Source organism: Lepisma saccharinum, chromosome 1 (assembly GCF_977018435.1).
Source record: "Lepisma saccharinum chromosome 1, izLepSacc3.1, whole genome shotgun sequence".
NCBI classification, from domain to species: Eukaryota; Metazoa; Arthropoda; class Insecta; order Zygentoma; family Lepismatidae; genus Lepisma; species Lepisma saccharinum.
This window is the reverse complement of record NC_139229.1, coordinates 218,285,760-218,574,117: the sequence shown is the minus strand read 5'-3', so window position 1 is coordinate 218,574,117 and position 288,358 is coordinate 218,285,760. Positions and strand designations below refer to the sequence as shown.

Below are 288,358 nucleotides of genomic sequence, written 5' to 3'. Positions count from 1 at the left end.
AGTAGTTGTGATTAATCTTGAAATACCTTTCCTTCTACTTTAAAAATAATCGAAAGACAAGAGGGAGAAGGTGCTTTGCCCAATATGATCTTGTAGTTTTTTCACATAATATTCATATTTTTTTAGATCAATCATTTTGGGAGGTGCGGCCCCTCCCTTCTTGGTAAGACCATGATTACAGATGGTTAACACATAGTATGTGCTTACAACAATGGTGATTGTGAATCTCTAGAAACATAGATTGTTTACATACAACAATGCAACATTCAAAATCACATTTAGATAACTATTATCGTAAATGGTACCTAGCTTTCAACACTCCGTCACGGAGATCAGCCTGAAGATGATAAACTAATAATTTTAGGCTAAAATATATCTGTAGTACTGTATGGTTCTTACAACTGCGAGTCATTCATGAAATAGCTTTATTGAAAGTATCTATACTCTGTCCCGGCTATCTATGGAGCAACCGAACGAAAAGAAATCTCTGTGCAAGTAGAGAGGGAATGGGATTGTGTGGAGGAGTAGCCTTCGCAGCAGCGTGCATTGCTCCCTCTGTCCGCTCGATTTCCTCCCTTCTCTGCCGCTATGCGCGACCTTGCTCCAGAGATAACCGGGACAGAGTATGGTGCATGTTTTTTTTTTCTTTATGGAAATGTATGCAGTTGGAATTGACAATTAACACTGGCGAAGCGTCCTATGAGACCCGGAGGCCTGGCCTACCCTATTTTTTTGTGTATTACGAGCTATATTACTTTTAATACAAGAAAATTGAAATTTGGGTGTTACGATAACTATCGTAAATTTCTATCCCTGCCCGGTATTCTATCTTTGCAAGCAGTGAGGCACCTTTGCGAGGGACTCATCTGATCCCATAAGATTCTACGTAGAATCACGCCTACAATATACAAGATGAGGCCGGTGTCATGGTGCTTCTTCCAAAAAGACTTCCGCAATATTGATTTACAGACGATGGAACCTCATTTGCGAAATATCGTAAAACTCTGTTAGGTTGGATATAAGATTTTACTTTAATAACAACGCTTAATGGCTCAAAATACATATATTACGGCCTTACTATATATTATTGTTACTTCAGTATAAATAATATTTGTAACTTTTCTGTTCCAGGAACAGAGAGAGACTGAAGATTCCACTGACGTCCTTAGTTCATTCGAGTCTTGCGACTTATCCCCAACTGCAGTAACATTTTAACATACTCCATCTTGCGAGGTGTTTTTTTTTTTGTAGGGTTAAATGAAATCGAGTACCACAAGGGAAATGGAAGCGAGAAGGAAAAACAAATCACTGTCTACTGTAGTTCGCGAGTTTGAAGTGGTTCGTCTCATCTTGGTTGAGTTGCATATGCTGAGGAAGAATTTATTTATTTATTTATTTATGCTTTGCGCTTCTACAGAGGATTGAACCTCCAATTACAGAAGGCGTACACTGTGTTTGATTAATACAATAGAAATTACATGGAAATATACAAACACATATGCATTCATTCACGTACAATACATATAACATACAACATACGTAACGCATGAGATATAAATATATACACACTTATCTACATACATTTAGGCAAGAGGTTTATACGTAATTCACAAGTATTGCACACTGTAAACGGTAACATTTATATTAAACAATCTATATTCTATCAGAGTTTCGTTTTCTATAGCACTGAATCTATTATTCTTTTATATCTGTCAAATGGAAGTGAAAAATCTACACATTCTTTGTTTGCAACAAGGATATTGTAACTGTGACACATTCTATTTATTGGTGAGTTTCTATATTTCTGAGTTTTTGAAATTTTAGAAGTTAGAATATTTCTACTACGCAGATTATCTTTTCTTATATTGAATTGTATTTGAACTCATTGATTTCAATATTTATGACAGACACACGACTAGTCTCTCCCTCATTGTGTGCTGCTGCAAACGACTGGCATCCGCGTTTTTCTCATATATATATATATATATATATATATATATAAACACACACACACACGCACACACATACATAGTGATAGACAAAACTGAAAATAATTCATACCCGGTGGAAGCACATAGTGGGTCGTTTTCCACTTTAAACTGTAGGTCCAGTCTCAATAACCATACTGTGCATAAAGTGGTCTTAAAACACCAAGTAAATCAATCAATCAGACCTCAGGAGCCTGTTTTTTAAACACTTCATTTATTAATTTATACAATATTCGATTAAAAATAATCAATTATTGCGCCGAAGTGGCCTCCTAAACAAGGCTCTACCGGTAACAGCATGCTACATTCTAATATATGGGCGATTCTACTAAATCGCTGCAGATATTGAAATTCGGCTAGCAACAATGATAAAATTTTAAATGGCATGTTGCATGTTTATTATTCAGATTTAATGTTACAGAAAACACACAAATATAAAAAAGCACATACTGTACTCGTTATTAAATAAAAAAAATAATGGAAATATATATATATATATATACTTTCTAAAAGAAACGAAGTTAGAGATACAGTTACGTTACTAGATAACTGACTCAGTTAAACCTCCAGTTATTCTTCTCTAAATGTAACTCAGTTATGTTACTTTTACTTACGAATTTTTCACGTGTATAAAGTGCAAGGCAGCTGTTTATCTTTTACTGATGACCATACTAATTGTCATTACAATATAATGAGCTCCATATGTTTAAAAAATTGAAAGAATTACGAAGCAAGAAATGTCGATATGAGGATTAAACTTTTATTAATTTAACTATTAATTTCGTTTCCCGTTACCTGAAAAAGTAATCGAATCGAGTTACAGATATAGTTACTGAGTTAAAAAAGTAAGTAGTTACAGTTAATGTTACTCGAAAAAGTGAGTGTTATTTTGAAGTGCGTAAAAATATATTATTGATATTGATTATTCTGTCAAGCATTAAATCAGTCAATGAATTTATAGAATTTCTGTAAAGCAGAAAATAAACGACCATGCAGCAATTGGTGACAATCAGTGTGCGCAATTTTTTAAGAGAAACAAATAAAACGTTTTTAATGTTTTAAATGTTTTAAACGGAGATTTTGAACAACAAAATCAGTTTTACACAAATAAAGCGTTTAAATATCTGTCAAGAAGACTTATTTTCTAAAAAGAATTGTTGATAAAGAATCTGTTTATCACCTGAGAAAGAATTGTCTTTCCAGTTATAAACACTTAAATTTCTTCTTAAAATACCTATTTGCGTTATTTGTAAATCTCGCATGCAGGTTGTGTGGGAAGGTTCAACTATTCCACGGTTGCCAGGCCCCACTCTCCGTGGTAGCTGCCCTGTTTTCCGAAATATCACACTTTACTTATGTAAATAATAATCCTGACGTTCGGGACTGAAGACATTCTCCATAATATTTCCTTCCATATCCCGGCCGACCAAAATTTTCCTCCCCGCACACACTTCGTTGCGGCAGTCAACATGATTCAAATGCCTCTTGTGAAAACGTTCTCTCTTATTATCTTCGATATGGCAGTTAATTACTGTGATTATTGTAATAAAACATCACTACAATTTCACCTTTCTTATTACATGAACTTTTTCCAGATATCTCAGGGATAAGTGGCCCTCCTGGTCGCCCTCCGACTGCCCTTGAATACTGCCCTGATTTGTAGGCTGCAGAAATAGGCAGGCAAAGCAGCACTATAGTAGGCACTAAAAATAATAAATAAATAAAACCAAGAGACACACTAACTTCTACTATTGTGAATATGAAAAACCAAATCTGTCATTCAATATTTCTGTAAAATTAACAACAATAATTTCGTAATTTGGACAGGGTATTGTGTAGTTCTTGCATAAACAGAAACAGTAGACCGGTTTAAAAAATGTTTTTCTTTTAATATCTATGTTCTAATCTTCTCAAATAATAGAATTTTGCCACGTGATTATACTGTATATCAACACTAATCCAAGCAGTGGCGTAACTAATGATTTCCTTCACAAGAAAATGTACGGTCGCGAGAACAGAAGGTCAACTTTATAATTTGGAACTCCTCAACGAGCATCTATGGTCGTATTATTTAGACATTCTATATATCTTGCGAAAAGAGCAGTAAAATAGTTGTTTCAATTTGCGTCACTGTCACTGTCAGTGACGCAAACGGCGGTAGCCCGAAATAAGTGGAGGGGCTATATATTTCGGGATCAAATTCTCTGGGAGGATAACTAATATCAGCTAATATGTAATTAATACTTTACTACGGTATAATTTTACCACTGACATATTTGACAGTCAGAACTAAAGATAAATCACTGGGATGTTACATTTTGTTCCATCATATACAAAAGTACTCTTATTAGGCACTAAGCTTTTATGTCAAATAAAATGCAATAATTATATTGTTTTTTCTTCCTAAGCCATTATTGAGTGGAATAACATCACAGACTTACTATTCACATGAACAGTACAAAATACACCATAAAAGATTTTACAAGCTACTTCTCAAAGACTCAACCTCTCAACCAATTCTATTACGAAGGTTTGTCGCAAGCACCCGTTAATGGGGCTATGCATATTTCAATAACACAAAACGTATAAAGTTCGTAAAATGCAATTTTGAATGTTTCAACCAACCATTGTAAGTAGCTGCAGAAGGTCTTTATTTTGATTTCCTTTCTGCCTCGTAGTGTGCTATAACTCTAAACTGTCCAATTCACAACATTAGGGAGCGGGGAAAGATTGTAGCTTTTCGTGTTTCAGAAAAGAGGCACTTACTTAATGAAGTAAGCATCAAATAAAAAATACCACCCTGAATAGAAAGTGTGTTAATGATATAATTTTCTTGTCAAACGACTGGAATTCAGAACTTAGGGCTAAAAATGGGAGGATGTGAGAAATAGGCTACCGTCCACTTAGAAGTTGCCACTCTCAAGGAACAAAAATGTTTACACTGCAAATTCACCTCAATTACGCGACAAATACTGCATTGACATAAAAGCAATAGATATAGTAGTTGAAACTCTTGCACTGGTTATTTTTATTAGAGAAAATAACTGCTGAAGATTATAATTTTATTTCAGAATATATTATGCATAAATACTGATCAGAATAAGGTCAATAGTTTTAGGTATGCTTGAAAGATTGATTCTTCTGTACTAATTCAATTTGGCCACTTTGATGGTACTGCAGAAATTATTTTCTAACCTCACAAATGATAATTATTAACATGTAGGACTAGGACTGCGAACAATAAAATTGCCAAACCGGATTGCAATGATTAGTTGATGGATTTGTGGACAATCGAGTCGAGAGATGCAACTTCTAAAACCATTTTATGAAATGTTACCTCCACTGGGGATCCAACCAAGACCATCTTGAGGTTCAGGCCGCAGCGGTCAGTCATGATGCCATCATCTGGAGGCGATCGTCTTAAAGTTTGTCATAGGAAGACAAGAAAATTAACGTATATTATTTATTTTTCGGAAAGACTAGACTCTCAAATGAAATTAAATTTTGACATTTAGCCTCTCGGTGAATGTACTGCAGTTAGAAGAAAATGTAGAATATTGAATATTTAAACCAAAATTTTCATAAAAGATATCACTATGGCCACCACAAAAATTCCTAGCATAGCACAAAGAAATGGTTGAAAATGTACGTATTTGTTTGAAAAATATCCGGAATATTTTTCAGCTACAGTAAAACTTGTTACAATTTTTGTAAGTACTTTTGTAAGTAAAATAGATTAAATTAAAACCCCGCATGTTAGGTTCACCGCAAATTTGCTAAGTTACCTAATCATTTAAATTTCTTTACCTTTTCCCAAAATTAATCAACCAGATATGCAGACATTCTATGTAGCTATACAATCTCAATACAAGAACTTAATTTCTATAACCTTGCAGCAAAAGCGAGAGAATTAGGTACAAGGGTAAAATACATTTCTGTCAATAAAGACTAAACCTAAATCACTTGTCATTGTAATTTCGACCCTATTGATTTTAGAACGAAATATAATAAACAAATTGAATCCTTGCTTTGTTAGTAAGGTCTGTGACAACAACTTCAGAGTTTTTTCTTCAATGAAAAAAAAACATTAATTTTTCGATCTTGGCGTTCATTTGGAAAATTAACATTTTAAATATTTCTAAACTCTCTGTTAATAAAATCGTGAAGAATGTTAGGGAATTATGAAACTCAATAAACATTATCACTGACTTAATATATCAAATTATGAACATCAAAGCTTCTCAAAGACAGAAAAAATATATATTGAAAAGACAGTTCATGTGAAACAATCTCATAAAATTTACCACATTTGTAGTGAGCCATGAGGTTCATGTTAACATAACTCGGTAAAAAAGTGTGCTTTTTGTGTGAAAACGTTTGTGTTTGAAACATAAATAATGTAATTTTGGGTAATTTTACATCGAAGTGCTTGTTACACAGCGTGCATTGCATTTGAATACATTATAATGTATCTTCTGTCTTCCATTAGCCTAAACAAACAGAAAAGCGGGGGAAAAATATTATAAATTTACACATGTATCATATGAAGCATATTTTGAAACTGAAAATTTGTGTAAATTATATGCATAGATGTTATCGAATGCTTGCATAAAATTCACACTAACAAACTGGTTTGGTAGATGTGACCGTAATATTTTAATCGTTGACTAACTTTTGAAATGTGTATATTTACACTTCACTTAAACTCCATTATAGTTCTTAAAATTTCATTACAATTCCAGATTCACTAAAAAGGTCTAACATTGATTCCCAAAAAGCAAATCAAACATGGCAGCTATCTCGCCTCCGGATGCTGACGTCAGTCTCGTGACCGGAACAAGACATTAGACTTTCAGAACCCCTTGATATCAATGCAGCAGTTTTATTTCTATAGACTATCGGGACTGCGGGCCCAATTCTTAGCATTTAAGAATTAGGTAATTAGTTTGTGTGCTCTTTTATTCTTTAACATCGTATATCTCCCTCTCGAATATTTGCAGTGATAAGGATAGATATAACGATGAACATCGCTAACCCTCACGCAATTGTCGGTACTCGAATGAGGAACTAACAAACAGAAAAGAAACATAAAACTTCTTTAGAATTTTGACGTCGTCCTGCTTAAAAAAAATCATTTGTCACACCTGTTAGTCCTATTCCGAAACATAGCGATACAATTTATAGAGGTTAATAATTCTAACCATTTATAATAATATTAATAATTGTACCATTGTGTATGCCAAAAATTAAAGCACAATCTCACAGCCACTAAATACGTCGTCCACCTACCAGGCATGCAACAGATTTCGTAGCAAATTTGGCGACTCATGATTGGTCAATTACTTAGTATCAAATGATCAGTGGTCACTAATATCCAGGCATATCTGCAGCTGGCCCTCATCCCCAGATTTTAGAACACATCGTAATAAAGTAACCTTGCGATCTAGAAAATGTACTTGAACACTGTACTTGCCTCAATGGAAAGTTTTATGATGGGAATGTAAACATCTACGTTTCAAGTTTTCAGTTAAAGTGTACCATACTACAAAAATCTAGGGTGCTACTGATGGGCTGAGACCTGTTTTGGGGGCCTTCAACCCCACCCCCTAGTTACCCTGTAGCGGCGTCCCTGGTCCCTGTTAACACGGCAATCAGATTATAAAGGAATATATCTACTGTGACCATTGTTCGAATTGAAGGGGGCAGGGAATTTCCTCCTTCTACTTTTTCATACCAGGTTCTACATTTATAATTTCATTCACAACCAGGGAAAGAAATCCCCCTCTCTCTTTGAATGTGTGTTCTATTATTATTCGGGATAGCATAACATGCATTCACTGTTTGAGTGATAAATTCGAGCTTGCTGTGCACGAACGATGTTGTGAACGAAGATACACAGTCATTTCACTTTAAATCTTTTATGGGTGAACTTTCATGTATGTTCAGAATCAGCAAATATCAAAGGAATCTGTTCAAGAGTGCTCAAGCAGTGGCAACAACAACGAGGAAAATTGACAAAATGTTTGATATTCGTTGGGTGGTAGGTATATGTTATTCATCTGCGTCGCCAGTAGAAAAGATTTATCCGGCTCTGGTACATTTCTTTTCAAGTCGTGAACTCAGTGCAGGTATCAGTTGAAAAGAGAGAACAAAGTGTCAAGCAATGCTAAAGAAGGTACAAACGTAGTCACTTGTAGTAGAACTTCGTCTCTTCATTAACGTATTAGATCTCCGTAGTTTTCTGTGTTTCTAGAAAGAAGCTTCTAGTGCTAACAACTGCACCGCAGGAACTGACTGATAATAAAATCTCGAACTTCAATTAAGAAGCACCCTAGAGAAAGCGTAAAAGACATAACATTTTAGTTTTGTTAAAACATAGCATTACGACTAACTGGCCCATCTGAAGCAGCTGAAGGGGGAATCATATTTTCGATTGCATTTCCTTTAAGGACCGACAACATTAATTCCAAATTTGAAGATCATGGAATATTCGAATATCTGTTTTGACTCATAAAAGTGTGGCCATAAAATGAAGGAGAACTTATGTTGTATGGTGGCAAAGAAATCACTTTCTTAGGTGGTAGGGTTAAAATAGAAGACGACTGCATTCGCAAAATAGTGAAGAAATTCAGAGTGTATCAATAATGCAAAAACATGAAGGCGAGCTCAATAGGTGATTTGCTGAGTAAACTTTTTGCAGAGCTACAGACCATTCCAATCAACGACTGAGTGGGAAAGAGGTTTCAGTAAAATTAACTTAACTTTTACTGCAAAAATAATGGAACGAAAATTGATGCAGTACGCATATCGTTATTTTTTTATGTCATGTCTGCATTTTATTCAATTCGAATACTGGCTGTGACGAATGGTATTTTATTTGTATATATGCTCATGGGCGTATATGCTCACGTAAGGGGAGGGTCAACTTTTGGTTCAATTAGGGTTCCTATATTTCATAAGTGAAAATCCTGGACATTACTGACAGGTAGCTTGCTAGGGAGCGAGGGGGGGGGGGGCTGGTCCCGATAAAGTTGTATGTATGTACAGTCAGGGAAACTTCTGGATTGCAACACTCCCATTGAATTTCAATGGTATCGTGACAACTGTGAAAGTTCGGCCCCCCTATCCCTCGTTTCTATCCGGCCCTCTGGATTTCTCCCTACTTTAATCCCTCAATCTCTTCTTTCACCTCACCCTGGGTGCCAAGCGAGCAGATTATATTTGCACCGGAATTACAAAAGGGGAGGGGGTTCACACAATAATTTATATTTTTATGTCCCTGGTTCGTTTACACATGTACAGCAAGTGAATATACAACTGGTTAAATGGACAGTACTGTAGCTCTTGAAATCATGACATTCTAGTATGATATATTGGTTTATTATACGTAGTTCTATATATATATACATATTTTACATAGCGTTTCCATGTGTGTCTTGCATAGACCAAATTAACAAATCTCTAAATCAATATAATTGCGCACCTATGGCTTACACCATCGGCACTTCCTTTACCGCAGAGTTAGAATAACTATCTCTGCGGGCCTATCCTCAGCTTAAATGATATTCCGTTCATTACAAATGCGTTTCCTTACGCCTTCAATCTTTCCTTTGGGCATCAATTATTCAATACGGAAATATCCACATAATCAAAGATTTTTCTAAAAGGGGACTTGGGACAGCAACAGGGGTTGGCTTAACCAAACGCTACATTATTATATCCAGTCTAGCCACCATAAGTGGACTAAACTTGAGGAGACGTTCCTCTTTCGTCGATCAATGGGGAAACACTGTTTTTTTGCTAAAGCCCACTGGCCTTTTTTATAGTCGGGGTAAACGTCCGTGGACGTGGACCCCGTAGCGTTGGAAAATTCCACTGCAACGGTCTTTTGAAAGACAGCTAGCTCCCCCAACCGGGGAGGTAAAAAAAAAACAGGGGAATCTAACATCCAGCAAAGCACAATCCAATAAGCATATACACTTACATGCAATAATAACATAAAACTACACTCATGGAAACATATTACTTAACCCTACACCTTGTAGCCGGGAAGCAATTAATTATTACAATATACCAAAACCAGTAATGGTCAATCCGACCGTTACATAACCCAGAAGTGTCCGTGACTGTACAACATAATTGTCATTTACATCGCACATTGTGTGGGAACTTTATTTGTAAACTGCGGACTGAACAGACTCTTTATAGTAAGCAGGTTACACTATACAATGGAAGAGAATCGTAACTGAAATTCTGCACTGCTAGCAGACGGCGGCGCCATCGTTAAGTCAAAGATCTTTGCAGTACCGTCTGTATCTCGTTAATTCTTGTATTATGGCGAGGTAGTGGTTTAATGTAGAGTTAGATTGTTTTGTAATATGAGCATTTTAAAATTACGTCCACGCATTTAAATATAAAAAGAAGTTCAGGAATGTATAGTCTTAATCATTTATTCTTTCCCACCCGATTCCATGACATTTGTGCAACCCGAAGAAACTATTCGGAACACCGGGATAAATTATACAATTTCGGGAATGTCCCTGAAATTCCGCGACGTATAGCGTCCCTAGGTATGATCTGGCTATCAAAATCCACTCTGCCACCACATGAAAAGTCACACATTTATTAAATTAAGTCTATCTACGAACTTCTAATTTTTCTACATAAAATGAGCAGAAAATGCTTTTGAAAAAATTAATCCCAGCTTCTCTTTAAAAAAGAATTACAATGTTAGAATCAGTCTTTTCCTCCTTACTACAAAACTGAAAATAACATCATCGGTGTTATTTTAATATTCGTATGTATGTACTTAACTGTGCGGGGTCCATTAGTCGAGGATCTCCCGTTGAATTGCGAGGACATTATTTCAACCTCCTTAATATCAAGCACATCCCTCTCGGGTGTTGCAGATGAAACTGGCAGTGTAGCCAAGATCACCAACAATTTGTGCATATTTGAGTACAAGAGCTAGTCACAATTTTATACTGCCTACAATGCAGACCCTGGACATGTCTTTTCAATTACCGTTTTGCTACATTTTTCATTCAGATTTGAAAATGTAAAAAATATCAACCAGGCCATCCAACTTTTTGACACACTGTTCCAATGAATGAGGAATAGGCATTTCATACTGGAATAAATTGTTGCAATTTTTCATTGTGTTGACTGTGATCAGAGAAACTTGGGTTCATTTCTACTACAAAATGGTCCAAGAATGGACAACAGTAAAGTTTCTACTATTAGTGTATACGATTTCACAAGTCACCCTACAGAGAATTTATACTTTTCTGTCCATCTTGTATCAAACAACTTAGGAATGTTACAGAACTTCCCTAGCCATCTTGGACTGCATTGTTTACAACCAAATTACTTTGAGAAGATTGATTGATTGATTTATTTGCATTATTTTATTTAGCTTTTTGTGCCACATTTGGCTAATTTCCGAAAATCGGGATGAGTGATGACATGATGAAATTGATGAATGGACACCCACAAACGCACATTCCCATTCCGGGTTTCAAACCCGGGACCCACGATGTGCTAACCACGGGGTGCTGCTCCTTTGAGACGACTCGAGGGGAAAAAATTATAACTGATTTGACAGTCTAAATATCGCAGAAATGGGCAATAGCCAGGGTTAAAATATGTGTTGAACAATGTACAAAAACTGCTTTTGCACACTTCTCTGAAATTATCTATCTCACCCCCTTAATTCTACCACCTATTACATCATCACCATCATATTCTTCACCAACATTTTTTTTTCTTCTAAATTCACACCCACTCATCCCAGATAGAGTAGAAGTACTAATAGCTGAAGCTAACCCAGATGCAGTTACAATCTCCAATAGGGACAAGTTTCCCATTCCGATCTAGAGTTTGGAAAATGGTTTATCGACTTTAGGGATTATCAAAAGTTGGAAAATTTCAAATTATCAAAAAATTAGAATCTGAGGAATACTTAAATCTTGAATGGTAAAAAACCATATCAGGAACTTCTAATGAAATTATAATGTTCGTGTTAATAAGTTCACAAGCAGCTGCTTCGGGCAGAAATTACATGTGGAATTATAGAATTTTTGAAATGTCAGGAGTTTTCCGAGTATTTTCCAGAGTAATTCCGAAACTATCAACAAATTGCAGACATTTCCTATGTAGTCCCATCTGGTGTGTGGAATTAAATTATTTCTCATCCGTATCCCGTTCTATACGCTTGTGATTTATGAGAACAAAATAAGTCTGAAGAAATGTTTACGAACAAGTATCTGCGCATAGGTAATCTGGTAAATTTACAGAACCAAAGGGGTGGTTGGACCCTTTGAACAATCCCCGCCCCCCCGTAAATACGCCCATGTATATGCTCATATTGTTTTTGTTCTTTTCGTACTTTAACCTTCAGGGCAAATATCAAATTCATGTTCAAGTATTTATTACATTCTTGTTAAAATGTATTTCTGTTGTAATAAGTACTTATTTTTTCTTGTTTTGATTTAGTTTATTTTACTTCGCGTTTTGTGGCTCTTGGCTGATTTGCGAAGATGGGGATGAGTGATGAAATGATTAAATTGATGAATGGACATTCACAAACAACCAAGCCCGACCGGGATTCGAACCCGGGACCCTTGGCGTCGCAGCTAACCACTCGGTCACAGGGTCGGGCAATAAGTACTTATTGTATTGTGTTATGTTATTGATAGATAGATCATATTCTCATTGATAAGAGAAGGCATACTAGTATAATTGACGTTCGTACACATAGAGGTGCTGACTGTGCCAGTGACCATTATTTAGTAATTGCTAAATTAAGAGAAAGACTCTCAGTGATAAATCATAAGCAACAAAATCTAAAAGTTATAAAATTTGATACAGGAAAGTTTGTTGATGAAAGAATTAAGAAAGATTACCAAATTAAACTGTCAAATAGATTTGATGTTTTGCAGGATTTAAATGATGATGAAAATATAAATGAAACAGACGTAAATAAGAATTGGGAGCACATACGTAATGCAATAGAATCAGCAGCTAAAGAAAGTATAGGATACCATAAACCAAGAAAAAGTAAGCCGTGGTTTGATAATGAATGTCATAATCTAATAGAAATAAGAAATCAGGCTAGACTTAGATGGTTAAATAACTCTGATGATACAAATCTAAGCAATTATAATAGAATAAAGCGAGAAGTTAACCGCACGTTTAGAAGTAAAAAAAGAGATTACTTGAAAAGCAAAATTGACGAAATTGAAACAAACAGCAAAAATAAAAATATCAGAGATTTATATAAAGGTGTAAATGAATTTAGAAAGGGGTGGCAACCTAAAGTAAACTTGATAAAAGATAAAGACGGTGATTTTCTAGCTGACCCATGCGATATTCTAAATAGATGGAAGAACTACTTTAATGACCTTTTAAATGTCCATGTAGGAGATAAATCAGAAGTAAATGAAGTCCACACAGCAGAACCTTTACTTCCAGAACCTAACTTGACTGAAGTTAAAGATGCTATTAAAAGGCTAAAGAATAACAAAGCACCTGGCATTGATTTAATACCAGCTGAGTTAATTAAATATGGTGGAAATTCATTAATATGTCAAATTCATAAATTAATTTGTTTAATATGGAATAAAGAAGAAATCCCTCAGCAGTGGAAAGAATCCATAATTGTTCCTGTGTTTAAAAAAGGTGATAAAATGAACTGCAATAATTACCGTGGAATTTCTCTACTCTCAACAACATACAAAATATTGTCTAACATTATTTTAACAAGACTAACCCCATATGCTAATGAAATTATAGGTGATTATCAATGTGGATTTAAACGTAACAGATCAACTACAGATCAAATTTTTCACATCAGACAGACACTTGAAAAAAAGTGGGAATATAATCAAAATGTCCATCAGCTATTCATTGATTTCAAAAAAGCATATGATTCGGTCAAAAGAGATAAATTATATAATATATTAGTAGAGTTTGGAATACCTAAGAAGCTTGTTAGTATGATAAAAATATGCACCAGTGAAACAGAAAGTAAAATTCGTGTGGGTAATAATATGTCTGACAAATTTACAATTCATGATGGGTTAAAACAAGGAGATGCATTATCTCCATTGCTCTTTAATTTTGCCTTAGAATATGCTGTAAGGAAGGTAAAAGAAACTAAAGAAGGACTAAAATTAAATGGTGTGACTCAGTTGTTAGCATATGCAGATGATGTAGACTTACTGGGGGATGATGTGAATACAATTAAGAATAATGCTAAAATATTTTTCAAAACTGCTAAAGAGATAGGTTTGGAAGTTAACAAAGAGAAAACTAAATATATGCTTACAGGCCGAAACCAAGTGTTAGGTAATAATCAAAATCTAATTATTGATAACAACTCGTTTGAACCAGTTTCCAAATTCAAATACTTAGGAGTAATATTAACAAGTGAAAATTATATTAAAGAGGAAATAAAAAGTAGGCTTAATTCAGGAAATGCATGTTACTTCTCTCTTCATAAACTTTTGTCTTCTCGTTTAATATCTAAGAAACTAAAAGTTAAAATATACAAAACAGTAATTTTGCCTGTAGTATTATATGGGTGTGAAACTTGGTCCCTTACATTGAAAGAGGAACATAAATTGAGAGTATTTGAAAATAAAATCCTTAGGAAAATCTTTGGACCTAAAAGGGATGAGGAGACAGGTGAGTGGAGAAGGTTACATAATTTAGAACTACATAATTTGTACTCATGTCCAGATATTATTAGAATAATTAAATCAAGAAGACTTAGGTGGGCAGGACATGTGGCACGAATGGGAGAGGAAAGAGGAGTTTACAGGATTCTTGTTGGGAAACCAGATGGTAAGAGACCTGTAGGAAGGCCAAGACGAAGATGGAGGGACAACGTTGAGATGGACCTAAAGGAAATCGGTAGGGATGGAAAAGAGTATATAGAACTTGCTCAAGATAGGAACAGATGGAAGGCCTGTGTTGCTGCAGCCATGAACCTTCGGGTTTAAGAAGGCTAGAGAGTTAGTTAGTTAGTTAGTTAGTTATGTTATTGTGTTATTGTGTTATTGTGTTATTGAATCAAAGAGTCAAATAAACGAATATAGTCATTAATATATAATGTTTGTTGTTTGAATTAAGTGATATCTTTCCTCATGCACCGAACATTTAATCTAGATGCCTAGTTAGAGTAGACATTTTAGAAATGTACGAGACGTGAGAATGTGAAGAATAATGTGTTCAATTTTGAAAAATTGCATAGTATACGGGATGTTTGGAACATGTAATTTAGTCAGGCTCATCGGCTGATAATGTTCGCATGAGCACGTGAACACTCATGTAAATGTCTTAAATACGTACATATTAAATGCACACATATTTATTCGAAAAAATACTTTGTTTGATGTACGAGTGCATAAACACAATTTACTCTGATACGACTTCTTTTACGTCTGATAACGTTTCTAGATAGTTGGTAACACTGACTCCCACGGTGTTCCACGGAGGGCGTTGACCTTAAGGAACTACGTAACAAAAACGGTAAAAGATGCGAAAAGAAATTATCTCCTTCAACAGATCTATTCTGGTAAATATGCAGGCAAAAATAAATTCAAGATTTCTAGTTTTTTTTTTAACGGGAAATGACAATAAAAACCAATTATCACATCTATTGAACACAATAATGAAATAATTACAGAAGCTCCGAGGGTGTCGAATGTCCTGAATTACCAATTTGCTAATGTCGGAAAGTCAATATCGAATATATTCACAAATTATTTAACGCTCAAGAAAAATGAAACTAGCAAACAAATTGAAAACTCCAGTCAATCTAGAGAAGCCAGCTTCAATTTTACACCCGTCTCGCATGATGACGTACTGAAAATCCTTCAAAAACTTAATGTGAGAAAGGGTCCAGATTTCGATGGAATAAGTAATCGCATATTATATCTGCTCGCTCCATGGATTACAGAACCTCTCACCGATATAATTAATTCATCCATAAAAAGCGAAATCTTTCCCAACAGCTGGAAACACGCAAGGGTCACACCTATATTGGATTGAACTGGATTGAAAGCTATTTGCACAATAGGAGTATCGATAAAAAAAGTTGGCAACTCGATTTCGTACGGTCTGAATGTATCTCTCGGTGTACCTCAGGGATCTATTCTGGGCCCAAAACTTTTTAACATGTTTGTAAATGATATCGCAAGCAAGAAATTTGGCTTTGATTTGTATCTATACGCAGAGGACTGTCTCCTGTACTGCGCATCTAACATATTAGAAAAAAGTAATTGCAAATATTGAAAAAAGCATGCCCGAAGTTCTTGAGTGGTATCAATCTAACATGTTGAAAGTGAACGAGTCTAAGACTCAAGTATTAATATTATCCACGGAAAACAATAACATCACGCAAGTTGACAATATTAAAATAGGTAATTGGAATATAAAACCAAATGAGAGTCTAAAATATCTTGGTGTGTACCTAGATAAGAATTTATCCTTTTCACAACATGTGAAGATTATGTGTGCACGTGTAGCACCTAGAATCAAACAGTTTCAACATGTCTGCAAATATGTTCAACTTGCTCACAAATTGGCGTTCTACAAAGCATTTATTAGGCCATTACTTGAATATTGTTCCTCTGTACTCTATGGGATTAACATAAATAACACCAACAAATTAGAAAAATGCAAAATTGGGCAATTCGTAGTATACGAAATAACTACACATGACTTCACGATCGAGCAGACAAGAACTGCAACTACCCACTCTTGAATCCAGACGAAAATATGCGTTCCTACTCAAAATTCATCAGGCAATTCACACACACAACCACTTACTAAGCGGCAAGGTAATTATATGTAGTAACATGCATTATCCCAATCTGCGATCTAATAACACCAATAGAATCCGAGTACCAAAATGTAACAAGGCAAGATACGGATCAAAATCCATATCATCGCTGGCAAGTAAGGCGTGGAATCAACTGCTTGCAGCCTGGAGAAAGGAGAGAAATTTGGCCAAATTTAAACAACAAATTAAGATGTTAATCTACTAATACTGACACCGTGCCTCATTTGCCTCATTGCCTCCTTCACACATACTTACTTAATTTCTATTTATTGTGTGTGATTTATTCCTTGTGTTATTCCTTCTGTGTTTCAATTATATAGGCACACTTATATTTTTCCATACTTATACATTTATAAACAGTTAGCAGAATTGTATAGCTTAACAAATTAATCCATGTAGGGAAAAAAGCTGTTTCTATAGTAAGATAATCCGTGTAAAAATACTGTAAGCTTAAGTGTAACCCTACTTCAAATAATGCATAGAACTGGCAGCTAAGGGGCTGTTGGCCACTACACCCCGAAGATGTTCACTTCGCTGTGCGAACACTGATGCAAGCGGTAATACTTCTTACAATCGGCACCAGAGTGCAGCATACACAAGGCATGTGTAGGGGGATTCGAGAAGGTCTGTGCTACATAATTGCAAACTAGCGAGAATGCACTAAAGCTAGCGGATTTTAAGCATTAAGCATTCGGGCAAATCAGCAAGTAGTCTTGTTCGCAATAGATACATTTAAAAGTATATAAATCTATATGATGCAAGAGAGAATTGTTAAAATTAATCTCTTTTTCATCGCGCAGTACTTGAAACTAATCAATTCACCCGAATGCATGGATGGGCAAAGGACACATCCTGGGTGTTTGTTACCATTTGCACATATACAAGCGACTCAAATCCAAAAGACTGCCTCTGGAACGGTTCGTTTCGGGCAATGTATAAGATCAAGGATTGTAGACATGTTAATGATGACGATGAATAGATGTTACTATACGCTTTAAATCAATGGTTCCCAAAGTGTGCGCCGCGGCGCCCTGGGGCACTGTGGTTGTCTTACAAGGGTGCCCCGAAATGTTCCAATATGTTCACTGAATTGTTAGTCAATGATATGAATGTTTCAAATATGTGCTTATTTAGTACTTTTTACATAAAAAATGTTTCTGAATTTTAAATATGTGTAATTTTAACTAATCTTCCAAGTAACTGAGCGTTACAAATGTTATATAGGTCTTCATTCTGACTTGGGCGCTGCGGAGAGATCATGAAACACTAAAGGCGCCGTGAAGCGAAGAAGTTTGGGAACCCCTTCTTTAAATTGTAAAAAATCAGTCTCTCTGAACCATGGCAAAATGATGGTTGGACGAAAAATACGAAACACAAGGGAAGAAGGATTATGAGCAATGCCACATTGACTGATACTTTAATCATAAGCATCGCAACCGAGTTATTGTGGGCGGGGGGCATTCTGTATAATACCCAAATATCTTACATACAGATAATACACTTTATCTGGACTCTTGGGAGGACGCGTCCTCCTCTCTGTCCCTCTAACGATGCATGTGCTTTCAATGCTGAATGAATGTCGTTACTTAACATACGTATGATCCGTGTAATAAAAAGTAGATTGCGAAGTATGGTAGCCTTGCTTTGTACATACCTGAGATTGCATGTTATACTAATTAGTTTGGACTAGCCATTACTAATTACGCGTATAAATAACGTAATTAAAAGGGTGTTAGTTGTATTTTAAAAAATCTTGTATTACTTCAAATATAGCGTCATTTTGGTGGCAAATTGTTGAAATTAAGTTGAACTGTTATTCTCACTTTTTCAATTGAAGATGAAGTAACAAGGGAAAGGAGTAAATCTGCATTCAGTACAAAAACATTATTGTGAACACTAGTATGTGAACCGCACGCAACGCCACTGAATTTAGTCTTGGTCTACAGTTCTCACACTTAGGTCTTGCGTACCATAGAGGTAACTGATTATTCTCCCCTACTTTTCGCCGAGATCAATTTGAATTGTACCCGAGTATCTTATTGGTTAATTGTACCACGTTGCTAGATCCTTTGCCTCCACAATCTACAACCTATTACTTTTTGCGCTGAAAGACCACAATCTTTCATAGCCTCTTTTCAATAGAATTTATCCCATCATCTTGATTGTACCTTGTACATTCAGAATTATACAGAACCTTGTACGTCGCCCGCTCACGGTCTATCGTTATTATATAGTTTTAGGTTTCAGATTGAAGGATAAATCAAACAAAAAAAATATAGTTAAAATTCTTCTAGTTGTTGTAATTTTGAATAAATAAGCAAATAGTTGATCAGGATATGTTTATGGCCATATTAATCTCGAAGTGCTAGAGATCGTCAAAGAGTGACGAGTAGAGGCCGATATCAGAGGAGCGGTCACCCCCAACCAACCCATTCTCCCCTTTATATTCCAGTAAAATAATTATAAATTTTGAACAGTATTTGATGATTTATGTAGGTATAATATATTTACTTATGACATGCAACAAGGTTACATTACGTTAATTTACAATACTTGTACAGATTGAACTAGCATAACGTAAAGAACTTTTCTCATTACCAACAACTAAACATAACACATAGAGAACTAAACATAAGTAGACTCTATATTGCCTTGAAAATCTTAATACAGCGTGTTCGGTAGAATTACTACCAATTACAATTGAAAATATCTCCTCAACAAATAATGCTAGATTGATGATTGTTGTTTTTTGTGACATAACTCTCCAATTTATTAACCAAAGTTAACCCATAAAATAAAATGATTGCTAAGTATGGTGAGTACCAAATATGTGGACTAAAATGTCTACTATCACTGTGCGACAGGCGTTCAGTACTGGTTTTGGTTTGCTGAATTTCAACCTTCGATTAGAGTGTCTCTGTGTCTTTCAAATTTGTGTGGACATCACACACAAACAATTCCCAACACCCAAAAAACTAGGTAACCGAATAATCGAAGCTTAATTTTTAAAACACAAGTCTGCAAGACGCTTAGGAAGTGATAGAGTACTTACTGGCATGATATTTGTCGGACCACGAAAGGTACATATGTGAAATTGTACTGAAACTTGAAGAGTTCTCTTAACGTAAAATCAAAATTCCTGGAGTCTAGAATTATTAATTTCAGAAATATATTAGTAGTAATTCTACCGGACATACCTCAAATTCAAGTAAATTAACATGTGACTCGGAGAAAGAACTTATTATTCAGGCTTGGACAAGTCATACACAGGACTTGCCTTGAACCAAACAGTTCATAAAGAAACTCAACATTACCTTCTAGCAAAGCACCTAATTATAAGCAATTTATAAAATCTTGTATAGATCCCATGTGAAGGTAAGCTGTCCCCCCCCCCCCCCCGCAGTTTTAGCACCTTTCCCCTCCAATTTCGAAACTCAATCGCCGCCACTGCTTGAACTTATTTCTTGACAAGAGTTATTTCGTATAGAGTGTCCCAAAATAGTGTTTACACTCTTTGAACATCAATAACACTAAAAACAGCAAGCAGGAACATTTTTTCGGTGTCACATACCTTCAAGTTATAGATGTACCACCTCTGGCAGTAATTCATTATGTGCAATCTGAACAGATTGATAAACAGCAGATACGGTTTCTACGGGAAGGGAAGCTTAGGTTGTCTCAATGCACGTCACTCAGTGTATCTGACTTTGTGGCGTACACAGCATTCATGAGAGTTCCCCACAGGTAGTAATATAACTGTGTTAAATCAGGAGATCTAGATGGATATTCGACTGTTCTTACGTTTCTCGAAAGAAAAATTTTCCACCTCTGCCATTTCGACTAATGACTACCGCTTGGCAGGCTGTGACGGGTCTAAAAACAAAAGAAGGTCTACGTGCTCTCACACATGCTCAACATAGACATTGCAGCTTCAAATACTAAAAGTCCAGTCAAGTCATCTTTAATAATGTCTATGTTATTAAAGTTCAAAGAGTGTAAACATTATTTTGGGACACTGTATTTCGTTTGGCAATGGTACGTTTTGCCACGTGCCACCACTCGTAACTCCAGGGTATGGAGATCCGAATTGGCAACACACCGCTCCTTGCTCCGGCTGGTCAGTTGGAAGCACCATCTCACCCAGGAATCGGGATTAAGACGATCCATCCTTCCTCCAGGAAGGAAACCACCGAATTGCGACAAGTGACAGTAAATAAAATTCAAATACTTTATAATGAAAATGTCCAAAATCTCACGAATCGCGCGCGTACATACTGATTCGCACAAGTTAAAATTATAATTTGTTGGGTCATGCACGCTCGTAGGCAGTGATAAGCAACTTATTTAACACGAGAGTCCGCGCACCGCCTTCGCAGTTAATAGGAAGACCTCAACTCTCTACCTCAAGCACGAGGCGCAGCATAACAGATTGTTTTATCTTACAATAATACAAACTCATAACATAAAATAACACAAGAAAAACTGATAATTTATACAACACATCAATGTTAATTAGCGATAGTAAGCTAAAGTTCAGGTTGGCAACAATTAAAAATGACAACGTGAAAGTTTTTACATCGCCAAAAACACGTAGCGTGGTTCCCCCATTCCTAACAAACAGCCAATAGGAAAACTATATTTTATTGAAAACGAGGGAGAAATACTTTGCTATAATATTACAATATTAAACTATATAGAAATAACTAAACTGATTTTATCAAATAATTCATATTTGCCCTTGTACATAAAAATGATTAAATAAAGATTTAGTTTATAACGAAGACAAATTACTTCAATCTTGTACATTGTTGAACATAAATCGATATTAAGAAGAAATGTATTTAACTTGTGCTTAAACAACAAAATTTGCGTGAAAGATAGTAATAATCCTAGCCATTTTGGATTTGAAAAACAATGAAAACGTTGCATCCTATTATTTGGGATAATTATTAGCCATAAATTCTGAATATATGTTGCAAAAATACGCGAATAATATTATAACATAAGATAAAACGTAAATATATACGTGAATTATGAAAACAATTAAGTATAAATAATTTAATCCAAGTTCTTAACTTGAATGTATACGAATAAGATAAATGTCAATATACGACTGAAATCTGACTAACATGGCGGTCGTTACAGTTTCAATGGGTAATATTAACTATCCTCGTCTTAGGTGTTCAACCCGCAAGTTATATGTTGGTGTGCTCAAACTTTCACGGTCTCCACCTCTAACTATTACCATTCATTTTTCTTCTGACATAAATTGTATGTGTAGTCAAATGAAGTCGAATCAACGCAATTAATATTAGAAATTTGTATCCATTAACTTTAGATATAACGTTTTTGCCAGATGTTATTAATTCGTACCGTGTAGCCATGTTACCTTTCTCTCGTTCTTCCTTTTAGTATACTATTAGTTAACACAGAACTTTTTTTACAAAGGCCGAAATATGCCTGTACAAATAAAGAAAGTTATTAGCCTATTATCATTATTAATAACATACCTAAGGGAAATCGGTAGGGATGGAAAAGAGTATATAGAACTTGCTCAAGATAGGGAAAGATGGAAGGCCTGTGTTGCTGCAGCCATGAACCTTCGGGTTTAAGAAGGCTAGGGAGTTAGTTAGTTAGTTAATAACATACAGATAAGACATCAAATCAATATATTGCGAATACTACATACATGATTTATAAATGAGGAAGGAAATAATACAGGTTAGAAAAATGAAAGATCGACTTAACCAACTTGAGAACCAACCTTACCTCCAAATTGCAGATTAGCACATAGACTTGTAATTTTCATCCATCTCTTATAATTAAGTTTCACATTTCATGAACTTCATTACGAAAATATTTAATACGATGAAAAGAAATTCATCGCCAAATCTCATTACAAGACAAGTTCAAATTAACGACAAGTACATTTTTTGTAGCAGATAAGATGGAATTAACTTCAGAAAAGGAGACTTTCACAATTAAGTAAATTAAGGAAGATTAAATCAGAGACGCAGAAGATTCCAGCGACATTATCACTTCAAGAATATTAAATAGGGAATACATATCAAATCTTAAAATATGATTTTTGAATAACATTAAATCGTGTAAACAATAGAACGTGAAAGGTTACCGTTGCAAACGACTACATTAAGCACACATAGGGACCTTGACCTTTACAGAAGATTAAATCGTGGACCCAGAGCAGTACTGAGATATGACCTTTACAGAAGAATAAATCGTGGACACAAATTAATCCCGAGAGATAACCTTTACAGAAGATTAAATCGTGGGACATGGGGAGTCATGACAGATGACCTTTACAGAAGAGTAAATCGTGGACACAAATGAGTCCTGAAAGATGATCCTTACAGAAGAATAAATCGTAGACCAAGGAGAGTCCTGGCAGATGATCTTTACAGAAGAGTAAATCGTAAGCCCAGAGGAGTCCTGAGATATGATCCTTACAGAAGAGTAAATCGTGGAGACAAGAGAGTCCTGTGAGATGACCTTTACAGAAGAATAAATCGTGGACACAAATGAGTCCTGAGATATGACATTTCCAGAAGAATAAATCGTGGACACAATTGAGTCCTGTGAAATGACATTTCCAGAAGAATAAATCGTAGACACATATGAGTCCTGTGAGATGACTTTTACAGAAGATTAATCGTGGATACAAATGAGTCCTGTGAGATGACCTTTACAGAAGAATAAATCTTAGACACATATGAGTCCTGTGAGATGACCTTTACAGAAGAGTAAATCGTTGACACAAATTAGTCCTGTGAGATGACCTTTACAAAGGAGTAAATCGTGGACCCAGAGGAGTCCTGAGATATGATACTTACAGAATAATAAATCGTGGACACAGATGAGTCCTGAGATATGAGCTTTACAGAAGAATAAATCGTGGACACAATTGAGTCCTGTGAAATCACCTTTACAGATGAATAAATCGTATACATATATGAGTCCTGTGAGATGACCTTTACAGAAGAATAAATCGTGGAGACAAATGAGTCCTGTGAGATTACCTTTACAGAAGAGTAAATCGTGGACACAGAGGAGTCCTGTGAGATGACCTTTACAGAAGAGTAAATCGTTGATACAGAGGAGCCCTGAGAAATGACCTTTACAGAAGAGTAAATAGTGGACCCAGAGAAGTCGAGATATAATTGATTCTTCCAGAAGAGTAAATCGTGGACACAAATGAGTCCTGTGCGATGACCTTTACAGAAGAGTAAATCGTTGATACAGAGGAGTCCTGAGAAATGATTCTTACAGAAGAGTAAATCGTAGACACAAATGAGTCCTGAGAGATGACCTTTACAGAAGAGTAAATAGTGGACACAAATGAGCCCTGAGAGATGACCTTTACAGAAGAGTAAATCGTGGACACAAATGAGCCCTGAGAGATGACCTTTACAGAAGAGTAAATCGTGGACACAAAGGAGCCCTGAGAGATGACCTTTACAGAAGAGTAAATAGTGGACACAAATGAGCCCTGAGAGATGACCTTTACAGAAGAGTAAATCGTGGAGACAAATGAGTCCTGTGAGATGGCCTTTACAGAAGAGTAAATCGTGGACACACAGGAGTCCTGAGATATGATCCATACAGAAGAGTAAATCGTTGACCAAATGAGTCCTGAGAGATGACCTTTATATGAGAATAAATCGTGGACCCAGAGGAGAGAACGATAGGAGCGGCATCTCTAATTTAATCTAAAATGTAATATAAATTACATGAATATATTAAAAATAAAACATATAATTATTAATATAAATTATATTAATAATTATATATATATATATATATATATATATATATATATATAAAGGGTGTCTCAAAAGTAATAGCGCAAACTGACACAGGTGAAAGTACACGATAATAGAAGCAAAAAAAGTCTCAGTAAACATGAGTCTGCAAACGAGCAGTTTTTCCTGATAATCGCGAATGTGTGATTACAAGCTGCCACTGACTACATTGTTTGTAAACGTCGTCCTAGTTGGTAAACTGCTAAAAATGTGTGCGAATGTGTGGGTACAAGCCGTCACTGACTTCAGTGTTTGTAAACGTCGTTCTAGTTGGTAAAATACCAATAATACAGTATGAAAAATCAGGAGATCTCATTGCTTTTATTGAACATTCTACTTACTTTAACAAGGAATACAACACTACTTTACGGGGTGTAAGGGGTGACCTTCCACGTAGTACACCCAAATGTCAACCTCACTTCCACGTTAGTACACCCTGGACTGAAGACTAACGAGGCTCTGGCGACTGGCCCCATGGCCAGTATAATTTTGTTTGTATCGTGCTGTCCTTTTGTCCTTATGTGTGCTGAGTGCCCCTTTGCAGCCTTAGCTTTTAACGAAAGTCAGAACATTTTAATATTTTATGATTTTATTTCTGCAACGTTAGAGTTGTGATTTGTAATGATAAGGGGCTGGACCCCGTATAATGTGACGGGTGCAAAATAGCCTTAGTGCTGACGCACCCAAAATTTTAAATTCAAATCAAATTCAAATCAAAACAACACTACTTTACTAGTACGTATGTTCTACGTTACAATTACTGTATGCTCGTACCTGTTAAAGGAGGTTTTCAAAGTGTCGTCATTCCATCTGGATGCAATACTGTACGCGATTTCGCATTGAGTTCTTTCGAACACCCCTGGATCATTTCGGAATTGGTCACAAGCAAGTACAATTCTCTATTCCAGTTCTTCAACCGTGTCAACGTGAGCGTTGTACACTACGCTTTTAAGGTGACCCCAGACACAAAAATCCAAAGGATTTAGATCCGGTGACCTTGGAGGCCACGGTACAGGCCCGCCTCGACCTATCCATCTTTGATGATATGTGCGTGATAGATATCGTCTCACAGCAGCAGCAAAATGTGCCGATGCTCCATCATGCATGCACCACATACTCTGATGTGGATCAAGGGGAACATCCTCAAGCAATCCTGGAAGATCATGCCGCAAAAACCGAAGGTACCTTGGTCCATTGAATCTTCTTGGAAGAATGTGTGGTCCAATGAGACGATCACCTAGTACCCCTAACAGCACATTCAATGAGAAATGTTGCTGATGAACAGCACGTGGGTTTAGTACACTCCAAACATGAGAATTATGAAAATTAAAAATACCATCGCGTGTGAACCCCGCTTCGTCTGTAAATGAAATGTTACTTGCAAAACGAAGGTTGAGTACAACCTGTTGTTGCATCCACTGACAAAACGTCACTCTAGGAACACAATCCGTATCACTGAGACACTGAACTCGTTGGAGGTGGTAAGGGTAGAGTGAATTGCGATGTAAAATTCTCCATACACTACTGCGGCTTACTGGCACTTGTGCGGCTATTCTCCTCGTCGAGGTACCTGGAGAGTGTTCTACTGCTTCCAACACCATATCCTCAACTTTAGGCGTAATGCGTGCAGGTCTACCTGCTCTCCTACCATGTTCGAAGCTCCCATGTTCTTTGAGGCGCTGATGTACTCTAGTAAATGTGCGACTCTCAGGGTGCCTTCGAGCAGGGTATTTTTCTTGGTACAAGCGTGCAGCCTCCCGTGCATTGTCGTTAGCCAAACCATACACGAAATGCATATCCGCATACTCTTCGTTGCTGTAAGGTTCCACTTTCACTACGCAGTCCAGAACAACTGACGTGACTCCCACAGTACGATTAGACTGTGTACCTCACTTCCACGTAGTACATCCTGGACTGCATTTTGCAGACAAACGAGGCTCTGGCGACTGGCCCTATGGCCAGTATAATTCTGTGTGTTGTCCTGTTTTTGTCCTTGTATGTGCTGAGTGCCCGTTTACAGCCTCAGCTGTATCCTACAAGTTATGCAACTAGGTTATTCCGTTCGTACAACAGCACAAGGATCTTGGTGTCATTTTTGATAGCAAACTAACTTTCAACCATCACATAGACTACATAACTTCGAAAGCTCTGAAAACACTTGGACTAATTTACAGATTTACAGACATAACACACGTTTCTGCCCTCAAAACGTACTTTACAATGTGTGTTGTTCCTATTCTTGAATATGGCTCCGGTATTTGGTCAATGGCATGTCATTGTCATTGAGTTGGTGTTTTAAGTCCACTTTATGCACAGTAAGGCTAATCGGGACTGGACCTACAGTTTAAAGTGGGATCCGGACCACTTGTGCCTCCACCGGGTATCGAACCAGGGACCCCTTGATTACAAGGCAATGACGTTACCACTGCGCCATGGAGGAGGCCCGGTCAATGGCATGTGAAAGCAATTTAAAGAAAACAAACAAAGTAGTAAGTTTCTTCGTCAGAATAGTCAAACACAGATGCAAACTTCTCCAAACAAGAAATTCTATCCACTCTACAAATTCATGACCTTTCTCTTCGCCGTCAACTCTCAGATTTAACACTACACTTCAGAATCATTAATGGACAACTTTTCACAAGTGAACTCTTACCACTTCTTAATATCAGAATCCCACGTCCCAACAGTAAATGCAACAACTTATTTTACATTAAATCTTCACGGCTATCTTTAGAACAAAGATCACTTCTATACAGGCTACAAACCTCTTATAACTCACTAAGAGACGCTCCTGGCTTCCATTTATCAAAGCAGACTGACAGAACGGCGTGCATAAAGGAGCTGAAGAGTAAATAATATTATTTTTGCCCTAGTTGTTATTATTCTTGTTATATATGTATATGTGTGTGTGTGTGTGAGCGCGCGCGCGCGCGCTTGTGTGTGTGTGTGTGTGTGTGTGAATCTTATTATTTCTTTTCCTGTTGATATCCTGATGTAAAATGGATTTTTCTGTATTCAGGACTTTTCAAATAAATAAATAAAATAAATAAACCTAAGTCAGAATATTTTAAGATTTTAGTTATGCAACATTAGAGGTGTTATTGTTAACGATAAGCAGCTGGACCCCGTATAATGTGACGGGTGCAAAATAGCCTAAGTGCTGACGCACCCAAAATTTTAAAATGAAATTCAAATTAAAGGAGAACCCGAACTTAAAATTGTGAAAATAGGTAGGTTGAAATTTTATTTTTATTCTCGTATATAGCCCTACATAATATTTCACAATATGGGCCTCTTATTTATCCAAATTAGAATGAAATTCTTGAAATCCGTTCCTTACTGACAGTGTATATTTCCATGTTTTATTTATGAGGCATATATTTTTAATCACAGAGTCACATCACTTCAACTCGCCACCCCAAATAAGTTAAAAAAAAACACCGCCACCAGCAAATTTTTGCCCATTTAAACACTATATGGTGCGATAGCCCAGGTTCTTAACCCAGTATACGCCACTGCGTGTCATTAAGTACTTCGAAATGCATCTAAAACAAAAATGATCGCAACAAAGTAACTGGGACGAGATTAGTAACGCCTAGCAAACCACGCAGAAGAAAGGAATTTAAAGTGATGTGAACGAATTTATCAAGTGTGTTTTTCGTAGAACAATTGACGAATTTCATGATCATAAAGGACAGAGTCCTACTTTAGATTCGTATTTTTTTTTCCTTTTTTAATGAGACAACTGCATAAAGCCTTTGCAGTTTCATCGTATAGTAGAATTGTAACTTCCACGAATTGCAACACTGCTCCTATCAGTCACGTGACATCCTCCTCTGCAGACGACAAACCTTTCCCGCTTTGCGCATGCCAAGGCTCAGGCTAAACCGAATGCACTGTAAATATGGATTTTTATATCAACAATAGAATGACAATACTTCATCATTAATAGAAATAAACCATTTGTAGCTATATACAGGGCCGGATTAACCAATGGGCAACTGGGCCAATTGCCCCAGGGCCCCCGCCAAAAGGAAGCTGTGAAGGGCCTCCACCAAAAAAATATTTTAACCAGCTGGCTATGCTTGTGAAAAATTACATAAGAAATTGTATTTTAAAAATAAAAATAAACTTCAATATTATCGTATGTCTACACTCTTCTGGATCCAATTGTTGCACAGGTCTCAGTCGATCTGTTTGTAGATATCTGAAGTTCAGTATACTTTATATCATGGATTGATTTGGATGTGGTGTGGAAATAAGGCACACTTATTCAAACAATCAATTCTCAGATACGATTAAGATAATTAATCATACGAAGTACATAATTTTCTTTCGTTAATAACATAGTTTTTGAACTGTGAGTTTTTTTAGGGAAAAAAATTGTGGAGATACTAGCGCTCTCTCTCGGTGCATAATTGAACTACGGGACACCTAACTTTAAGCAGCGCTTTTGTGAACCGCGCTAACATAAGCTAACGGACAGCGGAATGAGTTGATTGTTTCCTTTCGGCTAAATAAAGTAGCAGAGCTAGTACCATGTTGTGCCCACTCTTTGAATCGGGTAGGGAAAGCAGCGGCTAATGCATGTCCTGCAGCTCTTCATTTCTTCGATTTTGTACAACGGCTTTATGTGTTCTTCACAGCATCACCTCACCATTATCAAACATTGGATAAGTTAAGGCAAGCAGAAGGGAAGCGAATGAAGCGAAGAAGTGAGAAGTGAAGCGAATGAGCTCTCACGGCAGATGTCATCCCTGGAAATAGCATTGTTAGCCGTCTTCTGGAATGACATTTTAGAGAGATTAGATGCCACGAGCAAAACACTCCAGGATCCAAGGTGAATTCTTCAGTCGGCCATTGACATTTTGAGATCTTTAAGAAAGTTCGTAGAATCAAAAAGGAACTCGTTTTCTGAATATAAGGAGATAGCCAGAAGAAGTGGCACAGAAGAGTACAATAAGGAACACTCACGTCAGCGGGTGAGAAACGTCCGACTCAATCCTCTTACTTACTTACTTACTTACTCCTTGGCTGCTACAGCCCCTAAAGGGCCTTGGCCTCTCTCACAATGATAGCCCATTCTCTTCTGTCTTCTGCTCGACGTCTCCACCGTCTTACTCCCATCCTCCTAAGGTCCTCCTCAACGTCCTCCAACCATCTTTTCCTTGGCCTTCCTCTTAATCTTCTTCCTCCTGGTGTCCCTTTATAGACCTTTTTAACCGCTCTGTCTTCAGGCATTCTTTCCACATGTCCTAGCCACCTCAGTCTCATGCTTCTTATATAGGAAACTATATCTGGTTTTTTGTAGAGTGCTCTAATTTCATCGTTTCTCCTTATTCGCCATTGTCCATTCTCATTTACTGGCCCATATATTTTCCTCAGTATCCTTCTTTCCCATCTTCGCAAAAGTTCTTCATCTGCTTGCACCAAAGTCCATGTCTTTGCTCCATATATCACCACTGGCTTTACGACTAGCTGATATACTTTGATTTTCAAATTTCTACTCAGGCTGCGAGATTTGAAAACTCTTAACAGTGAAAAATAGCTTCGATTACCAGCTGCAATTCTTGCTTTTATTTCTTCCTTAATATTATTATCCATGGTAACAAATGTTCCAAGATATTTAAAACTTTTGCATTTTTTCATAGGTGCCTCCATTAAGTTGTATATGTTGGCCTTCCCTGAATTCCATATTTCGCGCTGAGAACATGTATTTAGTCTTGGGTTGGTTTATTTGGAGTCCCATCTCACTAGCTCTCTAATCTTTCCAGTCCTTCCTTCACTCCTTGCAATCTTCGTGCCATCATATCAATGTCATCAGCATATGGTAGATTTTGGTTCACTCTGTTGAAGAGAGTCCCTCCTGGGTTACACCCTTGACCCACTCTTCTCATGATCTTTTCTAAAGCTATATTGAACAATATCGTAGATAGCACATCTCCTTGTCTCAAACCTTGGTTCACTGCAAATTCCCTTGTGAGCTCTCCTTCAATCTTCACCTTGCATTTAGTACCCCTAAGCGTCATTCTGGTTAATCTTATTAGCTTGCTTGGGATCCCTAGCTCTTCATTGCCTCATACAATTTTCCTCGTATGATACTGTCATATGCCTGCTTAAAGTCTATAAATAACTCATGAATATTAATGTTATATTCATAACATTTCTCCATTATCTGCCTTACCATAAAGATTTGATCCGTAGTGGATCTGTCTGGTCTAAAACCACACTGATAATCCCCTATTATTCCCTCAGTCAGTGGTGACAATCTTCCTGCTAGGATCTTTGCAATCACTTTGTATATTACGCTCAGTAGGGCTATACCTCTATAGTTCTCACAGCAAGTTTTATCGTTCTTTTTATGTATAGGGCAGATTATTGCCATACTCCATTCATCGGGCATCTGTTCATGTTCCCATATGTCAGATATCAATTTGTGTATATACTTTATTAGTTTATTTCCTCCGTTCTTAACCATTTCAGCAGTGATATTATCAATCCTTGGGGCTTTGTTATTCTTAAGAGACTTAATAGCTGTTCTAACTTCTTTGAATGTTGGAGATGTTCCGGTTTCGTCATCATGATGATCCTCCTCTGGGTACTCCTCTTCATCACTCAATTCTAGATCTTGGAACCCATCTTCCACATTAAGTAGCTGACTGAAGTATTCTGCCCATCTCTCTAAGATCTCATTTTTCCCGCCTATTAGGTTTCCTACTTGGTCTTTACAGAAAGCTGTCTTCGGTTGGAAGCCTCTCCTTATATCCTTCACCCTCATATAAATTTTCCTTACTTGCTGATTACTATTATATTCTTCAAGTTCCTCAATCCACTCTTTCTCAAAGCATCGTTTCTTTCTCCTGCACACACAGTCTGCTTCCTTTCTTCTAAGTCTATATTGTTCTGTATTATACCTGGTTTTCCTATTAAGCATTCTCTTTCGTGCCTCATTTCTTTCATTTATTGCTGTTCTACATTCCTCATCAAACCATTTACTTCTTTGGATCTTCGTCTTCTCTCCCAGCATTTCCTGTGCTCATGGACGTCCGCAGGATTTTTTCCAGGGAGGGGCAAGGAAGGTATTTTTTTTCCAGGGGGGGCAAACGAAGGCAAATTTTCCCCAAAAATAGTGTTGTTCCCTAAAAAAACATTGCTTTAATTTGAATTTATGGTGTTAATGCAATAATTAACACATATTATTGTGACTAAAATGAAATTTTATGTGTGAAATACATATTTTTTGGTTGACTTTCATTTTCCAGGGGGGGGCCACGGCCCCCTCTTGCCCCCCCTTCCGGACGCCCATGCCTGTGCTGTTTCATGTAGTATCTCCTTTATTATACTCCATTTCCCTTCAACACTTTCGCTTTCCCACTTTTGACTTCTTTGTTCAAGTTGGATGCCTACCATTAAACGGAATTGTTTGGCAATGGCTTCATCTCTTTTTAACTTCTCATCATCATACCTTGAGGTCACTTTCGCTCTTCTTCCATCCCCATATGTAGCTATTCTCTGTCTGTATTTAATGCGTACTAAATAATGGTCCGAATCACTGTCTGCTCCTCGACAGCTATCTACTTGTAGTATATCAGAGGCATGTCTTCTATCTATCAGCACATGGTCAATTTGGTTTTGTGTTACGCCATCGGGTGAACACCATGTCATTTTCATCACGTTCTTCCTTTGATGCCAGGTGCTTCTAATGACCATTAAGTTACACATAGCCAGATATATCAGTCTCAGACCATTATCATTTGAAAATTCATGCAAACTTTCCTTTCCTATAGTGTCTTGGAATGCTTCTTCACGTCCAACCTTGCATTAAAGTCTCCCATTATTATCTTAATGTCATGTTTTGGTATACGATCGATTACCTGATCCAGCTGCTGGTAGAATCAATCCTTCTCATCTTCTTCTGCCTCTTCCGTTGGGGCAAATACACATACTAAGGTAATGTTGAAGAACTTGGCTTTCATTCCCAGCGTACATAGTCTCTCATTTATTGATTTGAAGTTCTTTACTACAGTTTTATATTTATTGTTTAGTAGGAATCCTGTGCCATCTCTTGTACTTTCACTGCTTCCACTATACATTAATGTATAATCCCCAGTAGATAACATTCCATTTCCTTGCCACCTGATCTCCTGCAATGCCGCTACTATTATTCTGTATTTCTTCATTTCCTTCTTTAGGTTTTGCAATGCACCTGGTTTACTTAATGTTCTAACATTCCATGTGGCCAGGTATATATCATTCTTCCGTTTATGTAATCCTTTAGCATGCCTGTGTCTTTCCATAGAATCCGTCCGGCTATCATTGTTTCTGAGTTCCATAACAATGTTTGTTTTATGGGATAGGGTCGTTAGCCCCATGTTCAACCCCCAACCTGGAGGACCAGGGCTTGTATCAGGTTTGCTCCTTTAGAACGGTTGCCATCACTACGGCTGAGGAATCTGCTCCATCCCCCTCGTAACCCTGAGGACGGGACTAGGGACTAGGTAGGAATATTGGGATAGGATACAATAGGTAAGATGGGACGTTGCAGAACGCCTTATTCTGGTTTCTCTTCTGAGACCTGTCCAGCATGGGTGACCCTGCTGGTAGAAAATCTAACGCTGGCATAGCTCTCAGCCTCAACAAAGCACGCAAACCCCTCCGCCCGCATGGTCAGTGCTACTATAAGGTGGGTTTCCTGGAGGGGCGACTGAATCCTCTTGACTATCAAAATGAACCTCTCGCCTAGTGAACATTTCAGAGTAGAAAGTTTTCTACCAGTGATTGATCAAATCACCTCATCACTCACAGACAGGATTTTTCCCTATGAAACTGTCGCAAAGAGGTTCGGTATAATAAATGAACTTGCAGTGGCAGCTCAATCAGAAATTACATCTGCAGCTCGCGAGCATCTACGAGGAGGATCTGGAACTCTCGCTACAGAATGAGCTGATACAGTTTGCACACCTAGTAAGCAGTATCAATGTCAAACATAAGGAAGACATCCCAATGGAACTGTCTATGTATACTATTGTATGTAAGGACCCGTTCCGCAGTACATTTCCCAATGTCGAAATTCTATTTAGAATTTATTTGGTCTTAATGGTAACAAACTGCAGCGAAGTAAGATCTTTCTCAAAAATGAAATTAATGAAAAACAGACTTTGTGCTGCCATGGGACAGGATTGCTTATCCAATCTTTGTTTATTAAACACTGAACATGAACTTTGTGAATTGGACTTCGATGATATAGTAGATGAATTTTCAGCGAAAAAGGCAAGAAAAGTGTGTCTAATATAAGACTTTGGGAATTTTCTTGAAGAAAGTGTAGTTACTACAATTTCCACAATGAACCTGTCGGTAATTGTCCAGTAGATGGACCGTGCATATGTAGTGACATGTTTACTCTTAATTGTAAATAATATCATTTATAATAAATTATGTATGTAAGTACAGTCTACTGCTCAGTTTTCTGTTTCGTCTGAACCCCCTTAGTATTTACCATATATTGTAGTTACGGTGTTCACTCTTCATAATAAGTATTTAAGCTTATATTACCAGAACTTAAGAGGTCTTAATACAAAATATCTTACCATAGAACAGAACATCTTAGTTGATAATTATGATATTTATGCATTTACTGAAACCTGGATGAAAGATAATCAAACTTATTTTGATAATCTAGTTGATGATTATGCAGTCTTAAGAAGAGATAGGTTAAAAGCTAGGGGTGGTGGCTGTGACTTTCTTATCAGCTCAAATCTTAACTATGAATTAATTGATATTAAATTTGACAATATAGAGTGTTTGTGGATCAGGGTAACGATAGGTAATGGCATTCATATAGTCATAGGCCTGCACTATATCCCTGCTGGTTCAGATACGCAAATGTTTGATGACTATTTTGATATTATCATTGAGAAGTTTATAGGTAGAAACGAAAAGCTAATTATACTTGGTGATTTTAACACTCATATCAACTGGGAGTTTGTTGGGAGGGGTATTCCACAGGTTAAGCCATCTTTAAATGATATGAAAATTTTAGAGTTGTGTGACTTTCTTGAATGTAAACAGTACTGTAAGCCTTACAATTCAAACAATCCATTCTCTACACTGGATCTCTTCATTACTGATATTGTAAATATTAAACTTAATTATTCAATTCCTCCTGTGTCCAAGGCTGATATATATCATCCTCCGTTTTTAGCGAATCTACCTTATCATGTCCCTCACACAAGTTCTGATAAATCATCAGAATCAGGCCAGTTTTTTAGATATGATTTTAAGCAATGTAATTTTCTTCAACTTTATAAAGATCTTGAAAATAAGGTATCTTTCATAGATACCAGCCTAGATTTAGATTCATTAGTAGAACTTTTGCATTTATCTGTTGTGCAGGTCATTAATGATAATGTGCCAACTAGAAAATCTATCAATCAAAAATTCGCTTCCCCTTGGTTCACCACTGAAATTAAAAGATTGCTGAACAAAAAGAAAAAATATTATTATAAATATTTTGTGACAAAAAACATTTCATGGTTTTTGAAATTTGTGTCTATTAGGAAAGCAGTAAAGAAGAAGATAAGAAATGCGAAATTTAATTATTACAATGATTTAATTTTTTGTTTTATGCATCACAAAAATTCATTTTGGAAAAAAGTTAAATCTTCAACATCCAGTGATTCTTATATCCTGGATCCTGTTAACAGAATTTTAACTGACAAACAAAATATAGCTGATACATTTTGTGAAATGTTCGAAAAGAATTTTTCTCTTCCTTCAAATGGTAATTATGCAAACAAAGAGTGGTCTACTATGCCAATATTTCCTCCAGTTATTGATGAAAAGGAAATCTTAGATGCTTTTCGTAAACTTAAACCCAGAAGTGATTCCGGCATTCAACGTATTCCTAATTATATTTTCAAGGGGTGCAGTAATTTACTTGCTCCTGTTTTGTGCAGCATCTTTAACAGGTCTCTATCAAGTGGTACATATCCTAAAATGTGGAAAGAAGTAACAATTATTCCTATCCCAAAAGCGAGAGGAAACACTGAGGTATCTAATTTTAGACCTATTTCAATTATTAATATTTTTAGTAAGTTGTTTGAACAAATTGTTTTCAAATCACTCTATTTTAATTTTAAGAATAAGATTAGTATCAACCAACATGGATTTATGGCTGGATCAATAAGTACTAATCATTCAGTATTTTTAACTGACATCTCTCAGGCTTTTAGCAATAGACGCCAATTAGATGCTATTTACCTAGATCTGTCTAAGGCTTTTGATTCTGTGAACCATAAAACATTGGTTGCTAAACTTAGCAACTATGGTTGTACATCGATTTATTGTAACTGGTTTAGTAATTATCTTAGGCACAGATTATTTAAAGTCAGGTTTCAAAATGCTCTTTTCAAACCTGGTTTTATCTCCCCTGGGTCCCCTTTTGTTTATTTTATTTCTAAATGATATAGAAGATGTTGTATTCGAAATGTCTTTTTTATGCTGATGACTTAAGCTGTATGCAGAAATTAATGATGAGAATGACCATTATAAACTACAAACGGACATTAATGCAATTAAGAAGTGGTTAGATAATAATCAACTCTCTATAAACTTGTCTAAGTCAGTTGCAATGACCTTCTCACGCAAGAGACAGCACTCCTGCCACAATTATAACATAGACAATGTGAATCTTAATCTTGTAGAAGATGTTAAGGATCTTGGGGTTTTTCTTGACAGGAAACTTAGCTTTAAGGTGCATCTTAATCATATTGTGTCAACAAGTAGAAAACTGACAGGTTGGGTCATAAACAAATGGCAAGGTCTGAACAACCTCCACCTTCTCTTAGTTATGTACATGGCTTTTGTCAGACCCATTCTGGAATTCAGTTCTGTGACATGGAATTTTTCCTGTGGTGTTGGAAAATGTGACATCATTGAGAATATACAAAAGAAATTTCTTTCCTATTTATATTTTAGATTTAAACTGTTTAAATTATTTTATAGTTATGACAACCTATTGAACAAGTTAAAAGTTGAATACCTTTCAGCTAGAAGAAACAGAAATGACATAAAATTCGTTGAGAAAATTTTAGAAGGTTACTACTCTGTCCCTACGCTTTTATCGAGAATATCTAGACGAGCTACGCCGTATCGAGTACGCACTGAAGGGTCGTTATTGACAACATCTACTAATTATAAATATAATGAGTTTCTAAACTCCATAGTCAGTAGTTATAATGACTTCCAATGAGCCTAATTATCAATTGTATTTTAATCAATCATCAGGCCTATTTAATGACTTATCATGTATACTTTAATGTATATATCATTCTAATTTATTGTACCTCTTATTGTATTTAGTATTTCTTTTGTAGTCAATCTTTATCATTCAATCTTATATTATAAATTTATGACTTTTTTGTATTTACATGTATACATACTGCTGTACTAAGGCCAGCCAGCTGTTTCTCAGCAGGATAGTACTTGCATAAATAAAATAAAATAAATAATATACTGTAGACATTTAGATGCAAAATTTTACTGCTGCTATAGCGCTACAATTTTCGTCCTGTAACTTTTATTTTAATGCGCTATTCTCCCTGCAAACCTATCTGTGATATGTTTGATTGTGAATGACAACTGATTCTAAAACCAGGTCTACCATTTCAACTACTGAAAATTGGTGGTTAACATATTGAGCTAATAAAGCTCCTAGTAAAAAATAATATAAAAAAATGGGGGGGATTAAGGATTAAGCTAGCGAAATTTCGAATTTTTTCCACTGTCTGGTGAGTGTTTCCTTTCTCCTTCCTTGATTTTTATTTAGCCCTTTTGGCCCTCCTTGCTTTTATCCATATATATATTCAAGAAGCATAGTCCAAAGGACCTTTCGATCAACTAAAACCAAAGCGTCAAGGAAGGAGGGTGGAATGTGCAGCATGATCGTTTCCTGATAACATCAGCTCCTTTGACAAGACTTAAGTCAGCTCTAGGGAAGGAACACTGCCATCTGGAAAATGTCAGACTGACCTTTCGCCCTCCTTCCAGGGAGCACACACCCCACACAGTGTTGACAGTTCAGCGTCCATCTTTTCCTGCATTTGACGTCTTTTTTCTTTTGAAATGTTACGTGAAGGGAAGGTAACATCTGGTAACATCTATGAACAAATTGAATTAGGGCGAACATTTTCAAAACGGTCCAAAATATGCACTTACCATCCCCAAACTTACATCCCCCAAAATGTTTCCACCCCCCAGGAAAAAATCCTGGATAAATTCCTGCATGTATGTTTACAAGTGTATCCTTTTTGTGTAAGTATGCTAGGTTTATTTCTCTCATAATTAAATGCTGAAAATTCATAATTTGTTTTCCTCATCTACTAGACGTAGAAATTAGGATCTGATCATTGGTAATTGCAGCAGGTCAGCAAGACCAGGTGCAGTTAGGTCAAGCCCGACGCTTAATCAATTCCCCTAACTTCCCTGGCCGAATCCTGGATCCAATTGTTACCCCTTCAAATCTGTTGTACAGAATATAGACACTACAGAATATACATATGTGTGTGTGTGTGTGTGTGTGTGTGTGTATGTATAACTCGTGCTGCAACAGCCCATTAAGAGCCCGGGTCTACCTACCGACTGCCAGCCTCACTCCCACCTGATCCTACTCATTCACCCAAGGTGGGATATCATCCAACTAGTTACGGGGTGATTTGTGGTTAGCACAATGATCCTCCAGTTATTCTTGTATGTTTCCGTAACTTAGTTTTGCTACTCATTCGTAGCTCCCCAATTCCCTCACAATGGTGGGTGGCCACTGGTCCCATACACAGGCTGAAATCTCAGGAGAAAAGTTGTTACGCTTGCCACAGGAGCCTCGAACCTGCATGCATCCTGTAGCCGGAGCTCAAAGCTTGATGCATTAGACCACACAGTTACAGTGCAGGACATGTGTATGTATATGTATAAGTATATGTATATATATATGCGTGTGTATGTGTGTTAGTGAAATGTTCCTTTCAAGAAAAGTTTTACATAAAACCTTCCACTATGCCTAAAAAATTTCTTGAGTAGATTGGCCATGATCAGAGTAGGACAACACGTGATATTTGAGCTCTAAATTCCATTATCTAATGAACCCAATTAACTCTCTGGCATTCTTAAACCCGAAGGTTTAATTGCTGCAGCAAATCTTAGCTACATCTGTCCCAATCTTGGGCAACATCAATCCACTCGATTTCCTTCTGATCTGTGTTAATATTGACATTCCATGTTCGATTTGCCATTCTTATAGGTCTCTGGCCACCTACAGATTAAAGTGGGATCCGAACCACCATGTAATTAATATGCCTCCACAGTGGATCAAACACAAGACCCGTCAATTACAAAGCGACGGCATCATCATGCCAACGGATAGTCCCCTTGACTGGGATTCACAATTCAGTATTATACAGTCTTTGAAATGAAATGCCCAGATAACAAAAATTCATAATTCAAATTATTTTAACCAGGTATTCTGTCAAGGCTTTCAATCTGACGTCATCAGAAAAGGCAACTCTACACAAGTTTATTATTGAAGTTCATTCTTTTAATCATGAAATAAGTGCATATTCCACTTAAATACAGGGCAATTATAAATGATTCATCGGGTTTGAAAGGGCTGCATTAAAAAATATATAACACATACAATAAAGAATGATACATAGAAATAAACAGAAACTGTCCAAGTTTCAGACATACTATCACAAATGTCCAATGTGGCTTCCTATCGTCACACGACACACATCTATGCGATAGTCTAGTTCGCCCCACACGTGCTCTAGCATATCCCTACTAATGGTCGTAAATGCAGCTGTAATGCGATCTTGCAGCTCAACCAAAGTTGTTGGTAGTAGTGGCACATATACTGTGTCTTTCACATGCCCCCACAGGAAAAATCACAAACCATTAGCGGGAGATCTAGGAGGCCATGGGAAAAGCACTAAGTCATCTTTAGCACATTGCCCAATCCAACTGCGTGGGAGTTCTTCATTCAAATAGTGACACACCTCAGTGCCCCATCAAGTTGGAATACCAAATTATTGGAACCGTCTTTCACTTATGGAAACAACCACAACTGCAGCATATCGAGGAATGACATACCCGTCAGTGTTCTCTGTGAAGAAAAAAGGACCGTGCACCTTTGATTTAGACACTGCAGCAAACACATTCACTTTTGGGGAATCTCGTTCATGTTGCACTGTAGCATGTGGTTGTTCAGTACCCCAGATACAATTAACCTTGCAACTCAAATGGAATGTTGCCTCATCAAACTTTCAGATGTGTTCTTTCGTTTCATGATTAGTACACACATATTATATTAATAGTTTTGGAAATATTTCACTTTAAAACCTGATGAATCCTTTATAATTATGCTGTATATTAGCATTTACTCCAAGTCAATATTTATTATTGTAATGCAAATAAATTCACAAATGGCTATGTAGTAGTGAAGAATTTTACGTTGCATTAAACTTGAAGGAAACAACTTTTCCTTCTTTATATATATTTGACTTACTTATTAACAATTAACATTCATGTTAATTTAATACATTTTAGAAATATGCCTTGAAAAATTGTTCTCATAAATCTAAAAAAGTTCAATTAAAATTGAATTATTTCAACCAAAATGTTACTCTAATGCGTCAAAAGGTTTGGTATTCACAAAATGTAACCAAGGTATGAGAATGGTAGTTGAAAACTTCCAACTGGATGTAATATACGAGGGTCACTATTTATATTTTGAGCCTTGGCAACACTGATTGAAGATAGGTGCGATTTGACGTTTGCAGGGAATCGTCTGGCATTATTGACCATAACGTACTTCAAATGTTTTGTCAATAGCTTCATTTGTGTTGTTTATGTTACCTTGGAGATTGCGCAACAACAATAAAATGGAATTAACTTGTGAACATTTTCGTGCGATGATTTATTACGATTTTCGACGTGGATTATCAAGACAAGAGTGCATCGATCAACTTACTTTCACATTTGGCGATGAAGCCCCATCCTTTGACACTGTGAAACGCTGGTATAACGAATTTAATCGTGGCCACCATTCGCTCAACGACGAGATTCGCGAAGATCGTCCAAAATCAGTTGTTGTTCAAGAAAACATTGATGCTGTGCAAAACCTAATACTGCAAGATCGTCATGTGACATACTGTGAGATTGAGGCAACCATAGGCATTAGTTCCACCAGCATATATAAAATATTACATGATCATTTAGCTGTGAGAAAGGTATGTTCTCGTTGGATCCCACACAATTTGACAAAAACTCAAAAGACGCTCGCATCAATTGGTGCAAACAAATGCTCAATAAATACAATCGTGGTGCTTCCACGTAACAGGTGACGAATCATGGATATATGCATATGAGCCAGAACGTAAACAGCAGTCGACTGTATGGGTGTTTCAAGATGAACCCAATCCAACAAAAGTTGTTCGCGCTCGAAGCACATCGAAACAAATGGTCGCCTGTTTTTTTTGGGAAAACTGGTCATGTGGCAACTGTGCCTTTAGAGGAACGTAGAACGGTCAACTCTGAATGGTACACAAAAATTTGTTTGCCAGAGGTCTTTGGTCAAATACGGAAAACAAACAAATGCCGTCGGATCATTCTTCATCAAGACACACATCTCGTATAACAACCGACTTTATGAACAGTTAAAAAATCGAATTGATGGGTCATCTGCCGTACAGCCCTGATTTGGCACCCAATGACTTCTTCTTGTTCCCGAATGTCAAGAATAAATTGCGTGGACAACGATTTTCGTCGGCGGAAGACGCCGTTGATGCGTTCAAAAACCACATTATGGAGGTGTCTCAAGAAGATTGGAAAAACTGCTTTGACAAATGGTTCGAACGAATGCAAAAGTGTATTGACCATAAAGGAGAATACTTCGAAAAACAATAAAGCAGTTTTCAATGCCAAATTCCTGTTTTTCATTGTTAAGCTCAAAATATAAATAGTGACCCTTGTATACCTTGATTTTTCAAAAGCTTTTGATTCCATAAACCACAATTACTTGCTACATAAATTATCTCATCGATTCAATATTCATGGAAAATTTCTCTCTATGATCAAACATTACCTCCAAAATAGACAACAAAAAGTTGTACTTTCCAGAATCTCTTCTTCTTATCAAGCTGTATCTTCTGGTGTACCTCAAGGCAGTGTTCTTCTCTTCATCCTGTATCTTGATGACCTTCCAGAATATCTTTCCGACTCTTGTAAAAACCTCCTTTTGTTTGCCGACAATTGCAAAATATACAGTAAAATATCAAATTTCAGTGATATGGCACACTTCTGCAAAATAATTTAGACTTCCTGATAAAGTGGTGCAAAATATGGAACTTAAAACTTAACCCTCAAAAATGTACTACAATGACGTTCTCCTTAAAGAAACACACATTAAGCACAAATACTTCATAAATAATAATTATGTACAACGAGTTGCAACACAGGACCTGGGAGTCATATTTGATGAGAAACTTTTCTCTTCTGCTGGGTCTACTCTATAGTTTTATATAAAAAAAAAACTGTCAGGTCTCAGCACTTTTTACAAATCTTTCGTTTCACCTAAAATTGAATACTGTTCTCCGGTCTGGTCTATGACATGCCCTTCAAATTTAGATAGACTGAATTCTGTTTTAAATTTCTTCCTGGCCATTGTTTGTTACCGAATTCCATCCACTAAACACCTACAAAAGCCTATTCTTCTGAAAATTTTAAATATCCAACCACCTCATGAGAGACATAAACTGGCAGACTATGTATTCCTGCATAAAATAGTAAGTGTTATCATCAGAACTGACCACCTTCTTCAGGAAATTAACTTTCGAGTGCCATTTGCATAACAAGAAGCACTCAACTTTTTGCTTCTCAGAAGCCAAGGTTATGCCTCATCCAGCGTTCTCTGCATCAACAAGTTAACAGGTCAAATAGACGTTTTTGATAATCAGACACATTTTAAAAGGCTATTGTACAAAAATGTCTAAGGCTTTTTGTCACATGTAATTTTGTTTATGTTATTATTTTTGTTGTTCTTTTTCTGCTGTTATACATTCCAATGTAAAATGGCTGGCTAACACTGTATTTGGAATTCTTGTTAAATAAATAAATAAATAAAAATAAGTTGAGTAAGGGGAAAAAATCACATTGGTAACTTCTCCAAACTTATATTTGTCCTCTTCTGTACACATATTTTGTACTTTGAACATAATGATGGTACACACTTAAGTAATCCAGAAAAAAAATACTTGGCACTTCCATTTTGCAATAACCCTTGCAAGTACAAGGGAAAGTCAGTAAATAGATCAAAGACAATGTAGCTCTTATAGCTGCGTAGCAGTGGGTATTTCGAAAGATGGCAGTAGATGGTTTTACAATCCAGCTTAATAATAGGTTAGGTAGCAGGTGCTAGATAATCCTCCACATTTGCAACTCAGTATCCAAAATGGAAACTGAGCTCTAGCAGTGTACAACAATGTTGTGCATTTCTTCATTTCTTTTGTTGAAAACAAAGTGAAGCAAAAAGGCATGTCTTTGCATCATGTCTCTCCCAAAGACTTCAATGTCGCAAACTGATAAATAATGAGCTTGTATACGACTTTGGCAAAAATTATGTTGGAAAATATGTTTTCCAGTTCATATTGAACATAGTGCTTTTACAGTAGCCATTTGTGACCTATTTACTGGTTTCCCCTCATGTATAGAACAGGCACAATTGTATGCACACAATTAGCATAAATGAAGTATGTCAAACACTCTTATAGGCTGATATATCACCTTCACCAAATAATACACTTCATTCATTGCTTTACAAAAGCTGTACACTACATTGTGAATACAACACAGGTAATACAATGTTGAATGTTTCAAAACAAAAAAGATCCTGTAATCCTTGTATATTCCTCTTACACCTCAACTTCCATGAGCATAGCTTGATCTCGAGCTTGTAAAAACCCTTGTTCAAACATCCAACAGAACTGTATGAAGTGTTTGCTAACTCTATAAGAGACATTGCAAAGAATAAAATTGGCAATTTTGTTAATTGGTTCTTGAAATAAATGTGAAAATATTATTTTTAAAGTAACCCATTTTTTTATATTTCTTTAAAAATTTTAAGCCTTCTTTAATTTAATTCACTTCTTTGTGATCATGTATTTATTTTATTTTTTTAATTAATCACCAAAGAGTAGACACTCTTTTAGCACAACGTTCTTGCTTGCTTTAAATAAAATTATTATGCAATCTAGTCAGACAACAGAAAAGTACATAAAGCAACTAATGATATAAAAATGTTGTGTTGTGTGAATGTAAAAAAAATATCTTTCAAGGAGTACACTGCTTTATGAAAAGTATACATTTCACATACTTTGGTGTAAACATTTAGGATTATGTGGACAACAACATAAACAGTATGGTAACTATGATATAATATTTATTGCAAGACAAATGCAATTTCTTCTGTTCAGACAAGCTTCTTCATATTTTATGTAAAATATAACTATATTATTAATTGCTAGCACTTTCCATATACATTACTCCTTCTATAAAGTGTTAATTTATCTTCTTCCGAGATAAAATACAAAACAACTTTGGCACAGTAAGTTTGGAGTTATGTAAACAAAGACCACAAGAATCCTCTCATTACATGAAATTATTATCAGTAGTAATGTTGCTTCATACAAAAATTCCATGAGTTTCCATTATTATTATTACTCTTATTCTGAAGTTCACTGCAATTTTGCAAAAATAATGCTAGAAAAACACAATTCATGGAATTATTTCTGTATATACCTTCTTTTTATATATATACAAATACATACATAATATTACACAATTGCAAATATTCTTTCTCTCCTCTATTATACACAAAAGGGGTTTCTTCAGAAGCACGTGCATGTATGTTACCATATGCAGTTTGCATCAATTAAATGTGAACCATTAAAAAAGATGCATTCACTGTGCTTATAATGCATGAAAAAGTAGTGTTTCCAATATACCGGTTCAAGAATAGTACATAATAATATTATCATCACCAAACAGACATGCCGTATGCATTCTTAACTATGTGAATGTAGTAATTTTCGACAAATACAGATAAAGAATAACACATAGGAAAATCCAAGTGTTATATAAAAAAATGCAAACACAGTTTTCATAGCCTATGTAACTAATGTAACAAAAACAGCACAGGAACTTGACCATAAAAATATATGGTTAATGAGGTCGTAGGAACTTGTACCGTTAGGAAGATCAAAACGACCAATAACTGGAGAGCTTAGCAATAGAATCAAAAGATTACATTTTCTTATTTATTAAATCTCATTAATAACAATTATTATTTGCACCAACATACAGTGACTTCACTTCACAACACCCTCAATTTACAGCTTTAAATGAAGATATCTTCAAATATTAAAATAGAAATATGCATGTATTGCTGAATATATTGCAAGTGCAAATTTGTTGACAATTTGTTCAAGGAAGAAAGAAAGTAATGAGAAAAGAATATAGCATGCTGAAGAAACTGTATTCATATTTCCATAAAGTAAGTTAGATAAACACAGGTGAAAATTTAACTTGCCAAAATTTTGTGTTCAAGTTTTGATTGAACTATTTCATTTATTTGTGTAATTGTACTGAATATTGCTTTGTTTTGAAGAAAATTAGAAAGTGTAAAACTTTATGAACCTTTCACACAAAATTATAATTTATCACAAATTTGGATCTCTGCCTTTCGATTTCTTTATTGTTTTAAAATGCACTTGGGTATTCATATTTATTTCAATTGTTATAAAATGATGTTTAGTTTCAAGGAAACTGAACATATATGTGTCTAAATTACATAAAACGTTTACCATAATTATTTTTCACAAGATTCTATGCTTAGCACTCTCTATGTTGTCCTCTGCACATATTATACAGGCCATTTATCCCTCACTCTCATTTTTACTTTCACGCTGAACTTCAGTACACATTTCCAAGCACCTATATGCAACAGTTTTACAAAGTGAAGTTGTGATTATTACTATTCATTAATTAGTCTACAACATACAAAAGTAAAAATGTACCATTCTATTATCTGTTTAAAAAATCCACACATGATGCATTATTGAACATCATACAACATGAAGGATAAATAGTGCATTCACTGTATATCCTTTTGCCAAAACACCTGAGACGAGATTCACTCAAAAGTAGCAAAATAAGAGGTAGATTTACAACTTCTAAACTTGCTCGATGGGTATGCATTTCTGTTTTGTTTTTCAGGAGAAAGTGAATAAGCCCAAATGCAGATAAATATCAAGCACACTACTTACACAGGCATGTGCCACAATCTTAATAATGATAAAGTTTCCAACTTTTTAGTACTGGTGTTTAAATAAATTTGAAAACATCACAAATGTCCATTGCTTTTTATCAAAGAGACTTTATGCCAACATCTACAATTTATTTATGCCATTTATTCCCAATAAATTAACTTTAAGGAACGAAGACCTGCATATTCAAGTTTTTAGAACTTTTTTTAATTAGGCCTAAATTCTAAAATAGTTATGGAAGGGGAATAATCAAAATGTAGTCAAATGTATTGAATTTGAACTTAACAATTAATTTTCTTTTCTTTTTATTAATGTACATCAACATCAATGATTTTAATGCAGACTATTTTTTATCTTCTATGGTTTCCAATTTTGTACTGCTGATTTCAGAACCAAACATCATCTCTAAATAAAGATTCCAAGAATATACATCACCAACCTACATGATCTACATGATGAACCTGTAATTTAATAACTTTATCCATTCTGACATTACGTTGCTAACAGATACGACTACCTATCCATTTATTGATTCCAAAAGTCCCCAAGCTTTTCACCCTGACTGCCTAATTATGTTTAAAAACCAGTTCCAAAATACTGGAAAATTTCACACAATTAACATATTTATTGCATTGTACAATAGTGTAATTTACTCTTACAGCACTTATTAGAGAAAGAGAACTGTGTTTAACAACATTTTAAGAAAACACAAACCCAGAGCATGTTTAATTCGAGGTAGCGCAATCATATAGGAACTTTGCAAGTATTTTCTTTCTTTCTGTAAAAAAAAAGAAAAAGAGAGAGAGACAGAGACTACTGCTTCAACCTACAAATCTTCCAGACTGAAGAAATCAGGTACAACTCTTCTATATTGTAATCGCTTTACAAATCTAAGAGAAAGCAGGCAGTTTAACTTGAAAAGAATAGAAACCAACATCAATTTTGCCACTGCAAACAAAATTGTATCAATGTTAGCAAAGAATGACATCTGCCAAAAAAGGTAATGTTCAACACCCAGACAACAATCAACCACTCTGATATCTTCTGAACAAGACAATACTTGTAAATATTGAGCATTATAATTATCAATGAGACGAAACAAGGCAAACACAGACTACACACTTCAACATTCTTCCACATAAAAACATTCAGTCAGGTTACAAAAAAAGATTTAAGGTAACAAGCATAAGTTCATGAGTATTGTAAAATGTGTCTATTGTACACATTGTTTGAGTTGTAATACTGTTAAGATTTTATATCATTTCTCTGTGAAGATGTTACTGTGTATGTATATGTTTGTGTGCATGTATGTGTTTTCAGATTATGAACTTAGGCTTCTTACCATTTACCCGTTCATAAATATCTTCTAGCTCCTATGTTACAACTACCATTATAAAATGTACCAGCCTTGTACTGAACCATGTGTTTTCAAATTACTCAGCTAGTGATGATGAGTCCGCACCACGCAGGAACACCATTCACTCCTTCCCTTTCATAAAGTATCCCTCAATATTCTACCCTGTGGTCGGACACAGCACGATATGTAGTTGACAGATGTATTTCTACCAATGTCATAATTCCTTGATTATTTTGTGTATTTCTGCTCCAAAATTGTAACAAATTCTCTCCAAATCTATAATATTCTATTACCTCCAAATCTCCAATGTAATTTGAGTACAGTGTATCTCACAAACTGGTTGTATTCATTTAATTGCTCACAAGCCATGTCATACACACCATAAACATAAACAAAGGTATGTGCATTACGAATTCTCAAATGCAAGTAATAATGAAAGGAATACTATTTTACAGCTAATAAATTTTACTCTTTTGCACAATTTTCTTTTCTTTTCCTAAATATTACAACTGTCTGTTTCACCAGAAATTATACATTATTTCCACAGATATCAGAAAACTCAATCAATGAAACTGGTTGTGAATTCAGTTCAATGTGTAGGAAAACAGGAAACTAATATAGATTCAATATGTGACGTTAAACAACTAACTGGTGCATTTCTATCATAGGTTTATCAGAGACACCACAAAATTTGAATTTCCCAGACAAGTACCATAGTGGGACGACAAACAAAAGAACTTGCATAGAACTGTGTTCCTGTGAATCATATTCACGCGTGAATGGGGGGAGGGGGTAGATTGGAACAGGTTTCACTGTGGGTTGAGCTGAAGGGACGAAGGGGAAGATAAGTGAAGACTTTTGGCCAAACATTCTTTTATATGTCATTCCACTATAGATCATGATGAGTGCTGCTACCTTTCTTAGAAAGTCACAATGTAAGTTCATGGGCAACATCTTGCTATGAAGCCATTTGAATGAGTGATCTAATATTTTGTGTTCTAATTAGTTGAACTAAATTTTTTGTCAAGAAATAAGCTAGAGAGAATACATTTCACAGTGCATGTCTCATTTTAGCTAATGTTTAAGATATAAAGGTAAGCATTTTAATATTTAATTATTTGGTTTTATCTGTTTTTCATTGCTATTTCATTTCAAGGATAGTGTGCATGATTCCCCATCACAGAAAATTATGGAAAGATTATCATAATCATAATTGTCAATCTATATTACATGCATGAGTAGAGTAGTACTATACTACTCAGCACACATGGAGACAGTTGACAGTAAAGAAGATTGGTGTCTGGTATTTGAACCTACAAATTCAGTAATGAAGATTTCACTCCAATAAACTTTCATAAATAACTTCTTGTTGAAGATGAAGGTATCCGTCCATGAAAAGTGTCAGTGAGTCTGCTCAACAAAATGTTGAATGCTAACAACAGAAACTGATCTTTGGAAAACATTGCACACTCATTCAAATTCACAACCATCAATTTGGAAAGCCATTTCAGTAATATCTATTTCTTTGAAATGGCCCTTGCTATGAAAAATGCACACACACACTCAGCCACTAGAAAGACCTTAAGAAAATGACATGGTGAGAGAAGAAACATTGCAAAATTTTAATCGGCACTTCAATGAAAGATAACTTTGAAAATCATGGAATAAGAAGGAAGGAAAAAGAAATGACTAAAGCAAAAGGAAGCCATAAATCAGTAAAGTGGAAACATAAAGCAACAAGAACTTTACGAGTAAACAAAGAAGATTTTTAAACTAAGATTCCGGGAATAGCCTTGATGTTGACATGTGGAGACTCGGTGACTTTGACTACAATGCTGATTTCATGCTGGACACTTTGTCCAATGAAAATTAAACCTGCACCATTTGTGATGAAATTTGTCCAGATAATGAAGGGTGGCTAGGTATGTTTCACATGGTGAATAGAATTGCAAAGAATGCTTTCAGAGTGATTCATCAAAATTTGGGACTTGTATTCTTCGAAATTAGTCAAACGTTCATGTCATTTTCTACATTACAACTTTGTGTTTTTCGACTTTTAATTGTATTATTTTTATGTGAACCTGACTTGATGCAAAAGTAAATATATTACATTTGGACATCTGATAAACAACTTCTACCTAGTGTCTTCATGTTGTGCACCTTTACCCAACCCTAAGTAGGCCCTCCCTGTTGGTGCAGTAGTAGCATCATTGCCTTGTAATCAAGCGGTCCCGGGTTCAATACCCGGTGGAGGCACATAGTGGTTTGGCTCTCACTTTAAACTGTAGGTCCAGTCCCGATTAGCCTTACTGTGCATAAAGTGAACTTAAAAAACAAATCAATCAATCAAAACCAACCCTAAGTGCAAAATTATCTTATATGCTGATAATTGTGAGCATCACAATCATTATTTGAAATTGATATTTAAAAAAAAATCATGTTTTAAGAAAGGAAAAGTATTGATGAATTGAAAGTGCACTAATTGAAGGTGGTATAAATGCCTTTACAATTCATTTATCTCAGATGCATGCTCTTGTGAGTAGCCATAAATCAGTGACGTGGAAAAGTCAAGTGACAAGAACTTAAAAAATAAGCAAAGAAGATTTGAAATTACAATTCATTTATCTCTAGTGCATGCTCAGCTATGAGTAATTATCCTTTGGTGTGCACAATTCTAATTATATTCCCTTAGGGTTTGTTTCAAAGTAATATGATAGAGGCAGTTTATTAAAAATAGGTAGCGATATTTTGAAGAAGATGTTGTAATGCAATCTCTATTTAAATAATAGTCATGATGGATGATTCTTTTGATTTCTTCTGTATCTTAGTCTTAACTTCCTGATTACAAGTGGAATCTTTTTTAACATATCAAGTCAGATCTCTGAGGTAACTTAAGTGAGAAAGACCAAAAAATTAATGAAGAATGTTGTTTGCTATGTAATTTCAAATAAAACTACCCTTTTTTTATGTTGTGCTACAGCTCTTTGAGAGCCAAAGCATTCTAAGTGGCTTTTTTGGGTGGTGTATGTTAAGCACAAGTTCCAACCCTGGTGTTATGTGGCTTTTAAGACTTGAGTCCCTTTAAATATTTCTTACAGCCCTCTTGATGCCAGATCAGCACTAAGATTTTAGAACTTCAACAAGGGATTAAATCTGGGACTGTTTGCACCAGGCAAGAGTACTTTCCAAGAGTTATATTGTTTTGTTTGTGTTTTAAAGTAACAAATACATTACAATCAGTTTCAATAAAATATTTCTGAGAAACGAAATGAAAGCAATTGATAGATGATGTTTTGAAAATAAAAATTACAAAATAGAAAATACATTTGCAAAAGAGAATCTAATACAGTTCGTCCAAGAGTAGATCAGCTACAGATATTTGTATCCAATGCAACGTATTCATGAAATTTAATAATTGCACAAGCCTCTATCAGAACAGCATTTTTGAGCTGTTTGTAAGTTCGCTGCTTTTTATCAAAGATATGCTGCAAGCAAGAACATATACACCTGCACATGCTTGTGAGTCAACAATGTCTACCACATGCTTCTGAGAAACACTGTATTAATGAATTTGTGTATTTTTCTCCCAATTTTGAGATTCTTTCAGTATACAATACAATTACCTCCTTCAAAGCCTTTTACCTGTTTCCATTAAAGCACCTTTGATGGTGAAATATGCAGTGGTGAAATGGTGCTCTGGAAATCTGATATGCCACAAACTGCTGGCAGCAAAGGCATTCTTCCCTGCTGCTCTTGGTGGCATGGTGACCGGCTGGAGGCCACAAAATGCCTCTGGGGCTGAGCCCATAACTTCGTGCTGGCTGACCGAGGGGCCTTACTTCCGACTACACTGTTGACTCGCCACTCGGACCTTCTTCCCCATTCTTCACTGGCTGGTCATTTGATGAAAGCACCTTCTTGTTGCGATCTTGGCGCAGTGGACAATCTGCAATCAGATGATCCTCAGACTTGCAATGATGGCAGCGTTTTGGCTGAGGTCCAAGACTGCATTTTGCAGCTATGTGATTTGAAAATTCCCCACAGTTGTAGCACCTGAAATAATTTAAAAATAGGGTATTAAAAAAAGTCATACATTGTCATATTGTCAGATCACATTTTCTTTGAACTTTGAAGCAATTAGAGTTTAAATAATTGTTTTCATTCATAAATGAAAATAACAATAAATTAGATTTTCCATATATACATTTGCAAATGCAGCTAGAGTAATAAGGGTACATTTAGAGTGAACTGCTTATTTCTTTGCACCGATTGTAACACATAGTCCATGAGCCAGGACCTCAAATTTAGGCGATCGGTACCACTCGAGGGGGTGGGTTCTCATATGATTTTATTTCAAGGTCTGGATGCCTGGAACTGGAAAATGTGTGATGGCATCGCATAACTCTTTGCTTTTTATACAATATTATTGAATTAGTAAAGATAAATAATGGTTTTTCATATTTTTTTATATATCGCATATAAATTCATCACAATATTTGAATAAATAAATTTAATTTCAACAGAAATATTAAATTCAATATAATTTTATAATAATTGTAATTATGAAGTGTAGTAATTTATTATTATAATTTATTATAATTATTATATAATATATAATTATTATTTATTAATATAATTCTTGTAATAATAAAACTTTATTATATTGCTTATATACTGACAGATTAAATGCATAAGTTTTACATACAATTTTCAATAATAATAATAGTGGCTAAATCTTAAATACGCATGTATGTTATTTATTTAGCAAACAAAATTTTATTATTTATATTCCTCATCATCATCTTCTGAATAGGTGTCATCATTCATTGATTATCACATGTGGGTAGTCTACACTTGTCAGTGCACCTGATGTTATTTAGACAGAAGACACAGTTAGTAGTTTCTAATGGATTGGTTGGTTGATTGATTTCGTGTTTCAAGTCCACTTTATGCACAGTATGGCTAATTGGGACTGGATCTACAGATAAAAGTGTGACCTGAGACACTATGTGCCTCCACTGAGTATCGAACCCTAGATTACAAGGCGATCAGGTTGCTTGAGACAGTTCCTCCAAGGTGCAAGTTGATAAATATCTATCTCACCCTTCTTTGCACAGAATAGACAACATGCCATGTTATTCACATAATGTACGGAAGATTTTGGAGCATACAGTAAGCGCGAGAACTACAATTTGCCCATTACTTTTCCATTGAGATCCTATTGATCTGCGAGGTTGCAAAAATATTTCCTGTGTATGTATGTTGGCAGGAAGGATTTCCAATGCACTTACTTTTCCTTTTCCTGCAAATGATTATGGAGACCTATCATATCTCGGCAAACATTTTTAATAAGAATTGAAGCTATCTTCCTAACGTCAAGGACCATCATGGGTAATTTGGTACTATATTTCAGAAACAGTTTAACCATGATTCTTTCATGGAATCTCAAACACAAATACACACACTTGTGTCATCTGAGCCTCTCATTACCGCTTCATAACCCTCATTAGCAGCAACAGTATTCACACATAAATTAAAGTCTCTTCTTCACCTTGCTTCACTTTGGACAATTGTAGCTCTGCAAGAGTTGAGGGAGATGCCATCCTACCTACAATGCATCTGCAAACCACATCGCAGACATTCTCTATGGGATTTAAGTCCAGTAATCATGCTGGCCACTCTATACTCTCGTTTCCCTCATCCTCCGGCACGTTGTGCTCTAACAGAACACTGTGAGGACGAGCATTATCGCTGAAGAAATGGAAACTAACACCTATTGCATCTGTGCACGGCATGGCAAGAGGCCTAAAGTTCTCGTCTCCATATCTAAGGGCCGTTAAACTGCCATTTTGAATGGCATGATGGGCCGTACGTCTCACGATTTTGATTCCAGCCCACACCATCAGTCCACCACCTCCATTTTAGAATGTTTCTTGCACAAAAGAAGGATTATGGCATGTTCCCCATTCCCTCCAGAACAGGCACGTCTATTGTAAGGCTGGAGGCTAAACACTGCTCAATCCCATTCGTTTTGCCCCAATTGCGATGTCCCTCAGCCAAGTTTCTATGAACTGAAATCTGTACAGCGAAGGAACACACATCATGAGTCTATATACCATCTTTAAGAAGGCGATTGCAGACAGTTTGAGATGACACCTGCACCCTTTTGCTGTGAGAATGGCATGTTGTAGTTTCGTTGCATTCTGTCGTGTTCCAATCGGTTGTTAACAAGAGGTACCTGTTGTCTGTTGTTGTTGTTGTTGTTGGTTCTTGGGGACGGTCTTGACCTTGCCTTCGGTGCACATTTTCCGTTGTTTGAAACTGAATCTACAGGCGAGAAATGGCAGTTTGGGACACTCCAAAGGCTACAGATACCTCTCGCTGTCTGCCCAGCTTCCTATGGCTCTCCACGGCACTGATTCAGGTAAATCGCACTTTAGAGACATTGTACCACTTGCCTACATTCCTCAATGAACTCTTACACTGTCCTTGGACTGTTATTGTCATTTTCACAGCTGCGTACTTCAGTTGTTCATTCAGATATATCGACATTAATGATGGGCAAATCGCCAAATGAATCCTGTAAAGGTGTTAAATCTCATTCAACTTTTCAATTAAAGTATTAAAATATTCACATATTCGATTATTACGATTAGTGTAATTATTATAATCTTAATTATTATCATCATTATTATTAATTTAGATCAGAATTACTATAATTGTCATTTCTAATAGTAAAAGTCAAAATATTAAAAATTATCAAAACTTTCCATTTACATCAAGGTATCTGGGGAATGGAGTGATAAGACACAGAAGGCAAATATTTATGACATGCTATCACACATTTTCCATCTCTAGACATCCCAACCTTACCAAACCCGTCCCCGATTGGTACGGACAACTTGCCTGGCTCAAGGCCTAACAGGAGTATTTATTAAACATTACACAGGGGCCTCTTCTGGGTGCATGCGTCAATTGTGGGAAAATAATTCTTACTTTCTTTCACTTCAGATCCAAGAAATGTAATATAAGCTTAGTTGAGCGCTCTCGTGTAAAATAAATACTTCTCCTATATGAAGCAATTAGAATGTAGAAATGCTCATTAATGTCATTGCAGAGCAAGCTGTCGGATGGACCTCATCAGCGAAGGAGGATTTTAACGTGGGCAAGCGCTGCTCACGTACTTATTCCCTCCCCTCTCTGCTTCTTCCCCCTCACAATGCTGCATGTGGTGAGGTGACAGCTACAGAGAAGAGTGTGATGTTGTTTCGTTGAACGAAGAGAAGTGGCAGCGATTGATTTTTCTCCTTGGAGGGTCAGTGCAATGCACATTTAGTTTAAAGTTTGGTTTATATTTATTTCTGGGCCTCTTTCAAAGTTCCACATGACTTAGTGCAGTATTTTCCCGAAATATTTAAAAAATGACGGAAAATGAAACAGAGGGTGTGATACAGGACCTAATTAAAAAAAACATTCAACTTTCGCTCTTTCTCAGAAAAACAAGAAATAGTTAAAAATGATAGACCTTGCCCTTCTTTAACTGGCCTGTGTAGTAATCATAAGGATAAGAAACAGGAGTATGTAAGACATTTTCAAACTGCGAAATACAAGAAAGCTAGCTGGTTAGCAGGTTGTGATATTACAGAGAGGTTGTTCTGTTGGCCTTGCCTATTGTTTTGTGTTGATATAGAACAAGTGTGTGAACTAAGGATGGATTTAGCAATTTAAAAGTACTATCGGTTTCTATCAAGACATGAAAAATCTCTCAGTCATATATTAGACATTTGGGCGAACAAGAATAGTTCTTCAGATAAATCAACAAATGAAAATATCTGTAAACCTTTTATAATTTTATGAAGACTTCCACATCAGACATCAAACCTGGTGAGTTTTAAACTTTCATTATCCATATTTCGTTACTTTATACGTTATGCATTATTTAGTAATGTTAATGTGCAAATCGTCAACTATTGAATACGTATAATTCTATCCCCCATTTCATAATATATATGTTTTAAAAAATTTGTGTACAGCATGCCCTTTATGAAAATCCAGGATACGCCACTGACATTACAGATAATCCACAAGTGGCATTACATAACTATGTATTGCAGGTACAGAAGAACATGTAAAACTCTGCCCAGGCTACAAATCAGTACAAGCTGACCAACAAGTAGTACAACATTATTTAATTGAGACTCAGAATGGTTCTAGTGTATTATGGGATACATATTCTTATTATTAATAATGTAATCGATATTTATTAACATCACACCTTTTTCACACTTGACTGATTTACCTGTTAGGCCTATATTAAAAAAAAAAAGATGTGTGTGTGCAATGCTGATGTCACAAAATAGAGTGAGAGTGGGCAGATAGGAGGTGGGGGACACTGGCCGACCAAGGGGGCATCTGCCTCGCTTCCCCATCCCCCACTCTGGCGCCGTATGTGTGACAACTAATAACTTTTTTTCACAACTATGAGTATCACATCAGATTCTCCAAGGACGATTTTTTTTTTAATAATCTCTATCACTTGGCGAAATACATTCCACCATAAACTACAACTTTTCAACAGTTGAGGCGCAGCTGCCTTTCAAACAACGAAAACTGGCCAAAAAAGGAAGAAAGTGAACAAGGACCCTAACGACTGCCATGATGTTATCGACTCTGTCAGTTCCGGAGATAGATGGGTGTCAAGGGCGAGAAAGGGCTATGCTAACAAATTTCGGTCGGAATCCGCCAGAAGTTCCGGAGACAATTTACTACGCCTTCTACAAATAAACTCCAGCACACAGCCGCGGCGAATTTTCTCCAAAAGAGATTTCCTTATTTTCTCAGACTAAGCGGAACGGAGTCGAGAGAAGAAGTCACCCCAGTATGTTGCGTGATAATCAGTGGCTTGCGTAGGAATTTTGTAGGGGTGGCAGTAGAACTTGTTTTTTAGTAGTCAGAGTTATATTTTACTTTTCTTTATTTTAGCAAAGTTGGGGCTAACGAAGGGGTTATGCCCCATCAACCCTTCCTGGGTACGGCACTGGTGATAGTATCGTCAGCTGAACGTCAACCTACAATCCTGCAATGGAAGTCTCGTCATTTGAAAGACACAAGATTTTCAAAATGCCAATATGGGTTATGTAAGAACATGCATTTCTCGCCCAAACAAAAGGAAAAATCCAATTAGATCACTGTTTCTTTGTTACAAGATTGAACATACAGTGAACAAAATTAATATTTGTTTTTTCCTTGAAGAATTAAAATGAACCTTTATCAAACTTAAAATTAATTCAATAAAAGTTTCACAACCAATACGCACATTTTTCCTTTCAAAATAGGTCCGAAGAAGTTTGTGAATGGATCAAAGCTTCATGGGACGCTGTGAAAACTAAGACAGTGGTTAAATCATTTAAGAAGTGTGGTATTAGTAATGCACTGGATGGTACAAAGGACAGTTTGCTGTATGAGGATTCTGATTCTGATTTAGTAGAGGTTTCAAGCGACTCTTCGTTTAGCTCTGGAAATAACTGTCTGGGTTTTGACGAATATTCTAGCTATTACAATGTATTGTTTCCTAGTTGGATTAGGTAAGTTATTTGTTGAAATTAGTCTTACATATTACTTTACATTTGAAATACTGTAAATTAATTATAATATTCCGTGATAAAGCATTTTCCTAAAAATGTACAGGCCTGCAAATACGGCACTGTACAATAGCTGGGACTTCCTTCCAATTGTCTTTCCTCCCTATCTTTGTGTAAGTTTGAAAGTTGCGCAACAAATGCATTTTGATTCAAGAATACATCAAAATACGTTGTACTAACATCCAAGATTCATGAAAGGAAACTTCGAAATTATATAATATGAATACAGCTTCCAACTAGAACACGACTTCTCGCCCTTGAATTTAGTCAATTCCTTCTGGTATCTCTATTTGTCTTGAAATACGGTAACGACCAGTCTTACCTTTTTCGTGATTTCGCATTCTCTTACTCAACAATACAGGTAACATTGTTAGAGGGAAGTTTACCATTATCTCATAAAGTACAAAATATCCAAAATAAATGAAAAAAAAGTTCAAAATAGCTCTTCCGTGCATCAACGGAGTCAAAGTCGTTCCAAAGTTTTGTTACGGTATTTGACGTTTGAGTGCTTATATCCCTAGATTCTGTTTCCATATGGTCTTCGAAAAATGGAACATTTTTTACAAGAGAGAAGGAAGATAAGGAAGAAGTCAATGCAACCAAGGGTATCGATGAATTTTCTAATGCAATGAGCAGATTTCAAAATGTTATTTCCAACAAATTACACGACAGGAATATGATCCGCACATCATTGGATACAGGAAGGTTCCAAGTTTGAAATTCGCTTATGACGAGGCGGCTGTTCGTTCAATCTATGGCTGAATTTTCGTTGCACTTGTATATACAATGGATTCACACTTCGTAAATTTTAGCGCACAAAACGACTTTTCCTGTGGCGTCGTCATTTACTCGCAACGAGAGCAAAAAATTCATTGTTAGTGCACGACCAATTGTCGTAGAACAAAAACTCTGAACCTTAATCTTTCCGATGTTACTGTCGCGTATTGTTTGTTGGAAATAACATTTTGAAAGCTGCTCCTTCATTTTGACTAACCCTGTATACAGGGTGTTAATTTTAACTTGACATATCAAAATAGCGGGAGTGATATGCATGTGAGGAAAATTTGGTCCAAACAAACCATGATCCTTGTCGGGGGGGGGGGGGTTAATGGCGTACAAATGAGCCCCCGCACAGGGCCTTCCCTGGGGGGCACGTTGTGTTTTTTAAATAGGAACCCCCGAATTTTGTTTCATTTTGGGATTCGCGGAGTCAAAAGAAATAATAATTATGCTTGACATGGGTGCAACAATATGCGAAATAAAAAAGATATGGCTATGTGTATGTTTGGAAACACGTAAATGTCGTGCATGGAAAAACGGTAACAGGCCCCCACGAAAATACGAGGAAAATTTCATTGCTGTCGATGGTGTCATTGAAGAGTGGAAGAAGTACCAAAAGAAGAGTACGGAGGGTATAGGGGGAGGGGGCAGCATGCAACGAACAAAGTGGAAATACATCTGCTGGATTAATGCAGATGGCATGGAGATGAGGGAAACACAAAAACGTATTCAGGGATGCCAGAAAAGTGTAGGAGATGGGAAGGATGGAATGCAAATACTATTACCCTCGAACCTGTGGAGTGCTTGTTTCAAGGGAGTTTCCTTGCCTCTCACCTGTGGGGTGCTTGTTTCACGTGAGTCCCCTTGCCTCTCACCTGTGGGGGTGGGGTGGTGCGTGGGCATACATGCCTTACCCAAGCAAATGCTCGAAATGGTGACCATGAACGTCGATGCATTTATTTATTCTTGCATGAAATGACTGTTCACAACGCAAAAGTGTGGCGGCATCAATTTGTGTGCAAGCATTTCGTATTCGTTGCATCATGTCGTTGCGCGTTGTGGGTACAGTTTGATACACCATTCCTTTAAGAAAACCCCACAAAAAGAAATCTGGCGCAGAAAGGTCTGGTGATCTAGCCGGCCAATTGACAGGACCACGTCGTCCGATCCAGCGATGATGGAACTTGCGCGTTAATACTTCCCGACCTATGGCAGCATAATGCGCCGGACAACCATCATGCTGATACCACATGGCCTGTCGCTGTGCAAGGCTTAGATCCTCCAGCAATATCGGTAGTTCGTCCTGCAAGAGATTGCGATACTTTTGCCCATTCAATATACCGTCAATGAAAAACGGACCAATGAGTTTGGCACCCATGATGCCACACCATACGTTCACTGACCACGGGCGTTGATGTTCAACTTCACGCAACCAGTGTGGGTTGTCGGCACTCCAGTAGTGCATGTTGTGCCGGTTAACCTGGCCATGGTTTGTGAATGTTGCTTCGTCAGAGAACAGAACGTCCCGAAAGAATGCCGGATTTTGATGTATTTGTCCACGTGCCCATTCACAAAACACCATCCATGCACGGAAATCATCACCATGAAGTTCCTGGTGCAGGGACACATGGTACGGGTGAAACTTGTGCCTCTTGAGTATGTTCCAATCACTGACATGGGACATCCCACTCTGGCGAGCTATGTTACGCATGCTGGAATGGGGAACATACGCCACTGCAGCTAATACAGCGATTTCATTATTTTCCCCAGTGACAGTTCTTCGACGCCGTCTTTGTTGCGGACACACGCTTCCTACTGTTCCAAATTGCTTGACAACCCTGGCGAAAGTCGACCGCGAACGCACTCTGTTCGGATAGCGTCTGGCATATTCGGTGACAGCATTGTCCACATGCCGTCGACATTCACCATACATGAATATCATTTCAATTCTGTCTTCCACAGATACACGCTCCATCGTCCTAGGTATACCTGCACTTTTACCCTGCACTCACTTCGAACACGGGCACGTCAACTAACCTTCTGAAGCACTCACGCCCAATAACCACCCCAAGCAAACATGGGCACAGAGAGCTGACTTCAGCGTAAGGTCAAATGGCCTAGTTTGTACCTTACGTGTGGCTGGCGTCTGATAACACAGCTGATCCGACAACGTCGGTGGCGATAACATACTCTTCGCGTGAGTTCTGGAAACACGATTTACATCCCCTACCCCTTCACTTTTCTGGCACAGGCACAGTTCGTTATTTTGTTTCCCTCATATCCTTGGCATCTGCATTAATCCAGCAGATGTATTTCCACTTTGTTCGTTGCATGCTGCCCCCTCCCCCTATACCCTCCGCACTCTTCTTTTGGTACTTCTTCCACTCTTCAATGACACCATCGACAGCAATGAAATTTTCCTCTGCACACGCCGTGAGGGCCTGTTACCGTTTTTCCATGCACGACATATACGTGTTTCCAAACATACACATAGCCATATCTTTTCTATTTTGCATGTTGTTGCACCCATGTCAAGCATAATTTTAATTTCTTTTGACTCCGCGAATCCCAAAATGAAACAAAATTCGGGGGTTCCTATTTGAAAAACACAACGTGCCCCCTCTGCCCCCCAGGGGGACCCTGTGCGGGGGCTCATTTGTACGCCATTAACTTTCCCCCCCGACAAGGATCATGGTTTGTTTGGACCAAATTTTCCTCACATGCATATCACTCCCGCTATTTTGATATGTCAAGTTAAAATTAACACCGTGTATAGATCTCGATGCATTTCTTTGAATAAGATAGTATTTACAAACATAAGCTGACACTCAAATGCATTCTTTTCCACACTACAACTTATTTTACAACTTTCACGCGTGCGTCCTCGGATCCTTCACTGACCTGATCTTCCGATATCTCTTCCTGTTGATGGGTCGCCGATGCGAGCCGTGGCAGTCGGCACCTCCAGGCCCAGTGACCAGCGTCGCCTCTAGGCCTTTGTCGGACGTCTTGCATTCGAATTCCACTTCTTCCTCGTCGCCCAGACTTCGAAACCCGGACATCTGGATCACGCTCTGTAAAAAAATAATAATAACAATAACACTGCTGATTTGAAGATACAGTACAATGTTTTAAAAAAGACCTTCTTTCGTCAGCCGTACTATGTGCCTATGTAAATGCTAAGTGAAAATATGGCCGCCAGTAGCGTAACTAACACGCTCTGCGCCCACTTGCAACTTTCAGTTGTGTGCCCCTGTTCATTTAAGAAAAAAAAGCTTTTTTTCTAAAACATTAATTCACGCCTACATTTATATTAGGTATATAGGCTACAAATGTGAAAATATATATATACATGTAATTTTAATCAATGTAAAAACTTGTACAAAAGGTTCAGACAACAAATTGTAAAAAAGTATGTATTATAATTATATATGAAGTTATACTGTTACTACAAAAATTATGATATTGTCAAATGCCCATTACCAGTCCTGTGTTAGCCTTCTTGTGTTCGTTTGGTCAAGTCCAGTTTTCCAGCCCGATCGCTTTCGATGCTTAATAAAGCCACTCCACTCAATCTCACTCTCGTCATTGTGCTTCTCAAGTAATTTTTGATGCATTTTAGCTTGGAAAGTGATATTTCAGATGATGTGACAGGTAGGGTCCAATTCAGCAGCAGCGCATACGTGAGGAATTTGTATTCTAGCAAGAGGAATTCTGCAAATTTGCTGATGTTCGACATGATTCTTCTTTTGATTTCAACATTCCGAAAACAAACCATTTCTGTAGCTTCTTCTTCATATTTGTCACAGAAATTTGTAGCGGATTCCACTACAACTACAAAAGAAACTTCAACATACGGGAGAAGCACAGTTTCATCAAACCTTGTTAAAATGCGGGCGGTAACTAGGGGCGGGTAGGGATGAAAGTCAGCGTTGTCAACGCATTTTCTTGCCTGTCGTCTACTTTTCGGTGACACAATCAATGACTTGAACTATTCAGCTAATGAAGGTTCACCTTCAACTTATCTAGTGATTAACATTTTCTGTTTGAAGTTGTAGGGGCATAAAAATATATGTTTGGTTGAAAATATATTTTAACACCGAAAGGAAAACTTTTGTGAACTATCGGTCTTCCTTAATTTTTAATTCTTACTGCGCCCCCGAAGGTCGTGCGCCACCCCCCTTTACCGCGGGGGTGTTACTTACGCCACTGATGACCGCCTTCATGCCAAAGATCGTATCCGCAAAATTGATGTTTTCAGACGACAATATTTAAAGCTCCAATATACAAAGCGAAAAGATCATAATTTAAGCTGTTCAAAATTCGAAAGATACGTCTAGTTCGTGCTCTTGATATGATCGACTAGCATCTTGAAAAATGCAGTGAAAAAAAAAGAGGCAAAGATCACCAAAGTGCTTTTGGCATAAAAGCGACCATAGCGCTCCAAGACGAATTTCTGTCCTGAAAAGTGTTCCGACTCAAAAATGTTTGGTTCCAATGTTCTGACATATCCACCTATCATGCCCTTTTTGGCTCAATATCTCTTGAATTTACATAATTTTAAATTGCACGACATAGGAAATGAATGAATGGAATGAGTTAACATTTTTGGGTGCGTCGGCACATATGACCATTTTGCACCTTTCAAGATACACGAGGAAAAATCCCCTTATCTCAATTAAAATTAGCATATGCTAGACCCTGCTCTCTTATACCACGGATTACATTATAATTTGTTTTAATACATAATTGTAGCTTCAAAAATGTGGTCGAAAATATACATTGGGTTGCTGAGAAATTTCGAACATGTATGTCCAAATTTTGGAAAAATTACATATTCCATACACACATAATTTTATTTCAGTCACAGTATTTTTTCACTTATTCCAAGTAAGATTGGTAGAAGTTGTTCGCAGGAAAATGATAACTACCAACTAAAGACGTGTTTTTGGGGAAGCGACAAGGTTTTCGAAAAAACATGTTTTGCTTGCCCCCCCCCCCCAAATATTGCCTTGTTTACCCTCCATCGAAAACATTTTCCGGACGTCCATGATTTCAAAATATGTACGTATTCATTCATGTATTACACTATGGGATCGCTGCGTGTCACACTGTCCAGGATGCGCATTCCATTACATGGGGATTTCATTTTTCCTTTTGAGAAAACACTAACAAGGGCCCGTTGAACTCATAAATTCTAATGGGTCTATTGGGTTCCCCTGCCGGACCGAAACCCTTTCTCTCGCACAATTTAAATTCAGAACAAGTTGCGTATTGTATCATTCATAAGATGTTCCTGGACCGAACGGAAAAACTTTACAGATAAAAAAGGTTCTTTACGGTCCAGAACCTATTTACGCTTGCTGATTTTCTCTCCTGAACCTGAATTGAATTTATTTAAAATTTCTTGACCTTTAACGCCATAACTTTTGCTTGTAGTTATTCAACTTGTAGTTATCAATTACATGTGCAGTTAATATCATCGTTGGTATTCGACTAGCTTGTATTTGAACTGAATCATACTATATTCTTACACTTACACATACACACGCGCAACCCCCCCCCCCCCCCACACACACACTCACAAACAAAGACTCGCGTGCACTGCACACACACACTCCAGCCACCAAGCAGTTTCCATTCCATTCAATTCTTCATGTTTAAGAAATCAGGAGCCATTCTAGCGAATAAATCAGTCAGTTCTGAATTTAGGAAGGTAAAGCAAATAAAGCAGTAATTGTTACCTTTAAAACTTAACACGTTACCATTACAGTTACTGGTATTATTTCAGCAATGCAATAAAACGAACACTGTACCAAGTAACTTTATCCCCAAATCTTACGTGAATATTCCTGTTTAAATATAGGTCGGTATTCCTGCTACAACCATTTTTCGTCGTCTTCTTCTTCTAATAGAACCAAACGCAACTAGCCTAACCTAACCACCACAGATTACACTGTTCAACAATGAAATTTTTACAGAAAGGAAAATGCCCAATCTTTATAGATTTTGGTACGCTGAATTCGAAAATGACAATAGTTTTTCTTTTTTAGCTCCTGTTTTTGAGATAAAGTAAAAAAACAATCTTAGAGATTTTGGTACGCTTTCGTACGTTTTCGTGCTATATGAAGTTTGTCACGTCCTTATTTCTGTTTTTTAGCTCTCGTTTTCTTGTTATTTCAGGAATGCCAGTGAATGCTGTGTTTCACGCAGTTATAAGACACGCACATTGTAATGTGAGGCGACGACCTTGACCACATCCTCAGATATATCGATCGGTGAACACGTGCTCCGCGTGATATTACGTCAGTGTTTTGTTTCTAGCTAACACAGTCTGAGATTGCTTGCCTTCCGGAGTGCTCCATTGTGTATTGTGACGGGAGTTTCTGAATTACTGTGTGGAATCAAAACTGCTGTTATAATGCCCCGCAGATGTGTTAATAACCTCAACAATTTTTGCTATATATGTGGAGATGCAATTTTTGGACAAAGGAAGCGAACATTGTCAGAAGCAGTGAAAAAACTTATTTCCTATATTTCGGGTGCCGTGTTGGGGACCAATCAAAAGCATGGGCTCCTCATGTTTGTTGTACGACATGTTCATCAACTCTAAATGCATGGATGAAAGGAAAAAAGTTTCCATGCGTTTTGCAGTGCCGGCTATTTGGCACGAACCTACAAACCACGCAACAAATTGCTACTTCTGTCTGGTGCGTCCGCTAAGTAAAGGATTGAACAAGAAAAAGAAGAGCATCATACAGTATCCTAATATACCAAGTGCGATGCGACCAGTGCCTCATGGAGTGGGTCTTCCAGTGCCAGATCCTCCAATAGCCACAACAATAAACTTTTCTAGTGACAGTGAAGATGAAGACCTGTCAGATACATGCCATCCTTCCACATCTAACGATCGCACCTTTACACCAACATCATCTAGTGAAATGCACAAAATCACGCAAAGTGAACTCAATGATCTTGTTAGAGACTTGGACCTTCCAAAACATAAAGCCGAAGTATTAGCTTCTCGTTTAATGGAGTGGAATCTTCTGGAAGATAAAGCTCGAGTATGTACTTTTCGCCAACGTCAAAAGCCACTCGAAAGGTTTTTCAACACAACAAACGAAATGACATACTGTACGAATGTTGAAGGTTTGATGCAAGAACTCAATATTTTATACAAACAGGACGATTGGAGACTTTTCATAGATGGTTCGAAAACTAGTTTGAAAGCCGTGCTATTACATAATGGCAATGTGCTTCCTTCCATCCCAGTGGCATATGCAGCCCTAGCAAAGGAAAGTTACATCATGATGAGAGGTATTTTAAACAGCATCGACTATGATAAGCATCAATGGCTCATATGTGCTGATTTAAAAGTCATCGGTATGCTTATGGGCCTACAAGGTGGGTACACTAAGTACTGCTGCTACATTTGTGAGTTGGACAGTCATGCTAAGGATTTACATTACAAACAGAAGGACTGGCCACGACGACAAGATTTATTGCCTGGCAAGAAAAATGTCTCATGGGAGCCACTTGTAAATCCCAGTAAAGTCCTGTTACCACCACTACATGTGAAGCTAGGATTGATGAAGTCATTTGTAAAAGCAGTGAATAAGAGCAACGAACGAGCATTTGAATACTTGCGTGTAAAATTCCCTGGACTGAGTGCTGAGAAGATCAAGCAGGGAGTATTCATTGGTCCACAAATACGTAAGGTCCTTGGAGACCAGCAATTCGAGTGTATTCTCAGTCCTGATGAGCTAAACGCGTGGCAATACTTTCGGAAAGTTACATCATTGTTCTTGGGCAATAGGACGGCTGAAAATTATATTGAACTTGTGAATGACCTTATATGTGCCTATGAGAAACTGAAATGCAACATGTCACTCAAAATGCACTTCATTCACTCACATATCGACGTTTTCCCTGAAGATTGTGGGGCGTTTAGTGATGAACATGGTGAGTGGTTTCACCAAGAAATCTCTGTAATGGAACATCGATACCAAGGAAGATTCAGTGCTTCAATGTTGGCAGATTTCTGCTGGACTTTGCAGAAAGACTCTCATCTTCCCCATAAGCGGCGGGCGAAGAGAAAACGCGTGTTGTAAACAATGTAGCTGTTAATAGTGTATCTTTAATTTAACTAAATTGACTAGCATTTCATGTACTTAGTCTAAAGCACTTTGATTTATTTTTTCACATGATTTGTGAATAGGTTACATTTTACTAGTTTGCATTGTAAAAACTAGTCTGACAAAAATGATGTGATATATGGAATCAGCAAGATTGTCATTCAAAAATTTTGAATAGAATATGAAAAATATATGTATCAGTATTTCAGTAGCAATATAAACTTCAACACCCTGTATCTTAAAAACTAGAGCCATTCGAGAAAAACGATCTCCATATTTGTGATCAGTGCATCGAATTATCCCCAAAACCACTGTCAATTGTTTGGTAAGTAAATGTGTGTTAGGCAGTGCTACGCTTGTTAGACTATGGCCCATAATAATATGTGAAGAACATAAAAGTTTCAATAACTTCCAAACCTGAGCTAATCTAGATTTTTAATTGTCATTTTCAACTTCAGCACACTCGAATCCATATAAATCAGCTATTTTGTCCTCTGTAAAAAACAAAAAGTTAAAATTTGTTGTCTAGTGTTATTTACTACTCAAAAAAGCTACCATCCAATGGAAATGCTTGAAAAGGTTGGAGCAGCAATCACTACCTTAAATATAATACACTCTTCAACTGATATTCACAATAAATATTAATAGCGTCTACAACTCGAGTAATTACTATGATCTATGATCCAGGTAATTATAATATGACATATACGAAACTTCCAGTCGAAAGGTCCTTGTGTGCAGTGAAATGCTTCGATAAACGATAAAAGAAGATGAGTGTTCTTTTTTATCACTTGATGCATCTAAATGCATAAAAATATTCATCTGATGCATTTGTCTTTGAACAGCCTGACAGACGAGACGGAGGGCATGCAAAGTCAACGTCCCGGAAGTGACACGCAAGGAAGGGAGCAAAAGTTTACTTTTAAAGCATACTAGACTTACACACCTGCACACACACGCGCGCACGCTTCTTCCTTGACCCTATGCACGCGCCGCGTGAACCTCAAACACGTGCCGCCATCTGTCCTGCAGAGAATTCCGCTTCCGCCGGAAGTGTTACTTCACGATTGCGCCCTTGTGCCTCCTCCCAAACCACACTACGATATTCTTTCCCCCCTTCTTCGTTAAAAACAGAGGGGGAACTGCCTTAAGACAAACCGAGTGTGACATATGATTCACACATTTTTCACAGATTTGTCAGCGTTTCTACGCACCATGTGTTCAGATTAACGCCCACAATTAATAGAGGAGCTTCCGCCCTATTGGCCTAGTTTTTCCCCGTTAGAAGACAGTATCAGGTTGTTCCAATCAGTGCGTGTCCACGGATGGGTTCAGGTGGGTGTCATAAACCTATCTTTGGTACAGCTGTCCTTTAAATAAAAAAGAACGTCAAACGAAATAAATGTGAGGAGAAAAAAGATATACCCTATACAAGGCCGACCCTGGGAAAAATCATGTAATGTGAATGATGAAATTGTAGTGATATTTCCTTACAAATACTATTGTTTCCTGTGACTTACAGCGATTATTACCATGACCAACGCAATAACGAGAGAACGTTTTCACCAGTGCTTTCACCAGGAAGCACTGGTGTAAGCAGGATTTTTTCGGAGGGGGATGGAGCTGAACTTCTGAACTTGGATGGTGCACATGAACGTCCGCAGGATTTTTTCCAGGGAGGGGCAAGGAAGGTATTTTTTTCCAGGCGGGGGGGGGCAAACAAGGCACATTTTCTCCAAAAACGGTGTTGTTCTCTAAAAAAAACATTGCTTAAATTTGAATTTATGATGTTCATGCAATAATTAACACATATTATTGTGGCTAAAATGAAATTATATGTGTGAAATACATAATTTTTGGTTGACTTTTATTTTCCAGGGGGGGGCACAGCCCCCTCCCCCCCTTCCGGACGCCCATGATGGTGCATAAACAGTGGCGCAAGAACATTTTTCATCTGTGAGGTACAAAATTCGTCCTCCATGTGTCTGTACAGTAAGTAAGTAAGTAAGTAAGTAAGTAAGTAAGTATGTATGTATGTATGTATGTATGTATGTATGTATGTATGTATAAAATGTTGGAGCATGAAAATTCCATTTTAGAAGGGTACACACGGTTTTCCTTTTTTTTAAACATAAATACATTTTATTTCTCTATTTTTTAGAATTTATGGTTTTTTTAAAAACAGATAGGCTAATTACGAAACTTATAAAGCTCTAGACCTCGTTTTGGGCTCATTTGGAATGTCATGGAACGGTAAGTCAGAAATTTGTCATTTGAATGTAGCTAACAAACACCCATCTATTCATTTAATGCGATTTGAAGGGGCAATAGGAGAGATTCTCCCCCCACCCTTTCCTGCTTTGAAACATCATATCTCTGGTTATGAATGACATATCTTAACTGGGATCATAATTTCCAACTCACTTGTAAATTCTATGGTGCTTATGGTGTTCCAGTTGAATTCAATTAAGTTTAATGCACCATAGTTACATACAAAAATTTCATTACGCAATTTATGGTCACTGTATACAGTGGCACCAATTTATGTGGGTCCATAAGGCCAGAGTCCGCCCAATAATTTACATGATTTTTGTGAACTTATAATTCAAGTGCCGGACCCTGTGGCCGAGTGGTTAGCACATCGCGCTGCGACGCCAAGGGTCCCGGGTTCGAATCCCGCTCGGGCTTGGTTCTTTGTGAATGTCCCTTCATCAATTTCATCATTTCATTACTCATCCCCATCTTCGCATCTTCATTACTCATCCCCTACTCTTGAAACATTGAAAACGATTGATTCACCGTGTAGAAGGAGGGTAGTAAAGGCGGTCAGGGGCGTGATGCTGATCACATCACCCCCACTCACGACCGGATCAAGAAAGTGTGGGGCGTTACCCCCACACCCCCTATACCCCTTCATGGCGTGGTGCTATGCACAGGGGAGCATTTTACCTTTTTGTCACTAGTTATATATTTTCACATCTACAAAGAAAATCCAAAACACATTTCCACCTGACTCAAGGATTATGTAAATTCAATTACAATTGTACCAATATCTACAGCTGAATGTGAACGTGGGTTCAGTGCCATGAATCTAACCTTTACTGAACAGACTGCATCGGCGTAAATCAATTTTCGTGATATACCGTTGTTGGTGTTTCATTTTCATGAGATAGGAGTTACAATTACCATTTGAAACATTAGTTTTAAAAGTTATTGAAACACAAAAATGGTTATCGGCGTGTCATATTAAGTTTTTTCTCGAATTCATTACTACCTTCATTTGCATTTTTTCGGGGGAGGGGCTGTAGCCCCTTCAGGCCCCCTCTGCGTACGCCAGTGCCAGGAAGATTACAATTATGTTGACTGCCGTAACGGAAGTTGCGGAACTCATCGCTATGGCCATACGAGGGTCACTAGTTATATTTTGAGCTTTGGCAACACTGATTGAAGTTAGGCGCGATTTGACGTTTGCACGGAATCGTCTGGCATTATTGACCATAACATACTTCAAATGTTTTGTCAATAGCTTCATTTGTGTTGTTTATGTTGCCTTGGAGATTGCACGACAACAATAAAATGGAATTAACTCGTGAACATTTTTGTGGGATGATTTTTTATTTTTTTCGACGAGGATTATCAAGACAAGAGTGCATCGATCAACTTACTTTCACATTTGGCGATGAAGCCCCATCCTTTGCCACTGTGAAACGCTGGTATAACGAATTTAATCGTGGCTGCCATTCGCTCACCGACGAGATTCGCGAAGGTCGTCCAAAATCAGTTGTTGTTCAAGAAAACATTGATGCTGTGCAAAACCTAATATTGCAAGATCGTCATGTGACATACTGTGAGATTGAGGCAACCATAGGCATTAATTCCACCAGCATATATAAAATATTACATGATCATTTAGCTGTGAGAAAGGTATGTTCTCGTTGGATCCCACACAATTTGACAAAAACTCAAAAAGACGCTCGCGTCAATTGGTGCAAACAAATGCTCAATAAATACAATCGTGGTGCTTCAAAAGACGTATATAAGATTGTAACAGGTGACGAATCATGGATATATGCATATGAGCCAGAACGTAAACAGCAGTCGACTGTATGGGTGTTTCAAGATGAACCCAATTTAACAGAAGTTGTTCGCGCTCGAAGCACATCGAAACAAATGGTCGCCTGTTTTTTCGGGAAAACTGGTCATGTGGCAACTGTGCTTAGAGGAACGTAGAACGGTCAACTCTGAATGGTACACAACAATTTGTTTGCCAGAGGTCTTTGGTCAAATACGGAAAACAAACAAACGCCGTCGGATCATTCTTCATCAAAACAATGCCAGCTGTCACACATCTCGTCTAACAACCGACTTTATGAACAGTCAAAAAATCGAATTGATGAGTCATCCGCCGTACAGTTATGATTTGGCACCCAATGACTTCTTCTTGTTCCCGAATGTCAAGAATAAATTGCGTGGACAACGAATTTCGTCGGCGGAAGACACCGTTGATGCGTTCAAAAACCATATTATGGAGGTGTCTCAAGAAAATTGGAAAAACTGCTTTGACAAATGGTTCGAACGAATGCAAAAGTGTATTGACCATAAAGGAGAATACTTCGAAAAACAATAAAGCAGTTTTCAATGCCAAATTCCTGTTTCTTCATTGTTAGGCTCAAAATATAAATAGTGACCCTCGTATACCTCTAATTTAGGGTGACCAGACGTTTTGATTTTCGCAGGACATTCCATTTTTTAGTGCCATGTCCTGCGGTCTGCGATGCTACTCCCAAAAAACAAATATATGTCATATTTTTCAACAGTGTCCTGCGAAATGCCCTGCAAAACCCCAGACTGTTAGTGCCTTTTAAATTAAGAGTATTGTGTTAGTTTGCAAAGAAATAGTTGTACACGTAGATCTAAAAAAAATTCACGGTAGCTTCGCTTGCGACCTTGGTCTTACTGTAAAGCTTATATTTATTGCTTACAAGCAGATATTGTATGCAGTCTGTTCGTGAAATGATATGCAAAGGTACCGAGTGATGACTAAAAGTAGACTATATGCAGGGGTAAAAAAAAAAAAAAAAGTAAAGTGCTCCCCTGTGCATAGCACCACGCCATGAAGGCGTATAGGGGGTAACGCCCCACACTTTCTTGATCCGGTCGTGAGTGGGTGTGATGTGATCAGCATCACGCCCCTGACCGCCTTTACCCCCCAGGGTTTCCCCCAGGTACCCATGTTATTCGACGCTGGGTGGGCGCCGGGGCTGCTTCGATTGTTAGAAAAGTTCCCGGATTTGGACCGGCCGGGGATCGAACCCGGGACCTTTAGCATGGTAGTCAGACGCGTTACCGACTGAGCCATCGCGGGGCGCTTTGCAAATTGAAAATAGCCGAATTTTGTGGTTTTGCATGTTTGATGCATTGATGCAGTGGAAGCGATTAAGGGGGGGGTGAGGGGGCAGTCCCGCCTACACTTTTCGCGCCACTCTTGCATCCGCACTATGCTAAACCTTATCTACAAATGGAGATATACTGTTACTGCCCCCCCTCTCGAGTTTTCTAACCGAATCGCCGCCACTGCATTGATGAGATAGATGATTACTACAGCTGCAGCAAGAGACAAATATATTGTCAGTATTGATTTAATACGAGTATTTTAATATTATTTCACAATGTATGGATGTTTTATGGTAAGAAAGTATAAACAAACACACACAAAAAACAGTAAGAACGAGAGAGACAAGAAGGATAATCTGTAAATTAAAAAGATAAGCAAAAGGAGGAACGAAAAAGAGAAATGAAAAGGAAAATATATACGAAGGGAAGACCTCCGTGGTGGAGTTGTTGAACGCTAGGATGTCATGGGTCATGGGATCGAATCCCAGCCTGGGCATTTGTGAGTGTCCGTTCATGAATTTAATCATATTATCACTCATATTCAAGTTTTGCAATTAGCCAAAAATGACAAGGCGACGTTAAATAACAAAAATCAAATCAAGAAGAAAACAGATTAAAGAGAATTGTGTAATATTTTAGGAGACATGAGTTTTTCTTCGTCAAAGAGGGGGGAGGAAGTGCACTTGTCCCTGTGCACTTTTAGTTATAGCTGCAATCCCCCCCCCCATTACGCATCCCTGGATGTCCTGCTTTTCGTTTCAGAAAATCTGGTCACGCTACTCTAATTGTTACATAAAAACAGAATGGACAGCAACTCTCAATAAGTCAATAGCAATTATTTCGAAGAAAGTGAAACATATTCATCGACAGTTTGGAGCATAGAATACGTATAATAGTACCTGAACTCAGCAAATTTCGCTAGAAATCGCAAAAATACGCGATGTGAGCCAACAAACTAACGAAAAGAAGAGCTTCAATTGGATGATTTGAAAGGACGTGCTTTTATTTCAAGCCGCACATCTTTGCTCACGCATGTAATAGAAAAATGGGAGATATGCGCATTCTGAATTGAACTTGCAGAATGAACCGTTGTGGGTTTTAACGTATGAAACGCGTTTCATGTTGCTTCTCTTACTTTAAATTTGTTGTTTTTGCATTCAGTGCTTATTACTGTGCCCTCCGTAACCCGCGCGGCCCTTTTTTTAAATTTTGAATTATTTTTCTTACCAGTGCAATAATGGTCGGGAAAGGACTAGGTAACTGATCTTCACTATTCCCCCGAAAACATAGAGGCATTGGCATTTTTTTTCTGTCGTTCTTTCATTTACTTACACGCCTCTGAAGTGAGTGGTCCCCCTTTGGCGGCACTCAGTACCGGGCGCGGGAACGTTTCATATCTTAAATCACAGGATGCCAGCCATGAATTTTGGGGAAATAAGAAGAATAAAACCAGGGTACGTTGTTCGGAATGCAAATTATTTGTATGCAGAAACCATTGCAGTACGCATACGAAATGTCGGAGTTGTCAAAATAACGATATTGAAAAGTGACAACATTCGGTTTCTTATATTTGAGTCAGTATGTCTTTTCTTACGTATACCTCGTAAGAGTACGAGTAACAAATTGAGATTTGAACATTTAAAAAATATTTTGTAAGTTTCTTCGAGGTGTGTTTTCTATATTTGATTGCTTTTTCTGCGAGTCAGTAAGATTTTGACAAAGAGTTTTGGAACAAATAGTTCCTTTCTACGCCCATATAAGTTGCACAGTTTCAATTCGATTTGAAAAATACGATGGAAAGTTTTGAAAAAATACGTTGAAATATTTTGAAAAATACGTTGAACATTTTTGGAAAATACTTTCATAATTTTGTGAATGGAGAGTTAATTTTTTAGTGCCCTCATTTCAACGGCAAATTTTAATTACTTTTATAATAATATTTTGGTACATTTGCTTCAAGATTCTACGCTTGTAAATCTATGAGACACTTTCATTTTTTTTTACTTTTCTTTTAATAGCTGATAAAAATGTCCGAAATGGATATGTTTGCGTTCATGTATATTTCGTCTGATTTCCAGCAAGTGCTAGTGTAATTCAACCTCCATTTGCATCAATAATTCACGTAAATAACGTTGGTTTTGATGAGGCGGCACTGAGTGCCGCGCGCGGGACATTTGTGCTGCAATGAGGACGCGGGTGACGGAGGGTTAAGAGTTTCAGTGCATATATAGCTACACGATATGTAAGAAAGTAGATATACTCTAATATGTAACATATGCAAAGTAGAAGTAAAGTGCTCCCCTGTGCTTTGCACCACGCCATGAAGCGTTAGGGGGTGTTGAAAATTCAATTTCGATTGTGAGAAGCCCGAGAATGGGGTTTAGAAAACTGGAAAAGAATTTGGAAGTAAGATTTTTTTTGTGTGTGTGTGTGTTTTTTTTAAGTAACAAAGACATTGTCTTGAAACGTAGGTTGATTTCGGGTCGAAGCCCTGGTCTTGCCATGCTTGTTTCTTAGGGTTGCTATACGTCCCGGATTTTCGGGACAGTCCCGGTGCCCCGACAAGTTTCTACTTTTATTCCCATCTGTTTGCATTGCTGAATTTCAGTCTGTATTCTCTTCTATTGTGTAGTACGCAGTGTTCAGGTACCTATCTGTTCAGTCCACAGTTTTCAAATAAAGTTTCTACATTGTGAGACAGCATCGAAAATGAAGTGTAAGTTTAATGATAGACTTCGAAGTGAATTTCCGTTTTTCAAATGTAGAAAATGATAACGAGACCATATTAATAATAATCATTATTATTATTATGTTGTTGTTGTTGTACATACATACTACTTTGTCGGGTCCGCCCTCCCCCAGCATACCTATTGCTACGTTATCACTTTTCCAAGAATGTCAAGCCCTGTCACAGCGATTACGTGAGTGTAGATATTGCACGTAATAAATAAATATGGTTAATTAGTATTTCATAAACCGAGTCAACTAATTTGAAAGTGTCTTTTCCGTTAAAAGAAGAGAATGCCTATCTCTGCTCTTTCATGCCACCTAATTGGTTGTCAAAAATTGAGTTCGTAACAAGTGAATTTTTTCAATTACCAACTAGTGACTGTGGTTCTCGGTAGCGAGTACCTGAGACGTAACGTATAATTGATACATAAGTTGTTTTCAAGTGTATTTCGATAATTGGTGTTGCATCAAGTTTGTTCACATTACATACTTTGTTGGAGAGTGACGCCGCTCTTATGGAAGGATGACTCGCAGGTTGCTGTAAACACGTGCTTGAAATTCCCTCCAGGAAGATAAAAAGGGGGGTAGTGAGTGTTACATGCTTCAGTGAACGCTATGGCTGTTCGAGATAACTGTGTGTCATATTGCAGGTAGCATATGTCGAAAGAATGCCTATCTTCTTCCTTTTGGCTTTTCGTGGTTCATGGGAAAGGCCTTCAAGACCTTGACGGTTACTTTTGTAACAGCACACATTCGTTATGTTATAATCCGGGCATGGAAATTTATTGAGAAGTCATATCTTTTCGAAGTAGTTAGAATTGGAAAACATTAATTTCATTTCTCCTTTTCTGGATTATTGGTAATTATCTAGTATTTCTGCAGGATTGATTTCATTTTTTTTATGTTAACTTACTGCACTTTTTGGTATTTGCACCTTCCAAAAATTCCCATCGGAAAATCAACCTTTGAACAGGCACATGGAGGATCTACGCGGCACAATTGCACTTAACTGTTAATTTTCCCATTCTAGCTTCGGTAGTTTCAACCACCAAATATCTAGTTTAATTAATTTATTGATTGATTATGATTGATTTGGATGATGAATATGAGTGATATGATGAAATTGTTGGAAGGGACATTCACGAAAAACACCCATGCTCAAGCCGGGATTCGAACTCGGGACCCCTGGCTACGTAGCGCGGTGTGATAACCACTCCGCCAGAGGGCTGCTAGTTGAATTAAAAATTCAAGCTTACATGTTAATATCTTAAGGAAGTTTAAAGTTTAAATACCTTTGCGTTCATTCTTTAGATTAGGTCATATGGTCGTGGCAATGACGCAGGAACATGTATGTATGTATATTTCGTAGCAGTGATATTTTCGCATTTTCAGTGTCATGCACAGGACGGTTGCTGTAGGCTTTATTTTATTTTGCCCAGATGCAATAGCACACTGGGGCTTAATTTTATTTCGTGGACGTTTGAATTCAATATAAGTCAACTGAAAGTGAGCCAGTTTTCCTATAGGTCGAATGGTTACGTCCAGTGACTTGGCACTCGGTGTCAATGACGCCATAAGGGTGCATTCTGCGCATTGCTGGATTGCGAGCTACAGCGAATCCTCTGTTACTGCGTGTTAAACACAGGTCTGTATCACAATGCACCTTCTGTCGTGCGTCTTGCGTAATCTTGTTGCAGGAGGATTCCAGGCCACATGCAGGTAATGTGCAAACTCTAGTGAAGAATTGGGGAACACTGCAGCACCCTCCCTAAAGTCCGGACCTTTCGGTATGTAGCTCACGTGTTTGACAGGAGGCAGTCACAAAAATTCTAACCCAGCTACCAAAGGACTTACTTTTATGACTGAGGAATCACACAGTGGAACAAGTGTATTAATGCTGAGGGTGCGTATTTCTGACATTACATTTGTTTCCAGTTCAAACATCGCCTTGGCTCACTTTCATTTGATGCGCCCTTTTTCATAACTGCTCTCCTCGATATGTTGGCATGTTGTCGCACTTGTGCAAAGTTGATACAAATTCATGAAATAAGCGGGAGTGGATTCATGAAGAGCCAGAAGTAACTTTCGAAGATAAATTCATTGCTCAAAAGAAGGCTGAGAAATTTATTGTCCTCTCACCAGTCTCGGTAGTGCCTACTGTAGAAATCGGCCTATACAAATCGAGTTCCCTAACTTAACACTATCATTTCGAAAATTAATAGGTTTTTTACACATAGGGAAAAGCTTCCCAAATCGCACCAGTTGTATGATTTTTGGCACCATACATATAGACTACATGTTTTTATATATATATATATATATATATATATATATATATATATATATATATATATATATATATAAAGGATTTTTCTGGTAAACGGTCCTGTACTATATTTGAACAGTTTGGTTAAAGCAAATAAAATATTCTGGATGTAATATATAACTAAATATATTTTTTATAGGGGGAACGCCCGGAAAATGCCCTCCTCCACGCGCATAAGTGCAATTGGAGGTATGCGCTACTGTCCTGGTGCTTTAAATTATACCGGAACGTCAGTTTCGCGAAATATTTACCGGATTCCTCCGTTTATCTTTGTCCTTTATCCTGTGTTTGTAATGATTTCCACTTTTTTACATATGATTTAATATCATACGAGAAAAAGGACAAATGATTATTCGGAGACCAGAATAATCATTGTTTTACATATAAAAGTGTTAGTAGGGTTAAAATGTTGCTGTGTTAGATCTACAATTATTAATTTTAAGATTTTAAAGTCAGAGAGAACAGGTTAGTAATCAGAAGGGTGTCTTACTGGAATTGCATAGGAGAAGTGGGTACTGGGGAACGTCAGTACGGGAAGGACCTCCGGGAGGCCAGAGGAATGAGAAATTCTGGATACGTAAAAAGTATAACATGGTGTTACGGGGTGTTATCTGTTAGTGGTATTTTTTATAGTATTTGTAGCTGAATTTTGGCAACTTTTTTCATGATAGTTTGCAAAATATCAGCTGCCATGTACCTATATTTACAGTTTAATGATAATGACACATTTTACGGTTTAACAATGATTAGTATGTTGTATATTATTCTACACCAAATTTGAATTTTAAATCAAGATAAATTTAAGTGTGTTTATAGTTCACATATTACATTTCCTTTCGTATGAGCTTCACCTCATCAGTACATATATTTTGTTTCCTTTCTTTTTCTTTCTTAGAGCCTAATAAGCACTATTAAATGATTACGAGATTAATGCACTTTCACCAAAAGTGATTCTGATATCTACAAAATCCTTATGTACATCATTCTGTGAATTATTTCTTTAAAGTGTAAAATCGAATGTAGTAACTGTTTTTAAGCAACAAGTACAACTTGATGTGACTCTAGCATAAAAGACTGTAATGTTAGAATGTTTTTGGCAAACTGACTATTATAAATATTTATTTATTTATTTATTTATTTATTCCTTGTTTTGGATGGCGAAGTTAAGGCACAAGCCTTTTCTTCCACTTAACCATCTCTACATTACATTTTATAAATTTATTTTTATAGCTAACTGTATGTTAAATATATAAAAAACTAAATATTTAAGATACCAAGAAATGAAATCTATAAAAAACTAAGAACATTGAGATACCAAAAAAAAAGAAAAACACAAGAAAAAATAAAAGACAAAGACGCAAAAAACATAAAAAATAAAGACAAAAATACATACACACTAAGAAAAGTAAAACAAATACACGTAAAACATAAACACACACACAACAAACATACTCAAATTACAGAAAAAGTCGGTGGGTGTTGGTCCTACCAGTTTACACGAAGGTTTAATTTTATTTCCCTGTTTTTAGTTCTGGTAACTTGACTCCAGAAGATGATTTGTTAATGTTGATTTAAATTGGCCGAGAAGAAGAGTTTCTTATGTCGTTGGGGAGGTCGTTCCACGCTCTGGTAGCAGTGACCGTTAAGGAATTTCCATAAAACGTTGTCTTGTGGGAGGGAATGGCCAGCAGAGAGTTGTCTCTCGAACGGGTGGCAAAGGTGTGTGCTGAACTTAGGGGTTGAAATCGAGAAAGTAGGTAGGACGGCTCTCGTGAGTTTACTATTTTGTAGATTGCTGTAAGAGCGTGAAAGCGGCGGCGAGTGGAAAGGTCGAACCAGCCTAGGTCCTTGAAAGCCGGGGTCAGGTGGTCAAAAAATTTATCAAATTTTATTTTATAAATGTAGCGCACACATGCATTTTGTATTCGCTGTAGACGTCTTGCTAGTTCACCGTTGAGGTCAATATATGTCAAGTCACAGTAGTCTATATGAGACAGAACTAAGGACTCCACGAGTGTTTTTTTTACTTCTTGTGGTAAAATATTTTTAAGGCGGTACAGCGAGTGTAATGCTGCGTAGGATTTTTTACATATGGCCTTCACATGGTCACTCCAAGTGAGGTTTTCGTCCACAACGACTCCCAGATCTTTGACCGAAAGCGACAACGAAATGGGGTTTCCTTCGACAAGAATGTCAGGGATGGAGGACTTCTCTGTTGTGGAAATGAGCTGACGTGAGCCAATTAAAATACATTTCGTTTTCTCAGCATTTACTCGCAGACCGTTTGCCTGAGACCACTTGCAGACGTTCATAATATCATCGTTTAGGGCTTTGATGGCCATATTGATGCTTGTTTTAGGGAACGACAAATAACATTGGACGTCATCAGCGTACAGATGGTAATTTGTTGATTGAAAGTTTCCAGATATATCATTTACGTACATGGAGAACAGCAGCGGAGACAGGACGCTACCTTGGGGTACACCGCAATTCGTCGGCAGCCACGACGACTTATTGTCAGAAACGAATGTGCGTTGCTGTCTGGCTGCTAAATATGAGCGAGCCCAGTCAACAGCGGGTTGGGAAAAGTTGAAATAAAATGACAATTTCGCCAGAAGGATATCGTGGTCTACGGTTTGGAAGGCTTTGCTGTAATCGAGGAGAACTAGCATTGTCAAATATCTCTTATCCATCGCCGACCTTACATCGTCCACCGCTTTAATGAGCGCTGTGCTGGTGCTGTGATGTGGACGGAAACCGGACTGGAAGGGGTTTAACATTTTTTTCGATTGCACATAGTTAAAAATTTGCTCGTGAACGATGTTTTCAAATACTTTTGACAAAGTTGGGAGAATACTGATCGGTCGAAAATCTTCAGCGCTTACTGGGTTGGTGATTTTAGCCAGGGGGCGTATGTGAGCGAGTTTCCAAATGCTTGGGAATGTGTTGAAATACAGGGATGTGTTGAAAATATCTGCAATTGCGGGTGAGATGTGGGTAGCGATATACTTTAACATGTTAATAGAAATTTCGTCTGCTCCGGTTGCATTGGATTTGATTTTATTAATTGTAGTTTGGACCTTTTCATGCGTTATAAAAGAGAAATCGAAACTATTGTTGTTGTTGCTTTTATGAACACTTATGGAGTCGATTGTACGTTTCTTAATTTCAGGATTTATAACTGATACGTTTTGGAAGTGGCCATTTAGTTATTCTGTGGAGATGCCAACAATTTCATTACTATCATATTTTTTCCCAACGCCGAACATTTTAAGTTTATTCCACAGCGATTTCGGCTGCGATCTGTAGTTTAATAGTTGTCCCGCAAAGCAAAACTTTCTCTTTCGTATTTCCTGCTTGCACCGATTCCGAAGAATGCGGTATTCTTCGAAATAATCGTGTACTGATTGCAGGTTTGCTTTGAGTGTGGACTTATACCGCCTGTAAGCTGCATCCCTACGGGACATCAGCTGCAGAATCTCGGGGGTGATCCACGGGCTGGGAGGTCTCGAAACTCTTTTTTTTTTTTTTTTTTTCACGGGCGCGTGCTTGTTGTAAATATGAAGGATGAGGGAGTTTAAGAGATTCACTTTCTCGTCAACTGTTTGAAAAGAGGACACGAGGTGCCATGGAATGTTTCCTGCTTCAATATTCAGGGCTCGAATATCAAGCCGTTTAAAATCTCTGAAGGAGATTACTTTTGGTTTATATTTATATGTTTTCAGAGAATAGGAAAGAAAAATAAGATCGTGCTTCGATATGCCTGGGACTGGAAATTGTCCGAAATTTAGAATTTTTTGTGGGTTGGTTGTTAATATATGGTCAATAAGCGTTTCACTTTGATGAGAACGATGTGTGGCTTTTAACGAACAGGCTGATAGGTTGAGAGACGATATGGTGTCTTTGTAATTTCGTACTTCCGGTTTGGAGGTCAAGAGGTCGAAATTTACGTCACCAAGGATAATACAATTTTCGTATATCGGTAAAAAATTAGATATTTCTTTTTCGAAATTTTCAAAATCAGTTTTCGGGGGTCGATACACTCCGCTGAGGAGGATTTTTTGGTTGTTTACATTTAGCTCAAGGATCAAATATTCCGAACTACTCGAGTATTCTCCTTGCGAACGAGAGAGGATTTTAACGGGAATGTTTTCTTTTACATATATTGCACAGCCTCCGCCTCTTTTGTTTATCCTGTCGCAACGATAAAGCCTGTATCCCTGGATGCTGACCAGGTGATCTGGGATCGATGAAACAAGCCAGCTCTCCGACACTAGAATTGCATCACAAGAAAGAGGGGCAAAAATAGTTAGGAATTCGTCGTAATGGGACAAACGACTCTGAAAGTTGACGTGCGCTGCGTGGAATGCCCTTGGGTGTTTGGCCAGCTCCTCCTTCAGTACCGTTACAGCAGGGTGGGAATGGGGAAGAGAAAGCGAGGGAGGGTCGGCAGAGGGTTGGGCGCTGGACTCGACTTCCATTTGGCATAGCTTCATAAAATATCAATTTAATGGGGTGCCAATATTTTTACGGAGCGACGTTACTCTTTTTGCAGTTTTCTTTTGTGCTCATTCCGCGTCCTACTTGTCTCTGTGCCCCCTCCCCCTCTCCCTCCGCAACAGAGCATCAAAAATATTGTATATATTATTATGTAATAATATTACATAATTTTAAGCGGCAAAATAATATTCGCAGGGTTTTTGCACCGCTGTGGAAGACATTGCGAAATCCCAGTCCCTCCTTCTCAGCTACCAGAGCTCTTACGTAATCGATGCAGCCGGCCGTCAACCAATCGAAAGCGTGCTTAAAGTCATGAGCGAAAATGCAAGTCACGGGTTGAATATCGCAGCCAATCCTGGAGTGAGGAGGATCAGCAAGTGAACTTCACTTGTGCAACTGAAGTCCCACCTTGCGGCCCCACCCACGAATTCATTTTTTCCCTTTTTTCTTTTTTTGCACATGCGCAATCCGCGCGTCGCAAATGGCTGACCGTTTTGCAAGCGTAGTTCCCGCCACGTCACACAGATGGCACTGCCACACTAAACGTGACTTCTCGCTCGTTTCTTGGCACGACGTGCGTCATTGCGTAACATCCTGTGTGGATAGATAATATGAGACAATCGGTGGTGGAAGAAAAACTGGAATAGCAAGAACAAAGTGAGTGGGGATTACTTGGAAATAATGACCTGACTTTCGGGCATTCCGAGGCTTCTTCGTGTATCGTTCCGCGAACTTCTCATCCAGAAGGAATGCGAGTTGGGAAACTATATGGTCATGTTGTTGATGACCAATAAATTAGGGTCTGTGGGGGGCAATGCACTGGTCGAAACAACCTTGGTTCCACACCTCGAATCCTCTCGATGGCGCATGTAGAGACTTACAAAACGATGTCTAGAAAGGTTGGAAAATTATACGTGATTTTTTTCCTGGCATATAAAACACGAACACTCACCTCAATTAGCACTCCGGCATTTTGTTTCTTTATACACCATATTTGCAGAAGATACAATTCAACTTACAAGTGTATCAATATACGCTGTATAAAACACACCTTATTACTAACTTCGTTGACCCTGTACAGTCGGAGGCAAATGTGCATTTGGTAATTGTGCATTGACTTTTCCATTATATCCACAGATCTAACGCTTAACGCCCACTGAGACGCGGCAACAGAACGCCACAGACGCATTTCCGGCGTCTCAGTGGGCGATAACCTTGAAGATAACCTGTAGACTTCTGTCGCGGAAATTCCCGCTTCGGCTCCGCGCGTTTTCCTGTAATGGACATTTGATTTCAATAGAAGCAGACAACAGAAGTTCTGTAGCTTTCTGTTGCGGCATTTCTCCGCGTCTCAGTGTGTGTTAAGCTTTATTCTCCGATAAGCTGATTGGAACTGGACGTACAGTTTAAAGTGGAACCTGAGCTACTGTGCAAGGCCCCTCTGATAGCGCGGCGATTAACACTGTCGTTTTACAATCAGGAGTTTCTGATTCGATTCCCAGTGAAAGTACATTCCATAGTGGTTCGATTCGCACTCAGAACAGGAGGTTTATTCTCGATTAGCAAATCTGAGCTTAGACCACGAACGGCCACAGAGGACGTTGTCAAATGTATTACATAATCTATTCACAGTGTTATAGGAAGAAGTTTGCATGAATTTTCATCCAAACGGTAGGTCCACGTAGTACACCCCGTTGACTGCAATGTTGCAGGCCAACGAGGCTCTGGCGTATGGACACACGCCCTTAATTCTCTGTAGGGTATGTGTTGTGTTGTCCATATATTATGTTTGTGATTGTCCCTTCATCCCCATCGTCGCGAATCAATAACCAAAAGTGGCAGGAAAGCGACGTAAAATAAATCAATACAATTTACAGCCAAATAAATTATACTCAAGTCAGAGTACACGCCACGCGAAATTATTATATATTACATCCTGCTGGTAAAAACACTGTTTTCCCTACATCCACTTGTTTTGGTAAAAGCAATTTGGCCATGTTATTTTATAGCAGTGTTGATGTATCCTCTTGTTTACTGGAATAACTCACATTACTCTTAAGACAGTGGGGCCTGCCCGATGACGCAGTGGTAGCGTCGTAGCCCTGTAATCAAGGGGTCCCGGGTTCGATTCCCGATGGAGGCACATAGTGGCACGTATCCCACTATAAAAACTGTAGGTCCGGTCCCGATTAGCCTTACTGTGCATAAAGTGGACTTAAAACAACAGCTCAATCAATCAATCTAAGACAGTGGTGTCCAAACATTTTCTTATGGATGGCCAGTTATTAATCGTGGGCCATTTCAAAAACAAAATAAAAAAGAAGCGTACTGAAGCAGGCCACAATCATCATAGCGTGGGTGGCCTTGCTCTAAGATAAGTAACTTATTACCATAAAATCAACGTCCCCTTTTAAGGTCAGATAAGCTTATTGCATCTGGAACTAAAACTATTAATAAATACATAATTTTTTGTATAAAGATAAATTTATTACCAAAAGAAAGCTTAAACATTAAATTTTTATTTGTGGAAAAGAGTATAGGACAAATGGTGACCGTTCATGTTTTCACATTCAATTATTCTTGAACTAAAGTTTTCAAACACTCGCCGAAGCATTGCACGAGGATTGCGTTGATTTCATCTGTAATTCTTTCCTTCAATTGGACGTCCCGGCGGTTTAGTCGTCATAGTGCTTCCAGTGTTTTCAAACTTTCTCACCCAATATTTAATTATATTTGCGCTTGGGACGTCTCTCATTCCTGACAGGTTATAATGATGCCGGTACAAACGACACACGACAACATAAAAATCATTATTTTTATAAAACGCACGAACACAAAAAGCACGTTGCTGCCCCGTAAATATTAACAATGTTGCCAAGCGTTTGCGATCTATCTCATTTCTCCGTAAAGTGCGAATTGCCCCAGAGGGCTGATTCAAAAACGAAAATATTTCTGAGACACCCTTTACAGTTCACAGTGAGATCTGAACCACTGTGCAAGGTGCCTGAACCGTGGATCGAGCCAGGAACCCCTTTGATTAAGTGACAGCGTTACCGCTTCACTATCGGGGAAGCCAGACACATCAAGTGCAACCTAAAAAGAGGAAACGGGTGATAAGAACGTGCATCTGTACATTTCACTGCGTCATGAAGACACATGGAGGGTGTGGTGGTGGGGTTTCATGCGTGCACAATCTTGTGAGGCGATGTGATCAGCACTACTGGTTCTACAATCAAAATTTAGGACAGTCGCTGTAGGGTCACAATTTTCCCTAAAATTTACAATCAAAGTTGTTTGATTTATTTGATTTGCTTTATTTTACTTCGCTTTTTGTGCCACTTTTAGGTAATTTGCGAAGATGGGGATGATATGATGAAATTGATGAATGGACACTCACCAACATCCATGTCTAGGCCGGGATTCGAACCCGAGAACCAAAATCGACGTTATAATTCCAGATGGCATAGATATTTAGAATATTTATAATAAAAATGAATAGTTTTTTTTACTTCGTTTGCAGCCACTATGTAAAAAAACCTAGATCGTTTTTTTAAAATATTTTCCTTTCCCCGAAACTGGAGTGAATCAAATGCCAATATTTATCTTGGACAATTTTGTTCTCAATAACTTTCCCTAAAATTTACAATCCAAGTAGCAAAATAGTTAGCGCTAACTATTTCGCTACGTAAACTGGGAAGGAGAAAAAGGAAACTTCAAATAAAATTTTCAAATGCAATAAAACGGCAAAAATACTGAAAAATGACCTAAAAAAAAAGCAATGTTTGTTTTCTTGTTCTAACTGAAGTGAAACGGACTATCAGGTTTAGCATTGTCTTCAAGGCCCAGAGAAAAGGATGATTTCTCATCAACTTCCTAGGCTTAATTATTACAAACTTTTTCCCTGTTTGGGTTTGAATCCTGGATGAGGCAATAACGTTCACTTTAAGCTCAAATAACTTAAATTAATAGATTGATTGATTTAGCTTATGTAACGTCTCATATCTGTCACTTTTGGCTTATCGCGAAGGGGGGGGGGGACGAATGGTGATAAGTAGACACCGGATTTTATGTAATATCAAAGTACAAAATATGTACATAAATATGTAACAATAATTGATAAAATATGTACCTAAATATGTATTATCAAAGAATATGTAAGATTAATAATAATCGAGTATCCAAGCAATTTCAAGAATTCTGCTTGTATTTACTTTATTTGAACACATTCAACATATTTTTAAGGAGATGAGTTGTTCAAATTAAAATTTGTATCAAATTTGTGAATTCAAAAAAGCACAGCAACGTGCACATATTTAAGAAACCTATTTTGTCAATGTCAACTATTAATTACTTTCCACATCTCAAATTATTGTAGAATATGTAAGAGAATTCTTTGAAATTTTCGAAACAAATTGTAAAAAAAGGGTCTAAAGAAAGAACAATCGAATGAAAATACGAGTACAAAGTTACTTTTGTACTTTTTGTGCAAGGGAACATATTGTGTAACTCGCTACGTACAGGAAAGTAGCTTTCTTGTCCACCGATGCCAAGTTTCTAGGTGCTTTGAATAAATCTAAAAGCGAAATGGAACTATGTGACCAGAAGGGGGGGGGGAGGTGGAGGGGTAAGAGAAACTCATGCATCTTTCGATAAATAACAGATCTCATGCTTTTCTTGATCTTCAGCCTGTCTTTCGACTAGGCAGTCAATTTTGGGTGACTGCAAGTGCTATGCATCTCATTGATTAGAAAACATGCATGACATGACATCACATCACATGAGCTACAAATTTTCTTCTGTTTCAGAGATCGAAAATATAGGAAAAAGGATCAAGGTAGGAAACAAATTACGGAAATATGTTGTTTTATGTAACGCAAATTAGCAAATATGTAAAATATATAATATCCTGGCAAATATGTAACATAAAACTTATGTTAGTTATATAATGTTAATCATGTCAGTTACATAATTCCTTGACATTTTCATGTTCAAGATATGTATCTAGAAAGGGATAGAAAATGTAATTACATACAAATCCTGGCTCTAGTGAATGATCATTGCACATAATGTGCAAACATATGAGCGACACAACAAAAGCTGACTGTGGGTTCAACCGCCAGAGCCCGTTGGTCTGCAAGATTGCATTTACCGGGAAGTGAGGATTACTCTTGAGCGCCTTTTCAAAACTACCCCCACCCACTTTCCTGCTGTTTTAAAGTGTAATCTGAATCACTATATGCCTTTGACAGGAACAGAACCCAGAACACCTGGATTATAAGGCCACTGTTAAAGAAACACCACGTTATCGGAGAGGCTCATATTCAATGCATATGTAAATTACTGAATGATTGATTGACTTACTTTATTTTACTTCGCTGGGGGATGAGTGATGATATGATGAAATTGATGAATGGACACTCACAAATATCCATGCCCGGGCCAGGATTCGAACCCGGGACCCCTGGTGTCGTAGCGCGATGTGCTAACCACTCCACCACGGGGCCGGCTAAATTACTGAAAGATATCCTGCCTAATTCCATGCATGTCTTTATGGTTTGTATATTTTAGTTGAGCAAGTACGTTGTAGGTACACTTCATGCAAAGGAGTGGGTCAGTCGCCGAGTGTGTTGAGTACAGACTCACGATATTGCCAACAACGTTTCCCGGTTCGAATCTTAGCTTGGGTGCGTGATGATTGTTCCTTCATCAATTTTATCTAATCATCACTCATCCTCGTCGTCGCAATTCAAGAAAAGTGGAAGGGAAGCGAAGTAAACAGTGATTCTATCTTCAGGATTAGCCTAAAGAAGCCTACAAGCGACGTAAAGTAAGAAAACTGCCCATCTTCGTGCCCGTGATTCATTCCACTTGCCTACTCCTCTCGCCTTGCAATGCACGCCGTTCGACACACGCCTCTCAAGTTCTATATTTGGAACGGGAAACAAAACAAGGCTAATTATTGTTCGTAAACAATGTTTGTTCAACTGATGACGTGTTGAGCACAAACTCTCGCTTCTGCTTCGTCCTCGTGTCGACGCAGCATTTTAAAAGGTCCCCCCTTTCCCCCTCCCCAACTTTCATTCGAGAATGCATCTGCACCATCAGCCACCATACGTCACTCTTCAACTCCTTTTTTCTCCCTTTTTAACTCGCTGCATTCCTTGCACCTCCCCACTACGCGACTTCCTCCGACTTGTTTGGATTTTAGGGAGATTGCGTTGTCATTGGGGCGCGTGTGGAATTCCTAAGTAATAATACACGTGCCCGCCACACAAGTTCTAACGACGTGTCACGGGTTAATCACACTCCGCATGCTTCTAAACTTCCTCCTGCTCACCCCTTGCGAAAGGGGGCGGAGCACTGCTCACTTGTACAGCGACCAAGATTTCACTTCACTCAGCAAAGTGTCCACACAAGGGAGCTGGACCTAGTGCACAAGGCCCCACGCCAGATAAATATTCGGTTTATTGCGAGTTTATAGGACGATGATGATTTGAATTAAGTGAATAACCTGATATTTCTGATCATGGATGTTTTGACGTCTAAAAATATTCAAAATTAATGAAATCATATTCTAAAGAAAGTACCACATAAAAAACGTGTTCAAATACTTCAGTCAAAAATATATAATAAGCAGTATTCGTTTAATTATAGAATGCGATCATGAAGTGAAAATATTTACTTATTTAATAACGTCTTGTTTTAAATGGCGGAGTTAAGATGGTACAAAGCCTTTTCTTCCACTCAACCATATACATTAAATTATACATTATTATTATTATATATTTATATAAGAATGTAACTTTACTACAGCGTCAAAATCTAATGGAATGTAAACAAAAAGAATTATGATAGAGAATTTTATTGGATATGATTAAGAATTGCCACTTTGATAGGTAATATAGTAATTTGATATTGAGCACACCCAGTTTTTGTAAATACAATGAACATCGCACAAGAAGCACAACGGAAATGAAAAAAAACAACAATAGTTTACAAACTTTAAATAGCCTCTAAAGGCGCTGTCCTTTGGACTCCGACTGCGGGACGGCATGGGTTCGAGTCCGCCTGGGTTCAGTCTCTGGGTTCTCGGCCTGTGTGTAGAACAGGTGGCAACCCACCATCGTGAGGAGTTTGGGGAGCTATGAGTGAGTAGCGTAACCGGTCAGGTATCTCCTATAACGGCCGAGGGTTCGACGTGCTGACCACACGTCACCTCATTACTGGTTAAGATCTCCACACCTCTAGGTACGATTGTGGAAGGGAGACTGGCAGCCGGGAGATACGCCAAGGCCCTTCCAGCGCTGTAGAGCCACAGTTATTATTGTTATTTACTATTATTATTAATATCATTCTTGGTTTTAACCTTCAACACGTTCTGCTTTGGTAGTACGAAATCTATAAATTTATTATTTATTAATTGTAATAATGTTTATATTGTGAATATACGACTAAGGAACAAAAATCTCTGATTTCCTCAGAGCTCTAATTTTTTTTGTTACATGTCTCGCGTATATTGTATGCCCAGGCTCCGCACCCACCAACAGCCGGCCCAGGGACAGAATACATCGTCAGGGAGTGATTCGATTCGACAGTCTGTGGCTTTAGCAAGTGTCGTGGCTTCATGAAAAATAACTAGATCAACATACGATGCTGATAGAAGTTACAGAGTGGCTGAACGGTGTCCTACATGGAGAAAGTTGAATGCGAAGTTGTGACCTACTAATGACCATGAATAAACAAGGAACCACGTGATCGTTGGAAATTGCCTCTTTCATTGAACAACACCGGTCGCAGGCAAAAATAGTACGGCAAGATTTCGAGTTCAATTTGTCTCAACAAAACACGATCAACTTCTATCTTTTCAAAGACTTACTTCTGCACTCGTCGAAGCACATTTCAGTGGTTTGTATCGCAATAGGAAACATAATTATGCATCAATAGATTTTTCTGAGCAAATATTAGATGCGTAAATCACGCTACCAGCGGCCTCCCCAGGGTTGTTTTAACCTTCTTGGTCTGTGAACCACTCGACTCCTTTTCCCCGACACAGAAAATTTTGTCCTGCGTTTAGGCCACCTACAGCGTTGTGAACCATTGGAACTAAATATTGTGCTTGAGGTGCAGAAATGTAGCCTACTGTGGATTCGTGCAAATATTTTTTTTAATTCGTCAAAAATTTAACGTGTGTCTGTAATTTATATGCATGTCCAGAGATGCAAACATCCTAACTTGCATTTCACATTCTTTTTTTCTTTTTTGAAAATTTTCCAAGTACATTTCCATCAATTTACTAAGAATGAATGAATGATTTATTTTACTTGGAGCTTCTGCCACTTTTGGCTAATTGCGAAGATGATGATGACTGGTGATAAGATGAAAGAGAGGAAGGGATGATCACAAACACAAATGGACAGCACACAACACAATCCTATAGGCGATTATACAGGCTGTGAGTCCAGACGCCAAAACCTCAGTAGCCTGCAAAGTGCAGTCCAGGGTGTCCTACTTGGAAGAGAAGTTGGCATTTGTGTGCAATTTGCTAAGAGTTCTAACGATAAGCAAATTAGTTAATAAACTCAACCAGTCATGACGTCAAAGGCGAAGGAAGAGTCTTTTCCCAAATGGAAAGAAAGGAAAGCTTATGCCGTGCCCGAAAGGTGCAAGACCGAAGCGAACACCCTTCGAGAAAAGTCTCGCAGTTCAGTCTCGAAGTTTTGCATTTGAAGCGGAAATCTTTCGAATTGCACTTCGACTGCAGCGCCAACGATCGTTAGATAAAACTAAGAAGACATTGTTTTCCCGCGATTTGAACACTTTGTTTTTCACCATAGAAATCACATAGCATTTTAAAAAGTTATTATACTTACATTTACACACATTATTAGAACTGCAACCAACATCTGGTTGACTTTCGACTTCCACTACTTCAAACAAATGAACAACGACTGCAGAAGTCTAGCAAAGAAGAGTATAATCTCGCGTGCTGCGCGCTGTGGGTTCGATTGCTCGTTTACTTGCCGCTTTCGAACTGTGACCTCACTTCGGACAAGACCATACTTCAACACTGATTTTTGGACCATTCGGTAAAGCCTTGGTAAATAAAATACTTTAATCAGAAATAGGAAACTTATGTGATATTTAGGGACACAATAGTTGCAACTGGCCCCTCATCGAGTTAGAAATTTTGAATAAAATACAGCATCACTACTATTCCCGAAACAGCGTAGGATCCGGCGCGGAGACAGCCTTTATTACCGCGTTTACATACGAAGGAACTCGCGGTCAAACAACCTTAGGCCTAGTGCTTGGTCAAGAAGCGGCAACAATGAAAGCCCTCCTCCCCGAAGAAGCCAACAGGGAAACAAGATTTTGCTGTGTTCTGCGCTGTTATCGCACACCGGTTGGTACGACGGCCGGATTGTAATTTATATTTCACATTAAAACACTCCCCTCCCCTTCCCCATGCGCTAACTGGACGAGTTCGGTAGAAAAGCAACAGGGGTGACGACTGCAGGTGGAACGCGAAGGAGGAGCAGGTTCCGTGAAAACGGTTCTGATAGAATATTGAAGTTGTATAGGGTGCGGAAATGAATCGGGCGATTTTGCAACACTGGATATAGCTAGTTGTTGCGTCAGAGGCAACACGTGACTTCCACCATCTTGTAGCCCCTGCTTCACCATTCAGTTATGATAGAGTAATAGAGTCGTGGAACGGGACACAGCGCGGCGCATTCACTGTAAAAGCATATTATACAAAAACAATGGTAGTTACGTGTCCGTGCAGCGTGGATTCCAGAAACAGGGGTGTTTCAAAGCAAAAGTCTTCCAACTACCATCCAATGGATCCAGGAAAGGTGTCTCAAATTCCTGTGGCCAAGCTGCAATGTGATGTGTAACCTACCCAAGACTGAGAGAGAGTGTGGGACGAAATGGAGGTTATCTTAGTAATGTTATTTTCAAATAGATAGTGATTGCTGCTACAACTGTTTCAAGCATTCCCATTGGCTGGTAGCTTTTTTGAGTGGTAAATAATCTGTGGTGGTTAGGTTAGGCTTGTTGGGTTTGGAAGAAGAAGAAGAAGACAAAAAATGGTTGTAGCAGTAATACCGACAATACATTTCAAATAAATCAAAATATAAGGATTGTTTTTCTTATGGCATTTCTTCTTTGGTGAAAAGGGTGGTTCATTTTGTCTAAATTGTGTATGTTTTCTTGTGTATTATGTATTATATTTTTTAAGTGTGTCGTATTTAAAATCGCCCGATTCATTGCCGCAACCTATAACACCGTGGTAAAAAGTGATAATAATAAACAATGCAACATATACAAGCAAACAAAAAATACTCATTTGAAACACACAGTGGTGTTCCTCAATACACCTGTTCATTGTTTGGATTCGTCCATTGAAGCGTGTCATCCGTGGTCTACCAGATCAACCACATATAAAACATTTTCTCAACTTTTACTTAACTTTGGAACATAACTTTGAATACTCAAGGGCACGTTTTAGCACCTACAAACCTATTCTTACCTGACTTGGACTTGGACTTGGTGCCACAAAAAAAGACCATCGAGGTAGAGAATTTATTAAGTGGACTAATTCGAGATGAACACAGAATTGCGTGCTGGAATGGGCTAAAATAAAAGGGACCTACCTGATGAACAAACACATCTTGGCCCCCGTCGTTCGGCGTGATGAACCCCCAGCCTTTCGCAACGTTGAACCACTTGCATCGTCCTTTCCGCCGGTGCGGTCCTCCGGGCGTCCCTGAAACACAAAGGGTGAACTTCAGTGGCAGGCTACTCCTTACAATATTACTTTAAGAAGTTATTATTATGATTATTTGTGGTAGTGGTGGCATATTGTATTTTGGATGTTTTTAAATTCGCTTTTCTACCTCCAGGTTAATTGAAAAGCTGAGCATGAATGGTGAATTGATGACATAGGTTTCCGGGGTGCATGGGCAACCCCCTAATGCGTCCTAAAAATATGTAAAATGTAGAAACTACCATTAAAATAATGAATATAATATCCATGTTTTTTTTTAAAAAAAAAAAGCTATTTCGTTTCATTTGAGATTGTCCCTCTTCCCAAAACAATGTGATATTGTTTACTCTAATAAAATCAATCACATAATAAAGAAGTTGTTTGTCAATTTATTAATCGCACACAGTATTATCTATCAAGGTGCCAGGTACCATATTACATGTTATGAAGTAATGCGCATTAGAAAACGTGAAAAACTAAACCTACAGATTTTGTTAATGAGAGGAATTCAGCTGATATTACCTATAGAGATGTAGCCTTGTACTGTACTACATTTGTTCCAGTTGGTTATTCTGTACCAGTATTGGTAATCAATTGTTTGCTTTTATTATTTTAATAATATAAATATCGTCACAGTGTTAATGTAATAAGGAATAGTCAGAGAATATATTGATATATATTGTATTATATATTGTAATCAAGAGTCCCGGTGGAAGCACATAGTGGTTCGGATCCCAATTTAAACTGTAGGTCCAGTCCTGATTAGCCTTACGGTGCATAAAGTGGACAAAACACCAATTCAATCAATCAATCTATCTGCTATCCGTTGTTCTGTACAATCCGAGGCAAAAAAAAAACGTTAAAAAACTTCGCTGCGTAGAAGAACAGCGAGCGGAAACACCTACCAACAATCTGTTATTCAGACTTTGCTGCTCGGAAAGGATGCAATTTCCTGAAGCAGAAGACAGAATATTGTTTAACATCTTTTTCTTAACATCTTTGCGGAGCAATAAATGTAAGTACAATATTCATAACTAGGGAGCGGAAGTTGATGAAATGTCATCTTTTTTTCTGACATCTCGGACACGATGCCCATTAAACATACACAATATTACACTTGGTCTATAACCCAAAAAAGGTAATTTTAAAGTGCATTTTTTTTTGCATTTTTTGTCAATTTTCAGATTTTAGGTAATTTCTCCCGATTTTCGGCATTTTTCCGTCATTTTTCGCAATATTCGGTGTATTGTTCCGTCATATTTTGTAACTTATTTCATTTGGGTAAAATTCTTAAGTCTGGCTGATAACAGACGAAGATTCTCGTTTTCCGAAAGACAATGGTGGTGTACTGCAACTCTCTGTAAGGTAAGTGAAAAAAAATCGTTAAATATTTAGAAAGTGCTTGTATGCGAGATATTTCAAACAATTTCTGATGTTAAAAATTACTTTTCCGACGTACTTTTTCCTGGGAGGGCCGTGTCTATGAACCCTTTCCCGGATGCGTCCCTGATTTTGGTTTCCCTATTTTTTATACAAATTGTTAAATTACTAAACAAAAATTGTCTTACGTGGATCGTGATAATTTCTTCTTCTCTACAGTGCCACAGAAACACACCACATTACATCACCAGGCAAACATGCGGGAAATTAATGCATTTCAAACGAATTCATTCGGTTGTTTCCATTGGAAATCTTCGTTGCATATGTTAATTGAATTTGCATGTGGTATCATTTGGTGTCTTTTTTTTTTTTTTTTAAAACAAGATTGCATTTTGTTTAATTTCCTTTTCATTTCAATTTTTAACCTGAAACTAACCAATTTAATGGTCATTTTTTGCATTTTTTACGTCACTTTTCCTCCATTTTTAGGACATTCTATAGGCCACATACCTATATTTTTTAGGTCATCAACTTCCGCTCCTTATTTATAACAATACCATATATATCCCATTTTTCACATACTGTAGTTATATTCTTTATCCAGGTCATTCCGTATAGTCAGTCAGAGATTTTCGTAATTAGAAGTAGTCTCGGCTCCGTCCATCTCGAAATATCGGGACTGTCCTACTCATCTCCATCGATGGCATTAACCAAAAGTGGCAGAAAAACTATTTTTAAAAAATACAAAAATACGCTAACCACTCTTCGGCACAGCCTGGTAGTGGTGGTGCTGGTAGTTGTAGTAGACCTTAAAGTAATAAGAAATAATTGGTGCATTAGAAGCCTCTGAAAATACTGTATGCCGGCCAGTGCTCCTAAAATCACCATACATTTCAATGAAAACGTTGCGATTAAATTCTTAAGTAGCAGTCGGCCGGCCCCCGTAACGGAGTGGTTAGCACATCGTGCTACCACGCCAGGGGTTCCGCGTTCGAATCCTGGTCTGGTCATGGATGTTTGTGAGTGTCCATTCATCAATTTCATCATGTCATCACTCATCCCCACCTTCTCAAATTAGCGAAAAGTGGCACAAAAAGCGAAATAAAATAAAGCAAATCAATCAGTCAATCTTAAGTAGCAGTCATCAAGTCACTCGACCTAGCCTCCCCCTTTGAACTTCGCATAGAGATTCATAAAATCCAAGGTTTGCGTGACGATGGGATGAATGGTGATGAGCTGGATGAAGGGACAATCACTATACTACGGACGCTATTCCACTGGGTGTACTACGTGGAAGAGATGTTGACATTCGGGTGCCTTCTCAATAGGTAACCCCCTACAGCCCACCATTGAACGGTGAAGTGTGTTTGTGGTGGGGATCATGTGGAATTGCACTGGACTCCAACGGGCATCTTTGCATGCATTCATGGACATGCGTCGAATTACACATGGACACCCTGTATAATATACACCCACGACAAATGTACACATTATGTGAGTTCAACGATTACTCTGTTTTCCGGATACTCCACATATCAAGTCCAGGCACTTGATGGAAATCGCATGGTAACCAGAGATCGCTGGATCGAATCTTAGTTAAGAAATGGTAACACTCCCAATGTGCCGGCCTCTGTGGCAGAGTGGTTAGTACATCGCGCTACGAGTCTATGGGTCCCGGGTTGGAATCCAGGCCTTGGCATGGGTGTTTGTGAGTGTCCATTCATCACATCATCATTCATCCCCATCTTCGCGATTAGCCAAAAGTGGCAGAAAAGCTAAGTAAAATACACTAAATCAATCAATCAATCAATCAATGGATGTATAATAGTGTTTGTTCCATCATCTATTCATCATCGTCACGATTAAATCAACGGTTGGAAAAGGGGGACTCGCAACCCTGATTCTTGAATATGCCACTGCACTACGTGATGCAATTGACTTCCCATTCACAACTTTAAACCATTTCAACTGGCCTTTTTTTCTGCATTACCGAGGCTGTCTTCAGCGCCAAATTTGATATTACGTACTACTCTAAACAGTACAAATAATACAAATGATACTTCATTTTGCTCGGTATAGATGGGGCTTACGATATCATACTAATAGAAGGCACGTATCTTGCTAATTAGGATAAGCAACAGTATGGTTCCAACTGTTCAATGTCGACGTAGTCGAAAATAGCAAGTTGCCCATCTCTCAAAGCAGATAATGATCTCCCTTTGAAAATGTATTCTACTCCGAGAAGTGGAGAACTAGGGGTGGGCCGGGAAGGTAGTAAAAACGGCTCTGTGATCATTGGAATATTTGAGTGACGGAAAATGGTGCCGATGAACCCCGAAGAAAAATGTAGCCTCGTTCATTTTTTCCTTCCCCGTTTCGTCTTACGTTTCACACGGCTGGTTCATTCGCAACATGGAGCAGGTGGCAGCATTGCCACATGCGTGCAACGGCTTCAGTTTTACAACTAGATAACAGTCACAACCACCATCCGCTCATCTACCACCGTTGTTCTAAAAAAAAAACTTGGGTTTATTTGCAGGTATCGTCGGAATTAACACACACACACAATACGCTGACCCGCCAGCTGCGTTGTCGGCTGATGGGTTCGGGGTGTCATGCAGTGCTGCAAATTAACAATAAATTGAACTAAACTGTGAAAATAATTTTTAAGTCTCTCTTCCGATCTGAACTATCGATATACGTAAATGACGTCAAGAATCAGCTTTTTTGCCTATGGAAGACGCCAATCGATGCCACGTGTCCCATATATTGGGCAGAGCGAAGCAGTATACGCTGCAGGGAAGGCTGGTAACTGCAGTCGCTCCTCACCCCCACGCAATCCCATTCTCTCTCTCACGTGTTCATTGGTGGAGCCGACTTACATCACTACTTGCGCAGAGGCTTGTATTCGTTCGCCTGCTCCAGAGGTACTGGGACAGAGTATAGAAAGAGAAAACTGCTTACTTTCAACGGTATTATCAGCGTTGTTAGCTAACCAATGATTTGCAGTATGTTCAATTAATAAGACATAGGGTGTCATGCCGAGATGAGACGAGACGGGGTGTGTGTGAGTGAAGAGGTAGGTGGGTCTGTCTGGCTCTCGGTCTGGTACCGAGAAAAACCGCACAAAACACAATGCTTAGAAGGAGATTAATTTTCATTTTGTGTGTTTTTTTCGGGGAAGGGGGTTGTGTTTGCATGATACGAACTGCATTTTATCCTGAATGAATGCAAGCTCGCTGAACAGATTGAAGTTGGCACTAGTGGACTAACTTCGAGAATACTATACACAAACTATATGATATATCCGCGAATACTCAGTTAGACACCTAGTGATATATCCGAACATGTCACATCGTACAATAAATGTTCTTCAGTGTGAACTTTTAAACTTGTTATCCAAAGTCTCGAACGAGTTTGGCTTGAGTTTTGGTTTCAATGCACAACAAAGCTAATCAGGATTGGTCCTACAGTTTTAAAGTGGGACCGAAACGACTGTGTCTCCACCGAGTATCGAACCCAGGACCCCTTGATTGCAAGGCGGCGACGAAAGTCTCTAGCAAGACGAGAGTCTTGGACAATAAGTCTCGGCCTGAATCGGCAATTTTCTTACTAACGTTGGTTACTCCTCCAATTTGATATTCACATTTGCAAGCACAGTTGGTGTTTAGATATAGCGTACTTTTTTCTCGCAAAGGAGCATCCGCATGACCAAGCCAAGATTCGAATTCGGAAACTTCGGTTGCGCTATCTTGAGTCCATCACCCAAACATCTCGGCCACCGACGTGGCTCTTGAGATGTAACAACGTAAAAAACGAACAATGGGATAACAGATTCTTAGCAGGATTAAACATCTTGTAAAAAGTTGTAATATACTGAGAAATTCATCTTCAGGGCTACTACACTCCCAAAATCCTGGCTACGGATCTGGATGCATAGTACTTCTCCGTCATTCGTCCCCACTAACTTAAAGCGGAAAAAAGCTATTTATGTAACAATATGCAAAAACCACCACACTACTAAGACCGGAAAATAGCTCTATAACTTTAACTTCATAGCATGACCTTCCTGATCATGTTTATAGACGTCAGTTCTGCCAATATTTAGAAGGGTATGTAACAACACTAAGAAGCCTGAAAGTTTGTTCCGATCGAGTCCTTTATTCCAATTCGTCCAAAACAAAGTGCTTTTTTTTTTTAAGTACAAAGGGTGTCTAAATTAAGGATTTTCAGAAATAAATGTCCGTATAAATTCAGTTACTGTTGGGCCAATCCATGACGAAGTGATCCTACCACTCAAAAAGTAAAATTAGTCCAAATACTATTTCAACAGCATTAAACTTAAACTTTAGCTTTAGCTTAGTGCGGGACAGTAAATAGATACTAATTTGATATTTACATGTCCTTGATTGGCTTTAAGAATTCAGATTAACAAAGAGAAGTGGAAAATGTGATAGAGTTGTCTTTTTACATTAAGAATTGAGTGTAAAACCAATGCTCAATAAATTTGTAATTCCCACATATAAATTTGGTTATTATTAAAATTTATGAGTTGAGGAGCTTCTTTTCCCCTTTCATATTGTTCAGTTAAAGTATTAGGTGAGGAATATGGTATTAAATGGAGTTAATTAATGAGGTATTCAAATACGTAGGTCACACCCAGAACTTTTTTTAAAAAAATAAAAACAGTAAAAATAAAAATGTTTTTACTGGAATACAAAAGACATGGGATGGATAAAAAAGTCGTAAAAATACACAGAGTTTTCAAGTTTTGTGGTGGTAGGTGATGCTTTTACCGCCGTGTGACTCACACCCGGAACTCCAGTTATTCTTGAATTGCCCAAAAACAACGTCGTCCACAGACCTCACTCTTCAGGACAGTAACACTCTCATCATTCTGAATACTATAATAATGATATGGATGAGCTCAATGTCTTTGTTCTCAAAATATTTAGATTTGAAGCGTGTGATTGTCACACCCGAAACTCGTGGATTGGCCCTGTTACAGATTTTCTAATGACGAAATAAATAGTTTGAAGAAATACCTTTGAAACGACGTTTTTGAGACCTGCGTAATAGCACTAAACCCACGTGGGCAAGTCTGTAATGACTTTCAGACGGAAAAAAATAGGTATCATACCTAGAAAAGTTATTCGTACAAATGCTGTGGAAGCTTGGTAGTTTTGTACAGTCACGGATACCTTAGTGTTGTAATGATCCCTTTCAGAGTCAATGGGTTTGTTAGAACCCAGAAGTGTCCCTGACTGTACAACGAAGGCCGATATACGTGTGCGCACACACACCCACAGAACTAAAACTAACTAACTAACTAACTCTCTAGCCTTGTTAAACCCGAAGGTTCATGGCTGCAGCAACACAGGCCTTCCATCTGTCCCTATTCTGAGCAAGATCTATATACTCTTTTCCATCCCTACCGATTTCCTTTGGTCCATCTCAACGTTGTCCCTCCATCTACGTCTTGGCCTTCCTACTGGTCTCTTACCATCAGGTTTCCCAACAAGAATCCTGTAAACTCCTCTTTCCTCTCCCATTCGTGCCACATGGCCTGCCCACCTAAGTCTTCTTGATTTAATTTTTCTAATAATATCTGGACATGAATACAAATTATGTACTTCTAAATTATGTAACCTTCTCCACTCACCTGTCTCCTCATCCCTTTTAGGTCCAAATATTTTCCTAAGGATCTTATTTTCAAATACTCTCAATTTATGTTCCTCTTTCAATGTAAGGAACCAAGTTTCACATCCATATAATACTACAGGCAAAATTACTGTTTTGTATATTTTAACTTTTGGTTTCTTAGGGCCGGTTTTTCAATGTTCAGTTAAGGTTCATGTTAGCACGTAACTGGAAGTTAGTGAAAATTTCGGTTTTTCAACGTACAGTTAGCTCGTACTGGAACTCTGGTGGCGATTATCTTTACTGGTAATTCTTCTTGCAGTTACCAGCCTAACTGGAAGTTACGAAGCAACATGGATGCCTCGTGCAGCTATCGAAGTTCCACACTCGCAACTTCACTGTCAGATTAAACAAGATATGATTCATAATACTTGAAATTCGTACAGAAAGAGACTTATTTTGTTTGGCAGAGCTTACCAACGTCCATGCAAATATGGAAATTAAGCAGTGTAGTTGCTAGAATTCGCTTGGCAAGGTTGTGTTAGAGAATTTGTGACTAGGATATCCGGTCTACCAGGCGGGACAATCTTCAGACAGTAATGTGGTGTAGTGGTTAGCGGCACCACCATTCGGAGCGTGTTGTATTTTGTAATAGGAGTTCGAGTCCTGGTCACGGCTATTTTTTTTCTTGTCAATTATTTATTACGTGTGTTGCTTTCAATTCACGCTTTATTGTTGAATGATCTTCTCGGATAAATATTACTGTAAATTTGAAAATTATTTTTACTCGTACCTTCATATTTTTAGAAGTTTAGAAAGCTTGCTTACTATTAACATGTTGTTTTTTCGCTCAACAACATGCATAGAGAGGTACAAAGCATGCAGTCAAATGTACAACATTTACATGTTAATAATAGTAATAGTGTTTATATCAACAAACAGGTGTTATTAATGTCTCGACTTCGACTTCTTCACGCTTCTTCTACAAGAAAGTATCTGCGCTTGCGCCGTATAACATCATTTCCCCCACGTGGAATTGGCCTTTATTAGAAGAAAACCAAATTTGTAGTGCTGCCTTTCGTTAATTTATTTCGTAAGCATACTAAATGGATACGCAGTCATTGTTCCTATCGTTTCACAATGCAATAACGTGCTTTCGAGCGCGGCGTGCTTGTAGTTCTATATTTAAACGCCAGGCTGTGCCAGTCGACGCGGTTTGAATCTATATGGCGCGCAGATCGATTTCCTGTAATTTCCGTGCTTCAGAATTGCCAACACACTGTTTCGGAGAACGAACCATGGTTTAGTTAACTGGCAGTTACTTTCACATTGAAAAACCCGGTGCTGGCTAAGACTGGCTGGCTGTTATCTCCAACTGGCAGTTAGTTAACAGAGAGATTAACAGGACATTGAAAAACTGGCCCTTAGATATTAAACGAGAAGACAAAAGTTTATGAATAGAAAAGTAACATGTATTTCCTGAATTAAGCCTACTTTTTATTTCCTCTTTAATATAATTTCCATTTGTTAATATTACTCCTAAGTATTTGACTTTGGAAACTAGTTCAAACGAGTTGTTATCAATAATTAGATTTTGATTATTACATAACACTTGTCGGCCTGTAAGCATATATTTAGTTTTCTCTTTGCTAACTTCCAAACCCAAACACACACCCACAGGGTTGACATCAATGATGTTTCCGATTTGAAACTCCCTTTAATGGAACCCAGGAGCACAAAATTCGTAGGTATGGAAAGGTAAACTAATGTGACTCGTGGCTGCAGGGTAGACCAACATAAACCTCCGCACCAATTTTGGGCATCTGATTCCATTGAACGTGACTGAATGTAGCACATGTATCGAATGATTTGTCTTCTTTTTTGTTACTTTTGGCTAACTGCGAAGATGAAGATGAACGGTGATAAGATAATATGGATGAAGGGACAATCACACACATATATGGAAAACAGAACACTGGCCCAACAGAGGATTATATTGGCGGTAGGTCGAGGCACCAACCTCTTTGGCCTGCAATATTACAGTTACTGGGGTGTACCACGTGGAAGCAAAGTTGACATTTGGATGCCTTCAACTACACCCCAGCCTGTTTCAAATCGGGAACATTATTTATGCTCACTCTGTGTGTCATAAGTTGAGGCTCTTTTTTTTTCGAAAAGAAACATGGAAATTAGCTCCTCCCAAAAAAATATCCTCACCCCTACAACTCCCATTTACTTCTTTTGCTAATGCTGACAACATTCACGGCTTCGCAATATGTATAGGGGCTATCCACCGGAAGGAAGTGCCTTCGCGCGGACGCCATACTTGTAGCACAACAACTTCCGGTTCGTAGGCTCACAACATGCCGCTAAAGGGAGCTGAGATTGTGTCATGTATGAAAGGAACGAATGAGTGTGTACAAGGAGAATGTAAACTACGATCAGGGCTAAATAATCTTTCATGGATTTCTCTTCATCCATTTCCTCGATATCTAGGAGCCAAATTATTGCATTGAAGCTATCAGGCGTGAAAATTGGAAGACCATTAGCAGGAGTAGACTGAGCAGTAATGACAACGGAACGAAAAAAAAATATATATTCCGATTCAGACTTCGGAAAAAATGATAGTTTAAAAGTAGTTTATTCCCTGCATTTTTTTGTACTAAATGTCCGAAATTTATTGAAATTAGCAGTTTTTATTCCAGAAATGCAAAATAAATCATCACCCGAGGGTGAAATTGTGTATAATTATTATTATTATTTTTTTTTAGTATCGGGTAATGTTGAATAATTTCCGCTCCTATAATCTCCCAATTTAGTCAGAAATAACATTATTTTACCCGTTTTGAACGTCAGGACTTTAAAAATACCCCGTCCTGTTTCCTTCCCAACCAAAAATTTTGCGTCCCGCACCACTTGTACTTCATTAAAAGTAGAGGAGAAATCATTCAAATCTCGATTTTCTCTGTTTTAGTGATATGAGCAAAAATATTACTTTTCCTTTCAAAAGATGTTCGGTCATGGCCAGATAGGTTACACGTTAAGTTCTTGAAGTACACACGAACTGTATTAAATTTTTGTGTAACCAGATTTTTTTGTGTGTGTTTAACCAGAGGAATTTTTTTTTGTGTAGCCAGAAAATTAAGTGCGGGTACTATTATTAATTTTCGTCTTTTGCAATGGAAATCTTTTCAACATTGATAGATGTGCCTCCCCGATGGCGCAGTGGTAACCTCGTCGCCTTGAAATCAAGGGGTTCCGGGTTCGATTCCCGGTGGAGGCATATTGTGGTTCGGATCCCATTTTAAACTGTAGGTCCAGTCCCGATTAGCCTTACTGTGCACAAAGTGGACTTAAAACACCAACTCAATCAATCAAATCAACATTGATGGAGAAGAGGTCCTAGGTTTGAACACCATGGTGAGGCAATGGTGTGTCATTGTGTTTGTCCCATCATTAATTTTTCCAGTTTATTATTCATCTTCATCGTCATGTTTAACACAAATAGCATAAAATTGACTTAAAATAACAACGAGCGTTTTGTATTTCTGCGTTCAAACGAGAACGAAACCAGCAAGTGTGCATTATTGCATCCCTCTGACTCGTCCTGACTGAAGAAAGAAGAAAAGAAGCTCCTTTTTCCGTTTTTTATATGTCCGTACATCTCGCACTTTTTCACTTAGAACATAAATGTATGCATTTAAGCGCTCTCGCTCTGTAGGAAAAAATACTTTCTATTTAATATGTAGGCTACAAATATCGCCAATGAAACGACGATCAGCAAATGGATCTCATCTTGGAATAATGCCGTATTACTTCCTAGTTGCTCATCCAATTGATATGCAAAGGCCTCTACTTTGCCCTGATATCTCTTATTTTCCTCGTCGTCAAGTGCTTTTATATGATCCATTTCATCCGGTATACAAAACGAGAAGAAATGCCACAAGTACGCGCTTGAATTACCCGGCCGCCGTGAACCGGAAGTTGTTGTGCTACAGTTCGACAATCGATTGTGCCGTTCGATATGTTTTTGTTTACTCGTGGATAGCCCCTATAAAAGTAGGAAGCCTTCACAGCTCAAAAAATTATATCAGCACGTGTAAATAAGTTAAGAGTTAAATGATTTTCCATTTTGAAAGTATAATAAAAATAATAAAAATTACTACTAAAAATTGCTGGAAACTAGTCTTGTCTGGATTTTGGGAATACTATTTCGTTCCGACTGATACGTATTGGTCTTGTTCCTGTCCCCGATCCTATTCCAGTGGCGTTATACACCAAATAACATACACTATACGCAATTCAACAGTGCAGAAATCTGATTCACCGTTCGAGCATATGCCGAAGGAAGATAACATTTGCGAGGTTGTAGGGCATTAAAAACACCCGTAGTTGAGAAATGTCCAGTTCTTTCGCGCAGAACGCCAAAGGAAATAAACCCACATTGCGCGTAAGTTGCCGTGGACTTTAATCCTAGACGCACGCGGAGAGCTGATCCAAAAGCCAAATGACGTCATCCGAAAGATCTGGTTTATTTCTTGCACTCGCCACCTTGCAACGACCTCAAACTTTTCCGTGCATTTTACCCCAGATCTTACGAAAAATATTGCAATGCCTAGACTAAACTCTTTGGCGATACGAAAAGGGCGGCGCTGTCTTTTATTGGTGCTCGGTCGGCGAATCGACTCTCGTTTTTCTCGGTCAGAATCTCACACCACAACTTCTCAGTCATCTTCAAGCTGTGGTTCCTCTTAGATGATTAATAAGGCTCGGAGGTTGATGGAAAATCACCTATTTTTCTGAGCCTTGAAAACAATGCTATATCTGATATCAGTCAATTTCCCTTGAGTTAAAAGCAGAAAATATTGCTTTTGTTTCGCATTTTTCAACTTTTTTTGGCTTTTCGGTCATCTTTTTAGTATTTTTTGCAGTTTGTATTGCATTTTATTCATTTTTTAGGTTTATTTTTCTTCTGTCCTGTTGCTTCGTGAATTTTAAATGCATTTGCAATCATAACTTACTTTTTCAAATTTCTTGACATGGTATTTTTTTTTTTTTTTTTTGAAAGTTCGCCATTAATCGAAAATACGGTCAATTGGAAAGCACAATATTATTTTAAACTGGAATGTTTGGCAATGGATTTAAATAATTAATTGTAGTAAACTCATTTATCCTCCAGCAAATTAAAAATAATTTGCATGAAGCCTACTTTGAGGTTCCCTAGCACTCACTACCTTTTCGTTTTCCCGACCTCCGTGGATGAATGGTTATCAAGGTGCGTTATGACGCCAGGAGTTCCGGTCTGGGGGGTATTGGTGTTATTTGTGAGCGTTCCTTCATCAATTTCATCATATCATAACTCATCCTCATCGTCGCAGTTAGCCAAAAGCAACACAAAATACACGCTAAATAACAAATCAAATCATATTATGTTTAACTTTTCTTTCATCACGACGTACACACTCCGAACCCTGATGTCGTAGTGGCTGACGAGTCCGTCGCCGAAGTAGGCAGCCGTTTGGCTACATAAGAATCCCTTGAACTATACCTGGAACATTCCTCTAAATCAGGGCCACTCATACTATGGCCCGCCTCAGTATTTATAAAACCTCTGAATTTCATATTGAGTGTAAAAACCGGGCTAGTCAAAAAGAAGGAGAAGATTTCAAAATGTTATTTGCAACAAACTGTTACTAACCTTGTATAATGTAATTTGGCACGCGACGAATTGCTCAAGCAGTTCCTAGCCCCTCATAAAAAAAAAAAAAAAAAAAGTTGGACACGCCTGTTCTAATTTGTAGAAATCGAAATCGAAATTCATCGAGATTCGAGACAATTGTCTTGGGAGTCATTCACTTTGGTTCATTGTTTAATATGTTCAGGAACGACTTATACAGGAAATATATAATTCATTTTCCTGACTGGCTAGGGATTGTACGGAGACCGAGACGGTCTTGTAAAAATCGAGGCGAGACCGAGACTTTGTGTCCGAAACTCTCGGTGTGGTTCGAGACTTTGGTTGATATTGAACAACTTGAATAAAACCAACAATGACAATCCATTAGTGACAACTGTGATCACGTGTTACGTTGTTGCATATACATTCACGATAAAATTACATGCTATGCAGTGAAACGCTGTGAATGTTGTTTATTTTATATTTTTCGAAATCGAGACGAAACCGAGAACGAGATAGACATTTTCAAGTTGGAACGGGACACTGCCAAGTCTCGTCTCGATAGCATCCGTAATTCTGTCCCTGCTTACATGCACGCACTGTCAACTCGGATCCCGAGACGGCAAATAAATGAGAGCACCCAGTTTGCAACACTTGTTGTAGGTAGCTTTCGGGTGTCGAAGGGACAGAGGATCTTGTTTCCCCCAAAGGAAATGGAGAAGGGAACGGGGTGAGGAGTTGGATTTGGGTGGCAAGGCCTGGCTGGAATGTGTGGAACTTTCCCGCACGTCGTCGGATTCCCAGGGTCTTAGGACAGAGATTTCTGAATGAGTTTCGTGCCTTGGAAAGGGAGACCCCCGCTGCTTTCGCTCTCCTTCTACTCGGGTTTCTTTTCGTTCAGAACAGGACAGCTTCAATAAACTCTAAGTATAAGTGTTTCTTTTACGCTACCTTCCCATATTCAAGATTCAATTCATTACAGAGAGAAAAATAGTTTTGTATGGGTGATATTTGCTCTAAATTACTATTTTGTTCCAGTGAACGGATTCGTAGGCGTCAGTTCATCAGGATGATTGTGGATGGTCGTTTGCCTCATAAACGCCTGCATACATAAACGGCGTGCATACAATGTAAGCTACCGAAGTATTGCTTCGGAATGCAATAACGTAACAATATATTATGTCATTATAATGATACGATTATTCAATAATGTATCTAGATAAAACAGCTTCATTTCTTCGCTACACATGGAACAAATACCAGCCCCCCCCCCCCCCCGCCTGCACTGAGGTGCGCCGAAGCGATCTCCCTTCCGCATCAGTTCAGCAGTGGTAGACAGTTGCGCGCGCACCTCAAGGTCACGGGCCGTGTGCGTGTATTCCTACTACAAACGAAGCTAGCTTCGGACAGGGAGTTAGTTTACTCTAAATATATACAGAGAGAGAGAGTGTATCGGAGTGTTTCAACTCGTATTGTTTTCGGTTATCCTCAGTTTACGAGTTTGGTTTGCCGAATGTATATGAAAGTGTGGGAAGGTACCAGGTAGTATCTAGTTATATAGAACAATGTGTAGGGTAAAGGAGGGGAAGTTCGCCACCAAAATGCTTTTCATTTTTTTTCCTTCTAAACGAATTGGGGGAGGACAAAATTTATACAATACAAAAAGTAGTCATTGTGGATTATGAGGAATATAACATAAATACTGTGTTACTTACACTTATGACGTAATATTAAAAATACCAAAATGAAAAAAAAAAGTGGCGAAATTCCCGTCCACATACTGGGAAATTCGCCATAGAACTTATTTATAATTTTATCGTCAGTTTAAGTGTATGAAATACCAAGTTGTTGTCAATAAGTCAGACAACAAAGTGTAAAAGACCTACAAATGACAATACTAAACTGCTTAAAAAGATACAATACAAACATGTTTAAGAAACATAGGCCTAAATGTTCATATGCATTGTGAACAAGTTGTGTGTGAAAGATCGCCTGTAGGGCCTCCCCCATGGCGCAGTGGTAGCGTCATTGCCTTGTAATCAAGGGGTCCCGGGTTCGATACCCGGTGGAGGCACAAGTGGTTCGGATCCCACTTTAAACTGTAGGTCCAGTCCCGATTAGCCTTACTGTGCATAAAGTGGACTTAAAACACCAATTCAACAAGATCGCCTGTAAGAAGGGAAATTCGACACATTTTCTGTTACTCTGGCGAATTTACCAGCAAATGCATAGTAGAAAGAAAACAACTTATGTTTACTTGTACATGCGAAGCAAATCTTTTCACGACAAGTTTGAGGTTAGGATATCAATAATTAAATGGAAGAAAAATAATTCTTATCTGCCACGAAATAACAATTTCCATTGTGGTATTGAAATTCGGCACCTTTCTTTGTCTTCTGTGTAGACGCAACTGCGCATTCCAAACTGTACTGCTTGCTTGCTAGTTCGCTCACCACACTGTAGTTTTCAGTGGAAACAACGCACATGTTACTTGATTTTTTACAGGCATCAGTAAGTGTTTCCAACCTATAGTTTCTATCTACGATTACAAAAACCACAAGTACGGCGAAATTACCAGCATGGCGAACATCCCTTGTTTTACCCTACTATAAAAGAGCTTTTGTCCAAGCCGTTTTCTGCCCGTTCTTTCTCAGAAAAAAATGAGATAATTAAAAATGGACGGCCAACACCAGAAAGAACTACCGAACCTGGTTCAAAAGACAAGTAAATTCACTACTAGACATTTTCAGTGTAATATGTATACCAAATGTGACTGGTTAGCCGGTAGCGCTGAGCTAAATGCGGTTAATTATTTCAATAGGCCTGTCTATTCTTTTAATGTAATCTATTATCAGTTATAATTTTTATCTTTGATATTTATTCTTTTAATTTAAACTATTACCAGCTGTGATTTTTATCAAGGCAAGCCTGCACCTTGATTTACTATTGTTTACTTAAAAATTATACAGAGTGTCCCATAAAGGGGTTTACACTATTTGAATGTTAATAACAGAGAAAGTATTACAGATAACCTGATGGAACTTTTTGTATCTGGATCTGTCATGATTAGTGCTTGTTGCCATTCATTCGTTTTTCTTTAATTTCAGTTCAGTTGCCAGTAGTGACAAGTAATTGACAAGATGGCTGAGAACCTTTCCGTTGAGCAACGGAAGTGGATTTTAAAGTGTTTTATTTCGAAATGTGAGAACATGAAAGAAGTGCAGAGACGATGGCGGACAGAATTTGATGTATGGACTTCTTGGGGGATCATGTGAAAGTTTGTACCACCGCTTCCATCACTCTTTCGTCCGATACTGATTTCTTCCTGCCACACCGTCCCGGATCACACAGAGTTTATTCCCTCTCAAACTTGTCGCGTAATTTCGTAATTGTTACACGTGACGGTGGCGCAGTATCAAATTCTGCCCGCCATCGTCTCTGCACTTCTTTCGTGTTCTCACATTTCCAAAAACACTTTAAAATCCACTTCCGTTGCTCAACGGAAAGGTTCCAACCTATCTTGTCAATTACTACTAGGGGACTTAGCAGAGTATTGCATATGAGGACGTCTATGTTGTCTTCATGCTTTGAGCCTTGGTGGTTATCTTTCTTACATTTTGCTTGTTAATTATTATTATTTATCGTGTCTTATAGATTCGATTATTCTGACAGAATTATACAGAAATATCCTCCTGCGCAAGATCTTTACACAAATTCTAATTCTCTTTTTCCGGTCGCTTATTTTCCTTAAGCTGAGAACATAGCCTACGTATATTGTTGACGAGCTAAAGAATAAATCCAATCCTTGATCATACGCAAAATAACACTTGCTCAAATTGAGTATTTTAATAAGCATTATGAAGACAAAGTATTGATAAACAATTGGGGGGCTGACTACCATTCATCATTTCCGTCTGTTTTTTTTTTTAAAAAAAAGAAGAAAATCAGTACATATATTTTAGGGGTTCTAAGCCACACTTGGTACGAGGCCTATTCTTTTTATTAATTTAACCACAATGGTAAACCTATTTTTGATGATGTTTCTGTATACTATTGCAAATCTGTGATTTTGTCACCTCACACTTGGTACGAGGCCTATTGTTTTTATTAATTTAACCACAGTGGTAAACCTATTTTGATGATGTTTTTGTTGATTTTATACTATTGCAACTCTGTGATTTTTTCATCTAACACTCGGTACGAGTGTCATAATTTCTTTCGAGTTAAAGTACGCAACATTACATAATATTGTGATGCCCCCATATTAAGCTTCCTTTATTGTATTTTTATAAGGGTAAACTATTGCTTGCATCATGCTTATGCAACAGTTTATTACATAACATTACGCAACATTACAATGGCACAGAAGTTAACCTGTTGCATCATGTTTATGCAAACAGGTTATTACGTAATATTATGATGACTTGTATCTGACGTGGTGTCTACTGTTTTTCAACATGGTTTTGCGCTTAGACTATTTAAACAGTTTTCGCATTACAGATTAGTCAGTATCGTGAGAGTGGTTGAAGAGTACGAAGGTGCTGTAGCAGTGCTCGTCATTTTTGATAAAAGCTAAGTTTTTAAACTTATTTTAAAGCTACATACTATTTTATTATTTTTAAGTTTAAAAAAGTGTATCAAGTGATTTTTTTCATAGTAATTTCGAACAGATTGAGTTTTGATGTGATCAGATGTTACTTGTTGTCTCCGGAAATTCTGTATAAATAACATAGCTGAAAATTGTTTATCGTAATAGCTACAATTATTTTATTTTGAAGGTGGTTCAAGTAGTTTTTCATACAGATTGAATTTGTATAAATTTGTATTTGTATTGAATTTTGTATTTTTTCCGGAGAAAATATATATATAAATACCAGAGCTGAAAAAAAATTATTATAATTATAACTATTGTCTTTTAAGTTACATTCTATCAACTATCGTAAGTTTAAAAGTGTTTTTTTTCTAGTAAATAGAATCTTATTGAATTTTGAGTTGATTGTGCGTTTTGTATTTTTCCCTGAGAAAATGTATATATAAATACCGAGAAACTTCTATTTAAATAACCCCTCGTGAAAATGACAACTCGTATAACCGACTTACCACTTGAAATGCTGCACAAGATTTTTGCGTACACATTCGACGTGTCGCGAGGCTTGTTGACTTAAGCAAAATAGCACCTCAATTTCGTCCACCGTGCGAGATGATTTTTATGGACAATCTTCGCAAAATAAGCGGTATGAAAAACTTGCAGAATCCCGATTCTCTTTTTCGGGCTGCAGGCAAAAAGTTGGCCGATAGGATGGACGAGCTTCATGAGGCGAGGGAAGGAAGGAGACGATATACCGACGATTGGTATGAGTCAAACGCGGAAACAGACAGCATCATCACACAACTCATCGCATTGACTGAGCCGCGAACTTTTCTCAGGGAAAAATACAAAATTCAATACAAATACAAATTTATACAAATTCAATCTGTATGAAAAACTACTTGAACCACCTTCAAAATAAAATAATTGTAGCTATTACGATAAAAAAATTTCAGCTATGTTATTTAAACAGAATTTCCGGAGACAAGTAACATCTGATCACATCAAAACTCAATCTGTTCGAAATTACTATGAAAAAAATCACTTGATACACTTTTTTAAACTTAAAAATAATAAAATAGTATGTAGCTTTAAAATAAGTTTAAAAACTTAGCTTTTATCAAAAATGACGAGCACTGCTACAACACCTTCGTACTCTTCAACCACTCTCACGATACTGACTAATCTGTAATGCGAAAACTGTTTAAATAGTCTAAGCGCAAAACCATGTTGAAAAACAGTAGACACCACGTCAGATACAAGTCATCATAATATTACGTAATAACCTGTTTGCATAAACATGATGCAACAGGTTAACTTCTGTGCCATTGTAATGTTGCGTAATGTTATGTAATAAACTGTTGCATAAGCATGATGCAAGCAATAGTTTACCCTTATAAAAATACAATAAAGGAAGCTTAATATGGGGGCATCACAATATTATGTAATGTTGCGTACTTTAACTCGAAAGAAATTATGACACTCGTACCGAGTGTTAGATGAAAAAATCACAGAGTTGCAATAGTATAAAATCAACAAAAACATCATCAAAATAGGTTTACCACTGTGGTTAAATTAATAAAAACAATAGGCCACTCGGTACGAGTGTTAGATGAAAAAATCACAGAGTTGCAATAGTATAAAATCAACAAAAACATCATCAAAATAGGTTTACCACTGTGGTTAAATTAATAAAAACAATAGGCCTCGTACCAAGTGTGAGGTGACAAAATCACAGATTTGCAATAATATACAGAAACATCATCAAAAATAGGTTTACCATTGTGGTTAAATTAATAAAAAGAATAGGTCTCGTACCAAGTGTGGCTTAGAACCCCTAAAATATGTTCTAAAATCCAAGAAGACTCTTGTCCAATGTATTTTACATTATTTGATGTTCATGCAAATATTTTAGTAGTCCTCCTCCGTGGCCATGCGGTCTAAGGTGTTGTGCTTTGGACTCCGACTGCGGGACGGCATGGGTTCGAGTCCGCCTGGGTTCAGTCTCTGGGTTCTCGGCCTGTATATAGGACCGGTGGCCCACCCACCATCGTGAGAATATTGGGGAGCTACGAGCGAGTAGCGTAATCCGGTATCGGAAATATTCTATAACGGCAGGGGGTTCGACGTGCTGACCCCACGTCACAACAATACTGGTTGAAGATCTCTACACCTCTAAGTATCATTGTGGGAGGGAGACTGGCAGTCGGGAGATCGACCTAGGCCCATCAAGGGCTCTTGAGCCGCGGGCTATTTTATTATTATAAATATTTTAATATTAACTCGTGCTAGTCGTAAATATCGACTGTCGATATAGTACTCACTTTTCAGCACTGGCGTACGCAGGCTTTGTTTTCACAAGGGGCTGGAATTGTAAATGTGGATAATACGAACGTAGCTTTCGTTCTGGTGGATTGATGCACAATAAATATTTCGTATATTTAGAATTTTCACTGTATTAAAATTGTACTTGAAGACAGAAATAGTAATCTGGGATCATTTTAACGGGAGCTTGCATTTACACCTTTCTTCTTTTCTAAGCCAAGCGTCAGGTTAACCTTGCAGCAGGTTTTCGCATATGTAGATCCAAACGTGCGCGCAAGAATATAGTTCCACTGAGACGGGTTCTATTCCGACACAACTGCATACTTGCAAGAAAACAGTTATTTAATTTGTAAAATACAGACAAAATAATACATCCATTAGCAGGTGTGGACTTGATCGGATGCAATCACTGTGCAGACGAACTTGGATCCGCAGATTCGCCAACTGGAGTTTGTATTGCGCTGAGGAATCGCTAAAGCCCAAGTGCGAGTCGAGCAAGACTGAATACGTTGCAGAGCGCGTGGAATCCGTGATACCAGTGTTACACATCCCACTATTTTAACCCTATGTTTATTGTGATTAATAATCGTGCTATACAACGGCGAGAATGGCTGAATCGAAGTCTCCTGTTCAGTGAGTGTTATTGTGGGCTTCATCCGAAGGGAAAAGCTCTTCAAATAAAGCAAGTTGTTTAAAATGCATAATCCTCCTTACGGAAACAAGATTAAAGTAAAACAGGGCGTGAGGTGATTTGCCGTCAATGTGCGCACGAACTGTATCCCGGGTGTTGAATGATTTGCGGTTTGAGTTTAGGAAGAGGAAACGATTGTTTGTTGTTTGACTACAAAAGAATGTCCCCGGTATTAAAAGATATCCCCGTGAGAAGAAACATGTTTATTATTTGGAGCGTTATATTGATTTTATATATATATATATATATATATATATATATATATATATATCACCATGCAAAACCACCGCCAGGGCTGAAGAAACCGACGAGAAAGGGAGAGGGGAAGGGGGAGGCTTATTGTTTCACCCACTGACGGCAATGACGTCTTTGTTGAAGGCGCATATATTTACTGTTCCGTGCAAGGAAAGGGATGGATGATTATCAAGAAATGGACAGACCAAGATTTGAATCCTGGTTTAGTGAAGTGATTCATAAATTGTAACCAGAATAATAGCAGCAGACAATGCACCTGATTGTATATATCCACAATAACAAATCATACTTTTTTTTTTTTGCTGGTATAACTTGAAGTGCGTGTGTCTTACAGTAACAAAGGTTTTCATAAACGTATTTTTTTATAAACCAAAAACAATAATTTGTCATTAAATTCAAGAGGGCCTGTCGTTGTTTACTTATATCTTTGTTTATTTTTATTTTTGCGTGCTCGAAATATACACACATGCTCATGGGCGTCCGGAAGGGGGGGCAAGGGGGCCGTTCCCTCCCTGGAAAATGAAAGTCAACCAAAAATTATGTATTTCACACATATAATTTCATTTTAGCCACAATAATATGTGTTAATTATTGCATTAACACAATAAATTCAAATTTAAGCAATGTTATTAGGGAACTACACTCTTTTGGGGGAAATGTGACTTGTTTGCCCCCCTGGGAAATATACTCTCATGTTTCGAATATATTTCGCATTTATATTAAGTAATGACACATTTTTTAAATAATTTATGCGCCGAAAGTACTTCTAAAATGTTATGTTTCAGGAGACAAAAAGAAACACAAATATATTCCGCTTGACATGCATGCGGGTTTTGATGTGTTGTGCGGTTGGCAATACTGTGGATTTTCTCAGTGTCTGCGATGTAAGCATCTCGGCGGTTGAGGCAAGACTGGCACGGAAGATTCTGTGCTCAGTTCCCGCGCGGATTGATACATAAAACCTGCTGCAAACTTAGCCTGACGCGCGGCTTACTTCTCTACCGATTTTGCAATGAAAATTTTGATTTTCTGAATATTTCTGAAGGGGTCGTAGCTACTCAGTTCGCTAGTGGCAGCCAGAGATAAAATTAAAGAGACAACACCATATTAAAGAAAGTAAAAGTACAAAATCTTACAGGACAAAACAAATATCTTAAAACAGCGAAACACGTAAATGAAACAAACACCTTATTCGCGTTATTTCCATTTGATATGAATAGAACTTTGATCCATGACAAGGCTTCCATATCCTAGCGTTTTGGGTAATGGATTTCGATAGTGAAACCAACGTCACATAAATATTGTGGGCAATATTGACACAATATTTTTTATATATATATAAAAATTTGGAAGGCAGATAGCGTCTTGCCCCCTAAAATTGGTGCCTATGGTGATAATTGTCAGTAAATGAAACTTTTTCCAAGAGTCTTAAGAGAAGAATTGCTACGTGTGAATTTTTTTTTTTTTTACTAGATTACTTTCCACAATATATGTAAAAGTATTTGTTTTTGCAAGCGCCATGCTTGTTTCTATTGAACCCTATCGCTTCCTTAATGGCATCGATTTTTCGAAATTCATTTTGCGCAAATTCCTTTATTTTTAACATATTCAGTGATATCTTCTGTGAAAATTCTCGTATTTATGCTAGAAAAGTTTAATGCAGAATGAACAATATATGTTCGTTCCTTGTGTGTTTTAAAACTTTCCCAATAAGACATAAATTAAATGCAAATATTCATATGCACTTTTCAATTTGTAAAATCCCCGTGAGCCAAGTAAAAGGATCATTCCTTAACCCTCATCCAGGAAGCAGCACTCTTTCCAGTTGGAAACTCACAATATTGTTGACCTGTAATAGTGGCAAATAAAGGAGGGCAAAAACTATGCAACTCTAAATTAGTTGCATATCTTGGCATAACTTGCTATCCGAATCTAAACGCTAAAATTTTATTTGTATTTTTTTTTGTTGTTGTTGTTGTTGTTGTTTTAAGTCCACTTTATGCATAGTAAGGCTAATCCGGACTGGACCTATAGTTTAAAGTGGAATCCGAACCCCTATGTGCCTTCAGTGGGTATGCTAAGATTACATTACAAATATTTTTGCTGCTAGACGGCTTCCCTCCATGTACGGTGCAGCCTTGCCCCCCTCTCCTAGGGGCAGCGCAGGTTTCACAAACTCTTGAAACCTATTAACTTTCGCTGCCTCTTGCATTGATAAAGAATTTCTTCCATATCTTTCATAATTTTTGCATGAATTAAACAGAACAGCCCTACTGTTATTTGCTAAGTTCACCTAATACAGTATCCAAGTCAGAGGTGAGGCGTCCGGTCATCGGGAGATGCGGCGATGACCAAGCAAAATAATAAAAATATTGAATTTTATATATTTTAGAGAAGCAGTAGAAACAATAAGTCAGAATAGTCGCATATTTGTGCGAAATAAGCCAAGCGACAGCATGAAACAGCTCGAAATACGCAAGAGATTCGCTGATCTTAGCGCATGGAAATGAGGTTCGAGTACTACGCCGCGCCCTCGCGCCGAACCCTCCCGCCAAGATAGCAAAATGAGGACTTCAGGGATGACTACTAAAAAGTACACGTATACCCCCCCACCCCCTTCGGAAATCCTGGGCACACCACTCGAACGTCTGCTATTTCCACATTGAGCGATATGAATATGCTTTTCATTATCAAAACAACAATTGACGGCGAACCATAAAAGTTCTTCTTACCTCTTAAACGGGACAATTGAGGTGTTTGCATTTCAGTTTGCATCATATTTAATAATTCTCGTCGTATGGGATAGAATTATGTGCCTTTTGTAGTCGTAAGGTCTGTGGTATGAGCTTTTACATTGAATTGGCAATGACCTTGGCGTTTATCGCAGAGAAATATTGTGCCACCCCCTCCGTTGAAAGATCGACCCTGACGTTTGGCAAATATTGCGATGACTACGTAAAATTTGTCACGCTTCGCCACTGATCCAAGTATGTGAAGAATTCCTTCTTAATTTGAAGGGATAAGACAATATATCCACTATACAAAGCAAAGTATACAGTGAACAGTTGAAAGCATGGACAGTGAGATACAATGAAAGGAAGGGGGCTTAAATAAGAGAGAAATGGGGAGATAATATCAAGACTGACAAATGACAGACAGAAGAAATTATAGAGATTGGAAAACCATGAGAAGCAACGGATCTTTACAGACCAGGACCTTTTAAAAGTGTTTTCTTTTTAAATAGGTGACGGCATCCAGTCCCTTCGCCACCTTTTTCTAGAGTGGAGTGGATAGAGAGAATACAGATGAGAAATTTGATTACAATAATTGACAAAAGGATTACGCGCAAGCATGTGCGTATGTGAGAGAGATAGAGAGAAAGGGTGGGGGCACAGAGGAAAAAGGTATGTAAAGGATAAACAAGAAAACGTACACCAGCAAAAATAAATGGGGAAAGAAATACAGAGGAAATCGGGAGAGAGGGTCAAAGAGGGAGAGAAAATGCATATTTGTGAAAACTATATTGCATATATATATATAGAGAGAGGTTGCTTTATATCTGCCCACCCTAATTTATCAATATGTGTATCCTGTCCACCCGGTCAAAAATTTCTGGCACCGTCCCTGGTTCCGGGTTCGATTGCGAAATTGAAAGCACTATAGAAGGGGTTCGAATCCCACTTTATACTGCAGGAACAGTCCTCCTGATTGTCTCATCTGAGCATAAGTTTGACTTCTTTTTTACGTCTTCATACGTAATCATGAAAAATAGGATCATCATTCATTACTAAACGTCCATGTTAACTGAAGCTCTTGTCATTTCTCAGCTAAAACTTGCTCAATGCCATGTCGACGACCATTGCCATTTCTCAGTCACAAATTGCTCAATCGCATGTCGACTACCTCTCTTGCTCATTTATCACGTTATAAGTTGCTCATTCAATGCCATGTCGACTACCACTCTTGCCATTTCTCATAAGTTGCTCAATGCAATGTCGACTACCACTCTTGCACATTTCTCAGTTATAAATTGTTCAATGCTACGTAGACTGCTCAATGCCTTGTTGAGTACCACTCTAGTCATTTCTCAACTGTTAGTTGCTCAATGCCATGTTCACTAACTTTCTTGCCATTTCTCAGCCATGAGTTGGTCAATCGCATGTCGACTACCATTCTTGCACATTTCTGTTATAAATTGCTCAATGCTAAGTAGACTACCTCTCTTGCCTTTTCTTAGCCGCAAGTTGCTCAAAGCCATGTTGAGTACCACTATAGTCATTTCTCAACTATTAGTTACTAACTTTCTTGCCATTTCTCAGTCATGAGTTGCTCAATGCCATGTCGACAACCTTTCTTCTTACCATTTCTCAGTCATAAGTTGCCCAATGCCTTGTTGACTACCTCTTTTGCCATTTCTCAGCAACAAGTTGCTCAAGCCAATATTGACTACAATTCTTGCGTTCCTGGAATTTAAATTAGATTGTTTCTTCAGTGAATGCCCCGCGCCGATGTGTATCGGGATCAAAACTCTACCAGTGTATTCTTATTTCAAAAGCAGCGACCACTCCACGCTGTTTTATATGTGCTTTAGTCGTCTGTAAAGGCCTGTGTGAAATCTCTTTTCAATCTGAGGTTACTCCTGTTTTCTTTGAATGCTACATATATCAGGTAACTTGTGGGTATACGTTTACTTTATCTCGAATCTTAAAGCTACATTTGATGCAAACGACATCCATGTATTTACTCTTACTCAGAGGTACTTGTCGCACTTTCATTATAATCGTTTGTGCCTTTAAATTTATTCCTACAAGGCTACAACTTCATCAGAAAAGACGTAAATTTAAAAAATCATGGCGTGTGCTGAATAAGCCGGAAATCAAACAGCACTCAGTTCTTAAACGAACCCTATCACGTATTCCTCCCACATTTTGGATTAAAAAAAAGTAATTTCCATCACATCTGACTTAATTTGGAAACTCTCGTCCCCCCACTTACCTTCCCTCTCCACGGCATCTAGAGCGAATGCGAAAATGGAAGCGAGAAAGAAGCGAGCAATCTTCGCCTAGAACATTCCTGCGATCAATAAACTCTTTCTCAGGCAAAGGAAAAGTCATTCCGAGGCATAAGAAACCACCGCCACGAGAATGAATGCAAATTACCTTCCTGGGGAGGAATTACATGCGGTCAGGATTAGATTCATTTCGCCATATGCTACACCAAGACGTATTTTCCGAAAATACTTTCAAATAAAATATTTCTGTGGGGAAATAGGGTTGTTCAGAGCTCGTTATTTCTAGTTTATTTTTTTAAATTTTTTTTTTTAATGCTGGTGCACTGGTAGTAATCAATAACAGATTTCGAATAGCCAAAATTCACAAAACACAGGCGTTCACTTGGGGATGTCAGTGGCGTGCCCGGGATAAGTTGCTACTGAACGTTTTTGGCAAAGCTTTGTCGAATTACGAGACCGACGCCTAGGAAAAGGCGTAGCCCCCTAGGCCATCTCAATCTAGGAAATTTCTGGACACGACACTGCAATCCATCTTCATAATTCTGGATTAATTTAAAAGAGATCTGTACACACACTATTATTACACGTCAGCCAGTTCTCGCAACGAAACAGCATGATGTATGATTCTTGATATATCGGCATGTACAGTCTGTCTCGGAAACCTGTGGAGCATGAACGCGCATAAAGGTAGAGAAGGGGAAAAAACGGGTGGGCGGAGCAATGCAGTGCGTGCTGCTGGTAACTGATGGCGTTTTCCCCTCCACTCATTCACATCGTCCTTGACGCGTGACTTGGTCGAGCCCTCTCGCGTCATTACTTGCGCAAAGGACACGTTTTCTTTCGCTTGCTCCAAATATTCCCGGGACAGAGTGTACACTGATGTGTCTGGCGCAAATAAACTGCTAGTAGGGAACAGGGAACCGGTGATCCTTGCCTCCACGAGTGGTGTGACTATTGAAGACATTGATGAGGGCCCTCATAGCGAGTCTTCTTGTGTGAGGAGGTCTGTCTCGGTCTCATCTCGATAAACACTGTCCTTGTTATCGTCTAAATCTCGTCTTGAAATATAGTATGAGGCTACACAGTGTGTCGCCGCACGTATTTTTACAGTGTAGATCTTTTAAGGAAGACAACCTTCCTTCATAACGTTTTTCTACAAGAGGCCTCGTTTTGACACTTGAAATTTTATCCTGAGTGTACAGTCCTGATAATTCGGGATGGACGGGACCGAGACTACCACAAATTATACAGGGTGTCCGGGTTAGAAGTATACAAAAATAACTACTTATAATGCGAAAACTACTCCTTATATCGTCTCGATAGACCATCGATCCCAGATTTTAGTAGTCCACTTTTACGATCAATAGAGCTGCTGAGTCACGCATGCACACGTTTCTGAATGGAACGTTTCCTGAACGTTGGATCGGAAGAGGAGGCCCAACTGCTTGGCCACCGAGATCGCCAGATTTGTTACCATTAGACTTTTTTGCATGGAGCTTCATGAAATATATTGTGTAAGTACAAGAGGAGTTCACGATTTGGGTGATTTGAGAAAGCGTATCGTGTAAGTAGTTGCGCTAATAACGCCTCAAATGATGGTCAACACTCGGCGAGCTTGAGTATCGTTTGGTTATGTGTAGAGCTACAAATGGTGCCCACGTTGAGGGACAAGAGAGAGAGTTTTGCAGATGCTAAAATATTTGTTTGTATTTTTGTATAGCTACTTCTAGCGAATATACCCAGCATTTTTTTTAAAAAAAAAAAAGTGCTACTATACGGAATAACCTATGGAAAATCAGAAGTGACAAAATGAACAACAATACAGTAACAAAGAAAAATATGAAAGATGGTATATACAGTATCTGAGATGGAAATGTTACGTAAGCATGTGAGATTCCCCATCAAGCTATTAATCAAGAGGTCCCGGGTTCGATACCCGGTAGAGGCACATAATGGTTCGATCCCACTTTAAACTGTAGGTCCAGTCCCGATCAGCCTTACAGTGCATAAAGTGGACTTAGAACACCAACTCTTCATCAAGCTACTGCGTGTTACGTACTTACGCGATTCACGAGATGGGATAGCGCTCGATGTTCTTATACGACAAGCCCTTTAAAGTTACCTTTTATTTTACCTCGGGTTATACGGAACGTCGGATTATCTATACTGTACTGTATGCAACTACGATGCGTAGAGTCACAGTTGTTGCCACTAATGGATTGACTTTATTATTACGATAAACAAAATATATAGGCTCTGGAAAAATAATGAGATGGCTTGGTATGCCTGAATAAGTTACACCCTAAAGTCTCGGATCTAAAATCTCGTCCGACCTCGATAGCACAGGGGTTGGTCGTCCTCAGTCTTGCCCCGTTTTTAAAAAGGTCGTCTCAATCTCTAAGTCTCCTACAACCGGATATAATGCGGACTTGAAAAAGGAAATAAAAAAGAACGAATAATTTGTGCCGTCTCTGTGAGGTTGAGTGGTCGATTCACAATCAGGGTTGGAGAGGTAATGTAGTACATACGTATTTTACATAAACATACGAGTAATTTACTTGACGTAGATACATTTTCACGTCTGCGATAAAAAACTATTACCCTTAATGTATTCAAAAAATAACATGCTGATGAATTTACATACATAATTCAATGGCATACTGATAATGTGAAAATCACATCCTATTCTATGCCATTAATTAAATTCCAACAAAGACATCATGTTTTTTTTAATTTCTTTTAAAGTAAAAATCATTGTCAGTTTAAGTATATTTGTATGTTACCGTTTTGAAGTAAAACGGACATACAGGGTAAAAATTATGTATGATTCGACTCCTAAGTTTAATTTAAGCAAGGAGTACCTCATACACTATGTATCATGTAAACCTGACTTCAGTCAGCATGTAAGTGATTATGTGGGGACAAGACCTTTCCCCTAGAAGTCTTGGACCCTCAATTTTTTTTTACCTCGTTACAAATCAAACATTGCCTCCCCTATCTATCTGTAGGATAGCAGGGGGTTGAAACTCTAGCCGAAAATATTCTCTGAGTGTCTATTATCCTCACAAATTCTAGGGGATATGTGCGTAAAACTAGCATATTCACTGAAATAGCTTCATTCACTCAATCATTGATCCGATAATGTGCATCATTGCCAATGGTAACCGATCATAGTAAGTGTATGTTAAAATAATACAATACCTGGTTTCTTACTGCATGTGTTCCACATTCACACTATGAATCCACTTTATGCTAAAATGGGCTAATCAGGAATGGAACCACAGTTTAAAGTGTGATCAGAACCACTATGTGCCTCCACTGAGTATAGAACCCTTGATACCACTACGCCCAAAACATCCTGTATTCAACACACACACACCCACTTTGAACGTTTATGACCTACATTTTGGGCATACTGTTTCCTTGTAGTGATCTGATAAGATAACGCTAATGATAATTGATAATCACGTATCAAAAGGGACGTGCACTTTGAAAGAGTTAGACGCTAAATCTCCTGAACAATAGCTCCGTGTAAAGCGATGAATGACCGGCACCAAGGTCATTCATGGGAAATGCTCTCCCACCCCTGGCTCTCTCCTTCCACCGAAGTAACTGTAGTCTTTTCAGGGGAAGCGAACCGTTGACGGACAAAGTAGTGAGTGGAGTACCTATCTTGTGAAGTTCTATTCTTGGTAACAACGAGGCTTATTCCATTATTTTAGGCGTCGGTATAGGCGAGGGAAAAAAAGAGGGGGGACGAAAATTATTGTTTGAAGGGCATTACATTTAATATATCCTAAACTGCGTACTTGGGATTGAAGAGCATTTATTTATATTTACCTGGTGTAAGCATAAGCACATAGTCTTCGGATCCCACTTTAAACTGTAGTTGGATTCCCGGTTAGCCTTTCTTTGCATAAAGTGGACTTACAAATAAACATTTATTTTTCTTGTTCATTGGGGGAGGGGGGTTGTCTGCCTCCCCTGTCAACATTTGGCGGCGTCACAATTACACGTTCTCGTCTCGTGAGGGTGGGATATCCAAGGGCAATTTGGTGGGGGTTATACCCCCTTTTGGCCAGCATTCGCTTAAAAAAAATGAACATCTAATATTGAAGGAAGGTGGCAACGTTTAGGACAATTCTGTCGTGCCACCGAGAACACTACTCACAAACAGAAAATTCTAAAGAAAGCCCTGCAGTGAGTAGGACTCAATCGTGCATTTTCTACGGGCGTATATAACTCCCTCAGTTAACTTCATATAAATATTGAGGAAGGCAGATAAACGGACTGTTGGATTCCAGGTTGATATCATCACAAGTTGGTTGCCCTGGGAACACTATCCGATAGACCACTTAAGCCGACCACTTAAGCCGACCACTGAAGCTTATCTTTGGTAACATACTAACGAACTCTCTACACTTCTTAAACCCGAAGGTATATGGCTGCAGCAACACAACCCTTCCATCTGACCCTATACTGGGTAGGATCAATCCAATCTTTTCCATCCTTACCGACTTCCTTCAGGTCCATCACAACGTTATCCATTCATCTTCGTCTTGGCCTTCCTACCGGTCTCTAACCACCAGGTCTCCCAACGAAGAATCCCGTAAACTTATTTCCTCTCTCACTCGTACCACATGGCCTGCCCACCCTAAGCCTTCTTGATTTAATTATTCTAATAATATTTGGACAGAAATATAAATTGTGTAGTTCTAAATTATGTAACCTTCTCCACTCACCTGTCTCCTCATCCCTTTTAGGTTCAAATATATTTCTAAGGATTTTATTTTCAAATACTCTTAATTTATGTTCCTGTCTTAATGTAAGGGACGAAGTTTCACATCCACATAATAATAAAGGCAAAATTACTGTTTTGCATTTTTTAACTTTTAGTTTCTTAGACATTATACAAGAAGATAAAAGTTTATGAAGAGAAAAGGATAAGACGCATTTCCTGAATTAAGTCTGCTTTTTATTTCCTCTTCAATGTCATTCTCATTGGTTATTATAACCCCTAACTCCGAAGTACTTGAATGTCGAGACTGATTCAATAATTAGATTTTAATTATTACCTAACACTTGGTTTCGGCCTGTAAGCATATATTTACTTTTCTCTTTGCTAACTTCCAAACCTATCTCTTTAGCTGCTTTTAAAAATATTTTAGCATTATTATTAATTGTATTTATAACAAGTTTCTCATTATTTTAGTGCAATGACCACCAGTTAACAAATACTATGAATGGGAATTCGGTGCGAGAGAACGGACGCGCAAGAATTCACCGCGCGTGAAGAGCTAACTCGGACAGGAAAAGAAGGGGAAATGGAAAAGGAGGGGGAGGCAGTCAATTCTCGAACAAAATTTTTATGGTGTTGTTTTCCAAGAAGGAATCCTACCCCCCCCCCCCACCAAGTGCCTCACCGCCCACTACATAAGCCTCGGGCTGCATGGAGACCAGAAGCAAAACACTCGTCCCATGGGAAGCGGAGAAAGGGGGGGGGGGCGGAGGGGAATGGAAACTAATGACCCTCGAATCACGTGGTGCACTTCCTGCAGAAGTGAATAAAAAAAGGATAGGAACGCACTACAGGAAGAAAACTGGTGCACAGAAAGAGAACTGGCATGATTTGAATAAAATTCATGACGTCACTGCTCATAGCAATTCCGATACCTCGTTCTACAACTTGAGTCTATGTGTAATTTGTACAAAAAGAGAACACTCCCCCTCCCCTCCACGCAATTAAGAACACTGCCGAACCCTGTTTGCTAGTTGTCACGCTTAAAATTACCCTTTCCCCCTTTACACATGCAGTGCCCCTTCTTCACCCACAAAACACAGTGTGCATCACTTTTTTTTTTTTTGCCACACCCAAGAAAAATGCTCCGAAGGTCCATAACCTTTCGTGTATCTGCGTTGTAAATACGGTTGAATACTCACTCGCTAGACTTGTGGAGGAAGCTTCCAACATACACGTGCACAAGCCTACGATCTTCGTTCACACACATTACATCAGCACCGCGAGGAACACAAACCTTCAGTGGCATGTTACGCACAGGCCGAGAGGCACACACGGGGCTTGGGAAAACAAGTGACGAGCGGAAAGCGATTCTCCTCTGTCGGATAAAGGTTATACGGACGCCCGTGTTCCGTTATTGATCTCCGAGCTGGCGTAACCTTGCTCGAAAAATGTCTTCGGGAACTTCGAACAAAATTTCGGCGTTGGCAACAATGTGAAGACGAACAAATGCCATCCACTGCGGAAGCTGTTTTCCGAGTTTCAACAATGCAAATATCACGCTTACACTTTTCCTTTGAACAGAAACATCTGAATAGCGTGTACTCGAACAAATTTTTCTGGTCAAATTGTAAGATGTTCATTCACACATGGTAACAAGGGTTGCCAACCTCCTTACTGTTTCCAAATTAAAGCAGATTATCTGGCAAGAACTAGAGAGAAAAATATGTTAATTAGTCATTTTCTAAATTAAAATAAAAAATGGTAGAGCGAAATTGCTCGTTCAATTATAATTACAGAACTGTAAACTAAACTAAACTTCGTGGCCGAACAGCGCTTTGAGCGTCTTTCGTGGCGCATGGTCAGCGCATCGAGTCCCATCGGCGCTGTTTTCTGTCTTTCTAACTCCGAAGTCCTCTCGATGCTGGGTAAAGACCGATTTCGGCAGCATAGAACGATCGAAGCCGTGGCGACTCGCAGCTAAGCCGAGAGCGCTAAACGTTCGGCTACGCGGGAGCTTAATCGGAAGACTATACATTTTGTGTAGTGTTATAGACCCCAGTGGCGCAACCACAGGGAGGGCAGGGGGGGCAACCTTGGACCGATATCTGAGTTCTTAGCGGGCATGAGTAGAATTGGAATGAGATGAGAGCAATAAATCATCATTTTAATTGACATTAATGGCTTTTTTATTCATTATCGAGGGGTGACGCTATTGTTATTTAATCTAGCGCCACGTGTCGTGGGTGGAGGAGGAGATGAGTCATCGATGACTCATGCACACGTGTGAGTTTGAAATTAATGGTTTTCCATTAGTGCACAAAAGACACTATTATGTATTCCGTTTTTGACCTAAGCTAACCTTTTGTTGTATATTATATATGCGTTTCTGCCGGATATGAGTCACAGATGATTTATACTGACGTTGGAGTTTGGAATTAATGGTTTCTCCATTAAGGTACAAAAGACACTATTATGGAGTTCGTTTTCGGACTATTCTAACACTATTGTTGTATTTTATTAATGCGTTTCTGCCGGATATGAGTCATGGGTGCTTTAGGCACACGTGGGAACTTGGAATTAATGGTTTTTCCATTAATGTACAAAAGACATTTTCGGCCATTTTGGCGTCGGTGGTGAGTTATATTTGGTATAATTAAGGATCCGGATTTACCCGTATTCAACTGGTGCCGACGCGTTCGATCGGAGGTAGAAGGTATTATAACACATGTTCGCTTTAAAGGCGAAGAAATTGAACGATGTATCCTATATGAAAACGAAGTATGCGAGCAGAATCCATGTTATTAATATTAACCTGTTACGGAAGAACCTGTTATGTGGTTGCATTCATCGGCACCCCCAAACCGCGCGCGTTCATGGACACGTGAGGAGAAAAAAGGTTCTCTATTGTTACGGCCCCCATTGCTTGGTCTTCTTCCGAAGTTGAATGGAAGTCAAGTGTCGCCAAATTTTTACACACGAGTATTGATTTTCTTTGAGGTTCCAATTTTATTTGGTGGAAGTAATCTACGCGGTATTTCTGCCGCCTTTTGTAACATTGCAAAGACTATTTAACCTAAGGCGTAACGAATTTGGCTGAACTAGGAACATTCAGTTCCAGTATCTACAGGTTAAAGTGGATGCGATCCACTATTTGCTCTTATTTCGGGGTTGCGAACCACGGCCCATTTGATTATTGGGTTATAAACATCAGGATTCATGTAAAATTGACCAGATGTTTTTTTACTGTTAGAGACAATATTTCGCATTTTTTGTGTATTTTTACTCAGAAAACGCTATTTGAACGAATCAAGCAAGAGTTCGCATGGGAATTTAGACTCACAAAGACATTTTTCAACTTTTAACTTGTTATTTTAAAAGTTTATTTCCATTTTTTACTCTAATATCACAATTTCTTCTATTCAGGCAACATTTGTTATTAAATTTTGGACTCACAAAGACATTTTTCAACTTTTAACTTGCTATTTTAAAAGTTTATTTCCATTTTTTACTCTAATATCACAATTTCATCTATTTTTGCAGAAGTGTTTATTGCAATTTTGACTTGCAAAGATAATTTTTTCAACTTCTTTTATTATTTTTTCTATTTATTGCCTTTTGTATCTTATATTTTTTATTCTTAACTTTGAGTTTTGTTCTTTATTTAAAAAATTTCTCTAATCACTAAGGAAGAAGTACTTTTAAGTAAAACTGTACCCACAAAGTTTATTATTACTATTATTATTATTAGTATTATTATTATTATTGTTGTTGTTTTTGTTTTGATGTAGTTGTTGAATCTTGTTGTTGTTGTTAGGGTTTATTGACTTCCACTACGCTATTTTTGGTTTGCTTCCTAGGAAAGTTTGTTTATTTTAGAGTTTCCTCGGTATTTTCTTACTGTTAGGGTAGGTAAAGTTTCCTAAATATATGAGTAGGGTTCCATATATTCTTGTTCTTGCATGTTTTTCATATGATGTGATCACCACAACTCTCCAAGTGCTTTTACTGCATGTTTCCATTTTTATTGAGGCTTAGTGATTTCTAGAGCCACTTTATGCATGAGAGAAAGCTTGAAAATTTCGATCTCAGATAGCCGTCAACCTTATGTCAGAGTATTTTCGAGTATATTTTAGTCTTATTATGGGGCAGTAGAATATCATGGCTTGCTTATTTTTTAAGTATGTTGCGCAGTTATTGTATTTTTGCTTTTGCTTTCTAGATAAACTGTATGAAATGTTTAATATTTGTACTTTTTGCACTTATAAGAGGCCAAACTTTTACTGTAACTAAAATTATTATCTCTCTAAGCACTGAAACCCCTTTACCAAGAGTACTATAACTGAATGTTTATTAATATTGTTTCTTTCATCCCTTAAATATAACTACTTAACAATATAATGACAAATCACAGGACAAGACGATGTTAGCAGATGACTACGTGGCTCTTAAGTCCACCTGCCAAACTTTTCTTACCATGTTATTTACCCTTATAGTCTTTTATTCGGGGTACGTTTCAAGTACTACTTGACTTTTTGAGTGTTTGATTAACACCAGGGGTTATTTGTATCTGTTATGCTGTATTATTTGAGGCTTCTTTTTTTATTCTACAATCACTATATGTCCCTGAGAACTAAATTTCCACTGACTGAAGCTTAAAGCTTAGGCTCTACAGCATGTTGAATGGTTAAGCACTGGTCAATATGAATTTTACAGAGGCTAGTAGGAGGCATAGGAACACACGCCAGAGCCTTATTAGCGTGCAAGAAGCATTTTCAGGGAGTACTACGAGGAAACGAAGTTGATTTTTTTGAGGGCTTTACCAGTTACACAGCCAATATTTGCTATTTCAAGTAACTACATGTACCAAAACATTTTACAGCCCAACACTAACTAGACTTCAATTTATATTTTATTAGGTGCTAAATGTAGCAAGAACACTGATTGTACATACTTTTGAGAATCCAACTATTTCAGGATTTTTTCTATGTACGCATATTTTTATTGATTACTAACTTTAACAGACCAATCAGGAAGACGCCAAAATTCACTAAACTTAGTACTATAGTGTATGTGATTGCATGAAAAGTAGAAATTATAACAACCACAAGATTTCGCTTTTTTTGCTTTTGGGACTAATCGTGACGCTGAGGATGAATGGATGGCCAAAAATCTTAAGGACTGGATGTATTTTACCATTACAGACGCCTATGTAGAAACACTAGAGTACTGTTAGCTTTCAAAATTGAGGTTATACTGTACTGTTTTTTAAATATTTCGTATTTGGCACGCTTAACAAGTTACATTTATATCCATTTCAGGACAAATATTGCTAAAACTCTCAAATTAATGTGTACAACTTTATATTTCTGCTATCAAAGGAATTAACAATCCTATTTTACAAACAAAGGGTATTGTTTACACTTTATTTACTTCAATCTGAGACTAATATTTTACAGTAATTGAATCATTCAGCCCTAGTCAATATTTTACTGCATCAGAAAGTTTGTTATTAATCTAATAAGTATCCTATTTTGTGCTATTCTAACGCAAACGTTGTTTGATTCACTGGTTATAATGCAAACTTTTGCACAAATTCGATATATTCACTACCTTCAAACCAAACAATTGTACTTATTTAGCGCATTTCATTTATATTTCTTGTAATTAACTTATGTTTCTTATAATTAACAAACTAAACTAATTACTTTGGCATGTTAAAAACCTTATTTTTTACTATTTCCTATTCTATCAGGTTCTATATTGCTGTTTTTATCAATTATGTAAGACCACACTCTGGTAAATGCACATATATTCTCTTTTATACACACACACACACACACACACACACACACACACACACATTTACACACTTATACGAACATACATCTGACGTTTTTCAATATTTTGCTATGAAGTTTGCATCCACGCTATTCAAACAAGGGCAGGCAATGTAGTATTTATGAGTATTAGTAATCCCAAAGTGGTGTTTTTGGTGTCCAAGTTCAGATGAGAGGCTGCTATGTGCCTTTTGCAGGGGATGCAAACTTCATAGCAAAATATTGAAAAACGTCAGATGTATGTTCGTATAAGTGTGTAAATGTGTGTGTGTGTGTGTGTGCGTTGGTATACCCGTCATTAGGAGGAACAAGATCAGAAAAATTACCAGCATTAAGAGGGACTTTTTCATTGCGAGGTAATTTTGGTGGTTCCTCGGAACGAGAGAGCACATTATTTAATATTATGGCCGAACGGGCAAAGGAAAGTTTAATGTCGTGGAATTAATCGACGAAGGGGACCAAGATCTATATTTTGATAAAAGATAGAACAATGTCCGACAATTGTACTCGGAGTTATGCTACAAAACAGAGCATTTTTCTGGTTCCTCTTTTCGGGGCATTGTGCCTGTACGTGTGTATCAGGTGTTTATCGGTTCCTCTCAACGGGGCTCTGTGCTTATCACCTACACACAACGTGTGTGTCGTTTGTGCGACGCCAGAGACATCTGCAGTGTGTGAAAAATTGCGGAACTACATCAGCGGTGACGTCAAGGCGGAGCGAGGAAGATCGTAGGGGGTGGGGCCTGCGGTTGCAGAGAACAGCGTTGTCGGATCTCCCCCTCAACTTACATGACTCAGCATTTTTCACTGACGGCTGTGAACGTTGCATTGTTCGCAGTGCTGCATAAGTTGCAACGCTGGAGAATGCAGCGTTGCTACATCATTGCCTACATGGGAAATGTTAACGGCGCTTCACGATTGCGTTCCGAGAGGGTTCGTTGTGTGATAGTAGCCGTATTTAATATATCGGTTTGAGCTTGGGCAATTATGTCTCGTATTTCTCGGAAAATATATATATCAACGAAGAATTGTAGCAATCTGCCGGAGGGCGCGTGTGAGCGAGCAAAGAATATTGTAGGAAATGCTTGTGTATTTCCTCATCAAGAAAGCAAACTAGTAGGATTTCTTCTTGTATTAATTAACAAAATATTCAACCAGAGTTCCTATGCTAGAATACTGGAAATGATTAATCTGACTAAAACACAAAAGCCAGATACAGGACAATATAGTACAAAAACAACATACATTTTTACGTTCTTAATTATGGTCTAACTATTCGTTTTCTCCGTCTACTCCACTCGTTAAAAATTTGCTCCTCCTCTGTGGTGACAGTGGCGTATTTAAGAGTACGACTTTAATCTCCTTCCCGAAATACCTTCCACCCTTAAAATGTTTCTTTCGTCACTAGAATGCAGATGCATATGTTCAAAAATGGCAAAATACGTAGTTAAACATTAATAAGAATAGAGCCCGACCCTGTGGCCGAGTGGTTAGCACATCGCGCTGCGACGCCAAGGGTCCCGGGTTCGAATCCCGGTCGGGTATGGTTGTTTGTGAATGTCCATTTTCATCCATTTCATCATTTCATCACTCATCCCCATCTTCGCAAATTAGCCAAGAGGCACAAAACGCGAAGTAAAATAAACTAAATCAATCAATCAATCAATAATAAGAATAGGTTCTTCACTAACATTTCAATATTTTTCGTAATACATGTCTCTAAACTAAGGTAGAATTCACACCGAACTTACAGGCGACACGTGTTGCTTGAGGATTTCACCAATCCAACGCAAGTTTCTGAGCCCTATTATGCCTGCCCCTACGTTATGAAACGTTGATGTGGATTGACGCGTTTCCAATTATGTCATTTGCACTTGCTGTTTGGAGTGAAATACACGTCTTGCTTGACGTTTCGGTCTGAAAGTTACAGGCGACAAACAACACGGAGATGCCAAGCAGCTTTCAGACCAAAGCGACACACAACACATGTCGCTTCGGAACTAGTCAATCAATATCAACGTTTCACACCTTAGCGGTAGCCCCAGAAGACTGAGTTCGACTGGTGAGATTCTCAAGCACCACATGTCTCTTCAATGTGAAATCTCTCAATGAGAGAAGAGCCCAGTTCGAGAGACATGTAAAAGCTCACTAAAGCAACACATACACCGCGCACAAGTGAACAGACCAAGTCAATTTGATGCACGGCCCGAGCGACATGGTGATTTCACACCCAAGCGACAAGCGACACGAGACCCTTCAATCTAATGCAAAAGATTCATTGCGTATGCGGGAACAACAGAAACAGGTGACACGATGCACCGTATTGAGAACATAGTCCAGTCCAAGCTACAAATGCAGCTTGTGTAGCTTCAGTTCAAAATTTTTGTTTTCAAGAAGCACGTTACAGGGGGATTTCACACTGAAACGACACGACACACATGATTTTGTGCGAGCAATAAAGGTTTCGATTTCCTGTGGGGCATAGCACCTTGCACTGGCGTACGCAGGGGGGAGCTGATGGGGCTACTGCCCTCCAGAAATTTTAAGAAAATCCAAATTTTTAGATGAAAATTTGTTAAGAACTCAAAGAAAGGAAAGATGTAAACGCAAACCTCCCTTAAAGTTAAAATGACACCCGATAACCATTTCTGTCTTCGAGTACAATTTTAAGAGTGAAAAGTTCAAAATGTACGATAGCCTATATATTTTATTCGGTATCCCACAATTCTAGAACAAAGCTATATACTATACACCTTTACAATTTCAGCCCCTCCAGAACAAAAATCCTGCTTACGCCAGTGGCACCGTGAGAACAATTGGAGCAGACTATGATATCGAAAACCAGAAAACTACAGCGACTCAATTGTATTTAACTTAGTATATGGCACATGTTTTCCCTCTTCTCGAGTGGCAGCAACGAATCGTCCCCTACGTATGGACAGTGCATCGCCCACTGGCATATACATGAGGGAGGGATGAAAGACAGGCCTGTGGCAAGGAGTAGCAAGTCTCCATTTTGACTTCACAGCCTAACAAAGAAAACTAAAGGTGGCCAGGAGGGGAAATTTCCTTTGGGCTCAGGATCGTGGTGTGTGTTGCAAGGCGTGCTGTCGACAGTGGCGGCGATTGGGTTCCAAAACTGGGTTGGGCAAAGGAACTTTACTTTTCCTTTATAGATAAGCTTTAGCATAGTATCGGATCAAAAGTGGCTAAAAGTGGGGGGGGGGCAACTGCCGCCCTACGCTCCCTCAGTCAGTAATGATTATTCGACTGTGAAATCAGTTGTAATATTGGAATCAGATTCTTTTCTCATTCATCCATACACATTCTATTTCATTTCGCTTTGTAATAAAAATAAGCACTTGATAAATTTTAAAAAAATATATATTTTTAAAATTGTTTTTAAAATCAACGAAATTAGACAGAAATATGACTGACACATTTTAAGAAAGAAGTTACAGTCCGTGAATTACTTTTTCACAGTGTTCAATAATTTTATTAGGAAGCGCTTTTCTGCCATTTTATTTAACCGCAACGGTGCGGATGTATGGTGTTTAGAAGAAATTTAGGAAGGGACACGTCATGCCCAGGCCGGGATTCAAACCCGGAAACCCTGGCGTCGTATTACACTGAACTAACCTCTCCCCCAGATTTTGGGGGACAGAAAGTAAGTTATTAATATAATATACAAGATGTAATATATTATATATATTACATATTATATAATATAATATTCGAACCAGTGTATAGGGCCTCCCCGATGGCGCAGTCGTTGCCTTGTAATCAAGGGGTCCCGGGTTCGATACCCGGTGGAGGCACATAGTGGTTCGGATCCCACTTTAAACTGTAGGTCCAGTCCCGATTAGCCTTACTGTGCATAAAGTGGACTTAAAACACCAAATCAAACCAAACCAGTGTATAGTGCACCTCCACTGCATATCGCCAGTTTACAAGGCGATTCTCATATTCTCTATACCCTGTACTATTCACAGTTACAATACAAGTGTTAACCCATTGAGAAACCTAGGTTTGCCATTTTGGAATCTCTCTCTCCAGGAAGTAGTGTAATCAAGGGGTCCAGAGTTCGTTACCCGGTTGAGGCAATTGCATGGACGTCCGCAGGATTTTTTCCAGGGAGGGGCAAGGAAGGTATTTTTTTCCAGGGGGGCAAACGAAGGCAAATTTTCCCCAAAAATTGTGTTGTTCCCTAAAAAACATTGCTTTAATTTGAATTTATGGTGTTCATACAATAATTAACACATATTATTGCGGCTAAAATGAAATTATATGTGTGAAATACATATTTTTAGTTGACTTTCATTTTCCAGGGGGGGCCACGGCCCTCCCTTGCCCCCCCCCCCTTCCGGACGCCCATGGGCAATTGTGGTTCCGATCCCACTTTAAACTGTAGGTTCAATCCCGATTACTCTTTCTAGGCATAAAGTGTACTTAAAAACAATCTTACATTGAACTCGATTGAAATTACATTTTTGCTTGCAAGTTTGAATATGTATATTAATATTAATAATATTAACAATAATTACTTTAATTAATAGAGTACGTAATGAAGTACGAAAACATTGAGATCTGATCAAATTGTCCTTTGCTTATAGAGATGTTACTGACGCAAGTATTGATGGAATGAACTGCAATGAGTTATTTGCTACCCTTGAAAAAAAAACGAACCAAACGAAAACGCCGCCCGCCTCCCCCTCCCTGTCCTGTTTAAGGGGAGAGAGTGGTCAGACGTTCAGACCAGACGCTTGGCAACTCTGAACTACCCTTTCTTTGTCAGTGCCGGGGTTGGGGGTGCGAAGAAGTGTTTGCGCACCTTTTAATTTTCTTCCGCACACATTTTTCAACCAATAACACCAACTCTTAAGAGTGCCATCTCCGGTGGAGGCACACTTTAAACTGTAGCTCCAGTCCCGATTAGCGTTACTGTGCATAAAGTGGACTTAAAATACCAACTCAACAAGAACAACTCTTAGAGTGCCATGCTATCTCATGTCATATTCACCGCCGAATGTTACGTTCTAAAGTGAGACCGCTGTTATTGTTTACAACAGGTAAACACCGATCGCCGATTTCTTTCCTGTACTGTCGGCAGTTTATAAAGGCAAGCCGCCATTTTCTTTCTTTTGTCAGCATTGTTGTTAAGAATTGTTTCTTCTTATGTTTCGCGTAGTCTGTGTTTGTCGATAAGTGCCTATAGCTCAGTGTCAGGTGCTTTGTGTTATCCTTTGCGTTGTTGATACACCGTTTTTGTTGTCTGCCTACTGTCGGATCAAAAATTATGTATACTCGAGTTTTGGACTCCAATTAAAAATTAATCAGTAGACCTACATAAAAACGAGTTACATCAAAATTTGACTGTTTCAATTCTGTATTAAGCTATAGTAACCAATTCTTTTTCGAGTATGATTCGATTTTTAGTCGTCTTGAGAATAAAAAAAAGTGCCGTTTTTTGCGTTTTCCAAACAAGAAATCCAAAAAATTTAAAAAATCGTCCGATCGTGATCGAATTTAAATATGCAGGTAGAAAGGTTGTAAATAGAATTCTTAATTTTCAATTTTTTTTATTGGTTAAAAAGTCAAATGTGTCTTATCAATTTTCTGAAACATATTCCCTCCCATCCCGTGGGAAAATACCTTGCTTGCATTTCCTTGGAAAAAAATCTTCCAATTTTTCATGTATGTCATTGGCCTCCCTTCAACAAGCTGTTCTTTTCAAATTTTTGGCCTCTCCGATGGCGCAGTGGTAGCATCGTCGCCTTGTAATGAAGGGGTTCCGGGTTCGATTCCCGGTGGAGGCATATAGTGGTTTGAATCCCACTTTAAACTGTAGATTCAGTCCCGATTAGCCTCACTGTGCACAAAGTGTACTTAAACACCAACTCAATCAATCAATCAATCAAATTTCTAAACATGTCTTGTACTAAAACCGAGCAAGAGTGAAGCAGTTGGAGTTTTAAAATCCACATTATGCACAGTAAGTCTGGACCTATAGTTTAAAGTGGGATCCGAACCACTGTGTGCCTCCATTGGGTATCGAACCCGGGACACCTTTCGCTAGTTTTATCCACTTTCATTGGCATATTATTGGAATTTCAATTAGTGGCTAAAACATGCATGCATGTTTCATGTTTTCTTTATTTTCAACACCGCGCCCCTTAAATTTCATTCCACACCCTCTCAGCACTTCTACAGAGCATTCATTCCCCGACATTCGCTACGATACTCGGCGGCTAGCGGCCCGGCGTCAGCGCTTGTCTTTCCCAGTGAACGGGTTCGCGACAGTCGCACGCTAGTCTGTTTTTTTTCGCTCTCCCTGCCTTCGCTCTCTTTCCCTTTCTGTTGACGTTGCAGACTGACGCCAGTATAATCCTCCCTCGGAAGTTGTGTTGTGTCGTGTCCGTGTGTTGAAGATTGTGGCTTAATATGGCACAACAAAAGTTTACATTGCAACAAAGAATTTACGTTGTCGAGTATTACTTCGGAAAGAGGAATTGTGGAGAAGTGCGACGACGTTTTGCAACGAAATTTCCTGGTGTTCCCGTTCCACATAGAACCACTATATTAAACCTCGTAAAAAAGTTTAGAGTAACAGGGTCAGTTCTGAATAAAAGTGGAAAGAAAAATGGGGAAATCTAAAAAATAAAGTATACAAAGACAATCCGCACACCATCAGTGAGTTAAAAGAGAGTATTGTACGAGAAATCGGGACAATTACAGTAGACGAACTTGCACGTGTAAATGCTAATTACCTTCGGAGATGCCAGGAATGTGTTGCAGCAGAGGGACATCATTTTCAACACCTTCTGTACTCAAGGTTAGTACACAATATGAAAACTGTAATTTTAATAGCCGATTCTAGCGACTCTCGCGGACCCCGTTCACAGGGAAAGACGAGCGCTGCTACCGGGCCGCTTGCCGCCGAGTCTCGTAGCGAATGTAAGGGAATGCTCTGTATATAATTAGTTCTGGCAACGCACCAAGATTTACGGTTGTGGTTTTCTCTCCGTTGGGGACAACGAGGACGTTTATGTAAGCAAATAAATAAAATAATAATAATAAACAGTTGTGTTTATATACGTATGTATACGTATATAATTTACATCCCCTCCTCCACATTCACCTGAAAGTGGCAACAGTTGTGATTCGTGGGACCGTCTGCTCAGTTGATATCTATGTTTTGGCTTTTTGAGTGTGTGCAGAATTCCCCAAGGCCCTCTTCTCTTGTTTTTGCTGTGCAGAAACACAATAATCCTGAAATCGCTTGTATAGCTAGGAATTAAGTACAATGTAAGTGACAGCGTTGAAGAGATTAGAGGGAAGAAATGGTATAGCAATGAGCGAAGTTGCCAAACGAAGAATGTGTGTATGAGAAATTACTATTGTTTTTGCATTCTTAGTTCGTCATTAATTTCTTTCCTTTTGTTGCAACATATGATTTTTACTTCGAGACTTATAATAGGTCTGTGTGGGCCTCCCTGATGGCTCAGTGGCAGCGTCGTCACCTTGTAATCGGGGGTCCATGGTTCGATACCCTGTGAAAACACATAGTTGTTCGGATTCCACTTTAAAATGTAGTTCCAGTCCCGATTAGTCTTTCTGTGCATAAAGTCGACTTAAAACAACAATTCAATTCAATTATAATGAATGCTTTCATTATACTTTAATAATCCTAATTATTATGCATTGAAATATATATTGAAACAATCAACTCCATAAAATGCTGAAAATTGATATTGGAAATATTAATAGATTGAAGAAACAGGTGTATATAACTTTACTCTTCTTGTTTAAAGTAATCGAATTTTGAAGGAAAATGTAACTCACTTCCCCTTTTGTTATTTAGTGTCTAGTGGAGTGACCTACTAATTCTGACAGCAAATTCAATGAGTCATGATATTCATCCTGGTCAGGCAGGGTGTGGCTGCCTTTAAATTGTGTTTCATTTATCACATATTTAATAGTTCATCCTCATGCCGCAATTAACCTGGATACATATAATTTTGACCATAAATAGCAAAATGCAAGTAAAAACTTCTTGAAATTTACGATTTTCTTCGCATCAAAATTGTGGACATACGCCTAGTAGGCTCCTGTTGTCTGCAAGAAAAAATCTGGAATTTTATGAAATTTCTTGCCGCGTCTCATCGGGCTTGAAATGTATTACTTCACAAGAAAATTTTGAACAACTGTACTATCTTGCATTACGAGTTATAAAAGTAAGTAAATTCATCAAAAACTTTCACAAATCGTGTTTTAATACTGTCATAAACAGAATAGTGAATTGAAAGTGTCTGGGTATGGTTTGTGGAGGAGGTTTGTGTCTTTTTAAAGGTATCATTATCGTAAAATCTGATAATAGTCATTTAAATGTTTTTAGTGAAAGAATAGCCTCACAGTTTCCATACGTCTGAATTACTGGCTCTACAATGGCTTTTGTGATAGTTCAACGGTTTGAGAGTTTTGATAAGTATTGATTGTGCCAAGCTCGCACTGCCGTACCCATGTAGTTGATGGGAGTTATGGCCCCGTATTTGACACAGGTTAAAACAAAATAGAAGTCGAATAAATGAGAAGATGGCAAAATTTTAGACTGTGTGCTAAGAAGAATAAGCCATAACCAGTGGCGTAAATAACACCCCCGCAACCCCATCGTGCGGGGGAAGGGGGCCGAGCTTCGGGGGTGCATTAATTTTTGTTGATTTGGAGTTTTTTTAAGTCCACTTTATGCACAGTAAGGCTAATCGGGACTGGACCTACAGTTTAAAGTGGAATCCGAACCACTATGTGCCTCCACCGGGTATCGAACCCCGAACCCCTTGATTACAAGGCGACGACGCTACCACTGCGCCATCGGGGAGGCCCTGGGGGCGCATTACGAATGACTGATAGTTCACAAGTTTTCTTTTTGGCGTTAAAATATATTTTCAACCAAACATGTATTTTTATGCACCTGCAACTGCAAACATAAAATGTTAATCACTAGAAAAGTAGAAAGCGAATTACCAGATTAGAAGAAAACCCTTCATTAGCTGTATATTTCAACCTCCGATTATTATACCCTAGTACTTAAACCGGACAGAAACGTCGTCGCCTTGTAATCAAGGGGTTCCGGGTTCGATACCCGGTGGAGGCACATAGTGGTTCGGATCCCACTTTAAACTGTAGGTCCAGTCCCGATTAGCCTTACTGTGCATAAAGTGGACTTAACACACCAAATCAATGAATTAAACCGGACAGAAAAGAGAGATTTTGGTTATGCTACTCCTCTATTTTAGACGCTGTTTATTGTGTTGGTTGGTTTCTTGTGTTTATTAGTTGTTTGCCAATAGGTTCGATAAACACTTTAATGGTGCATGGTGTAAAGGTAAAATTAATGATTGGATAGGTTTAAGTAAAAAAAGAAATCAAAGAACACCAAACCGATATCACATGATATATTTGATGTTGCGATATTTTTGCAACTATTAGTTACAAGTACGAAATTTGGTGATTTGAATTAACTGTGAATTATCAAGTTGATACAATATGATATGCCTATTCTAGATCAGCCTGTCTGTTTGCCTGTTTTACTCGACCCAACAATCGAACCCAATCTGAACGTAGCTGTCACGATCTACGTAACTCAGTTCTGCGTAATTCGGTTTTATACGTAAATTACTGTAGGTCTCGGGAAAATATAATTTTAAAACGTGTTAATTAACCTTTACTTGTACGTAATGCATTTATAGGTAATTCTGTGTTATACCTATAACATCCACTTTAAACTGTAGGTCCAGTCCCGGTTAGCCTTACTGTGCATAAAGTGGACTTTAAACAACAAATCAATCAATCAATCAACCTATAACATAAAATACAGTTGATTTGTACGTAACCAAGCTACAACAATGTCACACAAAAACACAAATACGCAACAGGATAGGTGGATATGGCGGCGGTCGGTCTGGAATTGCGAGAAAGGGTAGTGCGGCGCGGCGGTGTCACAGAGAAGACAACAAACAGAGGCGGCACGCGGCATGAAATCAGAGGAGATTTGACGCAGTTGTTGAGAACAAGATACGATTTTTTTTTGTACGTACACTAGGTTGGCCACGTTTTCTTAACAGAAAATTAGGACATTCATGGATGCTAACAGGGGGGGGGGGTTGTAGCTATAACTAAAAGAGCACAGGGTCCAGTACACCCCGCCCCCCTCTTTGGCAAAGAAAATGTCATGCTGCTTATGTGTTTCCTGAAACATTACATAATTCTCTTTAATCTATTTTCCTCTTGATTTTATTTGATTTTTGTTATTTAACACGTCTTATTGTCACTTTTGGCTAATTGCAACAATGAATATGAGTTTAAATTCATGGGAGAGGAAAAGTTACCTGCTTGGTCAGAAAGTAAATTGTATACGGGAAGTCAACGCTAATCCACATAAAACTATTCAAGTGACAAATCTAATGCACTTAAGAATTAAACTTTTAACTTGTAAATTCGTTAATTTAGCACTTTATTACAGAAATGACCTGTATTATACTGTATGTTGTAACTCAAAATAGATGCAGTTATTTTAATAATGGCGTGTTAAGTAAATCTGATTTGTAAGTAATTCTCAGTTATACGTATTATTTTCTCTTCACCTTGACATACGTATAACTCAGGTTCAACTGCATAGCCATTGTGTTTTTCAACTCCCGTCAATAGTAGCATCATGTATCTGTTGGGATCAGATTCAATGGTAAACCATATTGCTCGAGGAGTGATGCCCAAAATAATCAATACCACCCTCTGTGAGGCAAAGGGTCATAAGATGGAGGGGGGCGCTAGTTGTCGTGGTGGATTCATTCTTGTGTAATATTCGCTTATTTCCAATTTCCAAAAAGTAACCTCAAGAAAGGTACCAAACTGGAATGTGTGATCTCACGTTTGGAAAGATGGCATTTCTTGCTTACAATTTAACTGTTCATTTTATTATAATTTTTACACTATAAGGTAGAAGTGTTTGAAATTTGCAACGGGAAGGTGGAGATTAGACTATGTACTTAAGTAAATAGTGGAGATGGGTCAGTGCTTCGAAGTAATTCGTTACTTATAATGCCGCCGTTTGCAACTAATACTTAAATTCATCGAGTACCTAACTGTAACGCAGTTACCTTCCAAAGGGAATAACTGCAACTCTGTTACTTTTTAGGTAAATGTAACAGGTTTTTTTAGTTACTTCTAAAGTTACTTTTCCCGGTAATTATATGCTAACTTTGCGAACAATAGGACGAAAGAGAAAACATGACAACTCTCTTTATGATTACTTGTGTCTCCGGGAATCTGGAGTAACCAGATATCGACGAAAATACGATACAGTCAGTACCTTTTCATTTCTATGCTCAATTTAGAAGCATGACGTACGAGTATCGTAAGTAGTAATGTAGTATAAAGATAATACAACAAAAATTGTGACATGCTTAATTATCTACATCTGAATCTAGAACTGTAGATTCGGATCTTGTATGAAAATAAAAATCGGGTATCCGGAACCGAAAATCAGAACCGGATATCAGGATCCAGTATCACCCGAGTTCCAGATCTAGCCATCCCAAACGCTAGTTCCTTTCCTTGCGATAGATCCGGCCTCAGGGTTGGCTGCGCCCTGTTCGAGGAAACAAGCTGGCGCCCACCTTTTCATTTTCAAGGATTATCTTGTGAATTACACGGGAGTACATTTTCGCTAAATTCATTCCTCTGATTCAATGTCACGAAATCTGTTTTTATGTCTTGAGAATATAAAGAAAAATGCATGTCTCATTTCAAAAACATGTAAGTTCATTTTGTAGGAATATTCATTCCTTTTTGAGGAAACCTAAACTTGAAGGAAAGTCTTAGCTAAATATATCTACATCCCGGCAGGGATGCCCATTCCCCAAGGCCTTTGACGCACTCCTTCCCCCATAAAGATATAATATTTCCCCCACCCCCATCTTTATGCCGAATTATTTACTGAAATTATTTTGGTCACAAAAAATTTGCGGAACAATACAATATAAACAAATGTAAGCACTACATGTTTACTTTAGGTATTGTTTTCAATATATACATTTATATGTTTATTATATGTTACTTTGACATTGATTGGGGGTCCCGGGTTCGAATCCTGGCCTGGGAATGGATGTTTGTTAGTGTTCATTCATCAATTTCATCATGATCCCATCTTCACAAATTAGCCAAAAGTGGCACAAAATGCGAAGTAAGATAAAGCAAATCAATCAATCTATTTGACGTTGAGTGAAATAACAATTAGATAAATTATAATAACTTCTGACGTTACAAAGTTGTTGCAGCAAAACTATCGATAATTTCCTCATTTTGTACCACTTTGAAATATCGGACACACAGGATGGAATTATGGTAGACTTTAACCACTCATCAGCAATTCACGAACGTAGTCTGTTTTTAATGATTCTTATGACACTCCTTGTGCATTTTGCAGAGCAACTTGTCACTGGTATGGTGATCAGAATTTTATACAATACCTGCACATTTGGAAAGGTCGAAAACTGGACAACAACAACGTATGGTCTAAAAAAGCGATTCTTAAGGGTTAATGCATTTCTGCTGATCGTACATAATCTTCAGAACCCTTCATGTCGCCTGTGCCTGAACTGAACTTTCACTCTCTTTTAAGGAGTTGTGCATAGAGACAATGTTTGCCACTGGTCGAGATGCCAGCAATCGAAAGGCGCATGGCATTCGAAACCTTTCATTGCAGTTGAAATTAAAAGACACAAGATAGAAAAGGCACGGCTCACTTTCATGTTTGCTAACATAAAACGTACAAAACTGCTGAGTCTCACTGCCATTGTTAGTGTACTGAACCTTTTATTATCATCAGTTTGTTTGCTTGACTAACCTTGTATTAATGAGAACAGCATGTCCCCACCCATCCAAACCGATTCTAAAGGCATGAGAGGGGGTGTTTCATTTCTATCCCATCGCCGTGATCAACCACAGGTAGGTAGATAAACTGTACATAATAACAATCATAACTAAAAATCAATAACAAGTGAATCAAACGAAACGATCCCCACATTTTTGTGTGAAGATATGTATAATTGGTAGCTAAACTATAAACTGTTGTCCCCCTAAATATTTCCATGACTCAGGCACGCCATGAATCCCCCTTGTGAGCACTCCTGGGTCCCGATCAAGAAAAGAATTCGGCGCCACACATCAATTTTAGGAAGAAAAATCTTTTAGTTCTGTCGGAATTAGTTTTAAGAGAAGAAACATTTGATTGATTTATTGAGTTGGTGTTTTAAGTCCACTTTATGCCAATATGGCTAATCGGTACTGGACCTACAGCTTAAAGTGGGATTCGGGCCATTTTGCGCCTCCACCGCGTATCAAACACGAGACCCAAGGCAGAAACATTTGATGATGCCTAAAATGTTTTAGAGTGCGAGCAAGATTTTTTTGGCAAATATGTTTATTTGCAAACCAAAAACAACATTAGTTTGATAATGCACCAATATTTTTAAAGTAATAGGCCTAAGTATAAACTTGGTATGACCCTTTTCAAAACATTTGTATTGCGAGTGTAGTGAGCAAAAAAAAAAAAAATGATCTCTCAAACATTTCACACATTTTTATTTTTCGTTCATGGATTTGGGGATGCTGTAATCCCATCAGCCCCTTGCATCTGTATCTTACAAATATGACATGCGAAATTAGGAAGTATTCCGTCATATCGCGAAATATATCAGAAAGGGTGGTTTTAGTGCAGAGGCAACACAACAATCAAATTAATCTTAACTGACGCGCCACCACAGCTACAGCGCCTTGATGCGGTGGCACCGTTTGCATCGCCCTAAAGCCGGCCCTGCCTTGCGATCTAGCTCAAATCGTATATCATAAGGAGAAAAAGTGTGCGAAGTTCAGCAGTCTGCCAGTGATGTAACCGATATAATATGGCCCATTGATTTAGTTCGTTAGTTAGCAGGATCTTAGAAACTGCCTGGATAAATTTAACCCAACGCGTGCTCACACGTTTCAGTTTGGTGTTTCAACATGTTATTTTTTTCTCGTTTTTATCAATTGTGTGATTCCATTCAAATGTTCGAAATTAATAAAATTAAATTAATCAATAAAGGTATTACTAAGTACAAGCTTTAAAACAATTAAAATTACACAGCGTGCGTCCTGCCGGGTTAACAATTGCAAGAAAACAACTTGCAAGCAGAACAAATACGTCTCGATTCTCCATAGAGGCACACAGTGATTGGGATAGCACTTTAAACTGTAACCCCATCTCGAATAACCTATTTGAGCATATAGCGGACTCAAATATTGACGTGGAGATCGCCCACCTTGCAAATCAAATCCGTGTTCGCCGCGTGGCAGCGTAACACACTCCCGATAGATCCACCACGGGTACATAAGATTAAGCTATGATTTAAATACGCAATCATTATTTTTCCATAATTCACTCGTTTCATAACATGCAAATCGCATATAAATGGTACTGCGAATTTATTTTTATGAAGACACGTCAACTTTTCCAATAGTAGATTTACCGCTTCTGGTGGAGAAGTATTTTCAGTAATCAACTCACGACCTATTACACAGGAGTCTAGTACTAATTCCGGCATGCCTCATCATAAATTCCATCCAATCATCGCTATTAAACTAAAAAAGGGAAAATAGCAACTCAGAAGAATACAAATTACAACAATCAAGCATAGACCACCCAGCAATATACGTGTTTCTGTCTGAATATAAATAACTTCACTTTGGAATCGGATGTACATGTATCTCGATAAACCCCCCCCCCCAATTTTCTTTAAAGCAATTCACGGGTTTGCTTGTCCAAATTTTTCTGTACCCCATACAGTGGTATGTCAAGGATTTTCATAAGGGAGGCTGATGCCTTCACTTTAAAGGAATGCTGTGGCAAAGGGATGAGGGGTATGGCCCAACCAACACCTGCTTTGGCACTCTACTGACACTAGAAGATTAAAAGCATGCTTTTTTGTAGATGGGATTGGAAATAATATGTAAATGAGAAGATGAAGAGCATTGATCCGTGCAGTGCTTTTGTAAGGGGTCTGTGAGAGAAGCTACCTCTGGATAGGTGACCCCAGTGTCTTTGAAGTAACTACCCGTTAAATATGATATGAAATGATAGATGAAAAAAAAAGTTTTTATATTTTCCAGGACTTTTTACTACATTACCATGAATTTTGAGTAGCTGATTTTATTTCCTTTGAACGTACGTGTATGAAAATTCGTTTTGTACTGGAGTGTTCCACGTACATAAGAACATGAAATAGGTGAAAAATCTTCAACGGAATTGCCCAGGTACGATTTATCTCAGTGGCGCCAACTGTGGAGCTCAAGACCATTCAGCAATTTGTCTCTTATTGTTATTATATTTTAGAAATAAAGTCCCAGCATTTAACAAAACAAAAATTTTCATAATTACAGCATACCCTTAAAGAATTCTCACAACTTAATTACTGCTCATAATCATCCGTTAGATTTTCAGTTTGATACTTGTCAGTGTTCTATATTATTAACACTGTTCGTGGTCATATCGTCATCATGCAAATAAGGGAGAACAAGAGCTTAGGGCATGTATTATGTGTAGGGCCCAGGACTTTATGTCCTATAAAACTGTAAAATATGTGTTATTATGTCATAAAAGTTGAAAAATATGTCACACGAAATTAGAAATATCTCATAAAAAATGTAAAATGTCAGAAAATGCAGAAATATTCCCTGTAAAACTAAATATATGCACAACAGTACTTTCAAATTTCTCATTATTCGGAGAAGATGGATTAAGGTGGGGTATTAAATAAAGACAGAATTCCTTTAACCGAAGAATGTGGTGGGAAAATATAGGAAATGTCGTGAGGTTCACTGCAATTATTCTAAGGAGGGACAGAGTATACACACTGGCTCCAACGACAAGATATCTTGAAACTCCTGTACTCGATTGCCGATAGAGTAGGGGCTGTAATGTACAGAATGCTATTTTTGCTTTTGACTGATTATTGTGAGAAGCGAAAAAGGTAAACAAACGAGAACAGTTGACACTTGTTTACTGTGAGTCTTGTGCATGCACAACAATGACAGAGTACATTCTTTCCTCAATAATGTTCGCACAGCTATCAACTGTTGCGGGATAAAAAAAAATCGGGGGGGGGGGATATTATTGTTCTGGATTAGTTGGTAAGAAAAGACGGCATCTTCTTTTAATTTCTTTGTCCTTAATTTAATTATACTGCCATCGATAATATAAACTATCCGTTGCGTTAAAGGTACGAAAATAAATTATAAAATAGTGATGGGTCGTTCGTGAACGAACCGTTCCTTGTTCCAGGAGTCGTGAGCTTTGCGTGTATGTTCTCTGGTTTTCTTGTGGGAAGTCGAGTAGTAGTAAGCGCAGTTCCCTCTCCCCTAATCCTTTTCACTCAAGCTAACTCCAGAAAGTCCTCCCCCACCCCCTTCACTTCAGCTGCACGAAACCAACATCGGGAGGAGTTGGTCCTTCGTTCCTTTGAATGGCTGCTTGAGTGAGCGAGCTCCGGTGAAGTGCTTCCCGAATAGGAACTGCCATGACCCGTGGTAGTTCCTCAGAAGTCGTGAGCTTTGCTTGTATGTTGCCAACGCTCCTATTGGATGACTCACTCCTACGAACCTGAGAGAGAGAGAGAGAGAGAGAGAGCGAGGTCCATTCTTTTGTTGCTGATTGTTGATAGTGGCGGTTTTCCGCGTAGCTATGCGTTCAACTCTGTTTACAGTAATGCTGCAGAAGCTCAACAATGAGGGAGGGATGGGCAACTAATTCACCTTTAATCCTTTTTGTGGCATGTTTTCGCAAGTCGCATTGCAAGGAACTTGATAGATATAAGATCATCATATCAAATGTTCCGTTTCCGTGCTCTTCCATTTTCTCAAAGTAAAAGTGGGGCCGGGAGGCGGAGAGAGCTTGAAAAATACGAATGCATTCTTCGTAGTCAAAGATTTAGCGTCCTCTCTTCCATTCTCTTACGGGTGTTTGTTTGACCGTGTATTCATTTAATTGCATGAAAGTCTGAAATGGTGGGGAGGGGCGACGGCCACCCTAGAAAATAAATTTCAACCTACAATTTGTACATATTACACATACGTATAATTTCATTTCAATCTCAATTTGTTAATTATTAGAAGGGCGTTACAGGTTCATGCTAACTTCAAACTGAACTCTTTTTTTAGGAGATTATACTATTTTGGAAGAAAAATACATTGTTTGCCCTTCCCTGGAGAAAATACAGCGGACGTCCATGTTTAAAATATTTACAATTATTTTTCCTAATCTATCACCAGGCGCTGTAATGCACTGCGACAACAAGGGGTAGGAATTCATTTTTGGAAAGGAAGAGAACTTGTCCAACTTTTCCTTTCCGATGAGGACTTTTTGTCTGCTAAAGTTCAATTATCCATTAAAATGTATTTTCATTCACCCCCACCCTGAAAGCAGCTCCCGAACCTCGGTCGGTCAGTCGATACATTGTTTCCTATAGCTTTTTAATATGTGCACGAAGACGGATTCCTCCCCTCTAATTCTTTTCACCCACTCCAGAAGCAGTCTCCCACATCCCCTCCTCCGCCCACGAAATCAACTTCGAGCTGTGTTGGTATGGCTGTGAACGACTCCTTCAACGAGCAAGTTCCAGTGAACTACCTATCTAAAAGGAACTGCCTCGTCCGAGAGCATGCTCCGCGGCTTCGTAGTTCCTTTGAATGACTTCCGGTGAACGCTTCCTTTCGGTGAGCGAGCTCCGGTGAACTGCTTCCCGAAATGGAACTGCCATGACCGATCACTATTATAAAATAACCGATTATGTGCAAGACAATTACGAAATTATACAGAAATATGTCTTATTATGAGAACATTGAAGAAATACGTTGTATAGACGCGAAATTGGTAAAATATGTTAAAATATGCCTTGTCAAGTTTGTCTATTTCGGCTGATTTTCATCAGTTAAGTGTAGATAAGTATTCGATTCGATGCCAAATGAAAAATATGTTATAACAATAAAGGCCCTGGCCGTAGTTACGTGTTGTATAAATTTGTAAAACAAATCTCAAGAGTACAGCCCACCATAGGCGTGGGCAAGGGGGGCAGTTGTCCCTTAATACTGCCGATTAGAAATTTAGTGTAGAGGAATATTATCGACAATATTATACTACTAAAGAAAAATGAAATATCTTCATGTCAATGAGAGTTCCAAGCAATTACGTAGGGGATACATTATTTACTATGTAATTGGACTTTCCCACTTTATACTCTAACAAATTTATTGTCATTAACATTCCAGAAAATTTCTTGTTTTTAGCACTCCCTCATACTTAGGTGGTTGAATGATTCTGATACTACGTCAAATGCGACATGTACATTTCTTTCTAAAATACTGTCCACCTTAAATTATATGTATTTCACACAATTTCATTCAGACACACTAATTTTTGTTAATTATTATTAGGGCATTGAAGGAACATGATAATTTCAGACCAGGGGCGCCGACTTGTCAAAATTATTGGAGGGGGCTCTGATCACTGAAATAAATTAATGAATGACTCGCTCTCCCTTTTTTAAGTTTTGGCTTCATTGTTCGGAATCTCATAAAAGCCCATGAATTTCTAATAAATGTCAAAATTTTTATTCACAGTTCGAATGCAGAATATTAATTGTCCACGGATGTATATGGCACAAGTTTCGTCAACCATAATAGCAAAATATTCCCGACTTTTAATATCTGCTACCACGGAGCGCAAAACAGATCTCTCTAATATATCAATGATCTCGTTCTGAATGTCATGTGAGAGCCATTTGTACTACCTTAACAACTACCCTAGTTCATGCATATCGTCTTTTGAAACTCTTTTTAGTAAAAAAAATTAACAATACTCATAATTACATACTTAGTATATAGTAATAAGTCATGTGTTTTGCTGTCTCTGGTCATAGCCCCCTCAAAGTTGATGATTTTGCGGTCTCAGCCCCCCCCCCCCCAAGTTGATGGTCTATAACATTTCAAATGTGTATTTAAAGTTCAGTTCATGTGGCACAATTCAGAGTAAACTTTACAAGAGAAGCAAAATAATACATTAGATCCTCTTAAGCAAAATTATTTGGAGGGCTCTGCCCCACATCTTTAACATTGGGGGGCTCGAGCCCCCCCAAGCCCCATGGAGTCGGCGCCTATGTTTCAGACTGAAACAGTGTTTTTGAGGGGTATCACTATTTTGGGGAAATATATGCCTCATTTGCCCCCCCCCCCCGCTGGAAAAATTACCTTGCTCCTCCCTGCGGACGTCCATGACCGCCACTGCTGAAGATACTTTGTTTTTCCTGTGACAAAGTTGTTCGTGTGAATGGGTGTTCTCTAAGATGGTGCAATATCAGATACCCGTTTAAACAGCTTAAATTATCTGTTGTTGCCTTATGTTAAGCAACATTTTGTCGCACAGGATTGTGTCAGTGACATTGGAGGCGTTTGAAACTTCTACCAACTGTAAGAAGACTAACGTTGTAGTATAAGATATTCTCCTAAGACGGCAAAAGTTCATTCTAATCTTGGACGATCAGTGTTTACGTTATCCAATATTTGTAAATATATATGTAAAAATATGAGCCTTTAATTTGCAAACGTGTGCGTAGTGAAAGGTTTAGTTAAAGAAGGGTCGGGAATTTTGTTCAGATTCGGCCAGTCGTCTCCATCAGTGTCCCGACTTTCATTTTAACTGCAATGGTGCTGCGAAAATGCAAAAATGTTCTATTGGTTAACTCAGAAATAGACATTTTTTTACTAGAAGAATCATTGCTAATGCGCATCATTTAATTTATAAATATATTATTATCTAAACCTAGAATTATCATGGTTGTTCAATGGTGCTGGTGTAAGAAAATTAATGGAAAATTGAAAACACAATTTGCGGAGGAAAGTACTATGAGAATACTTCTGAGAATTGAGTGCAAAAATAATCACTCAGTTGTACGCTGTGTGACAGACTTTGTATGTGAGCGACTGTGCTGTTTATTGCCAGGTTTATTGTTTATTTTTCTCGTTACTTTGGACCATAATTTCAACTCTACAATTATATATCTCCTTGCAATACCACCATAGCATTGATGGTGACATCTAATACTCCAACAGCATTTCGCCTAAAACCGTAACAGAGTGGCTAGCGTATCACGCTCTGACGCCAGGTTGGAATCTCGGTCTGGACATGGGTGTTCTTTGTAAGTGTTTTTCATCAATTTCATCATATCATCACTCATCCGCATCGTCACGATTAGCCAAAAGTGACAGAAAAGTGACGTAAAGTAATTTAACTCAACTAATCCAACTGCATTTTCGGCCCTTCTCTTTGTTCCACATTTTAGGATCTCCCCCGCCCTAAAAAAATCTGGGTATGGGCCTTTGATATGGAATGAGGTTTTAATTTCCCGACTGGATTTTCATCAAGGCTTTTGCCCCCCCTCCCCCTAATCAGAGTGTCTGCGCACTCCTATGCAGCCCACAGACGAAGTACTCGTAACGAAAAACAAACACCGCTTCAAATGCACTGGCTGTAGCTTGAGCAGATAAAAGAAGGGAGGGAGACTTTCAGGCGGCAAGGCTTTGATGAAAGGTGAGAAGCCGCGATGGAAACAACCAGCCAAACTCTCCAATAACACTAAAGGTGGGAGGTTATGTTACGATTGTTGTGTGGCAGCTAATGTCTCCGAGAAATTTAGTTACAAAGGAAGCCTGACGATATACTTTGTCAGTAATCCATAAATCATTGTCACTGTAGTGCGGTGCATATGTTTGCGCCTTTCATTTCATTCAATATCTCAAAATCCAGAGTATTTGAGTAGTGCAAAATGTGTGACGAAGTTTAGCATTAATATGGCGGTTAATTAATTAACGAGAGGACGTGTCACGTAAAAAGGCCTTGCGACGCCAAGGAGTTCACATTTAAGCTGATTTTATTCATCTGTTGGGAAGGGGGGGGGGGGCTACTGCTGCATTCATAACTCTTACGAGTTTCACTCCATGAGTACATATAATTTGTTCACTTAATTTTCCTTCGATATTGTTTCTTTGTTTAAGTTTGATTTTAAGCCCACTTTATACACCGAAGCCCAGTAAAAACTATTGAATTATCAAGAAATTGATGTATCTTCACCAAAAGTGATTCTGATATTCACAAATTACTTATGTGCATTATTGTATATTTATTTTATTTTAAAAGAACACTGATTTTTGTTAATCACACAATTTAAATCAAACTGATTTAAACAACCTCGAAATTTTGTAAGCATATCATGCAATTTGTCATGTAAAGGCTTGCTCAAAATTGTAAATGACTATTTACGTTAATGGTTTTTATATTTTTCTTCACGAGTAACTTGGAGAGAGAAAAGGAAACATTGGGAACTTCTCTGTACTTACATTTAAATTTCGCACATAGGCATGAACATGAAAACTTGAAAGAGAGAATGTTTTCTTTACCAAGGAATCTTTCGATTTTTAAGCCAAGACCTCTCCCCGATGGCGCAGTGGTAATGTCGTCGCCTTGTAATCAAGGGGTTCTGAGTTCGATACATGGTGTTTCGGATACCACTTTAAACTGTAAGACTAGACCTGATTAGACTTTCTGTGCATAAAGTGGACTCAAAACAAAAACTCAAACTCATTTTCAGCTGATAACCGCGATAATGGGAACACGAGCACTCAGATTTCATTGTTCCATTATTAATCACGGAACTCCGTAAATTGTTACTTAGAAAACAAACAACTGTTGCAAAAAGTGGAAAGTATAATTTTCCTTTGCATTATGAAAAATTTCCATTAATCCAAGGAAAAACTAAAACACGATCACAAAACTTTATCAAGAAAATACGGTTTTACCAAGTAAGAAGTTTGAAATATGTAATTATGAAAAACGGATAATTCATGCCTCCATCCAGCTTGATTTTAATATGCAACGACTGTATCTTCAAATATCTCTGCAGTTTCGATCTCTTTTCACCAACAGCGGCGCCAGAATTATTCATCTACGGGTGCTGAGGGGTTGCGGAAAGAAAGTTAGGGGGTGCGATATGTATTACAAGAAAGTGGTCATTCCATGCAGTGTAAACATTCAGATACACGTTGCAGTCTTATTGAACTATGTAGTGAAATACAAAATAAAACCATCCTGCCCTTAAAAAGACAATTTTTGAACCTTCTCAACGTAACCAATGAAGGCACCGTCTGCCACAAGACAAAACGCGAAGAGTACAGGAACTGTGTCATCTTTAAAATCCCTTCTGCCGCACTATCCCCAACAACGAACTGTAAAATTTCTTCGTGAACATTGGGCATCTTCCTAACAGTCTTGGAAAAAGTTTGAAATGGTACGTTTACTGGACATTAAACGTGGAACAAATATATAGAACGTATTAAGAAGAACAGTACCCTTCATGTTACAACTCGCATTAAATAATTTCCAGAGCACGACCTGATGAGGTGATACCTTAAAAGTGCCTGAATTTTTTGCTCCAGTGTAAGGAAGAACAAGTAGACGGAAAACAAACCGTTTATGAACAATGCAAGAAAGAAAAAAACATAACTCACAGTAATCTATAGCCAATTATCAAAAACCACGAACAGACCACTTGAAGAAACAAAAGAAGAAAAAATTGATAACGACAATGCTGACGAAAGAAGAAAAACGGCCGCTGATCTTTACAGAGGCTGCCGCAAGTACAGAAAAGTATTGGTACCTCTTTCAGTGCTTGCCTGTTGCATACAATAATAACCTATCATTCGGCCCTCAATATGACATGACATAATATTACATATTAATGTTTTCAGTTGAACGTAGGGTGTGCTGAAGGGATGCGGAAGAAAATTAAAGGGCGCGCAAGCACTCACTCACGCACCCCTGGCGCCGCCACTGCTTTTCGCCTAAAATTTTGTCTCAATTCTCCTGCCCTGAGGGAAGTTTACCTTCGCATAGCAACACTAAACTGCAACCATGATTTATACCAGTAGGATGGGTGAAAAAAAAACGAACATTGCTTGCCTGCTCATCTCTTTCCTGGCGACAGGAACGTACGTTTAAACGTGAAAGCTTAAACCCCCTCGCCGCACTGTAATGGACCAATCCTGAAAGGCTGGCCTTCGTGGTGGATGGTTAGCACAGCACGCTACGTCGCCAGGGGTCTCGGCGTTCGAATCCCGCGGCCTCGTCATGGGTGTGTGAGGAGTGTTCCTTCATCAATTTCATTGTATCGCCACTCATCCTCATCTTCGCGATTAGCCAAAAGTGGCACAAGAGCGAAGGGAAATAAACAATATCACGAATCCTGAAAGTTCGAATTGCTTTGTAATTTTTGTGTGCATACTTCTTTCCAACGGTAAGGGACTCAGGGTATAAAATATATAGGATCACAGTCAATCCAGTGGCTAGTGAGAAAACTCTAGGAAGGAATCTCTTCACGACGACAACAGCAGTTCCAGCATATCATGACAGGTCGGACAACCCTAAGCCTGCGTTCGATTGGTTTTATATTTACAAAACAAGTGTTTTCAATGTGCAATGCATATTTTACAAGTATGCAAAAAAACAATTTAATCAGCGATCAGCAAAAACAAGGTAATGCACACAATTAACAGTATTGGTCTTTTTAGGTTGCACCGCGTCCTCAACGATTGTATAGGTCGAAACTTCTCGAAACTCACTCTCTTTTTCTTCAGTTATTTTCGTTGTTTTTTATCTCTTGCGGTGACGATGAGAATGCATTTACGAGTGTACAATGGGACAAACACAACTATACACTCTCATGTCTCGCACAAAATAAAAAATAAAATTAAAAGGGATTCTTCTTTCGCGCCTTGATAGCTTTGTAACGACTGGGGCAGCCAAAGAGACTAACTTTCCATTTAAACTTACAGACCGTCAATTTAGGTTTTAATCTTGCAAAAATTGTGTGAATCTGAAAATTTGCACATCTGTTCTATTTGATGTCAAAACAACATATCAACAGCCCTTTCCGCATCCTGAAATTCCAGGCGGTGGTAAACTTTGAATGCTGAATGCTGGAGAAGTGCAAGTTATCGCTGGAATGAATGTTACGTGCAAGCAGCTAAACCCACGGTTTTGAAATAGGGCTCCACCGAAAGAGGAATAAGCGGGCTTTAACTATGACTACACATATTGTCTTCCAGGACCGCACAAAAGGAACAAAAACTACCAAAGTCGATTTTTTTTCTATTTATCATTCTTGACGCTTACTTTAAACTTTCCGTTGACATCTTAGTAGACCATGTGCAGAACTGTTACGCCACGGAATTTATTAAGCTCGTGTATTATTCTGAAAAAAAAAAAAAATCATGAGGCTTCTTCTCTGATATAGCCTAAGCAGCAACAAAGCTAGTGAAATAAAAATCAAGTGCAGAGAAACAAGAGGGAATATTCTTTTCTGGATATTACGTCGCATTAAAACAGTGAAATTCATTTAATTAACATTTTTGTCGTGCCGATTTACGGCGAAGAGTTTTTGACAGCAGGGGATCTAAATTGTGAACACTTTTCATGCAAAATACAAATGGATTGTCAATAATTCAGACATTTATATACATCGATAATACAGCCTGTAAGTGTAATTCTTGTTTACAAAGAAAGTTACTTCATCATTCTTTGAACAATTAATTTTTAAGGTATTCATGAATTCTAAATTAATGATATTACACTTTACTAAAGCTGACGCCAAGCAGTGTTTTCAACTCTAGCGAGAAGTCGCTAAATCTGGCGGATCTGGCTAGCTGGCGACAAAAGACGTGAAAAAGTGACGAGCGACTTTTCTGGCTACTTCGTGTGCTCTTTAGCGACTAATTTGGAGAATTCACAAAATATCTGCGTAGGTACGTCTAAATGCTTAAAAATGTCCGTTTTATAGTTATTAAATAAGGAAATACCCTCGTAATTCACTTCTGATGCACAAAGAGAAACTGAAGCAAAGCGTACCCCCTTTCCCAGTATGGTTTGTGATGTTTGTAAACATCACCGTTCGCAGCTCATTGTTATCAGACACTCCTCCTGGCGCCATTGCGGCTGCCTTATTATAAAACAGAACGTTCGACTTCGCGGTCGCGTCGTGCGTGGGTTCAGATTGGAGTTTTTTGGGTAGTGTGTGGTGACAAAGGAAGTGCTAGTGTAAATTATAAAGTTCGTGCGTGTTTGCGCGCAGGTCAGCCCAGGGCAGGGCAGTGTCCAGTGTGGGGAAAACCGCAATACAAGAAACATTATCGGAAGGAGTGGGAAAACTACAAATGGTTAACCCCTGTCGATAGTGACACGGCGAAAGCGTATTGTAAGTACTGCAAAGTAGAACTATCTGTATGCCCAAACTACCGATCTGAAAAAAACTTTCGAAACACAGAAACATAAAGTCAGATCTGGTTACTTCTGTTCTGCAAAACAGAAGAAAAACAGTTCAAACCGGAAAATTTAAATACTTCTAGTGCTGAAGCTATTTTAGCTTTATTCATTGCCGAACACTGTTCTTTGCTAACCGTGAATCACTTGTCCTAATTATGTATGAAAAGGTTTGGTGACTGACAGCTGCAGTGCACCATGCATTCGCCTGCATAAAACCAAGTGCACAGAAATAATAAACAACGTTCTTGCAGTGCATTTTCTCGATGATTTAGTATCTGACATCGGTAATCAGTGTGAAGTGCAGTGTTCAGAGGAAGAGGAAAGTAACGAGGAAATGTAGCTTTTATAGGCAAGTACTCGATTTTTTCCACCTTTTTGCTATTTTTTAGAAGTACATTAGATTTAGCGACTTTTTCTAGAGCCTTTACATTTCATTTAACGACATTCTAGCGGATTTTCTAAGGACTTTTCACGACTTTTACGTTCAAGTTATTGGCAATACTGACGCCAAGTATACTCCAGTCAAGGTCACTCGCTTTCGGAGTTTCCCCTTGCCTCCTCCACACCCCTGGCCCTCTAGGGTTGCCTCGCTTGTTCTAAGCTGTTAAGTTGACACTTTGCACGTTGTACAGTCAGGGACACTTCTGGATTATAACAATACCATTGACTTTCAATTAAATCATTACAACCGACAAGTGTCCGCGACCGTACGTTTGCGGTTGATTTAGTTTTCGATGTTGTTTTGTGAAAGGGCTATTTGGTTACGATTAGGAAGGAGGCGAGGGGGGGCATTTGCCTCCACTTCTCGCCACTTTTGCCCTCACACTATACTAAATCTTATCTACAAAGGGAAATATACTGTCTTTGCCCCCCCCCCACCTAGATTTGGTACCTTGACCCCTAGTTTTGGAACCCAATCGCCACCACTGAGTATCGAGGATTGAGGAGCAGCGTCCTACGTGTGGAACATTTGCCGGTGAAAGTGAAGCGAGTGCCTCCCGAAAGGACACTAGAAAGCAAAATTTATTTTACTTCGCTTCTTGTGCCACTTTTGGCTAATTTGCGAAGATGGGGATGAGTGATGATATGATGAAATTGATGAATAGACATCACAAACGTTCATGCCCAAGCCAGGATTCGAACCCGGGACCCCTGGCGTTGCAGCGCGATGTGCTAACCACTCCGCAACGGGGGCCGACCATCTTCTAGTTCAAAAGTGATGGTACACATATTTTATGTTAAATAAATAAATATAAGTAAATATCAACATGACTTAACGGCGTTCTAATGGAAGTTAAGAAAAAACAGTTTTATCTAGACATCTCAACTGACAATACTAACAGCGATCAGCCTCCAACGCATCACAATATCCATCGAAATAATATTATCTGATGCCATGCAATGGTGGTAGTAGATGCACATTGCACGGTGGTTTGGTTTCCACTTTAAACTGTAGGTCCAGTCCCGATTAGCTTTTCTGTGCATAAAGCGGTGTTAAGAACTAACCCAAACAAGTAACAATTCCATGTGATGAAAATTCAAATATATTCTTTTTATAAGAATAATTTTTCATTCTACCACAATTTAGTCTATCTCCCCATTTATGTCCTTTCACCTTACGTCGACTAATTGCGCAAGGTAGAAAATGGCCACCGTACGTACGTTCCTCGCCTGTCGTACCGCTTGCACCGTTACTGAGCCATCCGAAACCAGCTTGTTCCACCCCTTTTGGCGCGGAGACGCTCTCGCACATTGTTGCAACATTTATTCCCATATGATTTGGTATGGAGGGCGGTGCTTGGGTTGCCGCGTGATCGACGGCAGATTGCTGACAGGTAGCGCAGCCAATGGGGGCCGAGTTAGGAACGTCAAACAACAGCGCGCGCTTCGAATCACCCGTCACTCATCATAACGTGACACGTAGTTCCTCTCTATTCACGTTTTACGGACACTATTGTGTTTAGTTGGTTCCTCGCTTCGGGGTTTGGTGCTTGTGGCTTCCTCTTACATAACGTTTCGTCAACGCAGTGTGTGACCTAAGAAATAACAAATGAATAACGATTCCTCGCAATACTCTTAAGTTTGCACCTTCCTCTGTTGGGGGTGCTGTGCTTGTCCGCCCATTCATTGTCAATATCTCAACTTCCGTGGAGTGTATAGCAGCCACACCCAGATTCCCGCTATCCTCGGGAGTACCTCTATTACGTATAAAAATCTCAGTCCAATCAGAGCACTTTTAAAACTTCCTCGCTTTGGCGTGAAAAGTCCAGCTTCCTCGTAATGGAGGGTGGGAAAACAGGGGTGTGTGTGTGTGTGTGTGTGTATAAAAGAGAATATATGTGCATTTACCAGAGTGTGGTCTTACATAATTGATAAAAACAGCAATATAGAACCTGATAGAATAGGAAATAGTAAAAAATAAGGTTTTTAACATGCCAAAGTAATTAGTTTAGTTTGTTAATTATAAGAAACATAAGTTAATTACAAGAAATATAAATGAAATGCGCTAAATAAGTACAATTGTTTGGTTTGAAGGTAGTGAATATATCGAATTTGTGCAAAAGTTTGCATTATAACCAGTGAATCAAACAACGTTTGCGTTAGAATAGCACAAAATAGGATACTTATTAGATTAATAACAAACTTTCTGATGCAGTAAAATATTGACTAGGGCTGAATGATTCAATTACTGTAAAATATTAGTCTCAGATTGAAGTAAATAAAGTGTAAACAATACCCTTTGTTTGTAAAATAGGATTGTTAATTCCTTTGATAGCAGAAATATAAAGTTGTACACATTAATTTGAGAGTTTTAGCAATATTTGTCCTGAAATGGATATAAATGTAACTTGTTAAGCGTGCCAAATACGAAATATTTAAAAAACAGTACAGTATAACCTCAATTTTGAAAGCTAACAGTACTCTAGTGTTTCTACATAGGCGTCTGTAATGGTAAAATACATCCAGTCCTTAAGATTTTTGGCCATCCATTCATCCTCAGCGTCACGATTAGTCCCAAAAGCAAAAAAAGCGAAATCTTGTGGTTGTTATAATTTCTACTTTTCATGCAATCACATACACTATAGTACTAAGTTTAGTGAATTTTGGCGTCTTCCTGATTGGTCTGTTAAAGTTAGTAATCAATAAAAATATGCGTACATAGAAAAAATCCTGAAATAGTTGGATTCTCAAAAGTATGTACAATCAGTGTTCTTGCTACATTTAGCACCTAATAAAATATAAATTGAAGTCTAGTTAGTGTTGGGCTGTAAAATGTTTTGGTACATGTAGTTACTTGAAATAGCAAATATTGGCTGTGTAACTGGTAAAGCCCTCAAAAAAATCAACTTCGTTTCCTCGTAGTACTCCCTGAAAATGCTTCTTGCACGCTAATAAGGCTCTGGCGTGTGTTCCTATGCCTCCTACTAGCCTCTGTAAAATTCATATTGACCAGTGCTTAACCATTCAACATGCTGTAGAGCCTAAGCTTTAAGCTTCAGTCAGTGGAAATTTAGTTCTCAGGGACATATAGTGATTGTAGAATAAAAAAAGAAGCCTCAAATAATACAGCATAACAGATACAAATAACCCCTGGTGTTAATCAAACACTCAAAAAGTCAAGTAGTACTTGAAACGTACCCCGAATAAAAGACTATAAGGGTAAATAACATGGTAAGAAAAGTTTGGCAGGTGGACTTAAGAGCCACGTAGTCATCTGCTAACATCGTCTTGTCCTGTGATTTGTCATTATATTGTTAAGTAGTTATATTTAAGGGATGAAAGAAACAATATTAATAAACATTCAGTTATAGTACTCTTGGTAAAGGGGTTTCAGTGCTTAGAGAGATAATAATTTTAGTTACAGTAAAAGTTTGGCCTCTTATAAGTGCAAAAAGTACAAATATTAAACATTTCATACAGTTTATCTAGAAAGCAAAAGCAAAAATACAATAACTGCGCAACATACTTAAAAAATAAGCAAGCCATGATATTCTACTGCCCCATAATAAGACTAAAATATACTCGAAAATACTCTGACATAAGGTTGACGGCTATCTGAGATCGAAATTTTCAAGCTTTCTCTCATGCATAAAGTGGCTCTAGAAATCACTAAGCCTCAATAAAAATGGAAACATGCAGTAAAAGCACTTGGAGAGTTGTTGTGATCACATCATATGAAAAACATGCAAGAACAAGAATATATGGAACCCTACTCATATATTTAGGAAACTTTACCTACCCTAACAGTAAGAAAATACCGAGGAAACTCTAAAATAAACAAACTTTCCTACGAAGCAAACCAAAAATAGCGTAGTGGAAGTCAATAAACCCTAACAACAACAACAAGATTCAACAACTACATCAAAACAAAAACAACAACAATAATAATAATAATACTAATAATAATAGTAATAATAAACTTTGTGGGTACAGTTTTACTTAAAAGTACTTCTTCCTTAGTGATTAGAGAAATTTTTTAAATAAAGAACAAAACTCAAAGTTAAGAATTTAAAATATAAGATACAAAAGGCAATAAATGGAAAAAATAATAAAAGAAGTTGAAAAAATTATCTTCGCAAGTCAAAATTGCAATAAACACTTCTGCAAGAATAGATCAAATTGTGATATTAGAGTAAAAAATGGAAATAAACTTTTAAAATAGCAAGTTAAAAGTTGAAAAATGTCTTTGTGAGTCCAAAATTTAATAAAAAATGTTGCCTGAATAGAAGAAATTGTGATATTAGAGTAAAAAATGGAAATAAACTTTTAAAATAACAAGTTAAAAGTTGAAAAATGTCTTTGTGAGTCCAAAATTTAATAAAAAATGTTGCCTGAATAGAAGAAATTGTGATATTAGAGTAAAAAATAAACCTAAATTTCAGCTAAAGTTGAAGAAACACAGTTTGTGTGTCTAAATTCCCATGCGAACTCTTGCTTGAATCGTTCAAATAGCGTTTTCTGAGTAAAAATACACAAATAATGCGAAATATTGTCTCTAACAGTAAAAACATCTGGTCAATTTTACATGAATCCTGATGTTTATAACCCAATAATCAAATGGGCCGTGGTTCGCAACCCAGAAATAAGAGCAAATAGTGGATCGCATCCACTTTAACCTGTAGATACTGGAACAGAATGTTCCTAGTTCAGCCAAATTCGTTACGCCTTAGGTTAAATAGTCTTTGCAATGTTACAAAAAACGGCAGAAATACCGCGTAGATTACTTCCACCAAATAAAATTGGAACCTAAAAGAAAATCAATACTCGTGTGTAAAAATTTGGCGACACTTGACTTCCATTCAACTTCGGAAGAAGACCAAGCGATGGGGGCCGTAACAATAGAGAACCTTTTTTCTCCTCACGTGTCCATGAACGCGCGCGGTTTGGGGGTGCCGATGAATGCAACCACATAACAGGTTCTTCCGTAACAGGTTAATATTAATAACATGGATTCTGCTCGCATACTTCGTTTTCATATAGGATACATCGTTCAATTTCTTCGCCTTTAAAGCGAACATGTGTTATAATACCTTCTACCTCCGATCGAACGCGTCGGCACCAGTTGAATACGGGTAAATCCGGATCCTTAATTATACCAAATATAACTCACCACCGACGCCAAAATGGCCGAAAATGCCTTTTGTACATTAATGGAAAAACCATTAATTCCAAGTTCCCACGTGTGCCTAAAGCACCCATGACTCATATCCGGCAGAAACGCATTAATAAAATACAACAATAGTGTTAGAATAGTCCGAAAACGAACTCCATAATAGTGTCTTTTGTACCTTAATGGAGAAACCATTAATTCCAAACTCCAACGTCAGTATAAATCATCTGTGACTCATATCCGGCAGAAACGCATATATAATATACAACAAAAGGTTAGCTTAGGTCAAAAACGGAATACATAATAGTGTCTTTTGTGCACTAATGGAAAACCATTAATTTCAAACTCACACGTGTGCATGAGTCATCGATGACTCATCTCCTCCTCCACCCACGACACGTGGCGCTAGATTAAATAACAATAGCGTCACCCCTCGATAATGAATAAAAAAGCCATTAATGTCAATTAAAATGATGATTTATTGCTCTCATCTCATTCCAATTCTACTGGCATGGCCAACAGGTGGCGCCACCGTCAGTCAGCCTATTCTTTAGACCAGTGGTTCTCAAACAGTGGTACGCGTACCCCCAGAGGTACACGAACTACTTGAAGGGTGTACGCAATCAGTTCGGTGAGTAGTTTTTCATCCATGGTGTACCTAAAAACAAATAACGAAATTGACTAAATTTGGAGCCGAATCTCCGCTTGAACGTTTAAAGTGTACACCAGACATCAAGAAACTGTGCCAGGCTATGCAGGAACATCCTTCTCACTAGAAACTCTGTGGATTTACAATAAAAACTCCAAAATTGTACTTGACAGCTTGTTTACAAACTTTTTTCTGTTCTTTACTTTCTTTTAATAACTCGGGAAAATGTGAAAATTAGTGTTTTATATACTTCTTAGCATACATGTGCTTCACATTTTTATTTTTGTAACTAATCATAACGATTGTAAACGTAGGAACATCGAATAGAATAATAAACGTAGGATTCTAACGTTTACTTGCCATCTTTCCACATACAACCCGAATGTCATTTTGCTCTATTGCAGAAACACACTTCCAGCATATCAAAAACGCTCCACCAATCAGGCTGCTAAAAAAATCCCCAAAACCCACTATTGGGAGGAAACCTTTGGTGGGAGGTACATCAGACGTTCAGTTACGACTAAAGGGCACAATGAGGAAAATGTTTGAGAACCACTGCTCTAGACCAACCACAACCTATAAGTAGAGACGAGAAGTTTTCGCTTTAACGACAACACCGAAAAGTTGAGGAAAGCAAAATAAAGTGTTTAAAATGTATTTGGGTAGGCAAAGGAGGCAAGTTTTCGGTGTTTCGGAATCGCGAAATAACGTGAATTCTGTAATTTTGCAGAATAACACGGAATTTTACACTTTAACGCGAAAATAGCCGCGAAATATGCAATATTAACTGGGGGATATCACTTATTCTGTTTCAAAAAGAATACCTGAAGCTCTATTAGATCTGTCATTTGTAGTCTAGCTGGTGATGGTTCGATTCAAAAGAGATTGCCATGCTTCATTTTGCAGTTCTTCACGGACACGACTGGCAGTGTTTAACCTTGTCCTGAAATAGAATTCGCTCTGGGGAGGGGGGGGTTCTTCCCAGAAGGGAAATTTCGTAGGAACGGGAAAAGTTTCAGGGAGAACCACCTGTTGTTTTTCGGGGAAGGGGTTAGGGGGCTTGTATATGTGTGTGTAGAGAAAACGGTATTTTGAGGTTGCAGAGGGATTTTTTGGCATTGTTAGGAAAATGTGATGTGAATGATTGTGTTCAAAGATTTGGATGTTATCATTCAATAAACATTTCATATTTAGTGGCTGATGAAATGAAATAGTTTCCAAATGGAAAAAAAATGGTCATTTCTCACAAAGGTAAGCCACAATTTTTTTTGTCGTTAAAACTAAAATTTGTCTCAATTTTCCAGAACTAAAAACAATGTGAAAATCTTAATCATAGAAGGAACAGTAAAATGCATGTAAAAATAACACCGAATTACAGAAAAAAATAACATCGAAATTTAGGGAAAAATAAAACGAGAACTTCACGTCCCTACCTATAAGAGGAACACACACATGCACATATAGATGTGATGGGGGGCATAAATGAAAAAGATAGAACGGAAGCAGGAACAATATAGGAAGAGAAAGAAAGGTAGGGAAAGAGTGGCAGATTAAAAGAGACAAGTAGAAAGAGAAAAAGGGGTAAATGAGACGACAGAGCAGCGAAAGAATGGAGGAATTAGATATAGGCGTGCGCACGGGGGAGCAAGAGAGCGCAGTTGCACCTCGTAACACTCTCATATAGAAAATTAGTGCACAGGAATCTTATCACCGTTATTAAACAATATTATGTTCTTTAAAAAATTAAGTATTTTCAAACGGCGAAAATGCCAAGCAACTACTGAGGGGGAGGAAGGTGAAATTGAACAACCCAACTTCGTTCTACAGCAAATTTCTTGTTATTAACACTCCCACATACTTTATTCGTTAATTGTGTTACCTTTATGTGTTTGCAGAATAATTTGCACATACATTGGAAATCACTAGCGGCAATTGGGTGCCAAAAGTGGGGGGGGGGGAAGGACAGTTCACTTTGTCTTTGTAGGCAGGGCTTAGCAAAAATGTAGTGGGGCAACTGCTTTACCCCACGCCTCTACTTATCTCCGTCACTGCTGGCGTTCGAAGCACAGAATCGAAGAACAGAATCCAAGAACAGCCCAACTGACAATATTTCGTCCACCCTTGAATCCACTCGAATAGAAATCCTCTGGCGACGCCATGGATGGGAAGGAAAGCTCCTCAAAGTCAGAAATAAGTACACTCGCCTCACTTAGTAGTGCCGCAGTTCGCTTCTATTTTTGTCCAAAGAGTAATTCGAACGACACAGGACAAAAACGTGGTATATAGAAGCAAATTGCGATACTGCTAAGTGAGGCGATGTACTACGGTACAAACAGGATTCGAATTTTAGTTAACAAAACACTCAAAATGCTGACCAAGAGCAAGACAGAATTTATTGTCAAATAAACACACCATAAACATGACGTTTCAACCTTATAGCAAGATCTTCTCCAGACTCTAAACGAAATTCAAATTAAATCTGAACGTGTTTTACCAAGTTACAAGTGTTGATTGTCACTTCAGTTTGAATACTTACTTTCAGAGTAAGAAATTAATTGAAACAATAAAACTCCTTCATCGGTACACTGGTGTTAAAAATGGTGCTGATTACAATAATTTATCTCTGTTTATTTTAACACCACTGAGGTTAAATGTTGACCCAAAATGTGGTGTGGACCTTCTAGGACCAGTGTCTGTGTCTCTACAACCCCCTTCATTTTTTTATTTAACTGGATGAATACAAAACATCAAATTCCTCCTATGTATTACTTTTTGGGTTAAAAAGAAAGAAAGCCAAGAAGGATAAGGCCTGAGAACCAAAAGCAAAGTCGAACGAACGCCTCGCCGCTCATCGAGACACGCACACACGCACCAACGCACGTACCAAGTGTACGAGGAATTCCCTTGCAAGCACGCAACCAATTGATTGGAACTGATAGAAACCATTAATTTCGAATTTTCCAACACGTAAACCAGCTGGTTCTGTTCGAATCGTTCGTTTTGTTTGAAGACCTTATAATCGACTCGCGGCTGTCATGCTTCCCGCACAGTTGTCGAGAGTTCTTTTTAAAATTCCTTTTTTCTTCAAAGTAGTTGTTTCTCCTTGAAAACATTACAAAGTTAAAATACTCTCTTCATGCATAACTCAACATGAGCACAAGTGTAACAGAAGAAGCAAGTCCACGTAAAATAAAAATCACAGGGCTTGGAATGAGAAAAGTAAAGTTTTGTTCCAATAATAGCACTCTTTTTTCGATTGCATTATTTATATAATTTGAAGCTTATCGCTCATAGCCTTCATGGACTATTCTTTATACAGGGTGATTCAAAAGACTCTTGATATTTTCCTTATATCGCTAATGAATGGTTTTCAGGATGGCATAAAATACAATGTTGTTTTCCAGTAAGATGGTGCACCGCCCCATTTCGTCAGAATCGTTCAGGACTTCCTCGCTGGCAAATTCCGCGATAGAAGAATCGGCCGTGGCTCACCAAGACTTTGGGCGGCTCGCTCTCAGAGCTGGCTCCCCTAGATTTTTTTTGTCTCCATGGGGTTTCATTAAGTGTAGGGTGTACCAAGTAAAGATGAACACCATAGAGCAACTGACACAGCGAATAGCTGCAGCAACAGGGGAGATCACGGCAGCTATGTTGGACCATGTGTTACGGTCTACTCTAGGTTTCGAGAGCGACATTATTAACTTGATTTGATTTGCTTTATTTTACTTAGCTTTTCTGTCACTTTTGGGAAGATGGGAATGAGTGATGATATAATGAAATTGATGAATGGACATTCATAAACATCCATGTCCAGGCCGGGATTCGATAGCGCGATATGCTAACCACTCCACTATGGGGGGCCGGCGCGACGTTATTAAATAACACTCACGGAACACACACTATTTCACAACTATCGAACATAAGGGCTGTATTGTACAGCGCGCTACGACGCCACGGGTCCCGGGTTCGGAAATGTAAGGGTTATTGTGTGTGTGTGTGTAGAGACGTGCTGTTTCCCGTGTTTCTTCAAGAAACGATAACTCTGGCTGTAGGCGACGGAAATTCATGGGACTTGGACAGTCAGGTTCAAAATGTCGTGTCCCATCTTATGATGGACCTTACAGTGGTGAGTTTTATTAACCCTAGCAATGCCAAGGTATTTTTTGTTACACGGATTACCGGGGGGGGAGGTGGCTCAGAGGCCCATGAATGAAAGTTCAATTGAACTGGACTGATGTGTGTTTTCTGTCATTTGTACACATAAGTTAACTAATTACACACTACTTTCATGTTTTGTTATGGATTATACATGAAAGATAAATTACATAATGATTTTTAAGTAATTATAGTAAATCACTGTAACATTTATTACTTTCCTGCAATTACAATGTTGATACTTGGAACAATGCTTAAACTGTGCAAAATTCTAGCAAAGTTATCTTTTTTTTCTTTTCCACTACCCATACATTCATTTTACTATAGTTTAGCAATTGAATATATCATCTCATGTATTGAAATACCTTTAAAACATCATTGCGAAATCTTTCCTTAGAATTACCAAGGGATGGGCCTTTGAGGCCCATAAACAATATCAACGAAATAAAGTAACTTTTTAATGAACATTTCTGGAAAAAATCACGCGATGTCATTCTAAATATTGCAAGGAACAATTACTATTTTTTGTGAATTTTTACATTGATGGATATACATGTAATACGCAAAAAATGAATCAGTGGGCCTGAGAGCCCCCCTTGGTATTGCTAGGGTTAAAACTTCTTGCGCGCAATAAAAATACAGAACACGGCGTTTGTCGTCTTGTAATCAAGGGGTCCCGTATTCGATACCCGGTGGAGGCACATAGTGGTTCGGATCCTACTTTAAACTGTAGGTCCAGTCCCGATTAGCCATACTGTCCATAAAGTGGACTAAAAACACCAAATCAATCAATCAAAAACACAGTGTTTAACTTGCGCGCCGCAGTTTCCTAACTGTACAACATTTCATTCCTGCCATTGGCTGGTCGCCAAGGACACGCTCTCCGTAGCTCCGCCCGAAATCGCTTCTAAAACCGTGCGTCGTATAGTCTTTGTGTCTCAATGCTATCATTGAAATAAGCATTTCGTATTTTTTATTTTAAAAATGTTTATTGTAATATGCCCCTTTTATGTCCATTATGGGCATATCATTAGCAGTATTCTGCCATCCATGGCCTTTTCTGTTAAATGAATTCATCCATATACGCGTATTTAATGGAAATATGATCCAATGTTAATGGAAGTCATTACACATAGCTTATACCCTGTAAAAATATCCTGTGAAAATTTTGGGACTACCCACTGTCCGCACACATATTCATGGGAAAAGAGTATATAGAACTTGCTCAAAATAGGGAAACATGGAAGGCCTGTGTTGCTGCAGCCATGAACCTTCGGGTTTAAGAAGGCTAGAGAGTTAGTTAGTTAGTTAGTTATGTATTTATACATAGATATTCTTCGTAATAGTCCAATTGATATATCTTGTTTCTAAAACTAAATTACTCGCATTGCTCAAATTCTATGAAGTGCATTATTTCCGGTTATTATTTGCAGACCCTATCTGCGGTTTCTGCAAGGATCCGGTTGTTCACGATATCCTTCCTGTCGCGAATCATGCCATTTCACAACGTCCTTCTCAATACACCGATGTTTGTTAGGGCAACCGCACAGAATGCAGGATCGTGTTCTTCCGAAGAAATGGGCATTTAGAAGAAAAACAATGGGTTAAAGGAGTGAGGCGTGGTAGCATACAAATATTTTGCTTGACGTCGCTGTATACTATTTACAGATACGGAAATCAAATTTGTTCAGCAACCTTTGTCAATGCTATTGATGACGTCATTCTATTCCTTTCTAGCAGCAGTGTAAGAACGGTTACAGGAAAGCAGTTACAGTAAGTACCCAAATGTCACTCTCTCTTCCACTTAGCACACCCTGGACCACTGGCGTACGCAGAGGGTAGCTGATGGGGGTACAGCCTCTCCAGAAATTGAGAGTAAGTCAAAATTTTCAAATAAAACTATTAAAGCACTCGGCGGGTGGACTGGTGGGGGAACGAAAGTGGAAAATGGATATTCCCCTTAAAATGAACCCAGATTACCATTCTTGTCTTTGAACAAGCATTTAAAACAAAGGTTGAAAATTGCAATTATGACCCCCTATAAGGGGCCCGATGCATATCTTTCAACATATTACATAACTTTTGCACACAGAAACTTCGCACACAGCATGTGGGAAATTACGCAGGATTATGCTCTGAAATGGGCAGAATCAATAATGTGGGACTATCACTCAGTTTGAGTGTCTTTCTTGTCCTTGTGCGTTTACTATTTCAGTTTTTCCTTTTTCAAACTGACAATGAATTAAGGAAAACGCATGGCATATTATAAATGAATATGTGCGAGAATGGAGGAAGAAGCATGGGAATACTGTAGTATTCATGCTCTTGAATGAGCCAGTTCATTGCAAAATAGGTTCTTTCCTTCGGAAATGTCAAAAAATGCTCGCCCAGATGAAAATTTTATCTTGGGCCTTAGTTGTTTATGTAAATATGTGTGAAGATATTAAACTCCTATAAAGCATTGTAAGAATAAGTATTATAAACAGAATATGATAAAAAAATTCTCAGTCAAAAGTTACAGGTAAAGTATTATGTTGTATAATTACATAATCACAGTAGTGCAGTTAATTTTTTGTCCAGCTAATAAAGTTCGATGTACCCTGATATATATGTTTTGTTGTCAAAGACCGTTATTGCAATTACTATTTTTCAAAGGTTAATTCCTCCTTAAGGAAAAAAATTGCCCCTCTTCCCGAAAACAGAAAGAAATCAGTATTTATGATTTACTTAGCTTTAACCCCCCCACCAAAATCTCTTACGTAATCGGCGCCTATGCACATCACCCCCTTCCCATTTAAAAAAAAATTGAGTTGAATTCATTATGGCGGCCACTAATATGGTGGACGTCCGCTTGGAACACACCAATGTGGTTCCACCTAAGCCTAACCTGTTTCTATCATGACCAATTGTACCAAGCCCAACTCCTTTACTTTTTATAGGGGGTGTTAACGGACTTTTAAATCACCCTGTAGGCCCTCGTATGTGAGTTTGTCAACATGATATCTAAAATTACACACACAGACATTATATATGTGTAATACACACACACACACATATATATATATATATATATATATACACATACAGTGTGTGTGAAAGTAGGTAGGGGGGGCATTTGATAATATTTTGCGGGGGGGGCAAGATTTGTAGATCCGGCACTGCCCATTCCCCTTCTTGCATACATTAGTCTACATATAACATGAATCATTTCAAAATATTGAGTTTATCATACACTGATTTATACGCACACACACACACAAAATTTCTCTCGACCACTTCAATTCTGCAAAAGGGAGGGATTAGGAATATTTGGTACATATCGACCTCACCTAGGGCAACTGACCATCATAGATTATCCCAGATGCATGACATCTCGGTTTTATTCGGAGTTTTTTCAGCTGAAACACCATTTTGAAATATCAAATATTACTATGCACATGTATTGCCATACAGCACAATTGCTGAAATTAAATTATACAAATACACACGAAATTGGAAATGCTTCAAATCAACGTTGATACACTTTTGGTGAATCAATCGACACATTTAAACGTGGTTTCTTTAAATTATCATGTCTAGATTGACGCATTTTAGTGCATTACACGGAAGAGCACTTGATAAAAGTATACTATGATGCATTTCTGTGTATAAATTGATGCGCCTTGTTACTGAAGTCAATACATTTGTGTCAATTGATACATTTTTGGTTCTGTAGTTTATAAGTGAATAACGAATAAATGAATGCTTGAAGAAATAAGAGCTAATATCTATTCGTTGTTCGGAATCGGAAGTGTTAGCAAATTACACAAATTTTCATGTTTATAATATAATAAGATAGTTTCGTAATCGTCTGCTTAAAAGTATAATGTATATAGATATAAAAGTATTGCATAAGTGTTTTCATATAAACCTTCACCAACTATTACATGATAATTATAAGTTATATGGTAAAGATGCATACCGGAGAGGCACTATAAAAATGTTGGTCATTCCATCGGCAGTTTGAAAATGTTCCATGAATTACCGTATTTATCGCTATATGCAGGAATCGAAGTTTGGAAACTGAATTTCTCTGCTGAATTTTTCCAGGCAAGGTATTTTCCCATGGGGATAAACAAGGCACACTCACCCCTACTAGTGTTGCCCCCTCAAGAAACACTCCTTCAGTTTGACATGTTACTGCCACGCCCTTATAATAATTAACTTAATTACTGTGGTTGAAATGAAATTATATGTATGAAATATATAATGTTAGGTTGACAAGCGTTTTCCATGGGGGTGTGCCCCCTTTCTGGAAATCCGTAATTATTTTCAATAGTGCTGGGTCTGAATATTATGTGCCAATAATATCGGCATCTATATCTGAAGCCAGAAACAACAAGATTTCATAAGTATTTTAAAAATAATGAAATACGAAATACCAAGCGTTTGCTACTATTAATATGATGAAGCAACTTTAATTGACTTTAAAGTATTAAAGGTCTATGACTACCATATCTCTATTTCTATTTCGTCTCAATTTCTACATTCTCTTCAGTTTGGACTAATCAATGATTTAGTTATACTCCTGCATCAACAACCCCCCCCCCCCCAATCCATCGTATTTTATGTCCCCTTAAAACTTTTGCAAGGACCTTATTTATGATAATTTGGATACTAAATCTACATGTCCACCTTTTAAAATGTGTTCATGGCCCCTCCCCTGGTTTGGCCATTGTTGTTTACTTTGTCAGGGGAATTGCCGGTGCTAAAGTTTTTAATGTGTCTTCGTCTAAAATGTATCGTCTAAAATGTAACAAGACTTAAAATAAAAATTTTCTACCTGCCCGAATATTTGTGTGAATAACTGTATATTTTGAGGTGTTGAATAAAAACCTTGCATTAACCTTTGTAATTTGCACAAACTCTATAACGTCAAAAAACGTTAGTGTCCGGAATTGCTCAACATATTTGTTATGCATATTAAGTCGCAAAATAATGTGATTATAGTATTTTATGTGATTTTTTCTTGTTGCGAATTTCATATTTAAAACATATTCTGTAAAAAAAACTCTGCATAAATTATAAATGCACTGCTCTTGAAGTTTGATGTGTTCGAATTATTTGAAAGAAAAGTTATAAAATTCATTTATTTCATTTGCCACCATTTGTAGTGACAACAATATTCAAAACAAAAAATATACATGGAGCGACGACTGGAATACTTATTGAATGTGTTTATTTGGGTGAACTGGTGGGCAGAGAAATTTTGGGGTGGCCGCTCCCGCCTTCCCCTGGCGTCGTCGCTGTTAAAAGACATTACCTGAATCTGGTAAGTTGTCACGCACGTGGTCTTGCACCATGACAATACAAGTCGCGTGCCGTTGATCGGTAGTTGAAGAGAAGCACAGTGCATCATTGCTGCATACCAAGGTGCACATGGCTCGTAATTTTTGGCGAGCGGAGAAAAGAAAAAAGACGAATGCAGCCAAGCCACTTTCCAACCCCTTTCTTCCCTCCCTAACCCGCCACAAGGCCGCATGTTCCGCAGGGGTGAAATCTACCCCTGTGCGAGGCTAGCAGTAACGGTCACGTCGCGCTGAATGAATGCGGTGTCGTAAATGGACTGGCACAAGGTTATGCGTGCACAGGGCAAGTTACTACGTATAACTTTTTTCCAACCGGGGTCGTTCACCCATTGTTGCATGCACATGCATACGACGGGGATGCACTTTTACTCACCTCCCTCGGCCCCTGTTGCCATGCGTGTTTTTTAGCACTACCATGAGCTCGTTTCGAGTTGAAGACTGCTCACCTCCATCCTCTGACGACCAGAAACTCGAACTGACTGAGTGAACAACAAAAACCCGCCAAGCCCTTTTTTCTCTCCCTCTTCACTTCACTCGGCGCAACAGACGACCGACCGTCCCCGTGACACTAAAACAACTCTCACGTGATTGGCTGCATTTCGCACGTGATCATGCAGCCGGTAATTATTATTAGATAGCATGCAGATCAGAACCAATGGACGCTGTTCTTCTTTGGTTAAAGGAACGCGTTAATAGTGGGGCGGTAACTTTGGATCGCACTTCGCAAGTCCCATCTATTTTATTCCCTTGCTAACAACAGTAATTGTAACAGCAGGTTATGCATCTCTTTTGGAAACTTTTCCAATTGCTTTTTTCACTAATGTTTTAATACATTATTAATGTAAATGTGTGCTTCAACCTTCTCGTTATAATTACATCAAATATTATTTTATAAGTATATACACCTCAGTCAAAATTATACATTTATTAAAAGCAAATCCTAAAATCAACATCACAACTCCATCAAATTTCTCACACCTCATTAACATTTTTCACGAAAGCCTAAATTATACTTTTGGCAATAAATTTAATTTAGCGTGTTATTCAGAAGTTATTGTTGATAGATTTTGTGTCTTAAGTCCATTTCATGCACAGAAAGAGCTAATCGGGACTGGACCTACGGTTTAAACTGGGATCCGAACCACTGTGAGTCCCCACCGGATATTGAACCCGGGACCTCTCGATTACAAGGCGACAGCGTTACCACGACGCCATAGGAGAGGCCCAGAAGTTATTGTGTTGATAATGACCCCCTCCACGGCCCCATATCACAGCACATCGTCTCAATAGCATCTGCGGATGATATCCAACCACTTATGAAGAGCTCTTGAAGTGGAAATTGTTAGGTGGAGAAGGTGTGCGAATGAACGGGGGGGGTGCAGGGGATCTCCCCCAAAAAGCAAATTTTATCCCCGGAAAAATACAACTATTTTTATCCCTGCCAGGGATGTTTTTATGCCCATCAAAGAATTTTTATGTGCATTAAAGAAAATTAATTTCAAAGCATATAGTACACACAATTGAAAAAAAAAATATTCGTGTCCATTAATAGTCCAGTTATTAAAGATTTCTTGTTGAAGAGTATGTAGCGTTGTGAATTTAAAAATAACACCATTTTACAACTGAACAATTCACCAAGCCAACATCAGACTGTTTTCCATTAAAGTTTTCAGGCATAGTTTTGATATTTTACATGTATTAGAGTTCACAAGAAACTTGTAGGTAGGTTGGCAATAGAAATTTGGTTACGTTTTCAGTTTTACTAGTTTGATAGCTGTTTTTGAGTATGAATTTGCGTTTTCGTAGAATGTAAATACAAGTACAGTTGGATCCATGAGTATTACCGTGCAAATTGTCCATGACTATTGTCATTAATTTTTCTCTTGCATCCTATGTGTTTTTAAGCGATGGTGTTTGGTGTATGCTGGTGCAGAAGTCGTCAACATCTTGTTTTGAGTTTTCTTTTAATTCTTGAAGCTCTTATTGGGTCAAATAAAGTGCACGAACATGGTGATGGACAATTTGCACGTTAAAACTCATGGATCCAACTGCACTAAGTGTTTCTAAATTACGTTTAAATTTTATCAAAGGTTACAACCAATGTTCTAAGGTACTTAGAACCGCCAGGCAATGACTGACTGGTAACATATACAAATCAGCATCATACCCCCAAAAAACCTACCTCCCGAAATGAAATTACAAATACGCCACTGAGCGAGCATCCCCCACCCCCAAAGCAAAAAGCTAAATTCGCCCCGTGGGTGGAGGGATGTTTGCTTGTAGGGGTTTATTCAGAATTTTCTATCTAAAGGCGCAAGTATAAATTTAGAGCCAAACTGACCATAAATTAAATTAGAGCTTTGTGGAAAATTTTAGGGGTGTGTTAGAGGAGTGTTTGGGTGTGTGTATAAATCACTGTTTAATTTGGGAAATGCTCCAATGATTTAACGTGCCATCAATGTAACAGCGGGGAAGGGGGGCTTCACACAAATTGTCTTAGTTGGAGGTGACCATCCCCCGCATCCCTCCATACTTCGAGCACTGCTAATGACAGCAATTTATATTGTTACACTTAATGAATAAAAGTCGACAACAAAGTAGGCAACAAGGCAACTTCCTTAGCGGTCTCGACACAGAAGGTACTCTGGTTCGAGTCCGGGCCAGTGCGTAGGTGTTCCCTGTGAGTCTCTTCATCAGTTTCATGTAATCATCAATCATCCGCATAGTAATGAGAAGACAAAAGTGGCAGAAAAGTGACGTAAAATGACCAGATAGACAAAGAAGTCGCATGTCTAGGCATAACCATCAAAATATTCTCATACTTCCTTGGAATCGAAAGTGGGTCTCTGAATTGGATTAGCACTTCTGAGTACGACGTGTGGCTGAATGACGGAACAAGAAAAAATAGATTTGTTGGTTGGTGTTTTCCACTTTGTGCACAGTAAGGCTAATCGGGACTGGACCTACAGTTTAAAGTGGGATCCGAACCACTATGTGCCTCCACCTGGTATCGAACCCGGGACCCCTTAATTACAAGGCAACGATTCTACCAATGCGCCATCTGGGAGGCCCTTGGAAAAAATAGATAAATACGTACCTATTTAATCCCAATGTGCATTTTTTATGTGTGGCATTTAAGTCTATACAAAATTCTACTGCCACTTAGAAAATATCTCCACCCCCACCCCCTGTGCCTGCCATATTTTTTTCTGGGTACGTCAGATGGTTTTTGCTTCCACATTAAGATAGGTCTGTTCAATATATAATATGTTAGGGCAGGGACATAAGGCCCTTTGGGCGTTGTCTACCTTCCAGTAGCGTTGATTATGGGGGAGGGGGGGAATGGGCGTATTTAAGGGGGAGTTGCACCCGTGGGTTGGTTCAGTTAAATTACCAGATTTTCTGTTTTTTCCGCTATGCACAGAGGCTTGTTCTTAAAAAAAATATTCAGACTTATTTTGTTCTCATAAATTACAAGCGTACGATAGAACGGGATACGGATGGGAAAGAAATTAATTCCACACACCAGATGGGACTGCAAAGCAAATGTCTGCAACTTCCTGATAGTTTCGGAATTTCTCTCTGGAAAATACTCAGAAAACTCCTGACATTTCACAAATTCTATAATGCCACATGTAATTTCTGCTTGTGAACACATAATTTCATTAGAAGTTCCCGATATGGTTTCAGAGAAATGTCCAAAAGCAATTTTTGTACACTGTTCAGCACAACCTGGCTATTGCCCATTTCTGTGGAATTTCTGCGATATTGAAACTGTCAAATCAGTTACTTTTTTCCCCTCGAGTCTTCTCAAAGGAGCATCCCCCCGTGGTTAGCACATCGTGGGTCCCGGGTTCGAAACCCGGAATAGGCATCCGCGTTTGTGGGTGTCCATTCATCAATTTCATCACGTCATCACTCATCCCGATCTTCGGAAATTAGCCAAAAGTAGCACAAAAAGCTAAGTAAAATAATGCAAATAAATCAATCAATCTTCTCAAAGTAATTTAGTTGTAAAAATGCAGTGTAAGATAGCTAGGGAGGTACTGTAACGTTCTCAAGTTGTTTGACACAAGATGGACAGAAAATTATCAATACTCAGTACAGGGTGACTTGCAGGCGCGGCTCGTGCATTATTTACCTGAGGGTTCACTGAAGTCATGTGACACATATTCAGTTTCCACAAATAGACTTCCTTCGCCTAACAAAAGGATGGGGGGAGGGCTTAAAAGATTTGTCCAGAATTTTTTAATCTAGAAGTATAAGGTTTCATAGTAGGGGTCTGCGAATAAATTTAGGGCTGAAACTACAATAAATTGTGCCATTATGAAAAAAGTGGGGTTTTGTTGGAAAATCATGGACGTCCTCTTGTAGGGGCAAGGAAGATTTTTTTTCCAGGAGGGGCAAAAAACACTCCTTCAGTCAGAAGTTACTGCAATGCTTTTATAATAATTACCATAAATTACTGTGACTGAAATTAAATTATATGCGTAAAATATATAATTTTTGGGTTATTCAAATTCCAGGGGGGAGTGGCCCCCTCTTCCCCTTCCGGATGTCCATGCCGACTAATCAGAACTGGTCCTACATGTATTAAAGGGAAATGGCAACTAACGGCATGTGCGTACTAGAAATCGAACCTTAGATACGCGACAGCTTTGTTCAAATTTGGGGCTGGTCGACCAGCACACGCTTTCTTTCAGCGGACAAGGAAGTTTGTTTACGTTAATTATGTGCATTTCTATCGGTCATTTCTTACCTGCGCGGACAGCAACGCCTACACTGCATCAAATTAATAAACCTAGGTAAAGTCATCCCTCGCTTTACTCGCAGCAGCATCAATTAATATTTTCCAACAAGTATCCAAGCACTTCAAAAACTAACAAACTTGAGACATTGACACCGAGCGACAGCGAGTCACGTCTTCGCGCCATTCTCTCTCTTTCGCGAACCCGACGTGTTTCCACCTTTAAGGAAAAACCTCTAAATACATGCACGACCTATTTTGGTAATGTATCTCTTTTATTTTAATTCATCGCATCTAATTCCAGCTTTTATTTGTTTCTACTCATCCATCTCTGCCACAATCTTGCGTTTATTCCAAGAAGTGCGGCGCAAGAATGATACAATTGAAGATGAAATATGTAATGTGTGCGCTTCAAACTTGAACCCCACAGAGCAACAATGGAAGGGAGGAAGCAGTGAGAACGGAACCTTGTCCCACGGCTTCTGCGAGAGAACGAACTGCGCATGACCGTTGGTTGGAGACATAGGTTCGGCAGTATCCTATTCCATGTATTTTGCCCTATTCCCTCCTCGATCTTCTGCTCCCGCACGAAGCTTTCACAATGGGACGAGCTGTCCTGTGGAGGTTCAACTGAGGGTCTGCACCAGGGCGGCCGACTCGCGGTTTCTCCATCTCAGCAAAAGAATTCGCCGTATTACGGACACAAATACATGACTTATTGTGTAAAAATTTTAGCGAAATAATGTGAAAATGTAAAGACATTGTTTATTGTTCATTCTCGAGGTGATTATCGTATATTACTGTGGATTAACTGATCCTGTGCGCTATAGGGCCAACCGCGCCTGGTGACTTGTGAAATCGTATACACTAATAGTAGAAACTTTACTGTTGTCCATTTATGGACCATTTTGTAGTAGAAATGAACCCAAGTTTCTCTGAACACAGTCAACACATTGAAAAATTGCAACAACTTTTTTCAATAGGAAATGCCTATTCTTCATTCATTGGAACAGTGTGTCAAAATTTTGGATGGCCTGGTTGATATTTTTTACATTTTCAAATCTGAATGAAAAATGTAGCAAAACGGTAATTGAAAAGACATGTCCAGGGTCTGCATTGTAGGCAGTATAAAATTGTGACAAGCTCTTGTACTCAAATATGCACAAATTGTTGGTGATCTTGGCTACATTGTCAGTTTCATCTGCAACACCCGAGATGGATGTGCTTGATATTAAGGAGGTTGAAATAATGTCCTCGCAATTCAACGGGAGATCCTCGACTAATGGACCCTGCACTGTTAAGTGTACATACATACGAATATTAAAATAACACCGATGATGTTATTTTCAATTTTGTAGCAAGGAGGAAAAGACTAATTCTAACATTGTAATTCTTTTTTAAGAAGCTGGGATTAGCTTCTTCAAAAGAATTTTCTGCTCACTTTATGTAGAAAAGTTAGAAGTTCGTAGATAGACTTAATTTAATAAATGTGTGACCTTTCGTGTGGTGGCAGAGTGGATTTTGATAGCCAGATCATATCTAGGGACGCTATACGTCCCGGATTTTTAGGGACAATCCCGGAATAGTATGATTTGTCCCGGTGTTCCGAATAGTTTCTTCGGGATGCACAAATGTCCTGAAATCGCGTAGGAAGGAAGAAATGATTGAGACTTTCTTTCCTGTACTTTTTTTTATATTTAAATGCGTGGACGTAATTTTAAAATGCTCATTTTACAAAACAATCTAACTGTACATTGAACCATTCCCTTTCCATAATACAATAGTTAACGAGAAACAGACGGTACTGCAAACATGTTTGACTTCACGATGGCGCCGCCGTCTGCTAGCAGTGCTGAATTTCAGTTATGATTCTCTTCTACTGTATTGTATAGTAATCTGCTTACTAACGGGTGTCCCACGAACGGCGCAACTGGGAATTAAGAGTGGCGTTACTTTGTAACCGAAATCTGTACATACATAAGTCATACACCAAATGTTAGCCCTGTCCAAGTAGATATTTTTAAACATAGAAACAACAAACGGGGTGCAGTGTTGTTCATGCAGTGTTGCCAAATGTAATTGAAAGTGTAAATCTATTTTTCCACAAAGCATGGAAAATTGCATGTCAAACATTCGTACGGAAATTTGGACGTCAATTTCCACCTTGGGTAGGTGGACTATTTCGCCATCTATAGTTCAGACAAGAAAACCGATCGTTTTCGCGTATAGCCAATCCTGAAATGCCTCGTAAAGGCGTACCGGTCCAAATGGGTATTTTAAAAAAAACATGAGGTACAGTGGCAACACTGTTGATGTTTGAAGGCAACAAAAGGTGTGTTTAGTTATGGTCTATGACATGGAAATACTGGAAACAGGAAAAAAAGAAAATGAAAATTATGGTGAAAAAAGTGTTACTTACCTACTCCTGGCAACTTTTTCACAATAATTTTCATTATTGATCATTTCCAACATCCCCTCCCCCCATGCTCCCCAACAAGCTTCCGGCCAGCAGTGTCCTGGATTTTCACTTACGAAATAAAGCAACCCTAATCATACCAAAAGTTGATCCATCCCTCCCCCCTTGAACTATATATACGTCCATGTGTATAACAATATCCCATACTGACATGGTACGATATAATTATTTTGAATTTTGTACTGCGAAAAAAGCCGCCTCATCTCGTTACCCCGAACTCATTAATTGGTTGGTTCACAACTTCACCACTAAGGATCTTATCGATACGAGACATCCATCCTTGGTCTCGTTCTCGTTGCGAGTTGTAAATGTCTGTCTCGTGTTTATTTGTAAATGTCTCATTGACAGTCTCCTCTCAATTTATAAACATCCGTCTCGGTTTGGGAAGGCAATTCTCGTTCTCGTTTCAAGTCTAGAAAAATATAGAATTAACAACGTATGCAAAGGCTTATCATTATAAATACAAAATAAACCTTTCTTAATACTTTTTTTTTATTTTTTTATTTTGACTCCTCGTTTCGACGGTACAGCCCTCGAAAACTAAATATTATCCTGCTTATATATGCAAACCAAACTGCAGATTCAGAATTACCAGGAATGAACTGGCGTTGTAATTATTATACACAAAATTCATGATTTATCTGAGGAAGTCGCATGTTTCAGGTTTGACTCTCGGACCTGGGCATGACTGTTTCCTTGTGAGTGACATTTCATTGAACTGGAAATTGTTACACGGGAGGATGTTTGCTCGAGACTATGGGGACAGCTAGGGGGATGCTTCTATCGTTAATGTTAGTGTTGCTCACGAGACGAGGCATGTTCCGTCTCGTCTCATAAAAGGAGATGGGACAAGTGAATGTTTTCGAAATGAGATGGGACACAAGAAAAAGTTCGTCTCCTATCATGGCAGGTTGGGTGATACTTAGATTGTGCAGTTGGTGGTAGTGTGTGTGTGGGGGGGGGGGGTGTACTCCTGCACCCCGACTTCGAATACTGCTTGTAGTTATTCATCTTCATTGTAGCGATTAGCCAAAAAATAAATTAACCATGCGTTCTCATCGTTGCGGTTAAACAAAGTTAACGGAAAAGCGACGTAAAAGTAGGTTAAATACAAAAGTTTGCAATATATATTAACTGAAGAAAACTGTCATTTACTGCAGGAAATTTAAAAACTCACCGTACCTTTTTATACCGCAACACTTCTTATATTGCAGAAATTGGCGTGTAAACCAGTGTGTTCTAAAAGTATTATCAGAGCGTATAGAAGAGAAAGTGTGTGCACTTCGTTTTCTTCCCGTAAGCAAAGTGAATAGAGCGGTGCCCCACCGAAACACTGGCAGCACCTTCGCTTGCGACGAGCGTCTTCTGCTTGCAGTGCGGCCGCGCTTTATGTAGAGCGTTGTGTTTTGTTGTGCTAGAATAACATTGTGTACTTTTATTTATGACAACGTTGTTACGTTATTGAGTTTAGTGTCGTTAGATTTGTGATTGATCCATTGTGACTAGTTTGTGTTGTGTTCAACGCATTATTATTGTGTTTGAGACAGCAGCGAGCGAAAACTAGAAGATGCCTACGTGTTTCGTACCCGGCTGTAGATCTGGATATGACCGCTGTTCTTCAGGCAATAGACATTTTTTAGGCCACCTAAAGACAGTAATGGTTTCTCAAAATGGGAGAGTGCCATCCCTAGAAAAGATAAAAAAACTAAGTCATAATTGCTATGTGTGTGATATTCATTTTTCCACTGACCTTTTAGTGAAAGTGGATTCGTTCATAGTGGATGGCGATACAATTGAAATTCCACGACAAAGGTGGAAATTAAAACCAGAAGCAGTTCCTCATATATTTCCTAATCTGCCCAAGAACCTCACTAAGACAGTTAAGAAGCGAAAATCTCCCATGAAAAGGCAATCCTTGCGGACAGACGATAATGAAGTAAGTACTCGTCGCAATGTATCATTAAGCTTATCAGTAGAGGATGATTTGCTTGACACTGCGGATGCTAGCAATACAATAGAATTGCTAAATAAAAACTTAAGAATCAGAAACGCAATTTAATTAGAACGCAGAATAAACTAAAGGTCGAACAGGCTAAAATAAATTTGCTTGAAAAAGGCGTTAAAGATGCTAAATTAAAGACAACGGTCACACAGTCAAAACAGTTCGCGTCTCTTTGCAAAAATCAAAAAATTGTAATTGATACAATCTTAAAGAAATGCCAACTTAAAAGTAAGACAGGAATGAGATACAGTTCTGAGTTTATACTGGATTCTCTTCTTTTAAAAATTAAGTCCCCCAAGGGGTATAGACACTGTTTGCATCACAATTTGCTACCTTTGCCTTCTGAAGCTCACTTGAGAAAATTGGTGAAGGGTTTTAAATGTCCTTATTGCGTAAATTCCCATGCCATCGACGCTATAACTCATTGTTTTAGTGAAAAGAATGAGAATGAGCGTAGCGGAATGCTGGTTTTTGATGAAGTTAGGGAAGCAATTCAGTTAAACTCGAATTCCTTAAAAATAGACGGCTTTGTTGATTTGGGAAATCTTACTCCAGACGAAAGCAAGAATCAATTAGCAAATCATGCTCTAGTTTTTATGTTTGTTCCTTTTCTGTATAATTGGATTCAACCCATAGCAGTATATGCTAGCAGGAATGCCACCCCTGGTGACATTCTCACAAAAATACTTTTCCAGGTTATCATACATTTGGAAAAAGCAGGGGTCAGAATTATTGGTTTTACATCTGACGGTAGCCATCTAACAAAAAGGTATGGAAATGCTTAGGAATTTCCGGAAACAGAAACAATCTTAAGTGCTCTATACCCAATCCAGGTGACTCTAGTAGAAAGCTTTGGGTATTTTCAGACGCACCACATATATTTAAATGCATAAGGAATAACTTGCATGATAAAGTGCAGGTGTACTAGAATGGTGATATTGTTGATTATTCATTTTACAGAAAAGTGTATGAACATGATTCATCTACTGAATTTTCCGGTATGAAAGCTTGCTACAAAATGACCTCTGCTCATTTGGATCCTAATTCATTCCAACGAATGAATGTGAGACTCGCACTGCCGCTGTTCAGGAGATCTGTGGCTAATGGAATAAAATGTTATCGGAGTATTAATGCAGAGGGGTTAGAAGACAGTGAAACAACGGAAAATTTCACAAGGGACCTAAACTGCCTGGTTGACGCATTAAATTCATTCGCTCCTCCACAGGCACTATATAAAGGATCAGAAGCACATACAACTTCAATAAAATGGAATGCTGTCCTTAGAGATAATCGAAATCCCTTCGCTTCAGAAAAAACTCTGGAATCCTTAAGAGTGACTTTAGAAAGTACTTTACAAGTGTCCGAATATTTGTGGAAGAACAATTACAAGTAAGTTTTCACAGGAAAATTTAATCAAGATCCCCTAGAAGGCCATTTTGGTATATTGCGGTCGTTCACTTGTGATGATCATCCCTCCACTGTGGATTTTCTGCACTTACATATGCTGCAATCAATTTACGTACCAGCAAAACTTGCTTTATTTTCAGGCGGAAACTGTGAATACAGGACTGAATCTCCTCTGACGTCTTTTGTTAATCAAATGCGAACTCTGGCAAGATCAACCGAAAATAAAAATCTTTCGGCGAAGAAGCAAGCTGAAAATAAAATAAGGGATAAAATTTCCATTGTTGAAAATGAAATTCAAATACCGGACTGGGAAAACATACCGAACTTAAATGAACGAAGTGTTGGTAAAGAATACTTGGTGTATCATTTGGCAGGATACATAGTGCGGTATATTTCAAAAGTGACGGATTGTAAACTGTGTACAACTTTCCTGCAAGGGGAACCAACTAATATACCTGCCTCACTTACGCTAATCCAAGACTATGGTTTGGGCGACGGCTGTAAATACCTTACCTATGCATCGAAAAGTGTTTTTGATGTGCTGTTACGAGTGGAAGAATTTGTTGCAGAAAAATTATCATGTGCTAATAGTTTATGGGGTGATATATTTTTTGAGTGTTTGGACAATTTAAATATAATTACTGTAAAAAACTTCGCAATTAGGATGCTGTGAAGATCATGTGCTGCGTACGCTACTTAACTAGTATCTCACTATCTAAAATGTCGATTTTTCTTCCGCACCAAGGAGATAAGAAAGGAATTAAGTGCCTCGAAGACAGCAAAATCATCTCCGAAATTCTCCAAACTATCCAGCTGCTGAACTTTTCTCGAAACGTAAGTAACATGCATTTTTGTTTCTTATGTAGTTAGTTATGTAAGCAACGCGAGCATCTTCCGCGCCGTCTCAAACGTCACCACTGCCATCTAGGCAGTGGACCACGGCAACTCAGGGAGTGCGCACACTATTCCTTCTATACGCTCTGGTATTATCTTAAAATTTGTGAAGAAAATATTATGACGAAAATAATTGTAATTCCAGAAAAGGGCATTCCTATAACATTAAGTTCTTGCCAGTCAGAACTAACCTATGTATTCGCAATGAACAAGGCTGTTCACGTGTTCAGCCATTGACTGTTACAAGGTTTGCTTTGTCACCCTAATGGGAAAACTCTCTACAGAGTGGCTGAATTATGGTAAATACTACTATACTGCTAGGGCATAATTCATCTCCAAGAAATGGAGCACAGATTTTTGCACTGGAAGTTGTAAGATACTTGTTTTACACAGTAACAAGTGAATTTGCTGTCGATTCCGCGACTCATGCTAAGTTGACGGGACGAGCAGAAGCCCCGCCTACACGCGTTTCTAAGTGATGACGTCAGAGGACCTCCTGTCTATGGAGAGGACGTTTTCAAATCCGTGACGTAGTAGGTGAATTTAAGCGGTGTTTGAAGGCGTGTTTCTCGAGAACCGAAACAAATATCGCCGAGATATTTTGCACGTCTCATGTTTGTGTCATTATCTGTAAAATGATTGGATTAAAAACGTTTTTCATGTCAAAGTGGAAATGTCCATTCTACGATTCCAAGCATGAAGTGACCAGATTATGTTGTACTTTATCCATTATGTATGGCAAAAACAAAAAAAAAGTATTTGAAGCAATGTGCTAGTTACATTAAGCATTTCCAACTTTATTATTACGGCTCACTGCTATTCTTTAAATTAGTTTTTAAAATATGGATAAATTTTCAGAGATAACTCAATTCAAGAACGTATTTAGAGGGTGAATCCCCCCCCCCCCGAAAGACTTACCGAGTATTAAAATTAAATAATGAAAATGTACTTGTTTGGCATTTCTTGTATAATCGATGGCTATTCATTTCCTATGAACTTATTGAAAGGCAAGGATTACATTGGGATCATAAGGGTTTGAAGGACAGTACCAAAGATTTATGCTTGCACACTACTACTTATGATAATATGCATAAAACATTAATCACAAACTTTACTTTTAGCCAACTGGATCGTAACATCCTTTTTTGTTATTCAATGATTTTTCAATTCTTCGTCTGTTTGACATTAATATCTTTGACGGGGCACTTGTTTTTCTTACAAATTATGCCGATCTTAACTACAGGTATGCTATGAATACGTGCTGTTATATCTCTATTCTCTTACCGTCTTTTTACCTATTTTACATTACAATATTACATAATTTATATATTTTAATTAGTATTTATTTAATGTAATATAATTATAATATAATTATTTTAATTTAAACATTATTATTATTATTCGTGAGACACTTGGTTCGGACCCCTCCCCCCCAGAAATACATTTCTACACTATGTCCCGGAAATCTGTGGAGCAAGGCCGCGGACAGCGGCAGAGAAGAGGGGGATCCAGTTGGCTGAGCGAAGCAGTACGTGCTGCTGCGAAAGGTGGAAACTGCAGTCGCTCCCCTGCCCTCCACGCAATTCCGGTCATCTCACGTGTTCATTGGTGAAGCTGTCTCGCGTCACTATTTGCGCAGAGACTTGTTTTCGTTCGCTAGCTCCAGAGATAGCTGGGACAGGATATATATAGACGTTCGATCGATCGATCGATGGATCGAGTTGGTGTTTTAAGTCCACTTTATGCACAGTAAGGCTAATCGGGACTGGATCTACAATTTAAAGTGGGATCCGAACTACTATGTGCCTCAGAGGCGTATATTCGGGGCTATTTAGGCTATCTGCGAAGCCCAGACTCACTGAATAAAATACAAAAAAAAATATCTATCAGAAAATGTGCATAAAATTGTTCATTTCAATAAGAAGATGGACCTGATTTCTTAGAGGAGTTGCAAACATTGCCCACTTTCTTTGAATTCGAGAGACGGCTGGCCCATCGCCGGCGGGCAACTCCACGGGGGTGACGGTCAAGCTTGAGAGGGCTACCACAAAGATCACCCGATCAATGTTGCAAACCATTTTTCCCAGCATGTAATTTCACCAGGATCGGGTAATTGTGGAGCCAAATTGTTACAGGAGAGAGAACAGGGTTCCATATGGCAGGGGAAAAAACCTCTGAATTCCTCAACAGTCTGGGTCAATGTTGCAAACCAATTTTTCCCAGGAATGGGGAATTTTGAAGCCAAATTATCACAGGCAAGGGGAAAGTGTGTCATATGGCAGGGACAAGAACATCATTGAACGCTTGCAGGAGTTGGAAAAGAGGTCGTTGACCTTCAAACAACTAGAGATACAGTGGGGAGTAGACAATTGTTGGCTGAGCGGGAATGGTTTATGAGTGCATCTATAAATTACCGAATTGACAAGGACCAGTTCTAGTCTAGATCGCGTCGAGTGGTCTTGGTGAGTGGAATTTATTTAAAGGCAGCGTGTGAATACAGTAGTGAGTGGGTTGTGTCTTTGTGAATGATATGTGCTGTGTTCTGTAGTGAACTGAAATGAGGGACATAATTAACAAGCTGTCTATTCGGCTTACGAATGACGATAAGCTCCAAATCGTTGTGGATTTTTCTTGTATGCCCACTTTATGAACAGATAAGCTAATGGGTATCGGACCTACAGTTAAAGTGGTATCTAAACCACCACGTATCGAACCCGGGACCCCTTAGTTTCAAGGCAATGACGTTACCACTGCGCCAACAAATAGCCCCCGAACTTAAAATCATGAAAATAGGTAGGTTGAAATTTTATTTTTATTCTCGTATATATGCCTACATAATATTTCACAATATGGGCCTCTTATTTATGCAAATAAGAATGAAATGTTTGAAATCCTTTCCTTACTGACAGTGTACATTTCCATGTTTTATATATGAGGTATATATATTTTTAATCACAGAGTCACATCACTTCAACCCGCCACCCCAAATGAGTTTAAAAAACAAAAACACCCCCACCAGCAAAGTTTTGTCCATTCGAACACTATGATATAGTGCGATAGCCCAGGTTCATTACCCAGTATACGCCACTGATGTGCTTCCACTGGGTATCGAACCCGGGACCCCTTGATTACAAGGCGAAGTATAGATACGTGTCTGACTCAATGGGAAATTTTATGTTCATAAAGAAAGTGACAAATAAAACACTATAAATTTCAGATTGCTCTGAAAATAAATACCTACCACTTTGATTACACCTAATGCAAAGGAAGGAAGAAGTTTATAAATGAAGAAAATACATAAAACGAAACGTCTGCGATACAGCAACCTTTTAGGACCAAAATGTTCCCGGAAATTTCTGCAGAGAAGAAAATTCAGTGGAGCAAGGGTAACATCAAATCCAGTGATGATGGTACGTTATATAAGACAACAATTGCCCGATTCTCACCCGACTGGCTTGGATTACGCCCTCCGAAAGATCCTAGGCATTTTCCTCGAGATTTCTTGGGCTCTATAATTTACCCAGGCCCACCCACTAACTAGACATGCAGCGTGTCGTAGCCAGGAATTGTGTAAGAGGAGGAGGAGGAGGAGGAGGAGAGGAGAAAGAGAGAGAGAGAGAGAGAGAGAGAGAGAGACATATCGCTGATACACAATTGATTACTATTTATAGATAATACCAAGCATGTGATCAATTCAATTCAGTTCAATTTCATTGAAGGGATAGGTTCAGCCTGCGGCTGTTCTGCCACCTAACCAGAATGAATACATAAACTACGTACTAAATACAAATTACAAACAAACAAAAGAAGAAAGAAAAAAAGAAGAGACACAAAAAGGACAAATACAAAAGTGAGAACAAAGGCTCGCTTACACGCAAAAAAGGGGGGAAATAATACACAAAGGATACACAAAGTAATAGACACGATTATGCTTGGTGAGGTATAGGTAAGACTAATACAAATTAAGGTTATATAAATACATATAAATATTCTTAATACACGAGAAAGGATAAAATATAGTCAAAGGTTGGCACGCTGTAAAGGGGAAAGTAAAGAAGCAAAATGAGAGTCATTTTAGGAAGTCAGTCCAGAAGTGAAGGTTACTATTCGTGCGTGCTGGAACACAGATATTGTTCATTTAATAATAGGTTTTTGAGTTTGTCTTTGAAGTTGTTGCGATGAGTGAGGCACGTTATGGAAGGAGGAAGTTCATTGCAGCTGAATATGTAAAAGACGATTCGTAAAGCACTGTGTGTGTTCTGGAAGCTCAAGTTTTGATTTTCCCCGTTTTATAATCATGTTTTTCCCTTCTGAATTTTAATTTCTAAAACAGGTTTATATGTGTTTTTGTTTGAAAAAGAGTATGAATAAAGCAACAATAATAAAAACAATTGTTATTACTATTTGATAATAATAAACTTGATTTTATTCGATTTTTTTGATGGGTGATTACTGATCAGCCATCTGCGTTTCTTTAGTTTTTGGAAGTTCACGTCCTCTTCAGTAAATGCTGTTTTTATTACCATGTGTTTTGTGGACAAACAACTAAGAAAGAATCTACTGAAGTGTTTTATGCGGAGTGTAGCGTTCTATGAGTATGGCGAAAAATGGAGTGTGTAGAAATGAACATGCTAAATAATAAATAAAACTGTGTTGGAAAGAGTTGGTGGTGGAAGAGCAGTTCTGGAATCGTAGGCCCGTAACTAGAGGGGAGGGCAAATGCCCCCCTTGAGAGTCTGTTCTGGCCCCTGTGAAAAATACAGAACACATTTCTACCTGGAATTCTCACTACTCTTTACAATTATATCCTGTATTACTCTAGAAACATAACAAAGACATTTTATGATTTTGTGATTTATGAAGGTGTGTGGGATTCCGTGTAATGTATCACTATTGGGGGAAAAATTACCTTCCAGATTTAGATTTCGGGAAATTATCTCGCAATTTCCAGTATCTAGAACAGTTGTGACATTTTGAGTAGTCTTGTATTAAAGGTGCCTAATGTGTTTGGATGTTCTTCTTGGATGTTTTGCTATGAAGTTTGAACTGCATAAATTTTTGTTTTACCAGTATACCAAAGGTACTAATAGCGATTCATGATAGAGAGAGGTAGTGGATATTTAATTTATTTTACTTTGCGTTTGCTTTTCTGCCATATCTAGCTAATCGTGACAATGAGTGATGACGCGAAATTGATGAGACACTCACAAACAGTGCTGCAACCAGGGGGGCAGGTGCATTGCCCCCCCTAGATTGGACATCCGTCCAAGATTAGGGGGGGGGCAAACATTGAAGTAAAGAAGCAAACTAGCAGAATCTAAGGATAGCAGGGCAAATGGATACTCAAGATGAAATTAGTTTTCAAGTGTTTCGTGCATTTTTCTACCAGACGGATAAGGGCAGTTGCTGGAGGCACAGAGGGGCAATTTCCCCCTCGATTTCAAATTTTATGCAAATAAAAGTACATTTCGTAAAATTTTCTTGCTGGCTTCGCTCGCAAAAATAGAGCGTGCACATTTGAGAGACAATTTGGCGGATGAATTGATCATGTAATGCATTTAAATAATATATATATAGTATGTATATATATTAAAGAAACTTTGAATACGTACACAATTTAGCGTTAACATGTTGCACATGTATTTTCTTATTTTACGTCGCTCCATGTTACATATGTGTAAAATATATGTTGTACATGAAAGTTATGCGTGTATGTACAAGAAGAATAATGTTCGTCATGCATATTCTGTCTTTCAAAAATACAGTTTGTGTGCTTGTTTTCCATTATTAGCTAATAAGAAATTGAACGTGTTGGAAAAATTATTTCAAATAATTTGTTCAAACACAAATGCTTTAGCACCGACTTCTATCCCCTTCTGCATGATTTACGATAATAACGTATTTTAATGCTACTATTATTACTACCACTACCACTACCACTATTATTATTATTATTATTATTATTATTGGCACGTTTGCCCTGGTACTTGACCCCCTCCCCTCCACATAAAAAATTGTGGTTTCGCCTCTGCTCTCAAAGAACACTTATGCCCAGGCTCGAACATGGAACCCCTGGCTTCGCAGTGTGTTATGTAACCATCCCACCATGGAGGTCGGCTAATGGAAGATGTAGGACAGCTTACTGGCTCAAATTATTATCAAACACGACGAAAATGTGGTAGTGTTTCACATTTATTATTTCGGTTAGAAAGCGAGAAAATTTGTAGTTTGATACGGGTTACACTAAGCATCTTATGGGTGTAAATATCAATCTCAAATCTTATGAGCCGGCCCCCGTGTAAGAGTGGTTAGCACATCACGCTACGACACCAGAGGCCCCGGGTTCGAATCCCGGCCTGGGCATGGATGTTTGAGAGTGTCCATTCATAAATTTCATCATATCACCACTCATCCCCATCTTCGCAAATTAGCCAAAAGCGGCACAAAAGGCGAAGTAAAATAAAGCATGTCAATCAATCAATCAATCAAATCATATGAATAATTTCTCTATGCAAATACATCATATATGATAAGCAACATAGATGTGTGTTATGATATCCAATTTATGAAAGAAAAGTTAAGTTTTAACCCTGACTGTTCGCATGATATCGTTTCCATAGCTTGTTATATATTGCTCTAAGACTTTTAAACGGCAGTAAAAATAAATGACATTTGCAACTGCGAATGGGATTGCATACATTAAGGACATAAGATGCCGTATTTCGATTGCTTGTAACATCGAAAGAAGAATTAGACGAGCAAATAGTGACTGAGAAAAGTTGCTTGCCTTCATGTCCTGTACACACTGTGAAAGTTGTCGGTGTTCATCAGGCGGCACCCTATGAATATAGGTTCAAGAAAATGAGAAGTAGAAAAAAGCTGCAGTCATACAAATACGATTGAAAATCTCTCAAATTATACTATATTTATTTTCTTATAATTATAATATTACATTGTGTCTGTAGCAGACGTTGTCTGTTAAAGTACTCAGGCACAACCTAATTTTTTGACAAATAATTATGTCAACTCTTCTGCTATGGTGTGGATTCTCCTAATTTTATTCATATATCTTTCGTCATTCTGTGACTGGCAGAAATCAGTATCAGTCAGCATAAAACTTGATATGAAATGTTAATGCTGACACTTGTAATCCAACAAGTCATTGATCAATCAAGGGATTCCTATTTGTTTGTCGGGTGTCAAACACAATATTTCAACAACACAATATTTTGCAAAATGGTTAGCGTAACCAGTAGGTCTGTAGGGATGCAAGAGTCTTTCATTTGAAGCAAATAGAATCCGTGGTGGAGTAAGGGACACATGTTTTAATGTTTAGCAAGTAGGCCTACAAAAAAGTATTACAACTTTTACACAATTCATCAAAGTGTATATAATATCTAACCATTATTATTCAATTAATTCGATTTTTCTTGCATAACATAAAACAATGGTATTGTTGGATTCTCGTTAGATTCCTTTAGATTTCTTTGTGCGTAAAAATCTTTCATACTGGAAACTAGAGGGAAACATTACGTATGAAGCACAAAGGACTTCCTTAATCAGTTCTGCAGAGAAGCCCAAAGCTGTTGGTACATATTAATCGTCTATTAACATTATTGACCTGTAAATATAAAGTAGATACAGTCTCTATTAGCCTATATGTTAAACTTTATTTGTGTATTCTTTGGTAGTTCGATAGGTTATTTTCGAAATATTGTTATTTGATGTTGCTCCAACTTTTTTTGTTCGTTGTAGTTTCAAGATATCAAGATTTCAAGTCCTTCTTTCCTGTTTCTTATCACTTTTGGAGGAGGGGGTTAAGTGCCCCTCTGTACCTTGCTATATCTGCCAATGCAACACAATATATTACAAATTTGCCCCCTCTAGGATTGACTTCGCCCCCCTCCCCCTACTAAGAATTTCTGGCTACGGGCCTGTGGAAGCGTTCGAGAAAAGAAAAATAAATTGGATAAGAATGAACTGCCCGCTAAAAGACGTAACAAAAGGATCCGGGAAAGAAGAAGGTAGATAGATAAGATTAAATTAAATAGAACCTACGCTGACAAGAAGCGTGAAGGACAAGATCGGTAAGCCTGGAGGTTGCAGTGAAAATTTATTATTATTATTAATTATTGTTATTATTTCTATTAATTATTGTTAATGATGTTGTTACAGAAACACCATCACATTTTGTTATAACATTCACCCACCTCAATCAAGGATCTTTGACATTAGGAGAAAATTTAAGTCGGGTGTGGTGTTACCTTTCACAAAGAAATTCAATTTTATAATTTCAAAGACTGTCATGCTGACAGTAACACTCGTTTCTGGAATTGAGTGGTCCTGCACGGTTTCAGCATTTTACGGTCTGCTTTTTGAGTCAAATCATTCTTTATTTAGGTTATTAACTTTTATCAATCAAAGATGTCAATTTTCAGGGTGGTAGCCTAAAAGGTTTGACCTTCTCCGCCCCCTCTCGCGCACACGTATAATCATTGATGCCATGTGATAGTGGGCCGAAGTGTGATAAAGATTCTCCAAGTACAGATATAGAAAGTCCTCCTTACCTCCAACACCTGCTACATGCCTTTCAGGGAGGAGAGCTACTATAATGATATTTCTATTAAAATCTCAATAAATAGGGATTGGACATTAATTACCTAATAATTCTAAAAAATGAGCCACAACTTTAGATATTAAAATGTAATGTTTCATTTTTCATTAATAACAAAGATGTCAATCCGTCACAATCGGAAGTTTGGTGGTTACACTAATGAAGTCACTGAAAAAACTAATACGTAGCATTGTATTTTACATCATGACCTGAAGGTTACATACAATACAACTTCAGGTTTTCTCTCTCTCTCTCTCTCTCTCTCTCTCTCTCTCTCTCTCTCTCTCTCTCTCTCTCTCTCTCTCGCCTTCCTCTATCTGTCTGAACTTGAAAAGAATATGGATTTGTACAATTTTAGGGGAAGCAAATAGGGTGTACGACTGAAATGCACCAAATCTTATATTCAGAGAAACGGAGGAGAAGAAATGCTTTTAGTAGCTTCTTATATTAAAAAATAAATGTTGATTTAATTTAAATATTTGTTGTAAAGAAACATTAATGTTCGTAGAATAAGAAAACAACAAAGTAACAACCTGAAACTTCAGTGAAGCTAGAGAAATTAAATGTACGATCGTGTAAAACGGTGAAATCATGTATAAACCACTTAATTCTAAAAAAAATAGATGCTACCACGGTTTATGTATTATTTTAATATTTATTGTACTTATTGATTATGGCGATAATAATAATAATAATAATGTGCATTTCCTGTTACCGCCTCATTTTAACTATCATAAAGTTGAAATCAACCGTATCTATTGAATCTCGTACAAATTTGCTTTGTGGATACCTCCTTGTCAATGTTGTTTCAACTGAGATATGACACAACCACGGCCATGGTATCATATTTTACCAGAAGAGGGTTCAGAGTTCAAATCTCACTGATCGATCTCTGCCTACTTGTAATCACATTGAATTATGGAATATGAGAAGAATTCCTTATGGAATGACACTCGTACTACAACTCATATATAACACCACAGCTTTCAAACACTCAGTGAGACCAAGTGGATTTACGTCGTCTTTCTGGGGCGACAAAAAGCAGACACGGAAATTCAAGGCATGACCCTTGTGTGAGAGAGAGAGACAAGCAGCTCTTGCACTGAAAAAAAAAGCCCCATCATAAATAGGGCCGACGTACCCTATGAGTTGAATTAACATATCAATGATCCTTGAACAGGTTTTAATGAGAGAGGAGGTGTGAAGGGAATATGTGATGTAATCCCTCAAACAGATGGGCATAACGAGGTGTCTGATGCTAGGTATGATGTCAGCTTTGAAGCTGTGAATTCGTACCATCGCAGACAATATTTTATAGGATACATATATAAAATTACATACTCATGTGTGTAGGAATTGTAGCTTACATATGTGTATGTATATATTATGTAAGCTATATAATGTGCTCTGTAATCAATGTAATCCTGGGAACTAGATAAGGCGAGAACGAAATGCTTTGTTGATATTTGCTTTAAATGAGACCCCATTCAACAAAAACTGAGAATCACTCATTAAGATCCTGGTTTTGATCCAGACCTCATAAAATTCTCGAATGCTGAGAACAATAAAAATATTACATAATTGTCCTCCCGACCTCTGTGGTGGAGTGGTTAGCACAGCGCGTCACAACTCCATGGGTTTCGGGTTCATATCCCAGCCTAGACATGGGTGTTCTTTGTGAGTGTCCCTTCATCGATTTCATCACATCACCACTCATCCTCATGTTTGCGATTAGCCAAAAGTGGCAGAAAAGCGAAGTAAAATAAACTAAACCAATTAATCAACATAATTGTCTGAATTTTCCAAGGGCTTCGTCCCCCTCTCCCCCCCGAAAAGAAATTCAAGTGAAATATTTCAGTTATTCAAATACAATGATGAGATGGTTTCAATCATTTTCGACATATCTAAAATGCTTTATTTCAAACTCTAGGTAGGAGTATTCTTTTCGTTTATTCGGTATGTTCTGTGTAATAATTTTCGATGCATTCGTTTTGAGCCACCTGGCATAAAAGGATTACAGGTTGTAATGTTGTTGTGTATGAAATCCAATTGGTTAATTCCGATGGAAGCTGCTGAGGAAATCATAGCACTTAAATGAGGTGTGTGTGTGTGTGAAATATACCGGGTTAGTCAAAAAGAAGAAGCAGATTTCAAAATGTTATTTCCAACAAACAATTTTTACGACAGGAACATAATCCGCACATCATTGGATAGAGGAAAGTTTCAGTTTGAAATTGGCTTATGACGACTCGCTGTTTGTTCAATCTACGGCGGAATTCACGTTGCACTTGTACAATAGATTCACACTTCGCAAATATTAGTACACAAAACGACTTTCCCTGTGGCGTCGTCATTTAGCCGCAACAAGAAAGAAACGTCATTGTTAGTGCACCAACGAAACCAATTGTCGTACAACAAAACTTTCAACCTTAATCTATCCATTAATGTGTGGATTATGTTTCTGTTGTTTGAAATGGCATTTTCATATCTGCTTCTTCTTTTTGACTAACCCTGTATAACTACTGCCAGTGTGTATATCTGTGGACGATGATAAACCTAGAATCAAGGAACCTTCTCACAAGTCATGTAGTTTTGTTTTCATGGGATTCGTTCTTACAGTAGACGGAGTATAGGTATTAGATGAAAAGCCACGATTAACTCCAGAATTAGCAAAACTATCTTGTCTCGTTCTTGCTCAAGAGATCGTCAAGTGCCTGCCTGGGCTTGCCTATAGTTGATGGCTTCCCTGAGAATAATATATTGTACTCGAGGATATTTAATAAACTCTCTCGTAATAATCTGGGCCTCCATGCGTCTATCCTCCACGACTGGAATTCACTCTCATCATTTTCCCCACGTTTTCACGTGTTTCAAGATCAGGCGCCACCACATTTCCTCAGTGAAAATACTGAACTGAACTGAGTAGGCTCCTGTAGCTGCAGGAAGAACACATCACAGACGGAACATCCAAATAACTTCTAACAATTTCTTTGCAAAATTTCTAGGAACTCCTTGCAGGGGAGGCGCAGGTAGGCAGTCTTCCCTTTTGCTTGTAAATCCGAGGCGGCGATCACAAAAGATTCAACTTGTACCTGATTTCCAAGGAATGATGACCCTCAGCGGAGAGGCGACAGCGGGGCGACGACGCTCACCCGATATGATTTAAGGTTTCCCCGAAGGAGTGCTTGCTTCCTGGAACACAACAAAACATGAAGCTTTGAAAAGAATTTACAGGTCCCTCGGCCGTCATACCTAACCGAGGAGCAAGTGGGTGTTCGGTTCCCAAACTAGGGCTAGGGACAGTGGGTGGCCTGCGAGTTGAAGCTTACCTACGCTCAGTGACCAACGTGATCGCTCAGCTACTTGACGTTCTAAAAAAAATCACATCGCTCATTTGCTTCTTTAGCAAATTTTCACCTCGCTCACTTTCTGAGCGCTCGAGGAGCATCTTGATGGTCAAATAAGGTTCGCTCGAGCATTGCTCACTTGTTCCGCGAGCAAGCTATCACCTCGCTCAGTATCTGAACGCTCAGCAAGCAACATAGGATGTGTTTAGAATCTGAGCGCTCAGCAAGCAACGTGATCGCTTAGCTACTTAACGGCCAAATAAGCGTTGTTCGGCGAGCGCTGCTCACTTGATCACTGAGCGAACTTGAACCTTGCTCGCCACAAGGAACAGAATATATCGTTTTGTGTTTCGATCTCGTGAGATGGCGGCTAATCAAGTAGTATTGTGATTAACGGCTTGACATGTGGCGTAAGTTCAAGCTCTGGTTCAAGTAACAGAAAGTAATATAATTGATGACAAGTGTCTCAGTTCGGAGATAGAGTATTTGTTGTTTACGGAATGGTTTCTGCAGAAATGCAAGAAAATGGGTATCATATCTATTTTCCACTTGCTCAAATGAAAGAGTCGATATAAAACATGTGCATACGTGACGACCCCATCGCCCGGTGGTTTGTTCCCTGCAGTTAGTCAACCAACAGAGGGAAATGGTCAAAACTTTGCTCGTTTGGATTTGTATAGCTGTTCTGTCATGGCTCTATGAACGTCATACAATTAGCAGAGCAGGGGTAGGGTTAGATTACTATGTGGTCCTCCCAGCTAGATCCGAGGGATCCGCTGACCAACGACAGGTGCGGTCCTACATTCATATTGGGAGTTAGGCGTAGGGCTGACAACTCTTCACTATAAAAAAGTTGTCAAGAAACAGTGGCATGAGGTCATGGATGTTCCTAAGGTAAAAAATAAGGCTATAGAGTTAGTTATAGTGTACCGTTGATTGGTCAAAGAACGAAACGTACAAAAAGCCGTCGAGAAAATAAACAATCCGCTCTTTCAGCGAAAATCTTGCCTGAGTGCAGGGGTTTCCCTCACATTCTCTCTTCCAACTAGAACTCTCATTTTAAGTTTTTTAACCTATTTTTTTTACTTTTCAGGTAAATAAGAAGTGACGTCACCGTTTCATTAAGAAACGAAACAACTCATGAAGTTTCATAGTGCCTAAAATAACCTATTTTGCTTGTTAGAACCTATTGTGGGTTTATGCGCCTAAATCAAACCGTCTTTTTAAGGTCTTTGTACATTTCTTTAGGTTTTACGGGATTTTTATATCATACAGAGATATTTGCTGTTTGGTGAAGAAGAAATGCAATGACTAACGTGTTTGAAACATACTTTTGTCGATTTCTCTCCCTCTAAGTCCATGATGTTTTTTCAAAGTTCAAAACAATACAAAATGTCTGGCATCACTATTACCTCTATAGAACAATCCAAAGTGCAAACTTCTGATCCGTGTGTGTGTGGTCTTGCTCACTTTCGCGTCAGTTCGGAGATATGTGGCATTCACGCCTTGCGAAGTAACGTCTCAGCATTCAAATTTGCACAACTGACCATGTTTCTGTTGAAAGATCATTTTCAGCGCAAGATGATCCTAACAGCAATAATTTGTGGATAATTTTGAAAAAGGCATATAGAAATAAAAAGTTTATTATAAAATTAATATCGGTTCTTATATGTACCTATTTAGCTTCGTTGACTTGTAATCAAAGGGTCCCGGGTTCGTTTCCCGGTGGAGGCACATAGTGGTTCGGATCCCACTTTAAACTGTAGGTCCAGTCCTGATTAGTGGACTTAAAACGGCAAATCAATCAATCATTATATGTAACTATTAAAATTTCTTACGGGTTGGATTGAGTTGGTGTTTTAAGTTCACTTTATGCACAGTAAGGCTAATCGGGACTGGACCTACAGTTTAAAGTGTGATCCAAACCACTATGTGCCTCTACCGGGTATCGATCCCGGAACCCCTTGATTACAAGAAGACGCTACCACTGCGCCATCGGGGAGGCCCAAAATTTCTTACGGTTCTTTGTTTTTAACGATTGTACCTAATCAGTATATTTTCCAGAAATTTTAAACGATTTTAAACTTTTTGGAACCTACTTCAGGATTTTTCTTAACTAATTTAAGATTTTTATGGCCTATATTAGGAACCTAACAGCACACTTATCAGAACCTAAAAATCCGAAGTCAACTAACGTATAACACAGGTACATGTTCACACTTAAAGTAAGTTAAACATTGTAAACAGAAAATGTTTATACTATTGAACATTTTCCAATGATGTGTGTATATTTTGGTCAGTTAATCTAAGTTCCGTGTGACGCAATACCCCTTTGAGGAATAAATGGCTTTTCTTTGGCGCATCGAGTCCCATCGCCGCTGTTATCTGGCTTTCTAGATGCGAATGAAGGGGGGGGGGTAATATTATTATCACTACTTTTAAGAAGAAAGCAATCGAATAATATAAAAACTACATAATGTTCATTGCCTCATATAATTACTTCCCAAGCATTAGCTGTTTCACCACTGGATCTACTGAAGACTGTGTTCTTCACTCATTAGTCATTCACTATAGTACTTCGCAACACGCATCTACTGTATGTTAGCCGATTTCTCGTTCTAACTGTAGCTATAATTTATACACCAACATTTATGTTAATTTGAGACGGTGTACTTTTAAAATACTATACGTTACTAAATTAAACTGTGAAAGAGTGATAAAATGCGAGATGTTAATAATAATACCATTTATTTATTCATGGATAAAGGAAAACAGCAGAACAGGAATTACAGTGTGTCTTAAAAGTCCTGAAGGATTCTAAAAAGCTACAACTTTAAAGTAATAGGTTTGTTAGAACGAAAATTTTACTCAGAGGAAAATTTAAAATTTTGTTCTGCAACACTGCTGAATGACGTGTGTGCAGGTGATCATGTGATTCCAAGATGGTGACGATGCAGGAAAAACATCACCCACACTTTGGCCCGCAAGGTCACCAGACCTTACGCCTTCCGATTACTGGCTGTGGGGACACGTCAAGACCAGGGACTGCAGTTGAAACCTACTTTCAGTTTCAGTTTCAGTTCGGCTCGGAATGAAACATTGCGGTTCACTTTCAGTTCTCGAACTGAAACTGGAATGAAACCGGAGTATATATGTCCGAACCAGAACTGGAATGATCTGATGTTTTACATCCAGTTCGGCACGGAATGAAACCATTCGGTTCATTTTCAGTTCTCGAACTGAAACTGGAATGGAACCGGAATATATATGTCCGAACCGTAACTGGAATGACCTGAGGTTATAGTTTCAGTTCGGCCCGGAATAAAACCTTTCGGTTCACTTTCAGTTCTTGAACTGAAACTGGAATGAAACCAGAATATATCTATCCGAACCGTAACTGAAATGATCTGGGATTTTAGTTTCAGTTCGGCCCAGAATGAAACCTTTTGGTTCACTTTCAGTTCTCGAACTGAAACTGGAATGAAACCGGAGCATATCTATCCGAACCGTAACTAGAATGATCTGAGGTCGGACTTCTAGTTCGGCCCGGAATGAAACCCTTCTGTTCATTTTTAGTTCTCGAACTAAAATTGGAACGAAACCGGAGTATATCTACCCGAACTGTAAATGGATGGTCTGAACTTTCACTTCCAGTTTGGCCCGGAATGAAAGTTTTCAGTTTTCAACATACTTGTTCACACATAAACACATGTGCAGATGTAACAAACAAGTTCTTATGGGTTCGCAACCATGGCAGGTTCCAGCTTTGTTGTTATTTGTTTTTTTACAATAGAGAATAAGGAAACTCTTGTTCTTTTTTAATTTCTGAAAGTAACGTATGTCATCACAGTACAGCAACCAAATTGTAGTTAATAAAACAGATACAATTCTATGTGAGCTGTGGCTAGCTTCATAAGCGTGTCCATTTTCGCGCAAAACTACATCAATAAGATTAATACACATTAGATTTTCCTATGGCAGCAAATTTTCCAATTCATGGAAAATGGTATTTACTCTTTTGTATGTAATTACATAATTTTGTTTGGTTTTCTGAATTCCTGAAAATAGAAAATTAAAATAAAATAGTGTATGAACTGTTAATTTATGAAAAACGCAATAAGCATCTATCCTCGATGGATATTTTCACACCTACAAATAACCATGGATTAAAGAAAAATCACTTAAAAATATGCTTCACAAACTTTGGTTGATTGTAAATGATACATGTCATAATTTTGTAGTACGAGTTCCTCCTCCTCGTATGTAACCTCGTATTTGCACTTTAACAGCTATTATTTAAATTTTGAATAAAAAAGGAAATTAGGTCATACATTAATCTTACAATGTTAATCTTTTAAATGTCTTTCCAAACGAGAACTATGAAAAACGACAGCAAACATGTGAGCATTAAAATCAATGACTATTGATCTTCCTCCTCGACGAACTCGTAAACACTACTGGAGCTAATAGAGGAACTGAAAGAATTTTCATCTTGGTTTAAGGTTGGCAAGTGCTGATCAGAACGCTTTTGGAATAAAGCATTCGTCCGCAAGACCATGAGATCATCAAGTGTTGGAGAGGAAAGGTTGTACCTCAAATCTGACATTACAAACTTCACACTTGGGAACAACCGCTCCACGCTTACCTGGGTGGCTGGTGCAGCCAAAACCACCGGTGTCGGGAAAAATGCGTCCGGGAAAAGTGCGCTCTCGCAATAAAAGTGGGGAAAATGCGCCCTCTCAAGAGTAACCACAATTAAAAGTGGGGAAAATGCGCATTGCACTTGCCTTCCCCAGTTACCCATTGAAAGAAAATGTATTGTGGTTTAAGCCGACAGTGTGTCGATCAAACTTCTTTCGTGACCGCAGAACCAATGACCACCACTCTTGGACAATGCCGATATGAGAATTGTTTCTTGAATTGCGCTGCAGCTGTGGTGAAAAACACGATTCCAATGTGGATTTGATTAATATCTTGTATGAACAGGGTTATTTATAGTACCTGGATTTAAACAGTTTGATGGCATGGCACTCGGGTAGGAGGCCACGTGATTGGTTGGGAACGGGAATGCAATGCGATGTAAGGCACTGTTGGAAAATACATACTTCCTGTTCCCTTCCTAGAAGTGGTGACGCAATAGAAACTGGACCGGACGGACGTAGTGACTAGTGAGTCACCTACTGACTATTTGAATCAACAATGTTATTTTTTTATGTTGTAACAATATTACATTTATTTTGTTATAATTGAAATCTGGGCTATAAAATATGAAAAATGACACCAAACACGACCAAGATATACGAATTACAAACATATTGCCACTCAGAAGTAATAACTACGTATCCATATTATTATGTAGCGTATTGGAAGCAATGAGTTCGTGTTTGGTGTCATTTTTCACACTTATTTCATACAATTTTTAGGTATATAAAATATTGAGAATTCAGGTGGTACACAGAAATATTCAATTATGTCAAGGGGAACTCTCAGACAAAAAAATTGAGAAACACTGCCTTAATGGCATTTCGGATCTTATCTATTTCTAAATATTCGGATCTGGCAGCCCCCAAAATACCAAATTGTTCACTACGAAGTTTTATTCCGAAACAAAACTTAAACTGAAAGTACACGGAGGGTTATGGTGCACCAGAATGTAGCAAAACATTTCAGTTCAGGTTCGGGTGCGAACCGAAAGTGTTCACAGTGAGGTTTCATTCCGGAACTGAACTAAAACTGAAACTACACGGAGGGTTATGGTGCACCAGAATGTAGCGAAACATTTCAGTTCAGGTTCGGGTGCGAACCGAAAGTGTTCACAGTGAGGTTTCATTCCGGAACTGAACAAAAACTGAAAGTACACGGAGGGTTATGGTGCACCAAAATGTAGCGAAACATTTCAGTTCAGGTTCGGGTGCGAACCGAAAGTGTTCACAGTGAGGTTTCATTCCGGAACTGAACTAAAACTGAAAGTACACGGAGGGTTATGGTGCACCAGAATGTAGCGAAACATTTGAGTTCAGGTTCGGGTGCGAACCGAAAGTGTTCACAATGAAGTTTCATTCCGGAACTGAACTGAAACTGAAAGTACACGGAGGGTTATGGTGCACCAGAATGTAGCGAAACATTTCAGTTCAGGTTCGGGTGCGAACCGAAAGTGTTCACAATGAAGTTTCATTCCGGAACTGAACTGAAACTGAAAGTACACGGAGGGTTATGGTGCACCAGAATGTAGCGAAACATTTCAGTTCAGGTTCGGGTGCGAACCGAAAGTGTTCACAATGAAGTTTCATTCCGGAACTGAACTGAAGCTGAAAGTACACGGAGGGTTATGGTGCACCAGAATGTAGCGAAACATTTCAGTTCAGGTTCGCGTGCGAACCGAAAGTGTTCACAGTGAGGTTTCATTCCGGAACTGAACTAAAACTGAAAGTACACGGAGGGTTATGGTGCACCAGAATGTAGCGAAACATTTCAGTTCAGGTTCGGGTGCGAACCGAAAGTGTTCACAGTGAGGTTTCATTCCGGAACTGAACTAAAACTGAAAGTACACGGAGGGTTATGGTGCACCAGAATGTAGCGAAACATTTCAGTTCAGGTTCGGGTGCGAACCGAAAGTGTTCACAATGAAGTTTCATTCCGGAACTGAACTGAAACTGAAAGTACACGGAGGGTTATGGTGCACCAGAATGTAGCGAAACATTTCAGTTCAGGTTCGGGTGCGAACCGAAAGTGTTCGCAGTGAGGTTTCATTCCGGAACTGAACTGAAACTGAAAGTACACGGAGGGTTATGGTGCACCAGAATGTAGCGAAACATTTCAGTTCAGGTTCGGGTGCGAACCGAAAGTGTTCACAGTGAGGTTTCATTCCGGAACTGAACTAAAACTGAAAGTACACGGAGGGTTATGGTGCACCAGAATGTAGCGAAACATTTCAGTTCAGGTTCGGGTGCGAACCGAAAGTGTTCACAGTGAGGTTTCATTCCGGAACTGAACTAAAACTGAAAGTACACGGAGGGTTATGGTGCACCAGAATGTAGCGAAACATTTCAGTTCAGGTTCGGGTGCGAACCGAAAGTGTTCACAGTGAGGTTTCATTCCGGAACTGAACTGAAACTGAAAGTACACGGAGGGTTATGGTGCACCAGAATGTAGCGAAACATTTCAGTTCAGGTTCGCGTGCGAACCGAAAGTGTTCACAGTGAGGTTTCATTCCGGAACTGAACTGAAACTGAAAGTACACGGAGGGTTATGGTGCACCAGAATGTAGCGAAACATTTCAGTTCAGGTTCGGGTGCGAACCGAAAGTGTTCACAGTGAGGTTTCATTCCGGAACTGAACTAAAACTGAAAGTACACGGAGGGTTATGGTGCACCAGAATGTAGCGAAACATTTCAGTTCAGGTTCGGGTGCGAACCGAAAGTGTTCACAGTGAGGTTTCATTCCGGAACTGAACTAAAACTGAAAGTACACGGAGGGTTATGGTGCACCAGAATGTAGCGAAACATTTCAGTTCAGGTTCGGGTGCGAACCGAAAGTGTTCACAGTGAGGTTTCATTCCGGAACTGAACTAAAACTGAAAGTACACGGAGGGTTATGGTGCACCAGAATGTAGCGAAACATTTCAGTTCAGGTTCGGGTGCGAACCGAAAGTGTTCACAGTGAGGTTTCATTCCGGAACTGAACTAAAACTGAAAGTACACGGAGGGTTATGGTGCACCAGAATGTAGCGAAACATTTCAGTTCAGGTTCGGGTGCGAACCGAAAGTGTTCACAGTGAGGTTTCATTCCGGAACTGAACAAAAACTGAAAGTACACGGAGGGTTATGGTGCACCAGAATGTAGCGAAACATTTCAGTTCAGGTTCGGGTGCGAACCGAAAGTGTTCACAGTGAGGTTTCATTCCGGAACTGAACTAAAACTGAAAGTACACGGAGGGTTATGGTGCACCAGAATGTAGCGAAACATTTGAGTTCAGGTTCGGGTGCGAACCGAAAGTGTTCACAATGAAGTTTCATTCCGGAACTGAACTGAAACTGAAAGTACACGGAGGGTTAGGGTGCACCAGAATGTAGCGAAACATTTCAGTTCAGTTTCGGGTGCGAACCGAAAGTGTTCACAATGAAGTTTCATTCCGGAACTGAACTGAAACTGAAAGTACACGGAGGGTTATGGTGCACCAGAATGTAGCGAAACATTTCAGTTCAGGTTCGGGTGCGAACCGAAAGTGTTCACAATGAAGTTTCATTCCGGAACTGAACTGAAGCTGAAAGTACACGGAGGGTTATGGTGCACCAGAATGTAGCGAAACATTTCAGTTCAGGTTCGCGTGCGAACCGAAAGTGTTCACAGTGAGGTTTCATTCCGGAACTGAACTAAAACTGAAAGTACACGGAGGGTTATGGTGCACCAGAATGTAGCGAAACATTTCAGTTCAGGTTCGGGTGCGAACCGAAAGTGTTCACAATGAAGTTTCATTCCGGAACTGAACTGAAACTGAAAGTACACGGAGGGTTATGGTGCACCAGAATGTAGCGAAACATTTCAGTTCAGGTTCGGGTGCGAACCAAAAGTGTTCACAATGAAGTTTCATTCCGGAACTGAACTGAAACTGAAAGTACACGGAGGGTTATGGTGCACCAGAATGTAGCGAAACATTTCAGTTCAGGTTCGGGTGCGAACCGAAAGTGTTCACAATGAAGTTTCATTCCGGAACTGAACTGAAACTGAAAGTACACGGAGGGTTATGGTGCACCAGAATGTAGCGAAACATTTCAGTTCAGGTTCGGGTGCGAACCGAAAGTGTTCACAATGAAGTTTCATTCCGGAACTGAACTGAAACTGAAAGTACACGGAGGGGTATGGTGCACCAGAATGTAGCGAAACATTTCAGTTCAGGTTCGGGTGCGAACCGAAAGTGTTCACAATGAAGTTTCATTCCGGAACTGAACTGAAACTGAAAGTACACGGAGGGTTATGGTGCACCAGAATGTAGCGAAACATTTCAGTTCAGGTTCGGGTGCGAACCGAAAGTGTTCACAATGAAGTTTCATTCCGGAACTGAACTGAAACTGAAAGTACACGGAGGGTTATGGTGCACCAGAATGTGGGGAAACATTTCAGTTCAGGTTCGGGTGCGAACCGAAAGTGTTCACAATGACGTTTCATTCCGGAACTGAACTAAAACTGAAAGTACACGGAGGGTTATGGTGCACCAGAATGTAGCGAAACATTTCAGTTCAGGTTCGGGTGCGAACCGAAAGTGTTCACAGTGAGGTTTCATTCCGGAACTGAACTAAAACTGAAAGTACACGGAGGGTTATGGTGCACCAGAATGTAGCGAAACATTTCAGTTCAGGTTCGGGTGCGAACCGAAAGTGTTCACAATGAAGTTTCATTCCGGAACTGAACTGAAACTGAAAGTACACGGAGGGTTATGGTGCACCAGAATGTAGCGAAACATTTCAGTTCAGGTTCGGGTGCGAACCGAAAGTGTTCGCAGTGAGGTTTCATTCCGGAACTGAACTGAAACTGAAAGTACACGGAGGGTTATGGTGCACCAGAATGTAGCGAAACATTTCAGTTCAGGTTCTGGTGCGAACCGAAAGTGTTCACAGTGAGGTTTCATTCCGGAACTGAACAAAAACTGAAAGTACACGGAGGGTTATGGTGCACCAGAATGTAGCGAAACATTTCAGTTCAGGTTCGGGTGCGAACCGAAAGTGTTCACAGTGAGGTTTCATTCCGGAACTGAACTGAAACTGAAAGTACACGGAGGGTTATGGTGCACCAGAATGTAGCGAAACATTTCAGTTCAGGTTCGCGTGCGAACCGAAAGTGTTCACAGTGAGGTTTCATTCCGGAACTGAACTGAAACTGAAAGTACACGGAGGGTTATGGTGCACCAGAATGTAGCGAAACATTTCAGTTCAGGTTCGGGTGCGAACCGAAAGTGTTCACAGTGAGGTTTCATTCCGGAACTGAACTAAAACTGAAAGTACACGGAGGGTTATGGTGCACCAGAATGTAGCGAAACATTTCAGTTCAGGTTCGGGTGCGAACCGAAAGTGTTCACAGTGAGGTTTCATTCCGGAACTGAACTAAAACTGAAAGTACACGGAGGGTTATGGTGCACCAGAATGTAGCGAAACATTTCAGTTCAGGTTCGGGTGCGAACCGAAAGTGTTCACAGTGAGGTTTCATTCCGGAACTGAACTAAAACTGAAAGTACACGGAGGGTTATGGTGCACCAGAATGTAGCGAAACATTTCAGTTCAGGTTCGGGTGCGAACCGAAAGTGTTCACAGTGAGGTTTCATTCCGGAACTGAACTAAAACTGAAAGTACACGGAGGGTTATGGTGCACCAGAATGTAGCGAAACATTTCAGTTCAGGTTCGGGTGCGAACCGAAAGTGTTCACAGTGAGGTTTCATTCCGGAACTGAACAAAAACTGAAAGTACACGGAGGGTTATGGTGCACCAGAATGTAGCGAAACATTTCAGTTCAGGTTCGGGTGCGAACCGAAAGTGTTCACAGTGAGGTTTCATTCCGGAACTGAACTAAAACTGAAAGTACACGGAGGGTTATGGTGCACCAGAATGTAGCGAAACATTTGAGTTCAGGTTCGGGTGCGAACCGAAAGTGTTCACAATGAAGTTTCATTCCGGAACTGAACTGAAACTGAAAGTACACGGAGGGTTAGGGTGCACCAGAATGTAGCGAAACATTTCAGTTCAGTTTCGGGTGCGAACCGAAAGTGTTCACAATGAAGTTTCATTCCGGAACTGAACTGAAACTGAAAGTACACGGAGGGTTATGGTGCACCAGAATGTAGCGAAACATTTCAGTTCAGGTTCGGGTGCGAACCGAAAGTGTTCACAATGAAGTTTCATTCCGGAACTGAACTGAAGCTGAAAGTACACGGAGGGTTATGGTGCACCAGAATGTAGCGAAACATTTCAGTTCAGGTTCGCGTGCGAACCGAAAGTGTTCACAGTGAGGTTTCATTCCGGAACTGAACTAAAACTGAAAGTACACGGAGGGTTATGGTGCACCAGAATGTAGCGAAACATTTCAGTTCAGGTTCGGGTGCGAACCGAAAGTGTTCACAATGAAGTTTCATTCCGGAACTGAACTGAAACTGAAAGTACACGGAGGGTTATGGTGCACCAGAATGTAGCGAAACATTTCAGTTCAGGTTCGGGTGCGAACCAAAAGTGTTCACAATGAAGTTTCATTCCGGAACTGAACTGAAACTGAAAGTACACGGAGGGTTATGGTGCACCAGAATGTAGCGAAACATTTCAGTTCAGGTTCGGGTGCGAACCGAAAGTGTTCACAATGAAGTTTCATTCCGGAACTGAACTGAAACTGAAAGTACACGGAGGGTTATGGTGCACCAGAATGTAGCGAAACATTTCAGTTCAGGTTCGGGTGCGAACCGAAAGTGTTCACAATGAAGTTTCATTCCGGAACTGAACTGAAACTGAAAGTACACGGAGGGGTATGGTGCACCAGAATGTAGCGAAACATTTCAGTTCAGGTTCGGGTGCGAACCGAAAGTGTTCACAATGAAGTTTCATTCCGGAACTGAACTGAAACTGAAAGTACACGGAGGGTTATGGTGCACCAGAATGTAGCGAAACATTTCAGTTCAGGTTCGGGTGCGAACCGAAAGTGTTCACAATGAAGTTTCATTCCGGAACTGAACTGAAACTGAAAGTACACGGAGGGTTATGGTGCACCAGAATGTGGGGAAACATTTCAGTTCAGGTTCGGGTGCGAACCGAAAGTGTTCACAATGACGTTTCATTCCGGAACTGAACTAAAACTGAAAGTACACGGAGGGTTATGGTGCACCAGAATGTAGCGAAACATTTCAGTTCAGGTTCGGGTGCGAACCGAAAGTGTTCACAGTGAGGTTTCATTCCGGAACTGAACTAAAACTGAAAGTACACGGAGGGTTATGGTGCACCAGAATGTAGCGAAACATTTCAGTTCAGGTTCGGGTGCGAACCGAAAGTGTTCACAATGAAGTTTCATTCCGGAACTGAACTGAAACTGAAAGTACACGGAGGGTTATGGTGCACCAGAATGTAGCGAAACATTTCAGTTCAGGTTCGGGTGCGAACCGAAAGTGTTCGCAGTGAGGTTTCATTCCGGAACTGAACTGAAACTGAAAGTACACGGAGGGTTATGGTGCACCAGAATGTAGCGAAACATTTCAGTTCAGGTTCTGGTGCGAACCGAAAGTGTTCACAGTGAGGTTTCATTCCGGAACTGAACTGAAACTGAAAGTACACGGAGGGTTATGGTGCACCAGAATGTAGCGAAACATTTCAGTTCAGGTTCGCGTGCGAACCGAAAGTGTTCACAGTGAGGTTTCATTCCGGAACTGAACTGAAACTGAAAGTACACGGAGGGTTATGGTGCACCAGAATGTAGCGAAACATTTCAGTTCAGGTTCGGGTGCGAACCGAAAGTGTTCACAGTGAGGTTTCATTCCGGAACTGAACTAAAACTGAAAGTACACGGAGGGTTATGGTGCACCAGAATGTAGCGAAACATTTCAGTTCAGGTTCGGGTGCGAACCGAAAGTGTTCACAGTGAGGTTTCATTCCGGAACTGAACAAAAACTGAAAGTACACGGAGGGTTATGGTGCACCAGAATGTAGCGAAACATTTCAGTTCAGGTTCGGGTGCGAACCGAAAGTGTTCACAGTGAGGTTTCATTCCGGAACTGAACTAAAACTGAAAGTACACGGAGGGTTATGGTGCACCAGAATGTAGCGAAACATTTGAGTTCAGGTTCGGGTGCGAACCGAAAGTGTTCACAATGAAGTTTCATTCCGGAACTGAACTGAAACTGAAAGTACACGGAGGGTTATGGTGCACCAGAATGTAGCGAAACATTTCAGTTCAGGTTCGGGTGCGAACCGAAAGTGTTCACAATGAAGTTTCATTCCGGAACTGAACTGAAACTGAAAGTACACGGAGGGTTATGGTGCACCAGAATGTAGCGAAACATTTCAGTTCAGGTTCGGGTGCGAACCAAAAGTGTTCACAATGAAGTTTCATTCCGGAACTGAACTGAAACTGAAAGTACACGGAAGGTTATGGTGCACCAGAATGTAGCGAAACATTTCAGTTCAGGTTCGGGTGCGAACCGAAAGTGTTCACAATGAAGTTTCATTCCGGAACTGAACTGAAACTGAAAGTACACGGAGGGTTATGGTGCACCAGAATGTAGCGAAACATTTCAGTTCAGGTTCGGGTGCGAACCGAAAGTGTTCACAATGAAGTTTCATTCCGGAACTGAACTGAAACTGAAAGTACACGGAGGGGTATGGTGCACCAGAATGTAGCGAAACATTTCAGTTCAGGTTCGGGTGCGAACCGAAAGTGTTCACAGTGAGGTTTCATTCCGGAACTGAACTAAAACTGAAAGTACACGGAGGGTTATGGTGCACCAGAATGTAGCGAAACATTTCAGTTCAGGTTCGGGTGCGAACCGAAAGTGTTCACAATGAAGTTTCATTCCGGAACTGAACTGAAACTGAAAGTACACGGAGGGTTATGGTGCACCAGAATGTAGCGAAACATTTGAGTTCAGGTTCGGGTGCGAACCGAAAGTGTTCACAATGAAGTTTCATTCCGGAACTGAACTGAAACTGAAAGTACACGGAGGGTTATGGTGCACCAGAATGTAGCGAAACATTTCAGTTCAGGTTCGCGTGCGAACCGAAAGTGTTCACAGTGAGGTTTCATTCCGGAACTGAACTGAAACTGAAAGTACACGGAGGGTTATGGTGCACCAGAATGTAGCGAAACATTTCAGTTCAGGTTCGGGTGCGAACCGAAAGTGTTCACAGTGAGGTTTCATTCCGGAACTGAACTAAAACTGAAAGTACACGGAGGGTTATGGTGCACCAGAATGTAGCGAAACATTTCAGTTCAGGTTCGGGTGCGAACCGAAAGTGTTCACAGTGAGGTTTCATTCCGGAACTGAACTAAAACTGAAAGTACACGGAGGGTTATGGTGCACCAGAATGTAGCGAAACATTTCAGTTCAGGTTCGGGTGCGAACCGAAAGTGTTCACAGTGAGGTTTCATTCCGGAACTGAACTAAAACTGAAAGTACACGGAGGGTTATGGTGCACCAGAATGTAGCGAAACATTTCAGTTCAGGTTCGGGTGCGAACCGAAAGTGTTCACAGTGAGGTTTCATTCCGGAACTGAACTAAAACTGAAAGTACACGGAGGGTTATGGTGCACCAGAATGTAGCGAAACATTTCAGTTCAGGTTCGGGTGCGAACCGAAAGTGTTCACAGTGAGGTTTCATTCCGGAACTGAACAAAAACTGAAAGTACACGGAGGGTTATGGTGCACCAGAATGTAGCGAAACATTTCAGTTCAGGTTCGGGTGCGAACCGAAAGTGTTCACAGTGAGGTTTCATTCCGGAACTGAACTAAAACTGAAAGTACACGGAGGGTTATGGTGCACCAGAATGTAGCGAAACATTTGAGTTCAGGTTCGGGTGCGAACCGAAAGTGTTCACAATGAAGTTTCATTCCGGAACTGAACTGAAACTGAAAGTACACGGAGGGTTAGGGTGCACCAGAATGTAGCGAAACATTTCAGTTCAGTTTCGGGTGCGAACCGAAAGTGTTCACAATGAAGTTTCATTCCGGAACTGAACTGAAACTGAAAGTACACGGAGGGTTATGGTGCACCAGAATGTAGCGAAACATTTCAGTTCAGGTTCGGGTGCGAACCGAAAGTGTTCACAATGAAGTTTCATTCCGGAACTGAACTGAAGCTGAAAGTACACGGAGGGTTATGGTGCACCAGAATGTAGCGAAACATTTCAGTTCAGGTTCGCGTGCGAACCGAAAGTGTTCACAGTGAGGTTTCATTCCGGAACTGAACTAAAACTGAAAGTACACGGAGGGTTATGGTGCACCAGAATGTAGCGAAACATTTCAGTTCAGGTTCGGGTGCGAACCGAAAGTGTTCACAATGAAGTTTCATTCCGGAACTGAACTGAAACTGAAAGTACACGGAGGGTTATGGTGCACCAGAATGTAGCGAAACATTTCAGTTCAGGTTCGGGTGCGAACCAAAAGTGTTCACAATGAAGTTTCATTCCGGAACTGAACTGAAACTGAAAGTACACGGAGGGTTATGGTGCACCAGAATGTAGCGAAACATTTCAGTTCAGGTTCGGGTGCGAACCGAAAGTGTTCACAATGAAGTTTCATTCCGGAACTGAACTGAAACTGAAAGTACACGGAGGGTTATGGTGCACCAGAATGTAGCGAAACATTTCAGTTCAGGTTCGGGTGCGAACCGAAAGTGTTCACAATGAAGTTTCATTCCGGAACTGAACTGAAACTGAAAGTACACGGAGGGGTATGGTGCACCAGAATGTAGCGAAACATTTCAGTTCAGGTTCGGGTGCGAACCGAAAGTGTTCACAATGAAGTTTCATTCCGGAACTGAACTGAAACTGAAAGTACACGGAGGGTTATGGTGCACCAGAATGTAGCGAAACATTTCAGTTCAGGTTCGGGTGCGAACCGAAAGTGTTCACAATGAAGTTTCATTCCGGAACTGAACTGAAACTGAAAGTACACGGAGGGTTATGGTGCACCAGAATGTGGGGAAACATTTCAGTTCAGGTTCGGGTGCGAACCGAAAGTGTTCACAATGACGTTTCATTCCGGAACTGAACTAAAACTGAAAGTACACGGAGGGTTATGGTGCACCAGAATGTAGCGAAACATTTCAGTTCAGGTTCGGGTGCGAACCGAAAGTGTTCACAGTGAGGTTTCATTCCGGAACTGAACTAAAACTGAAAGTACACGGAGGGTTATGGTGCACCAGAATGTAGCGAAACATTTCAGTTCAGGTTCGGGTGCGAACCGAAAGTGTTCACAATGAAGTTTCATTCCGGAACTGAACTGAAACTGAAAGTACACGGAGGGTTATGGTGCACCAGAATGTAGCGAAACATTTCAGTTCAGGTTCGGGTGCGAACCGAAAGTGTTCGCAGTGAGGTTTCATTCCGGAACTGAACTGAAACTGAAAGTACACGGAGGGTTATGGTGCACCAGAATGTAGCGAAACATTTCAGTTCAGGTTCTGGTGCGAACCGAAAGTGTTCACAGTGAGGTTTCATTCCGGAACTGAACTGAAACTGAAAGTACACGGAGGGTTATGGTGCACCAGAATGTAGCGAAACATTTCAGTTCAGGTTCGCGTGCGAACCGAAAGTGTTCACAGTGAGGTTTCATTCCGGAACTGAACTGAAACTGAAAGTACACGGAGGGTTATGGTGCACCAGAATGTAGCGAAACATTTCAGTTCAGGTTCGGGTGCGAACCGAAAGTGTTCACAGTGAGGTTTCATTCCGGAACTGAACTAAAACTGAAAGTACACGGAGGGTTATGGTGCACCAGAATGTAGCGAAACATTTCAGTTCAGGTTCGGGTGCGAACCGAAAGTGTTCACAGTGAGGTTTCATTCCGGAACTGAACAAAAACTGAAAGTACACGGAGGGTTATGGTGCACCAGAATGTAGCGAAACATTTCAGTTCAGGTTCGGGTGCGAACCGAAAGTGTTCACAGTGAGGTTTCATTCCGGAACTGAACTAAAACTGAAAGTACACGGAGGGTTATGGTGCACCAGAATGTAGCGAAACATTTGAGTTCAGGTTCGGGTGCGAACCGAAAGTGTTCACAATGAAGTTTCATTCCGGAACTGAACTGAAACTGAAAGTACACGGAGGGTTATGGTGCACCAGAATGTAGCGAAACATTTCAGTTCAGGTTCGGGTGCGAACCGAAAGTGTTCACAATGAAGTTTCATTCCGGAACTGAACTGAAACTGAAAGTACACGGAGGGTTATGGTGCACCAGAATGTAGCGAAACATTTCAGTTCAGGTTCGGGTGCGAACCAAAAGTGTTCACAATGAAGTTTCATTCCGGAACTGAACTGAAACTGAAAGTACACGGAAGGTTATGGTGCACCAGAATGTAGCGAAACATTTCAGTTCAGGTTCGGGTGCGAACCGAAAGTGTTCACAATGAAGTTTCATTCCGGAACTGAACTGAAACTGAAAGTACACGGAGGGTTATGGTGCACCAGAATGTAGCGAAACATTTCAGTTCAGGTTCGGGTGCGAACCGAAAGTGTTCACAATGAAGTTTCATTCCGGAACTGAACTGAAACTGAAAGTACACGGAGGGGTATGGTGCACCAGAATGTAGCGAAACATTTCAGTTCAGGTTCGGGTGCGAACCGAAAGTGTTCACAGTGAGGTTTCATTCCGGAACTGAACTAAAACTGAAAGTACACGGAGGGTTATGGTGCACCAGAATGTAGCGAAACATTTCAGTTCAGGTTCGGGTGCGAACCGAAAGTGTTCACAATGAAGTTTCATTCCGGAACTGAACTGAAACTGAAAGTACACGGAGGGTTATGGTGCACCAGAATGTAGCGAAACATTTGAGTTCAGGTTCGGGTGCGAACCGAAAGTGTTCACAATGAAGTTTCATTCCGGAACTGAACTGAAACTGAAAGTACACGGAGGGTTATGGTGCACCAGAATGTGGCGAAACATTTCAGTTCAGGTTCGGGTGCGAACCGAAAGTGTTCACAATGAGGTTTCATTCCGGAACTGAACTAAAACTGAAAGTACACGGAGGGTTATGGTGCACCAGAATGTAGCGAAACATTTCAGTTCAGGTTCGGGTGCGAACCGAAAGTGTTCACAGTGAGGTTTCATTCCGGAACTGAACTAAAACTGAAAGTACACGGAGGGTTATGGTGCACCAGAATGTAGCGAAACATTTCAGTTCAGGTTCGGGTGCGAACCGAAAGTGTTCACAATGAAGTTTCATTCCGGAACTGAACTGAAACTGAAAGTACACGGAGGGTTATGGTGCACCAGAATGTAGCGAAACATTTCAGTTCAGGTTCGGGTGCGAACCGAAAGTGTTCACAATGAAGTTTCATTCCGGAACTGAACTGAAACTGAAAGTACACGGAGGGTTATGGTGCACCAGAATGTAGCGAAACATTTCAGTTCAGGTTCGGGTGCGAACCGAAAGTGTTCGCAGTGAGGTTTCATTCCGGAACTGAACTGAAACTGAAAGTACACGGAGGGTTATGGTGCACCAGAATGTAGCGAAACATTTCAGTTCAGGTTCTGGTGCGAACCGAAAGTGTTCACAGTGAGGTTTCATTCCGGAACTGAACTGAAACTGAAAGTACACGGAGGGTTATGGTGCACCAGAATGTAGCGAAACATTTCAGTTCAGGTTCGCGTGCGAACCGAAAGTGTTCACAGTGAGGTTTCATTCCGGAACTGAACTAAAACTGAAAGTACACGGAGGGTTATGGTGCACCAGAATGTAGCGAAACATTTCAGTTCAGGTTCGGGTGCGAACCGAAAGTGTTCACAATGAAGTTTCATTCCGGAACTGAACTGAAACTGAAAGTACACGGAGGGTTATGGTGCACCAGAATGTAGCGAAACATTTCAGTTCAGGTTCGGGTGCGAACCGAAAGTGTTCGCAGTGAGGTTTCATTCCGGAACTGAACTGAAACTGAAAGTACACGGAGGGTTATGGTGCACCAGAATGTAGCGAAACATTTCAGTTCAGGTTCGGGTGCGAACCGAAAGTGTTCACAGTGAGGTTTCATTCCGGAACTGAACTAAAACTGAAAGTACACGGAGGGTTATGGTGCACCAGAATGTAGCGAAACATTTCAGTTCAGGTTCGGGTGCGAACCGAAAGTGTTCACAATGAAGTTTCATTCCGGAACTGAACTGAAACTGAAAGTACACGGAGGGTTATGGTGCACCAGAATGTAGCGAAACATTTCAGTTCAGGTTCGGGTGCGAACCGAAAGTGTTCGCAGTGAGGTTTCATTCCGGAACTGAACTGAAACTGAAAGTACACGGAGGGTTATGGTGCACCAGAATGTAGCGAAACATTTCAGTTCAGGTTCTGGTGCGAACCGAAAGTGTTCACAGTGAGGTTTCATTCCGGAACTGAACTGAAACTGAAAGTACACGGAGGGTTATGGTGCACCAGAATGTAGCGAAACATTTCAGTTCAGGTTCGCGTGCGAACCGAAAGTGTTCACAGTGAGGTTTCATTCCGGAACTGAACTGAAACTGAAAGTACACGGAGGGTTATGGTGCACCAGAATGTAGCGAAACATTTCAGTTCAGGTTCGGGTGCGAACCGAAAGTGTTCACAGTGAGGTTTCATTCCGGAACTGAACTAAAACTGAAAGTACACGGAGGGTTATGGTGCACCAGAATGTAGCGAAACATTTCAGTTCAGGTTCTGGTGCGAACCGAAAGTGTTCACAGTGAGGTTTCATTCCGGAACTGAACTAAAACTGAAAGTACACGGAGGGTTATGGTGCACCAGAATGTAGCGAAACATTTCAGTTCAGGTTCGGGTGCGAACCGAAAGTGTTCACAGTGAGGTTTCATTCCGGAACTGAACAAAAACTGAAAGTACACGGAGGGTTATGGTGCACCAGAATGTAGCGAAACATTTCAGTTCAGGTTCGGGTGCGAACCGAAAGTGTTCACAGTGAGGTTTCATTCCGGAACTGAACTAAAACTGAAAGTACACGGAGGGTTATGGTGCACCAGAATGTAGCGAAACATTTGAGTTCAGGTTCGGGTGCGAACCGAAAGTGTTCACAATGAAGTTTCATTCCGGAACTGAACTGAAACTGAAAGTACACGGAGGGTTATGGTGCACCAGAATGTAGCGAAACATTTCAGTTCAGGTTCGGGTGCGAACCGAAAGTGTTCACAATGAAGTTTCATTCCGGAACTGAACTGAAACTGAAAGTACACGGAGGGTTATGGTGCACCAGAATGTAGCGAAACATTTCAGTTCAGGTTCGGGTGCGAACCAAAAGTGTTCACAATGAAGTTTCATTCCGGAACTGAACTGAAACTGAAAGTACACGGAGGGTTATGGTGCACCAGAATGTAGCGAAACATTTCAGTTCAGGTTCGGGTGCGAACCGAAAGTGTTCACAATGAAGTTTCATTCCGGAACTGAACTGAAACTGAAAGTACACGGAGGGTTATGGTGCACCAGAATGTAGCGAAACATTTCAGTTCAGGTTCGGGTGCGAACCGAAAGTGTTCACAATGAAGTTTCATTCCGGAACTGAACTGAAACTGAAAGTACACGGAGGGGTATGGTGCACCAGAATGTAGCGAAACATTTCAGTTCAGGTTCGGGTGCGAACCGAAAGTGTTCACAGTGAGGTTTCATTCCGGAACTGATCTAAAACTGAAAGTACACGGAGGGTTATGGTGCACCAGAATGTAGCGAAACATTTCAGTTCAGGTTCGGGTGCGAACCGAAAGTGTTCACAATGAAGTTTCATTCCGGAACTGAACTGAAACTGAAAGTACACGGAGGGTTATGGTGCACCAGAATGTGGCGAAACATTTCAGTTCAGGTTTGGGTGCGAACCGAAAGTGTTCACAATGAAGTTTCATTCCGGAACTGAACTAAAACTGAAAGTACACGGAGGGTTATGGTGCACCAGAATGTAGCGAAACATTTCAGTTCAGGTTCGGGTGCGAACCGAAAGTGTTCACAGTGAGGTTTCATTCCGGAACTGAACTAAAACTGAAAGTACACGGAGGGTTATGGTGCACCAGAATGTAGCGAAACATTTCAGTTCAGGTTCGGGTGCGAACCGAAAGTGTTCACAATGAAGTTTCATTCCGGAACTGAACTGAAACTGAAAGTACACGGAGGGTTATGGTGCACCAGAATGTAGCGAAACATTTCAGTTCAGGTTCGGGTGCGAACCGAAAGTGTTCACAATGAAGTTTCATTCCGGAACTGAACTGAAACTGAAAGTACACGGAGGGTTATGGTGCACCAGAATGTAGCGAAACATTTCAGTTCAGGTTCGGGTGCGAACCGAAAGTGTTCACAATGAGGTTTCATTCCGGAACTGAACTAAAACTGAAAGTACACGGAGGGTTATGGTGCACCAGAATGTAGCGAAACATTTCAGTTCAGGTTCGGGTGCGAACCGAAAGTGTTCACAGTGAGGTTTCATTCCGGAACTGAACTAAAACTGAAAGTACACGGAGGGTTATGGTGCACCGGAATATAGCGAAACATTTCAGTTCAGGTTCGGGTGCGAACCGAAAGTGTTCACAATGAAGTTTCATTCCGGAACTGAACTGAAACTGAAAGTACACGGAGGGTTATGGTGCACCAGAATGTAGCGAAACATTTCAGTTCAGGTTCGGGTGCGAACCGAAAGTGTTCACAATGAAGTTTCATTCCGGAACTGAACTGAAACTGAAAGTACACGGAGGGTTATGGTGCACCAGAATGTAGCGAAACATTTCAGTTCAGGTTCGGGTGCGAACCGAAAGTGTTCACAATGAAGTTTCATTCCGGAACTGAATTGAAACTGAAAGTACACGGAGGGTTATGGTGCACCAGAATGTAGCGAAACATTTCAGTTCAGGTTCGGGTGCGAACCGAAAGTGTTCACAATGAGGTTTCATTCCGGAACTGAACTGAAACTGAAAGTACACGGAGGGTTATGGTGCACCAGAATGTAGCGAAACATTTCAGTTCAGGTTCGGGTGCGAACCGAAAGTGTTCACAATGAAGTTTCATTCCGGAACTGAACTGAAACTGAAAGTACACGGAGGGTTATGGTGCACCAGAATGTAGCGAAACATTTCAGTTCAGGTTCGGGTGCGAACCGAAAGTGTTCACAATGAGGTTTCATTCCGGAACTGAACTAAAACTGAAAGTACACGGAGGGTTATGGTGCACCAGAATGTAGCGAAACATTTCAGTTCAGGTTCGGGTGCGAACCGAAAGTGTTCACAGTGAGGTTTCATTCCGGAACTGAACTAAAACTGAAAGTACACGGAGGGTTATGGTGCACCGGAATATAGCGAAACATTTCAGTTCAGGTTCGGGTGCGAACCGAAAGTGTTCACAGTGAGGTTTCATTCCGGAACTGAACTGAAACTGAAAGTACACGGAGGGTTATGGTGCACCAGAATGTAGCGAAACATTTCAGTTCAGGTTCGAGTGCGAACTATAAGTCGAACTGGAGCATGTTTCAGTTCGAGTTCAAATTCGGTTCGCAGTACCTGGTCAAGACCCAGGTGTAAGCACAGAAACCGACAGATCTTGGCGACCTGAAGTTCAAGATACGTGACGTCATTCAAAGCATTCCGGACGAGCATCATCAGAACGCAGTTCTCGGATTCAAAGGAGGATTGCAACAGTGTCTGGACGTGAATGGTGCCCAGTTGGAGATCTGGTGATGAACTAAACTAGATCAGACATTAATTTTAAATATTGAAGATTAGGCACACACAGGAGATGTATTACGTAGAAATTTTCAGCGAAAAATGCAGGCTCGACCAGGACTCGAACCGGGGTCTCTGGCATACCGTGCGGTAGCACTGGCAGAGACGATTCCACGCAGGTAAAACAGCGATAGCGAAAAATCAGGCGAGGCCAGGCCGGCTCGGTAGCTCAGTGGTTTTCGGCCCCCGTAGCGGAGTGGTTAACACATCGCGCTACGACGCCAGGGGTCCCGGGTTCGAATCCCGGCTCGGACATGGATGTTTGTAATTGTCTGTCTTGAAAGGTCCTGGAATAAAGACTTGAGTGAAATGATATGAGTGAATGAAGTGTGATGGAGGAAGCTTCCGCATAGGGCTTTCCTTAATAATAATAAAAAAAAGAAAGTTGTTAGAACAATGGCAGGGTACGCCATTTTTCGCTGAAAATTTCTACGTATTAATTTTAAAGTTTCCTCTGTGTAGCAAACGATATTTCGTTGTAATAAACCTATTACTTTAAAGGTTATAGGTTTTTAGAATCCTGCAGGATTTTTAAAACACACTGTACATATTTTAGAATTTAGTGATCTTACTATCGTGACCCTAGAGAAACAAATTAGTAAAACAAATATACGAAAACTTCTTTCAGCTGAATAGCAAGGTCAATGGAGTCAACACCATGAAACACGTTTCTCGCTCTGCTCAGAACATAGTATACATATATAGTTCATGAAGATGCAGAAGATGTCGAAATCGAAGATTTACAGCACTTTTTGTGTCCCCTGTCCCGGAGGCCACTGTGAAGGGACCGGTTTACCTTGACACGTTTCATTTTTCCTGGGTCCCATGGATTCCGTTCTCTGAAGTAGACCTCCATTGTACTCAGAGTCTTCTACGCGTACCTGAGAAGCGACTAACATTCTCTTCAAGACTCGCGTTTATGACTGTACCCACTGGCGAAGCCAAGTATGGGTTCACCGGGTCCACACCCCTAACGAAATTTTGCCGAACTACATAGAAATGTTGATCAAAGTGTTGAGAGCGTTTGCATGATCTTGAAAATCATGCTTCCATTATTTAGGCTGAAATTTTACTTTGGAAGCTACCAGTAATGAAAAAATTGCGAACTGCTGCATCATTCCTATCCGCAACCAGAGGGATCGTTCTCTTCTTCGACTAAGGCTGCGGAGAAGTAGATAATGTTAGATGTGCTTATTAGAAGCTGAGATTCTTACCATCCAAATTATGTGTCATAACTGTGAATGACCAAATATTTGATTTGATTTTTTACATTATGTGTGGCTTTTGTGTCACTTTTGGCTAATCGTAAATATGAGAATGAGTAAAGACATGATTGGAGAAGGGACATTCACAAAGAATATCCATGTCCAAGCCGGGATTCGAACCAGGGACCTTGTCGTCGTAGCGCCCTGTGCTAACCACTCCGCAATGGAGGTCGGAAAAAATAACCATTGAAATTTTTTGTGTAATTGTATTAAAAAGGTGTTTTAAGAATACAGTAGTAGAAAGTTGGTATTTCATCACTGTTTCCCTAATCACTTTCCATCGAACATACAGGGTTACTCGAAATGATTGTCGGGGTTTCAATATTTTTTATGGGAAGGTCAGGAAACATATGGCATTTATAACCATATAAATGCCATACGGAAACACGCTCAAAGTTTTATTTTGTAATAGGCAGTGCCCTGTAGTTATGCGTTTGGCCGCTAGGAAGCAGGCTTTGCAAGATGGCCGGTCACGGCACTTGAATGCGTTTTTTGACCTCGAATTATATCAAAGTTAGTCAGTTACCATTGACCAACACACTTACTGAAAGTATTTCGATCGTGACCATACTTAGTCGCTTTGATTTGTCAATTCCCCTGACCCCTCTGATTTTCTAGGACTCCATTGGGAAGCCTATCTAACGTGGTTCACTAGTGCTTCTGGTTTTTCCATTTTGAAGGTAGGCTATGGCTACCCTGTCTCCTGAAACTAAACTGTGCTTATCACCGGCAATTGGAATTTGTCGGTTACCCTGGCCTGGGTACAGCGCCTTGAATACGTAGTGTGGAAAACGGCACTGTTCTGGGCTCTCTGGCGGGTTCCACTCGAATATGATACCGCTAGAGGCGCTGGTGTCGGCCCCGCTACGTGGTTGATTGATTGATTGATTTGGTTTATTTTACTTCGCGTTTTGTGCCTCTTGGCTAATTTGCGAAGATGGGGATGAGTGATGAAATGATGAAATGGATGAAAATGGACATTCACAAACAACCATACCCGACCGGGATTCGAACCCGGGACCCTTGGCGTCGCAGCGCGATGTGCTAACCACTCGGCCACAGGGTCGGGCCCGCTACGTGGTATTCGTCTGCTTATAATGGTAGTAGGTAAATTGAGTTTTCGATGCAACGTCTGATTCTTTTTCATGAAGCATTTCTATGAATGTGATAATTGCTATGATATTTGGTACAGTGGTCGTGAAGATACTAACGAACATTCTAGACAGACCACGTCCTGTTACCGTGACTTTCATTAATAATACGGAAAAAATATATGCGTGGAATGCTCTTGGTAACTAATTTTTTGTGTATGAATTAGGTTCATTATTATTATCATCATCATAATTTCTATTAAAGATATACACCCTGAAGAATTTGTATTTTTTATATTTACTGTCTCTTTTCTTCCACTTGAAACTAATCGCGGCAATGATGATAATGATGATTGATGAAACGACAAAGGGAAACCCACAAAACTTCTTTAGTGCCATCGACATGAGTGTAAGGAAACTTTCAGACCAATGGGACCAGCGACACGGGATATTCACAATGATGTGACTAGTGACACAGACACTTCCAGGCTGTAAAATAGCATTCATTGCGCATGAGGGTCCACACAGCAAACCGTTCAGCACATGTTCATATGTCGTATTCACGTGCTACTTGTTACTTCGGTCGGAAAGTTGCTTAAAGGAAGGGTACTCAGACCGAAGCGACGCGACGCGACTGCTAATTGTGCGAACAACAGATCTAGGCGACACGATAAACAGCACGTTACAACAACAGATCTAGGCGACATGATAAACCGCACGTTACAACAGATCTAGGCGATACGATAAGCCGCACGTGTCGCTTGCGTGTAGCTCAAACTAGGTCATTTCCTCAATAGCTTGCAACGTGTTGCCGTGACTAGTTGTTCGCGCATGTGGGATGCAATGAGTTGCTGGTTTCCAAGCGACATGTGTCGCGTGTCGCTTCGGTCTGAAAGCTGTGTCGCTTTGGTGTGAAATCCCCGTATTGTTTGTCGCGTGCAGCTTTGGTCTAATATCTCCTTGAGGAAACGGTGCAGTCAGAGCTTGTGTCCCTACGGCTCGAAAAGCTGCATTGATTACCGACTGCTCGCTTCCAAGCGACACTTGTGGTTTGTCGACTCTGTATGAAATATCTCTCAGGATACTATTTATATTCTAACAACAAAAAAATAAACTCTAGTACACAATCCAACACCTGACGTCCGGAATCACATTGCGATGTTTCTTCTTGTGTTACGCACGCATGCTATTTATTTATTCATTTTATTTTATTTTACTTTTCTTTCCAAATTAATGTCATTTCTTTCGTTACTGGAAATCACTCCACAAATATACGTAACTGTTTCCACCAATTCACTTACCACCTTTCAAGACAAACAAATCTACACAATATATTCAAAAAACTAACAAAGCCGCATTACTTTCATACGAATATTAGTTGCGATACTGATCTCACTGCCATCTATGTTGTCATTCGTCTCATGAACCAGTTTCTTGGGTCGTTTTCCGCACTACGTATTCAAGGCGCTGTACCCTGGGATACTGCGTTTTGAAACCAAAAATATGTATTTTCATATATTTTTTTTAAATTTAACGCTATTGAGAAAGATGCATATGTATTTGTGACAACGAAATATCGAGAAATATATATAAAGAATCAAAGCAAGCTACTCGAGGAACATAATCAGATGTTCAATTTTCACAAATTCGATTGACACAGAAAAAAAAAATCTTCATGAAGTTTACATTTGAACATCTAATTTGAAATATTTATTACCAATTGAACTACTATATTGTAAAGGGTGGGTAAAATTTACCCTTATTACCACTGCCAGTGTTACTGGCTCGCTGCCCCCACCTCTTTTTTTGAAAATGATGTGGCTGAAAACACAAAACAATATAACGGAAGATAAAACACTCAATTAATTTCTCTGAGTTTATGTCCACTTCATGCACAGATAATAGGGACAGGATCTACAATTTAAAGTGGGATTCGAACAGCTGTGTGCCTCCACCGAGTATCGAAGCCGGAATCCCTTGACTAAAAGGCGACGAAGTTAGCCCTACGCCACGAGGGGAGAGGCCCCACTTTCAATTTGTAAGGAATCGGAATAACTCTCTTCTTGATTCGGTTTTTGGTATATATTTCAAGGAATGTGCTAACGCGTAGCACATTTAAATATATACTAAATAATAAATATAATACAGCTGAGACGCTCATTCCCTTCTTTTCTTTCTTTCCATTCTTTCTCTTATCTTCTTTACCTTCTACCTAATTTTCCTCAGTTTCTCTCTCTCTCTCTCTCTCTCTTTATCTTTCGTTCCCTTTATATTTACTCTGTCTTTCAATTTCATCCTTTCACTCTCTCCCCCCCTCTCTCTATTTCTATGATTCTCCTCTCCCTTTATCTTTCTTTCCCTCTCACCTACTAACTCCCTTTTCCTCCTTACTTTTACCTTTTTCTTTCGTTCTTTCTCTCTCTACCTTTATCGTTTCTCTTTATTTCTCTATTTCCTATCTTTCACTTTCTCTGTTCTTCTCACCACTCTCCCTCTCTCTCTTTCCCTCGTTTCTTCACTTCCTACTTCATCTTCTCCCTCTTATCTTTCTTCCGTACTATTCCCTAGCATCACATATTTTCCCTCTCTATCTTTATCTCTTTATTTCTTGTTCTGTTTCTCTTTTCTCCTAGGCCTCCCCGATGGCGCACAGGTAGAGTCATCGCTTTGTAATCAAGGGGTCCCGGGTTCGATACCTGGTGGAGGCACATAGTGGTTCGGATATCACTTAAAACTGTAGGTCCAGTCCCGAATAGCCTTTTTGTACATAAAGTGGACTTAAAACAACCAATCAATCAATCTATTTTCTCCTCTTGAAACATGCTGTGACGCGAGACGCTTCACCAATGAACACTTGAGAGGGAATGGTATTGCGTGGAGGGGGAAAGCGACTGCAGTCATCAGCCTTCGCATCAGCGTGTGCTGCCTCGTTCTGTCCACTCGATCCCCCGCCCCCTTTACTGCCTCTATGCGCGGCCTTGCTCCAGAGATATCCGAGCCAGAGTGTAGTCTTCTATTCCTGTGAACAGGAGGGTGCACTAGGTTTATTTCACGGTGGTCTCGTGCCCACCCTCACCCTCCTGGCAGTGTTGTCAGATGAAGGATATTTTCCCCAGATCATGGAAATTCAGGTAAAATTTTTAGGTGAAGAAGAAACATTTCATAAAAAATGTAAAAGTTTCAAGGAAAATTACATCTTACAAAGGGGATGTCCACTTCCATTCTTTTGTAGGATAATTCCCCTAAACTAATCATAGCCTAATTAAAATTTTAGATTTTACTTGGAAACAAGCAATACCTTTCCTATCATCAAACTTTTTAATTTTTTTGTAATAATGCAGCTGTTGGCATGGACATTTTCCTATTTTAATTTTTCGCAAGATGTACAAATTGATAGCAATAATCTTTTTTTCTTATCCCTTCCTTTATTTCATTCATTCAAAGCCAATATTTCGGTAAATTGATGTTTCCTATGGATATAATAACAACCAACAATAATGGCTGTTGGAGTATTCTGATCGCGGATTTCAATTTCTCTATGACGATGCGAAAAATTGAACCAAAAATACAATTTTGCATCTTGAAAAGGTGAAATTGTGGATTCAGATTGTGGCAACACAGGATCGCAGTCGCCTAAACTATGGGCGGACCTGATTTATCTTAACCCTAGCTTACTCGATGGGAGGGGGGTGCTGTCAGGCCCACCATTTTTATTTTTTTCGATTTTTATACTGTGAATAGTGCTAGTGTTGCCCACCTCAGTAGTTACAAAAATTTCTAACTTTATTGTTTTGAGGCATTGTCTTTAGTGCAAGTACAAGTGCCAAAAAGATGTTCCCACTGAAATGGATATGTCGAGGTTACGGTTAGTATATTTTTACGTATTTATTTTCACTGTAATTTACATATGTGTACATGGGCGTCCGGAAGGGGGGGCAAGGGGGGGCCGTGGTCCCCCCTGGAAAATGAAAGTCAACCAAAAAATATGTATTCACACATATAATTTCATTTTAGCCACAATAATATGTGTTAATTATTGCATGAACACCATAAATTCAAATTTAAGCAATGTTTTTTAGGGAACAACACTATTTTTGGGAAAAAATTGTCTTCGTTTGCCCCCCTCTGGAAAAAAATACCTTCCTTGCCCCTCCCTGGAAAAAATCCTGCGGACGTCCATGTATGTGTATGTATGTAGGTATGTGAATGGTGCAAAGTGTATCTCAACTATAGTTTCCATATAACATGTCTTCAATAATCACTTGCAAGGCATATAACTCATCCTCCATTCAAATTGCCATAGAAGTGGTAACATCTTTTTGGTCCTCCCTGTATAATGTAATCACATGGCCAGAAACCAATTGCTCTGCACGTAACAAAAAAGACCGCGGAGGGGGGGGGGGGGTACACCGCTCGAAATTGAAAAATTTCGTTAATTCCTGGTCGATCCAGAAATTCATGAAGTTGTTGACCACTTGAAACCTTTAGAGACAATTTCACTTTCTTGTGTCCCAATCAACCAACAAACACCAGCTGCTGCAATCAGTTTGAAGCCCCGTTCCTTTGTGCACCTTCCCGCCATTTGCTCATCGTGGCACGTGCGCTTCGAGAAATCGCCTCCGATTTGCCGTCGCACCTGCTCAACCGAGGGCAGTGATTCAAGCCCCTAATTAGCGTGCTGCCACCTGGATCCGGGGCTGATGAGCGCCTAAACACACCTGTGGCTAACAGCTTTCGGAACGGTGACAGATGAGGGGAAATGCAAGTGGCCGCAGGAACTCCTTAATATTGTTTCCTCTGTTAAAGGATCCAGTGTGCAAAGGTCCTTTGGAGACGTGACCCATATTACTCATCCAGCAGTTGATTGATTTTACCCGAAGTCAAGAATTTGCAGCATCAATTTAGCATGGCATCCGAAAATGATGGTACACTCAACGGCAAAAGAAGCAGAAGGCGAATTGTCCATCACTATTTTTATTAAGTATATTTACAACACTGTGTGTGATGGCGATTAATTGAAATTAAAAAGTCAATAAGTAGAGGTCAACATCTATTTCGAATCAACAGAATTTCATTCCTTTAAACAGAACAGGATGTAGAATAAGAAAATAATGAAAATAGCGATGGACAATTTGCCTATTATCTTTGCCGTTGACTTTTATTATTATTATTATATTAGTTTAAATAAAAATAATATAAACTACATTGTAAGTTAATTAATATTGTATTGTTATTATTACATGAATAGGTAAAAAGATGGTTAAAGAATAGATACATAACAGCATGTGTGTGGATCACCAAAAATTTATATAAAAACAACTGCCCTGACAAGGAAATTAATGTAAAATAGATATAGAATTAAATATTTATTGAATAACAAAAAAGGAGTTAGATCCAATTGTAAAATGCAAATATAACTGTACGGTGATAACATTTAATTGCCTATTACAATTGACGAAAAGTAAAGTTGCTAATTAATATTAAATTAAACTAATTAAACTTCCTCCCTGAACGCATAAAAATTAAACTGGTCCAGTCTCTTGTATTTCCCATTGTTGACTATTGCGACATTGCTTTCTTGGATGTCAATCACGAGCAAGCTAAACGACTGCAGCGAATTCAAAATGCCTGCATTCGTTTCGTTTTCGACCTAAAATATTCAGACCATTTGACATCGTACTTTGCGAAGGTCGAGTGGCTTAAATTAAGCGATAAACGTAATTTTCATAAGTTAATTTTACTGTACAAAATCCTCCAAATAAAAGACCCGCAATATCTCTATAACCGATTTCAGCATCTTTCCGACTTTCACAGCCACAACACCAGATCGCGCGAAAGGTCTCTGCTGTCCATTCCACTCCTCAAATCCAACTTTTATGCAAATTCTTTTACTGTTACCTCAGCAGGCCTTTGGAACAAGTTGCCACCTGAAATTCATGTCTCTTCCTCAATTGTGACGTTCAAAAAATTGTTAAAGTTACACATATTATACAATGAAAATTAAATGTTTGATTTCCCTATTAATATGGCGGGTGCAGAGAATGATAGAAGGACGTAAGGCACTAAAATGAATTAGAGTAATAGTTAAGATGAATTATCGTCAAAGTATACCGTTTTGGACTGTGTTTTAAGTATGTATAATATTGGACTGTGCTTAAGTAAGTGTAGTGTTATGTATTTGCTTGTACGTGTGTAAGGGCAAAGATATGTATGTGTGTGTGTGAGTGTGTGTGTCCGTATCTATAGGTTAGATTACCTTTCTTATATGTAATTTCTCTTTGTATTTTTTATTTCTCTGTAATTTTTTATATATTTTTTTCTTCCTTTTTTTTCAATATTTTAATTATTTCATACTCAATTTTTTTGTAAACATGGTCAAGTGGAAGAAAAGGCTCCACAGCCTTAACTTCGCCATGTAAAAGAAGACGAAATAAATAAATAAATAAATAAATATTTTTTATGCACATTATCATAAGTAGTAGTGTGCATAAATCTTTGGAACTGTCCTTGAAAGCCATATGAGCCAAATTCCTTGCCTTGAAATAAGTTAAGCGGAAGTAAATGTTCATCGATTGCATAACAAATGCTTAATAATTATATTTTGATTATTTAATTTTGGTACTTGGTAAGTCTTTCGGAGAGGGTCCGGACCCCAAGACTACTAGTCTTGTCCGGACCCCCCTAAATACGTCGTCCTTGGTATTAGCCTACGTACATTAGCGCATTATATTGGTGATGAGGCACGTATCTAAAAATGTATTTCGGAAGGGACCAGATCAAGTGGCTCAAAATAATAATGATAATAAAAATTATAATATTTACAATAAATAATTATATTAAATTAATTTAAAATAATTATAATTAATAATAGTATTAATTAAAATATTTAAATTGATTAATATTATATTTTATTACATGAATAGGTAAAAAGACGGTATAAGAATAGTGATATAAGAGAACGTATTCATTATCTAGCTTACGTATAGCTAAGATCGCCAAAATTTGTAAAACATTAATCAAATATATAAAGAATTGGATATTTTTGAATGTCAAAAAAGATGTTAGATCCAGTTGGCGAAAAGTAAAGTTCCTGGTAAAAATGTATGCATATAGTAACAGATCTTCATAAATCTTCTTTGGTACTGTCATTCAAAGTCGTATGATCCCAATACAATCCTTGCCTTCCAATTAGTTCGGCGGAAATAAATAACAAGTATATTTCCATTATTTAATTTTAGTTTTTTATTATTTCATTAATTTCATTACTTAATTTTAGTACTTATTAAGTATTTTTGGGAGGGGGTCCTTGTCGGTGATGGCACCATTCAAAGGTTAGAAATCCATTTTAAACTGCATGTCTACTCCAGATTTGCCTGTGCAATAAAGGGATCCCAGATTGAATTCACAATGGAGGCATCGACGAGGTAGAAGTTCTAGAGCGGTTGAACTGATCTCTCGCCTGAAGGAAATTGAAATCCAAGTTATGACCTTCTGTGAACTTGTGAAGAAACAGGCTATTGCTCTGCTCATACAACGAGTGGCTAGGGACAGCATTGGGTAATACATGCTAACAGCACGAAACCTGGCCTGCCTAACCTATCCACGTAGGCATATAATAGCACAAATAAGCATGCAAATAGGTTTCGCAAGTTATATTTTGTTTATTTAAGCAATTATATACATACGTGGATAGGTTAGGCTGGTCAGATTTGGTGCTGTTAGCATGTATTTCCCAGGGGCGATTCCTCCATGTAAGAAGTGAGGAACTTCCTACAGTTCATTTTTACTTACTATTTCCAGTTCTCTACTTCGGTGGAGCTTAATGCGTGTTATAAAATTATGAGCACAATATACGTACAATTGCCTAAGTTAGCTACTGTCACGAGGCTCTCGCTCGCCCCAGTAGCGGTCCAAAGACGATTGACACGGGCTTTTCTGCCGCTCGCTGAGGAATCTCGGCAGTCATCATACAGACAGGTGGGGGGGGGGGGTTGCAGGGGGCAGTACAAGGAAGTGGGGAAAGGTTACGAAGATCGGCGAGAATCGAGAAACCAGCAAGACTTTCCTCAATCAGCGATGTCAACCCAAACAAAATGTTACTAAACCAAGCACAATTTGATCTTTGTTGGCACTTAGCACCGTTTCTAGCATAATCTGCAAACGCCAATCCCTGGGAGAGGGAAATCGAATTCAAAGGAATAGGTTTTCAGGAAATAAAAATAAAATTATGTCCAAATCTTATTTCTACTTCACCAGCGGACATGTTTCAAAACGATAGGGAGTATGCCGATCAGCTATTTTACAACCATGCCACGATCCAGTCTCTTCTTCATCCTGCCCGATTCAGTTCATCAGGAGATTTTATGGTAGGAAATCTGTAGAAGTTGGGGGTAAACAATTTTCTCAAACTCTTCTAAGTTCGATGTTGAACCCATGTCGTTTATTCCACCATTTTAAACAATTTTGGGGGGAGTTTACACTATTATATAACTGTTAAAAATAAGTAACACAAGTTCAAAACTATAGAAAGCAGATGTAGAATTACAATTATCCGAAAAAAGTAAATGTAATAAATCCTACCACAATTTAGAAGCATTTAGCATAATTTCGAAGATTAAACAACACTTTTTATTATCGTCAATCCACACGACAGGGAGGGGGAAGAAGACAAAAGAAATTCTTGCAAAATCTGAAATATAGTCAATGTTATTTTCGTCGGTTTTTATAGGTTCACATTTAAATATTTCGTAGTTCAAAGTGAGGAGCAAGGGCCCCTTGCCACACCTTGAGCATGGGCCTGCAGCTAACATTCTAAGTGCAATGGGTAGTACAAGCGATACGTGTGAATGTAATTGAACCCATTTTACAAACCTTCCTCGGTTTACCATAACTTCTTCCTACACTCCGAAAAAGCCACGAGTCGCCACTGGTATTTCCCAAGGTGTTAATGCTGTCCCTAGCCGCTCGTCTCATCAGCTCGAAGTTGGAAATTGCCTCACTGGAGAGCGGCCTCTCGAGTTCAATTTGGCTAAACAAAAAACGATCGATTTCATAGACCCCACTTGAAAACGTAGGTCTATTCAATGAGATTTTTGGAATTTAGTTCTCAAATGGGATTAAGGTAGCTACGAAACGTGTTTGAGAGGTTTCTGAATGGCAAATCTTATAATTTAATGAAAGTTCCCAGATTAGCGGACAATTTTTATAACAATGTGTGAAGATTGTCTGAATTTGTTCTAATCAAGCATTCCACAAGTGCAGTAGTGTGAAAGACCAGGTAATGAAATTCTAACATATTTACTGAGATAATTGGCTAGAAAACTAGCTATGTTGTAAAATAAGAGAGTCCCCGAAATAAGGCGCCCTATCAGGTTCCTCGATTTCAAAATCTCGCAAACCATGGTGTGTGTGTGTGTGGGGGGGGGGGTTCTTCTGCATTCTCAATATATAAATATGAAGGTATACCACAGACTGTAGTGTACTGTGCTCAATATACGTATAACTGGAAAGTTTCTTGTCATTACCGTTCCGGCCAAATAGTTTCAATTCTACCCAACAGATGTCTCTCACGTCTGGGAGGAGGCGATCCGCAAGGCAGAAACTCTGCTTCACGACAACTTCACGGCTTCATCAGCGGTGTACGTACCTACAGCACCAGTGCCGCAACCACAGGTAGGGAGGAGGGCATTGCCCCCCCCCTTGAACAGAAATCAATTCAAAGGGGGGGGGGACATTGATGTAAAAGAAAAGCAAGACTAGCAGAATCTAAAGAGTAGCAGGACAAAAGAATCCTCCAGATTGAATTAGTTTTCACGTATTTCTTGCTTTCTTCCAGACGGCCAAGGGCACCTGCACAGGGGTCGGCACAGAGGGGTAATTAGCCCCTCGATTTAAAATTTTATACAAATAAAAATACATGTCGTAAAATGTTATTGCTCAGAACCGTAGCCAGTGGGCGGCGGGAACTGGCCCTGGGAACCGATCGATCTAAATGGAAAAAAATGTGAAAGATAATGCCATGGCGCCCCGTGAAAATTATTTGCGACCTATTAAATTGATGTTGTTTTCAGTTGGCAAAAATTTGTATCTAAAAATTTTGTTGATCGCTTCGCTCGCAATATATGATTCATGTCTATAATGCAATGTAAATTACCAGAGAGAGAAGCGAGACGAACTATGTACTTCAGCCTGTTGCTGATAAACAGTTTTGTGTTAAGTGCATGAATAATTGTTTTGAGGAAAAGGAGCGCTACATTTGAGACAATATTTCAAATTGTTTGTTCCAACACAAATGCTTTAGCACCGACTTCTACCCCCTTCTTGCGTGATTTACGAGAATAATACTACTACTACTCCACCACCACCAACAACAGTAATAATAGAGGAAAGTGACCAAAGGCAGAACCACAATTGGTTTATCGATAATATATATTTCTTAATATTAAAGTTAAAAATGATTTTTAATTCTTAAAATACTCTCTAATAAGTTGCCAAAGTTCCCTGTGTCAGAATTCAGTTTATGAAATACTGCCAAGATAATTTTCAATCCTAGCAAAAGGTTGCAAAAATGAGCGTTTTGAAAGTACTCCAAATTCGGCCCCCCTACTCAAATTTGTAAAACAACCTATTACAAATGGCAATTGTATGATAATTTAAACTAGAAAATATAAGACAAACTCTGGTTATGTAATATTATGATGATATTTTTAAACACAGTTATATTTGAGTACTTATACGTAAATTCATAGTAGAGTGGATAACCTCCGAAACAATGTTTCGTAGTCGTTCTGCTGGAGCAGTCGGCCGACGAACAGACAGACGTTTCCTGTGTCTCTTCAGGTACAAGGTGAGCCATTTTCGTCCGCCAAACTGGTGAATATTGTTCCGTTCCGTTGATATGCCATGCGTCTTAAATCTGAACGCGTTAGACCAAACAACGTTCTCTCCACCGCTAAACAAAACCTAACAAATTCCTGCTTTAGATCTGGTGTACGTACAGTTGGATGACGCATTTTTTGTCTGTGATGTTTCTTCAGGATTCCAGTATGTCTCACTGGATAAAACGTTGTTTTAGGGACAAGAAACGTATTGGCAGCATTCTTCCAGCCTATTTTCTTCGTTCTCATTGCATCTATCGCTCTGGCCATCGACTCATGGAACCAGGACCTTTTCTTGTTGCTTCTGCCTTTTACTGCCATTATTTGTAGCCTATAAGTGACCTAAGACAATCAGCCTTCCACAAAATATTCCGTGAAAAATAGGGGTCCGACTTAGGTAAAAGGCCATTGTTTCGAAACGTCGCCATCGCTAGTTACTACCTTAAGAAACTATTATACAACCACATATGTTGTTAGATCTACTCTACTCTTACATATTAGTAATTGAGACACAAACTCTTACAAATGTAGAAGTCAAAATATGATGAAATGACTGAGAGCCGAAACATTACCAGAGAGAGAAGCGAGACGAACTATGTACTTCAGCCTGTTGCTGATAAACAGTTTTGTGTTAAGTGCATGAATAATTGTTTTGAGGAAAAGGAGCGCTACATTTGAGACAATATTTCAAATTGTTTGTTCCAACACATCATCAGGTAAAGAGAAATCCATGCACCACACGCTGCTACTTAAAACGAAATGAAAATTGACGAGGCCTCTGGCTCGTAACATTATTCAGAATAGCTATCTTACACGTCGCTAGTCTACGGTGCTTCCTTGAAAACATAAGCTGGGGGTCCGACTTAGGGGGTGGGGTCCGACTTTGGTCACTTTCCTCTAATAATAATAATGTCATTATTATTATTATTATTATTATTATCATCATCATTATTGTCACGTTTATCCTGGTACTTGCCCCCCCCCCGACAAAAATTCGTGGTTGCGCCTCTGCAATTGGAATTTATTTTAGGAATAGCGTAATAGTTTTATTTCCTATCGAAATTTCATTCATTTTTTCTTCTGGTTCTTGAACCCTTCCCCCTTTTTTAATACAGGATCAGGATTCACCTGCTGCAGTATATTTTATTGCTTGCAATACCATATATCTGATCCAGCACAGTTGTAAAGGAGTGCCATGTATCCCCTTAAAGTCTTTGGACCCTTTGATCCAAATTCTGCACCTTTTCACAAAAAGAAGTAAGCCTATCTAGTCAAGAGCGAAAAAATTCTCCTGAATCTTCTGAGAGAAATTTCAAACAGATCTAACTTTTTCAAGACTTAAATATCACTTGAGCATTTGTTCTAAATTTCAAAATTAGACACCTCGATCTCCAGTTTGAGTCTGTTTACATTTCAAAAGATTCCAGAACGAGTTCCCTTCACGAAAAATGTGAGTATCATTTTGGAAATTGGAACACTATCCAAAACTATTTTATGATTGGTGTTCAATATTCTAATATATATAGAATATTAAACTAAACAAAATACCTCGATTTACAAGGTAGTCAAGCAGATCGAGAGGTCGACTCATCATCTCGCTACCTGAGTTCAAACCTGGACGTATGCCAGGTCTCTCTTCGGTCTTCATGTACAGTCATGGAAAAAATAATTTCCCCATGGAGCCCTAATATCGGTAACCTTATGGGGGAGTATTTCTTTCCTTGACTGTACGTAGTCCTTACAAGATGCTACGGTGTCGTGACAATTAGGAATGTTGTCGAGAAAAAACTTGACACTCTGACAGCCTTGTCTTGTTTCTCTCGTGTGTGAGAAGACCACCTGCCTCTTTCCAGTTCTCGTCTAAATATTAGTACAAGTCTCCTTGTCGTCTCGAATGTGCAATGTATAAGCCTAGTGTAAGCAACAAGTAGAGCGTGTCACAATACAAATTCCCAAAGCATATATATGTGTGTGTGCGTGTTTGTGTGTGTGAGTGTACACATATATATCTGTATATGTACCATATGTGTGTGTGTGTAGGTGATTAAAGGAAACAACTTTTCGTTATATGTTTTTCTCTTAGACTCCTCGTTTAGAAGTCTCCAACCCTTGAAAAACAGAATGTTATCCTGACTGTATGCAACCACGCTACACAGGCTCAAATACTTGCCACTAATAAATTCATGTTGTTCTTACGACAACATTTTAAAATCGATCAGCTGATGTCTTAATGGCATAGTGCAGTAATTTGATTTAGGTGAAAGTCAAATAATACGTCAAATTTATCAAAGTATCGGATACAAAGTTTTATTTCGTCTCGATTTTACAAATGTGTGTCTCGATCTGAGACTCGTCTCCCTTTTATTTTTTTATGCCTCCTCGTTCTCGTCTCTGTGACTTTGTAGTGTCTAGAAATTTCGCTGGGGGCGGGGCTCAAAGAATTGAGTTGGCTTGCTCTTTTAGTAGTAAGTGCTATACCACCCTTTCGTTTAGCTAACGATCACTTTTAATGGGGGTTGGAACCAAGAGGGAGGGAGTAAGGATGCGAAATCCTTGTGGGGGGGGGATTTCTCGAACTAGCAATCTTCGTCTCAAAAATCTCCCCCACCAAGAATTTCCCAGCGGGGAGAGTTTCTGGTTTAACAACAAAAGATAAACGATTAGTTTTGAATTCAATGGACATTTCCACTCTAACCTAAAATATGATTTTAATTGTGTTACTGCATGCCATTTATTTTATATTAACAGTGTGCAAAATAGTTTGTGTTAATTCGAAATAGTTTGCGAGAAATTGGCCTTACAAGTTGTGCCAAATTGATGCTGTACGTCACGAAAACCGAAAGGCCTCTGATTGGATATTTCAGTTATGACGTTCTCGTTCGGCAGTGCACTCGATCGTCTGCTCAGCCCATGCACGAAGGCGTTCGTTGCTTCTCGTGTTTGTAACCTTGAATATTGAAGAGGATTCTCTGTGATTTCCAAATTAACGTTTCGATTATGACATGGGGGGATGTACGAAAGCCAATTCCGGCAATCTAACATGTGCAGATGCATTCACGGTAGCTCCATATTTTGCACAACTGATATTGGATGGAGCAGAGACAAGAGGAGTGGAAGCATCGAGTTAAGTTTTGCAAGGGTAATTTGACATGATGTTTACTTTCATCGACAGCTTATTCAAGACATTTAATATTATTCTGTTGAAAGATTTTTCTCAGTAGCAATCATTCCTAATTTTTAGTTATTATTGGTAGTGCTGGTATTACTGCAGTGCAATAAGTTTACCTGGAGAAAAATGTCAGTGTCTTTTTGCACAACGGTATAAACCAGCGTTTTTATCTTCTTTCTTCCGTAGCTGAAAATAAGTGTATGTAATGCAAATGAGCGTCGGGAAGGGCGGGGGGTTTGAACCGGTCCGTTGACCAGCTCCTAGAAGTTGGCATCGTTCATTTCAAGTGACAAAAAAAGATAGAATATTATTTTCATTGTAAATAATAACAGAAATACATTTCAGTTAAATATTATTCCAACTAGGGGCGTTACCAGAATTTTTTGCTGGAGCTCGGGGAATGATGAAACTTGAATAGTAGGAATAATAACAATAATAAAATTGATAATAATAAAATTGTTATTTTACAATGATAAATATTATATACTAATAAAAATAAACAGATAAGTGAATATCTAGCACAAAGTTATTTCATACATCTTTTGTTAACATTTCACTCAGTGTACTGAAATTCACAGTTATTGTATTTGTTATTAACTTTTGCATACATCATTCGCGAAAAGGCTGTAAAAGGTAGGGGAAAATTTTACTCATAAGATTTATGTTGTGACCTCTCCCATAAAACTATATATTCTTGGAATATTGAAAACTATGGAACTATTTATTTCTTGGATTAAATGGTAGAACATTGATGTACAACTTGTTTCCTATATTTTTCTCTAATTTTTTTGATCTAACACACTTTCTACTGTCGCTATATTCTGTTCAAATACTAACTAAATGATCTTTATTTCCCCTATTAACAATAAAAATAACAAGCTTTCTTCTTTTTTCTACTTGAAATGAACGATGCCAAAAGGAGGGTCTTCCGACTCCCCTCCTTTCGACGCCCATGATTCCAACAGGAAAATCAAAGTAAAAAAATGCACGAGATCGAAAAGTTCAGTGTAAAATACAGGAACCATATCCTTATTATTTAATCCAAGGAATAGGTAGTTCAAGTTTTCAAAATTTCAAAAATTAGACTTCTTATGTGAGAGGTCGCACCATAGACTAAGACTTCTTAGTCTATGGTCACACTATATCGTACGTATATGTACGATATGTCCAAAATTTACTCCTAACTTAATTTTTTTCTTGAACAAGGCGTGTGAATGTAAATAACAAGATATAGTACTTTGCATTTCAGTACACTAACTGTATTTGAAATATAAAATAATAATAATAATAATAATAAAATAAATAGTTGCGCTGCATATTCGCTCATCTGGTGGACCGAATAGAACAGCCTGCCCAAGGAAGGATGTAATAAAATTATTATAGAAATAAAAACTTTTATTTTATTAGTTTATAATTGTTATTGTTGTGCAATAACAATCATAACCATTATTATTATTTTTAATGTTTTAACTTTTATTACAGCCTGAACTCCATCCTCCGTACAAACATTTCTGGCTACGCCCATGGTAATGCACTACAATGTGATCAACAGTATTTTTAGTAACTTGCACTTTTACATAGCTTTCGCAAACCAATTTCATTGTTCTTGCAGCTTATCAGTCATGTGGCGTCGCCATGTAAATCGCACACAAACAAGTCGTCTGTTTTTTTTTTTCATTCGTGGGTACATTGAGAAATATCATATTGGAGCATCTGGTACTCGTATTTGTGCATAATGGTGAAATCTTTATTTTCCACTGTGATATCCACAACACTGACCAGCTATAAAATTCGGGCTGCTCTGCTCTTGTAACTCACAAGATGGAAACTTGTTTCGGCACAAAAAATCGTATTTGTAATGTTAACTCAAAAACTGTGATAAGGACTGACTTAGTGGTAACTAACAACATTTCCTGTTCTAGTAGTTACGTATCTTTTCCAATCCATTATCTAATAGCAAACACAGAGACACGTCCTAACACCAAATGCAGGCAACGAGAAGTGCAGACGACAGAACGAGCTGAACGACGACGTCACAACATGGCGCAGGTGTGTTTTGCGCGCAACGCTCGGCTCGAAAATTAGAAACTCGATTTTTTATCTAAAAACGAACGCACATGAACGTGGGAAATTGCAGGGGTTACTTGTTGATGGCGTAGATTTTAAAAATGATATTTAAAAAAAGTAGTGGAAATGTCCATTATACTTTACTAAGGATAAAATTGAAAATGTACTCTCTTTATACAAAAATGTATCTCTCTTTCAGGAGATCATTAACAAATCTACAATAAATATATGCACAATAGAAGTAAAATACGGATGCAAGATAAATATAAGTAACTAACTAACTAACTCCCTAGCCTTCTTAAACCCGAAGGTTCATGGCTGCAGCAACACAGGCCTTCCATCTTTCCCTATCTTGAGCAAGTTCTATATACTCTTTTCCATCCCTACCGATTTCCCTTAGGTCCAGCTCAACGTTGTCCCTCCATCTTCGTCTTGGCCTTCCTACAGGTCTCTTACCATCAGGTTTCCTAACAAGAATCCTGTAAACTCCTCTTTCCTCTCCCATTTGTGCCACATGGCCTGCCCACCTAAGTCTTCTTGATTTAATTATTCTAATAATATCTGGACATGAATACAAAATATGTAGTTCTAAATTATGTAACCTTCTCCACTCACCTGTCTCCTCATCCCTTTTAGGTCCAAATATTTTCCTAAGGATCTTATTTTCAAATACTCTCAATTTATGTTCCTCTTTCAATGTAAGGGACCAAGTTTCACATCCATATAATACTACAGGCAAAATTACTGTTTTGTATATTTTAACTTTTAGTTTTTTAGATATTAAACGAGAAGACAAAAGTTTATGAAGAGAAAAGTAACATGCATTTCCTGAATTAAGCCTACTTTTTATTTCCTCTTTAATATAATTTTCATTTGTTAATATTGCTCCTAAGTATTTGAATTTGGGAACTGGCTCAAACGAGTTGTTATCAATAATTAGATTTTGATTATTACCTAACACTTGGTTTCGGCCTGTAAGCATATATTTAGTTTTCTCTTTGTTAACTTCCAAACCTATCTCTTTAGCAGTTTTGAAAAATATTTTAGCATTATTCTTAATTGTATTCACATCATCCCCCAGTAAGTCTACATCATCTGCATATGCTAACAACAGAGTCACACCATTTAATTTTAGTCCTTCTTTAGTTTCTTTTACCTTCCTTACAGCATATTCTAAGGAGGCAAAATTAAAGAGCAATGGAGATAATGCATCTCCTTGTTTTAACCCATCATGAATTGTAAATTTGTCAGACATATTAATACCCACTCGAATTTTACTTTCTGTTTCACTGGTGCATACTTTTATCATACTAACAAGCTTCTTAGGTATTCCAAACTCTACTAATATATTATATAATTTATCTTTTTTGACCGAATCATATGCTTTCTTGAAATCAATGAATAGCTGATGGACATTTTGATTATATTCCCACTTTTTTTCAAGTGTCTGTCTGATGTGAAAAATTTGATCTGTAGTTGATCTGTTACGTTTAAATCCACATTGATAATCACCTATAATTTCATTAGCATATGGGGTTAGTCTTGTTAAAAGAATGTTAGATAATATTTTATATGTTGTTGAGAGTAGAGAAATTCCACGGTAATTATTGCAGTTCATTTTATCACCTTTTTTAAACACAGGAACAATTATGGATTCTTTCCACTGTTGAGGGATTTCTTCTTTATTCCATATTAAACAAATTAATTTATGAATTTGACATATTAATGAATTTCCACCATATTTAATTAACTCAGCTGGTATTAAATCAATGCCAGGTGCTTTGTTATTCTTTAGCGTTTTAATAGCATCTTTAACTTCAGTCAAGTTAGGTTCTGGAACTAAAGGTTCTGCTGTGTGGACTTCATTTACTTCTGATTTATTTCCTACATGAAAATTTAAAAGGTCATTAAAGTAGTTCTTCCATCTATTTAGAATATCACTTGGGTCAGTTAGAAAATCACCGTCTTTATCTTTTATCAAGTTTACTTTAGGTTGCCACCCCTTTCTAAACTCAGTTACACCTTTATATAAATCTCTGATATTTTTATTTTTGCTGTTTGTTTCAATTTCGTTAATTTTGCTTTTCAAGTAATCTATTTTTTTACTTCTAAACGTGCGGTTAACTTCTCGCTTTATTCTATTATAATTGTTTCGATTTGTATCATCAGAGTTATTTAACCAACTAAGTCTAGCCTGATTTCTTATTTCTATTAGATTATGACATTCATTATCAAACCATGGCTTACTTTTTCTCGGTTTATGGTATCCTATACTTTCTTTAGCTGCTGATTCTATTGCATTACGTATGTGCTCCCAATTCTTATTTACGTCTGTATCATTTATATTTTCATCATCATTTAAATCCTGCAAAACATCAAATCTATTTGACAGTTTAATTTGGTAACCCTTCTTAATTCTTTCATCAGTAAACTTTCCTGTATCAAATTTTAGAACTTTTAGATTTTGTTGCTTATGATTTATCACTGAGAGTCTTTCTCTTAATTTAGCAATTACTTAATAATGGTCACTGGCACAGTCAGCACCTCTATGTGTACGAACGTCAATTATACTAGTATGCCTTCTCTTATCAATGAGAATATGATCTATCTGATTATGAGTTTTACCATCTGGAGAAGACCAGGTATATTTATGGATATCTTTATGTTTAAAAGTGGTACTTTTCACAATTAAATTCTTTGAGGTTGCAAAAGTAATCAATCTTATACCATTATCATTACTTAATTCATGAAGACTTTCTTTACCAATCGTGGGTTTAAATGTCTCTTCTTTGCCAATCTGTGCATTACAGTCACCTAACAGAATTTTCATATCATACTGAGAAAATTTATCAAAGACCTGTTCTAACTCTGTATAAAAATCATCTTTAGTATTATCATCTTTATCTTCCATGGTGCATGTATATTTATTATAATAATTTTACACCACCTACCCTGTAAAACTGCATATGATATCCTATCATTAATAAATTCTACTGTTTTAAGAGCAGAGATAATTCTATTATTTATGAAAAAGCCTGTTCCAAAATTATGATTTTCAGTACCACCATAGAAAAAAGTATAATTTTTAGTTTTACAATTCCCTTCTCCTGGCCACCTAACTTCCTGGACAGCTACTACATCTAATTTATACTTAACTATCTCATTAACAGTACACTGAAATGCCCCAGGCCGGTAAAGGCTCAGAACATTCCAGGTGCCTAATTTAATATCCTTATTCCTAACGTAGATCTTATCCTTAGTCCAGGGACCTCCCAAAGTAGTCCCCACCCGGAGATCCGAACGGGGGACTATTTTACCTCCGGAATATTTTACCTTGGGAACATCCATGGCCTTATATTGCTGTTTCTTGACATTTTTTTTTACAGTGCAGAGTTGTCCGCTCTACGCCTAACCCCCAATATGAATGGAGGAACTACTACACAAGACAAACACAAACACATTAGACACCACAATTACTACACAAGACACACACAAACACATCACAACTATAACATAATATAAACACAAACACACCACAACTACTACACAATATAAACATAAACAAACTACACGCCGCAACTACTACACAAGACAAACACAAACAAATTAGACAGCACAACTACTACACAAGACAAAACAAACACACTAGACAGCACAACTACTACAGAAACATACTAGACAGCACAACTACAACACAAGACACATACATACACATCACCGATACTACACAAGATAAATATAAGTATGAAATTGAATTGATTTATGTTAATAGAAAGCAAATACTAAACAAAAACAATTTCATTTCAACTATTATATAATAAAAATATTTCAACTATTTTGTAATTTAATGACACTTTAACAATTTAGTAAAATAATTAGTTTGCTACTTTATAAATATCTGATAGATATGTATAAAAGTAATAAATTAATGCATTTCTATGTTTCAATAATAATAATTTAGTAATTTATTTTATTTTATATTTAATAATATTATAAATATGCATGTCGTATTATATATTATATCCACGCACGCGTGTGTGTTCATTAAGATATTTCTCCCCCCCACCAGTTTTCAATCATTTCGCATCCTGGATGGGGTTATGAACCCCCTCCAATTCCCTTCAGTCACGCCAGTGGAGTGTCCATAAACACTCCATTTCGTCATGTTTGGCTGCATTTTTATCGTCGTTACGGAAAGAAAGACCGTGCTATGACTAAAAACACCTGACTATCTTGTTCCGACCAGTTTTTTTCCATCCCCTCCCTCTTTCGGATAGTTCTTTGTGTAAGCATCAGAGTACGAAGCAGGTTGACCATTTCAACACAGCTGTTTTTTTTATTCTTCTCTATTCTGATCGTTCTCTCGCTCTTTTATCATTATTTTATTAGCTCTTTGTCGGGCACAAAGCCCAACATGCACTTCGGCAGGCACACGGGGTCAAATAGCACGCGGAGACCCAAAACTAACCAATTGAATTGAACCGACTCTTTTTTCTTCCATTTCTTTTTTTACAAGCAAAAAACCAACCCCAGTGATAATATCGAAGTTCATGAATTGATCTTTGACGTGAATCAACAAACCTGTAGTAGTGTGAGAAAACTATGGAAACTGTTAGTAGAAGGGCGGGTTGGCTGTTGAAGTCTGTGAAAAGCAATCAGAAGTGGAATTGTTGAACAGTTTTTTTTTCACTTCATTTCACTTATACACTGTAAAAAGTTAACTGGACAAATGAAGGTCCACGACCGTCAACTTCCGCTGGTATCCAACTACCATGACCGTTTTTTTTAAGATATAGTTACCTAATCGTAATTAATGTAATTTTAATTATTCAGTTTTTTTTAAAAAAATATATATTTATTTAAGGAGCAAGCATTTGAAATTTACAATCATTAATTATCTTGATTCAAGTGAACAAATTTAAATACGAAAGTTCTTGTGTATGTGTGTGTGCGTGTGTGTCATACAGCTCTATATAAAATAATATCTGAATGAATATCTTACCGACATCATGTTTACTTCTCATTCTGGCCACAGCACAGAGAGGTGACGACATGATTGCGACTGCGTTCACGAGAAAAAACGGTTGCGCCCCGTTTTTTGTAAATTAAATGCCAAAATATATTAGATTTTTCGGTGACCTTACCTTACCGAGAATAACTGGCGTACGCAAGGGGAAGCTGACGGGGCTACAGTCCCTCCGAAAATTTTAGAAAAATAAAATTTTCAAATGAAAACAGTAAATATCTCTGGAAAAAACAAAGTGTACGCCAGTGCTGAGAATAAATTGCACTGTTTTATACAAACAATATATATCACTGTAACAGGAACAAAGTTAAGTTGAATGTTTTATAAACTGGAATATTGTATAGATGGTTACTATTGAATGTCGTTTTCTTAATTCCTTCTATTGTCACTGTAAATTGTAAACTGAACGATCAGATATGAGAAATAAAGTAAATAAGCAAAGAAAACAAAATATATATATATATATATATATATATATATATATATATATATATATATTTACTCCTTGTTTTGGATGGCGAAGTTAAGGCACAAGCCTTTTCTTCCACTTAACCATCTCTACATTACATTTTATAAATATATATATATCAAGGGGTCTCGTGTTCGATCCTCTTTTGAGTATTTTTCACAGTGGTTCGGATCCAATTTTAAATTGTAGGTCCAGTTCCCAATAACCTATCATGAGCTCAAAGTGGCCTTAAATTAAACTTTAAACAATATTCTCGAGAATGTTAAATTTGTTGATAAAAGACAGAACATTTAAGTCTTCAATATTAATATGTCCAAAAATATGGCACACGGGAGGGGCGATCGCCGCCCATGGATCTGCGCCTGATGGAACTGCTATAGTCAGACGAGCATGTCCTTGAAATTTTTCCCGCTTTTACCTTTTTTTTACCTCTTATGCTATTGGAGCCAGGATATAACGTCGGTCCTACTGTAGTTCTGCTTTATAGAGGTATAAGCAAAAATGTTGCCTATTTTAAGCTAATTGGTCGTCACTTTTTTTGGCAACTAAGCAATTCTGATGCATATAAACAGGATAGACTACTATTTCATTTTATGTAAGAACGTTATGTTTTCGTTAATTGGAATACTTTTCTGAAGAAGGGGTCCCGGGTTTGAATCCTGGTCTGTGCATGGATGTTTCCGAGTGTCCATTTATCAATTTCATCATATCATCCCTCATTCCCATCTTCGGAAATTAGCCAAAAGTGGCACCAAAAAGCGTAGTAAAATAAAGTAAATAATAAAAAAAAACTTTTCTGAAGAAAAGAATAAAATCGTCACTGCAGTCATGTTCTGTTAATGCAAAAAATATACAATCTTAAGTCTATACGTATTATGAAATTGTAGTTTTTTTACGTTATGGTCGTATTAAAGTTTGCATGTGAGATTAGATTATCCACAATATTGCAACTTAGTGCATATTAAATGCCTTTTCGAAATTTTTGATACTTCATATTGTGCCTTTTTTTCCCAAATTTTAAGTGCTTTTTGGTGAGTTTATAGAAATATTGGTGAGTTTATAGTACCTAGAAATCCTGGCTCTATGCATCACATTGTTTCAAGAATAAATGAGTGAATGTCACTTTTATACCACATTATATGTGATCATGAGCTTCTAATGTATGGCAAAAATTAGCCCCGAGAGACTACTTAGTGACACTAAACAGCTTTAGCACTTACAATGATTATTGAGCTATGCTCGAAGTGATGAGGGATGCGGGGATAGTATCCCTCAGTTAGCAAAATTTTCCGTAGCTGGACCCAACGTTCCACCAAACATCCCCCTAGCTAGCAATGTCGATTTCAAGAGCTAGTGTTGAGCTTAGAGCAAGTAAATCCACATACTTTGTATACGATAATGTCTTAATGTTTAGGAAAAATACACAGAAACCTAGAGCAAGAAAATTAATATTCTCCAGTGTCCCTCCCGAAAAATATAAAAAAAATGACATTGCTTTGCAATGGAATTTTTAAAAGAAGAAAAGCGGTGTTCTTTATGGAATTTGTGTCTTGTGTGGAATTCAAAAATGACAATAACTTTTTTTGGTTCGTTCTTGTTTTCATGTAGCCTAATGAAACGGAATGTTGTATGGTATGCATACCAAACCGCGAAATAATGTAAATTTAACATGTTACGTGACTTTGCACATATTTGGCACAGGACAATGTGAATATCATAATTTTCTCCTGTGTGAGTTTAATGTGTTCGATAACATTCTGGTAAATGTACACAGTATTTTATAAATTCGTTAGTGACAATTGATATGCACATAGTAACAGACACGTCGCAAGCTATCTAAGTATTATTTTCCGTTTACAAACTTCCAACAAATTGTTCCGCTGCATGCTTCTTTGGTAGAAATACGTATTTTTATCTCATTTTAAGGGCTTGAAAATGTAACTGTCCCCTACAAAAAAACAACAACAAAGAAAAACGCATTTTCGCGCTTTACATTTACAATATGAAAATATTTGAAGTATGCATTGCTTTCACTTCTCGTGTAAAAACTTATCCTCCCATGGAAAAGTTGCTGAATCGTTGGTCAATGTTCCAATATTATAGAAGCATTATGTAGGGCGCTATAAACACTTAGCAAGCTAAGGCATACGACAATCATGTCGAGAGATTGAGAAAATTGTTTTTCTTATTTCTATTTACTTTTTAATCTCAAAAACCGATTCTGTATTTTTTCATGGCTCAAGATATTGGAGTTAAGCGGACGCAAGTCCCAAATTACCACTTAGTTGTCTAGCGAAAATCTCGAATAGTAACGTTGCCAATTTTGGCGACCTATCCTTAAGAAAGCAATTATAGTTTTCATTTTGGGGAGGCCTTTTAAACAACAATTAGCCTACGTGTACTTACTGATTTCATTTTGATAAACACTAAAATTTTATCGCCAAAAAATTGTACTTCTTTATTTGTGAGAAAAAAAATATTTTGTAAACAGTAATTAGCGTACCAATGCAGAAAAGAATAGGAACCGAACCGGGATCTCTGGTATACCTTACCATTGCTCTGCAACTCCGCTACAAAACCAGTCCTGTCTTCGCCCTAGTATTCGCTTCCACTTAAAAAAAATTACTGGTTTGGAAATTTTAAGCAATTATTTAAAAAAAAGACTCTATTGTCCTTATACTCGTATTCCTGATGGTTTCAGCGAGAGAATATTTAATGCAGAGATGTATTGTTCTAAGATTTTTGTGGTCTTGTCATCTAAAATAACTAATGTAAAAAATATATAATTAAATATGTAAATCATTTTACACATCAATTCTTCGCATTGCTTTCAGTGTAGTTCATTTGGTAATGAATATGCATTTTTTTAAATTTTCACTTTTAAGTGTAATAATACCTTAAGTACCAAATTGCTCATAAATGATATACGGCCCACTTTCTAAACTTGCTACCAAATCTTCCATTTACAGATATTTCTTAGCCTTTTCTTTTTCTTTGCCTTTTTTATGAATCACGGCAACGACGTATGTGTGTAATTTAGGGGTCCCAGTGCCGATACCCGGTGGAGGCACATAGTGGTTCGGATCCCACTTTAAACTGTAGGTCCAGTCCTGATTAGCTGTACACTAAGTAGACTTGAAACAGAAACCCAAAGAAACAAATTATGAATCACGCTCCCTCGGAGGGAGAGCGCGCTTTGACATGATCTCGTCACGGAATATTCCAGGTTCGAGTCCCGACCTGGCCATTGGTGTTCTTGTGACAGTGTCCCTTCATGTATTTCATCTACTCATGATGCTCTATTCATCTTTGTGACAAGCCAAAAGCGACAGACAAATGATGTAAAATATTAAAATACAAATACGATTATACAAATAGTCATTCTGACTTTTCCATTGACTATTCGTCCATAGCCTGTTCTGGACAACGCTTATCGAAATGTTCCTCATTTGCCACTGAGGCTAGACTGAACCTACTTCGTAATAATTTGACAACACCATAAGCCTGTTGCATCCCCATTATAAATTCTAATCAGATCATTCCAAAGTTCAGAGTAGCCATCAGGACAGTTTATCAAAACACAGATGTAGTTGTTGGAAAACGCCGCCATCGAGACAGACCCAAAGCAATGCCAAATATTCAGCTTCACTTCTGAAAATATGAAGGTCTCCTTGCCAGGCATATCTCGCTCCTCCCCTCATCATCTCCCTGGAGAACATCTCCTCCCTCCCTCCCTCCTGCATCCTCCGAATCAATACATCGTTGTAGCCGGCACTGGTCCAGCGTTTATGGTGTATCGATCATTAGAATTTATCATGGAATCACCGCTTTCGATGCAGACAAAAATGGCGGCAATGGTGTTCCGAGAATATTCAGTTTCGCACTTGTTTTTTTTGTAGTGGTTCACCGTAAAGTAAGCAAATATGTTATTTTCTCTTGCGTGACATTTCATACTAGAGATTAGAGATATTATTTAACACATTATTAAATGCATTATTTTCAAAATTTAACTGAGATAATTCCTAATAAGTTTACTTGGTTTTGATGCAAAGCCTTCAGTCACAAGAGCACACATTCAAATATTGGGTTTAATGGCTTTGTAAAGAGCAAATTAGCAATTTCCTGAAAAATTCATAACAAGTCATTTTTAAAAACTAATTTGTGCTGGTTGATGCATGATGAGTGGTTTCGACTACGGCTAACTAATCCTCCCAAACATTCTGTTTTCTGCCGACCCCGTGGCGGAGTGGTTAGCACATCGCGCTACAACACCAGGGGTCCGGATTCGAATCCCGGCCTGGGCATGGATGTTTGTGAGTGTCCATTCATCAATTTCATCATATCATCACTCATCCCCATCTTCGATAATAAGCCCAAAGTGGCACAAAAAGCGAAGTACAATAAAGCAAAGAAATCAACGAAACAATGAACATTCTGTTTTCTATCATGATCTTCAAACACATCCTGTGTTAGGGGACAAACATAACTATACACAACCCTGAAGACGGAGACAGAAGGAACTTCTGAAATGTTTCTATTATTGTTATTATTATTATATTTGAAAAGAGAGATACTGTGTTACTAATCCAATGTTAGCAATCGAAAGAGGAAACATGAGATATTCACAATGAATTATGAAGCGAGGAAATTTCAACTAAGATGTTTAAAAAAGTTAAATTGTAAATGCTATTTGTAAGATTTTCTAATTGTCATATTTTGACTTAGCACAACACAATATGTTATTGTAAATAGGATAACACTAGTGGCCTTTTTCTGTATAAGTAAATAAATGACAAGTTCGTGTAGGACATCAGCTTCAGACTACTCGCGCAACAAAGTCATATTGAACTTTATTCGCTTTCTTTCCATAATGTCGGAAGTTTTCAAGGTTCGTGTAAGTCCACTATAGGCTCAGATAGTCTAGTCGGGACTGGACCTACAGTGTAATGGGATCCGAACTACTCTGATTACAATGTCTTCTATTACGTCTGCTGTAAGTTATTACTATAAGGAGGTGCTACATTGGAATGGGGAGATGGTTGAAAAGAGTTCCTATTAACAGTATTCACTTTAAGAGGAAATTGTTGGACAACTTTTTACCCTTGCTGTACCACATAGAGACGGGAACACTACCGAAAAGAGTAACTTTTAGGTTACTTTAGTTTCCTTATAAAAGTAACGCGTTACTGCTACCGTCACTTTAGCCAGAAATGTCCACTTAACTAGCACGCCTCGAACAGCGCCGCGCCGTTCAGAAGAAATTTCCGTTGTTTGGTTCTTATTAGGGATGCCACATCCGGATATCGGATAATGTTCTATCCAGATTTCAAATATCAGAATATGGGATATTCTGATATCCGAATTTTAGGATTATCCGAAATGTCCGGATACCTAAATGTGTGCATTATCCGGACAGTTTTATTATTTATCCGTTTTACGGGCTATCCACATATGCTTTTATTCGTCATGTTCATGTTTCACTGTACGGATTTCATACAAATCCTTCATCAAATCTGTACTATTCGGATATCCGAAACGAATATAGGCTAATTTGAAATTCGGAAATCCTTTTTCCGGATTTTATGACCATCCATAGTTCTTATGCCTCGGCGAAACGTGCGGAAGCGGCATGAGGAATTTCCATGCCGTAAGTGCAGAGTTTTCTATAAGATATTATCCAATCGTCACGTCTTCTAATGCGCTCTCATGTTACTCTTGTTGTCCCCTGTAGTTCCGGCATTCATTGCAGAGGCCCCAAAAAAGGCGATTTCTAAGACACGGCGGTTCGGCGCGTTGCGATATGTGGGCGGTCGGTCCCTCACAGAAAGACGCATGGAATGTTGCACACTGAGTTTCAGAGCGCCATAGTGAGCGATACGTTTGGCTTTAATTTTCCATACAAAAATAGAAATTTATGGAATGTCAACTGAACCAGATAAATTATGCGTACGCTACAGACTGTATGTTCACATCATACTCATCCGCGAAGGTAGATGTTTTCTGAGGACATTTAACAACTGCCATTCTTCATTTGCAAGAAATAAAGTTTTGTTGTAGCGAATAAATAGGGCAGATATTTATTTAGCAACTTATCGCAAGCAAAGTATTCGAAAGTAACGATAGTTCATTTTAAAAATTAACGCGTAATCAGCGTTTGGAGTGGAAATTGATGGCTGCCTGTAAAGGCAACTACGGACTTTGGCTAGGAGGATGTTTGTCTAGTCTTGGGGCAGCTGAAGGAGTTGCTCTGAGAATTTAGCTGGTTTGGGGATACCATCCCCGCGTTCTCCCGCAATCCCCCTCACTTCGAGCACTTCATGTAACCGTTACAATTAGACAATTTCGGTAACGTGATAGTAGCGCAATTACCGAAAAAGTAACGAGTTAGCAAGTATTGTGTCACTTGCGTGACGCTATCCACAATTCCACCACGCAGTGCTGAAAACAGTCAAGTAAATGTTTGCTTTTTGCACAAGTAGTATTTATGAACACAACATTTTAAAAAGAGAAGCATCACTTACAGTTTTTGTGGGGGGAGGGGGGACAAAAATGAGAATATTTACAATTTATGTAGCCGTCCTTCCTGGCGTAGGGGTACCACTGTAACTCGGGTATCCCTGTTAGCGCAGTAACTAACGCTGTCGCATTATAATCAAGAGTAAACTTTTTTCTGAGGGGTACTATTATAATCCCAAGTAAGACAGTTGCTCCTTGTGAAAGTTTTCTGTTCTTAGTAGATTTTTATGCTCAGGTAGACTAATCGAGACTGGGCCTACAGTTTCAAGTGGAATTCGAACCACTGTCACACTGTGCAATGGTGCCTATACCTATTCGTGTAATAATAACAATATAATATTAGTTAATTTATATATTTTAATTAGTATTTATTTTATTTTATATAATTATAATATAATTATTTTAATTTGAACATTATTATTATTATTATTATTATTATTAGGCTATTATTATTATTATTTCTGAGACACTTAGTTCTAACCGCCCCCCCCCCTCGAAATATATTTCTATATACATACCTGACTGCGAAGTAGATTCAACACCATCCAAGAGTATCGAAGTTCCCATAGTAGTTCTCTTTATTTGCTAAACGCAATTACAATCGATAGCCTTGGTAAAACTTAAGACACTGTCAAACTTTGCATGTGCTGTTTCTGAAGTCCGCAAGAGTAATGATGTGATAGTTGATTAAATAAATAAACATGACAAACAGATAGATCACATCCAGACAACACCAAGTCCACCGTTTAAAAATCGAGAGAAGAACGAGACCATGGCATTCATTTCTCGAGGCAAGACCGAATAGGGATGCCACGGGGGCAAGGCGTTATTGTAAAGACCCAAGAACACATCCTTCGTGACTTGTCGAGACGAGACCAAGAGCGAGACATACTTCTGTTAAATCAAGGCGAAACCGTCTCGGTCTCGTTCGAGACATTGACAGGGTATTTTGAAAATTTACCTGAACAAAATTAGAGTAATGTGCTACATATTCAGACATACGAAGCGGACATCATGCATGTTGTTTATATGTACGTAGTATTTACACAGTCAATCCGTTGGTTGCAATTATGAGCCAGTGTTGTGTGTTCAAGACGATTAGTAGCATCGAAACGAGGAATCACAGAAAAAACTTTTAAATAAGGTTGTTTTTTACCTTGAGCACATCTTTTCCTGTGAAATTTGTACGGTATTTGTTGTTTATACTAGATTCGTATTTCGAGACGCGAGACGAAAATGAGGCGCGTGTGCTTACAAAGCGATAACTCGCGACGAGACCGAGGCTGCCACGTCTCGTCTCGCTTTACCATCCATAAGACCGAGATTCACTGTCTGAAAGTCTCGTCTAATTTGAGACTTCCGCCTCTGAGGGCCAGGTCCTGCTTTTTCATTGAGTGGCGCGTGGTAAGCGCATCGAGTCGCTTCGCTGCTGTTATTTTTTTCTGTCTTTCGAGACTGGAATCCGCTCCCAATTGTCCTCAGGAAGCTGCGTCAACACCGAAATTTTGCCAACTCACAGCCCGAATCGAACCCAGGAGCGTTCGCATCAAAGCCGATAGCGCTAATTACATGGGAGTCCCCTTCTGTATATTAGAATGTTAAATTGATGAAAATTTCCCCTCCGTTTGAACTGCTTTACTGTGTGTGCAAGTTCATTTGTCAACATTTTTAGACATTGATAACATTGAACATAAAGTAACTAAAATTGGTAATTTTGTGTTCAAAGGTACTTTATGTTCAAAGGGAAGCGGAAAAAATACCTAGTACACAAATTGAATGTAAAAAATAACAAAATTATGAGCCATAACTTTGGTTCAAGTTTGCGTACAATTCGTTCCATCTGTTATTTAATAAACTCAAAAAGAATAAAGGCTATCATTGCCACAAAATTATAAATAGAGAGGTTGGTTTGGTTTGTTTACTTCGATTTTATGCCACTTTTGTGTAATCGTGAAGATAAGGATGAATGGTGATATGATGAAATTGACGAATTGACACTCGCAAAAACACCCACACCCATGCCGGGATTCCAACCCGGGGTTAGGGCAATGTGCTAACTATTCCCCCACGGACAAAATTATAAGTAAACCCTCGTTAACACAAACTCGCTTAAGACGAACACTGTTAACATGAACAAAATGTTGGTCCCGACAGGGGCTTATAGAAAGTTTTATCGGTTAACGCGAATTTCGGTTACCACGAATTACGAACTGTTTTTTTAGTCCGTTGTGTCATTAGATCTCATTTAACACGAACTTTCAAAGTTTTTCATTCTTTTTCTGTTGTTCCTCTGTCGTTCGTCTGCTAGGTATGTAAGAAATCGCTCTACAATCTCTATCATCTTGTCAACAATCAACAGTACAGTATTGTAACCAACAGATTCAGATCACAATGTGTTCAAATGTGTTTTTCTATTCTTTAAAACAGCCAGTACGAGTAACATAAAGATTAAAACTTGGGTGCAATTGCTCGACAATCGCCATCATTGCGTTAACGATGAGCTTGTACGTATTTAACCAACGAATTCAGTTGTGTGTTCAGATGTGTTTTTCTATTCCTTAAAACTCAGAAGACTGAAACCCCAAGTAGGAGTGTGCTTGATACAATAAAAGCTATCGCCGCATCCTGTGAATCTGTGTCATCACAACACATACTGAACTGTTTTTCACCAGAAAATGATCTATGAGTACTTTTTTAAAAAGTTAATTACTGTAGTACTGTAGTAGTGTCTTCTATGATGACATACATAATACGTATTGATTGTAAATGGTTAATGTGTAGAAAGAACTGTATTGCAACATTAAAATTTGAGTCCCCGGTTAGCACGATTTTTTTTACCACGAACTCTTGATTTTTCGGTCCCTTAGGATTCGTGTTAACGAGGGTTTACTGTATATATATATAAGTTTATGTGGCTTTAAAGGCTACAGAGCGCAGCAAAGGTTAATGACCTCTATACGTTGTGAACGTGCGTGCGGACAGCACTGGATATGTTGTTCGTATTATACATTACTAAACTTGAAACGACTCGTTTGACACGAGACAATAATGAGATCGAGATGTTTATAAATCGAGACCAGACCGAAAATGAGACGAGCACTTATAACTCGAGACCGAGACGGAAAACTGGGCAGACCTCGTCCCGTCTCGATACCACCCCTGCATTGCCATTTATTGCGGTTCACGATTCATATACTAAGAATCATAGGAGAATACATATTTTTTTGCTGGGAGGGTCACAGCATGTGCTGTAAGCACTTGCGCGCCGCGCGCTCAGCAGGGGCGCGCAAACAGGATATCACTGTACATCGGCTTAATAAACTTTTACAGGGCATAGAGAACATGAAGAAGAGCAACTTTTCTTGATGCCGTTTTACTCGTTTCAGGCCTCCACGATGGTGTAGTAGTAACGCTGTTGCATTGTAACCAAAGAGTCTCACGTTCGATCCCCGGTGGAGGCACATTGCACAGTGGTATAGATTCCACTTTAAACTATACGTCCAGTCCTGAACAGCATATATGACTATAAAGTTGATATAAAACAAATGCTGACTTTGACTATCAAACAAATATTTTAGACCAATAAAAAAATAATACAATTATAAGAATGCACACAGTATTTTGCCAAATCATCTACGCAACCAGTACAATGCCTATAGTGGTGCAAGAGCCTCTCTTTATAGCAAATAGGGTCCGAGGTAGACTCTGAGATACATTTTTCAGCGGAAAGTTTCCTACCTTACATGGGTAAAATGTAACAATATTATTACTGTTATTTCATTCGTTAGATTTTTGTTTCACATCAATGGCGTTGTTGAATTTCATTGGATTTTTATAAAAATCTAATGTACTTGAAACTACATGGGAAAGTTCTCAACCTCATTTCTGTAGGGGGGGAAGGGGGCACAAAACTGGTATCGATGCCACTGCTTTCGATGGTGTGCTTAATTATAAGCATGTAATCAAGATATCCAATTTTCAGTGTTGGCACATTTCAATTTCAAATAGATCCAATAGCGATTTGGCTATTTGCGCTAAATTTTTTCTTTGTATTCTTTGGCAGTCTGAGAAGGATATTATTTTAGGATTGTATTTTAAGTTGCTTGAACTTCTTTTCGTTCGTTGGGATATACCAATATGACTTCTTTTCATAACACTTAGTCGTGGATAAATCGGCCAATTCTTAGAATGATTGCGAGCTGTGAACTGGGTTTTGTAATCCATAGCACTGCTATTGCCTTTGCAAATTAGATTAAATTCATTTCTAGACGAAGGCGTTTTAAAAGTTAATGAATATTCGAGAGTGATCGAGACAGAACGGCAATCCTAAATATCGATGGTTAGCTCGGAATTCGAATCGCAGTGTAACACAAACCTTAGTTTCTCATCCCTGACTCACTTTCTCGCTCCCTCGCTCGCTCTCCGTGGTGCAACAGCCTTCGAGAACCATCGCCTGCCAAGCGGCTTTGCACTAGGTGCCACGTGGCGTCAGGTAGCTTTCCAATATCCCTCGCGATGCTGGGGAGCTTCCACCGGGATCGATCCCGGGACCGCTCGCTGATCATTTTGCTACGCGCGAGCTTCCTCATTCCTGTTAAATTAGGAAACAGCCGTAAGAAAGCCAAAGTCAAGAATTTTAAGTTAACATTGATTTAAATAACTCCTTACTCGGCGAATTCATACGTATTGTAACCTTCGGAAAATATAATATGAAGAACGAAAACCATCAAGATATCGAATTGACGAAAGTGTTCGAAAATGTTCAGCAACGGCGCTCTTTGAATAGTTTTCGTAATAGAAGCTTACTCTAGTTCGGCAATTGTCCTTATGATACTGGATTAATAGTGACCACGTTCTCTCAACCCGCCACACTAAAATTTTATGCAATGCTTGATTTATGGTCATATTTTGCTGCTAAATCTAGCATTGCACCTCCACTAAATCGTCCTTACACCTCCAAGATAGCAAATTCTGGATAAATTCCTGTCACAGTCTTTGGAGAGATCTCAGAGATCGAAACCAGAATGTCTCCGCTCCAAAGCTAAGAGCGCTAACCTTTCGGTAGCGTTAGCCGTGTTAGCATTCTTGACCTGTTTCATTTTTACCAATGAAACATAAAAGCGCACCCCTCTCCATGGACGTCCGAGAATTTTTCCGGGGAGGGGCAAGCAAGATAATTTTTTCCCAGGGGGAGCAAAGGAGGCATATTTTTCGCCATAATAGTGATGCCCCCTCAAAAAACACGCTTGTCTAAAATTATCACGTTCCTTCAACGTACTTATAATAATTAACATAAATTACTGTGACTAAAATGCAATGATGTGTGAAATATATAATTTTTAAGTGGACATTCATTTTCAGGGAGGGGGCCGTGCCCCCTCCTTCCGGACGTCCATGCCCCTCTCTTCCCCGCTTTTAATTACTGACGTAAGACTCGAGCAAACATTACTCAGTCCAACATTCTCCACTTTAAGTGTTAGAGTTTACATTAAAAATGCACTAACGAAACCTTCTTATTCTGCATGTAATTAAATATATGCTGCGTTTAAACCTGCTGGCAGCACGTCATAATACCCGTAACATACCTCTTTGTATAATCACTTTACGAGAGAAAATATTAGCCAAACAGATGAAATTATATCAGTTCGAAAAATTATTTCTTCCTTCCAGAAATTTAAGCATTAATTTACATATAATAGGCTGCTCTGCTTATAGCTGTATTTTAGAATAATAAATAAATGAACTCACCTGTAAGTTGACCATCATGCAGATATTATCCATAATGATACTTCCAAATGCGTGAATGCGTAGAGCCTTACCACTATACTCGCGAAAATGCAACGTTAGGAGCAAAGCCTTCAAACAATTCAACATCAAATAACCATAACGGAAACTTTTTTGTTGTGAAAAAATATTTTGTTTATATCTTGTGCGTTTTTCATTACGTTGAATTCCATTTGGTCTACATACCGTCACCCGCAACGCTAGGAAGGCTTGAACTTTTGTCCACGGAGTTACGTTACCTTTTCAAGCGATCGATTACCACCCGCTTTGCCTTAGATTAAAAACGGAAGACGTAAAGATAGTCGAAAAGAAACTAAATTAGGTAACTATTAAAGCCTGTATAAACGATAGCTTGTACTCCTCGTAAAGGCGCCCGAACTTGCTCAAATTACACAGTCACTTAGCGAGGACAAATCGCTGCAAAGCAAAGAAGAATAATTGAAAGGCTTTCCACTCACCGTTCTCTTGAGGCTCCTCCACTTCCTCAGATGTCTCTTCTGTCATCCTCACACCCCCCGTTCTTCTTTTGTTCTGATCTTCGGGATCACGTGAGGGAGCTGGAGTTGAAACGCGCAACAATGGCCAATGGTCACGTGATTTCGAGTGCAAATTCTCCCCCGCTTCCCGCCAGAATCGGCGAAAACTGACCAATGATGATGGGTCGCCGGAGATGGGAGCCTCGCTCGCTCGTCCCTTGAATTCGTTTCAGCAGCAGCAAAATGAAAAAAGAGAGAGCGTTGACAATGTTCAAAGCTGCGGGGGGGGGGGGGGGATGTCGTCCAAATGTGTCGATGTTTCAGTGAAATCAGTGTCGCTGGCGAGACGTTAACGCTCTGCAAATTTAGCTCCTTACATGAAATTTTATGTCTAATGGCACTAGTTGTAACTAACACTGTACAGTTTATCAATTATGAGGGTAGTTTTCTTATTTTCGCTGCATGCACAAAGTCTGTCTACAAGGCAACAATCGTAAACAAGTTCAACACAAATCTTCACCACAAAAACTGGTGTGAATTTCGTCCATAGATCAACAGGCGCTTCTTTTCTCTGTTGACTTGCGCGCAAACTTCATGCCACACGCGCCACTTATAACTCACTTCACACTTCGATACAAAACGAAAACACAATGAAAGGCAAATGTGGATTTTGTCCGAAGTGTTTCAAGCTAGCTTATCAGCAATTCAAGCTTTCATTTCACAAAAAAAAACCATCTCAGTGCCTCTACGTTATCATTATTGCACACGCTGTTCTTGACTGTTTTCTCTCCACCAAAACCAACCGACTGAGGTCGTGAAGAAATCCTAAGAAGCGGGGTAGTTTCAAAAATATCCAACTTCCTTCTCAAAAGTGGTCATAAAAGGGGGAGGAAAGAGCTTGAAGCATTCACAAACAACTTCAAGGACGAGCCAGAGGGTCCGAAGCCATTCCAAAAAGCCAACCCTTCCTTTTTCTGGAAGGACGCAGTTTGTTGTTGCAAGGAACAATCGGGATCCACAATGCCCCGCCAGCAAGTGGTCAGCCGCCCCCAACGGTCGAAAGGGTCAGGGAACCTGAAGTGAAAGTGGAAACTGAGTACAAAGCCTCGACCTGGTTAGCCTAAAACCTTCCCTCGGAATACGAGCCCCTGGAAAACGCTAAAAGCTTCCGTTCGCCTTGACAGCTTCTGCACTCCATCTCATTGATCGGCGATCGCTGCCGAACGGCCATTTTGTACGATGACAAAGAGCTGTTCTTCCACGTCCAGCATGTCCAGCACCAATGCTCGCAATGCTATATTTCGCAGATTTCAACATTTGATTAGGTTGCTTCCTTTCCTCTTGAGTTTGGTGTGAGCATTTGTGCTTCAGTTTCTGGTGTCGGACAACATTTTAAACACTTTTTTTTTTGGACAGTAATAGGTTTCGAAAGCATGATTATTATTTTTTCAAGACCAATAAGCATTTTGAAATATTAAAAAAAAAAATCTTAAATTGATACTAATATAAAATTATGGTTGGATCGATCCATGGCGTCGCGAGTGGAGGGAGTTGAACGGATCAGTCGGCTCTGCCTGAAAATTGGCATCGTTCTTTTCAAATTGAAGGGGAAAAAATAAAAAGGTTGTTATTTTGATGGTCTATAACAAAAATAAAGTTAAGTTAATTAGTATTTCAGAAAAATAGTTAAAGATAAATATACTAAATTAGATCGACAAATCGTATATACAGTGAAGGAAAACCAGGCCCGAAATCTTAAAAATGAGATTCTATCGTGAGCACTGGCGTACCCAGAGGTAGGATGACTGAAGGGGTACAGCCCCCCCCCCCTCAAACTTTCAGAAAATAAAAAAATCAAATGAAGGCAGTAATGAAGTGGGAAAAAAACTTACAAGACATTTTTGTGTTTGAATAACTTTTAAAACGAAGGTTTAAAATGCTAATTGGAGCTCATATCTCATGAAAATAAAACACCAACAACGGGGTATCACCGAAATTGATTGACGGTGATCCAAGCGAATATATCGTCGCACTGAACCCGCGTTTAATTTACCTATAGATTTTGGTACAATTTCAATTGAATTCACATAATCCTTAAGTGACGTGGAAATGTGTTTTGGATTTTCTTTGTAGATATGAAAATCTTTAATTAGTGATTCACACATGCTTTCGCTTACATTAAAATTTACCTGACATGTCACCATAAAACACTCATTCTTAATCATCTAAATGATTGTGTGTGCATTTATTAGAACTACATGCAAAAAGAAACCGAAGTCTTCAAACCGACTATTTATATTGTACACCAAAGATCGAAAAGAATGCTTTCGAACGTACGGTTTTCCTCCAACTCCTGAACTACCGTCTTCCTACACGGTGAATCAATCGTTTTCAATGTTTCAATAGTGTCCATGTCAATTCTTGTTTTGTTCTAATATTGGTTTTGCATATACAATGATAGTACTTTCAGTAGTTGGAGAGAGTTTTAAAATATGTTTCACCAATACTTCAAACCTGAACCTCCCACGAGTCGATCGGGGATCATCTCTAGCTAACTAACTAACTCTCTAGCCTTCTTAAACCGAAGGTTTACGCTGCAGCAACACATCTGTCCCTATCTTGAGCAAGATCTGTCCATTCTTTTACATCCCTACAGATTTCCTTTAGGTACATCTCAAGTTCTCAACGTTATCTCTCCATCTTCGTCTTGGCCTCTTACCATCAGGCTTCCCATCAAGAATCCTGTACACTCCTCTTTTCACTTCCATTTGTACCACATGACCTGCCCACCTAAGTCTTCTTGATTTAAATTCTAATAATATCTGGACATGAATACAAATTATGTAGTTCTAAATTATGTAACCTACTCCACTCACCTGTCTCCTCATCCCTTTTAGGTACTGTACAAATATTTGTCTAAGGATTTTATTTTCAAACACTCTTTCAATCGGGACCATCTCGACTTACTTTTTTAAGACACAACGAAGCGATTCAACATACGTTAAACGCACAGTCCACTTTTTGTATTCGATGCAAAAGTACTTGTGAAACACCAGAAGTCTGAAAAAATACCGAATATATGGCAACTAGAAGAGAGAAGCCAGGCTAGCCAACTTTTCAGAAACATTGGGTGGGCTCAAACACTTGAATTATAAGTTCGCAAAAAATCACATGAATTATTGAGTGGACTCGGGCCTCACGGGCCCATATAAATTGACATCACTGTACACAGTGGCCATAAATTGCGTAACGAAATTTTTGTATGTAGCTATGGTGCGGTAAACTTAATTGAATTAAGCTGGAACACCATAAGAACGATGTAGTTTACAAGTGGGTTGGAAATAATAATCCCTGGTTGAGATGTGTCACTCATTCATAACCAGAGATTTGATAGTTCAAAACGGGGAGGAATCCCTCCTATCTTCCCTTCAAATCACACCCTGCATTAAAATGGATAGACGCATGTTTGTTCGCTACTTTCAAACAACTTCTGAAGATTTTCCGTTCCATGACATTCAAAATGAGCCCAAAACGAGATCTAGAGCTTTATATCTTTCGGAATTATCTCTTTGTAAAATAACCATAAATTATAAAAAATAAATAAAATGTATTTATGTTAACTTTCGATTAAAAAACAGAAAATACGTGTGTACTCTTCTAAAATTGGATTTCCCATGCAGCGACAATATATATATATATATATATATATATATATATATATATATATATATATATATATATATATATATATATATATATATATGTGTGTGTGTGTGGGGGTGTGTGTGTGTGTGTGTGTGTGTGTGTGTGTGTGTGTAGAGAGAGGGGGTGGGGACGAATTTTGTACCCCCCAGATGAAAAATGTTCCTACGCCACCGAACTCACCTATGCACCTTCCAAGTTCACAACTGCAACCCTCCCCGAAAAAAAATTCTGCGTACGGCAGTAATCGTGGGAAATCACACAATGTAACTTATAATACATCGACTTAAAGTTGCCTCCTAACTTTCAAGGATTTCTCTTGAACGAAGTTCATTTCGGTACATTAACGGTATAAAACACGTAACACAGTTTTGCCCCTTTTTAATTTGTCTGTGGTACTGAGTAGAAGAGACTCCCCATTATTAATATTATTTCTAGTATTAATGGCCAAACCTTCTTTATAAGAAATTACTGGCGGCGCCCATGAACTGAACTTAAATAATTGACTTTAGTCGTTGTTCTCTGCTGTTCCATAGCCGATTATTCCATTCCGAAGCTTTCTTCTTTCGAGGAACGTAGTAATATTCTAATTCTGAAGAAACAGATGGATTATGAATTCTTCTCCCAAACATATTCAAGAAAAATCTTCGTATAAATTGCATCAGCTGTTGTCTAGATGTTTGTCATAGAAAACTAGACAATAGTGAATGTAATTTTCACGAAGATCTTCTTGAATGATGTAAAAGACATTGGCATATTATCGACTTTTTCTCGTTGCGATCAGACGACCCTCCTTATTTTGTCTGAAGCTCGCTAGGCTCATTCAAATTTTGTTGTTACTTTTAGAAATTTCCGAGGACGATCACTTAATTTTTAGACGTCGGTGGCGAAAGATTGCAATGTTCTCGTATTAATTCATAATTTATTGTTGGTTCTAGATAGCTTGTGAGGGGCGATCGTCCTCTCCAACTCCCTCCGTAATTCCTCGTGAAGAGCAATCCTAAATATATTCATTTCTTTAGAATTTAGAATATTAGATTTTTTCGAAATGGGAGTTGTTTTCATAAATGTTGTTACTAAGGTAGAGGCCCGGGCCTCATTCCATGTAATTTTAATCATTATTCTTCCGTTTTTAATTCTTTTCCGTGTTTCTTATTCCGTTTCACTATAATATCTTCTCGCTTATTGGTGCAATTAGATATAAGTGTCGCATTTAAGACCGTCCTGACAGTACAGTGGCTAAAAATGTGGTCTCGTAATCAGTGTAGATTGTGTTCGATTCCAGTACGTAGTGTAGATTGTGTTCGGATCCCATGTGAAGATCAGGCAGGCATCAAGGTCAGTAAAGAATACAGTAATAAGAAATTTAAAAGGAACAGGCAGAAAATAGTAGAACACTTTGGAAGCGCAGATAATAAAATAAGTTTTAGATATAGCGGTGACGTCATTGTCGAATTGGCTGCGCGACTTGTCGCACTGGTATAGACGTATCTTTTGGTCTCCGCGTCCTGCTGACTGGCGTAAATTGGAGACCCAATTCCTATTAGCCTCTGCGAAATGAAGTTAAATTAAAACAAACTTTTGACAAAGTCCAAAATGTTCAACAGTTTAAAGTTGGATTCGAACGACTGTGATTCACGTGCATTCACCGGAGATCGAACTCGGGACCTCTTCACGCCATTGAGGAGGTCTACATTGTACAAATCAAGAGCGTAGGAAGTCTCATGGAAATATGTAGTTAATTTTTGAGAATTGAATTAGAAAAAGTTGTGAGCCGCTGCTCCCAGTAAACCAAATACGTAGTTTAGCTATATTATAGTAATTACATATCCATTGTGGTGATTGTTAGATTCCATGTCCAGTACTAACACTTCAAATCCTTGATGAATAATCATAAAAATACACAATAACAGAAAATAAATTAAAAGCGGGATCGTAGTACGATTTCGAAAATAGAAAAATAGGAATGGAAATTCGTCTTCATTATTCCAACTTGAACACTAATAGTGAAATAAGTTGTTAGCTTCATAGTTATCTAATCAGTTGGTAGTATGCTACAATGTACACTTGAAAGAATAATTACTTGAGAGCTTCGTTGTGGGGAACGGGTGCCTAATTTACATTTCCTTCCGGACGGGAACAAAATAAGAATGCAAACAGAAGCCAAAGCACTGAAAGGCACTCATTCCAGAATTCATTACACCGGAGCCTAAGACAAATAGCCCCAACAAGCAAAATGGAAGCAGCGGGTAGCACTCCCCTCAAAAGAACGAAAGATTTCTTCTTTTTGAGTGAACAATTCCAAGACGGTAAACTAGCGGGGTCACGAACGTCGCTATATCTGTCAATGAAGTCCCCTTTTTTCTTCTTGCAGAGTTGTGTCTTCGAACGCTTGGAATTCACGTGTCCCACACGCACGTGCGAAGATTTACGTGCCTTCGCGTGTCTGTTTCCGAAAACTGCGGACCTCACCCCCTCCGTTTCGAGGAGAAAAGCACGCGGACCAAAACTATCAGTTCCAACACCAGAGGAAGTGCTCCCGTGATTAAAATCTCGGAAAACAGAAAAGCCAGCAACATAACGGCTTCCAATTTACCACAATGGGTATCTGTCTCAGCATGAAGACTGATGGAAGCCAATATGCCAAGAATAGAACCACGAAATGTTCAACTTTTGGGGTTCCAGAGTTGGGAGAATGGCGGTGTTTTCCTTTTCCCTCTCTGCCACATCAAACGGCAAGTCTCATGAACATGTTTGTAATTAGTGGCAGTAGTGTGTTTCATGTAATATGCATGAAGGAGGTTCTACTCACATAGGCAGGGGTGAAATGCCCCGCTATCTTTTGTGGTATGACAATCTTGTGCGTGTAGCGAACTCATCTGCTTTCCTTTATTTGAGTGGAGTAATTTAAACTTTACCTTTAGCTATGTGCTTCAAGGAGATGAAATATCCGATGATTAAACACACAATATTACTCAGTAACGTAACTAACACCCCGTGCGTCTGCCCCCCCCCCCCCGTAACTTTTAGCTATGCTCCCCTACTCGTTTTTTTTTTAAAAAAAGCTCTCTTTTAATTGTGCTAGGTATATACAAAAATGACAATACATATTAATTTCAATCAATGTAAAAACAGGTACGGAAGGTTAATACAACAGAGAAACTTAAAAATTATATATTATAATTACATATGAACATACATTGTTAGTACAAAAATTATGATATTGTTAAATGCCCAATACCAATCCTCTGAGGTTTTTGATGAAAGAAAATTCTGTTGCTAATTTGGTCAAATCCAGTTTTCGAGCCCGATCGCTTTCGATGCTTAACAGCGCCAGTCCACTCAATCTCACTCTCGTCACTGTGCTTCTCAAGTAATTTTTGATCAATTTTAACTTGGAAAACGACTCTCAGTTGATGATGACGTCACAGGTAGGGTCAAATACAGCATATAAACAGTGTTACTAGCCAGAATTTTGTTTTCTATCAAGACAAATTCTGCAACTTCGCTGATGTTCGACATGTCTCTTCATTTGATTTTAGTTAACACTACATTCCGAAAACAAACCATTTCTGTAGCTAAGTGCCATATTTCTCCCAGAAATTAGTAGCGGATTTCACTAACTGTCTGTAGGTGTGTTTCGTTTGGGCGGTGGGGCTTAAAAACTAAAAATGTGAAGCTTTCTTTGATTTGTTTCATACTCTGAAATCTATTGTTTACCTGATTTACAAGAATATCTAAAGCAAGGTAAAAAATGTGCATTTTCTTGCCTGTCGTCTACCCTTCGGCGACGTAATCAGACTTGAACTATTCAGCTAATGAAGATTCTCTTCTAATCTGGTATCTCACTTTCTAGTGATTAACATTTTCTGTTTGCAGTTGTAGGGGCATAAAAATATAATGTTTGGTTGAAAATAAATTTTAACACAGAAAGGAAAACTTTTGTAAACTATCGGTCTTCCTTAATTTATCATTTATACTGCGCCCCCAAAGCTCGTGCGCGCCCCCCGCACCGCGGGGATTGGGGGGTTGTTATTTACTCCCCTGATATTACGGCAGTATTGCTGGAGAAGAGACAGTAACTGCAATATTCTTAAATATGCTAAACTTGTTTTCTTTTTTTTAAATCAGAAATGCAAACTACGAATATTTAAATATAACCTATAGGCCTATCATTTTAAAGTGCCGCAGTGGTCTAGTCGGCGTCGAACTCCATGGCGGAGTGGTTAGCACAGCGCGCTACGACGCCAGGAATTCCGAGTTCGAATCCCGGTTAAGACATGGGTGTTTGTGTTCGTGTGTCCTGAATGAATAAAAGGTTTGAGATTAATTGATATGAGTATGGTGTGTGGGGAAGGGTGCTACTTAGGGGTCTCCCTTCTTAAAAAAAATATTAAAAAATCGGTATGGTGTCTGCTGCCATGCGAGAGACCCGGGTTCGATTTACGAGGTTGTTGATCTAAGCGCGGAGGTTTTTCGATCTTGTCCCCGTATAAAGTGGCTCCGGGGTTTACCCAGCCTCAAATCAATGGATACCTGGGTGCAACCATGGGGGATAAAGGCGGCCGGAGCGTGGTGCTGATCACATCACCTCCAAAAATTAGCGTGATCGAGAATGTGTGCGGTCCTACCCCCACATCCCCTAAATTTGACTTCATTTAGATTTATTTTCTTTTTGTGCGAACCATAAGCTGTACGCACTACATAGTTTTGATTTTTCTACAATATTTTGTTACATTTAGTTTTCTTTTAAGCTGTGGTGCTATATGCAAGGGGAACCTTACTTTACTATATTATGTTTAATGAGGTTTTTTTTGTTTCCTCAGTTCAAAATGTGTAGAATGTAAATATCACAAACCCTGGCAAAAAAAAAAAAAATATCGAAAGACGCACACAAAATGTCCGTGCTTGGTAGTGCCTGTGAGCGATTTGGTGCCGAACCACAATCCTGCCTAGGGCGACAGAATATCTAGCTACGGGTTTGCAAACGTCTATGACGAACTAAGTATTTTTTTTCTGTGTTAACGATATAAATAATGGTTTGGTTTAACGACAATTCCCGCTGTGTACAAGATAGTCGGTTATTAAGTTTAATCCAATAGCCTGATGACGTATTCCATACACACCCATGCATTGATATCTTTATTGCTAGATTAGGTTCGGTAATGTTAAAACATCTGGCTTCAATTTTGCGATATATTCATCGACTCCAGGAATTGATTGACTTTCAATGTTGCATTTGAATTCATTTCGGAAGGTAAAACATTGTATTCACAATTAATATTTTTATTATTATTATTTGATATAAGAATATTACAATATTGGTTTTGAAATCGCTCCTACTTCATACTGCTATATTGCTGCGACCAGAGCATTCTTCAAATTCAGAAACTTTGATTGTTGATATTCCCTCATAACTACGGCTCGGAAGTTGATGTCCTAAAAAATCTCAAAGAATGATCTGAAAATTTCAAAAAATGGCCTAAAAATAATTGATTTTTAGCTTGATTTTTCATAAATTACAAGACTAGTTCAATAATTCGATAAAATCTGTTGTTTGGTGGTTTAAACTATCGAAGCAAAGGGGGAAAAAACTTAAAAAGCAATTAAGTGCTAATATAGATTTTTTAATATTTTTTCATATAAGTTCATTTCTTGCTAGCAAATGCATTTCAATGATGAAACAACTGGGGAGGAGAAAAACAAGCTTCAAAATTGATTTTTAAAATGCAATAAAAACGGCAAAAATACTGAAAAATGACCTAAAAACCAGAAAAGGCGGAACAATGCAAAATAAAAACACTGTTTCCTGGTTTTAACTGAAGTGAGGTTTAGCATTGTCTTCAAGGCCCAGAAAAAAAAGATTATTTGTCATCAACTTCCTAGCCTACTCATTACGAAAATCAAGCTTAGAATATTTTTTATTTAAAGTGTTCTGGTACTTAGCAAAGTAAATTGTGAAAATAGAATACATCCCCTGGACTGCAATGGCAACTGAACTGAGTAATGAATTACAACAATAGAGCAATGCAAAGAACAAAACGAACACACAAGATATAAAGGAAGACAAGAATTTATACTTCCATGTCAACAAAATTGAGTCTTGAATGATTGTTGTTGACAACATTCTCCAAACATCATTGCTAAAGATCACTAGCTAATAATGTGAGGTGTCGACAAACATTTGAAGCTGAAGAACACATATATTAACACGTATACTAATCGAAGTCCTGCAAGAAATATGTCAGAATGCATCAGCTAGATTGAAATTTCATATTTTGACAACATCCGGAATATGATGGATGGTAGAGAGAATCGAGAAATGCTTCACAAATAACAGGATCTCTCGTGGACATATTGAAAGCGGGGTTTGGCGAGGGGTGCAGCCACAATGCAGGCTGAGCTGGCAATACAATGTGGAACAACACTGTTGAAGCGGGGCACGAGTTTTGATGATGCAAGATGTTTGGGAGGCATGTGGAGTGTTTGTTTGATGGCACGAGGGGCTACAGGGAGCTGGTGGGCACGCGGTGACTCTCCCCTCCCCCACTTTCAAATCCGAGATTAAATAGCAAGTCTGGCCAACAATGGTGCCACATCATAGCTTTAAATTTCCACTGATTAAAGCGGCCTCTGAGGCGGAGTGGTTAGCACATCGCGCCACGACACCAGGTGTCCCAGGTTCGAATCCCGGCCTGAGCATGGATGTTTGTGAGTGTCCATTCATCGATTTCATCATATCATCACTCATCCCCATCTTCGCAAATTGGCCAAAAGTGGCACAAAAAGCGAAGTAAAATAAAGCAAATCAATCAATCCACTGATTAGAGTGATGTGTGTATACAGTTCACATGGAACATAAGTGCTGTACTCATTTTTAACATGATAAATGAATATATATATATATATATATATATATATATATATATATATATATATATATATATATATATCCGATAGAGAGTTCGGTTGAAATAAGTCCTAACGTTTTTGTAAACACAATCAAAAGCAACAAAACAAACTAAATAGTAAAATTCATTTTTGTATAGCTTTCAAAACCAAAGTCCCATTATTATGCTAATTGTTCAGGAATACCAAGAGGATATACACATGTTTATTCATAGACAAATCATATATTTTGTTCATCCCAAATGGCAAGAAAATTCATTCGTTGCGCCTGTAAACCTATGCATTCTTGTTGTAGGTATGTATTTCAGGGTTGCAGCGTCAAAACCAAGCGTCAAATAAACTGTGCGGTGACAAATTGAAAATATTGCTTATGCTATATATTTCGAGGCTCGAAAGATCGATACTTGCAAAAAATCTTAAATATTATTATTTTGTTAATATAAGTATGAAATTAATTCGACTGAGATTTGTTGCGCATGAAAAAATACAAAAAAGCAGTTTGCAAAGCATATTAAATAGTTCTGGAAAATGTCCAACAGTGAACTTCAATAGTTTGAGCTCGTAAAGTAGAACTTTCACCTTCGCATCCAAATTTTTGACGTAATAACGAGTGCGTGTATCATGCAGGAAATAAGCTTCTGCGTGTTCCTGAAGCTCCGTCTAATTGGTTCTTCTGTTGAGGGACTTTCTAGAGAAGAGGAGAGGAGGGGATAAGTAATAAATGTCACAGGTTTTCAGAAATGAAGTTTAAAAAAAATGACTGACCATTCATATATGACAATTTCTCGTGTTTACATCTTGAGGTTGATTCTTATCCCATGAATAAGGAAGTTTGTCTCGTTCTTAATCTCTATCAATAATTTATAAAATTTTATTTAAATACTAAATACATTTTGCACATAAGAACTACATTCTCGTTCTTGTCTCGGTATCATCCCTATTTCAAAATGAATGTCTGAGTTCAATATTGCTTTTTCTGCCAGCTACTTTCAGGTCCTTGCTCAGAGAACTAGACTTGGCTGCGAAAATAGTGATACTGCAACACTGCCGTCCTCGTGCTGAGTTGGACACAAAAAAGTAAGGGGAGAACTGTCCTAGGACAGGAGGTTTTGGAAGAAACACTTTTGGGGAAAGTCCTGCTGGTCACTGCCCCCACTGGCAGTGGACAGGTCTCACCTGGCCGCAGCCCAGATTATCCGCAGCTGAGACTCCACAATGGACATTGTAACCGACGAAATGTCTTCTTGAGCTGGAAAGGAAACGGGAGAAACATCTGTCTGTTATCACCATATTTCCATCTCTTGCAGTTACAATTATACAGCGGGGAATACTACGTAGTTGCAACTTTCTATCTACAGTCCAGCTTGTCGTTGGCTAATTTATGGTATGAACATGGATGAATTTGTACTATTTTCAGATAAGGTTTATGTGAGGGTGTAACTACGTAAGCGGGAAGCGGGATAATTATTAAATTAGGCCTTCGTGAAAAATTTTTGAAGTGTGTGTGTATGTGGTGAAGAAAATGAGTTTGTGTTTCGATTGATTGATTAATTTGGTGTTTTAAGTCCACTTTATACACAGTGCTAATCGGGACTGGACCTACAGTTTAAAGTGGGATCCGAACCAATATGCCTCCACCGGGTATCGAATCCGGGACCCCTTGAGGGGAGGGGAGGCCCTGTGTTGTGTGTGTGTTAGGTTACTTCCAGACATCCAACACTATTTTTTTACAATTGATTGGGAAGGGGACGAAAGTAAGTCTGCCTCCACCCTCATACATTCGAAGGTATGCGCTCAGTATCCTGGTGCCTTTAAATAAACCAGGACAGGACGTCAGTTTTTCTGAATTAAAACGATTCCCCCGCCTTTTTCTCTTTTCTTTTCTGTTTATTATTTAAAATATAATACAAAAATAAACAACCAACACCAATCAGTACCGTAAAGTTATTGTATCAACTACAGTCCGTTGCTTATAATTACATGTATTTGACATAATCTCTAAGTCTAAAGTATACCCTAAAGCGCGAGACTATTTATAGGTGAATGGTTAATATCAAAAGTAGTTAATTCCTTATTCTCTAGCTGTTATGCCACACAGGACGTCAAAGAAAATTGTGATCAAACATTGGAATGAATTTCTAAATGCAGACACAATGGTTAAATCCCATGTCCAGAAATACAGTTTCATGATTGCTGAGGTTATTTTCACGTAGGCTGGGATGAAGGTTTACTGACAACCGGTCCACGCCCAGACCGATACTTGAACCCGGAACATTCGGTGGAGAAATTTTGAGTCGACCACTGAGACTGCAGAAGGACTGTCTGAGGCTCTGTCCAAAAGGTACAAAGTACAGACTTGAAGTATGGTCTTGACGGAAGTGACGTCACCTAGTGCAGTTCGAAAGTGCCAAGGAAAAGGTACGCAAGTGCACAGCTCGCAGTACAGATGGGCGCTGACTAGGCCACGTGATTTCCGCACTCGTTGTTCATATGTTTAAAATCACTGAGGTAGAAAGCCAGCAACACAGGTTAAATATACGTTATGGGATGGGCCAGCAACTTGTTGGTTATTAAAGTTCTTTGAATGTGTGGAAATGTATGTGTACGAACATTTGAAAATGCTATGTGATTTCTATGGTGAAGAATATGTTTTTAAAACGCGAGGAAAACAACGAGTACTCAGTTTTATCTACTGATCGTATTTGGCGCTGCAGTCGAAGTACAATTCGAAAGACAGCACTTCCAGTCCACGACTTGAAGACTGCACTTCAAGACCATACTCAGAGGATGCTCACTTCAAGTACGGTCTTGCATCTTTCAGACACGGCCTGAGAAATGGAGAAACATAAACAATTTTCATTTCGGTTATTCTACATATTCGGTGTTTTTGCCTCTTCAGCTAATCGCGACTTGATGAAAAGGATGATGGGACAAAAACTCATGCTTTGCCCAGGATTCGAACATGAAACCTCTGGCAGCGTGGCGCTTTACTCTGACCATTCAAAAACAGAGACAAACAAACCGAGCTTTAATATCCTTACTGACTTCAAATTTACCTGGTAAAGGAAACACACCACCTGTGGGTAAAAAAATGAAGATGAAAAATAAGAATGTGGAAAAACCATGCAAAAAAGAATGTCCCTTTTCTTTTGTCGGAGCTTCAAAAGCGAAGAAATGCTTTGATGAAGCGGAGTTGTAGATGCGCTAATAATGATGTATTTCTGAGAATAGCGGTGATATTCTACCTAGAATTCATTGGGAATTTCACCGACCATTAAACATCAAACCGTTCCTGATTACTTCCAACGCATTACATTGCCACCTTTCTTTGTTGCTGAAAAATGGCCTATGTTGCTTTTCTTGCCACGATAAAACTTTTCCTAGAACAATATGCATTTGCAGCACTGCAGGCGCTGCATTCAAGGTGCATTGTTTCTTGGTCGGAAGTTCCGTCGAGAATGCAATTTGCCCAAGGGTAGGCACCTTAGTGGGGATTCCTGTATTTCATGTTTGCCACAAGGTCATCTTGTAGTTCTAAACAGCTGATGGAAATTGCTTCAACATATCTTTAGATTAGAGGCAGGAAAACATGATTCAATGTGCTTTATCTTCTTATTATGGGAATATAGCTACTTCTATCTTTAAATTAATGATGACGGAATGAAAGGTAGGAGACTACGACGAAGATTTAAGGAACTAAAAGAAGTAGGAAAATATTAACTAGTTTAGAGTAACATTTAGCAACAATGAAAATAAAACTTATGAGACAATAGTATCTATCTATCCAGATTGTGTCATTTTTAATTATTTCAGAAACTACTAGCCTACATCAACCGAGATACAATTTTGTAAACAGAAATATGTATGAAAAACTCAATATGCTGACCAAGGCAGAAATTTATTTCATTATAAAACATAAACTAAACGTTTAGTTTATGTTTTATAATAAAATAAATTTCTGCCTTGGTCAGCATATTGAGTTTTTCATATCATGGAAACAAGGCTTAATGGTGTTAGAAATATGTAACAATTTCTATTGTAATATCAGGTAATATTACATTACCATCGATATATCGGGATCTATGACAATTAGAAAAGGATCTATAAATACTGTAAATATCACAAGACGCAAGCAAAAAAGCACTAAAATATATGGCACGTGGGTAAAAGAAATATTATAATAGATCACTAGCATCGTGGCGTAAGGTCAAAACGACTCTTCATTGGGTACCGTATGGTCAAAACATAGAGTTCGATGACCGTTGTTTTCTGTCTAACGGGAAACCGCTACCTTTGCCTTCAAATAGCTGTTTTCACGTGGAGCTCCCATCGGAAATCAGATCCGGAACCGCTAACACCAAAGGGGAGAGCGCTAACGAAACGGATAGGCGGGAGCTCCTGCCCATCTCTAATAGGGACTCGATTCGTTAATAGTTGAAATAATAGTTGTTACTAATTCTTGCCTTATTATTATTATTATTATTATTATTATTATATTGATTTTGTATAAAAAAAACACCCCCTTCAAAGAAAAATACTTTCTTTCAACTGATATTCTCTACCGCCTTCTTTACTCTCAATTGATAAAATTCCAACCTCAACAAGAAAATTCAACATAATTATAGTAGCCACTGTAATCAACCAAATTTATTCAATCAAAACTTTAGTCATGAATGTTCTGTCTCTGGAGCCTGCCACTCGTCTCGCTCCATGCAAGAGTCAGCCAGCAAGCAGAGAAATGCGAATTGCTTTGCCAGTGGAGAAATTTTAGCCTCCGAAACCAGAATTAAAAGAAACAGGTGTGTGTCCTTTTCCTGGAAACCTCACTGCGGGAGTCACGCGGAGGGGAGGGGGTGGTGAAGGAAGGAAGGTTCTCTGGCCTCAGGCTTAGGACAGCCGAAAAGAATTCCTAGTCCTCTGATATGTCGCTAGGTGTCTCTGTATCGCATCGGGCCAGGAAACTACTTTCATGCCAACCTCCAGCCCACTCTTAACTCCTTCATCGTAGTTAGCGTAATGACCTTATACTGTCAATTTAGAATATAATAGAAAGAAAGTAGAATTCTTGCTTATGATATTTACATCCTAGATGGAATAATTACCTGTAAAACATAAACACTTTAGGTCCACAGTGCGAGTGTTTCTTGCGTGTCCATGCCAGCTGGAGACCAGATCACCAGTCAGACACTGAAATGGCAAGTAGCAAACTGAGGTCTACAAAGTTCATTTAATTAAAATTATGAGAATGACCACGCACCGTCCATAAAAACACTAATTGAAAGACTGTTACGCCAAAAATTTATTGTTCATGGTGAACTATGAAAATATGCAGAAAAATGCTTGTAACATGTAACATGTTTTCAATATAAACTTATCATGTTTATAAGTTAGTCCCACCATTTCTTACACCTTCTTTGTTCCCTCTATAATTAATGCCTCTGATATTAATTAGCAGCGCTTAACAACTGCCTAATTATTCAAGTAGCAAACTGTGTTAACTAGCAAGAAACACGCTTACCTAATTAAAAATTCTTATAAAACAAGAACTGATCTGCCACAATTCCAATGCCACACTTTTAAATCCAATTACATACCGTGATAAAAATAGTCGAAAACAAAAAAGCAGCTGATTAATAAGAGCATTGTCAACATTATACAACAGAAGGGTAATAAACCTTGGAACCTACAACTAGGACTTTACGCTAATAAAAAGAAGACAGATATCAGATTAAACGAAACTTGCCTGCAGAAAAAAAATATCAACACAAAAAGTAACCGTAACATCTGACGACGGTTCGACCGCACAGTTTCTTGGAACGCACCGAGCGGCAGATGCGCCAACGGATTTCTAGTTCGTCATCCCTCGACGAGGATTTTGCAGACGTCGGCATTTCCTCTCCTGTGCGCTGCGATGTACTCTAGATGTTAATTACCTCTTTGTCTGGCAACTACCCGAGAGCAAAAACGGTCGGCGGATAGTAATGTACTATTAAAGCAATGGGACATCCATAACGCAGCTGCATCCCGTACTATTCTGCACCTTTTTCATGTTTCCAAGAACTTCTTCTGGATTGGAAAACCACAGTATACACTTTCTCCAATTCAAGAACATTGTGGAATTTCAGCACTTTTATTCGGAAATGAAGGATGGATGCATTTTTTTCTTCCTGCACGAAATGCTCACTTTGTATTGTATTTAATTCTGGGTTATTGCAAGTCGCTTTCCTATCTCTCTCGGTGTATCGCGACGAGGAGATGAAATAGATGAGGAACAAACACAATGTCTTACTTAGCTCATCCTGTTAACTCAACCTGCGAGAAGGCTGGCTAGCCTCAGTTTAAAATTACATTTGAGGTAAGGTAAAATTCCCTGTGCACATACGAGGGCCACTATTTATATTTTGAACCTTGGCAACACTGATTGAAGTTAGGCGCGATTTGACGTTTGCACGGAATCGTCTGGCATTATTGACCATAACGTACTTCAAATGTTTTGTCAATAGCTTGATTTGTGTTGTTTATGTTGCCTTGGAGATTGCGGGACAACAATAAAATGGAATTAACTCGTGAACATTTTCGTGCATTGATTTTTTACGATTTTCGACGTGGATTATCAAGACAAGAGTGCATCGATCAACTTACTTCCACATTTGTCGATGAAGCCCCATCCTTTGCTACTGTGAAACGCTGGTATAACGAATTTAATCGTGGCCGCCATTCGCTCACCGACGAGATTCGCGAAGGTCGTCCAAAATCAGTTGTTGTTCAAGAAAACATTGATGCTGTGCAAAACCTAATACTGCAAGATCGTCATGTGACATACTGTGAGATTGAGGCAACCTTAGGCATTAGTTCCAGCAGCATATATAAAATATTACATGATCATTTAGCTGTGAGAAAGGTATGTTCTCGTTGGATCCCACACAATTTGACAAAAACTCAAAAAGACGCTCACGTCAATTGGTGCAAACAAATGCTCAATAAATACAATATTGGTGCTTCAAAAGACGTATATAAGATTGTAACAGGTGACGAATCATGGATATATGCATATGAGCCGGAACATAAACAGCAGTCGACTGTATGGGTGTTTCAAGATGAACCCAATCCAACAAAAGTTGTTCGCGCTCGAAGCATATCGAAACAAATGGTCGGCTGTTTTTTCGGGAAAACTGCTCATGTGGCAACTGTGCCTTTAGAGGAACGTAGAACGGTCAACTCTGAATGGTACACAACAATTTGTTTGCCAGAGGTCTTCGGTCAAATACGGAAAACAAATAAACGCCGTCGGATCATTCTTCATCAAGACAATGCCAGCTGTCACACATCTCGTGTAACAACCGACTTTATGAACAGTCAAAAAATCGAATTGATGGGTCATCCGCCGTACAGTCCTGATTTGGCACCCAATGACTTCTTCTTGTTCCCGAATGTCAAGAATAAATTGCGTGGACAACGATTTTCGTCGGCGGAAGACGCCGTTGATGCGTTCAAAAACCATATTATGGAGGTGTCTCAAGAAGATTGGAAAAACTGCTTTGACAAATGGTTCGAACGAATGCAAAAGTGTATTGACCATAAAGGAGAATACTTCGAAAAACAATAAAGCAGTTTTCAATGCCAAATTCCTGTTTTTTCATTGTTAGGCTCAAAATATAAATAGTGACCCTCGTAGCACCGTTCCATGAAGTCACGCTTAGGGCACGATACATTCTCGATATCAGATCAGCCCCACGTTCCAGCAACCTTCCGGTATTCATTTATTTGAGGCTTTGTGAACCTCAGAGCAGCTTAATGCAGGGACGAGGCCGGAAAAAATCCGACCTTTGATCACTCACCCAGGGAATCGAACCCGGGTCCCTCAAGTGGGACATATTTTTTTATATTTTTATATTATTTTTTATATTTCAATTTTTTTATATATATTATTATTATTATTATTATAAAACTGCCCCTAAGCGGCAGTTTTCCCCACTCAACAACATATCAATTTAACTCAACTTTCTATTTTCTCATCCAGGACAGACAACACAAACATCCATGTCTTAACCGGGTTCGAACCCCGGACTACTCCGCCGCGGAGGTCGACAGACTAGACCTCCGCGTCTCCTAAAATGACATTTAAACTTACCTAATTACAATCGCCGCCGTTTTCTTGCTTTAGAGACCATATTTCTATGTCACAACTTTTCCTTATATCTTTTCAGGGGCACGACACCCCTCCTTTTAGGCCTACTTCTAAATCCATCTTAAGCGTGATATTCTGTTTCTTACTCCACTTCTACGCATTCTCTAACTCTTAATGAGAATGACGGGGTGATCTTCCACGTAGTACACCCAAATGTCAACCTCACTTCCACGTAGTGCACCCTGGACTAAAGACTAACGAGGCTCTGGCGACTGGCACTATGGCCAGTATAATTTTGTGTGTGTTGTCCTGTTTTTTGTCCTTGTGTGTGCTGAGTGCCCGTTTTCAGCCTCAGCTTTTAACAGAAGTCAGAACATTTTAACGTTTTTAGTTAGGCAACGTTAGAGTTGTTATTTGTAATGATAAGGGGCTGGCCCCCGTATAAACTGACGGGAGCAAAATAGCCTAAGTGCTGACGCTCCCAAACTTTTAAATTCAATTCAATTCAATTAATGAGAATGACGTCATGGTTGCATTTTAAGCTCAGGGGGAATTTCTCATATTGTATAAGATGGGTATCGTTAACTGAGTTTGTTTTTAAGCCACCATTATGTACAGAAGACTAATTGGGACTGGGCCTACAGATTAAAGTGAGATCCGAATCACTGCGTGCCTCCACCGAGTATCGAACTTGGCACCCCTCATTACAAGGCGATGACGTTACCACTACGCCATCAGGGAGATGCACCATACAATACGTAACGTAACATATTCACAGCCAAACAACATAATTCGTTCAGAAGTTTGCACTGGCTGGTCTTTGTTCGTATCTCCTATAAACAGCTTAGCAATGCAAAAGCAACGTTAAAGTACACTTTGTGTTATTCTGTATAAGTGAGATGTGATAATACTTAGGTTAGGCTATTAACGTTCTGTCTCCACTCAAGTTTTCACGCTGTAAAATTTTCATGTTCCATCTCTGAATTTAATGTTTTGTTTTGTCACTCTGCATTGAGTACTGACAAATCAGATCATTCATGTCCATGCACAATGTTAGTTTACTAGATGTTTACATCTTTGATGACAACATTCAAGTGATTTATCCACACACTACAACACGCCCTCAACATCTCTCCAAAATGTTTCACAAAGGCCCAATTTATGGTCATTATGGTTCGAAATTTACTTATACATCTGTACACCACCTACCGCCACAAATGGAAAATTCTGATAAACCCCTGAACAGTTCAACCTGCAAAGTCGTCCTTTTGTTGATTAATTTTTCCACAGAACTGTAACATGGAATTGATCTTACTCTTTCATTTCTTTAAGAGTATCTTCTCTCTCTCTCATGTCTCTCTCCCCAAAGTGCAAGAAACGCGAGAGAAGTGCCATTCTCCCGACGATGCTATTAATTTCGAGTAGAAATTGTTTTTCTGGGCTTCCTTTTACATTCCCTACAGATATAGCCACCGCTGCTTTTCATTGCCCCTATTACATCCACTATGAAAATGGAAGGGGGAAAGAGGGAGAAGAGGGGGGAATCTCAAAATGGCGACCACGTGTTTGGGGGAGGGCTTTGATTGGCCGTTGACGACAAATCGGGAATAAAGGGACATTTTGGAGGAAGGCCCACCCCTGCAATGATCGATGTAGGGTCGGTCCTGTATTGATCGGCCATTATTACCTTAAACAAAAAAGCATCGGTTTACGAGAAGCAAGGATGAATATGCATGGAGGCTCCAGGATTTTTTTAAAGCTCTCTTGCTTTTGGTGCGAATTGAACGTCGTGACGTCGACGCCTCCGTCGGTTTCCTGGGACCTGCACGAAGAATTCGCAACGTAAACTTCACATTCCGCCATATTTAAAATGTTGGAGGCGAGGAATAGCAATCAGTTGTTGCCATGGTAACGCGCTATGACGATTCATCTCGGGAATGCGAGGGGGAGACGGTAGCCAGGGCTCTGTATCATTCCAGTACACCTTCGGAGAAAAGTTTCCGATCGCGACACCTTTTCTTTCCATTCTTGCCAGTGAAGAAAGTAGTGGTTTGCGAAATCGCACTACTTTTCCATCGATTAGTGTGGATATTTCTACGAAAATTATTTGAAATTCTAAAGCGTCAGCCCTACATCAGTGACTTTTTTGAAAGGGGTTTATGGATACAAGCCGAGACTTGAAAGGAGGTGAAGATTTGTATGACGAGGTCTCGTTTCGAGTTGTAAATGTCCGTCTTTTTATCGTCTCGAGTCTTGAATTATAACAGCATATAATCAATACATCCAGCGTGTCACCGCACAAACTTTCGTAGCCTCGTTCTTTTCAAAGCTACAAATCCTTCAAAACAGAATGTTTTCCTGAATGTAGCCTATGCAACCCCGCTGCACAGACTATAGCCTAGGCATCCGCTTGATGTGTCTGAAAATTTCATATAATAATAAAAATATAATTTTGGCTTTCAAATATTATGTATTATTATTATTATCAGTCAGAATGAGACAAAGAACCTCGGATACGAACTCATTCTGTTGGTTTTACAATGGTCTGTCTCGTCCCGAAACTTATCTCCATAGTTCGAAGTGTCCGGTCTCGTTCTAATGTTGGCCTTTAAAAACATGTCTCTTCTCCTTGTTTCACTTCAGATCTTGGTATGTTTTCAAAATGGTTGATTGACTGTCTCCGTAATAGAGCAGTCACGCCAGCGAGCCATGATGTCCTTGCCTCATATCCCTATTTTAATTTCTACGGTATAGTGGAACCACAAGGAAAGAAACCTGCGCAGAACCTCACCGCGCTAGCGGGTGGGGGAAAGGACAGGGGGAAGGAGCCTTCAACTCTCACGTCAGTGTTGCCAGACCTATTGATTTCTCGGGAGAATTCCTTAATAAACTAAAGCTATGGAACCTCCAACGGCCTGCTCAAAAACACGTTTCCTGCTCATCTTACTTGAACATGGAGGGGAGAGGTAGTGTGGAACTCCACTCAGCCATGAAAAGTGCTGTTTGAACTGTGAAATTATGCCAAACGATACTCAATTGTGCTGGGATATTATTATTATTTTATTACTATAACTACATTACTATTTTTAGATGGTTGTATTTTATCTCACCCGAAAATCTTTCTATTTTAGTTATTTTACGTCGCTTTTGTGCCTCTACGGGTAAGTACGACAATATGGATGAATGAAAAACTGATGAAATGGATGAAGTGACACAAACACAGTGAAACGTCCTTGCCTTACTAGGTAGGAACACTGACTTCGTAGCGTGGGCAAATTATTTTATACATGTATGTCTATATATATATATATATATATATATATATATATATATATATATATATATATATATATAGTGTGTGTGTGTGTGTGTGTGTGTGTGTGTGTGTGTGTGTGTGTGTGTGTGTGTGTGTGTGGGTGGGTGGGTGGGTGGGTGTATTTCTAGCAGATGGGGAAGATAGGTGGCACCCTAACATAAGCGTTGCTATCTTGAATTAAGGAGGAAGACATGCTGTCTAATTCACCAAATATATTTCACATACCTAATGCATTTTCTCATTATGGTGCAGGACGCGTGCCCACCCTTAACGATAGTTGTACACCGAACACCAGCAGAAGGCAAATTAATTTGTTATTGTTAGCATTTGACTTGAAAGATTGTGGAAAATGAATGTTGACATAAAAGTACCTATTATTTCAGACGTATGAGTTGATTTCAGTCACAGTAATTAACATCCATTATTATAATAGGGATGTAGGAACGTGATAATTTCAAACTCAAGTGGTGTTTTCTGAGAGGGCAACATTATTACGGGGTAATATGCCTCGTTTACCCTCCTGATAAAAATACATTGTTTCCCCCTCGCTGGAAAAATCTGTGGACGACCCCTTGCCCCCCAATGCGCAAGCCTATGCCGCCCCCGAGAACGTTGTTCATCCGCTACTATTAGATCATCGGACTTTGTAGCAGATCTTCTGGTTTCTCAAGGAACAATCTACCGATTTTTTCAAGTCTGACCTGGCAACACTGCCCCGAGCACCGATAACTGCAGGGAAGATGCGCGAACGCTTTTGACGGAAGGTTTTTTTCCTTGTGGTCGAGCTATATCACACAGTGGTACCAACGATAGAAGAACATCAAAACAAAACTTAGAATATCAAAAATAAAATACACATTTAAAAAACTCTTTCAGACAAACCGAACCAAAGTACACTAAGTTATGTATATTGAGCTTATTGGAAGTTTCCTGAGATTTCATTCTTTGATTCATAGAGCTTAAGGAAGACATTGGCTATATACTCACAACCGATTGGTAGATGGATATGAAAATGTAGGAAACAGGAGTATTTCAATATATAATATGACAGAAATATGAAAATGTAGTAGTGGAAGCAATTGAATATAGAGATATGCTCGAGAAAGTGACCTGTGCGTAGAAAGGAATATACAAGAATTATCATTTTTAATGCATTTATTTGTCTTATTATTGATCCTCGTCTCATGTTACGAAGGTTCCATGTTCGGGCTCTGGCCTAGGGATGTATGTGCCTTTGCCAGAAAGAGGCAAAAAAGTGACACAAAATGAGAAATACATAAATATATTCTCGCCACGCACACATGCTTTTTCTCCCAAAATTGATCTTCCCTTCCTCATACACACAAAGGTAGAGACTTTAATTTGCTCCACCCACTGCATGGTAACCATCGTAATTGCGGGGAATACAAAACCCTGCTGTCCGAAAATGAGGAAGGGTTACGATTAGACCTTCAAACCGAACCCTATTCCTCCGTGGCACGTCAGGACATAACAATAAGCCGAAGTCGGGGGCCAATGGCAGCTGCCGAATCTTGAAACAAACATCACGGCAGCTAGCGGGGGTGAAAGCGGGGGAGGGGGTTGTTTTTCCGAATTTCTGAAAAGGCGGACAATGGGGGGAAAATTTGAAACGCAGCGCGTTGACCTCTCCAAGCTGGCCAACAAGACAAACAGGCGGTTTAATTTTTCTCCGTTTTCGAAACGGTTGCACAAGATGCAAATGCTTCCTGACAGGAAAAGGTGAGATAATTTAATTTGGGAGCAGATGGAAGGAAGGAATAATTTTTTTTCTCTGTTGATCGGTGTATTGCGAAGGCTGTAGTTTATTTATGCTACTACCATAAGTTCTAATGTTAGGGAAATCTTACATTCAAAGGTCCTGGAATGTGAAATTCAAGCTATAGGAGGATCAAATCAATCTTTGTAAACCTTCCTAGAAAAAAGCATCGACTCGGTAATTGCTAGCTAAAATTGAAGATCAAATAAAATAAACCTCTTGAAACCACATTCCCTTGAGAGCCAATATCGACCAAAAGGGTTTTTATTGTTTAACAACACTTGGTCAAGGTATCGAGTCTCATCGTTGTTATTATCTCTGTTTCTAGGGAGAGGTGCGCCACTATTTCTCTTCTTTCAAGAACCCCTTTGTTCCCATTATCCTCAACATGCTCGATCAACAAACATATTTTCGAGACTTCTTCCGGGAATCGACTCCGTGACCTCTCATTCGATTTATAAGACTAGCCTGCAATGGTTCTGCGGTAAAAATGAAAGTAGGTGATTCAAATAGACATCAATGACCTAAATCCTAAAATAAGAACAGTTTTTGTGTATCACGTTAATTTAAGGTTTTCTTTTTATGTAGCTACATTATATGTGCAGCATGTCTCCACATTACGCTGAATATGAACGAAGATCTTGAATGAAACAAAAAGGAAATGAGAAATACATTAGATATGATGCACAATGGCACCGTTGGAACATTTCTGGTTGTTATAATGGGAAGGTACGGAAAATAGATTCTTTCGTGAAGAAACTGTACTTCTTGTATTTCAGAGTGAAGGTAGGTGATCAGGATAAATCTTTTGCTCCACATAGTGCATGTAACACTTGTGTAACACGTTATTGGTATGAAGGAAAACAGAAGGCAATGCCTTTCGTAATACCTATGGTGTGGCGCGAACAGAAAAATCATCATGATAACTGTTATTTTTGTTTGTCCTAGTTACTGGTTACAACAAAAAAAGAAGGGAATTTAATGAATCTGCCATCAGCTAGGTGGCCTATTCTGTATGAATCCGATCTATCAATACCCAAACCACCAGAACACGTAAGTAACAATGAATTTGAAAGCAGTTCCTGATATTTAAGCAGTGATGAAATTTATCCCGAAACCGATGAGTTAGACACTTCACCGATAATTTTTCTCTTAATGAGTTGAATGATTTGCTACGTGACCTAAGGCTCACCAAAGAAATGAGTGAATTACTTGGCTCAAGACTACACGATAAGAATCTCTTGGCTCGTGGGGTTACATTTTCTTGGTGTAGAAACCAGGATCCAGAAATGTTACAAAAGTGAGTCTTGTAGATCGTCAGAACTGCTACCCCATTACACATAACTTTTTCATCAGAATTAGTTGTTAATTACTATTTTTTGGTTTAAGAGACCATTACTTACTTTTCAGTCATCTGAAACAGTTTATAAAGGCACTAGATAACAGTGGCCCATGTTTCCAATACTTATGCCTGAAATTTCCTTCATTATCATAAGCTAAAGTCAGAGAAGGTGTAGGGGAGACCGGGGTTAGTTGTTATAAGGGGCAAGTTGTTACATAGAGTTTTCGGTGACTTTCGCTACGGGTAGCACTTCCTTACTCATAGAGCACGTGACTTATTCGACAAAGACGTCCCGGTTGTAGTTTGGCGCCAGTGGTGGCAAGTGAGTGAACGTTACGAGTGTTTTTTCACTTATTTGGTTTGAAAGTAATTATTGAGAGTTGCGTTCCAGTTGTGATTTTTACATGAAGAAGTGAAGGTAAGTTTCCGTTATTTTTTACGTTTGAATCACTTATTAACCTTGATTTCAGGGAGTTACCGATCACTTTCTTTTCTTCGTCCAAGGACAGGACTACATTGAAAGTAATGGCGTCGCACGGGGCTAGTTGTTACATCGTGTACGGGGCATGTTGTTACATGTGACGGAGATGACCATTTTAAATTTACATTCACTGCACATCTGATGTGTCTTTTTCTGATAATGAAGAACAGGCCTGCTAACTTTTTAAGATTGTGTTCTTCGGACAAAGTGATTTTGTTGCGCAAAGGTGTGATGATTTAATACTGGAAATTTGATAATTGCATGTGCAGTAGGAAGATCATGAAATATTCCGAAGTTGAAATTGTAACAACTAGCCCCGGTCTCCCCTATTTGATGGACCGCACATTCGTAAGCTGATGATTGATGACGATTTCAAGAAGACAAAATTGAAGAAGATGCGTGGGAAGCATTTAAAAAGTTGTGAGGAAATTTCTTGGTAATGTGAAGGATCCACTGTGAGAAATGTTGGAAAAGTTCAACATTGCTTGGTTATAAAATGAGGTTAGATATTCCTTGCATTTAACATAGAATATATAATTTATTTTATGTATTTAGGCACATATATTACATAATAAATGTAATTATATTTTATTTCTGTGTACTATGTACATTACTATATTATTACAATTTATTGTATTTATCTTGTATTTGCAATTTCTACACAATTTCTAAACGTTGCTATTATCCATAAATTGTGAAACATAACATATTGTGAAATACGCTGATGTGGTACAACAAAACAGAATACATTTTCGAAATCAGCGTATCGCAATTAGTAAAAGTCGCTTATTGAGGTTCATACCGCAGGAAAAAGTTTAAATTTGCAGGCTAGTGTAATCCAAGAACAGCAGTATTGCTTGCGAATGTCTTCTCATTTGCGATACTAGAATAGAAGAAGTAGCGGGTTTCCTGTCTGGAAAGACAAAAAACAGAGGTGATGGGACTCGATCAGATTACCACGCGTCACTCAATGAAAAAAGCCACTTGACAGGGCTGTTGGACTATTGAGTTTATGTATACATACATGTACATAAGTTATGCAGCAATTTTTTTTATAGGTAAACCCAACTTTTCCCGTACGTTGACGTAAAACTTGACAAAAATACAGCTCAATACTCGTCATAAGCTCTCTCGAGAGAAAACGTTGGTTTTGCTATTTCCACCTGGCAATTTAGTTTTGTCAGACAGATTTTGTTAGTGGCAGATAAGTGCTATTTCGGTTTTTCCCATTTCATCCTGTAGATGACACTCCAAGTCGAACGGGGCAGTTTTCAGATGTTCCACACCGCCAGTATTTGCATACCAAAACAGCCTTTTTCTTCCAGATGAAAGCTCCTCATGCAAACATTTGTAAATAACAAAATTTCCATTCTTCCGTTTCCCCCCGAAGTTCAGTATTCTTTAGGATCGAAAAAAACTGGACCAAGGGATTTGGAAAGTTGATAAAGGCGGCGCAGCGTCCAATGCACGAGCCAGCGTGGCGAAATAAAGAATCGCGCACTCGCTGGATGACCCTCCGATCGTATCTTTCATAGACTCGCACTCCCGGTGTCGATCTGCATTTGAAGACGTTGGTGAGCACGGACAATATGTGTCAATCCACGAATTACGTTGATCTGCCACCTGGAGGTCGGTACATCTGTCCCCGTCAGCACGTCCTCAACTTGCGAACTGAAAATGCTCTCAGTTCATAAAGGAAATATATGCAAATGTAAACTGACCAGAACGATTCTACAAGAAAGGTTATTTCTTAAAAATGCATAATATTAGATACAAATGAACAAACTTAATTATGATGTAGACATGCACGTAGAGCTTCCACATGTCGCCCATATGAATTATTGTCGATTTATCAATAACTCAAATCAGACACATTATGTGGAACCCCGCATAAAGCGACTCTGGCGCTCACCTAGCCTCAAATAAGTGGGTACCTCGTGCAACCCTGAGGGGGAGGGGGTAAAGGCCTAGACCGAAGAATGTATAGGGCCCTAGCCCCACATTCCCCTGTATGTGCCTAATGGCACGGTGCAAATTGCACGGGTAACTTTGCCTTACTACATTAAATGAAACAGAAACACAAGCAGTGTCTCTCTCTCTCTCTCTCTCTCTCTCTCTCTCTCTCTCTCTTTCTCTCTCTTGACAATATATTGCTAGGTTTAGAAGACTCAAAGGTGATCCTTAATTCTAAGGTGATCGCAGTTTACCTTTATGTTAATTGACGTTTTACTGCCAGTTGCAGTATACAATGCGTATACCTTCTGCTACAATGCGTATACCTTCTGCTACAATGCGTACACCTTCTGCTACAATGCATGTACCTTCTGCTACAATGCGTACACCTTCTGCTACAATGCGTGTACCTTCTGCCACAATGCGTACCTTCTGCTACAATGCGTATACCTTCTGCTACAATCCGTAGCTTCTGCTACAATGCGTATACCTTCTGTTACAATCCGTACCTTCTGCTACAATGCGTATACCTTCTGCTAAATGCGTATACCTTCTGCTACAATACGTACCTTCTGCTACAATGCGTAAACCTTCTGATACAATGCGTATACCTTCTGCTAAAATGCGTACCTTCTGCTACAACGCGTAAACCTTCTGATACAATGCGTATACCTTCTGCTACAATGCGTACACCATCTGCTACAATGCGTACCTTCTGCTACAATGCGTCCACCTTCTGCTACAACGCGTATACCTTCTGCTACAATGCGCATCTTCTGCTACAATGCGTATACCTTCTGCTAAATGCGTATACCTTCTGCTACAATACGTACCTTCTGCTACAATGCGTACCTTCTGCTACAATGCGTATACCTTCTGCTACATTCCGTACCTTCTGCTACAATGCGTATACCTTCAGCTAAATGCGTATACCTTCTGCTACAATATGTACCTTCTGCTACAATGCGTACACCTCCTGATACAATGCGTGTACCTTCTGCTACAATGCGTACCTTCTGTTACAATGCGTAAACCTTCTGATACAATGCGTATACCTTCTGCTACAATGCGTACACCATCTGCTACAATGCGTACCTTCTGCTACAATGCGTCCACCTTCTGCTACAACGCGTATACCTTCTGCTACAATGCGCATCTTCTGCTACAATGCGTATACCTTCTGCTAAATGCGTATACCTTCTGCTACAATACGTACCTTCTGCTACAATGCGTACCTTCTGCTACAATGCGTATACCTTCTGCTACATTCCGTACCTTCTGCGACAATGCGTATACCTTCAGCTAAATGCGTATACCTTCTGCTACAATATGTACCTTCTGCTACAATGCGTACACCTCCTGATACAATGCGTGTACCTTCTGCTACAATGCGTACCTTCTGTTACAATGCGTAAACCTTCTGATACAATGCGTATACCTTCTGCTACAATGCGTACACCTTCTGATGCAATGAGTACACCTTCTGCTACAACGCGTACACCTTCTGCTACAATGCGCACCTTCTGCTACAATGCGTACACCTTCTGCTGAATGCGTATACCTTCTGCTACAATACGTACCTTCTACTACAATGCGTACACCTTCTACTACAATGCGTGTACCTTCTGCCACAATGCGTACCTTCTGCTACAATGCGTATACCGTCCGCTACAATCCGTACCTTCTGCTACAATGCGTATACCTTCTGCTAAATGCGTATACCTTCTGCTACAATACGTACCTTCTCCTACAATGCGTAAAGCTTCTGATACAATGCGTATACCTTCTGCTACAATGCGTACCTTTTGCTACAATGCGTAAACCTTCTGATACAATGCGCACCTTCTGCTACAATGCGTCTACCTTCTGCTAAATGCGTATACCTTCTGCTACAATACGTACCTTCTGCTACAATGCGTACCTTCTGCTACAATACGTACCTTCTGCTACAATGCGTACACCTTCTGCTACAATACGTACCTTCTGCTACAATGCGTACACCTTCTGCTACAATGCATAAAGCTTCTGATACAATGCGTATACCTTCTGATGCAATGAGTACACCTTCTGATACGATGCGTATACCTTCTGCTACAATGCGAACACCTTCTGATACAATGCGTATACCATCTGCTACAATGCGTACACCTTCTGCTACAATGCATAAAGCTTCTGATACAATGCGTATACCTTCTGATGCAATGAGTACACCTTCTGATACAATGCGTATACCTTCTGCTACAATGCGAACACCTTCTGATACATGTAAAAATAATCGAAAACGACCGATATTAGTGTCGAATTCATAGTTTTTGGAGTCGCTAAGCTAATTGGTGACATTGACGATGACCAAACTTGGTATACATATGACTTACAATCAGGAAAAAAATACTGTGTGGGTAAGACACGCCTGGCACCCCTAGGGGTGGGATGGGAAGGGGTGACATGTAAAAATAATCGAAAACGACCGATATTGGTGTGGAATTCATAGTTTTCGTGGTCGCTAAGATGAATAGGGACACTCCCAATGCCGTTCAACTCCCAGACATCCCTGGCACCCCTAGGGGTGGGGTGGGAAGGGGGTAATATGTAAAACGACCGACATTGGTGTGGAATCCATAGTTTTCGGGGTCGCTAAGATGAATAGTGAAACTTACAATGCCATTCAACTCCAAGATACCCCCTGGCACCCCTAGGGTGGGGGTGGAAAGGGGTGACATGTAGAAATAATTGAAAACGACCGATATTAGTGTGGAATCCACAGTTTTCTGGGTCGCTAAGATGAATAGTGACACTCCCAATGTCGTTCAACTCCAAGACACCCCTGGGACCCTTAGGGGTGAGGTGGGAAGGGGGTGACATGTAAAAATAATCGAAAACGACCAATATTAGTGTGGAATCCATAGCTTTCGAGGTCGATAACTTGAATAGTGACACTCCCAATGCCGTTCAATTTATTTATTTTTGCTCTTGGAGGTGGAACTAAAAATGCTGTTCAAAAATTGTTGTTAAATTTATATTATAGTGAATTTGTAAAAGATATTACTTTATAATTTGTATACTGTACTTATATTTTTAAATACCTGTAATTAAAATTAGTTACATTTTACGCTAAAGTTAGAATTCATTAAACACCCGGGCAACGCCGGTTAATCAGCTAGTGTAATCATAAAATACGCGTCCATATTTATTTATTTTAGAAATGAATATCTATTGCAATATGCCTCGTTTAAGGGTTGTCGTCAGTATCCTAACATGAAATACATTTATTTTATGTGGAAGTTAATTGGCTTCATCCATATATTTAATGGAACATATTCCAAAGTTAATGGAAACGTAGTCTCCACTTAAAGTCTCACGAAACTTAGCGCATATGCACCTATTTTGGAGGGGAGTACAGGGGTCCGGACCCCCCCCCCCACGAAAGACTTAACTTACCAAGTACTAAAATAAAATATTGAAAATACTTTTTAGCATTTGTTGTACAAAAAACTATAATCGATGGTTATAGACAAGGATCATTGCTTTGAAGGACAGTACCAAAGAAGATTTATGCACACTACAACTTAAGATAATATGCACAAAATATTAATCAGAAACTTTATTTTTTGTTATTCAATAAAAATTGAATTCTTTATCTATTTGACATTAATTTCCTTGTTTTTATACAAATGTGGCGGTCTTAAGTACACGCAAACTAGATAATAACTATATGCTGTTACATTTATATTCTTATAAGCTACCATCTCTTTTAAGTATTCATGTAATAATAAAAATGCAGTATTAATAATTTTACATATTCTAATTATTTTTTATTTAATTGTCTTAATTTAAACATTATTATTATTATTATTATTATTATTATTATTATTATTATTATTATTATTATTTCTGGGACACTTGGTTCAGACCCCCCAAATATATTTCTAGATACGTGTCTGCCCATACTCTGTGAAAATTTTGGGACTGAACTTGATAACCTGTCACTCTTTAGTGAAGGAATGTTGCCAGTAATGTTGTTAGTAATTTTAACGAGATATGCGAGCAAGTTGTGTACACGGGGAGAAACAACTGTTTCTCCTGGGTTTTCTAGAATGTTTCTCGCCCTCGAAGTTCAACTTCGAGTGCAAGACGGAGCTTTGCCAGGATGCCTAAGTGACAATAACATACTGCTTATGCGCCTTTAACATCTTAGGAACACGGAACACGAAGGAGGTAGAGGAAGGGGGTGGAAATGACTCAAGACGCCAGAATTTAAGGGGAAATGTCAAAAAGGAGATGGTGAAATTGACTTCTTGGGTATTTTTAGTTGCCTCTCGAAAGTAATGAGTGAGGGATGGCGAGTGCTTTTCGATGTGGTTTACCCCAGGGACATGCCAGAGTGCGACGGGGAAGTCCCCTCACCCTTGCACAACCAATAAGCTCGTGAGGAATAGAACGCAGGAGGCACATTTACGTGAGCGAAAATACAAATATATCATTCAGAAAGACCAGGAGCTGCTCCTATAATTGCCAATTGTGGAAAGAGGTTCTTGAAAGACTGTCGATTCATCAACACGTTTGTTAAAGCAGGAAAATGTTTCCTTCTGCAACCTCGTGGCTCGAAACCCAAAGTTAATTTCAAGTTGTCAGGAAATAATCACTCTGGGCACCGTTGGCGGCGGTAATGTGTCGTTAAGATGCTTTCTCCACTACAAACATTTTTTCACAATTCCTATTTACAGATTTTATCGAACGTTGATATTAGGATCCTATTGAAATTATCCAAAACGTTACTAGCTGAGTCTTGTGATTTGATATTATCTGTATATTTACTCCCAGTAGATACAAAGCGGAAGCATTTATTCTTAAGGAAGCATCTTTCGGAATTATTATATTAAAAAGCGCCCTCTAGCACCCTCTTTTTCTGTAGAAGTTTGGTAACTGGGCCCATAGGCGAATCTATAATTTGTTTTTCTGGGAAGGGCACAGAATATGGTGTAAGCATCTGTAACACTAAGATGTAACACTCGAAATACGTGTAGAATGTGCAGATCTTGCGACAATTTGAAAAGTCTATACACACAACACACACACACACACATATATACACGAATGTGTGCGTGTGTGTGCCTGCGTGCGTATATGTGGTATTCACAGGAAGACAATGACAAGAGTCCGTTTTAGGTCCTGTTTCTGGTTAGATATACTAATTGGGGCTGGACCTTGAAAGTGGAATCCGTACAATGCTCCTTCACCAGGAAACGAAGCCAGGGACTTTTGGACTACTAGGTGATAGCATTAGTAGATTTTTGTGAAATAGTAGCGCTTTATTTGTATTAACAATGACTACAGTAATAGGCATGGATAGGACATATTAGACCTAGAATGTTCTCACTTTGTGTCCATCAGTTGACTTTGTTGCCTCGTAAGTAGGGATCCTTGGATTCGTTTCCGGTGTCTACTTATTTAAGTGTCTAGTAAATACAGTCCCGATTAATTGGTTTGTGCTAAACTTTGGTTTATTCTTTGCACTATCTGGAAAATGATTGATAAGAATACTTTCTCTAATACTTTTTCATTCCTTGTGGGAAATATACGATCCCTCAATGCTCATCCCGCTAAATCCGCCAATAACTAGGCGGATGTGTCCATCGTACTCATTTCTAACTTAGAAGAACCTGAGAGACATCAAGGATACATTACTCGTTAGTAGGTGTGTTGTCCAAAATAGCAAAAATTTTCCTAGGAAATGCCATTCTTAAATAAAAATGCAGTTTGAGATCTGAAATCTTAACACTAGAACAATATAAACATAATCCTTAATAACTCCCCCCCCCCGGCCTAACAGCCCTTGAAGGCCAAGGCCTACCTACCGACTCACTCCCACCAAAAGTGGACCATCCAACCAGTTACGGGGTGACGTGTGGTCAGCACGACGAACGCCCAGTAATTTTGTATGACCGGGTTACGCCACTCATTCGTAGCTCCCCAATTTTCTCACTATGGTGGGTAGCCACTGGTTCTATGCACAGGTAGAAATATCAGGAAAAGTTACTACGTTAGTACCCTTGAAATTATTTATATTTACATTGTTTTCCTTCGTAGAATAGCTTTTTAGATAATGGAAGTATGCTGTTATATGTTATATCTTTTAAATTTAAGCCATATTTGTATCTTTTAAGTAATAATGATATTGATTATTATCATTGTTATTTATAAAATACATTATCATTATATTGAGACACTTGGTTAACGTGCAAGGAACACTCCCGATATGTATCTCTAGATACGTCCCTGATCTGAAACCACTTCCTTATTTGTTGAAACGAATCAATTCCTCACATGATCCGAAGTCAACTAAAATTTTAGTATTTTCCATTTCGCCTCTTATGTGCTTTGGAATTTTTTTTCAGAATATGTATAGTATCTGCAAATAAAAGAGAGGTTGGAAAAACAAATTTGTTTCTTGTAGTTTCTTTTTTTGTGTGTGTTTCAAAGTCAGGTAACTTTCTGTAGTTCAAACCAAGAAAGAGAAGAATTTACGCATGCGTGGAAACGAAGCAAATGAAGCAAACAGGAAGAAGGAAGGCGATGAACAAGAAGCTTATTGGCCAAGTCCATGATGGCTGTTTTCACGAGAAAAAAATCCCTCCTCCGAGCCTAAGGGATAGAGAGTGTCTGTCATTGTCGCCTCGTAAGTCTTCGTCCCCTCCCTCTCACTAAAACCTGCCAGAAAACGAAACGATAATAAAAAAGCAAGTGATGGAAAACAATTGTCGAGTTATACTACTTTCGAAAGTAGAAGAAAGCCCTGATGTTAATGGAGGCGTGCTGATTTTCCATCATCCCTTCCTTCTTTTATTGGCTTCCTCCCAACAGAAAAGACGTTGACAGAAATCACAGGACTTAGTCCTTTCCCTTCCTTCTTTTCAGTTTCTTTGATCGTTAAACTGTGCTTTCCCCTTCGTTTAGCACATTTCTATGAAACAATTATCGTATTTACCACTTTTGCCTCATCGCGACTGCTCCTCTTTACCGCAAGAAGCTATACTATATCCCGGGAACTTCTAGAGCAAGGTCGTGCAGAAGGATAGGAAGGAAGGAGGTGGGCGGATCAAAGCAGTACACGCTGATACAAACAGCTGGAAGCTGCAGTCGCTTTCCCCCTCCACTCAATCCCGTTCCCTCTCACATGTTCATTGGTCGAGCCAATGACACTTTTGGCTAAGCTGGACGAGAGGATGGGTGATGAGGAAATTGATGACACTCAAGAACTCCCATGCCCAGACAAGATTCGAACCTAGGGCCCTTGACGTCGTATCGCGGGTAGGTCGGCACAAGAATATTTTCTACCTTCTTCTTCTTCTTTTTCTCCTCGTTTTAAGTCCACTTTATGCACATATAGGCTAATCGGTACCTACAGTTTAAGTAAGATCCGAACCACCGTGCAATGTGCCTCCCACCGCGTATCGAACCTGGAACCTCTTGATTACAAGTTGAGGAAGTTATCACTACGCCATTGGGGAGGCCACGCCTTCTTATTCTTCGTCACCATTTTTGTTAGCTTCTTCCAAATACTGATAGAAAATGTATTCATATATTTCTCATATTCTCCCGCTTTTGGTAAAAGCGACGCTGAAAGTTGAATAATGATGGATTGATTGATTGATTTGCTGTATTTTTCTATTTACTTCACTTCTTGTGCCACTTTTGGATAATTTGCGAAGATTGGGATGAGTGATGATATGATGAAATTGACGAATAGACACTAACAAACATCCATGCCCAGACCGGGAATCGAACCCAGTACCTCTGGCGTCGTGGGCGATGTGCTCATAGTTTGTATTTTATAACAAACGAACGTAGTGGTGTGTTTGCCACTTCATCTGAAAACGGTGCCAATTGTTGTGTTTCAGGTTTCATATTCCACAATGATATAAGGAATTTTTAAAATGTAAGATTTCTTAGGCAACACTCATCTCTGTCTCTCTATTTTCCTTTATTTCGCTTTCTCTCTCTTTCCCTTCTTCCTTTCTCATCCCTTTCTCGCTATTTCTTTCACTCCTTCTCAAGCTCTCTCTCCATCTCTCTCTCTCTCTCTCTCTCTCTCCTTTCTTTTCTCCTTCTCTCTATTTATCTTTCTCGCTCACTTCCTATCTCCCTTACTCTCTCTTTCTCACTATGCATATCTGCAATATCTGCAATATCTATATATATCATATATCTTATATCTCATTATGTATATTGTCTCGTTCCTACCCAATCTCTCGCCCTTTCCCGTCTTCCCCTTCCTTCCCTTCTCTCTCTCTCTCTCTCTCGTCCTCTCTGTCTGCCTGTGTCTGGCCTGCCTCGTGTGTGAACGTTTGTGTCTTTTATTCTTCGTTGCTTCTACACTTACAGAGAACCTAGTAGTTGTCTTAAGTAAATTTTTAAAAACATATTCCAAACACTCGCTTGGAATGGCTAAGGAAAATCATAAAGAAATATCACGCAGTATCTGAAATTGTGGACATCCCAATATAAGTCCGTCACAGAACCCGGTATGATGCATCAATAATCGTTTTTCCAGGAACTATAGAAATGCAAAGAAAGATAATTTGTTGCACAGAAGAACCTACCAAGGGTTATTGTGTGTGTTAAGGAGGTAGAGAAGGGAAATGTATGAAATGTAGAAGGCTGAGAAGGAGAAGGAAAGATAGGTGAAAGGCAAGAGCGAGAGAGAGATTTTTTGCATTTCTGTAGACTTTTTTATCTAGTCAAATTGTATATTAATCTTTTTATGAGAGCATAAATCGCGTACCTTAGGATCAACAATTTTAGTATTGATAACATTTCTGGTGGAAACATTTTGGTTGTATCCTGCGGCATCACAAGAGCGAAAGACCCTTAGGGAAGAGTGAGTGCTTGACTCTCACTGGTCCAGAAGTCCAGAAACGGAACGTGTCACGGACATGTGTCCTCCTCATCAGTCGACCATGTGCGAAAAATTCCAGAACCTAATTTACGGCGCACTTCCAGCCCCTGCATTAGCCACGTTATTTCCCCCGTCTTCCTAGCAGATCCGTCCTGGTTAGTAGGCAGGACGAATGCAGAACCAGGTCCCCTC

The 288,358-nt window shown here is 38.7% G+C and overlaps 1 protein-coding gene across 2 annotated transcripts; it reads right to left on the bottom strand.

Annotated features, from left to right (window-relative positions):
* Nucleotides 1–51,095: 51,095 nt before the first annotated feature.
* lin-28 (protein lin-28 homolog) lies at nt 51,096–169,478 on the bottom strand. Of its 2 annotated transcripts, none has more exons than XM_083127984.1 (4): nt 169,399–169,478; nt 91,549–91,661; nt 60,707–60,879; nt 51,096–51,437 (listed from the first exon to the last, which is right to left on the bottom strand). In XM_083127984.1, exons 1-4 carry the CDS (start codon nt 169,418–169,420, stop codon nt 51,230–51,232), a joined length of 516 nt encoding a protein of 171 aa, XP_082984110.1. In that variant the 5' UTR covers nt 169,421–169,478; the 3' UTR covers nt 51,096–51,229. The 2 variants fall into 2 exon arrangements, with proteins under 2 accessions (XP_082984110.1, XP_082984102.1); XM_083127976.1 differs by lacking the exon at nt 169,399–169,478 and adding an exon at nt 123,169–123,273.
* Nucleotides 169,479–288,358: the final 118,880 nt, after the last annotated feature.

What these genes read in the sequence shown, in the direction of transcription:
- lin-28 (XM_083127976.1), bottom strand. Translation starts at nt 123,199, where the DNA reads ATGTTGGAAGCTTCCTCCACAAGTCTAGCGA. An exon ending in AAGATGTGTTTGTTCATCAG is followed by an intron (nt 60,880 to 91,548) that starts GTAGGTCCCTTT and finishes ATTTTTTTACAG; the next exon opens with AGCGTGATCCAGATGTCCGG. An exon ending in AAGAGATATCGGAAGATCAG is followed by an intron (nt 51,438 to 60,706) that starts GTCAGTGAAGGA and finishes AAATTATTTCAG; the next exon opens with GTGCTACAACTGTGGGGAAT.